This window comes from Candoia aspera, chromosome 5, assembly GCF_035149785.1.
Source record: "Candoia aspera isolate rCanAsp1 chromosome 5, rCanAsp1.hap2, whole genome shotgun sequence".
Classification (NCBI taxonomy): domain Eukaryota; kingdom Metazoa; phylum Chordata; class Lepidosauria; order Squamata; family Boidae; genus Candoia; species Candoia aspera.
In genome coordinates, this window is record NC_086157.1 from 38,697,259 (window position 1) to 38,919,036 (window position 221,778).

The 221,778-nt window shown below is 39.7% G+C and overlaps 1 protein-coding gene across 1 annotated transcript; it reads right to left on the minus strand.

Annotated features, from left to right (window-relative positions):
• Window positions 1-17,458: 17,458 nt before the first annotated feature.
• On the minus strand, window positions 17,459-205,790 carry OCA2 (OCA2 melanosomal transmembrane protein). The gene is made up of 23 exons (XM_063304410.1): window positions 205,528-205,790; window positions 188,759-188,857; window positions 186,475-186,666; window positions 180,419-180,476; window positions 178,641-178,713; window positions 167,598-167,746; window positions 166,140-166,222; window positions 164,917-165,070; window positions 149,721-149,792; window positions 147,419-147,484; window positions 145,247-145,303; window positions 143,020-143,144; window positions 135,080-135,218; window positions 131,815-131,947; window positions 103,548-103,695; window positions 100,713-100,770; window positions 96,837-96,945; window positions 81,361-81,488; window positions 70,131-70,190; window positions 68,884-68,988; window positions 61,241-61,334; window positions 48,864-48,957; window positions 17,459-17,543 (listed from the first exon to the last, which is right to left on the minus strand). Exons 1-23 carry the CDS (start codon window positions 205,788-205,790, stop codon window positions 17,459-17,461), a joined length of 2,544 nt encoding a protein of 847 aa, XP_063160480.1.
• Window positions 205,791-221,778: the final 15,988 nt, after the last annotated feature.

Genomic DNA, 221,778 nt, shown 5'->3' on the forward strand with positions numbered 1-221,778 from the left:
AAAATGGCCTGTTTCAGGGGTGTCTGCAAGAGGGTCCAAAAAGGCAGGGTGGGAGCCACAATGATGTGGCTGAAGCCCAACCCCTTTTTTACCTGTGTCACAATGTAAAAGGCAGTTTATTAGGTTTATATTTTCTTATAAAGTGAGAAATCATATGATGAATATTATAAAAGGTTTTATAAAAAAAATATTTTCCTCAACAATATGCATGCTTCTTGCAAACTCATTTAACCTAATTGTCATGAGATAATAAATTATTATCCAATATATCCTTCACCCTGTATCTGTGGTTTGATTTGTTTTCTAAGTAAAGCTATGTTTTAAAAATCATTGTCACATAACTTTAGGAGAAAATTTTCATAGTTACGTTAAAAGCAAGAGTTTCCTGGGGCAGAAATGTGAAGAATGTAAACAGCCAACTATAACTTTGGACAGATGGTGGGAAATGTAAAGCAATTTTCCATAAAGCCATGGACAATTCAGGAAGAGGAGGCACTGGAATTAAACCCAAGAGACTACAAGATGGGCTACCAGCCTTAACTGTCAAAGGCAATCAGCTATAGTAATCCGATCCAGTTCAGATGTTATAATGACATTCCAGTTCAAGCCATGTTGTGACATGTACTGGGAAACTTCAGTCAAGTTTTGTCCTACCATAGGAGCCCGACAGGAATGGCAGTTGTACTTTTACTGAGCTGTTTTCTGTATTAACTGTAAGAGCATTAACAGCTTCCACTTTCCATCCTACCTTCTTTGCAACAGGCTTTCTTATCTGTGATGCCAGACCATTTGTTTATTTTTCATTTAATTTTCAAATTTATGAAGAAACAAACACAGACAGGTGCCACATATTTTGTTTTAATGGGAGAGAAACATTGGCTGGTTTCCACTTATAAATTATACTTCCAAATATCTTGCATTAGTTTTGTAGGTCAAATTCCATAAATAATCAAGTTCCATCTGCCCTTAAGTCTACGCAGATGGGTTTGTTTGTTTGTTTTATTTGCCTAAATGAATTGTATGTTGCTACAGCAGAAGAAGAGTGTCAGAAATTTTCATTTCAAGTACAATAGTTCATACTGCTGAACTACTTTAAGCAAAGTTTACTCTAATGCTTGTGAAAAAACTCCAAGATACCCATATAATGGATGAATCTTTGGGATGAAAGTTTTCTAGATATATCTGACTGTGCTACTACCTGCATACATACATATCCATCATGCTATTCCCTTTTTATCATAAGCCACATTATATAAGGTGCAGAAAAGGTATAAGTAGTACTAGGCCAAAGAAATTTAAATCAGGAGATTAAAAAAATGTAATTAGACGTAGTTTATACCAATAGTAATCACTACATCAGCTCACATAGCTTTCCCTCCATGCTGTGCATGCTCTTTACCATATACTCATCTTACATTTTAATTGCAGTCTTCCATACACCATGCTTATCAACAAATGGCCCCCCAAATTTTGACCATTACCACTCATCAATCAATCAAGTCTTTTATATAAAACTTTTTAATAAGATTAAGGAGTAGACTAAGTTATCTGCCTGTTCCCATGCCATGTGCAGCATTCTCTACTAATTGTAAGGATATAATGTGTCATGAGTACATAATGTCTCAATAGGGACCTACTTTAACCAGTATGCCATACGTGTATCCAAAGCCTGGTTTTATCCCAAGCATGATCATGCATTTCTATGTAAGCTAGGATCTCTACTCTTGCAAGTCAACACACTGTAACCTTCATCACACGAACTAGGAGTTATATGGAAAGTACTGGCATACTCAGGATATGTGCTTTTATCTGCACCTGATTTTCTGATGCCTTTGGTTTCAGATCAAGGTACTTTCTCCATGGTTTTATTTGTCTGATTAGAATAGCTTTAAACCATTAGCGTAGATGCACAACCATGGATCATGGATCATATGCAGGCCCCTCCAGGGATCACTTGTGGCCCCCAATATCTTTCCCAATATTCTATGTGTTTGGGTGGTTGGTATGTGTATAAACCAAACAGCTACACCTTAATATATGATAACTACAGAGTGACAATGGTATCAACAGGTTACCATTACCTAGTATGCCTAGCTCTCTGCTTGCTTTCTCTCTTGGCTTCTTCTCAGCCTTCCTTTCATGCCAGACGTCCACTTCCTTTTTATTTTATGCAGCCATTCCCTTCTGCACTGTGAAACCCACTATGCTGTTCAAAGGCTAGTGCATCCATCAGCCTTAGAAAGTTACACATTCCTGGCTTAGAGCTACAATTTGAAAAAGAATGAGCTGTCCCATGACCACAGAACCATAGCACAAGTTTCTAAATTGTTCTACCATCCCGTTCTATCACTGGTCTTACTGCCAGCATATCTCAAAACAAGGGGCTATCAGGGGCAGCATACTGTTTTTCATTGATATCCCTCCTTTCTCTAGGAATTCAAGGCATCTAACATGGAGATCTCCATCTTATTCCCATCACAACTCCATGAAATAGAATAAGTTGAAAGTGACTGGACCAAAGGTAGTACTACGTTTCCTTAGCAACATATATATACAACCAAGTTAAAAGCAGCCTCCTACTCCATGACAGGTTTTGCCACAGGGCAATTACCAAAAATTCAATAAAAATACAAACTGTAGGTCTGCCTTATAACTGATTGTTTGTAACTGATACAACATAGTGAAATTCAGGTTTCATACAATCAGAGATCACTTTTAAAACAAGATTATATATATTTCATTATATTCCCTGAACATCCTTCTGAACAACATTTCTTACTTACACGGCTCAAGAACATTGCAAACCGTTAAATGCAGCCATCTCAAAAAAGTTAGTAATCAAATCACAAATGTTTTCAGTTTATAACAATCAAAAAGAGGGGCTTTTGTTCCTTTTTTGCCTGCCAGTGAGTTCTGTAATTACAAGGATATCTTTGAATGCATTCCACATGATATATCTGTGCAATATTCATATAACTGAGTTGTTGATTAATAAAAGTGCGCAGAACCAGCTTGTGCGAATTTAGCTGCTGTCGGGCAAAAATCTTTTGGACGTGAGACTTTATCACTAGTAGCAGACAAAAAAAAAAAAGAAACAAGAGCCAAAGGAAGAAAAATTGCAATTGAATCTCACCCATTTGAAGCTCTCACATCCTATTGAAAATGCAGTTTGGTGACTTGTGCAAGAGTAAAGCCAAGAAGGAATATCGAAGTAGAATATTAGCACTCCTGAGACAAGGCCAGAATGAATGTGTGCTTTCAATTTATGAAATTAAATGACTAAAGGAGCTGATAAAAAAAAAATAACAGTAAGCTGCCAGTGGGGAGAGGAAAACAAAGAAGGGGGGGGGGTAGCTTAAGAGCACCGATATCCAATCAAGTAAAACATAACTTTTTTTAAAAAAATTGTCTTCCCTACAAGAAGTGAACATCCCCAGATCTGAAAATCATGATTTAATTTGCCCACTATGTGGCTCTTTGCTTAATTTTCCCTATCTGCTTTGGTGATGTGAAGATATGTAAGCCTGGCATTTCATTTTTCTGTGTCCCTGCAGTCACGCTTTTATTCCTTACTTTGCATGGTGTCACATGGCCATTTTCTTGAGCAATTAGATCAGGTTCTATTGCTCTTGCTGTGAAAATAGTCCAGATGACCAGGGGCAAACATTTGGGGAAAAAAAAATTATTTCCCATTACTAAGTCCTCAGGGAAACTGCTGATTGAAAAATCTACCACTAAATTGCTGCAGCCTATCAAAGCCATAATAGCAGCCTGCAGAATCATTATAATCAACTTTGGGATTGTATAACAGAAGGCTTTGTCCTTTTACACAGCTACATAATTTTGTCAAAATCTTTTCTGTTTTCTATATGCAGAAAAAGGTGAAAATTCTAACACTTGTCTTAGGACGTGGTGGAAACTATATTTTGCTTATTGATAAGCAACAAATGCGAGTTCTTACAAACTGTGCTTATATCTTCTATTCACATCATTCCAGTGTGGAAAGGAGCATGTAGGAAGATGGTGCAAACCGTAGATATACCTGAAAATTACATGGTATGGTATAGCATGAAAAATGGCTTCGGTGATATCATTCCCATATATCAGCCCCACTCACATTATCCCCATTGCAAACAATCACAGAGTTTCTCAGAAAGAGTAGCTCTGTTGACCTCTCCACGCAACTTTTCAGGAGAAGAACTTGTCATATTCTAGCATGGTTGGGTGTAGACTTCTTTGTAGCATCTGAACGGAGCTGTTCTCTCTTCAGTTTTATTATTTGAATAAGACCGTCATTCACAGCTTTTTTATTCAACTTCTTCCTTCAGCACAGGTTTTCCTCACACTGAGAACAAGGTATCTCAGCCATATGTAACTGCGCTAGGAAGAGGTATCTATTGGTTGTTTATTCTGCATGTTTAGATTTTTGAAAAGAAGCTTTAGCAAGTGCAGGATTCAGAGACCCTCTTACAATTGTCTCATGTGTGTAATTAGCCAGCACACTGCTGGCCCAGTCAGCTATATATACAAATGCTTGTATAGTTGCTGTCAAATAATAGGCCACAGCCTTCATCAATCTCTAGGGCTGAAAAGAGGGCATGTCTGACATAGTGATGGGAAGAGACAGTGAACCATCCTTCACATGGTACCTGTAGGGAAACTGTGTAGCAACAGTTGGCTTTTAGGGGAAAGGTGGTTCTTTGAAAGGTGGCTCTGCTTCACACTATTTATTTAATTAATGAATGAAATAATTTTTATCCCGCCTTTATTGTTTTTATAAATAACTCAAGTAAGCAAACATACCTAATACCCCTTCCTCCTCCTGTTTTCCCCACAATAACAACCCTGTGAGGTGGGTTGGGGTGAGAGTGTGTGACTGGCCCAAGGTCACCCAGCCAGCTTTCAGGCCTAAGGCAGGACTAGAACTCACATTCTCCTGGTTTCTAGCCTGGCACCTTAACCACTAGACCAAACTGGCTAAAAGACATAGCTGAACTGGCTTCACTGAAGACCTCTAACTCTCTTGCCTCAGAATACACATTTGGATTGTGACTTGAATGGGCATCGGTAGAACAGGACACCAGAAAATAGTTTACTGCTCTCTTCAGATCTAATGGCATTAGTCATTATTAATCTTTTAGTTGGGTATACATTTGGCGGTTAAAAAATTGACTCATTGCTGTCCTTTTGTGTTTCATCATGCCTTCCTTTCTTAGGGTACTTTAATGACCCCACCAGTTCCTTGCTTGCCAATGGGCAGTCCTACCACCCCCCACCCACTGCCCTGAACAGACCCTCCCCTCCTATCTGTTAGGGCTAAGGAAGGTTGGGGAAAAGGGACCGACAAATATGCTGCTTTGCCACTCTGGGCCCCCTGCCACCATTGGGGGGAGAGGGCTACTGCTAGCAAGTTCAGCAGCAGTAGCAGCAGGCCATGTATTTCCCTCCTGTCTGTCATGTCTGGGAAGGGAGAGAGAGTGGGCGTTATCAGATAATGTGAATAGGCAGGTACATAGAAGTAATCCAGTTCATACTGTGCATTTGGACTTTGAAAAAGCTTTTGACAATGTCCCTCACCAAAAACCCTTGACTAAGCTTAGTAGCTGGGAGTTAAGGAGATGGGTCCTCTCCTGGATATACTATTGGCCAAGGACAGGAAACAGAGGGTAGGAACAAATATCTAGTAGTAGATATTACTACTAGAAGAACACTCATGATTTTATTGTTGCTGTTGCCCTATTTCCTTTGTATAGTTGTAACAGGGGCCATTGGTATAACATTTTGTAGGAGAATATAAAACAAAGGACACAGCATTTAAAAATAAAAACAGTCTCACTCTGTCTCTCCTTCCGCCCCTGGAAGTAGGGCTGTCTCTAAAGAGGAATAATGCAATTTTTTAAAAAGTACTATTTAATTTAATACTTTCATTTAATCCAGTATGTTTCTTCTGGATATAGCTTTAATTTTTAGTTCAGATTCTGTGGGTAATTCATGTTGAATACACAGTTTTAGCATCTCATTTTGCAGAAATCCACCTACAACATTTATCTAATCTTTGTTCTCCAGCTTACCCACAATTAAGGGTAATGTTTAAGAAGAAAAAAAAAACCAGTAGTAATTTTACCCATCAATAAAGTTTTCTGTCAAGGATATAAACAGAGATGGATATAGTAGACTTTTTAGCTAATAGAAAGAGAAAAGTTAGGTTGTTGTTTTTCTCTCTTATTTTAACATAATTTCTTTTCTTTAGAGAGCAGTTGTAAAAACTTTTTAAAAAGCAAAATATGTCCTCAAATAAAGCTCAGCTCCAGATAACAAGCTCTATACAGCCATGCTTGGCATCACTGAGGAATGGGGCTGCCATTGCCTTCTTCTAAGATGATTTTTTGAAGGCTCAACCCTTTTATGAAGTTGGTTGATCTTTTGAAAAAGCAGCTTAAACTTTGTTTTAATTATCCTTTATAAACTGATTAATGCAATTAATCCTTTAGCCTCTTTAATCTGTTAATGATAACTTTATCTGCAATCCAAAGTGCAGATGTCTGAGACTCAACTCAACTCAACTCAAATCTGTATTACGGTCATAGACCAGCATATGGAGGGTGGGGTACAGTCATTAAAAAGCATAAAGGATGCATCACGAGTAAAAATAAAAATATAAAAAGCTAGAATATACATAAGATTTATAAATTAAAAACTAAAAGTATATATAAAAAGGGAAGAATCTAAAAGGAGTAGGAGTATTAGATGGGTGTAGGGGAGCATAAAAGGTTAGTATGTGGAAGACTATATCAAGTTACAAAGCACTCTAATATGCTGAACCAGGTGCTCATTAAATCTAGTTTATAAATTTGAGTCCCAAGCACAGATGATCATCCAACATATTTTGAGTACTGCTGCACAAAACTGGGCAACATTGCACGTTGTAGCATGATCTGTTCTAGCGTGAAAGCAACAGAGTAGTGTAAAATTGTCCTGCGCACCCTGCTTATTTATGTAGTAATGGTGAGAAGAGGCTAGTATGAATGTCTCTGTAATACAGACAATAGAGATGCATGTGCCCTGTTGTCTTTCATGAGGTTGCTCACCTAAAGTCTGTGATGAAATTCCTGGCCTGGACAGACAGATATGCAACAGGAGAGCACGTTGTTGCTGCTGTGCTTGCAGCAGAGCCACATATTCACAGTGGTCAGTGTTGACATTCCACTGCATTGATCAGGGAAGGTATAAGGTACCACTCACTTTCTAAACAGATGTTCAGTATTATTTCATAACATTGATTATCTACCAGTACATACTGTACCTTTTATGTTCTTGATTAAGATGGGAACTTCCAGCCAGTTGCATCAGATGTATATGTGGAACAGTGAGGCTTCCTCCAGATGTTTTGTTCAATCAAGGATGGTGACCAAACATGATAACTTTCCTATAGGGAACTACAGAAGTGTCGGCATCTGAATTTGTTTATTTTACTGTCCTACTTCCATCCCACTTTTTTTTTTCTTCTTTGTATTATACCTCTAAGGCTACAATTATTTTAAACTGTAGTTTAAGGTTCTCAAAATTATGGTTAGTGCTTCAACAATGCACTAGTGTAGTAAATAACCAGACAAAAAATTATTTACCAAAAAGAAAAAAGAAAAGAAAAATTAGTCTTCATGTTTAGAGGAATTGGCAGCTCAGTTTGGATTAAAATCTTTCAAGCTTTTTTTTCCCCCAGCCTGGCTTAAAATTCTAACAATATAAAAATTCATTTCAAGCTATTTTTTAAAAAATATTTATTTGGTTAAATTAAAACAAAGCTTTGAAGGATATATAGCCATTGCTAAAATATTCTGTTGGAAATCTGGGTTACTATTTGTTAGGGAGTGGTAAGGCACACACTGTGGAAATATTATCCAAGCCTTTAACACTTGGAACTGCTGCATTTTTTTAAACTGAAACAGTGAATTCACCTCCATCACTGAGTAGGACCAGCTTCTTATTTCTCTTGTAGAATTATTTCATCAGTAACCATTTCTTCTGGCTGAAGACTGAGAATTTATTTCATTACAACTATAAAGAGTCTTTTATAAAGAAGTAATGTTTAGAAGTAAGAGATCTGCAGAAGTTTGGAAATGCTAAATTATAATATAACCCCCAAAGAGATATGCCCTTAAAGTATCATTATTTGTAACAATAGTATAACAGTATATATTTCCAAATAATGTATATACACATATACAAACACATATACACACAAACATATATACACAGACACAGACACACACACAGTGTGTGTGTGTGTGTGTGTGTATACTCCCCCTAAGGCAATCTTGCAGAGGGGGAGGAAATGAAGGAGGAATTATAGCTTGATCCAAGTCTGTAGAACTACTAGGAATCAAAATAGGTCATGGAACCTGTTCTTTGGAACATCATCCCCATTTGCCTTTCATAAGGCCTTGAAGACATGTCTGTGTCACAGGGCATAGGAGTCAGAATGTATGGCAGAGCCCATGAGATAGTAATGTTGAGAAGTGTTTGTGATTTTAGCTTAGCTGCTTAACTTGTACTTCTTTTTGTGGTGTTTATCTTGCTGGATTTTAAGCATGGTTAGCCACCCAGAATCATGATGATGAGATGAGTGGCCATATAAAGAGAAATAAAGAAAAGAAAAAGAAAAACCACTTTTCCTGGGACTAGAGCTAAACTACATATGTACTGATGGTCATCTCTTCCTTAAGTTGTCAAGGCTTGAGAAAAGATATGTTGCTTAAAGACATATTTCCAAGAACTTTGCACTTGGGAAGACTTTTACTCATGCCCTGGTAGGATTTGTTTCCACTGCCATGTGTTGCAATACAAAGCTGGATTTAGTAAGTATGCTGTGGGATTCATTCTTTCTAGAGGGAATGACAGAGCTTGCTGTTACCAGCTTTAGGGAATGGCCACCCAAATCATTCTTCATCTCAGAAAACATGATTCTAAGTTTACTTTCCATTCTTCTTGACCTCCAGAACTTTAAGGCTGTTTTTCAAATTGACTTTTATTGTTGTTAAATATTCATAAGTGACTAAAGCCACTGGGCTTTGGTGGTTTATACACTAGTGAAAATAAAAAATAAGACGTTGTTTTTGTTGGCCATCCATTTCCCAATACACTGTATATTGGAAAGTGATATGTGAGAGAAATCTATCCCTCTGGTTCCCTCTCTACTGCCATATATATACCCCCCATCCATTATGTGTAGCATGCTATTCTTTTTGAAAAATAATAAGATTGATTTCCAAACTAGCGTAGTATACAAGAGGAAAACACTCTCTTTTTCCCTATACTGTAATATTGCCTATATCTGTAATACTGTGGTTTATTTTCAGGTACTGCATGAAGATATGGAGGATATATTTCAGTTCATTTATGTCTAACTGCATATTAGCATCACAATTACATTAGAATTGTAATTCTATTCACTTTGCCATTGAATTTTACTGCATTATATTGAAGTGTATAATATCTTCATCTTCATGTATTCCAAGAAGCAAACCAGCACAGATGGGTAGAATTGCAGGGAGCACATTTAATCATCTCTGTGCTTCCTCCAGTTAACATTAGATTACAATGATGAAAGGCAGATTGAGAATTATGCATAAACAAACGACTTCATCTTGTATTATCTTTTATTTTGACATCTAGACTAGTAAGAAGACTGTTTCTAATTGCACATATGCATTGCAAAGATGCTTTGGGGAAAGTATATGCTTTCAAGAAAAACATCAGGAAGGAAAAAACATGGATAAAAAACACTAAATGTATTCATTTATTATTATTTACTGCATTTATAACCTGCCTTGTCTCCAAGCAGCACACATGGCAACTCTTCTGCTAATTTTATACCCATAGCAACAATCCTGTGAGATAGGTATGAGAGAAGGCCTGACCTCAAATCATCAAATGGACCTTGTGGTCAAGCGAGGGCTCAAATCTCTCCAGTCCTTGGCCACTACAGGCATTGGTTCTCCAAGAGCTCACCTCCAAACACAACTCCTTACTGAAGAAAAAAAAAAAGCTCTTCAAACAATTTACATTTAAATTAAGGACATACACACACAATCCCCATTCATACTTCACTGCTATCTGGATCACAACTGTCGACAGTAAAAGCTTGTGAATTGGTTTAACCTATTTTAAAATCACTTGGCTATCCACACTTAACTGAGCAGTGTTGACTTCTATACATTATTATGCTGCCTAGCTCTTCATTTGATCTGTCATGAAACTACTTGCAATCAATTTCTCTGCAGGAATCATGAATTCTTAATGGTAACATTATGAGAAATGTTGGAAAACGTCTGTTTTCTCCATACAATTCATAGAATGTACAGTATAATCATTTATCTCCTGATATGTGACAGAAAATGAAGAAGTACATTTAATTATTTCCTAATTAAAAGCTGGATCCATAACTTATATATTTTAAACAGCAACCAGTGATCTAGAAGGTAGGAGGCAGGTATTTTATCAAGATCCGTAACAGCAATTACAGAAAGAGTAGGAGCTTAAGCAATGTCTTTACCTCAGAAAAATACCATTAAGTTTGAGGATATTATAGATATGGTAGGCAGAGTTAACTGACAAATTTAATTTAATTTAATTTAATTTAATTTAATTTAATTTAATTTAATTTAATTTACTAAACTTGTATGCTGCCTGACTCTCAATGACTCTGGGCAGCATACAAATGCATGCCAGGTCAATATTAAAGCTGAGATGGTAGTTTTAAACTACAGAGCTACAGGTTTTGAGTGGAATCAGAATACTGATAACCAAAAGGATGAGTTTCCAGCCACTGACTGCTGGAAGGATGCATACACCTTGGCATTTTGCAATTACTACTGCAAGTACTACAAGACTATTTCTGATTTGTCACAGTTGTACATAAAAAAAATTTGCATATGTGAAACTCATTAAAAAGCTGCTCTTTAATCATCACCTTATAAGAAAGCAGGGAGGAGAAATCTGCATTCAATCTACTTCCTTGCCTCCATCTTTCAGAACTGCATTTATCTGTATCATTCTGACCATGTTGGTTAAATATATAATGGTTAAGATAAAATCATCAAGTCGACTCCAGGTAATTCTGTGGACACAACCATGCAGTTTTCTTGGCAAAAGTACAGAAGTGGTTGGTCACTGACTTCTTTCAGGGCGTTTTACAAATTTCCAGCCTACCCTACAGTCCCAATAGTCTCCCATCTAAATACTAAGTAGGCCCAGTCCTGCTTAGCTTTTGAACCCTGACAAGGTTTGCTGATATACGGATATAATTCCAGCATAAATTTCTGATTCTGAAGTTCTGTGGTACAGAGAGAAAATCACACACTATTTTGTGTGCATCAGAATTAATTGATATATGGGATAAGCTTGCATGCAGCATAAACTTACATCTACATCTACATTACCTTTTCTTGATTATTACTTTTAGATATCACTTAATCACTTTAATATCACTAAAATAATTTTAAATATATTACATGCATGGATGGAGGTAACATTAATTGCCTATAACTGTTTTGGAGAATCCATGTAGTTTACCGGAATTAATTTCTTATAATGGCTTAAAAAGCCATACTGGCTGGTGGAATGGTAGAAATCTAATGCTTCTAGAGTATCTGATTAGATAAGTCTTCAGTAAAATATGGTACAGCTTAGTCAGTAGAATAGAATTGATCAAACTTTGAATTGTTATCTTGCCATTTTTAAAAATTATATTTAAGGAATATAGTTTGGGGGGAAAGCCCTAGGTTTCACACAGTGGTAAGGAAATAAAAGACCCACAACTTGTGGCCAGGTATCGTGTATATTGTTATAAAACGTTCTTTCACAATGACATTTTTCTCATGGTGGTGAGGTACAGACTGCAATCTCTTGAAAAATAAATTCTAGAAAAATTACAAAGGGAAATAATCCTATTTTATGTATTCAGTATATTTAATCTTTTAAGCTCATCATACTTACGGGTAAGCTCTATGTCAGTAAGTCACATATATGGATTTTTTTCCGAAAGCTGTTGAGAATGAAGTCCGACTGCATATCTTCCCATTCCCTGTTAACTAAATATTAAATGCACTGATTTTAATACATAAAGGAAAACTGTACTTTGTCACACTTAAAATGCAGACTGTAATTCTGAAAGTTCTTAGTACTGGAACTCAGTATAAAACATGGTACCTCATGTTCTTGACCAATCTAAGGAATAAGATCAAATATCTATAAATATGTGGAATCATATTGACATTGGCATCCTCAGAGAGAGAATGGAAGACAGACTACACATTCATAATGATGTCATCATGTACTGTAATGTAATTGCACAAATGATCAAATTATGCAACTTACATCACAAATGTAATGTATCATTTGCATGATAATGTCATGATAGGCTAACATTCCGAGATACTTGGGAGGCATCCAGGGGTGCTGCTCCTCAGATTGCCGGGTGCGAGACCCTGTTTGTTAAGTTGGGCTCTAGGGACTGTTGCTATTGTACCAGCCTCCCTGCTGCGTCGCAACTTCCCTGCCTGAGCTCCTTGACTCCATAGCTGGGTTGGCAGTGGAGTTCCCCAGGCTTATGGTCTTGGGGAATTTCAACCTCCCTTCCTTGGGGACGGGGTCGGAGGTAGCTCGGGAGTTCATGGTTACCATGACAGCCATGGGCCTGTCCCAAGTAATCCAGAGCCCGATGCATAATGGTGGTCATTCGCCTGACCTGGTTTTTCTGTCGGAGCAGTGGCAGAGTGCTCTGAAATTGGGGGAGATCTCGGTTTCTCCCCTGTCATGGTCAGATCACTGCCTGGTGAGCCTCCAGTTCTCTGGCGCCACCCCCCTCCGCAGGGAGGCTGGCCCTATTAGATCAGCCCACCCCAGGCGACTGATGGACCCAATTGGGTTTCAGAGGGAGCTCGGGGTTGTTCTGGGAAGTCTGCTGCATAGTTTGACTGAGGCCTTGGTGGCCGCATGGAATGAGGGAGCAGACGGGGCTTTGGATCGGATTGCACCTGAGTGCCCATGGCTCCCGCAGCTCCCCATGGTTCATGGAGGAGCTGAGGAGGCTTAAGAGGGCTAAGAGACACCTGGAGTGCCACTGGCAGAAGACAGGGAGTGAAGACGACCGAACACAAGCTAGAGCCGCTATTAGAGCCTACCTCGTGGCAGTAAGGGTGGCGAAATGTGGTTATTTCTCTGCCCTTATTGCATCTGCAGATAGCCGTCTGGCAGCCCTATTTCGGGTGACTCGGTCCCTCCTCGGAGGGAATGATACCGAGCCTCACCTGCAGGGTCACTGTGAGGAATATGCTGCGCATCTGGCAGATAAAGTCACTCGCATTCACTCTACGTTGGACTCCAGCTTTATGGCAGGGCCAGTGGAGGATACGGGGGCAAAGTCTGGCATGGTTATCTGGGGGGAGTTTGATCCGGTTGCACCTGAGGGAGTGGACAGGGCCCTTGCGGCTACTAGTTTGGCCACTTCTGTATTAGATCCGTGCCCTTCCTGGTTGGTCAAGGCTGCCCGGGAGGAGGCACGTGATTGGGTCTGGGTGGTGGTTAATTCCTCCTTGAGAGAGGGGGTGCTCTGGCCGGCTCTTAAGGAGGCGGTGGTGCATCATCTCCTCAAGGGGCCATTGCTTGACCCAACCAGCCTGGATAGTTTTCGTCCAGTCTCCAACCTCCCCTTTTTGGGGAAGGTTGTGGAGAGAATGGTCACATGGCAGCTGCAGAGGACCCTGGATGAAGCAGATTATCTGGACCCTTGTCAGTCAGGGTTCAGGCTGGATTACGGGACTGAGACAGCATTGATCACACTCTTAGATGAGCTCTGGTGGGAGCGGGATGGGGGCACTACAGCCATCCTTGCTCCTTCTGACCTCTCAGCGGCCTTCAATACCATCGATCATGGTATCCTTCTGGACCGGCTTTGGGAGTTGGGGGTGGGCAGCACAGTATTGTGCTGGTTCTCCTCCTTCCTCTGAGGTCGGTTCCAGTTGGTGTTGATGGGGGGAAAGGGGTGCCTCAGGGCTCGGTTCTCTCCCCTCTCCTATTTAACATCTACATGAGATCGTTGGGGGAGGTGATCTGACAGTTTGGGGTAAGATACCATCAATATGCTGATGATACTCAGCTTTATATCTCTTGAGTGATGCCGTGGATGTCCTGACTCAGTGCCTGGAGGCTGTGAGGGCCTGGATGGGGTGCAATGGGCTTTGACTCAACCCAAGCAAGACTGAGTGGCTTTGGGTTTGTGGGCCTCCCGGTGCTAAGGTTTTTTCCACCTCTGGTCTTGGATGGGGTTACACTGCCCCAGACAGACCCGGTGCACAATCTGGGGGTCCTCATAGACTCATGGCTCCTGCTCGAAGAGCAGGTGGCAGCTGTGGCTAGGAGGGCCTTTGCACACCTTCGGGTTGTGTGCCAGCTGCGCCCATTCCTAGACCAAGAGGCTTTGCTCACAGTCACTCATGCCCTCGTGACCTCCCGTCTGGACTACTGTAATGCGCTCTACATGGGGCTGCCCTTGAAGAGCATTCGGAAGCTTCAACTGGTGCAGAATGCAGCTTCACGGATAGTAAATAGTGTTGGCTCCATGGCACATGTAACACCACTGCTACGTGAGCTGTATTGGTTGCCAGTGTGCTTCCAGGTGCAATTCAAGGTGCTGGTTGTCACCTTTAAAGCCCTTCATGGCTTGGGACCAGGTTACCTAAGGGACCGCCTTCTCCCAGTTGTTTCTACCCATCCAATTCGATCTAGTAGATTGGATATGCTGCGGGTCCTGTCAGCCAGGGAGTGTCAGCTGGCGGGAACTAGAAGGCATGCCTTCTCCTCCATAGCGCCTGCCCTCTGGAACATCCTCCCTCCAGAAATTAGGATGTCCCCAACCCTGTTGGCCTTTCATAAGGCCATAAAGACCTGGTTTTGTGCCTGGGCCTGGGGCCTCAAGCATATGGATGGTCCCGTCTCTTGGCTGTATTAATATCTATGCATTGCTCACTTGGCAGCCATGTATATTTATTTTGTATTTATTTTATATTTTAACTGTTTTAATTATAATTGTTTTATGGTTTTATTGTTGTAAGCCACCCAGAGTCACTTGCTGAGACGGGCAGCTATAGAAATCAAATAAATAATAAATAAATAAAATAAAACATTATCATGGCTTCTTATACAGACACCTATGCATATATAGCAATACTAAGAATAAACCTACTGATTTCATTTGATCTACTTTAAATATTGTTAAATCTGGATCCAATTTAAAGCAAATTATTTAATTCCTAGAACAGCCAATACAATACACCTAAATAACAAGATTATGAAAGATTTCAAGGCAGAGACATACTGTTTAATTCCTGAGGCAGAATCTTACTAAATGGATTAAAGACCAAGAACTGGGAGAAGAAGAGAACTTACTTGATAAAACTGGATAGACAAGAGGTTTGCCTCTTATGAGATTGTGATGAGAAAAATGGGAAATCCTGCATATTTCAGAGTTCTCCTTCCATGCAGCTCACACTGCAGTGCATTGGACAGGGTGTGTGTGTGTGTGTAATGAAATATGCATTGCAGCATTGCAATGCTATGTACATTATGGACTTCTGTGTGACACTGTGATGTAAATATGAAAGGGTGGAGCTTTTGTATCGTGATGTCCTGAGACATGTTTCATCTATCTGGTGCAATGTGGTTAGGAATGGACACCTATCATGGCTCATAAGAGTCTGTAGACACAATCCAAGAACAATCTCCACATAGGGGGAAAGCACTTCTGACAATAGAGTACTGTTTTATTACAGCATGGAGAAGTTAGTATTGCTGAAGAGCTCAGCCACATTTTAAATGGAATAGGCAGTCAGAAGGCCAGCTGTTGGTTTGAATCATAGGAGTCAAAGAGATAGCAACTCTTATTAGATTTGGAATTTATATTTAAAAGCATACAGGATGCACTGCTTCTCTATATAGGTGTCATTCTCCAGGTCTATATTTGAAATCATATCCATATCCACTATCCATAAAAATGCCTTGGAAAAAAATAACTGTTCAACCAGATGCTATTCTTAAACTGTCCTGTTTAGCAATAGCAACACTAAGTAAGCATGAATCTTGGCCACTAGATGTATTAAAATTACACTATGTATGAGAATTGGACCCAACTGAATGGATAAAAATATTTACACATAGTCTTAGGTAAATACCCCTGATCATTGTCCAAAATATAGTTCATTTTACTTATACATATGTGTTTGAGCGAATAACAATTATTCGAATTTCTCATGAAAACTGGTAGAAAACTATGAGACAAATTAAAAGGGATAATTGTTCAATTTCAAATCACTGTTTATTTTAAAACAATGTACATTTCATTATGCAAAGTGTGCCTATTTACTTATTTATCACAGTAAGCATAAGGTGAATATGAGAAGCTTACAATACAAATGGCTAAACTTATCACCAAGACAAATAAAGCCCTAATGAGGAACAGAGAATACCTGCAACAGAAAGATTTTTACCTATGACTACACAGCAAATCTAGCAGTCCAAAATTTCAGGAGAAAATACAACCTCATGTACACTCATGCTTCATTTAAGATACATTATTATGAAATTATGTATACTACATAATTAATACTTATTTGAGCGTAATTAATAAATCTCCCCCGTTGAGAGTTTTTGGGGAGAAGTATTGCAGAAAGGTTTATCCTGTTGCTATATATGATCTTTACAGAAAACATAGTCCTACCCCTCAATCAGCTTCATTTGCTATTGTGGTTATTAGCAAATTACCAACAAGCATATTTTTTAAAAGGTAATATTTAAATGTCTGGTTAGTCACCCTTACCAAATTCACTACTTTGGGGGTGAAAAGTAATCCTGGAATATATTTCACCTAGCCATAACTACTATATCAGGAAGACCACCTGGAACACGCCATAAGAACATTGATTTAGGACTGTAGCACATTATCCAAAAGGATACACAGTGGAGCTTCTGTTCATCAATGCCATTTTAAACTGTAGACCCCAAATTGATATGTCAAAGGGAAGGATTTTAATCTAGCTTTCATAAGCTAGTTGCTGTACTGTACTGACCACAATCCTTCCAATTGCAGTGTAAAATAGAACAAACCCTTCAAAATTTGAAGTGGTAATCATAGAACTATTGCTTATTAAGCAAAATTATGATTACTTGCATTCCCTGTGGTCCTATTTATCTCAGTCTAGATAGGCAGCATAGACTAAATTTTCCCTACCAAAATCAATAGTGACATTTATTCAAAAACTAGATTTTTTGCACATGATGGAAAGCCAATTTAGAGTGATTTTTTTTTAAAGATTCTTGTTTTCTTTCAGTCTTTTAAAAATTTAACAAAAGTGGGAAAAGACTGAAAGAATCTTTTATCATATGGTATATAATCAACGTATACAATTTAAGCCCAACCCAATACAACATGAGCAACAAGAAGATAACACATTCCGATGGTACAGGATATGATTGTCATGGGGAACCCCAACCTGAAAATTAAGAAAGAAGAAAGATAAGCAAAGAGTCAACATTTTCTTGTTAACATTCTAAATAAATCAGCTACAAATAGTAACTTAAATCTAAGGTATTGTTATAATTACATGATATTTAAAATCATTGAAATACAGCAATAATTATTAACAATAACAAGGCAATGCCAAGTTAGCATTGTAACTGATTGATGCATTACAATTTTATAGACATAATTTGCAAACTTATGTGCATCTATAATCTATAAATATATATAAATATAAATATATATAAATATATAATCTATATTATCTGTTATAATCTATAAAGAAAGGCAAAATCTGGGGAAATATCATCATTATAAAGTCCTGCTGAAAACACTGGATTGGAAACTAGCTTCAACCATTTATTTAAATAAGATTTTATCTTAACTATTTTTGTTGGATTATGCCAATAACTTTATCTAAATATCTAGAGTTCCACTTCCAAAGTGCATAGAGAAAGGATATCAAAGTTGGAGGAAAAAACTTTGCTGGCCATTTTCAGCCATTACCTGAAGATCAGAGAGTAAAATGGAGCCAGAAATGTCAAAGCATGTTTACAACTACTTCTTTCAGAAGGAACATACAGTAACTCCTCTAGAATAGATATATTGCAACCTATTCTATGTCTTCTGTATTACTTACTATCAACATGCTAGTGGTATCTGAATATATTTCTACAACATTGGGCATACCAACTGAGATTCTGGGATTTGTCAGCAAAGGACCAAGGACCAAATCAGAATAATCATGGAGTACTCCCACAAACCCCACAGGGTATTGACCTAATGTTTCTCAGCATCTTTTGTCCCATATGGCAAATTTTGTACAACGCCCTTTTGTAGTATAAACCTGTCTTTGATAGTAAAAGCATGTGTATGGCTCTAAATTTAGAAAACTCAGAAGTTAAATATCACATCCAGAAGTAAGCTGCCTCCCTGACTATCAGGGGACAACTGCACCACAATGGCTTTTTATATGTCCCTTTTTTCTTTAGGGAAGACATACAGTACTGCAATTATACCATGGCACCCAACCAGCAGGACATTTTGGAATATTCCCACCCTCTAATTTTTGGTGGCCTTCTGTTCAGGGGCTACCAAACCCTCACCATGCCAAACCTTTAACCTCCACGCCAGGCTTCTTGCATCCTATCCCCTCCCCTGCATGAGTCTAGGGACAGTTTCCTTGGACTTTATTACTGACCTACCAGATGACATGGGTCTGACTCCATATTAGGCATGGGTGATTTATTTCTAAAACAGTTCATTTCATCCCCTGTCCTGGCCTTCCTTCTGCCCCCAAGATGCCAGCTTCTTCATTCATCACATCTTCCAACCCCCAAACATGTCCTGTCACCTGATTTCAGACAGAAAGATTCAAGTCACTGCCTGTTTTTAGACAGCACTCTTTTTACTCCTGGATCTTGACCTCCATTTTGTTTCTGCACTCAACCTGCTATCTAGAAAAGTACACTGAAAACCTTGCCAGAATTCAAAGAAAGGTGAATGACACAACTTACATTTATCCACCTATTTTCTCAATAAGAAAAATAAAAGGAAACCTTAGGAGATTAGTTTCCTTATTAAAATCTATCTTTATGTTCTACTACTTTAAACAAAGCAATTATCCAAGTTACTTTTAAAGCCTCTTTGGACAGTTGTTCCAATACAGCAAAGAGCTGGAAGCATGGGCAAGATGAGTATATATTACATTTCTACTAATTTAACTGAAATACAGCAGCTCAAACTTTTTAAAATTAAAAAGCTCCTTTATTTTTAAAAAGCTAGAAAAGAAATTCAAGTATTTTCTGATAGGAAAGCAGCACTTTCTAAAACGTATTTGCAGTTAGCAAATGAGCCTACCAGAAAATGTCCTAGCTACATATATTATGGCTGGGAGTATCAGCAATGTGTTATTTGTGTAACTAGAGGTAAGGCTGGGATCCAGGGTCTGGAATCTCCTCTGGAATTCTTAAATTAAATTTGCCTTTCATCTGATTATATTCAAAATTTATTTATCATCATCACTTTCTTGACTTTTGTGAAAAACTAATCATATTACTTAAGTGGGCTTCTGTTTGCACCATGGGCTGAAGTCTCAGCATCATCCCTTTATCCATTGTCTATAAACAGACATAGGACCCAAAACTATTCAAGTTATTTTGGACCATGAGGCAGAATATCCCACAAGTTCTTCTCCTTTCTCTTGTAGTAAAGGTTTAGTAATATTATAAAATAACCAACCATTTTATATTCATTCATAACACCCCAAATCCATTGCTTAAGGCACACCTAATGATAGTATATATTTGCAGGCAATGATCAGACATTAGTAAGTGTTCCATTCCTTCTACTGACCCTGGCCATTTTTACATCTAGCCCAGCATTTTTCCAAAGCATTGACTTCAACTCCCAGAATTCTTGATCATATGCATGCTACTTGGACAATTTGGAAACTGAAGTTGACACAACTGGAGAAACACTGATCTAGCCCATTACTGCCAGATTCTCAGCAGCCTCCCGTAGATGCAAACAGGAAACTTTCCCTGGTACTTAACTGAAAAAGAAAGGGGGGGGGGGAAATTGAAACCCAGCCCTTACATTGTGTTGAGATCCCTTCAATATCCTATATGTGTGTAAAGCCTAAAAATGACAAGCTGCTGCAATTGTATTTTGCAATTAAGCTTCATCTTAGATATGTGTTGTTTATTCGTTTAGTCGCTTCCGACTCTTCGTGACTTCATGGACCAGCCCACGCCAGAGCTTCCTGTCGGTCGTCAACACCCCCAGCTCCCCCAGGGACGAGTCCGTCACCTCTAGAATATCATCCATCCACCTTGCCCTTGGTCGGCCCCTCTTCCTTTTGCCTTCCACTCTCCCCAGCATCAGCATCTTCTCCAGGGTGTCCTGTCTTCTCATTATGTGGCCAAAGTATTTCAGTTTTGCCTTTAATATCATTGCCTCAAGTGAGCAGTCTGGCTTTATTTCCTGGAGGATGGACTGGTTTGCAGTCCAAGGCACTCTCAGAATTTTCCTCCAACACCACAGTTCAAAAGCATCGATCTTCCTTCGCTCAGCCTTCCTTATGGTCCAGCTCTCACAGCCATATGTTACTACAAGGAACACCATTGCTTTAACTATGTGGGCCTTTGTTGTCAGTGTGATGTCTCTGCTCTTAACTATTTTATCGAGATTTGTCATTGCTCTTCTCCCAAGGATTAAGCGTCTTCTGATTTCCTGACTGCAGTCAGCATCTGCAGTAATCTTTGCACCTAGGAATACAAAGTCTTTCACTGCTTCTACATTTTCTCCCTCTATTTGCCAGTTATCAATCAAGCTGGTTGCCATAATCTTGGTTTTTTTGAGGTTTAGCTGCAAGCCAGCTTTTGCACTTACTTCTTTCACCTTCATCATAAGGCTCCTCAGTTCCTCTTCACTTTCAGCCATCAAAGTGGTATCATCTGCATATCTGAGATTGTTAATGTTTCTTCCAGAGATTTTAACTCCAGCCTTGGATTCCTCAAGGCCAGCTTGTCGCATGATGTGTTCTGCATACAAGTTGAATAGGTAGGGTGAGAGGATACAGCCCTGCCGTACTCCTTTCCCAATCTTAAACCAGTCCGTTGTTCCGTGGTCTGTTCTTACTGTTGCTACTTGGTCGTTATACAGATTCTTCAGGAGGCATACAAGATGACTTGGTATCCCCATACCGCTAAGAACTTGCCACAATTTGTTATGGTCCACACAGTCAAAGGCTTTAGAATAGTCAATAAAACAGAAATAGATGTTTTTCTGAAACTCCCTGGCTTTTTCCATTATCCAGCGGATATTGGCAATTTGGTCTCTAGTTCCTCTGCCTTTTCTAAACCCAGATTGTACATCTGGCAATTCTCGCTCCATGAATTGCTGAAGTCTACCTTGCAGGATCTTGAGCATTACCTTACTGGCATGTGAAATGAGTGCCACTGTTTGATAGTTTGAACATTCTTTAGTGTTCCCCTTTTTTGGTATGGGGATATAAGTTGATTTTTTCCAATCTGATGGCCATTCTTGTGTTTTCCAAAATTGCTGGCATATAGCATGCATTACCTTGACAGCATCATCTTGCAAGATTTTGAACAGTTCAGCTGGGATGCCGTCGTCTCCTGCTGCCTTGTTATTAGCAATGCTTCTTAAGGCCCACTCAACCTCACTCTTCAGGATGTCTGGCTCTAAAGATATGTACATATCTTAGATATGTAACTCTTCAAAACTCAGCTGATCTCCCAAAGACAGTCTGAAGCATCATAGAATTCTTCAATGACTTTTAATTATCTCATAGCTCATCTAAATCATAACCAGTTTGTTCTAGTGGTTAAGGCAACGGGCTAGAAACCAGGAGTCTGTGAGTTCTAGTCCCGCCTTAGGCATGAAAGCCGGCTGGGTGACCTTGGGCCAGTCACTCTCTCTCAGCCCAACCCACCTCACAGGGTTGTTGTTGTGGGGAAAATAGGAGAAGGAAGGAGTATTAGGACCATTCGCAGTCTTGAGTTATTTATAAAAATAATAAAGGCAGGATCGAAAATAAATAAATAAATAAATAATGTTAAGGGGAGAAAGGTGAAAAAAGGTGAAAGGTCCCCTGTGCAAGCAGTGAGTCATGTCTGACCATTTGGAGGGACGCTGCTTTCATGATGTTTTCTTGGCACACTGTAGCGGGGTGGTTTGCCATTGCCTTCCCAGTTGTCACCTTCCCCAGCAAGCCAGGTACTCATTTTACCAACCTCGGAAGAATGGAAGGCTGAGCCGACCTGAGCGAGCTACCTGAGAATCCAGCTTCTGCTGGGATTGACCCCGGGTCGTGGGGAGAGTTTCAGCTGCAATTCTGCCGCCTACCACTCTGCGCCACACAAGGCTCTTAAGGGGAGAAAAGGCAATACAATCTCAGTCTATTGCTATTGCATCTGCCATTTATATTTTCTATCATGTTCTCATGTTCTTTTGGCTTCATGGATTCTTCTAACGATTTATAAGAAGCTGACAAAAGGGGCTTTTCAACCTTAAATTGTGTTCTAACTGCATGTGTCTTATACTTTAATAATCTAAGGACTATGGCATATACTTTAAGACAAATTAATTTATCTTCAAAATGTTCTTAAGAAGCTTTCCCTTCTTCCAATCTCAGCAAAAACATCTTCATTCAAATCTCTATCTCCTTTTATCTTCTTTTTCTAATGATACATTTCTTTTTGGGAACATATGGACATCCTAAATTCATCTATTTAATATAAATAACCACATCTAGATATCTGTGAGTAAATAAATCAATCATCATTGAAATACACACACACACACCGCTTTACTTCATTGTCTGTACTAATGATAATGGATATGCAAAATTAATCAGTTTGGGAAAGAAAAGTTCCTGAGAATTCTGGAATGTTCTGTTTCTCCTCTAGGCCCTATCAAATATCCTCCTGAACAATGCAAGTTCAGGAGCACGTTAAAATCAACCAGATAGACTTTACTACTTACAGAGCAGTTCTGATATTAAAATACTATGAGCACAGTCGTATCTCAGTCCCCACTATTGAGTTGAATGTTTATCCATCAGTCTTTGAGTCAGCAGAAAACGATAACATCAGGAACTGTTGTTTGTCCATTGGTTAGGTTACAAGAGATGAAGGGCCCTCAAAGAGAACACCATCAGCTAATTAGTGCTCACCTTTTCTCATCCCAGTGCAGAACCTTAGGTAAACTTCTATCCTAGTAATAATTGGGGCAGGTGTGGAATTTAAATGTAAATTCACATTTAACTGATAGGTAGAAATGGTAACAAACAGAAGCAAATAAATCACTTTACACAGAGGACAAGCCTTGCATCATGAGAACTGCCTCTTGAATCCCCTAAAGGACATTCATTTGCACCTGTAGATCTGTTCGTTTGTATCAACATATGTTCACTCCACAGAAGGGTATGGCAATGTCTCAAAAATCATAATTAAATGAATTATTCTAAAATTAAACGTATTTCTTAGTCATAGTTATTTGTGTTCCTAACCTCATGGCCTTTAGAAAAATAGGAAAGGCCATCCTCTTTTAGAGGGCTTTCAGGTAGGAAGATCTTGCCTAAGCATTTAATCATTTTATTCATTATTACTTGCTTGTACTAATTGTTTTTATATGTTTTAGTCTTATATATTGCAAGCCATCTAGAGTTTCTGGTATCCCCAGCATACAAATGCAGGTAAATAAATAAATGGTCCAACTGTTTCAGCCAGCAGTCACCCGGGACTCTCTAACATCCTGTCATGTATACCCTTTAAAGCAGTGTTTCTCAACCTCGGCAGTTTTCAGATGTGTGGACTTCAACTCCCAGAATTCCCCAGCCAGCCACTGCTTTAAACACTAAGTAGTGCAGAAGAGACAACATGGGTTCCTATAATTTTTTCATAGGAAATAGGGGCAATTGCTAAATTAGCAAGAAAGAAGAGACAGGCAGAGACTTTAAAAGAAGAAGGGAGAAGAGAGGAAATTTTGATGGCTGGATGGCTGAAGACAAGATTGGCTGTGGAGGCTTCCGTTGTTCCCAGGAGAGCCTGAGGCAAGTGGGGAGAGGCCTGAAGACCCATGAAAGAAAAAAAGGACTGCTGTGGGACAAATCTACCCTTCACAGATAGCTTCCATGGGAGGCTGAAGAAAGAGAGAGAGAAGCCACCAAAGAGAGCAAGAATGCTAGCTAGCATAATTACCCCTTAATTATCTCTAAGTTGGAAGCAGGGATAAAACACAACTTTAACAATACTCCTATTTAGCCAACACTCCAGACTGCACACATAACAAGGGAGGCTTCGCCAGGATGTTTGGCTTTAGTATTAGAGGAATAATTTGTTTTACAATGCCTGAGCAGCTGCTCCTAACTCAAGCTACAGCTGAAAGAATGCTGCCTAGAATCAAAACTAAAGGATTGTGCTGCTTTGTTTGGTGACACAAGGAGTCTTTCATGTGCTGTGTCTTAAATCAAAATCCCAAACACCCACAAATCCCAGTGACATTTCCCCTTCACAATCACAAAATCTGCCCTTCCCATTGTGAGACCACACAATTACACCTTCTTTCTAACACACGCATAAGAACGTACACTCTTCCTTTCTCCAAAACCTACCAAATCATTTCCTTGTTCCTCCTCTCTGTTCTCCCACCAATTGCTGATCTGACAATCTCCCTTGTTTAGCTTCCTTTGCCCATCCTGTTGGCTTTGTAAATCCTCCCTACTCCAGCTGCTCCCACATCTTATCCGCCCCACTTCCTTACAACACTCTCCCACTCCTGTTGGAGCTGAATTAGCGGCTGCTTGAGTGGTTGGGCCCCAGGTTACAGTAGTTCTCCCTCCTCGGGGTGGGGACACTGATGGACGAACTCTGCGGGGTGGAGACTCATCCTGGCGCCGTCTCCGGCCCCGCTCCGCCAGCGGTCCGGGTGAGGGGATGGAGGGTGATTGCGTGGAGCTGGAATCTCCTTCATGCCTCGGCTGCCCCCCCCCCATGACAGAGACAGGGCTTTTAGCATGTACTCCATCGATTCTAATTTGGCCTCTACCACTCTTAGCCTTTCAGGGATTTGAGATTCCTCCCTCCCTCGCACGTTAGGCTGTCTCCCTGCTGATACCATGGTAGATTCTACGTTTGGGGTCAGCAGGAACCAATACTTCCAGGACGCCTGGGACGTCCCTGGCTGGGGTTCTCCCATTTCATCCCAGGTGATCAACTCTGCGGGCGATTCGCTGGGTGCCGGTTACTCTGGTGCTCTCCCATCTTCAGATTCCTCTCCCTCAGGGCTGGAACTCGAATCCTGCCGGAAACCTGAAGGTTCTGGGGTGAGGCTCAGTTCTCCGCTCCTGACCGTTGACTTGGGCATCAAGCCAGTCGGCTCCTCAAGTCTCCTGGACATGAGCTTGGATTCGGCCATCGTTAACTGTTTTCCCTCACAAGAAACTAATCTTGGTAGGAGCTAACGGTACAACTTTGGTGATTCTCAGCTTTATGTAATGATTGCCTATTCTAAACACCATCAGACTCATAAGCAGGTTCACAAAGAAAGCTGAGAATGGAAAAAGCACGCCAAATGCAAACTAAAAAACCCTCGGTACAAACGAGATCCCTCCCCCTGTAGAATCTTCCCAGGCTCACAATCCCAGGTGCTCCTAACGGCTTCTGATGGTCCATGGGAAAAGTCCTTGAGCAGAGCACATAACCCAAACACATTCCATTGAAATGAACATAGATACAGAGCTTGGCACAAGGTCTCCCAGCAGCTCCTTCCCAACAGCAACGCGCGTCAGCGCCATGGCATGTGAAACGTTACGATGTACAGTGCACATTGAAACAGTGAACATGACACCATCTTCCCCATCTGTTCCTAGACCTTCCTCCCTTTGGCTTTCTTTCTCAGTGGCTTTTGAAGGCCTCCTCCTGCTGGCTTTCCCACTCCCCTACCCAGATTAGCCAGCTTCCCCAATCTGAGTTTCTTTCTTTTCAAATTTAACTAGGACCTGACTGGAAAGCAGAAAAATCCCCAAGAAAAGAGAATGCAAGCAAGGAGGGGCCGCCAGAGGCATTCACAGATTCAACTGTTTTTACATTATAAAGAGGGACATGTAACAAGGTGAGTTTTAGTTCCGGTTTAAAAGGTGTTAATCCCCCACCACCATCCACCTTTATTAATTCTCTTGCCTTTTGCATAATACAGAAAATATAAACATTCCCCAAATCTTCACCTAAAACACATGTACAAACACCCTTTCAGACCAATGTGTTCTTCTATTTTAGAAGATCTTACATTCCCTCTAATTCTGGGTACCTGTGATATTGCTAAAATCTCTGGGAAATGCTTGTGATATAACATGAAAATAGCTATGAATTTCAGACAGCCTGTCTCTGCATAAAGATGACTGTGTGCTTACCTTTTAGTTACGATACTAGTTACTGAGGAATTGAAATTACAGGATAAAACATATAATCCTGTTTCATTCTGAATGCTAAAATTCCAAGAATTGCTTCTTGTTTTCTTTCCCATTGAACCTCTGCCCAGATTCTTCATGCAGCTGCTCTCAAGGAATTACCCTCAGACTAGCGGGAAAGGGTGAGAATTGTTCTCAAGGCAGACAAATTAGAAGCTTGGTTGACTTGGTACATTTATTTCTGTATGAAATCTGGACCCTTTTCCCCCCTAAACAAAATGTGCACTAAACATTTTCCCTGACCTAGAGAAAGCATAATAAACAGCAGGCATCTCCCTTGACAGCCAATGCCCCTTGGGGCATGATAACTTCATGAGTTATCTTTTCTGCTGAAGCAAACACCTATCTGTTGTTGTTTTTTCAGTGCCAGAACTTGGCATTTCAAGGTGACAATGTTTGTAGTGGCACAATGGATCATAAAGCCTTTCTTCATTAGCTATTCCTGCCACCCGAGTGGCCAGGCAATCCCATTTCACCCCATGTCCCCATGCCTTTCTCTTGCTCCAAGGCCATGATTTACACAGCTGTAGCCTTCTGTTTCCTGTGCCACAAAATGCCCAAGAATAACAAATCTTTCACACAGAATGGCAAACATAGTCAAGACACCATTCAGCTAGCAGCTTGTTCAGTCACCACAGGAAGGAATGGATTCCCCCAAGGGGTCACTGGGCAGAGAAAGTTCAGAGTTCCTTTAAAACTGCCACAAGTTCCCAGTTTCTAGCATGGCAAATTGGAAAAGAAGATAATTTGACAATAGTAACTATGTATTGTTACTTTGTAACAATGTATTCTTCATGAAGCTGTCTATGAAAAGAGCTCGAAAGCTCTCAAATTGTCAAAATACAAAAACAAGGCACTCTTTAAGAAGACTGAGACTTTAGAATCTTCAAAAGAACAATTTTTTTTTTTAATTTTGACAATCTGAGTTGCTAACTCTGGGGTGGTACAAAACAGAACCTACCAGTGCAATGGAATATGATGCAAGAGGAGATGCAATTCTATTTCAGTCTTCCTACTTTTAGGAAGCATTGTAAGGGTCAAACGATAAGAAAAATTAAATGTGTCCTAGTTAATGTGCATACTTTTTAAAAAAAAAAAATGGAAATAACAGTTCTCATTTAGCAACCACAACTGGGACGGCAGTTAAGCGAAGTGGTCACTAATTGGGAAATCACATAAATCGCATAACCTTAATGGTGCTTTCCTTTTCCCCACTCCCTGCCCTTTGGAATGCTCACCCTGTTGCTCAGATAGCCAGCTTGCTGCTGCTGCTGCTGCCTGTAACTGACAAGACTAATCCGTTTCACACCTTAGGCTTTTGTTTGCCTCCTAATGATTTTACTTCAGCTTCCCTTTTTCCCCACTCCCCCACCCTTTGAAATGCTCACCCAGGCACTGGGATAATTACCAAGGGAACTAATGTTTCTATTTATATTCATTGGAGAGCAAACACACTCAGGGCTGGGAGCCACAAGCATGCTATGCAAACAGCCTTGTGTATTCCTACCCTTTGGTAATCTCTTCCTCTCCAATCTCTCCACTCTGCGGGGAGTGGCAGGGGGGAGAAAAAACTGGTCAGGAACAAGGGGTCACTTTTTTTTTCTCCCCTCATCTCACAGAGCAGAGAAATTGCTTAAATGGGGGGGGGGGCGAACCAAGCGATTTCTGTAGTCAATCTCTCCTGTTCCTGACTCATTTTTTCTCCTTCCCCCCTCTTGCAGAGCAGAGAGATTGGAGAGGAAGGGATTACAAGAGAGTAAGCAGGCACACAATGGGGAATACATACTGAAAAGAACATGCTAGTGCCAGCTGTTTGCCTAGCATGCTCAGGGCTGCAAGCCCCAAGCACCTTAGGAGGAAAAAAAACCCCTTTAAGGTGAAATTGATTAGGGTTTTGTCAGTGTCAGGCAGCAATGAAAGCCCTGGAGGGTTCTAATCAACTAATTAAGGTCACAGACTTGAGCTTGTTAACTTGCAGTTAGTACTTTTTAGGGATGTGCTGCCCTGCAGAGAAAAACAGCTCAGGAAGAGATACCTTGTTTAAGCAGTCTCTCCATTCTGAAAGTGGGGGTAGAAATGGGTCAGGCACAGGACTGACTATAATGGCAAACACATGACTGAGAGAGACACTGCAAAGATCACAAATGCGGGTATTGGTTGCAAAGTTACTTTTTCATCACCATCATAACTGTGAATGGGTGGCTGTCCGAGGCAATCACTAAACGAGGACTACCTAAAAAAAAACCTTAATAAAACAGAATAAAGAAGATGGTTTCTTAATTCTGCAGTATTTTACAGCATCATTTTATGTACAATTATAGACAAAGATTGTTCATTCGCTAATTCTTAGGACCCTGGTTTAGCAATTCAAGAATCTTGAATAAACACAGGCCTCTCAAACGTCAAATGAGGTTACAGTAATTGTTTATAAGCTATTCAAAAGTTAGACAAAGGATAAATATGTAATCCCTTAAGATATATGATGCTAAAATTCAAACACAGCATAAGGCTTGCAAGCTGAAGACTGATGAATTTCACTGTGAGCCATAACTTAAATCATTTCACATGCCAGTAAGGTAATGCTCAAGATCCTGCAAGGTAGACTTCAGCAATTTATGGAGCGAGAATTGCCAGATGTACAAGCTGGGTTTAGAAAAGGCAGAGGAACTAGGGACCAAATTGCCAATATCTGCTGGATAATGGAAAAAGCCAGGGAGTTTCAGAAAAACATCTATTTCTGTTTTATTGACTATTCTAAAGCCTTTGACTGTGTGGACCATAACAAATTGTGGCAAATTCTTAGTGGTATGGGGATACCAAGTCATCTTGTCTGCCTCCTGAAGTATCTGTATAACGACCAAGTAGCAACAGTAAGAACAGACCACGGAACAACGGACTGGTTTAAGATTGGGAAAGGAGTACGGCAGGGCTGTATACTCTCACCCTACCTATTCAACCTGTATGCAGAACACATCATGCAACATGCTGGGCTTGAGGAATCCAAGGCTGGAGTTAAAATCGCTGGAGGAAACATTAACAATCTCAGATATGCAGATGATACCACTTTGATGGCTGAAAGCGAAGAGGAACTGAGGAGCCTTATGATGAAGGTGAAAGAAGAAAGTGCAAAAGCTGACTTGCAGCTAAACCTCAAAAAAACCAAGATTATGGCAACCAGCTTGATTGATAACTGGCAAATAGAGGGAGAAAATGTAGAAGCAGTGAAAGACTTTGTATTTCTAGGTGCGAAGATTACTGCAGATGCTGACTGCAGTCAGGAAATCAGAAGACGCTTAATCCTTGGGAGAAGAGCAATGACAAATCTCGATAAAATAGTTAAGAGCAGAGACATCACACTGACAACAAAGGTCCGCATAGTTAAAGCAATGGTGTTCCCTGTAGTAACATATGGCTGCGAGAGCTGGACCATACGGAAGGCTGAGAGAAGGAAGATCAATGCTTTGGAACTGTGGTGTTGGAGGAAATTCTGAGAGTGCCTTGGACTGCAAGAAGATCAAACCGATCCATACTCCAGGAAATAAAGTCAGACTGCTCACTTGAGGGAACGATATTAAAGGCAAAACTGAAATACTTTGGCCACATAATGAGAAGACAGGACACCCTGGAGAAGGTGCTGATGCTAGGGAGAGTGGAGGGCAAAAGGAAGAGGGGCCGACCAAGGGCAAGGTGGATGGATGATATTCTAGGGGTGACGGACACGTCCCTGGGGGAGCTGGGGGTGTTGACGACCGACAGGAAGCTCTGGCGTGGGCTGGTCCATGAAGTCATGAAGAGTCGGAAATGACTAAACGAATAAACAACAACAACATAACTTAAAAAGTGAGCCCAAAAATTGATTATAAGAATGGAAACTGCAGCTGGTGAATCCAGTGGCCTTGTTGTTGTTGTTTATTTGTTTAGTCGCTAGGTGGCCTTGCTATGAAATTAAAATTTGCAGACCCCATCCAAAATGAATATATCCAGCAGATATCTGTGAAGTTAAAAATTAAAGCACAGAAAACAAGTTTGCAGAACAAAAATTGGATAGTATAACAAATAATCTGATGGAAGCACAATGTAGTTTCTCTGAATTAATTTTACAATATGTTATCTGGAAATTGCACTTCATGGGGAAAAGAATATCACTCATCCATTAATATCAGTCATTTACATTTCCAAACACTAAAATAAATAGTGATTTTATGCTGTAAGTCAGCATGTACGACAGTTTCTCAAGAGAATTAACTTTGGTGTTAACCACATCTACCTGAATTGCATAGTGGTTTGTAAAAATAGAAGTCCTGTTATGATACAACCATTCTCACTAAATGATTTCAGATAAGAGCAGCATATACATACTATATCTGCCTTAATGCAAATGCCTCTCTTCTGTATCAGCCCTGGAATCTTGCCTTGACTAATAAATACACTTGGAGATTCACTTCCTTAACAAACCAATAGACAGAATAACTGATGGTAGCAGAGCTTTCCACATGTTCTTCTTCAGTCTAATCACTGTTTGTTTTTTAATCTCTCTTTGTTCTTATTAAATGAAACATTGCTGGAAGAAGGAAAAATGAAAAGGGTTTTTTTCACACATACACATCTCACATACTCATGGTCTTATCTCTGTGGTTTCAGGGATTCTTCAAACAACTTTTGTAGGTGACTCTCATATTCCTCATGCAGCAGCTAGAGTCCTGTTTTAAAAAAGGTTGCAGTCCACAACCATTGGGTTGTGTGCACCACTCCAGCACTCTCCTTGCAGCACTGATACGCAGTAGGTCCGCAGGCAGATCTTCCCATCCTTTTAAAAAAGTTATTATTTTAGGACTTTTGGAGAATTCAGTGGGCAAACCAGATGCCTTAAACAAGTTGTTTCACCCCTTAAAACCACCTCAAACTCCACAGTTATACTAAAGACTCCAATTCCCACAGCATTCTTTGTATAAAGGAACAGTCTAACAGAAACAACAACTCAACATAAGCTAACTATATCTGTATATGCACAGTTCTGGATTTATGCTATGGTTATGATGGAATTATACTTTTACAGGTGAATAAAAGAATTACACTGAGATAAGCAGAAGATTTCTGTATATACAGTAGTGTGTGTATACATGTCTCTGCATGGCATACAGACCACCCACTGTAGATAGATCTTTATTTTATGCATTTGTGCATATTAAATTTGCTTATTTTCAAAGTTCAAGTTTGTTATCATATTAAAGTCTACTCTGTGAGTTCTATAGAAAGATATCAGTGTATTGCTTATATACAGTATTTACCCACAAAGTTATAATCATTATTCATACCTGTCATATTGCTTCCAGTCACTTATTCCAGCATAAACTTTTTTTGCTGAGATTTTAATGAGTATAACTCTTGATTTTAACTAATTTTTCTAGAAACAACAGTCTCTGCAATATTCCTGCCTATCAGGCAGCTGGTCTGGTTGCTTTTTTAAAAAGTACTATTATCATCTTACTGCAAATTATATTTAAATATTTTAACAGAGAGTCTTTTTGTCAACATTTAGTTGCTGCAATCTTAATTTTGGATTATTATCTGAAATGATCCACTTAGACTGATGGCCTTTCCTCACATGCATCTAACCATGGTATGAACGTGTACTGACCACATCTTTATTTTGTCACATGCCTATGAGATTACCTTCATCCCCACCTCAGCTACGAAGACAGAGGTTTAAGTCACCCATTCGGCTTCCATTTTCCAAGTAGTTTTCTCCGCTTAAGCTGACAGCAAGCAGCTTAAAAATGAGGATAGGCTGCCACGCTTCCCAACCATGCTGGTGACAGTACAGTGCTGTACAGGGACCTGCACAGAGATGGGATGAACCAGTCACCTCTTGATCACTTCAGATTAGGCCGCCTCTCTCATTTTCTGAGGCAGCTCTTGATACCCCACAAAACATACCTGATCTATGGGGAACTTCACTGTGCAGCCACACTCCTTATCAGCTGCCTCGAGACCAGGTTTTAACAGACAGCTATACCCCTGTGTCTAGCCATCTGTAAAAAAAACAACCATCCACCAATCACAACACTTCCGTGATTGGTGGATGGTTTTTTTTTTACAGATGGCTAGACACAGGGGTATAGCTGTCTGTATTCTACTGAGTAGTCATGCTGAGAAAGGGGAAATGCAGCTTAACCCACTGCTTTGCTTAATATGCCCCATACACTGTAAATCAGGACACCAAATTCAGTAGCAATCCAGAACAAATGATATAAGGCAGAATGGGAACTGGTAGAGGAGACCACAAATGTTATGCTGCCACCAGTTGTCTACTGGCTCAAGGAAGCATGTAGACTGCTTTACCTAAGTAAGAGAGAAAGGATCTTAGTAAAGAAACATTACCACAACCAAGATTTTAATTAATTTAGATACTTTTAAATCTCAGGACTACAGCTCTTCTTAAGGCTTCATATAATTCGTATAGTAAACTAGCCATGTATTCATATTCTGAGAAGGAGTCTCACATAAGGGCTATGAAGTTCAAGGAGTATACCAAAGAAATCTGGATCTTTCTCACTGATCCTACTTGCTCCTGAAACTCTTTCCCAAAAATACACTATTTCTGATAAATGGAATGAGCTGTATAAATTTAGCCTTGAGAAAAGCCAACTATTGAGTGGCGGGGCAGTGTGTGTATGATAATACTCCTCAAATACCTGGAATAACGTCATCTTAAAAATGTCAAGACTGGTTCTCTCTTTTCACAGAGAGAATGTGAAATAGTGCATTTTAGTTATGGAAAATACATTTTAATTGAATCTTGAAACACGCTTATTCCTAAAAGTAAGGATAATTCAACAATGAACTTGGTTACTAAGTTGGTGGGCTTTCCTTCAATGTATGTGTTCAAGTGAAAGCTGGCCAGCCATCTGTCTGAGATGATTTAATCTGGATTCCTGCAGTGAGCAGGACTGAATTCAATTGCCTCAATATCTCCTTTCAGTTCTATAATTCTGTTAGACCATCCTATGATTTGACCATGAAATCATTGTCTTCAACCAGCAATTCAAATACATACTATCAAAGATGAGAGCAAAATATTGGTAGAGAATAGTACTGTGGAATAAACAAATGGTCAGACAGAAGCAGGGCAGATGCAGAAGCATACCCCCAATATACAGTATATTTGAATGTGAGATACTGCAATACAGGAGCATCTCTGCATACAAATCTCTCAAGAAGGAAAAGATTTCACTTGAACCAGCAAGAAATAAATGGACCTGGATACTGACACTCCAATTTGTTGAGCTATTCAACAATACTTGGACAGCAGCCCAGGAAGATCGTGCTTTAAATTTAAGCAACTCAGCCAATGTACTACTAAGAGATTCAGCTGGGTCCAGCAGCAGAGTATGTTTTCTCTTACACGGGTTACATCACCTTGTGGGCTGGCCACAGCAAGATGCCAAGCAAAGTCAATTGCAAATTTTCAACCTATCAGAAAGAAAAAATGCAAGTGCCAGTAATAAAGAAGGAGAATTAAAGCTAATAAGCTTGGAAGTGTTTTGTTCTTTGTGGTGATGTTCCTATGGTTGATCTTAGACTTAAAAAAAATAAAGTATCCAGAACATTAAAAAAGTTCTTATAACAAAAAAGTCCAGAATCTCAGCCAAACAAAATTACAAGAGCAATTCAATTACTAAATATGCTTTAAAACATATATTAAACTAAAGCAATTTCTCTTATTATTTCAGAGCTCATCCTACCCCAAAGTTTTTTGGGGAAAAATCTTTGATTTGGGTTCAGGACATAAACTGGCATTACAGAGAATATGCTTGTTTAAGATGATAGATAGATAGATAGATAGATAGATAGATAGATAGATAGATAGATAGATAGATAGATTCCCTCTTTTGTTCATTCCAAAGGAAATACTTATATGTTTGATCAAATAGTCTTTTTTCCCAGACCAAGACCTCAGGGTTGTTTGCATTTCCATAGTGCAGAGAGAGAAGATGAATAATGGCTGCACAGAAATTATTAGATTTATAAATCGTATAATTCCCAAGTTCTCAGATCTCTCCTGAGTGGCCTGGGTGCCAAATTCTGTCAGCTGGAAACAATATACTGTATATTAAGATGCAGGATGGCAAGTTCAAGTAAGGAAAGCACATTTAATTTGTAGAAACATTAATCATTCTATTAGATCTTTTGAAGTGCACTTTCCTTCAAAGCCAGTTTGGTTAAAAAGATGAATTAGCACTGTCACTGAATTAAGAAATAAGATCTCTTCTTTTCCAGATGGACTTTTTAAAATATGTTAGATAACTTGACACCCAAACAGAAACTGAGCAAGACCAAAACAAAACAAACTGTGCATCCTCCATTCTGATATTAAGTATTTGAGGTGGAGCAGGCAATGCAGAGATGCTTGAAAAGTGGTGCCACCTGAACTGCCATTTTTGGAGCCAAGGAATGAAAGGTGCTTAAGCACCTGCAAGGCTTAAGAAACCCATTTCACCCTTTCAAGCCTCTAAGATCAAAGGAAAAAAAAGCGGGGGGGGGCGAGGATGGAGGATATACTTCTGGTCCCATCCACCAAAAGGGATATCTGGGAAAAGATGGATAAATCCAGAGGTACAAAAAATTTAGCTAGGAGATGCAAAAAAGATATGTGGGCCATAAGCGGCCTTATCTACATTTTTTTAATTCTTGGATTTGTCCACCTTTTCCATTACTCCCATGGAATTTGAATGCTGATTAAGCTTTACTGGCATAGACAAGACATAATGCAATCTTTCTGGATTATCAGAGTCTTCTCTGACCCTTTAACTCTTGCTGAACCTGAGTCAGTGCTTGAAATGATGGGTGGACTATCTGTTCCATTTTCATAATCCTCACATAAATACTCCCCCCTGCATTTGAACTGTCTTGAACTACTAGTTGTGCAGACATGCTGAAAACAGGGGATTTATTATCTAAGACAAACATAAAAGTGTTCCATTTATATTCTTCTGTTGAAGGGGGGCTGGTGTCTTAGAAACAGATCCTATGTCATACATCCATAGCCATGAATAACTACAGCCCTGGCTGGAAGGGGATGTTGAAGAGAACAAGAGGCCATAGGTTCAGATGTTACAGTTTTGTAACAATCAAAACAACTCACAATTATTTATCTGCAGGTTTTGTAAGTTTTCAGATCTGCAGGGACCCAGACAGAGGTATTAGATGTTTTGAAGTTTTGAATCAGGTAGAATAAGGAACAATCAATGGAAAATTAGTGAGGAGGGAAGCTTAAGCACTCTTTTCTGTGCTTTCTCCAATACAACATCTTCTTACAAAGGTACTTTGCAAGGAAAAAATGTTCATCAGGGTGTTGCTCTTAGACCCCAATATTTGCCAGAAAAAAACTGCTATAGACCTGGAAATATTGCTCTGTTGGCAAACTATTGAACAACAAGTACTAAACTAAATTGAGAATACAAGAAATCAACTAAGTACCAGTGAGTCCTGAAAAATAAATCTGAGTGGCAAATACATTTATTGTAACATACTAAATATTTTCACTTTCATATATATGCTATGAGGACTTCTAACAATACTACTTTGATTTTAATCTTGTTTTAACTTTTTTTTACTTTTTCTCTCTTTATGATTACATTGAAATTCACAACAGGAAATATATTCAGATTCATATCTGAAAATATATAACCACACTCTTATCTCAAGAAAATTGCTCCCATGTTATAAAAGCAGGAAACTAGCCAGGCACAGAAATTGACCTTTCTAGTTTCCTGTTCGATCTCAGTTTAGAAACCTCCCATTCATCCTGAAACACTTGTACCAAATTTAGAAAATGGCCTAGCTAAAAGAAAAGGCTCAGAATTCACAGTGAGAGTATCTTTTAACAAAACATCTGTCTGAAGCATTATTCCTGGGCACCAAGAGGGCTTTTGATGCATCTACTGTTACATGGCAATGTAATTAATCAAATGTATGACAGACTTGCAATATCAACTATATGTGTGAGAAAACAGATACTCTGTTTTGTACAAGTTCTATATGGTGTGCAACTTCCTAAAGATATTGGCAAATTTACAGTAAAACTTTAATTTGTTTTCAAATAGATTTCCCTCACATCAAAAAGTTTTCAACTATTCTTAGCAGCTGCAGCTTGTAGTAAAATATTTATTGCTTAAGAAATAAGCAAGGGCATCAGCTGTCAGGAGATACATCACACTTCTTCCTCCACCTCTGCAGGTACCCCATTCATCCTCATCTGAAACTAAGAGAAAAGAAAGATACGCAGGCAGAGAGCTTAATAAAATATATACAGAGTGCTTCTTCTGAGACTTCTCTGTGGAATGGTATTATGGTTAAGCAGATCATTAAAACCAATCAGGTACAGTGACAACAGACTGAGTCATATCTCAAGCTTTAATATGCATGCAAAATAGTAAATGAATAAAAATGCATAAAACCATAAGAATCATGTATAGTAAAGTTAAAACAAAGGCAACAGTTGTAACATTCTAGGCATTCAGTCAATGTGTTGGCCTTTGATTCTTATGTAAAGAATGTCAGCCCATCATGGTTGTCAAGATGAGGAAGCTCCACAAGATGACTAGAACTATACTTTCAAGATAGGTTATTTTAATAGAATCTTGCAGAAGTAACTGTTTTCCCTCCCTCTTTTACCCCAGGGGGTCAGGGAGGAGTCAAACTAAGTTCCTTCCTAACATTTTCTCTGTTTCTTGGGCTGAAAGCATGTTTTTACACATGTTGTTGTAACCATTTCTGAATTGTTTCTCCAAGTTCATCTCCATGACTCTCCACAAGAATGAAAGTCAGGTCACCCTGGCTCAGAGCCATGGCATTTACCTTTTATAATTATTTTGTAAGTGGATCCCTTTGCAACAAGAATTTAGTGGTTTTCCGTTCAAGCAAATATCAGACACAAAAGGATGAATTAAGCAATTCAGTCAGCACTACCATAGCTCAAATTGCTCATAATGTATATTTATAAAAAATAATAAAGGTGGGATAAAAATTAAATAAATAAATAAATAATAGCAGGTCTACAGACTCTTAGAAGGCTACAGAACACATGCTTTCTTCCCATATATTTAAGTGCCAAATCTGAAAAATACCTATATAACATGTTACGGTGGATGACACTGCACAACATAAGTAAAGGTGGAAGAGACTTCATTGCTTTAAAGGGGGTTTCAATGAACTCCAAACAAAACATGAATCAGCAGTTGGATACAATCCAAATCATAAAATGTAATAACACTAATATATATTCTGCTTCATTTAGAACTAATCTTTATCTAATACAGATATGAGGATCTTCAAAAACGAGGATCTTAATTTTTCAGCCTGCTTTGAAAGAACTTTTTTTTTTCCTTTTATATCTGGCATTTGCTTCTAAAGTTGTTTTGAGAAACCAAAGGAAAAAAAAACAAGATTAGACAGTGATAGGCAGAGATTGCTCTTACTTTTCAAAACTCTGTGAAGTAGCCAAGGGAACACTTTCCAGTTTTGTTTAGTATTTTAAAAGCCTGATATGCTTGTTAATAGCATGGGCTGATCCATGAAGTCATGAAGAGTTGGAAGCGACTGAACGAACAAACAACAACAACAACAAAAGCAGTAGCTGGCTGTTTGTAGAGAAAGATTTTCCCTTCTGTAGTGCTTTTGGGACAGAATGTGTGACAAAGTGACAAATGCACTCACATGAGACCCAGTCAAGTGGTACAAGATCCTGTGATGAAGTCACTATATGAGCAATGTGAGTAGATCTGCCTCTCCATAATTTGGCTGTGAAAACAGATGAGACATGCGCAGAGAAACTGTCTGCATGGTAGATATATTTAATCTGACTATTTAGACCGGCCTGAAATGGCAAATTGTTTGACAGGAGAAAGTAAGGGGTCCTTGTTCTATATAAGTTTCATTGGCAGAGGCTGGATGTTAGTTATCAGAACAGTATAGTAATGGATTTCTCCATCACCAGGTGGTTGGACTATTACTACTTGGAATATCCATGTCAATTTATTTCACATATTGGATTATAGCCAGCCTTGAGCCAAAAGATGTCCTGCAATGGAATCCAGAGGCTGGAAATTTCAAGCAACTGTGCCTTCTCTCCTTGCATTTCCTTCCACAAACCTTCTCCAAAGAAATAGGGAATCCTCTAGAAGAGACATGGGGATTTACAGCAGACTATAGAAAGAAACCAAATAACTAAACATTGCCCTCATCCTATAAAATATTTAAAGGTAATTGTGCTTTGCAATTATCTTTAAATATTTTATAACCTGAAGTAAGGGATATAAAAGAAACATAAGAAAACTAGAAATGCTGTTGTTGCTGACCTAAATACAATATATAAAGAATTATTAGCGTGGGATAGTGAAGATGTCAACAAGAATTCCTATGAAATGTAGATACTAAGAATTTGGAAATCACTCTCCACAATTATTAGCTTCTGCAGTTAGGAATCAAAGAAACTTGGAATGTATAATTAACAAGAATCCTTTGTCTAAGCAAAAATACATGCAAAATGCTCTTGTAGAATAGTCTTTCTCTATTTATACATCCAACAATCCTGAGAATAATGAGATCAGAAACTCATTAGATGAAATAAGAAATATTATAAATCAGTTTAAAATGGTAATGCTGTAGATGTAGTTTTAGATCTGAATATTACAAAAAAAAATTTAAATAACACATCTACATAATATTATAGTATTACCAAGTTCCTATCTCTTGCTAACAAATCCAGCTTCTGATTATAACTAAACCCAATAAACATCTTCAACATATGTCATCATATCAGCCTACAGTACTGTAAATTAGTTTAAAACTTAATGCTTATTGGCTAATAGGTTAAATACATTTTTAAGTGATTATGCATATCCTGGTCAATATAGGTATTTACAAAATAAATATAATAGATTCAATCAGAAAGTATTAAATATAATACACTACAGTAAAGATGCCAGAATTACGCCATGGTTGCTCTGCTATCTTAAAATGTCTTTAAAGTATTTGATAGAGTGGAAAGTTGTTGTTTTTTAATTGGAAATGGGATTTGGACACTTCATCAGCATAATTAGTTATACTCAACAGCACCAGCAGTAATTAGCACTAATGGATTAAATGTGGTTGTCTTTCAGATAAATAGAGCCAACAAAGATGCTCACTCTCATTATGTATTTGATTTCATTATATATGTTTATATATGTTTTAGCACAGAAGATTAGGGAGAATATGAATACTGAAGGAGTTAATATAAAACAAAACATCAGTAATAAATATATTTGCACATGATATACTCATTTCCTTAAATATCCAATCCAAATATATCTTAATTGCAATTTTAATTAAGTTCGATGAAGTAATATGTTTACAAGATAGCTTTGATATATCTTCCACTGTGTTAATTAACTGCCACAAACTATCATCAGCAAATCAAATAATGTTCAGTTGCTACATATTGAATAAGCATTGAATTTCCTGCTGGTTAGGATAGTACCATTACTTCCTGACAATACAGAGTATCTACTGTCTCAAATCCATATTTAAAACTTTTTTCTGAAACTTGGAAAATATGGAAGCAACCTGTCCTTCCTGATTTGCTCCTATTCCTTGATCCTTTCCTTTTTTAAACAAAAGGATATATTTGTTCAATTCAAGAAATGGGAGAATAAAGGATTTTACAGAATTACAGATTCAATTATAAATCAAAGCTTAGTACTGAATATCTAGCAAAAGATATGGTCACAATCAGATATCAACCTAGTTTCAAATGAATCAAGATCAACCATTGCTTCTCTATTTACATAGATTATTTTGTATTTTGTGGAAACATTTTCCTTTTTTAGCCTGTGCATTATAGAAAGATCAATCATTCCTTTGTAAAAATAACTGATCTCATCAATTAAAACCATCAACAATCAATAGAATACTGTATAATTACAGTATTTAATCACAAATATATCTTATCAATGTTATATTATACATGGTATTACATTATAATATATTACTCCTATATTACACATGACAGATTACGTTGAAACTAAAAAAAAATAGATCATGATCTGAAGTTTGGTTTTGACTAATCTCCTTCAAACTCTCTGTAGCATAAAATTCCTTTAAACTATTTCAGCAAGCTATCAAAATGTTCCATAGGCAGTATTACACTTCACTCAAATTATAACATATTTATAATTAGAATGTGTTGGCAGGTTGACAGTCTTTGAAGACAATTCTAACCAGATATGTATCCATTTAATTGTAATTAGACCACACTTAGTTAGCTTATAGTCATAATGTCATGGAGTACTTTGTCAAATGCTTCGCCAAATCAAGATATATGATATCTACAGCAGTCTGACAATCTGCTAATGGTGTTACCATTACTCCCTAATGCTAGTCTCATAAAACTGTTCTTGACAAACCTTTACTACCTTCTGATAGTCACCACATTGTTCTGAAGGTATTTACAAACTGCTTTGTGATCTGTTCTAGAATTTTTCCAGGAATCGGGATCAGCATTCACAAGCGTTATTTAATGAGAAAGCAGCAAATGCAGTAAGAAGATTTCACTAAGACACTAGATAACAACTTTCAAAGAATATACTACTAACTTGTTTTGATGTTTACACTAAACATAACATTTGGTGCAGCATCAACCCAAGATTAAAATTCCTTCTTTTAAAAGCCACCTTTTGTGGCTGCAAATCTGAATCCAAGCCAGTCAAATGGGAACCACTGAGAGAGGAAGTGATAAACAGGACTTTGTATGAATTAATCTCAACCTTACTTATTATCATTTGGTGGGCACTAACCCGTACCCTAACTAACTAACCCATAGTAACATATGGCTGTGAGATCTGGACCATAAGGAAGGATGAGCGAAGGAAGATCGATGCTTTTGAACTGTGGTGTTGGAGGGAAATTCTGAGAGTGCCTTGGACTGCAAGAAGATCAAACCAGTCCATACTCCAGGAAATAAAGCCAGACTGCTCACTTGAGGGAATGATATTAAAGGCAAAACTGAAATACTTTGGCCACATAATGAGAAGACAGGACACCCTGGAGAAGATGATGCTAGAGAAAGTGGAAGGCAAAAGGAAGAGGGGCCAACCAAGGGCAAGATGGATAGATGATATTCTAGAGGTAATGGACTCATCCTTGGGGGAGCTGGGGGTGGTGACCCCAGACATCCCTGTCACACTGACAATTTTATTGAAATATTCCATAATAGTCAGCCATATCTGAAGGCCTTCCTCCATGCCATGATAATTCTTAAGTATTTATATAATGCTAGCACAATGGTGTCCTGGCTAGTCTGGGACAGAAAGTCTACCTTTGGATGAATCCACAGCTTAGGTGGCTGAATAGGACATGGTATATACCTGGTTCAAGGTATATTTACTGCATTTGACAGCCTTTTTCTATCAAATGCCGTAAGAGCTGTCAGCATAAGCAGGACATGCTAGCCACTGAAACCAGCAGGATTGCTAGGAAAGCATGTTGGGTGGTCAGGCATTCTCTCTTATACTGAGCTGGAGACATGCCCAAATTTCCCATAAGGCTTGTAACCATGTTAATATGCCATATGACCAGCCTGTAGGAATCATCTAGATAGCAAGTGTGTTTTTTTTCTTAATCCGCACAATAGCGACCAATTCTTGGAGACTGCCTGGACAACTCTCTGCAGTTTTCTTGGCAAGGTTTTTCAGAAATGGTTTGCCATTGCCTCCTTCCTCAGGCTGAGAGAGAGTGACTGGCCCAAGGTCACCCAGTTGTCTTTGTTACTAAGGTGGGACTAGAACTCACAGTCTCCCGGTTTCTAGCCTGCAGCCTTAACCACTAGACCACGCTGGGTCTCAGATAGCAAGTAATGTGCAGGAAATCCATTTTTTCTTCTCTTGTTCTCTCTAGGAATGTGCTTAATGTAACAAAAGCAATGCATCTTCCTGAACAGCCCACATCCTTTTGAATTTAAAATCCAAGATTGAAATCCTCTAGATAAATAGCCAAGGACCTGAATATCAACTTTGTGTTGCCCTGAGGTCCTTAGTCCTTCATTCATGCACCAATTTAATAGGATGATCCAATCAAGCATATACTGAATAGTTGGAGAATAGCATTATTTACAGAACCTCCTTTTAGGTTTGATAAACGATGGATTAACTTGAACTTGAATAGAACTTATTATTTTCTAAAACTGGCGTATTAACTGTTTCCTGTATTAATTCCCAACTTTAGGTCCCTCATGTCAGCAGAATGTGATATCTTGCCTTCAGTGGTAAGAAAAAGAGGAATTTTCCTTTTGTATTAGAGTTTGTCTTTGCATTTGTGGGGAGGCTGAATCTAAAGAACATGTCATCCTAAACTCTGTACATTTTTAATGTACAACACATTATCATTGCCTCATTTCTAAAGCCCTCCCAATATTATCAAGATACGTTACACCAACTTTTTTGCTTGCCAGTTCAGATCCGAATGGACAAATTGATTTACATAAAAGTAGCCAAATTTTGTGTAGTGGCTTATAGGTTCAGGGAAGAAAATATTATTGCTTGTTAAGAATAACAACAACATTGTTATTGTTACAACATTGTTTCTTGACAGGTATAAAAGTACTGCTTTCTTTTAACTGTGAAACTGAGATCAATCTGTTTTGTGATTTAGGTTTGGGAGTTATTTTATGTTAATTTGAATCACCTTCTGTATGTGATCATACAGTATCAGCATGTATCTGAATTATAATTGACCAAAATAAACAGAGCCATCTGGTAGGGACAGGACTCATATAATTAAAGAAGGCTTGTGCCATTGCAATGCAAATGCCATCCCTTTCTTACATGCGTTATCACACATAGTTGACCTATGACACTTCTGACAGTCCTTCCTGTCACCCTAGCTAGCCTATAACTCTCTCTCCACACTCCGCATCTTCAGCATCCATAGTCTGTTGAGGAGCAAGGCCCAATGATCAGCAGTATTCTATCTAGTATACTATGCTGATTTTGAGAAATGCTATGAATGATTAGATCCAGTTTCTGATTCCTTCTAAATATACCTGCTGGTTCTTGGTATCCGCTGATCTTGCTTCTCTTCTTGCAGATGTTTCATTACCAGATTAGATAACATCATCAGTGCATAAGGGAGTGCCGTTTGCTGGCTTTATATATGAGGTAAATTTGTCCTGCCCAGCTGTGATTGTTTTTTTTTCTCCTTGATTGCTCTTTGAATAGGTTATTATTTCTTCCTTGACTGTTCCTGTTTATCCGGGTGTTAGTTAATAGGTGTGTCATGAGAAAGGATGTGGATACCCGTCCCACCCGGTCGTGCAGAGACGGCATGCTTCGGACCCCATCTGTAAGAGAATTCCTTCTGGCAGGGTCCAGGAGGCGGGCCTTCTCTGCAGCCGCTCCCGCCCTTTGGAGCATCCTTCCCCCAGAAGTGAGGTTAACCCCCTCCCTCCTGGACTTCAGAAAACAGCTGAAGACCTGGTTCTGCTACCAGGCTTGGAGTGGGGAGAGGAAAAGCCATTCTTGGGGCTGGTTGGTTCCTTAGTCCTACTGGGTCTGGTCTTATCCCCTTATGGGTGGAATGAGATCTACCATTATTTGGATTTGACTGTATTTTATATATTTATTGACGACTGGTATTATTTATGATTTTATTGAATTTTAAATTGGTTTTATTGTGAACTTCCCAGGGTCCCCTGTGTGGGGGAGATGGGCGGTCATAGAAATATAATTAATTAATTAATTAATTAATAAAATGTGTTTAGGGCTATTCGTCTTTTTCTTTACCTTAAGCTGCTTCCTTTTTTGAATGGTTCATAGATGGAACTTCTATCAATGTGTCTGTTAATGGCTGATTTGTCAGAGTGCCAAACCTCTAGAAATTTGTAAATCCTATTTTAGATATAAGACTCTGTACTTGACAGGATATTATCCACTATTACACAAATAGGTAGGTAATAAATTATTCTCAAAGCAGTCCATAACACAACATATCACATTCAATCTATATGTGTCCATCAAGAAATTAAAAATAACACAGTAATTGCAGAATTAAATACAAAATGTCACTCAAGTCAATTAAGTTTCCCCCTTAAAAAATAAGAAATAATCATCACAATGTTGCAATTCAGTGCAAAATAACCCAGTTCTCTTCAGTGTATTCCCTAGTCTAAAATGTAACGTCATTGTTCAGCTTAGAAGGAAAGCCTATACTTGTAATTCAAGAAAAAGAACAATGGTAGCTCATGTCACAATAATCTAATCAGGAGGCATCAAGTGGTGAGTTTCTGTGAATAGAGGTGATTTCTTCTCCCACACAGGGTGGAAGCTACTTCTCTTTTTTACAGTCCTCCCTTGTGTGCCTTCCAAATTGGTTCTGGAGAAGATTTTAAGGACATGTGAAGGACTGCACAAAGAGAACAAGTCTGCCCCGACAGTTTCTGTGCATCATATTAGATTCAACCCCTTGTTATTAAATCCTGGCACAAGATTATTTAAAATATTTCTTCTTTTTTAGTGTTGGGGGGAGGTTAGTAAAGGTAAAGGTTTCCCTTGACATTAAGTCCAGTCGTGTCCGACTCTAGGGGGCGGTGCTCATCTCCGTTTCAAAGCCAAAGAGCCAGCGTTTGTCCGTAGACAGTTCCGTTTGTTTACCTAACAAGTAACTAAAGAATGAAACACTGAAAAGATGATTTAGTACACTATACACCACAGTACAACTTATAGAAAAAGAACGTCTAAATAAGACTATATCTGTATGTTACATCTATATACTATTAAAATTCTTGCATCTGTCTGTTTGTAACTTTCAATTGGGCGAAACAGTGCATCGTTGGGCAACAATTTTTGAATCAAGGTACCTCAAATGAGCTAACTTAAAGAATGCATCCAAAACCTAGGACCCATTGCTCTCATGGGATTGAAATTTGGCAAAGTTGTGGCTGCTTTAGCACCGCCGTGCCTTCTGACTACACTTCCCAGAAACTTGTAGGTTGTGTGGCACATAGGAAGATGGGGGAACATATCTCTGCCCTCTTTCCCACCTCACTCTGGCTCCTGCACCAATCAGCTGGCAGCAAGGCTGGGCAAGCGACAATTGGCTGCTTTGGAACCAAGGCCAAAATTTGAAATCTCTTAATGGCAGTGGGCAGTGAGGGAAAGATGAGGGAGTGACTCAGATGCATCTTGGCGAGGTATGGCTGGCTGGGGGGCACTGGCAGTCAACAGGTGAGCCCATTTCCTCCCCGTAGGGAGGGGGCCCTTGGGGACATGCCAGGATGGGGAGTAGGGGTGCAGTTTTCCTCGTGGTGCACAGTTCCCTTCATTCCCCCTGACCTCAGCAAAGAGGCAGGCAGTTTCATGGGTCAGCCAAGGAGGAGGAAGAATGATTTCCAATGCTCCCTGCCAGCTTCCCACAAGCAAAGTCAATGGGGAAGCTGGCAAGAAGTGGAAGTCACTCCTGCTCCCACTTCTTTTTTTGCCCACCTGTGTTCATTCTGTTTCTCTGTTTAGGGATGGAAATATCTCTGAAAGGATTACTCAACAGGTGATGGGTTGTCTAGTAATATATTAAACCTGATAAATAAATCCCTTGAAGTTTTTTTTTAAAATTTAATGGTTGTTATAGCAACAAGAAACAAGGGGGAAATGTCTATTGTTAACCACAAAAGATTTTCATACAGATTACTACAGCTTGCAAAGCCTTTTCATAAAATGGCATCAAAATATTACTAGGTACTGGTTTCCCAGATGGGGATTTTTTAAAAGTAGGGCTAAGAATATGCTGTAACAGTAAATGTATTAGATTAATGTTTAAAACAACTTTATAACAACTGTTCACTGATGATTTTTGAGTCTGAATGAATGAATGAATGAAATGCCATTATTTAAGTCATCAGTCAATAACAAAATAATCTGAAAATTGTGCTCATAACTCATGCTGTACCTTGAACATTAATCCAAACTCTGCAGAGTACAATCTAGAATTTATCTGTGGTTGAGTGCAAATTGCCTGTTGTAAGATACTTTTTTCCTCTATCCTATGTAGTTAATCAATTTTTATAACACTTTGAAATCTGTACCTTGTGGTGTGTGCTGTTAAGACAATAACTTATTGTAATTATGGGCATACTTATTAAGCATATCTATTATGACATTAAACATGAAACTCTGCTGAGTGCTATCACCTACAGTACATCTGAATGAAAGTTAATTAACATTGTGAAGAGAATTGTCTGGGTTAGGATTGGTCAACTTTATTATCTTCTCCTTGTATGATATGTGCAAACATTTTCTAAATACTAAGTCTGGTGGGATTTAGACGGACAACCAAAAGTGTTCTCCACTCACCTGTAAACCCTAGTAGCATAAAATGTGCCAACCTCGTTGCCAAGCCCCTATCCTGCCTTTATTATCTCTGTTCCAGCTCACTGACAAATGATGGTATCTTGATTTATTGAGTTATAGTTTGCAGCTAAAGCTAATAGTGGATCCCTCTGGCTTTGTGTCCATCCTTCTCATCTCCAGTCACCACCAACCAGCAAGAAAAGATCCACCAACTACCAACGCAAGGATGAGGCAGGCACTTCACTCTAGCTCACATCACTAAATCAAAATAAATCAAGTATTCTACTTAATACATAGGCAGTCATTATGTTGGTAACAAATGGGATCATTAAGGGGAAAAAAAACATCCAGGAATTTCAGAACAGGTAAATGTCTGTGATTATTTCTGTAGCAAAAATCAATTGGGCAAAAGAGAGACAAGGAGAAAAAGAATAGGTAAACATCTATTGCTTCTCCTGGTGATGGGAAAAAATTAAGAAAGTAGGGGCAAGTACTGTGTTTAGCTGGCTCCAGCAGGCCAGCCCTGCTTCAGAAGATTGTAGGCCCTCCAGGCTCTTTTAATTTAATGTCATATTCATGGCATGAACTAAGCAGGTCTTTTTTCCCCAACAAGCAAGTGACAAACATTGCTGCAACTTAGGGTTGGCAGGGCAGATGCTTAGTTCTGGCTTGCCTTCAGAGGTGATTAAGCAGGAAGGTACCCAGGGGCTGGAGAGATATGGGGTTTTGCTCAAAGCTGTGTGCCCAGCTGAACCTGGATGCTCAGACAGATGTCTTCAGTTTGAGGTCAAACCCAGCCATCTCCTCACCACACATACACACACAGACAGACTTGATTGGTGACTGTAGTAGTGATAATGTGTCTGAACTAAAAAAATACAAATGGCCAACAGAAGGCAGCAAGTTGTTCTGCTTTCAAAAGAGCACTGAACTTGTCATCAGAGTAACCCCTCCATACCCCACCTTTGTGTAAGTGGGCCCTCCCATTTTACTGTGCAGCTCCCCCTTCCACAAGTCATCTATGGGGTGGAATGTGGGAGACTGCTACAAAAAATGGTGGTAGCCAATGCCCAGCAGCTACTTCCATCCAGTGGGTGAAGAAAAAAATGGTGGCAAAGAAGAGTGCCCAAGACCCAAAGGCAGGAGGAGGCCTGGCACATTGGCATAAAGTGACCAATAGGTTGTTCCCACCCCATCTGAATTAACAATCCTAACTGCCTTGCAGATAGAAAACTTAGGCAGGTGCATGAGATTCTTCACCCTTTGAATCTGCCATCAGTTGTTACCAGCTTAAGACAGGAAATGCTGCAATCAAAAAGGCTAGCTTTAGTCTGTCTCACTGGGGATGAGATGAGGCATTATTTGTGCCATGGTTAGAAGCAAGTGCAGACAGGCCATTATTCAGGTTTAAAGAAATTCATTGAACTATTGGACTTAAACCCCAGATTTCAGAAATCTATACATGCAAAGTCTAGATCCAACTCAGAAGCATTTTTCTGCTAGATACAGATCTATTATGTATTTCTCAAATCAGTAACTTCAGTGCATGCATTTCATTAGCAGTTGGGCTATAGGGATGGTAATTCCTAAAACCATTTATAAACAATACTAGTTATAATATGATTGACTTGTGCTTTAAAAGTGAATATAAATGTGCCTGTATCTATCTGATTTTTTTTCTCCTTCCTCAAATCATCAGAGTTTAATCAGAATGTGTAACATGAATGCTCTACTTTGTTAAGGCATAACCAACAAAAGGCATTATTTTTGCTATTGAAATGGAGTCCCACTTAATTAACTCTGTTTATTACACAGTTAAATATGTGTTCTTTCTGGTTCATCATTTTGATTTTTTTTAAGTGAATTACCTCTAAAATACAGTCAAATTCAAAACTAGATGAGTGTCAGATCTAAAACGTACCTGAAAAATTCCATGAAAGAGAAGCCATAGCCATGTTGCTCTGCAATTCCTGCACAAACAACATTTGCAGATGCTCCAATCAATGTCCCATTACCTGCAATTCAATAAATAACAAGTAAAAATCCAGCAGATATTTGGGGTCTATCTATTGATTTTGGCACTCAGATCAGCTTGCAAACTAAATGTAAATGGGGAAAGGAGAGTCATCATTTCACATTCACCTGAAAAGAAACTGACAGAACAATAACCTCCCTGCCTATAAACAGTCGCACATTTTCAAAGGCAGCCTGTCTTTGTCCTCCTATTGTGAATGAGACAAGAGACAGAGAGAAACTACTGCACTGTGTTGTTAAGATGACACATTTAAAGCAATTTGCTGATTATTTCTTTCAAACTCAGAAAAGTAACAGTAAGACAAAATGAAATGCATAGGAAGAGACATCATTGTTTGACTATTGGCTGATGAAACAATGGAAACAGAAGGGGCTTCTTCATTTCCTCAGAAAGTTATGTAACAGTAGTACAATGAGTATCTTTCAAATACAAGATACTCGTTGCATCTTGTACAATCACTTTGAAACCTAAAAACACACAAATGTCTGTACACATACGCATGGGAATCAGGAATTCCCCCTTCTGCCACAAAACGAAAGACCAGCTATATGCTGCAAATCTAACATATTGCAGTGTTTATCTCTATAATTTCCTTGCTTTGTAGGGCTCAGGACATGAAGCATTCTCTTAGGGAAAATACATGTAAAATCATGGGATTTCTAAAGACGTTTTTAAAAATATATGCATGTGCCTACATTTGTGATATGTTTTTCCAAATAAGTCAAAAATAACAGTTTTCCATCTCTAAACTTCTGATGAGCTGCATCTGGACATTATGTCATGGTTTATAATAGGATGCAGTAGACGGAGCACAATGAAATCTGCATTAAGGGGCATGTCATGATTTTAAGAAGAACAGAGAGGATAAAAAACTTGCAGGAGTGTCTGTTGTGATGCATGCAAAAAGGGTTGTGGCCATCATCTTGACTTTTTTTGACACTGTCCCTGTGGATACTCCTGGAAATGTGGGAATTGTGGCATGAAAGAAAGACCTAGAAAGGCCAGCCACTGCAGTGCTTTCTAAAGTGAAGAAAAAGTGTCTGAGCATGGAGATAAGCAATGGATTACCTATGGCAAACTATACCTGTGATAAGCCTGTGATAGTTTTAGAATGGCATTAGTCCCATAGTAACTGAAAATCAGTTACTGTACATCCAATTTGGTTTGGTTTTTCCATCCTGTTGTCACTGAGCAGAATTCGACTGTTCTTCCTCTACAGACTGAAAAATGACACCTTAGAGCATTCTGTCCCTTGTTTACTTAAGAAATTGAGAGATCGATTGGATTAGAAAAACATTAGGTGTTTTGCACAGGGAAAGCCTATACATTTCAGAACGTCAACATGGATTTTGTGTGTATATTTGATTAAGCCATTGCACTATACTGCTGAAGCTGTCAGAGATCTATGACAGTGACTAAAAACATGAAGCAAAATGAGGTAATCTTCAAATGTTAATTTCATCCCAGTTTCCACACTCAATACATCCCTTTGTCTAGCATAGCTACATCTGAACAGAAGGAAAAGGTACTTGTTTTGGGTATTCCAGAAATCCTAGATTGAACCCTATTACTAAATGGGTAACCACCAGGCAACACCCAGTATTGCAAAAGTTAATTCATATAACAGGATTTTCTTTTTATTTCCCCTGCAGCCACACCAGTAAGGGTAAAGGTAAAGGTTTCCCTTGACGTAAAGTCCAGTCGAGTCCGACTCTAGGGGGCGGTGCTCATCGCCGTTTCTAAGCCTTGGAGCCGGCGTTGTCCATAGGACACTTCCGGGTCATGTGGCCAGCATGACTCACGGAACGCCGTTACCTTCCCGCCGAAGCGGTACCAATTAATCTACTCACATTTGCATGTTTTCGAACTGCTTGGTGTGCAGGAGCTGGGATTAACAACGGGAGCTCACCCCGCCGCGCGGTTTCGAACCGCCGACCTTCCGATCGACAGCTCAGCGGTTTAACCCGCAGCGCCACCGCGTCCCTTTTAGCCACACCAGTACATCCTCCAAAATTGATTTTGAAGGTATATGAGACACAGAAAAATCACACTCTCTACTGATAGAGAAAATTTGAATAATGGTAATAGATCACTGAATTCCACCAGTGGAATTCTTAACTGCAGATCATCCTTAAAGATATTTATGAAGACTTAACTCAGTGTACTGATATCCTGTAACTATTATCTAGACCTTGGAAATCTGGTGGATCTTGTTTAAAAACAAAAACAAAACTCAGAAAATTACAAAATGTTCTGACTGGATATTTAGTTAAATTTTAAAAAGCAAAAGGGGCAAGGTATTTCAACACATGGTAGAAAAGTTTTAATTATATTTCTGCCATGGGTAGAAATAAAGCCAAAAGGAAGACCTAGAGGTATGGGGAAATAGATCTATAGGAGGCAGAGATTTATCTATTTATTTGTAGCTTACTTTCAGTTCCAAATTACCACCTGTTTCTAGCTATTTGATGGGCTTTATGCTAGTTTGAAGCTGTTTTACATAGTGCAATTTTAACGTATTTAAAATTTTAACGTATTTCATGTACAGTCTTATTATTTCAATGGTTCCCAAATGTCAGCCATTTATTTATTTATTTATCTATCTATCTATCTATCAAATTTGTCACCGCCCATCTCAGAGGGACTTTGGGCAGTTTACAACAATAATCAATAAAACAATAAATATGCAATAAAATTACCACATATAAAAATACAATATCTAAAAAATAGTTACAAGTAAACAATATAGATAAAAATAAAATCCAAATGGCAGAAATAACTCAGTCCTTGTATATGACGAGCACTCTAGGGCACTAGCCAATCCCAGGCATGACTATTCCCCTCCCCTCCCCAAGCCAGGTGGCAGAGCCAGGTCTTCAGATTCCTCCGGAAGGCCAGGAGCGAAGGGGCTAGCCTCACCTCCAGGGGCAAGATGTTCCAGAGGTCAGGAGTTACTGCAGAGAAGGCCCACCTCCTGGACCCCACCAGACGAAACTCTCTTACCGACGGGGTCCGCAACATGCCCTCCCTGCATGATTGGGTGGGACGGATTGATGTAGGAGGGAAGAGGCAGTTCCTCAGGTAGCCTGGCCCCATGCCATGTAGGGCTTTAAAGGTGATAACCAACACCTTGAGTTGGACCCGGAAGCAAACTGGTACCCAGTGCAGCTCGCACAGCAAAGGTGTGCCCTTCTAGGGGCCTAGGGGCCCATGTGCCCTTCTAGGGGCACCAAAGATAGCCCATGTGGCTGCATTCTGGACCAGCTGTAGCTTCCAGATACTCTTCAAGGGTAGCCCCCATGTAGAGCACATTGCAATAGTCTATATGGGAGATAACAAGGGCACGAGTGACTATTGAAGGGCTACCCGATCCAGGAAGGGGCATAACTGGTGCACAACACTAAGTTGCACAAAGGGCCTCCTGGCCATGGCTGCCACCTGCTCTTTGAGCAGGAGCCATGACTCCAGGAGGACCCCCAGATTATGCACTGGGTCTGTCTGAGGCAGTGCAACCCCACCCAGAACCAAAGATGACAAAGTCCTGGATACAGAAGAGCCATTAACCCACAGCCACTCCATCTTACCAGGGTTCAGCTGAAGCCTGTTGTTCCCCATCCAGGCCCCCACAGTCCCCAAGCACCAAGAGAGGGCAGTCACAGTGTCACTTACCTCACCCAGGATGGAGATGTACAATTGGGTATCACCAGCATATTGATGATACCTCATCCCATGGTGACAGATGACCTCACCCAGGGGTTTCATATAGATATTAAAAAGGAGCGGAAAGAAAACCGAACCCTGTGGCACCCCACAAAGGAGAGGCCAAGGGTTGGACCTCTCTCTCCCTATCACTGGTGATTGGGACTGGCCCTGGAGGAAGGAGGTGAACCAGTGCAAAACCATGCTGCCCACCCCCAACTCCCTGAGTCACCCCAAAAGGATACCATGTTTGATGGTATCGAAAGAGCCAGGATGGATGCACTGCCACCATCCCGTTCCCACCAGAGATCATCCATAAGTGTGACCAATGCTGTTTCTGTCCCATATCCAGGCCTGAAACCTGACTGAAAGGGGTCTAGATAATCTGTTTCATCCAGAACCCTCTGGAGCTGCAACACCGCCACTTTCTCAACCACTTTCCGCAAAAAGAGGAGGTGGGAGACTGGATGAAAATTGTCCAGTACGATAGGGTCCAGTGATGGTTTACTGTACTATTGTCTACAGATTCTATATATCTGCACACTGTTTTATCCTCTATCTCATTTTTAACATGCACCGTAGATTCTGCTCATCTGTATCTTTGTGTCTTCAAATCACAAACATCTGAAGTTATAACTTTCATGAATGATACCAAGTTTAACTAAGAGTGAATTATATCCTTGTATTGCATGTTTGGCAACATGCAAGTACTTATGGTAATAAGTAAGCTTGATCCATAACAGCATCAATAATTGTCCATTATGAAAAGTAAGTGCCATTGACCAACACATAAGCAGCCTTTCTGTAATCCAGTCAGGGATATCTGCAATGACAGTCACTGGCTCTGAAATGGCAGGCATGTCCAAGAGATCACAGACTCACCTTGACCTTTCACTTTAGTTTGGCTGAGAATGAGGGCTGCAGCTACAAATGTTGCTGTATTGACCAGCCAAAGGCAGGAAAACACACTGATACACCTTTTCTTATACTTAGCTTCATGCTTGTCAAAGTCTGGGGAAAGGAACCAGAACTTTCCAAGCACAGAGACACACCCTATTCCACTCCAAACTGCAGTGATATTTCTGGTTACAGTGCTTTTCAAGTAAATAATTTATACTGATTTCTATTGTATACAGTGGTCTTAGCTTAACAAACCATACATTCATATATATATATATATACTTCTATACGCAGCTTCATAAATGTCTTCTTCCTTTATTCAAACAGGTATTCCTTATTACTACTTGTTCACTCTGTTAAGCAGCTACTTTCACTTTTAAACTTGCTTTTAGTCTAGAGAGGAAGATAGAAATAGGGGAAAACCATTATTCCTGAGCCTTTTAGAATTCTAGTACTTTGATCAAGCTTGCCTGATTGACTCCTGCTCTGTTCCTTCCAAATGCTTCAGTGGTTTCCAACCAGTCCACCCATTTTGCAGATCTCTCTTTCTGACCCTGCTTGTTCTTCCTGGATCCTCAGCATAAATACAATAACAGCCTCCTTTGTCACTTAACAGATCTGGCCTGTTATATATATCACCACAAGGCAGATGTGCCTGTTCACATGTCTCTTAATTAGACAATAAGCTTCTCAGTGCCATGTGGCCCTATGCATGGATGTAGCACAGAAACAAAAATTCTAACCATAAAATTAATTTGCTACATTCATGTCCATCACATCCTGTAATAATGCTGCACTCAAGATGACTTTCTCTTATTCCTTAGTAAGACTTTGATACTTAAGCATGCATATTTCTTGAGAGTTCACTAATACTATTGTATCTATTTAGTAGAAGAACACCAATCAAGAGTAAAGCATAACACAATGCAATGACTAGGGACAATAAAGTACGATGTGAACAGTTTGATGCATAAGAATAGGATTCTGTACACAAGAAGTTATCTTGAACCCTAAGCTAGCTGAAATCAAGTATGATAGGGGCAGTTCTCCAAGGAGTGCCATAAGACTGAATTACCAGTCCAAATAATGTTTGCACAGAGAATTGGGAAAGGAGAAGTATTCATTTGTATACCATCCTATTCCAAATGACTTGTGTTTACAATAACAGTTCATAAACAATTCAATAAAAAATTAACAATCCTTAGTTTTAAAAAAATAATCACCACCTGCCCCACAAGGGTGATGCAAACAGTCAAGCAACTACAAGTTCCCTCTGAAATAAAACAGTTTTCAATGCCTTTCTGAAGAATAGCCAAGTAGGGGCAGTCTGAACTTCAGGGGAGACTATTCCAAAGAGTTGGGGCCATGACCAAGAAGGTCTGTTTCCAGTTCTTCCCATACACCTCTCAGAAGGAGGAGGAAACCCAAAGTACCCCCTCTCAAGCTGAATACACAAGATGGAGAGATTTGCTTTGCAGGAGATGCCCATTGCTGGTGTAATTTGTACCAGTTCTGCAAAGATATTATAACACCCATGATGTCACTTTCCTCCTTTGTCTCATGGGCACCCATCCTTCTGACTACATTTCTTAGTCAAGGTATGTTAACAAATGGCAACCATTCTTTGCTGAAATTTGTTTGCTCGCCTGGGAGAACCGAAATAGTAAGGGCAATGAAGGTATGAAGAAAGATGAATAAAAGTACAGAGTTCATACACATTTGTCTTGGCTTATAATCAATGATGACTCTAAACAAACATCACTTAAGTAAAATTTGATAGTTATGTTTAGACTGCATCATTAATGAGATAGGGCATCATTATTTTTTTTTGTAATTAAAACATTTCACATGTTTTTTTTAAATTGAAATTGAACATCATTAGAAAATATAGCACAGTGCTGACTTTTATTGGGGCCAAAACAGAAACAAGAAAGCTTCTTACAGGAAATTCATTGGGATGAGGGTCAAAAAAGTCAAGATGGCAACAGTGTCCATCATCTTGAATTCATTGACATCTCCCTGTAAATGCCCTTCTTAGTCTGGTTTAGCCTAGCAAGTTGTCGCTGTTACAACTTCTGCATAACCACTATTTGTGGAACAGCATAAAGATACATTAAGGAGCTAACAGTTGGAAGTTCAATATTGTTCTTATAAATTACAGATAATTCCTGGTCCTTTGTAGAATTGCTTGCTTCATTAGTAACATTTGTTGAAATATAAATCTACAGACTAAAAACTCAGCCAGTTAAACACAGAGATACAACCTATCCAATAGAACACATTTTCAGAGGCATTAAACTTAATTACAAAATTTACAAGCCCTTCTTGATTCAGGTTCTGCTTCAACTAGCTCCAGATAACTGTTTCAAGGAAATATTGAGTGGAAAAACAGGTCTTCCATTTCACATCCCAGTAAGAGTCATGGGGCTTTGATACATTATTTTCTTCCTAAATACACTTTTTTAGAGATCAGTACATTAGAAAGATATCCAGGATGGGAAAAATCTCTTAGACAGCATGTAATAGTCCATGGCAGCCTTTCTCAACCTTTTGACCCTGGAGCAACCCTTGAAATATTTTTCAGGCCTCAGGGAACCCCTGGACATTCAGGCTCAAATATAGGCCAGAAGTTTCAAATTATTATATTTGTTTCATGTGAGGGCCTGTATATATGCATTAACAGTGTTCTTAAACTAAAAATAAAGACTGAAACTTATCTCTTTAATGTGAAGTTGCCCAAATTTGAAATAATTTTTTAAATAAAAAATTGTGATCTGCCAGGGAACCCCTAGTGACCTCTCGTGGAACCCCTAGGTTTCCATGGAAGCCTGGTTGAGAAACCCTGGTCCAGGGCATATAGCAGCTCAGTAAATGAAGGTCATAAATTGCCATGATATGGTAACAAGTTACCATGCTTGGAAGTGGGTACATAATCATCAATACTGAGAATAAGGCTGCTCTCTCAAATGTTTCATATTGCTAGGATGGAAGATTCAGTAGGTAGAGCCATATACACATGAAGTTAACAAACTGGACTTGTTAAACATGATGGAGGGAAGAGTAGCAAATCTGTATAGGAAGGTACCATCAATCCTCTGAGATGGACCAAGTCAGGAAACAGATATTGCATGAACTACTGGAACTCTATCATTATAGTGAATAGTAGCAGAATCTTGAAAGGCTGACAGACATTCTCTCTCTCTCTCTCTCTCTTTCTCCTCTCATCCTCTAAAGAGAATCAAGGCAGAACAGTCTTGAGTTTTTTCTCACCCTCTCCTGTCCATCTGGGCTAAGCTTATATTTACATAATGGTCACTGAATTCCTTCTTCAATGACATTTCTGTACTCCTCTGCAAGTACAATGAAGAATAGGCTGTGGAGGGTAAAACAAGTTAACTCATTGCATATATAGGAGCTTTAAATGGAAATATGTAATTGTATATTAGTTCTAATATGGCTTGCCTACTGGAATTTGATTTGTAATTGTTGTGACATTTGAACCAGGAACTTTACTGTTTTTTTAAAGAATTTTATTAAGTTTCAGAAGAAGATAAAAGATACAGAAAAACAAAAAAACTACAAAAAAAGAACGAAAAAAAGTGTGAAAATACAAGAGATTTTTTTTTTAAATAGATTACAAAACAAAGTGACTTCCGACTTTAAACATCAAGGATATATAAGTTTTCCATAATCAATCCCTTACTCTATATTAACCCAAAATCACATTATTTCTATAAATCAATCCCTTAGCACATTATGTGAAAGGGGAGAGGTCCCCTGTGCAAGCACTGAGTCATGTCTGACCCTTTGGGGGGATGCCACTTTTGCAACGTTTTCTTGGCAGACTATAGCGGGGTGGTTTGCCATTGCCTTCCCCAGTCATCACCTTGCCCAGCAAGCTGGGTGTGCATTTTACCAACCTAGGAAGGATGGGAGGCTGAGTCGACCTGAGCTGGCTACCCGAGAATCCAGCTTCCACTGGGATCGAACTCGGATCATGGGGAGAGTTTCGGTTGTACTACTGCCGCCTACCCCTCTGAACCACATGAGGCTCTATATTACAGAATTGTCCTATCCCCATGCAATTTTCAACTTTGGAACTTTCCAGCATAAAACACTGCATGTCTAATGATGAATCAGGGATTAGAAAGGCAGTCTTCCAGAAAAGTAATGGGAAAGGGTAAATTGACAATTCAGGATCAGCACAGTACTGGACCAAAGACAGAGAAACAGGGGACTAAGGAAGAAACCAATTTAATAAGTCTTTCTGGTAAATCAAATGTTTATTATGGTCATAGACCAATCCCAAATAAGATAGCAAAGCAAATGTAACACATATGGGTGAAAAAAAAATATTGAAAAAATCCTAATAAAGCTCAGGGCTTCGATAATTTCCATAAACCCACTTTCGTAAATGTAATTTGCTAGACTTGACAAGCAAAAAAAAAAAAAATGGATAGGCTAAGAGTAATAACAAAAAGGAAGCATAAAATACATCAGAGCTACCTGGTCTGTTAGGCAAAAGAGAAATATATGAATTGCACAAATATCTTAACAAAATGATCAACATAAAAGCACATGCATCAGAGCCTCAGCTTCTCCTGAACTACAAAGGCAGAGCCAGCCTCCCATAGGGATATTATTAATTTTTCCCTCCAAGACAGTTGATAGTAAAATATCAAGGGAGCCAGAATACAGACACTATGTTTCCTTGAAGTGGTTGAATGTGTAAGATATGAGGCTAGTTGAAAAAGATTCAAAACTCCTCTAGGTGATGGTAGCTTAGACAGATCATGTTGATGCTCACAATCTAAAGTTCTTTATCTGATAACGTGTTTGGCTTTTTTAAAACCTATAAATAATAAGGCATTAACAGAAAATCCAAATGAGGCCAGTTTGGTTTCTAGATTTCTGTGCCAAGGAGAATGAAAATTGTCATTCAGAGTGATAGGTGCTAAGCCCACTAGGAAGAAATTTAATTTAAGCTAAAACTAATCAGTAAAACCCAGGCCTTGGCTTCAGCCTTAATCAGAACTGCTTCTAATCATAGTGATGCTACTGAGAAGACAGCCTGAAGGAATTCTGGTCAAACTCTTTTCAACTTAGTTAAACAGAAGCCTGGTGCTGAGAACCATAAAGCAATTGGACTACAGCTTTAGCAACAAAGGCTTCGACAACTACTAGAAGTTCTCACTGAAAAAGTTGAAAATAGCCACTTATCAGGGCATTATCAGTGGCAAGCTATTTTTTTGTCCCAAGGCCCAGTTGCCAAAACACCATTCCTAAGTATTTATAACATGATATCTGGTCTACAATGTTGCCATCTGCTCATCTTTTATTTTTTGGAAAACACCATTTTGGTCTTGATATATCTTTCTAAAATTGCTCACAACAGGATGCAAGAAAACAGAAAAAAAAACTGTACCTCAAAATATGAAGATAGCAACTAGATAAATTCTTAAAGAAGCAGCCAAAAGTCCTTCAATCTCACATCTCAAAAGGAAATTTCAACTGTTGAGAAATTATGCATGAAAAAGGAGCAATCTCCAAGCAATCAGGAAAAAGCAGGATTTATTTCATTCCACTAAAAGAGTCCTCTTCATGAATGATTTTTAGATACTCACAAAATCTAATTATAAGATTATGATTTAATTATCTAATTGCAAAAAAAAAGAGCTGGCCAATCTATCATCTGCAAGAAATGGACAAACCTGAGTGCTGTCCTATGCATGGCAAAGCAGAGCCAATGAGCCAACAACAACCAATCAGTCCCTTCCTGGAGAGTCTTGGCCAGTTTGACAGCATAACAAGTCTCTGGGGGTATATTTATTTATTTATTCATTCATTCATTCACTCATTCTTCAAATTTAGTCACAGCCCATCTCACCTAGAGAGCAACTGAATTAGAAGAGATACCATAAATCAATTCACTTATAATCAAATCAGATCAAAACTGTAGACCAGTCCATAGCCTTTTATCAGTGAATGAAATCATCAGATTGGGCAAAATGTGTGATTTCTAATAATTAACATGGAATGAAAACACTGTTTATTTGCAACTTGAGCTATGGAGAAGAAGGGGTAATTAGACATAAAACTTCGCTTAGCAACAACAAATGGTGGTGATTGAGAGCATATGAAATGTTTATGTCTGACTCAGCACTGCAGAGTCAGACATAAACTGGAATGCCTGATTCTTTATTAGCTGCTACAACTGTTTTACTTCTAAATTGATAAAAAAATAATCTGGGTAATCTGTTCCATGTATGCCCATATGTCTTCTTACAGAAGGAAAGGGCTGCTCTCTAACAGTGACATCCATGAAAGAAACAGATGGAAGTGCAGAGATGAATTATGACATTGAGTCATAATTATCATAAACATAAGACCATTGTGCTGGTTAAGCAACCAAGACTATAGCCATATCCATAACCATCTCAAATGTGGACAGAACTGGTTGCAAACTGAACAGTGCTGAAAGAGGCACTGTAGATGTCAGGCTCAGCCCAAGAATGACATAGAAGAAATCCAGCAAAAGTTCAGTTCTTTATTTGCTTATACCATATACAGTAGATAGAATCTTGCCAGACTAAACCTGCATTACTCTAAGCTAATGGATATACCCTGGGAGATTCTAGGGAATGGCTATCTTATATCTCTTCCTCTTCCCATGATCCAACTCAGGACTGTGTTGTCTCTTGTCTCACCCACTTCCTTGGAAGGTGCTCCCTCCTTCCTGAGAACCTGCTGCATTGCTGTAGTCCCTCATATCACCTCCCACTTAAGAGACACATTCCATCACAGTAAATAAGCATTCCAATGATGGTCCTAGATACAGTCAGTATCATTATAATACATGTAAGTATGAATTCAGCTGGATGGAGTATGGTCTCTGAAGGAGGGCAGTGCTAGTGACAATGTATATCAGTTCCTAGTAGACAGGAACAGTCATTTATGTTGTATCCTAAGATGATTGAGAAATAACTCTGCACTAATGTGAGGAATGCAAGGAAGAAAAACATTGTGAAGACTCCAGCCAATTGAGTCCTAGGCAATTTGAGCAGAAAAGAGATTAGGGCTGATGCTGATGACAATTATCCAGTCAAGAATACTGAAATATTGATTGCTTGTAATAACTGCTGTGTTGCATCTGAGAAAGGCAAGGCAGACAAGATTGAAATAGGGGAAGACAGCCATAGAGTAGCAGAGACTGCCTATAGGTCCATCTGCATTCAGGAGGCAAATGGTCCTGATTATCCCCTTCAGAGATAGAACCAATGAGATGGCTTGCAACAGTTGATAATATTGTCTACAACATCAGGATGAGAATGGCCAATACAGGTGGAAGTGGTGGAGTGATACCATCACTAATACCATCATTGGCCAGACCAGTAAAAGCATGAAGTCAATTTCAGTCCCACTTTCTGAAGAGTTACCATCTCTTTGAGGATATAAAAAAATACTGATTGCATCTGCTAAATGCTTATATTTTTAAAACTGATTATTTTTAAATGTGTAATTTGATTAACTATGGATCACATTTTAGTTAACTACAAGTGTTTAATCTGACTGAGAAATTAAAAATCACAACCCTAGATTTAGTATGTTACTTCGGCTCTCACTGACAATACGCATTTCTTCAAACTATTATTAACACTGCTTACCTCCAAGACAGGCACCTATGGCTAATGCAAAGATCAGGGGCTTCACAGGTAAGTTAACCTCAGGATCTTGACTCAGGTTGAGAAGTACAGGAATCTACAAAAGGTAAATTAAAATAATAAATAGTAAGAGAAACAATAGGATTAACATTAAAGATGATAAACGGTTACAGTGAAAACAAGAAATTTGATTTCTAACTTCTTTTAAAAGTACTTGGTACAATTATCTTGAGATGAGCTGAGTATTCACATGAGTGCTCTTCATTATTTAAGTGCATTCATATGTGGAAAGCTAGCATCAAGGGAAAGGCTACCCTCAAACCCCCCACTTCAGAACTCCAGGGACTGTTTTAAAAAATCTCACCACACCTAACCACAAAAGCACACAAAATATGAGATCCAAAGAATTGTAAAAGATCGTTCCATTCTCTTAGGCAGGTTTAGATGAGCAAAAAAGAAAACTGCAATCTCTGATGGCTATAGCTTTAAGAAAGACCCACAACTTCAGTTAGGGCCAGCACAGAATTCTAGCCAATGCAACCTAGCAATTATTATGAAACTTTCTTGTATGTCTATTCCTAACCAAAATGTTAATGGTGGGGTTTTTTTTACACAGACTTAAAATTGTTATTGCCAGTACCACACAACCTACCCCTCCATTCATTCTCTCTTTTTAGGGCAGAAATAGAAGATGGAAGTCAAAAGGGATAAAGAGGGGTTGCCTGGAATGCAAAATGTGCTGTAGAACATCTTCAGATCAGGACCTGTCACTCATCTCCTGCCATTGACGAAACTAAAATTGACATATATAAGAGGAAATCTCTTACAGAAATACTGGGTTGCCACTGAATGAAATCAGCAATGGGATTCGGTTTTCCAAAGAGTATCTTTTGTCTCATGAAAGATGCACCCTATCAATAACATCTCTGTTTATTTGATATATTGATATTTTTCTAAGCCACAAAATTCCAAGTACTTTGACTATTCTAACTACATGGCTGCTTTCCCAATGTGGCGTTAATTGCTCTTATTCCTTTATCTCCCTCTTCCTTCTATTCCAGTAGCCACTACGTTGCCTAAATTCTGCCTTATGAGATTATATTTGTGTCTTAATGTATTCGCTTTATTTCAAGACCCAGAATTATAATGCTACCACACCACAGTTTCTACCTTGCTACTATATAAATGAAATATATCTGAAATCTCAGACTGTATCCAGAAGGTAGACTTCTATGCTGCTGATATGAACATGATTTAGCTTTAAATTAGAAATTGAGGAAGCAATTCACAAGACCCACAAGTAGAAAAATTTCACAGTCAAAAAATCACTACCTGCTGAAAATGGGCCTTAGGCTTTAAATCAATCAATCAAACTTGGTTGTGACTACGTATTTCTAGCTATTAGATATTTTTTCTTCAACATAATAAACATAATTGATTAAGATACAATCTCAAGAGTTATTTCAGTACTTACATTACCACAGACCTGTTTCAGGTCTCACACAATATTTCGACTGACCAAAAAAGAAGAAATGAAAATAAACTATTGAGAAGGAAACAGGGGTGGGGAGAGAGATTGGGGTCTTGGCCTTAAAAAGGCCATGAGCACACTTGATCACCTACTCATCTATCTCTTGTCCTACATTTGCACAATATCATTAAAAAATATGTTATGTGTTTGAAAGCAGTACAGAACTAATGGGATCAAAGTAAAGCAGGAATGGGATGAAAGGGAAAAGAAACAATGAATAGCAGTAGGAATCATATGCAGATCTATTGCTTCTAGCCTGGCCATTTTTCAGAGAATAGTAAATATGAAAACCAAGATGGCAACCAGGAGCGGATGCCGACGCTGACCGCTGCTCTGAGGGGAGACTCCTGGATCTCACCCCTTCCCCCCCCCCCAGTCTCATTTTTGATCAGGGCTCTGGAGGGAGACTTCTGGGATCCCCAGCCCTCATACCTGATGGGTTGGGGCTGGACAGAGCCCCCTGGACCAAGCAGTGAGGGGTGACAGACCTGGGCGAACCCTGGCGGTGCAGTGCGGTGAGTCCCGGAGGTTTGGCAGCACAGCAGATTAGTGGTGCATTTGACTCGGGGGGGGGGGGTTAGGGTGGACAGACGGCTCAGCGGTGTGACGGCCTGACTTTGGAGGGCCAGTCTAGTGGAGCAGCTTGGCAGAGCAGCAGAGCAGCGGCAAGACAGACCTGCTGACCCACCTTGGAGGTCCAGCCTGGTAGAGCGGGTGAGCGGCACAGACGACCAGCAGCGCAGCGAGCCGGCGGAATGGACTTGGAGGCCTGGTTTGGTGGAGCAGGTTGACTACCAGCAAGACGACGAACAGACAGACGGACCAGGGAGAGCCCAGGATAGACCCAGGGGTACAGGCCTTGGCGTGGCAGGCCCAGGGACATGGAGGGAGCTGGGCATGGAGATCTGGGCCATCCCCTCTCTACCTGCCTGGAAGCAGTGGAGAGCTGTTGGGGCCCCTCCAGTGTGAATGAGGACTCCCTCCTGGGGTGAGAGATGAGGGGGTAGTCTGGGAGCATCTGACAATGTGGGAGAGCACTCACCTCCTGAGTGAGAGGCAGGAGGTGAGGGGGAGTGAATGAGATGCTCCTGGCCGACCAGTGAAAGAGGCTGAACAGGGAGCATTGTGACTGAAGAGTGAATGGGTGGGTGATGGCTGGGCCCAGACGGCGCCGAGAGCGTGAGCTGGTGCACTGGAGGGCCTGCCATTGCCCAGTGGATAACTGGGTATGTGTGAGGGTGTGTGAGTGGATGGAGGGACCTCTACTCCAAGCGGGGTACTCCAGAAGTGCAGCAGTGGGGCTAGGTAGATTTGGAGTCTCTGGGGGCTGGAGGGTGGGTCATACTATTGAGGTGGTGATGGGTAGGGGATGCTATGGTAGGAGCTGGAGGGCGGGCCATCTTCGGGGAAGACGCCCCCGGTGTTTGTTGCCGGTGGTGTGTTCCAGCCCTCTGTGCTCAGACCCAGGCCCTGGTCAGCAGATCCATAGGGGCCCTGGTCTCCGGCTAGTGCTACTCAATGCCAGGACTGTTAACAACAAAGACCCCCTCATATGTGACTTGATCACTGAGGAGAAGGCAGACCTAGCATGTATTACCAAAACCTGGCTTGGCCCTGAAGTGGGGGTGCCCCTTTTGGAAATGTGCCTGGCTGGGTTTACAGCATGACACCAACTGAGACACCAGGGCAGGGGGGGAGGGGTGGCAGTTGTCATCTGGGAGTCTCTGGTGGCCTTCAGGGGCCCTGCTCCCCAAGTGGCCAGCTGTGAGACCCTGTTTTTCAAGTTGGGTGCCCGAGAGCAGTTGGGAGTGTTGCTGCTGTACCAGCCTCCCTGCTGCATGGCAACCTCCCTGGGGCGTGCCTCGGAGGCAGTTCGGGAGTTCATAGCTACCATGGCAGCCATGGGCCTGTCTCAGATTATTCAGGACCTGACTCAAGACAGTGGCCTCACCCTAGACTTAGTTTTCTTGTCGGAGCAGTGGCAATGTGACCTGAGGGAAGAGTTACAGCTATCCCCATTGTCATGGTCAGATCATGCCCTGGTGGCCCTGAGATTCTCTTATGCTGCCCCTCTCTGCAGGGAGGCAGGACCCATTCGATTGGTCCGCCTCCAATGACTGATGGGCCCGGCAGGGTTTCAGAGGGAGCTGGGGGTTATACCCGAGGATCTGCTGCACAGTCCAGCGGAGGCCCTGGCCACCTGGAATAGAGAGGTGGCTGGGGCCTTGGACAGGATCGCACCTGTACGACCTCTCTTGCCTCATTGTACCCAATGCTCCCCGTGGTTTACAGAGGAGCTGAGGGTTTTGAAGAGGATTAAGAGACATCTAGAGCACCACTGGAGGAAGACAAAGACCGAATCCGAACAAACACTGGTTATAGCCACTATTAAGGCCTACCTGGTGGCGATAAGAACAGCGAAGCATCAATACTTCTCTGCTCTTATTGCGTCTGCAGAATGCCGCCCAACGGCCCTGTTTAAAATTACTCAATCCCTTTTGGGGAAGGTGGGCACAGTGACCCACCTACAGGGCCATGCAGAGGAGTTTTTGGAGCATCTGGAAGACAAAATTGCTCAGATCCGCTCTACGTTAGATTCCAAGTGTGAGGCATGGTCTGTGGAGATACCAAGGGATCGTACTTACCATGTTATCTGGGAACAGTTTGATCCTGTTGGACCCGAGGAAGTGGACAGGATCCTCTGGACTGTAAATGCCACCACTTGTCATCTAGACCCATGTGCCTCCTGGATGGTGAAAGCAGCTCAGGAGGTTATGTGTGGCTGGGTCCAGGCGATAGTCAATACATCCTTGAGGGAGGGGATGTTTCCAACTGCCTTTAAGGAGGCTCTGGTATAACCCCTCTTCAAAAAACCATCGCTGGACCCTACTGTACTGGATAATTTTCATCCAGTCTCCCACCTCCCTTTTTTGGGGAAAGTGGTTGAGAAAGTGGTGGCATTACAACTCCAGAGGGTTCTGGAGGAAACGGATTATCTAGACCCCTTTCAGTCAGGTTTCAGGCCCGGATATGAGATGGAAAAGGCATTGGTCACACTTATGGATGATCTCTGGTGGGAGCAGGATGGGGGTAGTACATCCATCCTTGCTCTTCTTGACCTCTCAGTGGCTTTCAATACCATTGACCATGGTATCCTTTTGGGTCAGCTCAGGGGGTTGGGGGTGGGTGGCATGGTTCTGCGCTGGTTCACCTCCTTCCTCCAGGGCCTGTCCCAATCGGTGGTGATGGGAGTGAGAGATTCGACCCTCAACCCCTCTTTTGTGGGATGCTGCAGGGTTCGGTTCTCTCTCCTCTCCTATTCACCTTCTACATGAAACCGCCCAGCGAGATCATCCATCATCATGGGATGAGGTATCATCAATATGCTGAGGATACTCAATTGTATATCTCCAACCCTGGTGAGGTAAGTGATGCTGTGACTGCCCTCTCTTGGTGCTGGGGGCTCTAGGGGTCTGGATGGGGAACAAAAGGCTTCAGCTGAACCCTGGTAAGACGGAGTGGCTGTGGGTTAAGGACTCCTCCATATCTGGGACTTTGTCATCTTGGTTCTGGATGGGGTTGCACTACCCGAGACAGACCAGGTGCGTAACTTGGGGGTCCTCCTGGACTCATGGCTCTTGCTCGAAGAGCAGGTGGCAGCCATGGCCGGAAGGGCCTTTGCACAGCTTCATGTTGTGCACCAGTTACGCCCTTTCCTGGATCAGGAGGCCCTTCGGACAGTTACTCATGCCCTTGTTATCTCTCATATAGACTACTGCAAAGCGCTCTACATGGGGCTACCCTTGTAGAGTATCCAGAAGCTTCAGCTGGTCCAGAATGTGGCCACACAGGCTATTTTTGTCACCCCTAGAAGGACACACATAACACCTGTGCTATGCAAGCTGCATTGGATACCAGTTTCCTTCCAGGTGCAACTCAAGGTGTTGGTTATCACCTTTAAAGCCCTACATGGCATGGGACCGGGTTACCTGAGGGACCACCTCTTCCCCACATCATCAGTCCATCCCACCCGATTATGCAGAGGAGGCACGCTACGGACCCCGTCGATAAGAGAATTCCATCTGGCAGGGTCCAGGAGGCAGGCCTTCTCTGCAGTAGTGCCCACCCTTTGGAACAACTTGCCTTGGAGGTGAGATTAGCCCCATTGCTCCTAGCCTTCCAGAGGAAGTTGAAGACCAGGCTCTGCCACCGGGCTTGGGGCAGGAAGGAGAATAGTCATACTTGGGGTTGGCTAGTGCCTTGAAGTGCCCCTCCTACATAATGACTGAATGAGACCACAGGCATCTGGATTTTATTATATTTGGTAGTTGAGAAATTGTTTTAGAGTGTATTTTATTGGAATTTTATTATATATTTATTGTTTTATATTGTAAACCACCCAGAGTCCCTCCAGTCAGAGGAGATGGGCAGTGACAAATTTAATAAATAAATAAATACAAGGAATTAAAGATGTTTCTATGTCACTTGTTTGGATTGTATTTTTTATACCTTGCTTTATTATGCATTTTTTATGGATTGTTCTGTTTTTGATTATGTATACCGCCCTGAGTCATGTTCTGAGTAGAGAGGCTATATATGTTGATCAAAATAAATAAATAAACGTGATAAACGTGAATAGAATAGAATAACTGGGTGATGGACTAAAAAGTCTGTAAAATAATCAGAGCAGCCTTTGCATCCAGTCAATCTGATGGATCGAAAAGAATAATGAATGGAGCGTGTCCAGGAGTGGCATCTGTGTTGTATTCCTGGAAAAACAGGATTTGCCAGAGGGAGGTGATCATGTTAATTTTCAGTGTTTGGATCAGAACTGTATTTTAAAAGGCTTGATAGCAAGGAAAAGCAGAGCCTTTTCAGTGATGGCATTTTTACTGTATTGTAAAAAAAGGAGGGGATAATAAGGAGGAACAGAATTGCCAGAATTGTTTCATAAACAGATTGATAGCAAGAAAAGGTGAAGTCTCTGGCATCCTTATTATTACTGGACTCTTCCTTCTCTAGAGAAGCTCAAAATGCAAGTTTCTTGGGACTTTTAAGTGATATTAAGAACATTTAGGAAACAGCTCTAACTCTACTATTTGAATTAATAATCAAGTTTTACTATGTGGCTGTTTTACATTTATTTTAACTTTATGCTTTGTTCTTAGACTGACATTTGATATTATTCTGATCTTTGAGCTCCACGTTCTTCAATCATGTTAGGGCAGAATGACCATTTTAATTATAAATAATAACTGTAAGAATACACTGATTTGCTTATCCACCAGCCTTCCCTCTTACCCACATTATTTTGCCATTTGCTCACACGTAGTTTGCCATGCATTCACAAAATGCATTTACAGTGTCAATTAGTACCGTAGTTTATTACTTTGTATTAAGAGAAAAGCATGAAGGAGATTTAATATAACAGTTTCTAGGCCATAGTAATAAAACAGAAAAATCTAAACAGATGGCTCAACATATGCAGCATATAATAGCAGTTTATTAAAATAAACATGTTGAAAATAAGATTTTCCTGCATGACTTTCTGAAGGTAGACTCTCTCAGTGATTCTGCCATCTAAGAAAAGAGAGAGTTGAGGTGTTCCATAATATGAGGGGAGCAGGGGCCACCGGGATGACATGTTGTGGCCCCCACTCCTCTCACCTCACGTGTAATGTGGACCCTTCCCTTCAAGAATGCACATGCCAATGCTATTACCCTCTTCAAAAAGGGGAAAAAGAAGATTGTGAAGTAATATCAATATCTGAAGAGATTTTAGAGGAGATAAAATAGGTTCATCTCTAAGAACCCTGAAAACCATGCAGTGATGGATGTTTTAGCATGGATTTGTCAAAAAGACTAATCTTACTTCATTTGTTTTAACTGTTAACTTTCTTAATGGAATATGGGAATTGCTATGGTAACTTTCACATTTCAGAGCATTAACATAAGAGTCCTCTTGGCAATAAAGTAACTGGAAAAGCAGAAATTACTTTAATAAATTAGTATCTGAAAGCACTGAAGAAAAATGTATAGTGACCCAAGCATCTAGAGATCTACAGATACTGTACTTTCTATCCCTAATAGAAGGACGCAAAGGCAAAGGGCTTACCATTGTAGCAGTGAATGGAATATTGTCAATTAGGGATGATGCCAAGGCAGAGACCCAGAGAACTAAAATAATAGCAACTGTCAAGCGTTGATCTTCGGGGACCACCTGGCAGGCAGGCAGGAGAGAAAAGAAAGATTAAATATATGGCCTTTTTTCATGAAAACAATTATTTTGCAAATAAAATTGTCATTGATTTATCCTGCTATAATTCAAGTTAAAATTCTGCAGGTTTTATACATAAGTCAATGTTAGGTAGGTAAACTTTATTACAGTCTTTGACCAGCATAATAGAAGTTATTGTTTTAAATGTTTTGTTTTAAAAATTCAAATCCAAATATATACATGAAAAACAGCACAATTATCTGATTCAGTAGGAATAAGAAAAAGACAGAGAAATATAAATTACATAGAAATATTTCTAACAGTTTCTAACAGTTATAATCCAAATATTTCTGGGGAAAACTAGTCCAAAAATCATAGGGGCCTTTTCCCAGTTATGGCTGTTTAGTATATAACTAACCAGCCAGCTTACTGGTTAGTTATATATTGTATATTATATATTCAATAATATAATTAATAACATATTATAATATTTAAAATATAATAATCTAGAATCATCTTTATTTCCAAAAAATGCCCTGAGATTTCAAATAAGCCCCATATATGTTCCTGGAACATTAAAACTGTGGGGGATTGTGGCCAAGGGCTAGATTTACAGTTGTGGCTACCAGTCTCCCCACTCCAGTCACCTGGAGCTACTCTTCAAGAGGGCTAGTGTGATTGGTATGAAACAAACTTACCAGCTTGACTTCTTATAAACTGCTATTTTGTAGCTGTTCATCTGCACTGTTGCAGCTATTTTGTGAATGGGTAACACCCCACTTTTTCTGGACACTCATGATGTGCTTTCAAAATGTCAAATATGCTCACAGGCCCAAAGGATCCTACATCCACGGGTCTGCGTCTGACTGACCTCCCTGAGGGTAATAGTAACCTGAGAATAATAATATCCAGATCCAGTATTGGGAATTTCTTGGGAAGAACACCCCAATTCCCAAGTTCCATCTTCTGACAATTCAACTAAGAGAAAAATCCCAGGATTTTATTGCTGGGGTTATGGCTTGCTTTTGAATCTAGGACTGTATCTCTGACACCACAACATAATCATTAATTTAAAACCACAAATGTGAAACAAATATAGGTATTTTGTCCTTTCTAAGTTAAAACAAATGTGTTGTAAACTATACCTTTATCAACAAAGCTGTTTGTTCTCCTACGTATTCTATTAAATGAAGATGAGCCAAAGCCTATTTTTTTTAAAAAAAAAGGAGGAGGAAAGAAATTAAATGAATTAAAACAAATAAAATATGCATTCTAAATGTTTAGGCAAAATGGCCCACTTGCAAGAAATTACTAATCCATCAAATTAAAAAATAAATACATTTCTAACATTGATTACACATCTAACAAAAGTTAGTAAAATAGGACCTGGGTTCTTTCTGTCTCCCGGTAATTAAAACAAAGATGTTTTCCCTTACAAAAGTCTGGTTTCAATTTTCATTTAATATGGGTTCTCAAGCAGATTTTTAAGACTCAGAACTGTTTACCCCATAAAGGAATTGTCATATTCTAGCCTTGTTAAGAAGACTGAGGTGAATAGCAAGGCATATGCTTTTTATACTGAAGACTCTAGGTTCATTCCCTTGGATCCTATAAAAAAAGTCTGGAAAACAGCTTCCATGGAGTGTAGACAGTCCTTCACTAGATGGACCAACAATGACTTAGCATTAGGTAACTTGTAGATACTGAATTAAATTTGCAATCACATAATATCAGAAGAATAGTTGGAGCTAACTGACTGAAACTCTGCAGAACCTGAGAAAGTTCTAAGAGGGATTTCCCAGGAAGATAAATGTTAATCTGATTATAATCCTCTTCATAAATTATAAATGGTTTATGTGTAATTAAAAGGAGGGATGTTGTTCGCTATGATCCTAGACATTTACACATTGAATATGGGCAGTTGATTAAAGTACAAAGCCATCTCATAAGCTTCATCCAAGTGCGTGGACATTTCATATATCTCAGCCCTGTAACTGTTGCATGGAAATCTCTATACATTACTTCAGACATCCCCACTCAAAATTCTATCAACAGGTGAGGCTGAAGGGACATGCTACATGCAATGCTGATTACCAGCTTGGCTGGCTCCAAAAAAGGGTTGGACCAATTCATGAAAGGCACGGGAATCAATGGCTATTAGCCTTGATGGCAGTATGACTGCCTCTGAAGGTCATCTTCTGGGAGACTAGTGGCTTGCTTGTACAGTTGGTCAGCCACTGTGAGAAGAGATTGCTGGACTAAATGGGGTCTGATCCAGCAGGGCCCTGTTTGCATACTTATGTTCTTATCATGGGATAGGGAAGACACACAGTCAAATCATGGGCAAAATAAAATGTTAAAAAAATGTTTGTGGCAAACAGTCCTGCCTTGAAAACATATATAAACATTAACAAAGGAATCTGGTTGCTATGAATCATATCAAAGAGAATTGAATATATGTTTAATAATCTCTGAATAACAAAGAATGAGAAGGCTCTTGCTGTCACTCTCTTTTCATCCCATTAGGCAAGTCTATCCTAGGATTTTGAATTAAATTTTTTTGAATTAAATTTACAGTAAGGTCTGTGGAATCCTTGGTGCTCTCTGAGCTTGGTTGTTTGCTTGCAGACGTTTCATTACCCAACTAGGTAACATCACTCCACAGTTCAGACCTGAGCTACATATATTTTCTTCTATTGGAACAGTAAGATCTAAAACAGCCCAACTGAGGCCTAAATACATAAGAGATGAGACTGCCAAAATGGCTGAATCCAGGAAGTAATAAACTCCAGAATACCTTTGAGCATTTGTTCCTACCATCCCAAGTTGTTCTCTATCCAACCTATTCATTCACAACATGTAGTATACCTAGAAAATGTATACAGATTAGTAGTTTTGACTTTATATTTAAACATGCTGCTCTGTAAGTCACACTTAATCAAAAGGTAGTGATGCAAAATTTTATTCCCATTTAGATTTAAATTTCAAGTTTCACAAATCAGATCACTTTCATGAAGCCAATATATTGCTTTACTGCTTGGACTCTAATTTTTTTTTTTTTGGAAAATCGCATGGAGTTCTAGTTCTGAAACTATCTCAGACAAATAAATATCCCTGCTTAATCAAATCCATTTCTTGTTGTATTGTGGAGAAACACAAGAAAGTAAACTACATTTTACTTATAGACTCCCTGCCTGATTCAGGAAGAACTACATTCTCTCCAGCTTCTTGGGAAAACTAAAAAGAATATACAAGTCCTTAGGCACTGATTTCATGGCAACAAAATATACCATAGAAAAATAGTTATTTCTTTGAGTGGTCTGCAGTTTGTAGGTCACATACCAACTAAACATAAGTATTCCCTTGTAAATTTCTATGTTTTTGAGAGAATTTTTCTTCTTTGCTTTACTCCAAGTTATTTCAGACAGCACTGTTGGTTCAGATAATCCCATGGTCATAACTCAGCAGGTCTGCAAAGCCTTAGGTCAAATTTCCCTTAGGTGGAAATTAATGATCTGTAGCCAAAATCTGGCTCCTTACTTACTTTGGATTAGCACTTGATACATCTCTTACTAACTGCAGATAATATCTTTTGTCCTCAGTCCTTCCTCTCTCCCCATTTTCTTCATGAAAATAGTCCTGATTTTCAATATTCTGTTGATGACCCTTCCTCTGCCCACAAGCAAATGCTGAATATTTTTTGATATTGCAGGCACTCAGTTTTAATTCTTGGTACTTAAACAATATGCTTTCTTCATTTTACATATGTTTATGTATTATAACTAGGGCGAGGATTTCTATGACCTAAAAATGTTAGAAATATGCAAGCATTTATGACCTTAAAATGTTTAAATATGACCAACTAAGCCAAAAATATGACTTTACAATTTTTCTGAAATTAGCACCCAATTTTTAAAAATCTGTGCTTACACACACACACACACACACAACCCCACACACATAAATTAAAAGGTTTATTCTTCTTCACTTCCAGTGCAGAAGTGCTAGTATTGAAGGAATCAAATGAACATTTTGAGAGTAAAATGGTCATCCCTTGATTAGTTTTCATTAACAGCAGAACTGCATTGGATGACCACGTGCATCTTGAGGTTATCAAACTCAAAACTCCTTCTGTTGTCCACCAGTATGTTCTTGTATCTGGAGAAACTCTGTTCAACATCACAAGAGGTTAAAAGAACAAATTTGAAAAAAGCAAACTCATCTGGAGAAAATTCTGGCTTGAAGTCTTCAAATTTTGCTTTGAGTCCATTTAGAACATTACTTATTTTGCGAAGTGTTGAATAACCCAGATTAGATTGCAGCATTCTTTGCAGTTTATCACTATTTTTTTCAGCCACTTTCCCCTTTGCTTGCTTTAAATCACTCTCAGTTTGTTTTATAATGTTCAGTGCATTACTAAGTTCCATTCCTACAGTTTCAAGGTTTGCTCTTGATAATCCATTGAAGTTAGATCCTATATATACTAAGTTTCCAACCAAGGTTTCAGAAAAGGAATCTTGCACTATCTTGATGGAAGAAGATTCACAACAGTCAAATTCTTTAACTATCCACTGCAAGGAGCATAATTTGTGAAATAATACATAGCCGCATCCAGCCAAGTCCCCCAATGTGTCACAATAGGTTGGGGAGGGAGAGCCAAAGTAGGAGCAATTTCTTTGAACTTTTGTACTCAAAGTGGAGCTTTAATGAACATTTTTTTCCCATTTGAAATTATCTTATCCACCGTACATCAGGATAGTTGCTTCGCATCTCTTCAGCTACTCTGTGTAAACCATGTGCAAGGCATGTGATATGGATCATTTTTGGATAAAGAAGTTTAAGTCCCTTGCTGCTTTAGTCATGTACGGGAGCAGCATCTGTTACAAAGAGAAAGATATTTCCCCTTTTTACATCATCCAGCCAGAGTAGTTTCATAGAATCGTCAAAGAGCATAGAATAGTGGAATTGTTTACTTTTTGTAGAATTTCACATGTTAGAAGAAAAACTTCACCAGGCTTGTCACATTTCAGAGTGCCAATAATAACATTGGCTACATACTGTATATTCCATTTACATCATTTGTTTCATCTAGTGAAACCCATATCTTATTGTTGTCAATAGCAGATCTTATCTTTTCTAACACATCTTCATAGCAGGCAGAAATGTAATTTTTTCTTACAGTTCATTCATTTGAAATTGGGTGACTGGTGTACTTCTCCAAAAAATGCCTGAGACTACCAATACCTAATTTCCTTGAGGGAATATCTGAAGTAACTATCATTGTACAGAGATCCTTACAAAATTCTGACTGGGTATTTGATGAACCTGCAGTTGAGGAAGAAGCTCTCTCAAAAAGGAGAAGTTGCCTGTTCTCAGTGAAGGTAAATCTTGCTAAACAACTCTTGTGTTTTGTGGTGTCACAATGTTGTTGAATATTAAAACGCTTTTGGGCCAATACCTCAACTTCACACAATTTACAAAACAAAATATCACTATTGCTACTGAAAATCTGCTCCCGAAATTCTTGAACAAGATGCCACAATTTCACACTCGCTGAACATCTACTTTGAGGCATGTTGAAATCAGACTGCAGCTCTCACATGACTCTACCACCTTGAATACACAAACACCCGAGTTGAGGAGCAAATCAGAAAAAGAAAAAAAACAGGCAAATTCTCACTTTCTTTGCTGGCTTGAACTTGCTGGCTTATCAGGAAGGTTGCCAATGACCAAAATATGATGTTTGTTACAAAATTAAGCAGAAATATAACACCTTTAAAAAGTCAAATATGACTTTTCAGGCAAAATAAAAAGCATCTAATTCTCACCAGATTACTCTAAAACATGTTTTAATTTACTTATAAATTCAAATAAAGGTTCCAGAAAAAAATATGACATGTCATAGAAATCCTCGCCCTAATTATAACTATGCAAATCCACACTGCCAGATGAGCTATGGGGACCTTCCCAGTTTTGCTGGATCTCTCAGTACCTTTTGTTAGTGGACCAGTTTGGGAATGGGGGCATGTGTTTTTAGTGTTTCTTCTCCTTCCTGTGGGGCCAGTTCTAGCTATTGGTGGGGGAGATAGTTATTTGTTGGGGGCGGGAAAGAATTCAAGACTGGAGAAGCTCAGGAATGGAGTACCACCAGGGTGTTTTAGTATCTACATAAAACCACTGGGTGAGGTCATTAGTCAGCATAGAATGAGGTCTTACTAATATGTAGATGATATTCAGTTAAACATCTCTACTTTCTGGCTGAGCAGGTTATACAGTGGAAATTCTGTACCTAGTGTCTTGAGGCTATGAGGGCCTAGACAGGGAAAAGCAGGTTGAGGCTGAATCCTAGTGAAATAGCATAGCTGTGGATTTGAAGGCCTACTGGATCTAGGAGTATTCTATCTTTAACTCTACATTGGGTCCTGTTTCCCTATGCAGAGTTCATAATTTGGGGGTTCCCAGGACTCACATCTTCTGCTGGAATAGCATGTGGAGGCTGTGGCCAGAAGAGTCTTTGCACAATTTCATTTTATGTGCCAGTTGTGGCCATTTCTGGACTGAGAAGCTTTTTGCATGATCATTCAAGCCTTTGTCACCTTATGACTGGACTACTGTATTTTGCTCTACAGGGGAATTGCCTTGAAGATCATTTGAAAGTGTCAGTTGGTATAACATTCAGCTGCCCCTGTAGTTATGGGCACATCAAAATTTGCCAGTGTAACACTGCTACTTCAGGAACTGCAGTGGTGGCCAGTTAGCTTCTGGGTGCAATTCAAGGTGCTCATTGCTATCTTTAAGTCTCTTCATGCCTCAAGGTTCAATAACTGCTGAACTGCTTTCTCTTTACTAAATCTGCCCCATCAGGCATTAATTAATGTTCCCATTAATTAATAACGTTAATGGGAACATGCCTGATATCACCTCAGTGATGGGGTGATGATGCTATACTGTAAGTCATTAGTGGTGAAATGGCATAATATGCATTCTTACCATAGCTGTGACTAACCAATATGGGGAACACGTCTATCTGAACAACATGTTTATTGCAACAAACACAGATGAAATACTCATAAATGCACCCTGCCACCTATATGTGCATTGGCAAGCATACAGCCCACAATGAGTCTGTTAGAATATGTGGTCCCAATTCAACTGTCTCTTGGTCTCAGATATCAATTGCTCCAGTGGATGAATGAAGAGAATAAACCAAGAATAAACATCAAATACGCAGTGGCACAAAATGTGAAGGAAGTAGGCAGGGGGCTCTGCAGCAATCCAGATTTGAAGGGGAAAAGCATCTTCTCTTTTGATCATATGTGTCTTCTGCTATACACAGCACAAGAATCATCTAAAAATAACCTCTACTTCTACTAGTTCTAACCGTTAAAGTTTATTTCTCTGTTTCCTGTTAAGTGAAGAGATGAATACCCAGTGAGGCATGGCACAAAAAACAACAGAACAGTTGGAGCTATGGTAAGTTCTGCAGAGAAACAATTCAGCTAAAAGTCATTAGTGTAGCTCAGCTGGTAATAGAGAAGCTGAGTGTGGCAGTCAAAATTCCAGAAGAAAATTAGGCTTGAAGAGCCAATTCACCTGCAAGGTTTACTCAGCTATGATTGGTGGAAACATTCTGAGTTTATTTCCTCATGCTGTTATCCCACCTGAAAAAAAAAGGCATACATGTACCTCTACCAGCATGGTTAAATTTAGCTTGATCAACTTAGTTGGATGTATATATGGAGTCCTCCCCTGTATATAGGATTTCTGACTTGGCACTGTGTAACAATCTCTTACTGTATTCTACAAATTATTGCTACTTATTCTGCTGCTACTTGTATTCAGAAGTTTGCCCTTTCCTAGAATTTTTGGTTGACCTAAAGACAAATGATACTGAGGATTAAAAACTGAGATTCATTATTCCTTAAAATTGGAAGGAAGTAGAAATCAAACACTGAAAACAAAAGGTATTTGAAAGAGGAAGGAAGGAAGGAAGGAAGGAAGGAAGGAAGGAAGGAAGGAAGGAAGGAAGGAAGGAAGGAAGGAAGGAAGGAAGGAAGGAAGGAAGGAAAGCTTTAAATAAAATTGGAAAATAAAAATTCTGGATTTATTTTAGTAAGAAGTTAAAGATCAACAAGCCTGCTTAGGGTACATATACTTCTTTGTAAAAACAATAAGTTGGTAGGCAGTAATTACAACAAGTAAAATAGAAAACATGTCATGGGAACATCTCCCACATTCAGTGGAAGATTGGTGAGCACAAAAGTAAAACAGCTATCCTCCTTGCATACTAAACCTCCTCCCTTCCCTACAGGGTTTAAGATTACACATTCTACTTCACAGGTTATAGAAGTAGTAACAATGTTTCTCTCTGAAAATTTATTAAAAGTAGCTTTATTTCATTTAATGCAATAAAATGCAATAAAAATTAGGGCAGCTTCCTCAGCTGTTGCACTGCAACTGATTTAGGGGCTGTCCTGGGAAAAAAACTGATTTGAGCTACCTAAGCAGTTATTCTGAACTATTTAAATTAGGTAAACAAAAAATCTATCAAATGAGTAGACTGTTCTTTCCTGGTCACTTGTATTGATCTGTCAGGTTCATGGCTGCAAGGAAAAGGGACAATCTCTTATCCTGGAATTCAGTGGTGTGTTCTGTAACACTAGTGTCTAACTAAATTGTGAGTCTTCTTATTTATAAGCAATATGCACAGCCAGTATTCTACACCACCTCTGAATTCTACTTTATAAAGCTTTGCAAATAATACCTAATCAAACAGGCAAATCATTTTCTTCTTTCAACAGTGACATATGATCTGTAGCCTTTCCAGTTAGTCAGGATGATCACACTAATGGTATACTTTCTCCGAATGCCTCTAACCTATTATCCAAGGCATGATATTTAAGTAAGTGTAGATAATAATGTCTTTTTGCGTTAATTACATTGCAAACCAGGTGATTGTTACTAATTGTATTCTGCCTTACTTATAAGTGCAGGACTATTTTTTCCTCTTATCCATAGATGATTGATTGATTGATTGATTGATTGATTGATTGATAGATAGATAGACAGATAGATAGATAGATAGACAGACAGACAGACAGATAGATACTGAAGTGCTTTTCATTTCCTCTCTTCTTTTAGAATGTATGGATTTTTACCTATATCATCACACATACAAATTGTTCAAGTAACTATCAAAGGTCAAAATTTATTTATTAGTTGTAGCATGATCACCACATTTGGATGGACAGACTAGCTATAAATATAAACAGCTATAAATGTCAATAAAAAGTAGTCATATTTAATATTTAATTAATTAATTAATTAATCCAATTTTTATGGCCACTTATCTATCCTAGACTTGAGGTGGGGTCTGCCCAAAACAGAATGCAGTAGAAAGATCATTTTTCATGATTTGGAAATTATAGTTCTGTTGATGCAGCCTAAAACTACACATGCCTTCTGTGCAGCCACATCACATTACCATCTCATATTCAATCTGCAATCAAATCTTACTTTTTCATCACTAGTAATACCAACACAAATACTGTATCCCCCACTATATGTCCATCCTGTGCATTGGATTTTTGTTTCTTAAGTAAAGAAATCGGCACTTTTCTGTGTTAATTATAATTCTGTATTTGCAGTCATTTTCTCTGACCAGTCAAGATAGTTTTTGATATTTTTTTTCTATATTGTATGGTATTGGGATTCCCACCCAATTATGTATCATCTGCAAATGTGATAAGCATGCTCTACCCTTCATTGTTATTAAAAATAATGAAAAAGTCAAGAACCCAGGACTAATCTTTGTAATATCCCACCTCTTTCTAATATCTGTCTGATACCTCTCTCCAATATAATGTGTCTGCTTTTTTTTAATTTAAAAATAGTAGCCATATTGAATCCCAGTAAGGATCAATATTTTTTAGTGAATGCATTCATACAAAAAAACATGAGTAGACGTTTCAGAACAGGACAGTTTAGTCCTTATGTCAGTTGTGCCATAAAGAATAGCCATCTTTATTTTTACTCATTAAAGTGAGTGATTGACATTCACATCAATGAGAAAAAGTAAGCTACTACATTTGAAGACACTGCTGAAGTAACAACAAAATTGTGGATACTTCTGTGCTGCCATAGTACTGAGGAGGAACCACAAACCCATCAAGCTGTCTTTTTCCTTACCAGACCTTTAGCTCAGAAGTCAGGAATAAAAATGAAGTCAAGCTGTCTCAAAAAAAGGCAAAATCCCAACACCTAGCGTTGCATCTGTTTAGTTATAAGCACACATGAATTAGAAAGAAATAATTTCAGCACTCCAATTCTGCTGACTTTGTGGTTTCATAGAGATTTCGAGTATCTTTCAAATACCTTCATTCAGAAGTGCCTGAATCAGGGTTTCTCAACCAGGATTCTGTGGAACCATAGGGTTCTGCAAGAGGTCGCTAGGGGTTCCCTGCTAGATCATGATTTATTTAAAAAATTATTTCAAATTCAGGCAACTTCACATTAAAGAGATAAGTTTCATTCTTTATTTTTAGTTTAAGAACACTGTTCTGTTAATGCATATATACAGGCCTACCCATGAAACGAATATAATAATTTTGTAACTTCTGGCCTATATTTGAGCCTGAATGTGCCGGAGTTCCCTGAGGCCTGAAAAATATTTCAAGGGTTCCTCCAGGGTCAAAAAGTTGAGAAAGGCTGCCCTGAATGTTGCTCTCCTATCAGAGCAGGAGTTTAGTCTAGGGCCCTCCATTCAGAATAAAGACAAGGTAGGGAAAGCACAATTTTTCACATACAATGTATATTACTATCTAAAGAGTTCGACAAAGTCCAGCAGTGCTTATTCCTTACAATGACCAAAACTACATGGCATGGCTTACACTAATGAGCACCCCATAGGAAGGTGAGAGCACAATATATTTTTTCATACAGGTACCCTATTCTATCCATCAGCATGAAAGGAATTTTCTAGGCTGGATGGATATAACAACTAGATGCAAGTATTCTTCCTCTTTCTAAGATTCTTAAAACCCCCTAGCTCTAATTCTGTATCTCATTCACCTCTCAGTAAGCCTCACTGAACTTACTTTTGATTAGACAGATAAAACACTGAACTGCGAAACAAAGTACCTAGGGAGAAATGCAGATGAAGGTTTGCTTAATTCACTGAACTCAAAGTAAAACGCTTGCTATTTGGGACACAGCTGAAAGACAAATCATAGCACTGATCTTGGATTTACCAGATCTTCCCCTGCATAAGATTACTTTCTGAAATATGAATAAATAGCTGCTGTTCACTTCTATGGAAGGAGTAAACCCCCGCCCTTAAGGATCCCATTGCCCTGTACACCAGGATTTCCTCTTCAGTCCTGATACTGGACAGCAGTAACTAAGAATACCTGGAGAGCAATTTCCAAATATTCCTTTTACTTTACACAAATTTGGAATGCAGAAGTAGACCACTTTGCTTCAGGCTGAGGGCTATGCAGTTTCTGAGTAGCATTCTGGGGTCTATGCTCCAAAACATAGCTGGCCAAAGGAAAAAGTAGCTGGGGCCACGGGGAAAATGACATTAAATTTTATTACCTTAATTAAATGCAGTTCACATGTTTATTCCTCATATAGTTCATACAGTTCCCCCTTTATCACATTCAGTCACATTTGGTGACAACTTTTGCAGGGGCTTTACAGGCTGTACCTGAAATATACTGAGGCCACATGAAACCCTGGGTATTATGGAATCCAGAACCAAATCAGAACTAGTACTGGAAAATTAACATGGGTAGTTTCCAGTTTAGTTTCCACCCAACACACACACACCCAAGGCACCCAATTCCATATCCATATCAGACAAAGCACACACCCCAGTCGGTATAGCTACCAAAATTATAGCTCTATTAAACATAAGCATCAAACTATTTAACAGACAAAATTGGGATAAAAAGCAAGCAAAAGCAGGGAAAAGGAAGAGGCAAGCATTTCTATCATCTGTCTAACAAAAGATACAATACAGTCACTGGATGGTCCCAAAGGGAATGGCTTTTGGTTATTCCAGCCTTAGCCTTTTTATTAAAATAACAGCAGCAGAAGAGAGGGAAAGCAGGACACAGGGCGATCCCTCCTCTATTCTGCACCACATAGGAAACAATTTGGCAGGCGGGGATCATGTATCCAATGGAAGATTTCATCTCTCTGTATTTTCAAAGGAACTGGTTTTTGCAGTCCCTTCTTCAGAGCAAATTTATACAAAGAGCTCCTAACTCACTCTCACTCTTGTACACTTGGTTGAAACCAATTCAAGGAAGTAAAAATGAAAGGTTTCTTTTTGGGTCCCAAGATTTTCTTTTTAAAAAATCTTCCTCTTACCTCCATCAAAACAAACAATGCTGCAAAGAAAAGGAGTGTTGCCCATTCCACTCTACTCAGAATCATTTCAAAATCATGAATGTTGGCCAGCACAAGAAGCCAGACAGCTCCCAACATAGCAATCCACCCTGCATAAAAAGAGAAGAAAGTTAGCATGAATGCAACCTAATCCATTTTAACCACCTGTATGAAATTCACCAGTACACATACTCTTTTGGTATAGATATATTAAAAACATATTTATACTATGGAATAGCACATAATCATTGTTAGGCCTGCAACTCTTTTTTCTCCCCTGGGGTATAGCTTATGTGCCTTTAGTATCTCAAATAATTCAACAGATGGATCTTCTCTAATTTCAGTATTTCTGTGCCTATAAAGAATAATATTTAGGATTTTTTAAAACCCTGATTATAAACTTGTTCTAAACTTGCAATGTAACACAATATCGAGTTTCTTTCTGGTGCAAATCCGACACTGAGAACTTAAAACAAAGCCATACTAAGAGATTCAGGCTTGACTACAGTTATGACTATTAATCTGGTGTGATCATTCTTTAAAAAAATAAATGTCTTGACCCAGAAAAATTTAGTCCATACCTGAAAATCCAGCTGTGCAGAATATCAAAAACCCCAGGAAAAAAAAGCTGTGCAATAAGATAGATGCCTTTACTGCTGGACTAAGCTCACATGATAATTGTAAATAACCATCCTGAGTGGGAAGGGCAATATATATTTCACTGTCTTATTTGTACTGTATGAATTTAGAGAAAATCTAACATGTAATGCCAAAACTAAGTTTCTAGATTTCTTCAAAGGTGGCAGGGCATCATGTTTCCAAATGGATTCTGCCATGAGCTGAATAAGAACTTCACGACTGTCCCACGTCTCTCCACAGCTATTGGCAGTATTTGTTTCCGTGGACCAGAGTATACATTTCTGTGTTCCTCAGTTACAGTTCTGAATTAAAGAAAGAGGAATTCTACAAGCAGGATATTATGCCCTGGGAATTTATATATACTGAACTTACTCAAAGGACACATATGATATGTTACAAAAATGGTTCCTGCGCTTTTGATTCTTGTTTGTGCTAAGGCATTATAGATTCTTTATCTAGAAGGTGGGGAAATATTAATGGGATATTTCTTCAAAGATTATGTGAATGACTACTGAAAGCTGAATTTCTCAAGGAAAACTTTCAGACAGAGGACTACGAAAGCATAAAATTCAGATACAAAGGAACAAAAAGATACTGTACAATAGCAGATGCGGTCTTTCAAGATAACCTTTCCTCTTTAATCTATCAATTCTTCTTTGAGTTTAATTGAGATTGATTTAAAAATTCAACTAAAACTGAAATCGTTATCTGTAACATGAAGTAAACATTTTTAAATGAAAATATTGAATATATGCTCATAGTTGTAATCCATTAAATCAGTCATGGTATTTGCCACAAAGTCAAAATATTCTTGGCATACCACAAACATAAATAAAAGATATAATGAAGTTACTAGCAAGGACAACCTGAATGCAGAAGCAATCCAGTGCAATGGGCGTGTAAAGTCCCAATAATTGGCATAAAAATTAAGAGATATGACAGAACCCAAAGAAAAGTCCTAAAACAGTTTTTTCCCCCCAGATGTACTGGACTTCAGTTCCATCATTCTCAATCAGCAATGGTGGGTGACATGCTGGTTGGAAGGTCATGGGTGTTGAAGTCCAACTCATTTGCAAAGCAGCAAGTTATGGAAGGTTTTCCTAGAAGGAGGTGCTGTCTATAGATTGTAGTGACTGAAATGCTACAAGGATGAGTATTTTGAGGAAACTGCTAGAGGGAATAATCCAGAAACCTGGGGTAATCATCCAAACCTGCAGATAAATCCAACTTTTTCAGTCAATAACGTCTTCTGTACCTATTGACTCACAGTCTGACAGTAGTTTCTGGACTGGACAAATGATGTAACCACCCTGGAGACATCATTACCATGACACCTAAGGTAGACCCCAGCTACAATAAGAGTATCCAGTGCTAAGGCACAGACAGATAAGACAGAGTTACACACACACATGCATGCACACCAAGCACACAAACCAAACTAAAGGGCCTCTTTATATATAATTAGATTAGACTCTCATTCACAGAAGAGACACAATGATAATTTTAGTGATTATCAATCCTTCATTTTCAGTCTACCTACAAAGACTATTACTGCATTTTGAAGGAATAGTGTCAGGGAATTGTCAGTGTCTGTAAAAGAAAAAGGAAGTTTCCAAAACATGTCAAACAAGGACCAGGTAGATATCCCAGCCTTATCTCCCAAGTGAAGCATCGGTCCATCTGTTAAGGAATCTATAAACAAGAGGATGAGAGAGACTCACAGAGACTTTGCTTTAATGTAGTCACTAATAAATGAGAGCTACTCATCCAATTTCTAAGACTCTGTAATCTAACTCCATTTTCTGGCATTCAACCTGACTAATAAGAAAATGTGAATTTAGCTTCCACAATCATACAAGTCTTCCCCCCTCCCCATTTTGTACCTGCATCAAAGTCACATGTGTTGCAGAATGCTGGGAAAGCCTTTAGCCCAGGAGAGGTCAAAAAAGTCACACACCAAGCATTTCTATAAAAATAATTTATTTACAGAAAACAAAAACAAAAGCAAAACATTTAAAGTACTTAGCTCCCTTTGGAGCAAGCCTTGCTGAGCTACATTTCCAGCAGAGAGAAAAAGAAGAAGTGAGAACAAGTCCGGGCAGGTCCTCCCCCAGGCTATTTTGCATGAAGCACGTGCGAGGAGACAATCACTTGCAACCTTTTTCACTCAGCCAAAATGACTAGGCACAATAATCTATTAGTAGGAAAACCTCAACACTCCCCTTTTTACACTATAGATTAAGTTGCAAACCAATCTTCTCTGACAACTCTTTGTGTCTTGGTACAGGAAGAGGTTTGGTTAAAATATCAGCAATCATGTCTTTTGATTCACAATATTTTAACATTATTTCTCCTTTGCTTATCATATCTTTGATATATTGATATCTAATATCGATATGTTTTGTTCTACTTCTGCAGGCTTCAGATTTTGCCATAGCAATGCAAGCTTGATTATCCTCATAAACAGTTATAGGCTGGTTCACTTCCATGCCTATGTCTTTTAACAAATGTTTAAACCATGTAACCTCATTACAGGTTTGTGTTAGAGAATAAAACTCTGCTTCTGCAGTGGAAAGAGCAACAAGTGTTTGTTTTCTAGAATGCCAGCCTAAGCTAGATCCAGCAAATTGAATTAAAATCCCAGAAGTGGATTTTCTGTCACTGACATCTGCTCCCCAATCAGAATCGGCAAAAGCCTGCAATTTCTCAGTTCCAGAGGCATTTAGCATCAGGCAATAATTCTTTGTTCCTTGCAAATACCTCATTAACCTCTTCAATGCTGCTTTTCCAGTAGATGTAGGCTTCTCTACCTGTCTACTTAAAATGGCCACAGAATTTGAGATATCTGGGCGAGAATGATTTGCAATGTACAGTAAACTTCCAATTGCAGATCTATAGTTCTCTGCCTCAGTTAATTGAGTTTCTCCTGTATCTTTCTGAAAATCTATTATCATCGGAGTAGAGACTGGTTTACAGTCTTGCATATTAAAATCTTCTAGGAGCTTTTGAATTTTACTACGTTGGTTTAACAGAAAACTACCATCCTTGTCTCTGTGTACTTCCAAACCTAGGTAATTGGTCACAACTCCAAGGCTTTTTAATATGAAATGGCTTTTCATGCAGGCTTCAAAATCAAGCCTTTGTTTTTCTGTTGATGTGAATAGCAGCAAATCATCAACATAAATGCACAGATACATACAGCCTTGTTTGTCCTTCTTCATATATACACAGGGATCTGCTTTTCCTTTTTCAAAACCAAAATTCTGCAGTTTTTCATCTACTTTTTGGTTCCAGGATCTAGCAGCTTGTTTTAACCCATAGATTGACTTCTGCAGTTCAGAGACTAGATTCTCCCCTTTTTCATAGCCAGGGGGTTGCTGCATGTATAATCTGTGGTCTAAATCACCATAGAGAAATGCAGTTTGAATGTCATAGTGGTTAACTGACATTCCCTTGAGTGCAGCAACTTTTAACAGTAATCTAATTGATTCACCTTTAGTAACTGGTGCAAAAGTCTTGTCAAAGTCTAAATCTTTCCTTTGAGTGAACCCTTTTGCAACCAACCTTGCTTTATATTTTTGGATTTTGCCATCAGCATCCCTTTTCAGTTTGAAAACCCACCTACAACCCAGACAGCGTTCATTGGGAGGTAGATTTACCAGTTTCCATGTTTTATTTTCTTTCAAGGATGCTAATTCCTGTTGCATGGCAGAATGCCAATTTTGTGCAATCTCAGGTGGTAAAGCATTCACTTGTTCTAAAGACTCAGGTTCTGTGAATATGTGAAAAGCCTTTACTGTTTCAGCCTGAAAACGTGATGGAGGAACGCCTTTATTACTCCTCTGAGATCTGCGAGGTAATACAGGGCTTAAATTTTGACTCCTATCACTTTCCTGAGAAGCATCTGTCTCATCAGACAGATCTTCAATTTGCTTTTCTGGTTTAATGTCCTCATCAGGCAAAAGATCACCATCAGCAAGTCCTTGCTGTTCTCTTGTGGTGGTCAGTTCAACTGGAGAGCTAGAATTTAATCTCCCCCAGTTTTGTTCAGCAAAAGAAGCGCTTCTGCTAATTATTAATTTCTCTCCCATTATGAACCTGTAGCTCCTCTGGCTTTGTTCATAGCCAACAAAGATGGCTTTCTTTGTTGTGGGGCCTCCTTTCCTTCTCTGCTGTTTTGGAATATGAACCCATGCAGTGCTACCAAACACTCTAAGATGGCTTACCTTTGGTTTCACACCATAAAACAAATGGAATGGAGTGTCCTGAATCACAGAGTTATACAACCTGTTCTGAACATAACAAGCAGTCGATAAAGCTTCTCCCCAGAACTTAAAACATAATCGTGAATCTTTTAACATGCATTCCATCGCATTTTGCAAGGTTCTGCCCTTTCTTTCAGCAACACCATTTTGCTGAGGGGTGTACGGGTTAGAAAGAATTTGTTCTATCCCTTTTTCCACTAGGAACCTTCTGAATTTGTGAGAAAGGTATTCTCCTCCTCTATCACATTGGAGTGCAGATACAGGCCTAGGGAATTTTCCATTTGCCCATGTCACAAAACTTTTAAATTTCTCAAATGCCTCATCTTTGTGTTTTAAGATGTAGATAAATGTGTATCTTGAGAAATCATCAATGATGGTCATTGCATACCTTGCTTGTCCAAGACTTGGAGCAAAAGGACCAATAATATCAGAGTGTACAATTTCCAAAGGTCTAGTTGTAACTCTGTCACTGTGCTTACTCACAGGAGCTTTTAGTGTTTTGCATTCTTTGCAAACTACACAATCTAAGTATTTATCACAGGGTTTTATCTTTAGGTCAGCACACAGCTGTGGCATTTGTGCTATATACTTGATATTAGCATGACCAAATCTCCTGTGCATCAGGTGTACACATTGGTCATGATATGGTGTGTTGCCAACTGCAGCCTTGCAGCTTGGCTTCCTTGCATTTTGCACAATGTACAAGGAGTCTTTTAACATACCAGTAGCACACAATTTCCCATTTTTACGTATCTCACAACCATTTTTCTTAAATGTTATGATATACCCTGTTGCAGCCAATTGTGCCACAGATAAAAGGTTTGATTGTAAATTTGGCACATACAACACACCTTTTATAGTTTCTCCTAAGCAGGATAAATACAAGTCACCTTGTCCCATAATTTTGGTCACAGACCCATCAGCCAAAGATACACTTTGTCTTTCAGTTTTAGACAGTGACACAAAAGAGCTTTTACAATTACATAAATGACAACTGGCCCCAGAATCTAACACCCATACATCAGAATTACCCTTCTCAGCAACCTGTGCAATTTGGGTTGTCTGAAGAGCCTTCTTCTGTGTTGCCCTTGTGTTCTTCTGCTCTGTCTTTCTACTCTTGGGTCTCATGGCACAGTCTCTTTGCAAATGTCCAGCTGAACCACAAGTGAAGCATCGCTGGCTTGCTAGCGCTGTGGCCTCAGGTTCCTTTCCCTTCTTTTCCCTCATTTTCTGGTCTTGCAGCTTTCCAGAAGAGATGGGGGGGGATCTTTCCTCTCTCTTCTCCCATTCAGCGAGTAAGCGCTGTGTAACATACGATGGGGTGAGGTCTGCTTCAGGCATAGCCTCCAGGGTACAAATCAGCGTGTCCCACGTTTCATTTAGTGAGGACAGGAGGATATAGGATTTTGTGAGAGGTGTAAATTCCATTCCTCTCTCCTGCAACTCAACATACAGCTGCTGAATAAAATGCAGGTGCTCAGGAAGGCTATCTCCTTCTGCAAGGTAGGCTCTGTACAGCTTTTTCGTCAGAGTAACTTTACTCCCTGCTGTTGCCTTTACATATAAGTCTCTCAAAGCGTCCCAAAGTTGCTTTGCAGACTGCATGCCTCGCACGTGGACTAGCTGATTGTCCTCAACTCCCAAGATAATGGTGGCTCTAGCCCGCTCATCCTGTCTCAGCCATTCAGCATTGGGATTTTGGGGGGTTTGCTCACCAATTGGCAGCCAAAGATCCTCTCTGCGAAGATACATTTCCATCTTCAGTGCCCAATTCAAATAGTTGGTCTCTGATAGGCGCTCCAGAGGCATCGCTGAGGGCTGGGAGGCAGCCATGGCTTCTTCCTTCTTTTGCAAGTCACCTCAGCTAGCTTCTTTGTCCTGCAGACCGGCAGTTGCTGGAAAATCTCCAGGTGGCTCCAAAGAAAATCTTCACAGGTCTTTGCTACCTGCCTTTAAATTGTGCACGAGGTGTGGAGCTGACCTCTCTTTTCTCTCTGGGTTTTACTGCGTTGTTTACTGGGCACATAACCTGTTTCAGAATGCTGGGAAAGCCTTTAGCCCAGGAGAGGTCAAAAAAGTCACACACCAAGCATTTCTATAAAAATAATTTATTTACAGAAAACAAAAACAAAAGCAAAACATTTAAAGTACTTAGCTCCCTTTGGAGCAAGCCTTGCTGAGCTACATTTCCAGCAGAGAGAAAAAGAAGAAGTGAGAACAAGTCCGGGCAGGTCCTCCCCCAGGCTATTTTGCATGAAGCACGTGCGAGGAGACAATCACTTGCAACCTTTTTCACTCAGCCAAAATGACTAGGCACAATAATCTATTAGTAGGAAAACCTCAACAACATGTATGGTCAAAAGGGGTAGGGCTTGCATCATGATGTTCCATCCATCATCTTGCTGAGTTTGAAGCCCTCCTTGTCACAGATGCCACTGTCAATACCAGAACCAATTCTCCAGGACAATAAACAAGGATACACTGCTGATAAAGTACTAGTATTGAATACATTTATTTTAATAGCATTTTTTAAAGAATGCCACAAATTATCTGTTAGAGTTCATGTGTTGTTCCAATGTACTGTAGTTTTAAATGTAAATTTCCTTTCTGGGATGAAGTTTGAAAATGATTTCAGTAATAGATCAAAAAAATTTTAAAATAGATTATGTAAGGCAACCTCCCCTGTTCAAAATATTTGTGGAGGGTTTGAAATAAGCTATTCAAAGTTATGGAAGTTGATATACATGGAATCTTCATTAAATATTCTGTAAAAGCTTGTACTGATTCTGCCTCTTTGATCTATGTTAAAAGAAGACAGGGCTTTTTGCCAAAGCAAAACATTTCTGAGGTTCATTCAATATCCATACACAACATTATACAAAAAGTATACAAAAACTTACTTTAATGTTTTACTGGCTGTAACTCTATATATCCCTGCTTATACTTGAATTTAACAGTCATCTGATCTAGCAGAAGTGGGTATGTGGGGCTAGACTATAAAATAACTGAATTATCAGTGTGACTAATTAACAGGTGCAAACCTATTTAGTAAATGGAGGTGGATCAGTCTTTACATGAGGTGACTGCCATTTTTGTTTCATTATGCTTACAGTAATTAGGACCTTCACTGTAAAATATAAGTGCTTCTGCTTGCAGGCACAGTTAAAAGAAGCATTATGGTGTCAACAGGGGTATAAGGTTCATACTAGCACACAACAGATTGGGTTGATCCATGGGAACATCAGAAGAAAAAAGTGCATTACATGGTTTTCCTCTGCAGCATTTGCACTCTGAAATCTACCTTCTAAAATTGTACTTTTCCTATTGTACTCCCCCCATTAGGGGGAGAGGACTAGGATTATTTCAGAAAGGAAAAATAGAAAAAGAAGCCCCTCATTCTCATACCAAGTTTTGGGTGGAATTCACAATCTCAGCAGCTTAATTCAAGCAAGATTTTCAAGAATAACAACAAATTGCAAATAACATATAGATTTGCTTCCACAATTAAACATCTAGCCCCTTCCAACTCCCACCCACCTCTTTGAACCTCCTGGCCCATAATCCTCTCAGACTCCAAATTTTCTTCTGCATTCTCCTCCAGAAACAAAGAAAACTCTTATTAATGAAGAAAATGATAGAAAACAAGGACAGGAAGAATTAACACCTGAAGCAACAATTGTCCTGATCAAACTTACATGGAAATAAATGCCACTGAGAGGGCCAGCATGGTATAGTGGTTAAGGTACTGAACCAGGAACAGGGGGACCGAAATTCCAGTCCTCCTTTGGGCATGGAAGCCAGCTGGGTGACTTTCTCTCAGGCTGGAAAATTGAAAAACATCCTAGAAACAAGCACTAGCATATCACTTCTGCAGTATTGCCAGGACAACCATGTGGACCTCTCTGTGAAGTCATCAGGAGTCAAGACTGACTAAAAAAAAAAAAGCCATTGAACTGAGTGGTACTTACCTCATAGTAAAGGAGTAGAAATCTATTATGAAACAAAGGAAAATTTTGCCCACTTCTGTGGGCAAAAGAGAGGAAAATTTTGAAATTTGGATACATCTTTACTTAACCTGGGCTTGACCTGGCTGATTGTCTGATCTTGCACTCCTTCAGTAGCTACTGCTGGCATAGTTGCCATGAATCTAAAAGGGGTCAGAAGAAATTTAATTAACCTGTTCTTGAAATTCTTTGGGTGGACCAATCCTTGGATGAATGTGGTTTCAGGATTAATAACTGCCACGTGTTATTATTATTAACCTTGTGGTTGCATCTTCTTTCTTTCTCCATTTAATGTTAGTCCTAGATATTAGCCATTGCGTAATATGTAGGAGACTGTAAGGATCGAGCCTAATTCTTAGGCTGAGGAAGGGGAAATCGAAACCTATGCCAGCCAATTCAGGGAAATCGAAACTCGGAATGACTCAACAGAGCAGGAAAGTCCTGAGCAGCTGATTGGACAAAACCAAGAGCCGGATTCAAAACCACCAATCAGCGCAAGGGAGAGACAAGCCAAAAAGCATGCCAAGCAAAAAGAAGCTCGATTGGCTCTGGAGGAAAAACGGCATGAAAGGAACAAAATAAAAAGGAGTCAGCACAAGGACTGGGTCACTGGAGACAAACATTCCACTGAGCTAACAGCTTCTTTAGGAGAAGAAAAGCCAGAACCATTCTCAGAGCCCTGCCCTGTAGCCACTACAGAACCAGAGTCTTCCCAGCCTTCTGAACCCTACCTTGCTACCTTGCAGCAAAATCCAGTCGAGTCTTGCCTTGCCGCCTCGCCACACAGTCAGTCCAGCCTAGCCTTGCCTTGCCGTTTTGCCTCGAAGCTCAGTCAAGTCTTGCCTTGCCATTTTGCCTTGAAATTCAGTTAAATCTTGCCTTGCTTCCCAGCCAAAAAGCCCAGTCGAGTCGAGTCCTGCCACCTTACCTCGAAGCTCAGTCAAGTCTTGCCTTGCCTTCCTGCCAAGAAGCCTAGTTGAGTCGAGTCCTGCCATCTCGCCATGGAGTCCAGTTGAGCCTATCCTTGTTGCCTCATTGCGATCCATAGCTAAGTTTTGCCTTGCAGTCTTGCCGTGTCCTCCAGCCAAAGCTGGTGCAGACACCTTGCCACCAGTTCCTGATGAGTCCTGTCACAACTCCTTGCCTCAGCCTCCAGTCAAGTCCTGCCTAGCTGCCTTGCTGCAGGTCCAGTCGAGTTCCGTCCAGCCACATCGCCTTGCTCTCCAGCTGAATCTGACTTTGCTGTCTTGCCAAGCTCTCTGCCATTGCCCGGTTGGGCTTGAATTGAAGTATTTATTAAAGGACAATTATTGATTATAAATAGTTCCATTGTAAATAAAGAATTCCATTTTACTTCCTAGTCTCCACATAGGCTAACCAGAACAGAGACACAGATGTCTGGGTGGGGCAGGCAAGGTGGGTAAAGGACATGTGTCTCATGATTTCTTCATGCAAATATTCAATTTATATACTTGTGTTTGACATCATGACATAATCACATAATTTGCCAACAATGTCATAGCAAAAAAGTAGCCTTTTTGATGTCACTGTGGTTGATAACAAAAGCCAATTATGGGAGAGATTTGGCAACAATTCTGTACCCCTTTCCTGCTAAGGCATACTCTACTTTGCAAAGCAATCTTATTCTGTCTGCAATGAGTAGAAGAAACAGCATGCAGGGGCATGGTTGTGCACATATAGCTCACAGCAAAGATACATAGCCATAGGTTCAATATATATATTTTAAATGTATTTCCCAATTTACCTCACAAATAACTCAAAGTAGGTAACAAGATAAAATATAGACCCTAGCAGTGAAGTCATTTTAATAAAGATAAGCTACTACAGCTCTCACTATTCTTCATTCTGAAATTTCAGAAGTAATTTCTAGTTGAGCATATGAGACACCCAAGAGTAATGTAAACATTTTATCATTGCTAGACAGTGCTTCTGGAAAAGGTCACACATGGCTACTTTGCTACCAGTCTGTTATGTTCATTCATTTAACCATGGGAAATTACTGCAAAATCTAACTAACCTGCATGGTTGTCTAAGCAGCAAGAAAATTGAAAAATAAAAAGGACTTACACGTGCAAATCCTGCCATTTTGTAGTTATTTGCTTATTAAGATACAATATCCCCTGAGCTCCACATAATGCATTCAGTGTCATTTGTTTAAGGCAGTGAGTATGCCAAAGGGGCTCTATTGTTGCCCTTTCCAATTAGAGTGCTTAATTTCTCTAGCTTTTTTTAAAGTTCTTATGCAAATAAATCAATAAATATGCCAACTGCTTTCCAAAGAAATAAGAATAAAGCCAGAACCTACTAATCAGAATAATTCAGCATAATGCTAACTGAATGCCCTGGCATTCCTTTTGTGAAGAAATTAAATGTCAGGCTGAATAAAGTAAGATATCTTAAAGTGTTCAGGGCATATACTTAAAGCATAGGCTACAAGAGTGAAATGTTGATGCCATCTAATATGATAGATTACAATAAGCACTTACACGCACAATATAACATTCACAATTGTTGGGAACAATCACAAATTGTTGCTTTGGACAGATCAAGATTGCATTTGTCCTCACAGTTGTCAGGAGCTGAATCCAATTCAGTGGCACCTAACAACTTTAGATGAATAAACTTGCCTCAGGCCTATCACACCTCCTCAAAGAAAGCAACTATTTTTGCTGATTCTATCACTCTATCACTTGGATGCACCCCTATGATGCTGTCCTTAGCGCACTTCCACATGAGAATGCTATCCAGTTTGAAAGAGTCCCCAGGATTCCATGTTCTCTAAGTATTGTGTGCATTGCAGAGGTGAACCAACTCATTTCTAGCTTATCCTCAGGACAAGAGGAAATGCAAAATTTCACTTTCAAGGGTAAAACTGGAGCCCCTGGTTTCCCACCTCCCCAAAACTCAGAAACTCAGGCAGCCTTATCAGTCAATCTTACATAATCCTTCTAGTCAGCTTATAGTCAGTTTCACAATCTATGTAGAAGATAAAGTTACATCAGCAGCCTTTATCAACAGATATACTCTTAATTCTTCCAGTCCATTACTAGACAGTTTAACATCCCTCTTCCTCTAGACTTTTCCTGCTTGTATAAAAAGCAAGCACCAAACCCTGGTTACAGGGTTGGCAAGTTCCAATGTTATACCACCATGACTGCTTTCACTGGGGATTTGTATACAGGAAGAAAGACATCACCACAGGCAAGCCAGTTTCTTCTCATTCCAACATCTCAAATTTTTGGAAAAACATTCAAACAGGCACATAGCTGTGAGTTGAAAATACAGAAGAGGGGGTAACAACATATACAGTATGTTCTCCCTCTGTATGGAGCAGAGCAAGGATTCTGTATTCCTCAGGCTACCACAGTTGAAGGGAAGGGTACGACTGGAAACCATTTCCCCACTAGTGACTTATACAGTCTTCATGGCATCCCTTAGGCATAACTGAAATAATAGAAAGCCTTTCCTCATTGCTTTTATTTTGGACCACAATGGCTAAGTAACTTTGGAAGATGCTATAGGGTGCTAATGGAGAAATGTGCAATGGTTTCTGCACTTTTCCATAGGCTGACTAGAAAAAACATTGAATGTCTCCTGCTGTTTTCTGTTCTCAGTATTGGTAGGAATGAAGACAGCCTCACAGCCAATTTCAAAAGTCTTCCAAAGAGTTGGGAGTTGGCCATATGGGAGTATCCTGTGACTGAAGGGCAGATACATCTATCTCTGCATATCTTGAGTGAGTCACGTAACTAACTGCATGCAATATTATTCTCCTTTTCTCAGACTCCTTCAACATAAAGTCCTACAATGTTTTTACCTAGGGTAGACCATGTTTATAACTTTTCTCCAATACGGAAATATTTTTCTGGCAATTTGCTGCATTACAATGAGCAAACCTACCAATCTTGGTTTTTCTGTATTTCTTGTTTTTTCAAGTATATCAAACTGTGTTTTTCTTAGTTCTTCCTTTTTTATGATGGATCTAGTTTGATTTACTGACCTTGTTTAAAAAAAAAACATTGCATTGAAGTGTTACCTATTTGGGGAGGAAATGTTTGAACAAATTTGGGGGAAGCAACTTTGCTGAATGGAAATAATTTCACAATTTCTCTAGCATAACACATTTTCCTTGAATATATGCATTTTGTGCAGCCCATAGGCATTCACGGGAGAGGTGATAAAAGACACGCCCTGGTCTTGTGACACAAACCAGTGTAGGATTACATAACAAATGGCTGGAGTTTATCTTATTATGCCACAGCACACATTTCATCATTCTTTCCTTATTGAGGTTTACACCAGAGGCTTATGGTATAGACTTTTACCTAACATACTTTTTTTAAATTGGCAAAGGGCTTAGCAACATTTGATTTTCTGTAATTTTCAAATGATAATTAAGTTTTAATCCATGTATTGGCTTGAAAAAGCAAAATTAGATAAGATTGCCCTCAAACATGAACTGAATTTTTTTTCTCCCATCCCTGTGCTACATATAATTTATTATCACTGAAGTTCTATTTCACCTTTAAAATATGCATCAGGAAAAGACAATGAACATTTTCATCAAACTCTCTCTGCTATCGCTATCACTATCAATAGAGAAACAGTATTTTGGCAGCACATGCATAAAGAAACTCCTTTCCAACATATAAGCACCATGCTTCAGTCTCGCAGATATAATTCCTATGGCTTCTCCCAAATATCCTTTGGATTTACAGTTTTGTGAAAAGTCCCTGTTCAAAAGGCCTAAGTCTTCTCAAAAATTTATAGCTGACCTAGTTCTCTAGGGGAAGAGAATGACATTTAGACCACTTTAAAACTATGGTTTTGATCAGAGGAAGAAGCCAGACAGATACCAGTGATAATCAGCTGCAGTGATGTAGCCTTAATGTCAAACGAATTGCAAGCTTTGTAGAGCTTTAAAGTATATTTAGTTTGATACCCAGGACATAGTGCTAATCTTGTTCATTTTCACAGGTTGGAGTAATTCTTTCCTGAAGACAGAATTTAGTGGGAGCACTGTGAATCCCTTAGCATAAATTTGTTGCAAAGTAATTAACTAAAAATATTTCAATCTTGCTTTTCTGGTAAAAAGTACCCAAAGCTCCTAACAAAAATAATTAAAAACAAAATCAACTTAAGACCCTCCAATTCCAAAAGTACACCTGAATCCATACCTCTATACTTAAAACATTTTTGCTAACCCTGACAAACCATGCTCTGGAATTAAAATGTTTAACACATCCTACTGATCAGCAGATACTGGAACAATTACCTTTCATTTAAAAAAATAAAGGTAGTACTTCTTTTGTAGCACTAAATATTGCAGGTGCTACTAAACTTAAAATTCAAAGCTGGGTGGCAAACAATATAAAAAGAAGCACACTTCCAGGTTTTTAGGTCGTCAAGAAGTCCTGTGGTTGGATTTCCCTCTGCAATTCCCTTCTTCTAAAAGCAGCAACAGGGTCTCTAATTGGAATTGGAATCGCAGTAGAGCAAAAGCTCATTTTCACTGATTCGCTGTGGGGAGGGATGCCCACTATTCACAGAATCCATTGCTGAGTAGGTGACTGTGCACTGTGATCTGCATAATTTGCATGATGACATCATTGTGCGAATGATGCAAATTACCCAATTTCTGTCAATGTGCATCATTTGTGTAATAGAATTTGCATTGTTTGTTTAATTATGTGATTATACAAATGAAGTTCATTGATGACGAAATGTGATTCATTCCATGCAAAGCCCATGACATCCAGGTCTACTAACCTGAGATTTCACTGTACAGGGAAGGGCCTCTAAGCCTCCCCTCCATGCCAGGGCCCTGGGTGTTTTCCCACATGCATGGTTTTAGCTATTATTAGGGAGGGAAATGTAAGGTTTCTACTAAGCCCCCTTTCTTAGTGGGGGGTTCTACTTCTGCAGCTAACAGCAGTTTGGAAGATAACTGGGACACTGCTCTGAAACACAAAGAAAATGTTAGGCCCTCTTCCACAGCCATTCATAGAAAATAAAAATTATACAGGAAAAATTTATTCCTGAATGTCCTCCAAGTATGTAAAGCAGTTTAAATTTTGTTCTAGAGTATTATATAAATGTTGCAGCCCAGCCTGTGGCACATTTCTATAAAAGATCACTGAACGAAACCTACCTCTGTTAAGAATCCATACAAAGCCAGACCAAGAACTTTAGAAAAAGAACCCTATTTTCCATCCTTTTCTAAAAAAAATGTAGCAGTTGTGGCACTAGTAGCAGCAGGAGACTACATTTCAATCACAATCTTCAATTATAATTTATATAATTAATTGCCAAGAATCCAGCAACAGGAAAAACTAGAGGCAAGACATTTATGTCTTTTATAGTGCGGTACAAGAAATGTACCATCAGCCTTCAACAAGTGAGATAGCATTACATACCTTTGAAATATATAGGAATCATGTCTAAGAATACATACACACACCTGTATGAAGCACTGCATATTCAAAAAGAGTATATTGAAATACCAATAAATAATCCGAATGGAGCTTACCAAGATCTAAATGAACTCCTGGAACAAACGAACTGAGAAAGTACATGAGGATAACAAATCCTAAAACCATCAGGCATTTGATGAGAAGCAACTTGTCAGTTATTCTGTGCTGTTCAGAAGAGAAAATAGATGAATCAAGACAGAAGAGGTAATAGTCTTAAAGTATCCAGTTCCAAACCAGCATGCTTCCCAAGTCAGAAGCAAATGTGATTATAGTATAGATATGTTTTCATTAAAATGGCAGAGGAAACACCTAAGGTGTGAAAATAATATTTTAAATTTAGAAAGAAACACATTTGGATTCTAGAGATTTTTATTACATTTCCAAGTAGAACCCTTTGACAATCTTAGGAACAGCAACAAGTCTTTCATACCTACTGAAGGTGAAGTTTTTATCTTCATTATACAAATAAAATCACATCCCATACTTGACAGATATATTTTTTTCTCATTATAGCAGGAAAAGAAAGACTGGAATGAAAGTCCCATAATAACTTAATATTTAACTACCTGGAGCCACACTTTCCAGGACCAAATCTCCTCTTAATAATTGCTATGTTGGGTAATATATTTTATATTGACAAATGGTGCTAATTATAACTCAGGTACAACACCGCACTTTTATTCTATTTTTACTTGTTTATTATTGTATGTAGTATTTACTGTGATTTTCCCCATGTACAAAAATACATTTAGAAACAAATGATCTAAATAACATAACATTGAACTCCACTTTAAGGAACTAGGTCACAAAAATCCTATAGTCAAAGGCCATAGTCTGTTTCCAACTCCATACATTCACAGTGAATTTCCTATATATATACTGTATATATACTGTGTGTGTATATATAATGTATAAATATACATATTCAAGATGCATAAGCCCTATCCACAGTGACATCACCTAATAACTTTTTCACAAGACAGAAAAGATCCCTGCAGCAGAAAATGCAGTATTGTGGTTTCTTTCAGGAAACTCTATTAGCAGTATTGGTAGTCCTCACTTAACAATCATTTGTTCAGTGACTGTTTGAAATTACAATGGCACTGAAAAAATGGATTAATGACCTGTGGCCAAACTTACAACCATGGCAGCGCCCCTGCAGTCATCTGATCAAGATTCGGGCACTTGGTAGCCCACCCACACTTACGACCTCAGGGGTGCTCCAACTCCCCCCACCCGCCTATCTTCTCCCCCACCTCTGCCCTTTTGGCAGCCCTGCACCCTGCCTTGCAGGTCGGCAAGCAGACCCAGAACCACATGGCTCTGAGAACCACATGGTTCAGGGTCTGCAAAAAGCCCCTGAGCCGCAGCACAGCATGAGACTGCAGCCGCCCCAGCCCAGCCATGTGAAGCCACGCCAGGAAGCTGCAGCTGCCCTAGCCCACATTCGTTCACCCAGCTGCCTTCTCTCCCAGTTCCCCACACCGACCTTTCACCTTTTTTTACCAGCCACCACAGGTGAAGCAGAATCGCCTTGCTGCCTTTGCTGTCTCATTTTCAGACCCAGCTTCTCCAGTGAATGTTTCCTCCACGTGGCTCCCTTTGGAAGGCTGTCTTTGGAAGCTAGGGCTCTCTTCTCAGAGCCTTTGGAAAGAGAGGGCAGCTTTCCGAAGTCTGCACAGACTTTGGAGAGCTGCCTCTCTTTCCAAAAGCTCTGAGAAGAGAGCCCTAGCTTCCAAAGACAGCCTTCCAAAGGGAGCCACGTGGAGGAAACTTTCGCCAGAGATATTGGGTCCAAAAAGAAGGCAGCAAGGCGCTTCTGCTTCACCCACGGTGGCTGGGCAAAAAAGGCGAAAGGTCGGTATGGGGAACTGGGAGAGAAGGCAGCTGGGTGAACGAATGTGGGCTAGGGCAGCTGCAGCTTCCTGGGGCCGCTTTGCATGGCTGGGCTGGGGCAGCTGCAGTTTCTTCCTGCAGCCCAAGAGCCACACAGTTGGGGTTCTGCTTGCTGCCCTGCAAGGCAGGGTGCAGGATGGCCAAAAGGGCAGAGATGGGGGCCAATAGGCAGCTGGGCGGAGTTGAAGGCAGTTGCTTACCTTACTGAAGCTCAGGGCTAGGAGAGACCAAGCCCAGAATGGCTTGGCTTGGAGTGGGTGCTCAGCTAACGATTGGTAACATTCACTTCATGACGGCAAGGGGAACTGCCAGGATTGCCTTCCCTAAGCAAAGCAGTCACATGACATCTCACTTATTGACCACATCGCTTAGCAACCTAAATTCCGGTCCCAATTATAGTTGTTAAGCGAGAACTACCTGTAGAGTTTCATCCAACTAACCTGACAGGAAGGCAACACATTATAGCCATGGACAAACCTTCTAAGAGATGTATTTTTAGAAGGCCAGCCAGCTACTTAGTATCATGCCTGCCAGAGATTTAGATCAACTAAAGTGCCAAAATTTAGAAGAAGCTTATCACTAACATATTTCAATGTTCTGAAATTCTAACCCAGTGATTTTAAGGGAAGTTTAAGGGAATGCCATGTGCAGCCCAGCTTTGTCCATGTGAAGTGAGGGTCGCTTTCTTTTATACTGTACTTTTTATAAATGTATCCGTGCATGTTTTACAACTTGCCTTTTAATCGAATTCCCAGGCAACTCAGATGTCTCACTAGTTACTGTCTAGCCAGTATCATCCTGAGGCAGAGAAGTTTGCAGAGTGAGGGGTGGGTTTCTGACTAGCAAATAACAGAAAGCAAACACCGCACTCTCCAAAGTTCTAGAGAACCTGCTGAAGTTTATTCTCCCCAGTCCCTTGAGCATCCAAGGACAGGGGTTGAAAATATAAACAGACACTTTGGAGCCTCAGCAGTCCAAACCAAGAACTCAGAGTAATGTTCAAAATCAAATGTCCAATCAAAGAGGTAAACTGATCTGGCAGCAACAGTCTGAGGCTTGTTCTCCTGTCTAAATAAGTCTTCCAGCCTCAGCTGTGAGCATATAAGCAACTCCTTACTTGTGTAATTTCTGACCCCTTCCTTCCCTCTGAGGAAGGCTTTCCAACATGAGGAACCAGCTCTCTTCTCTGCCTGGGCAATAAGCAGCATAGAAGGGTGGGGGAGTTTGGTTATGTACAGTAGGTCTGATAGGTCTGATCCAGTCCGTGCTTTCTCTTTGTTGTCTTCTGGCACCTGCTCTCTCCCTCAACATTCTTCTCCAACCCTCACAGCTGTTCCCTCATCAGAGCAGCCTCTATGCTCAACAGGCACTTAGTCCACAAATACTCTGCTGCTGTGTTTTTTTCAAATGCAGACTGGTATTTTTCCTTCACTGCATAAATCATCCCTTAAATATTACTAAATTTTGCTTTATTGCTTGTTTTATCACGAGTTGATTTCCTCATCTTAATTCTATTGCTTTACTGTAGTCTGTTTTGCTCCTTACAGCCCTTTTACTGGCTTTTGTTTTTATTGTTTTACTATTTTATTTTTATTTTATTTTTATTGAGGTTTTCTGATTGTTGAGCATAATAAAGAATTACATTACAATTACATAATAATTACTGTACATTCTAGCTCTTCTGTAATGCAAAGCAACAGAACACTTTCTATTTCAAACAAAGATAGACTTGTAAAGTAAAACAAAGTGTTCTAAGATACCTTTGGCTATTTATTTTTATTTATTTATTTATCAAATTTATCACCGCCCATCTCCCCCACAAGGAGGGACTCTGGGCGGTGTCCAGAGTATATAACCAAAGGTGTGTGTGTGTGCACACGCATGCACGCGCCTCAGGCTCACAAGAATTACCCCCCAATTCTTTTTTTGTCCTTAGCAGATTTCAGAATGGAAGATTTTGTACACTGGCATGGTTCTCAATATTAAGAAAGGTAAACAATTATAAATATAGGTGAACATTTCTCAGAATTGTTTACCTTTTTTTGGAGCTCCTGGATATTTGTTTCCCAGTTTTTATCTTCTTGTGAGATTTGTCTGAAATAAAATATATATAAATTCACACTAATAGAAAAAGAGTTTAGATCATTACTTGTTATTGGTAATTATACTTATTTATCTTCCATATCCACTTACCATTGGTCATGACACAACATGTATCTGTGTTAAACAATATATGATATCATTATATTAATGTTCAGCCCTAAATAATCATATTCCAAAAACTGGAACTTCTCCACATTTCCAAGGACTCTTAAATGCATGTGCTAGGAGTGATGAACAGTACCCATGAACTACAGCAATATCCCTCAAAAGCTTAGAAGAATTTTTGTGTAATTTTATGGTGTGCACCATGAAACTTTGGATCATCATCTACAAATATAGTACATCTGTAACACACCTAGTTATAGCTTCTAGTTAACTTATGTAAAAGCAACAAAGTTGTATCCTCATGAAACATCAGCTAAAATTTTATATGCATTTTGTGTGTCTGACATGTCCAGTCCAAGTCTTCATGCTGTCATGAGTACTGATGGTGAGCAGGAGGGGGCCCCTATCCAGGGGGGAAAACGCATGCGTAGTAGAGAGAATTTGAGCTGTCATTCAAAGAAACCCAGAACAGGCCCGCCTTGAGTTTTGGGGTTTATCTGTATGGGTTTTCTCACGCTTCTTCAATTTGTTAGGATTTTCTGTCTACTGTAGCACTAGAACACTAGACTCATTTCTCGTCTCAGCATGGTTCAATGCAACATTACAAGAGATTGATACTATCACACTATTGGGATAAGTTTACGCCCCAAGCCAAATCGCAGTATGTTCCAAAATAAATCTGGGATCTGTCATGAGTGAGGATGGCGAGCAGGGGGCTCCCATCCAGGCTGTAAAGCACATGCGTAGTACTGAGGAATTAGGTGGCCATTCAAAGAGACACAGATTGGGCCCACCTTAGTCTTTGGGGTTTATATTAAATTTGATTGTATCAAGCATTTATAAACTGTATAATGAAGAAGAAAATTAAAACTCTTATGCAGCATATATAAGTGTGTGTTTGTGTGTGTGCGCGCGTATATATATACTGTATATACACATACACATAATATACAAATACACATACATACACACATACACCATGAATTCCATAGGTATTGTCATGAGTAATGATGGCGAGCAGGAGGGGGCCTCTATCCAGGGTGGAAAACGCATGTGTAGTACTGAGGAATTAAGCAGCCATTCAAAGAGACACAGATCAGACCCGCCTTAACTTTTGGGGTTTATCTGTCTGGGTTTTTCCCACGCTTCTTCAGTTTGTTAGGATTCTCTGTTATGTAGCAGTAATAAAACACTAGAGACCTACTCCTTGTCTCAGCGTGGTTCCTGGCTGTTAGGACAGGATCTGTGAATATGGTAAAAGATTCTAAACTCTGATTCCCTACATCATTTTGTTTTTATCTTGTGAAACACTTTTTGCCCCAATTCTTTCTCTTTTCTCCTTAAAAGCAAGGTAAGGAACGTATGGAGAGCATTACTTCCATAATTCATTACAACCCTTTTATCAGCAGTGGCCATAGGAAGCATCTGTGTTTTCTTCTCCATAAAAAGTAATGTGTTGCATCTGTGTGTGTGTTGCTGCTCTCCCCTCTTAATCGGTCTATGTATGTTTGTGTGTTACTGGGAAATGGAAGGTTGCATACACTTTGCTCTGGGTCACATGATCAGGAGGGAAGAGGAAAGGTCTTAGAATGGAGCAGTTGCCAAGATCCTGAGCTGCTATCAAACTTCCCACCCCCCAGGGATGCATTAGAAGAAGAATTTGGATATCTTGGGCCCATTTTCAAATAACCCTTTCTTTTGTCGGCTTCTCCCACCATACCAATTGTGGCCTAGTTTTGTTAAGTTTCAAAGAACTGTCTTGCTGATGGATAAACCAAAAGAGATTGACCCCTTCACAATTTCTTTCCAACAATCCACGAGTTTAAAAAGAATAGATACTTCACTAACAGTGAAAATCAATACAGTTTCTTGAGCTATTTAATGGTGCTGCTCTTTTTGATATTTGAAAGGCTTGTGGTACAAAATTAAAGGATCCAGGGAAGCAATTTTGAGCTGTCATTTAGAATGGTCCTTCACTTTAGACTATCACATAGAAGAAAACTCAGATTTTCCATTAAATTTGCACTCTGTAGCAGCTATAGGAATCCTGGAGGATCTCTTCATGTATATAATATAGATATGTTTCCAGATATTGGAAACATTGGAAGTTACTTGATACAGCTATACATATGATGGCCTCTTCACAGCCTGATAAGAATGCAGAAGACAGCAAAAAAACATCCATATACATCTGCATGTTTCTTAGTTTTCCAGGAAATGGACAAGCAACCCATTGTTTGAGATGAGGGGCATTTGAAAGAAATTGAAGAAGACTATCCTGATAATGACTGGGGAAGGCAATGGCAAACCATCCCACTATAATCTGACAAGAAAACATCACGAAAGTGGCATCGCCTCAAAGGGTCAGACATGACTCGGCGCTTGCAAAGGGGACCTTTCACCTTTCATCCTAATAATATGAGAGATAAATGGCTCTCTAAAATGAAAGTAGTCTAGTTACTAAAATTTCCATAACTTAAGCCAGTGTTTCTCAGTGGAATTCAATGTCTGGCTGGGGAATTTTGGGAGCTGAAGTCCACACATCTTAAAGTTGCTGAGGTTGAGAAACACTGAGTCCTACCCTTTCCCTTACAATAAAGTTAAAGAAGATTCAGTGAGGGTCTTGTTTTCAATAAAGCTGGCTGTCAAGAGCCTGACATTACCTGTGGAAAGTTTTGAGCTTTTTCCTTAGCAAGAACTCTAGAGTACGAACTTTTTGCATTAAGAGGCACTTCACAGCTGTTTCTTCTCTGCTTGCAGGGTTAATTCTCTGGGCTGTCAGCTTCCAAACATGGATTTCATGTTTCAGTTCTAAGAAGAAATCAAATGATTTAGCTGAGAGTGACAATATGGCACATTTCAATTTTCCTAGTCACAACATACAGTATATGATGTCTCTGGCCAAAACTTTGCAATACCATAACCAAATCAGGCACTGTCGTTCTTGGATTTATACACAGCATTAATCTTCCTTCTCTGTGCAAATGCCTGGGGGACAGGGGTCATTGGTGGGAAGTCTTTGTAATGCTATGTCATAGTTTCATGTTTAGTGTGAATTCAGCCTAAGTGTGTACAGGATCTGGTCAGGGATTTGCACAGAGAAAAAGGGAACACTAACTGGTGTAATCCTGCATCTCCATGTGGCACTGAATAATAACTGCTAAGAAATGAATACAAAGCAATTTGAACCTTCAGAGACTATTTTATAGATGCTAAATATTATTAGATCCAGGGGGCATCTTGTGGTCTAGAGATCAAGGAGAACAGCATTTCTCCATTGAACCAGTATTATTGTGTTTGATTTCTAAAAATCCATTAGGAAAAAAACAATAGTGAATGAAATAATGGAAATGGTGCTTGTTCCAAAACATCAATCAGTCATTGTATGTATTCATTAGAAAGTTAACAGACGTTAAAGTTTACTGCAAAAATTATAAATGGAGTCAATCAAGTGTACCACTGTAAAAAATGTTTAAAACTGAAAGAGGTTCAGTGTAGATAAAACTGTGCAACAGATTAGAGCATTTTTAGCACTAATGTGCTATGATTGGCATTTTGTTCATTTATATAGTTAAATCATATTCTCAGATATGTTAAATATTCATAGAATGTTATTCATAGCAATGTCAATTTATGTAATTACTTTACCTAGAGAGCATTGAGAATGTGAAATCTTATTCAACATTTAAATCCTTTTCTTTCTCTTGGCACCAGATCATTTTGATGTATAAAAGATTAATGTACAGTTAAGTTGAATGCTGAACTCTTTTTGTTAAGCATTAAATATAATCCCATTGTCAATATAATATGCTGGTGTTTAAGCTTTTGATCTGAATCATGAGGACTTTTTAACAAATTACTTCTACTACATCATTCTGAACCTTAAAACCCATCTAACACATAAATGAACATTTCCACTTTTTCTTTTTCTTTTTTGAAGTTGAGTATTTCTATCAGAAGCTAAGCCAGAATATAGCTTATCATGAATTGCTATGATGAATTATGTCACCATAGGACTTTAAGAGACCTGGGCAGGATGCCTTGCCACTTCTCCCGCCAATCATTTTAGATAACCCAAAATGCAATCTGCATTTCAATAACCTAAGATGGGGATAATAACATGAAAAAGAGCTGAACAACAGCTGGCTCCTATAAGGAAGGCCACTGCCTACAGGATCAACATGGTCAAAAATGTCAAAACTACAAGCAAACCTCAAGTGCTGTGACTTCAACAAATGGTCTGATTAAATGAATGTAAACAGAAATTAGATAGTAATGATGATGATGATGACTGTGAGGTGATGGTTAAATGAGAGTTTCTTTTCATTTTTATTCACACAACAGCCCAGAATTAAGAAAATGACTGAACTGGTCACCTGTTAAGTTTCCATGACTGCAATGAGCAGGGAGATGGGCCCCATGGCGTAAATGGCCCTTTTCAACTCTACCATTCTAATCATTTTTAACATGAAGATTTAAGCCATTTTGAAAACCATTGCTTAGAATGCTATGTTAATGGTTCAAAATTGTGCATTAGATTTTTTTTATCATAGTAATTATTACGGATATCATTTCTACAGTATTTTGCAATGGAGAAAATATTTTCTACCTTGGTAACATCATAACAACCCTAGAAGATAGGTTAAGATGAGGGATAGTGACTTGGTGAAAACTATCTAGTAAAGCCTCATAATTGATTGAAGATCTGAACCTGGATTTCTATGGTCATAATTACCATTGTGCGACTGTTCTATGTGGTCAGCTAATATAAATTTTCAGTGAAGAAAAAAAAACATTTTGACAAAGAATTATAATTCAGCTGCTAGCATTTTCACACAATCGGCCATCCAGCTGTGGATAATGCATTAAAGTCTTGCACTTTAATATTCTTCAATTTATAAAAATGTCCAAAATGGTATCAGAAATCCCATATTTCTCTACTACTGAGATTTGCAGGAGTGCCTTCCTATCATACATCTGATCCTTACAGCTACTGAATTCTGACCTGAATGGGACATATGCCATAAGGTGTATTTTCATCACCTATTTACTTACTTATCTGCACAATACCAATTTTGTGTAATTTTTGTCTGCAGTAGATCAAATTCAAAATCACAAATTACTGCTCTTCGCTCAGCTAAAAACCTGACAATTTAATTGGTTACCAAGAAAATTGCATTCAGTCTTGAAAACTATCAAAACAATTCCCATTTATTCCCTATAAAGTGTGAGGTTTTTATTTTAAGGCCTAATTTCAGAAATCCACAGCACAAGCCACGATGGATATGCAAAGTTCTTTATTAGGTCTTTACTTCAGACTGTCAAAGCCACAACTGGCTCCACTTCCTCCCGCCTCCCTCCTTTGCCTTCCTGCCTTTTCTTTGTCCCACCCCTTCCTCTACGTTGACAGCTTGCGTGATGGTGGCCTCTCAGTTGTGAATGGGGTTGCTGCCATCTGCTCTCTTCTTATCCCTTGCCCCTTCATTGCTTGTAGTCTCTCCTCTACCCTTCCCTTTGATGTGTAAGGTTAGAGCACCCAGGTGCAATTAACCATTGCCCCTGGGTTCTCCATCCTTACATAAAGACACTGTATCTCAAAAGTGTTAGGTTTCTAGATCACATCATTTCCAAAATCAAGCTGACAACATTTTCATAAGGTTACATTTTAGCAACTATCTGGAGAAAAAAAAATCTTTCTGCAATTCATTATGTTCTTTTCAGACAAATAATATACCTTTGAGTGACTGCATCTATATACTGCAGTATATATTTCTGCACAATTAAACAACTGCTGGGATCAAGAAGTAATTGATTGATGCAATCAACATCAAAGCCTGACATAATCACTAGTTTATTGAGCAGTGTGGGATAGTTTGAAAAAGAAGCAATAAAATGGATGTAACGGTTGCCTAATCCCAAATACTCAGTCTCACAAGCTCGGGCTTAAAGATAACTGATTTATTAAAGGAATAGTATGCAAATACAGAGAAAGCTGAGAATGAGCAAAAGCGCGCCAAATACAAACTTAAAAGCCTTGCCTGTAAGCAAGTTCCGCCCCATCCCTCGTCAGGACGCTCCCCCTCCCAGGTGCTAGAAGCCGTTAGACGCGCCTGGGAAAGTAACCTTGAGCAGGAGCGCAAACCCAAACATACATTCCAAGCCCTCAAAACAACGGAGGGTGAAGGAATGGAAAAACCCCGGGTGAAGGAACACGGAACAGAAGAGGACATGTGAAACGTTACAATGTTAACAGCACATTGAAATGAGAACATGACATATTGCCCCCTTAAAAAAAAACTATGGAGCAGGTTTGTCAGGGTAGGCAGAGTGGAATTGAGCTACGAGTCGAGGGGAAAGGACGTCTGAAGCAGCAACCCATTCAGGATGAGGGAAATGTTTCCAGCGGACGAGGTATTGTAAAGTGGAGCGCTGGCGTCGGGAGTCGAGGATGGATGTCACCTCGAAGTGTTGCTGGTTGTCGATCATGAGTGGAGGTGGTGGAATGGGTTGTGGATGCCAGCGGTCCGACGACAGGCAGGGTTTGAGTAAACTACAATGGAAAACAGGATGTAAACGTTTAAGGTTGTGAGGCAAATCAAGTTTAAACGTAACAGGGTTGAGTTGAGCAATAATTGGAAAAGGTCCGACAAATTTAGGGCCAAGTTTCTTAGAGGGCTGTGTGGACTTGATAAACTTAGTGGATAAGTAGACTTTATCCCCGACAGCAAAGGATGGTTCTGGGGAACGCTTTGCATCGGCATGGCGTTTATAGGTAGCCTGGGCATGGAGGAGAGCCAGTTGAATATTAGACCATGAGTCTTGTAGAGAGTCCGCCCAATCAGTAAGGGAGGCTGGTAGCGGTTGAGGATGAGGAAGTTCAGGAATAGGAACAAACTCACGTCCAAAAACTGTTTTAAAAGGAACTTGGCCAGTGGTTTGATGAACGGCATTGTTGTAAGCGACCTCAGCAAATGGGAGTAAGTCGACCCAATTGTCCTGTTGGTAGTTAACAAAAGCCCTGAGGTACTGTTCCAGTGTGGAATTAACCGCCTCTGTAGATCCGTCCGTTTCCGGATGCCAGGCGGTGGAAAGTGACTGTTTTGTACCCAAAAGTTTTAAAAATGCCCGCCAGAATTGTGACGTAAATTGTGTGCCTCTGTCACTCACCAAACGGGCGGGGATACCGTGGAGGCGGTACACGTGGGTGAGGAAGAGGCGTGCCAGCTGTTGTGCGGTGGGGATAGACGCGCATGGGATAAAGTGGGCTTGTTTGGAGAAAAAGTCTTTGACCACCCAAATGACAGTTTTGCGTTGACTAGGGGGTAGATCAACGATAAAGTCCATGGAAATGTCCTGCCAAGGGACAGATGGGGTGGCAACGGGTTGAAGGAGACCTTGGGGTTTGCCCGGTTTGCGCTTTATCGCCGCACATACAGGGCACGCAGTCACATATGCCTTCAGGTCTTTGAGTAAAGTTGGCCACCAGAATTGCCGGCGCACAAGGTGCAAAGTTTTTACGTAGCCAAAATGTCCAGCCAGCTTGTCATCGTGGCAGCGCTGGAGTATGGTTTTTCTCATAGCATCGGGTACATAAAGGCGATCGTTGCGCCAGGCAAGATCGTCGGTGAAAGTTAAAATGTGTCTATTGGTTTGCAACCAAGTATCTGTTTTAAGGTGGGAAAGCAACTGTTGTTGCAAATCGGAGGGAATTGACAAGTGCGGTGAGCGGCTGGAAGGCAGAGCGGCTGGAGGTTGCGTTGATTGCGCTCGGGTCTGGCTGCGAGTCACTGCTGCCAAACTTAATTGTTTGTCGGTCCAGACGGTGCCTTGGACCGTTGGCCCTGGGCCAGCATCTTGGGGTCTGCGGGAGAGTGCATCAGCTAAAAAGTTTTTCTTGCCTGGTATAAATTTAAGGGTGAAGTCGAAGCGGCTGAAAAACTCAGCCCAGCGCAGCTGTTTGGGACTGAGTTTTCGACTGGTGCTTAGAGCTTCCAGATTTTTATGGTCGGTCCAGACTTCAAAAGGGCTTGAAGTGCCTTCCAATAGGTGTCGCCATGTTTCTAAAGCCGTTTTTACAGCAAAAGCCTCTTTTTCCCAAACGTGCCATCTTCTCTCCGTTTCAGTGAATTTGCGAGAGAGGTAGGCACAGGGTTTTAAGGCGCCAGATTGGTCAGATTGTAACAAAATTGCTCCTATGGAGAAATCAGAAGCATCAACTTGTACAACAAAGGGTTTAGAGGGGTTTGGATGCTGTAAAATTGGTTCTGTGGTAAATATTTGTTTGAGCGCTTCGAACGCTTGCTGACAGGCAGGAGTCCATTTAAGGAGCGTGCCTGGGTTCTTTGAACGTCGCGTATCCCCCTGTCCTTTAGTTTTTAACAGTTCAGTAAGGGGGAGGGCGATTTCAGCGAAATTTTGGGCGAATGCCCGATAGAAATTGGCGAATCCAAGGAAACTTTGTAATTGTCTCCTGGTACGGGGAGGCTCCCATGCCACAATAGCCTCTACTTTTGCAGGGTCCATTTCAATGCCCTGAGATGAAATTCGATAGCCTAGGTAATCAATTTGTGACTGATGAAATGCACATTTTGACAGTTTTGCATACAACTCTGCTTTTTTCAATTTAGCAGTACCTGACGCACCAAGTGGATATGTTCTGACATGGTTTCAGTATAAATCAATACATCATCCAAATATACCAGTACCCCCTTAAATAGGTGGTCATGCAAGACCTCATTGATTAGTTGCATAAAAACCCCAGGTGCTCCGGATAAACCAAATGGTAAGACTTTGTATTGGAAAGCCCCAAGAGGACAGTTAAATGCTGTTTTCCACTCATCCCCTTCCCTTATGCGAATACGAAAATAAGCTTCTCTCAAATCCAGTTTTGAGAAAATTTTGCCTCTGGACAGATGTGATAACATATCTTTGATCAGGGGCAAAGGATATTTATTTAATATTGAGACCGCATTGAGCCCGCGGAAATCGGTACAAAGTCTTAATGACCCATCCTTTTTTGGCCTGAATAGGACAGGGGCTCCTACCGGGGAATTAGCCGGCTCAATGAAACCCCTAGCCAGGTTTTTGTCAATGAACTCCCTTAGCGTAGTGAGCTCTTTGGGAGACATGGGGTATATTTTTGGGTGAGGCAATTTTACATTTGGTAAAAACTCAATGGCACAGTCCGTTTTTCGGTGGGGTGGCAAGCGATCCGCTTCCTTTTCCCCAAATACCTCAGCAAAATCCTGATACTGATTGGGTAGTCCCTCAAGAGGTTGAAGCGTTTGCACATTAGTATATGCTACCCCTCCACCCTCCATGTCTTCCAGTAGGTCCTTTTCGGGTACTTTGTAAAATCCATCTGCAAAAGTCACAGTTCTATGCAGCCAGTTGATAAAAGGGTTCTGCTGTACAAACCAAGGCATCCCCAAGATTACCAGAGGACCCCCCACTGGAGCTACCACAAATGGCAGCTTTTCTTGGTGGGAGCCCATCTGCAAGGCGACCAGTCCCGTGGAATGATTGACTGCTTTCCCTCCCGCCATAGTTCCATCCAATTGGGTGAAAATCATAGGTCTTGGCAAAGGGAACGTGGGCAGTTCCAGAGCCGCTACGACATCAGGGTGCATAAGGGAACGGGAGCAACCCGAATCTAGCATGGCCCACACTTCCACAGTTTTGGTTTTTGAGCTCAGTTTAACTTTAACAGTCAGTGTGGGGAAATTTCCACTCACCGAATCGTGGTTACTCCCGGTTTCTTCCACCTGCCCTAGGGCGCCCTTCAGGGCAGGTGGTAGGCTTTTCCCGCCGGCTGCTCGAATTGCAACTCTTCTTCCTCTTCTCCGAAGGGTAGTTCTGGGGGGTCCAGTTCCGCGATGGCTGCTTTCAGTTTCCGCGGTGGAGCAGGAGCAGGCGACTTTACCGTAGGTTTCGTCTGTCGTTCCTCTGGACGGCGTCTCGGGCACGACGTGGCTCGATGCCCTTCTTTCCCACATCTGAGGCACTGACCCTTGGAGAACCGTCGCTCCCTCTCCTCTTCCCAGGTTTTCGGTTTGGGGCGGCTGGCAAGTCCAGATGTGCGCGCTCCTCTAGCAAGACGCGTTTGTCTAAGCTCTTTGGTATGGGCATAGGTTTGTAGGGCATTTTCTGCGCTGCCCGCCAACTGAATCCACCCATATAGCGTTTTGGGATCATCTCTTCCTAGTGCCCATCGAAGGATTTCGGGTTCTAGCCCCTGTTTGAACAATTCAATTATTGTTGGCTCAGACCAGTCTTCCACTTTTCCTGCCAAAGCTTTAAATTCCAACGCATATTTGGCAACTGAGAGGGACCCTTGGTAGAGTTTCCGCAGGTCATTTTTAGCTGTTTCTTGAGCTAGGGGGTCTTCGAAATGCTGTTTAAGTGCCCACAAAAAGTCATCGAAGTCCTCTAACTCAGTTGCCTCAGCCTGGCATAGTTGCACATACCAATCCGCTGCCCTTCCTCTCAGCTTGTTGGCAATGAAATTGATCTTGCCATGTTCTGACCGAAAGTTCCGACCCCAATCTTCTATATAATGCTTGGCATTAGTGATAAAGAAGGAGAGCGTTGTGGGATCCCCATCGAATTTCACTCCAAATGGTGGGAAGGTTCTCGCCGGCTCAGCTGGCTGTGGCGGTGCCGCGAATGTCAGCGTACGCCGAGCCCCCATGGGTGGTCGATCCCTAGGAGGTCTTGCCTCTCGCTCCCCCCCTTGACGGGCTGATCGAGTCTTGCTTCTCCCCCGGGTTGGTAGGGTACTGTGCCTGGGGTACTGTGACGGCTCTTCCTCCCAATCCTCCGGGGTGGGCTCTGCCTCTCTGGGTAGATCCTTAAGGATTGTCACTATTAAATCCATTTTATCCTCTAATGCCCTCATTCGGGCTGGAGTGACCGGCTCTTCCGGAGGTTGGTTGGTTACCACCACCCTCGGTGACAAGGGGACTTCGGGCTCCCAGGACAATTGTGGAGACCCCCTCCCCGGTGCTCTTTCCATAACAGTTCTATGTTCACTCCTGAGACTCTCCTGCATGGATATCAGCAGTTCGTCTAATTGGATATCTCGCAACTCCCGACGTGCTGCTCTTTGCGCTCTCGAGGTTAGCGCTGGCCGGATTCTGGCCGCCTCCCGTTCCTCCTCGCTTCCCTCACTTGCGCGAAGCTGAGGTTCTGTCATCGCTAGCGTTCCCTCTTATCCAACGATAGGATGGGGCTAGCGGAAAATGGATGAAATGATTCTCAGCTTTATGTAACGGTTGCCTAATCCCAAATACTCAGTCTCACAAGCTCGGGCTTAAAGATAACTGATTTATTAAAGGAATAGTATGCAAATACAGAGAAAGCTGAGAATGAGCAAAAGCGCGCCAAATACAAACTTAAAAGCCTTGCCTGTAAGCAAGTTCCGCCCCATCCCTCGTCAGGACGCTCCCCCTCCCAGGTGCTAGAAGCCGTTAGACGCGCCTGGGAAAGTAACCTTGAGCAGGAGCGCAAACCCAAACATACATTCCAAGCCCTCAAAACAACGGAGGGTGAAGGAATGGAAAAACCCCGGGTGAAGGAACACGGAACAGAAGAGGACATGTGAAACGTTACAATGTTAACAGCACATTGAAATGAGAACATGACAATGGATTTCAGTAGATTAATAACCATTATTGGTTAATATCACTTATATTTTATAGTGAAAAATATACAGTTTGTTCGGAATCTATATTTCAAAAGTCAGTGAGCATACAAATAATATTGGGTGCATTTTATTTTATTTATTTATTTACTTGCTTACTTACTTATCAAATTTATATGGCCACCCATCTCACAAGTAGTAACTCCGGACAGCATAGAACACTGAATTAAAAACAATTAATATATACCTGTAAAAACTATCATGATTAAAAATATAAAAAAGCAGAAGGCACAAGGGAGGATGAATGTTAACTACAGTAAGAAAGCCACCTCAAAATCTCACTGGTCCACTAGGACCCCCAGGCCTGATGACACAGCCAGGTCTTGAGGGACTTCCAGAACATTAACAGGGATGGAGCTAACCGCACTTCTGGGGGGAGAAGATTCCATAAGGCGGGAGCCACGGCAGAGAAGGCCCGTCTCCTGGGACCCACCAAGTGTAGTTCCCTAAGAGCCAGGCCAGCAGCATACCTTCTCTGCCAGATCTGATGGGACGGAGATTTTTTTAAATTATTATTTAAAGCAAAATATATATTTACACATTGTTTTTATATTTAAAACTATATTGGCCATCACCCTCACATTCTATTTGCAAATTTCTGAAACAATGGCAGACTTGTAACTCTTCAGATGTTGCTGGAGTATTATTTATTTATTTATTTATCATATTTTTCCACCGCCCATCTCAAAAATGACTCTGGGCAGTTTACAAACGAATTAAAACAGTAAAAATTAATATCAATTTAAAAGATACATTACAATATAAATATACAAATATAGGAAAAGCTCTAAAATATAAAATATGAAATAATTCCCATCTTCCTTGACCATTGGCTATGGAGGTAGAGATTGGTAGGTTAGAATCTGTAATGGTATGTGGGAATGACCTTGGGAGACAGGAAGAAGAGTCACAGCCAGGGGAACAGTCGAATAAGAGGCAACTTAGCCCACAACTTAGCCCGCAAAAGAGATGGGGGAGAAATGTACTTTGAGACTTGCAAGATTGATGATAGCCTTGCAAGGTAGTCCAGACAGGAAGCATGCTCAGATGAACTAACTCTACTTTATTGTAAGGTTACTCCCACATTCCTGCTGCAAGCTAAGCTGCCTCTTATCCAACTGCTCCCCTGGCTGTGGCTCTTCCCTCTGTCTCTCAAGATCATTCCCACATATCATTACAGAATCAAACAATATTTGGAGGGCCAATTATATTATATTTGGAAAAAAAAAACCTTAAGTTTTACTGTGCTGCCTCATCAGGGTGCTGAGGGGTAGTGTTTCTGGGAGAGATGAGTGAAGAATATCAGGACCGTATGCCAAGAGGATGTATTCCCAGTAGGGTCATTCAAGGCATGAAGGTCCTCCCAGCTAAAGCAAACAAAACCTACATCAGGCAGTAGCAATACAGGAAGACGTTGGAGATAGATGATCATTTTAATGACAACTGCAAAGGCATCATTTCATACTCTGCAAGAGAAGACGATTATAAACCACTCCTGAACTTCACCAAGAAAACCAAATGGATTGTTAGACCTCTGAGGTTGTCCAGACAAGGAAATACTCTGCAAGAAGATTAGAAGTAAGCTTGATAGAGATAGGCCATATTAACAGAATTTTGCAAGTCTAATTGTGCTGTAACTCCTCCCCCATCTTATACTCCCATGAATCAGGGAGGTGTCTGCCTGAATTGTTTCTGAATATCATCTCATTTCCCAGGACTTAAAAAATTTTCAGGCCCTTTTCCCTTGGCGATGTGTCCCGCATAATTCTCTCAAAGCCATCTTCCTTACCCTCTACACCTACAACATAAGAAGCATGAACATGAGAAAGATGAAATGAATCTACCACAGATTGACATCCTAGACATCAGTAAATTGAAATGAACTGGAATTGGACACCTTCAGTGAGAAGATCATGCTGTTTACTACTTAGGACACACATACAAAAAATAAAAGAAAGATCAGCATTTCTTTCATAGTCAGCAAGGATATAGCAAAGACAGTACTTAGGTACTATACAGTCAGTGGCTGAATAATAGTAATTAGACTTCATGGACACTGTTTAATATGATGGCTATCCAAGTTTATGGTCCAACCACTGATGCAGAAGAGGAGGTTGGTAAGTTTTATGATCAAATTCAATCTGAAATACAGCTTGACAGAACCTGCAAGCAAGATGCAGTACTTGGGGTTGGAGACTAAACTGCCAAAGTTGGGAATATTAAGGAGGAAAATTTAGTTGGACTGTATGGCCTAGAAAATAGAAGCAGGAGAATTACTTATCCATTGCTGCCATTCCTATGATTTATTTGTTTCTAACATAGTCTTCATACGACCAAAATGATGCTCCTATATATGGACAACTCCAGATGGAGTACACGGAAATCAAACTGACTGTATTATTGGGACAAGAAAGTGGAAGAGTTCAGTTATAATAGCAAAGATATGGGCAGGGACTGACTGTGGATCAGATCACAAACAGCTCTTGTGCAACTTCCAAGTCAAGCTAAAGAGGAAGAACAAAGCAGTCCATGTACCATGATGTGATTCTGAGCAGATAGTCACCATTTTCAAGATTAAGTATAAAGAAGACCAAACTAATCACAGCAGGTACAACAACCACCTTAAAACTGAAAAAGAAGACATTGAAGTGGTGAATAACTTCTGCCTTTTAGGACTGACTACAGCAAAAAAGCATCCAGCAGTCAAGAAATACAGTATGCCACAGACTAGCACTTGCTAGCAAAGAAGGCCCTGAAAAAGATATTCAGATGCCATGACATGTCTGTACCTACAAAGGTCAGAATCAGGCAGGGAATGGCATGCCCTGTGACACCCTATGGAAGCAAAAGTCAGACTTTGAAGAAGCAGGGTAGAAAGAGTATTGATGCTTTTGAACTTTGGTGTGGGAGAAGACTGCTGAGAATACTGTAGATAGCCAAGAAAACAAACAAATGGATCATAGAACAAATTAATCCAGAGTTCTCACTCAAGGCACCAATGATCCGACTTAAATTATCATACTTTGGACAGTTTATGGAAAGACGTAGCTCTCTGGAGAAGTTAATCCTGGTGGTGGAAAAGAGGAAAGGGATGACCAGAAGCAAGATGCATGGACTAAATTAGAGCAGAGATGGATGCACTGTTGGAAGACCTGCAGGGCCAGACTGGGGACAGATCATCCTGGAGAGAAGTTCTGTTTACATGGTCATTAGGAGTTGACACTGACTTGATGACACATGATCAGTCATCAGCCAGTCAGTCAGTCAGTCAACATCTTTGCAAAGAGGTCATATTTTTCCAGATTCCTTTTTTGAACTTTCAGTCATGATCTCCCAGAGATTCAAAAAGATGCAGATTACTTCCAGCTTTTGAGACCCCTAGGGTAAAGGTAAAGGTTTCCCTTGACGTAAAGTCCAGTCGTGTCCGACTCTAGGGGGCGGTGCTCATCTCCGTTTCTAAGCCTTGGAGCCGGCGTTGTCATAGACACTTCTGGGTCATGTGGCCAGCATGACGACTCGGAACGCCGTTACCTTCCCGCCAAAGCGGTACCTATTGATCTACTCACATTTGCATGTTTTCGAACTGCTAGGTGAGCAGGAGCTGGGACGAGCAACGGGAGCTCACCCCGTCGCGCGGTTTCGAACCGCCGACCTTCCGATCGGCAGCTCAGCGGTTTAACCCGCAGCGCCACCGCGTCCCTCCTTTGAGACCCCTAGCCATAATAAAAAAAAAAAATTTAAAAGTGCAAAATATGACAAGGCATGCAAATAGTGAGTATGAATTCTAGCCCCACCTTAGGCATGAAAGCCGGCTAGGTGACCTTGGGCTGGGTGACACTCTCTTTCAGCATAACTCACCTCACAGGGTTGTTGTGGGGAAAATAGGAGGAGGAAGGAGTGTTAGGTATGTTCGCCACCTTGAGTTATTTATAAAAAAAATAATAATAAAGGTGGGATAGAAAATAAAATAAATAAATAAATATTTTTAATGTAGGAAAAGACACACTTTTTTCAGTGTGAAGCCCCCTCTGAGCTCACGTGCCAAGCCAAATGGCCCTCTTGCTCCTTTCTAACTGACATTGCTTCCCATATAATATCTGTTATACCCATATTCATATCACATGACCAGTTTCTGCACTGAAACGGATGCATCTCTGTTGAAAATTGCAAGTTCATCTTTCAGAAAGTACACCAAAAATTGGATGTCACAAGTGTAGTAACTCTCCCTGCTTTGTAAGACCATCTAAGACCTGCTTGATTACCAGAGGGAATAACCTTTAAATGTTTAAAATATATCTGGACCACAGAATCAGCCATTTCAATCAGGCACTGGTTATCTGTGAATCAGATATTTACACTGGAGCAATTCCCATTCTGAAAGTTATTCCTCTACATGGATCTAGCAGGATTTGTTCAGGAAGGATGCTGTGATGGCCCTTAATAGGCACGGTAGTTCATGAAACACCCTTAAGTGAGATACTTTCTTTTGGGGGTTATCGTACTATCATCAACATAATCATTCCAAGAAGCAACATCATCTTGTGTTAGTTCAATCTTCAAGCCAGGTAAAATGATCCACGTACCCCCATCACCAGCAATCTGTCACTAAATCAAGCAGAATACTTCAATTCTCAGAAAAGAAATAAATGATGTATGGGCAGATAATCTTTCATATCAGATTTGTTTTGAAGGAGCTCTGTTACAATGATAGCCTAAATACAACTCTGTCAAGCTTTACAACCATTCACTAAGATTTTATATTAGATGTGCCATTTTAGGAAAACACAAAAATTTAAATTATTATTAATCTGACAGCAAACTAGAGCAAAGGTAATTGCTTCTTGTTTAACCATGAAAAGATCTGCTCACACAAATGGAGCAGGAACAATTCTGTAATTGTTTTGGCTTTCCACAATTTGGAACAAAAGGTAGAAGAAGTTTTTTTAAAAATAATCATGGGAATTGTGTTCCCTGAACATTACTTTACTGACATGAGAGGATTATCTCTGTGAAAGGTTATATACACTGGATACAGTAACATCAGCACTGGTTCTTGTTCTGTTTCATTCAGTGATACCAATTTCATCTGGCAGAAGCTCTCCAAGATGATTCCAAGAAGAAAAAAATCCAAATTCTTCCTACCTAAATTCTTTTTAGCACAGCCTTCCCAACCTGGGTGCCATGTTGATGGCAACTGCCAGAATTCCCACTCTTCCTTGTGACCTGGTCCTCTTTCCATTACCAGTACGTGTTCTTTTTTGTTTTAAGATCTTCACTAAGATTTTCATGTAACCACATTAACTTCTTTTCCTGTTCCCCATTTTTCTGCTATTAAAAATGTTTCCAATTATGCTTTGAATATATCCTTTAAAACTCCCACCCATCTTGGCTCCTTTTCTGATCAGTTTCTCCTGCCATGGCATCCTACGTATCATTGTTCTGTTAAAATCCACTTTTCCAAAGTCCAAGAAATGTATTAGATATTGCTAAGTTTTAATATTTCTTTAAAGTCAAGAACATTAGCATTACACAGTCACTTTGTGCCTATGTTTCTGCTACTAAGTCTTTCCTATTGATTACCATCAAACAACACCTAGTACTGTTCCCAAAAGCAAACTTGCAGCCATTGTAAACATTTCAGAATTGGTCTAAAATGTAACAGATGTTTCAGAGACGAATCTGGCTGCAGCATTTGAAGTTTCCAAGTATTACACAAGGGCAACCTTACGTGAACATTGCAGAAACCAAAACTGGAGCTTAACTGTATCTTTCTTATGACATGATTGTCTGGGAATTGATGAAGGTGGCATAACTGCTAATGCTGATAAAAGTGTTTCTGATTATAAACTCCACAAGGAGTAAGAGAGTGATCTATATTCAGAGTCACGTCAAAGCTGCATATCTTCTCATTCTAGGAGAGTGTGACTATATCTAGGCAGTTGTAGGCAATCCTGGTATTACAACCCAATAATGAGTATTCCCAATCCATCGGGATTCAATTTCAATTTATTTTTCCTCATCTAATCCATTACCATCTGCAGCCAACGATCAAGGCAGTCATGCCAATGTTTTATTACGTTGTCATTGAAAAAGGTATTTGAATGTGATCATCATACTGATAACACTTGCTTTCAAATCTGCTGATCATCTCTTCCAGCAGTTTCATATACATGTAAAAAATGTTTGAGATTAAATGGAGCTTTTAGGAACCTCATGCATCAGCTCCAGGTTCATGGAACTATAGGCTCAACTGACACCATCTGGTACCTTCCTAACAGACATGAGCAGAACCATTTCAGGAAAACTGCCAGGTAGTCTAGAAGGATACGGTGGTCAATTATATTGAAAGCCACTGAGAAATCTTGGAGAACCAATAGATTCTCTGTCTCTAAATTAAAATCATCTACCAGACTAACCCAGGCAATCTCAGCCCTGTAATCTAAAACCAGTTTAAAATGGCTCTACATATTAATTTCATCTAGTCTGTCTGAAACACTCTCATTTTTCTTGCCCAGCCATAGAATGCTAGAAACTGGCCTATAATTAAAGGATCACAGGAGGCTTTTCATAAAATTGATCTTGTGGGTGCCTACTTAAACAGTTGCCCTCTCTCATGGAAGCATTAAAATTACCAGGTGAACTCCCAGAGCTTCATTGCCTACAGATATACACCATGCCAGGCAAGGTTCAAGTGAACAGGTAGTAGATCACACTGTCCCAAATCTCTTAATCCACATTTTTGAAAGTTATTGATTGAAACTGACCTAATCTATTTTATTTATTTCTTGAAATTGATTACTGCCATCTACTCCAATACACTCTGGGCAGCTTACAAAATCCAATACATGGTTAAAACAATAAAAACATAAAACAAAATGAGACAATCCACACTAAAAACAACCACAACAATAAAAATATGACAGGCACCCCACAAACACATTAACCTCAGGCCTGGGGAGAGTCAGGTTTTTCCAGAACCATAGAGGGTGGGCGCCATCCGTATCTCAAGGGAATGATGTTCCAGAGGGCAGGGTCAGTGGCAGAGAAGGCATGCATCCTCAGTCTCAGCAGATGACCTAGAGCATATCCACTCTGCCCAAACATATTGTACAAGCAGAAACAATTGAAAATAGGTGGTCCCTCAGATATCCAGGCCCTATGCCATGAGGGCTTTATAGGTAACAACCAGCACCTTGAATTACAACCAAAAGCCAACTGACAACCAATGCAGCTTGCATAGCAGCAGTGACACACAGTCATAGCAAGAAATATCTGTTACTTTGTAGAGTACAGCACTCTACAATAGTCCAATTGCTAGGTGACCAGCAAGAGTGACTATCTTAAGGGCCTCCCAGTTGAGAAAAGGGTGCAACTGGCACACAAGATGAACCTGTGCAAACGCCCTCTTGGCCACAGCTGCCATCTGCTCTTCAAACAGTAACTTGAAGACCTCCAAGTTCCGCACCAATCTCAAAACAGGAAATGCAACCCCATCCAAGGCCAATGCTGAAAATATCCCCGATCTGGGAGGGAGGTGGGGCAAACAGCCATTCTGCAACTCAGTCTTGTCAGGATTGAGCCAAAGTCTATTCCCTCCCCATCCAGACCCAGACTCCCTCCAGGCATTGGGTCAATATCTCAGTAGCATGACCTGTGGAGCCCAAGGTTGAAATTTAAAGTTCTGAAGTCGAAGAGCAGGATTCCAAGAGGCATAGATTTTTATGAGGTAAACAGAGAAACTTCCAGGTAGTGAATAAGTGGTTCCCAAAGAGCCCTCAACAGGTGCAAGCAATCATCAGTAGAAATACACTTGCCTCATGAGAAGCCATGCACGCCTCCTCTGTTCTGCCCTTCACTCAGCCCTATATGCCTTAGGGCTGGGAGGATGTCCTGGATCAGGGCCCTTATCCTCTGCCACTTCCAATTGTTCAGAATGCTCTATAGCCAAATCGGCCCCAAATGTCTCAGAGTCAGAGCTGCCCTACACAAAGAACTCATTGAAGGTGCCACGGCAGTCTCGAAGTTTCTAATTCTGAATGCCAGACAGTGAATTCTGGCCAATGCACTCTCTTTGGAAAAAGGAGAGATCATGAGATCACCCACTTGTACTCTGGACAGCTGATCCTCATGAGCAGACTGCAGGAACTGAGGTTTTTGTGGTCAGTTCATGAGTTGAATGGCTGGGAGTCAAGGGATTTCAGTCAAGCTCACAGCCATAATGCAGCCTGTATTGACATAAGGTTCGCACAAGTGTTTAATTTCTTAAACACTTTCAGATGTAACTAATGTACACCTAAAGAGATATTTTCTGAGTGGTAGAATAAGAAAATTCCACTTGGTGAGTCAACATTCTTTCTGGATTACAAAGGAAAAAAAGGGTTTTAAAGATTTAATAACGTTTGGCAAAAAGCTTAACAAGGAGTGGATGTAAGAAAGTTTAAAACGGATAAAGGGGATAGTTATTTTGAAAGATTATTTTTTAGTGAAAGTGCTCTTGAACAAATTGGAATTAAAACAGACAAATGAACTGGACCTTCATGGGAATGCTTTCTGTTTACTATTAAAGACTGCAGACAACTGGTGGATTTTACAAAACAAAAGATAAAGGTAATATGAGCCAGACTGTGATGCTGACTATAACTATGGAGATGCGGACTATAATTACAGAGTGTCATTTGAGGTGAAATTATTAAGGGCACAGGAAGACAAAATAGAAAAAAAAAAGGGGGGGGGACTTCCAGGGGAGAAATGGTGGATTGAAGATGGTTCCACTTTTTGCAAAGCTGATGGCCCCAGTGGATAAGAGGAGCCATTGGATAAAATATTGGCTCTTCAGAACCCTCTCCAGAACAAAGAGCAGACTGGATCACCCACATGTACTTTGCACAGAGGCTCCCTGCAAAGAAATCATATAATTGCAATCTCCAGTGGGTTGAGGGCTCTGGTAGTTGTGGGAAATACTTTGCCAAAGCTGCAGTTCAGAGCCCTCAAACGGACACTAGATTCGCTTTCAGCCCCTCTTAATAACATCGGAAACTATCTATTAAAGATTTCTCTGAAAATTAGGAACCTTCCAAAGGGCAAGTTTCAGCACACCAGGAGAAGTTCCTTCAGTCCTTGATGAAAGAACATTTTTGTAAGTTTAAAGATTAAAAAAGAATAACTTTGACTTTTGAAAACAGCAAAGGAAGTTTAGAATTGATTTTGAATAGTTATAGTGCCAGAAGGATTTGTAATAACAGTTTTTATGGACTGTTTACAGGTGAGCTGGGGTGGTGGAGTGCAAGACAGCAGGGGTCCCAGAGTGCAGGGTGACAAGGGTGACTGTAGTTGGGACTGGGCTGGGGCACCTGTGGCTTCCTGGGGCAGGGTGGCCAAAAGGGCAGATTGGGGGGAGATAGGCAGGTGGGGGGAGCTGAAGCGCCCTTGCAGTCGTAAGTGTGGGCAGGCTGCCAAGCGCCCAAATTTTGCTCACATGACTGTGGGGGCTCAAACAGTGTAACTTTGGACACCTGTTGTAAGTCACTTTTTTCAGCACATTCGTAACTTCAAACAGTCATTAAGCAAGGACTACCCGTACACAAAAACTCCAACAGGTGCAACAGGAAACTGTAAGGGGTGTACTGAAATACATGCTACAGGTATCAATTTTTCTAAATTTTTGGCTTGATTATGGATTACAAATGCTTAACATGGAATATAAATGGAGCAAATGCTCCTCAAAAGAGAAAAAAAAATTCATTTGAAGAAACCCAAGTTGACAGGGCAGCTTAAAGGGGAAATAAGCTATCAGCTTCCTAATTCCCTTCTTCTGTACCAAACTGCTCAGGGCAATTAGAACAGAGGAGAATCACTGTTTTTTACAGTACAATTTTGTATCTATCCTTCCAAAAAAAACACCACCCCCCCATGTTCAGATATACATATACATATACGGTTGCAGCCTGAACAACAAAGATCCCAACCCCAAGCAAATTGTCTCATTCCTTTACTACAAATCCTAAAAGAATGTATTATATTATTTAAGTAGAGCATACACTGATCTGAAATTCTGTCTCTCCTTTATGCTTCAAAGTTATCTGTAATAAAGAATGACAAGAAATAGGATGCATATTTCTTAGCTTACTTACAGTACTGCAAAGAACTCCCTGTATTATTATACCCTTCTTTAATTGAAAAATAGCAAAACATCACTAATTCTCCACAAACTATTAGTAGCATCCCAATTCAGAGTAAAGATCAGAAACCTCAGCGGCTGCTGGGACAGAGACCGATTTGAGAACTACCTCTTTGTCCCTGAACGATTTAAAGGAAACTAGATCAGGATTTCCATCAATAACAATTCCACTTATTTTATCCAGCAAACGTTCAAATGTCCTCTCTTTTCTACAATAAAAGTAGAATAATCTTTGAATGCTCCAAAATAGGGTGGTTCCCCCACCCCACACCATGGATGGTTATATAAGTGTTCCTAGTGAAACCTGACTTCAGCAAAGGATCGTTACCTTGTTGTGGTGCTGGAGCTTGAGCACCTCAATGATGCCATGAGCTAACCCGTGAAGGGCCACCCAAGATGGGAAAGTCATGACAGAGAGGTCAGACTAAATGCGATCCCTGGGGAAGGTAATGGCAACCCACCCCAGTATTCTTGCCATGAAAACTAAATGGATCAGTACAACCAGAGATATGTCGGTATACCATCGGAAGATGAGACCCCCAGGTCAGAAGATGGTCAAAATGCTACTGGGGAGGAACAGAGGATGAGTTCAACTAGCCCCAGACGTGATGACGCAGCTAGCTCAAAGCCGAAAGGACTGATAGCGGCCGACGGTGCTGGTGGTGAATGGCGAATCCGATGTTCTAAGGATCAACACACCATTGGAACCTAGAATGTAAGATCTATGAGCCAGGGCAAATTGGATGTGGTTATTGGTGAGATGTCAAGATTAAAGATAGACATTTTGGGCATCAGTGAACTGAAATGGACTGGAATGGGCCACTTCACATCAAATGACCACCAGATCTACTACTGTGGACAAGAGGACCACAGAAGAAATGGAGTAGCCTTCATATAATTAATAGTCAAGTGGCTAAAGCAGTGCTTGGATACAATCCAAAAAATGATAGAATGATCTCAATTCAAATTCAGGGCAAGCCATCTAACATCACAGTGATCCAAATATACGCCCCAACCACAGATGCTGAAGAAGCTGAAGTAGATCAGTTCTATGAGGATCTGCAGCACCTACTGGACAACACGCCTAAAAGAGATGTTATTTTCATCACGGGAGACTGGAATGCTAAGGTGGGCAGTCAATTGACACCTGGAATTACAGGTAAGCATGGCCTGGGAGAACAAAATGAAGCAGGACATAGGCTGATAGAATTTTACCAAGACAACTCACTCTGCATAACAAACACTCTCTTCCAACAACCTAAAAGATGGCTTTATACATGGACTTCACCAGATGGACAACACCGAAATCAGATTGACTACATCCTTTGCAGCCAAAGGTGGCGGACATCTGTACAGTCAGTAAAAACAAGACCTGGAGCTGACTGTAGTTCAGATCACAAACTTCTTCTTGCACAATTTAGGATCAGACTAAAGAGATTAGGGAAGACCCACAGATCAGCTAGATATGAGCTCACTAATATTCCTAAGGAATATGCAGTGGAGGTGAAGAATCGATTTAAGGGACTGGACTTAGTAGATAGGGTCCTGGAAGAACTATGGACAGAAGTATGCAACATTGTTCAGGAGGCGGCAACAAAATACATCCCAAAGAAAGAGAAAACCAAGAAGGCAAAATGTCTGTCTGCTGAGACACTAGAAGTAGGCCAAGAAAGAAGGAAAGCAAAAGGCAACAGTGATAGGGGGAGATATGCCCAATTAAATGCAAAATTCCAGAGGTTAGCCAGAAGAGATAAGGAATTATTTTTAAACAAGCAATGCGTGGAAGTGGAAGAAGACAATAGAATAGGAAGGACAAGAGACCTCTTCCAGAAAATTAGAAACATTGGAGGTAAATTCCAGGCAAAAATGGGTATGATCAAAAACAAAGATGGCAAGGACCTAACAGAAGAAGAAGAGATCAAGAAAAGGTGGCAAGAATATACGGAAGACCTGTATAGGAAGGATAACAATATCGGGGATAGCTTTGACGGTGTGGTCAGTGAGCTAGAGCCAGACTCCTGAAGAGTGAGGTTGAGTGGGCCTTAAGAAGCATTGCTAATAACAAGGCAGCAGGAGACGACAGCATCCCAGCTGAACTGTTCAAAATCTTGCAAGATGATGCTGTCAAGGTAATGCATGCTATATGCCAGCAAATTTGGAAAACACAAGAATGGCCATCAGATTGGAAAAAATCAACTTATATCCCCATACCAAAAAAGGGGAACACTAAAGAATGTTCAAACTATCGAACAGTGGCACTCATTTCACATGCCAGTAAGGTAATGCTCAAGATCCTGCAAGGTAGACTTCAGCAGTTCATGGAGCGAGAATTGCCAGATGTACAAGCTGGGTTTAGAAAAGGCAGAGGAACTAGGGACCAAATTGCCAATATCTGCTGGATAATGGAAAAAGCCAGGGAGTTTCAGAAGAACATCTATTTCTGTTTTATTGACTATTCTAAAGCCTTTGACTGTGTGGATCATAACAAATTGTGGCAAGTTCTTAGTGGTATGGGGATACCAAGTCATCTTGTATGCCTCCTGAAGAATCTGTATAACGACCAAGTAGCAACAGTAAGAACAGACCACGGAACAACGGACTGGTTTAAGATTGGGAAAGGAGTACGGCAGGGCTGTATACTCTCACCCTACCTATTCAACTTGTATGCAGAACACATCATGCGAGAAGCTAGGCTTGAGGAATCCAAGCCTGGAGTTAAAATCTCTGGAAGAAACATTAACAATCTCATATAGGCAGATGATACCACTTTGATGGCTGAAAGTGAAGAGGAACTGAGGAACCTTATGATGAAGGTGAAAGAAGAAAGTGCAAAAGCTGGCTTGCAGCTAAACCTCAAAAAAACCAAGATTATGGCAACCAGCTTGATTGATAACTGGCAAATAGAGGGAGAAAATGTAGAAGCAGTGAAAGACTTTGTATTTCTAGGTGCCAAGATTACTGCAGATGCTGACTGCAGTCAGGAAATCAGAAGACGCTTAATCCTTGGGAGAAGAGCAATGACAAATCTCGATAAAATAGTTAAGAGCAGAGACATCACACTGACAACAAAGGTCTGCATAGTTAAAGCAATGGTGTTCCCCATAGTAACATATGGCCGTGAGAGCTGGACCATAAGGAAGGCTGAGAGAAGGAAGATCGATGCTTTTGAACTGTGGTGTTGGAGGAAAATTCTGAGAGTGCCTTGGACTGCCAGAAGATCAAACCAGTCCATCCTCCAGGAAATAAAGCCAGACTGCTCACTTGAGGGAATGATATTAAAGGCAAAACTGAAATACTTTGGCCACATAATGAGAAGACAGGACAGCCTGGAGAAGATGTTGATGCTAGGGAGAGTGGAAGGCAAAAGGAAGAGGGGCCGACCAAGGGCAAGATGGATGGATGATATTCTAGAGGTGACGCACTGGTCCCTGGGGGAGCTGGGGGTGTTGACGACCGACAGGAAGCTCTGGCGTGGGCTGGTCCATGAAGTCACGAAGAGTCGGAAGCGACTAAATGAATAAACAACAACAGTGAAACCTGAAAACAACATGAGAAAAAGATGTGAAGAAACTGAAGTAGAAACAGAATAAACTAAATCATTATTGATTTACTGGGGTAGCTAGGAATATAGAACATAAAGAACGTTATGAAACAGGCTAGCAACAACTTTTCAGATTTCTAGGCAACTGCAAAGCTATGGTTGAGCAAACAAGAACTATTGGGAAACCAGAATATTTATTATTATTAAATATTTATTAATTTCAGAGTTGCCATATGTTGTGTAACAAACATTTCTCTGAGACTATTACATACCACTCTTACAATGTAGCGCCCTTTTCTTGCCAATTGTTTGTCTGTTCTGTTTTGTTTCACTTCCCAATGTTCAGGCTTATAACATTTCTGGATATTTGGTATCTATTTTTTAGCCAAACATATATTCATAGTTGGAGGAGACTGTGGAAACCATCTATCCCAAACTTTTGCTCAACCGCTGGGGTCTTGTAACCACAGCGTTCCTGACAGATGACTATCCAACTGCCATCCAGTAGAGGGGAAGTATTGCCTCAGAAGCCATCCTGTTCACTGACCAGCAGCTTGTAGTATTAGGAATTTTCTTCTATTGTTCATCCACAATTTGCTTCAGGGAACAAGTCTACAGCATCTTTTGCACATTAGCCTATCAGTTTCTTGAAAATAGCTATCATGTCTACTCTTTTCAGTATATGTAATAACTATATGTGAATAATAATATCTTTTATACACTGTTCCTTGTCCCCAGAATCTGGTGTTAGATCACTAAAAACTTTTCTTATGAACTTCACTTCTCATGAAGATTCAGAATTCTACATGTTGTGAGACCCTGGAATTCATATCAAGCCTCTTGACTCTAATTGGGAAGACCCCAACCCTAGGAGAAGACCTTACTTTATCCAGTTCTGAAAACTACCCTGGAAGGATACTAGTGATAATTCCTTGTTCATTGCTAGCAAGTAAAAGCCCATCTGTATCAGCCCTATAAAGCAGACCAGACTAAAATACCAATGCCATGTAGGTCAAGACTATTTTTATTATAACAGCTTTAGTAACAGAATCTTGCAAGTCTGAATGTGTTCCCCCACCCCGACCTCACTTTATTTTTGTGTGAACAAGGGAGGACCTGTCTGATGTTTACTCAAACTAGTTTCTTGGAATGAGCTCAAGTCACACTTGTCTGATCTTTGCCTTGGTAGCAGCTCTTCCTTCTGTCCTTCAAGACCATTCCTTATGCTCTCTACAAATTGTCTCAAAAGCAGCAGCTAAGCCATCTGTCACTCTTAGAAGTACAGGTAGGCTAGTATACAGGACTGAAACAACCACCTGACTGAATGAGTGCTGAGCTAGAGTCTAAGAAGAATAGGACTTACTGGGAATAAAAGTCTCCTTGGCAGTAAAAGTCTCCTTGAGAACAGCACTAATTCCTTGCCTCCAACCATTGTGTGGGGCTATGGCAATTCAAGTTTAGAAATGTTCAGTTGAAGTGTAATGGCTTAGTTACATTATATTTCTATTCAGCTTTCAGACTTGTGATTTAACCGTGCTGTTCTTACCTAGTTTACAACCAGAACAATTGTGCTATTGATGTTTGAATTCTCTCTAAATCTTGCTACATGAACTTTCATTATTTCCTTAATGCCAACTCTGCTTCTTTTATGACCCTATTCTTTGAATTGCTAGCTCCACACTGGTATATATTACACTTCCCATTGCTAATTTTCAGCCTTCAGTCAGACTGGGGGTGCCATTTACTCATATAATTTCTAAGGTGGAATTGTTTCATTTAAGTTCTACATTAGAATGAAGTTGTAGCTTTCCAGATATTGCTGAATTCTCAGCATAGCCAAATATGGGAGAATTGCAACAGTAGGTATTTTTCATGCTGACTTTGCTCTTACAACTTACAGCTTATATCTCAGAAAAGGTGGTCCACAAATAGATATATATTTAGTAAACACTTATGACCCACAGATAATAGGATGTCATGCTTACTCCTTCACTGACAGGAGAGATTCAGTGATCATTGTTTTCTAGTCACTTCCACTTGCACTCAATTCTTGTGAAAGGCTTACATTAAAGTCAAATAATTTGATATGATTTTCCCCCCAAGAGTACAAAGTCCATCATCTCCATAACCTGAATTTAGTCTTACAATTCTTTAATTGTTTTTTAATTAATTGTTCTTTTTGCCTGGAATCTTTAGTTCCCTCTATTATCCAATTTAAATCATTAAGTCTCTAATCTTTGTTATGACTTACAGTAGACAAAATAATTTTGATTCCCATGAAAAGCTGTTTATTTTATATAATTAGTTCCAAAATCTTATAGTAAAAATTTTCAGTGTTCCAAATTTGTCAGGACTCTTAATTCATTTATAACTTTCTTAGTTCTAAATCTTATTTAGCTTTTTGCTATTTATTTGAAATTCTTTTAAGTTCTTAAACTTATAGTTAATTTTTCTTCTGTTCAGAAATGAAGATACTCACCAGTTGGCTTTTCGAATTTGTCATTCTGAAGATCTCTAATAGCTTTAAGATGGTTAAATAAGCAATTTCCAGAAGTGATTAGAAAGTGAGGTTAGCAAACTTAGTGACCTTTAAAAGGCTCAGCTGTGGTTGTGAGCTTGATGACTGATCCCTTTGTCTCCCAGAGCTCAAACCTGTGGGAAACTGCTGTCCTGCAGTCTCCTCATGAGTAGAAGCCACCTGGAGCACATGTGAGGGACCTCCTGTCCTCTCCTTGTCTGGAGGGGTTCCAAAGAACTGGTCTATTCACTGGTTCTTTGGTCTTTGCCGTGGTCATTGTCTCCACTCTCCCAGAGATGTGTTTAGCTCACCATGCCTCCCAGAGATGTGTTTAGCTCACCATGGAAGTTGGAAAGAGCCAGGTTTTCAAGGTCATGGGCCAGTCAGAGTTTTAATAAATGTTCATTAATTTTAATAATTGGTATGGTCACTATAATATAGATAGTGGGATTTTTGCTGTAATTGTGTGTTGATTGGTTTTATAAGGTTTGTAAACTAAGGGGTTTTACTGAGGGAAAGTGGGAGGGAAGACCTTTCCCAGAAACTATTAGCTGGCACAATCTTTATTACTGTGTGACTCCTAAAAGAGATCATTACCTCAGGATTTTCAAGTTCATTGGTACTTTCACTGCCTTATGCCCAACTTCCTTTTTAATATTATTTGAAGTATATGTGTGTGTGTATGTGTGTGATGTAAAGAAAATCTTCAAATCTTCAAGTCAAGTTTGATTCCTGGTGACCATATCCATGTCCTTCTCTTGGCAACAATATGGAAGTATTTCCCATTGTTTTCTTCCATATACAGTATCTATATAAATATATAGATATCTTCATCTTCCAATCTGGCTTGGTGCCAGCCCAATAAGGTAGGGCAAGTCACAAAAAACACAATGCAAGGATTACAAGATTTCATCATTATTGTTTTAGGGTATAATAACAGAATCTTGAAAGCCTACCAGAGTTTTCTTTTGGCCCTCTTATACCAAACAGAATCAAGGTGGGATTATTTTGAGTTTCTTTTTCATGCTTTCTGCTTTCACAAGATTGTCTTGTCTCTTATCTTATCTTCACTGATCCTGCATAGCTTCTTTAAATTTATCTCTACCTACAGTCCTGGAATTGCCTGGTGACTCCCACTCAGGTACTAACCAGGCCCCAACCCTCCTTAGTTTCCAAGCCTTAGAGAAGGTCATCTACATGAGGCCACCTGCTAATATAGATATGGAATTCCAGTTAATTGAAATCAAATAAATCAATAAATAAAATGGATTGCAAAGAGTAAAAAAATGATAGATTGGGATAGGAGAAAAATGCCATGGTGGAAGTACAGCCTGTGTGCTTCAAAATTAGGAAAATAATGGAGGGATGTTATTTAAGGTTTTAAGCCTTTTCAAAGCAGCATTTTTTTAAGTCTGTAATTTTAAAATGTCAGGAGTCTCCTTGCATTTCAAAGTGCAGTCTTGTGAATTCCTAGTTCATCTAATCTCAGCAACTGAATAGCAGCAGAACACCCTCAAAAAGGATATGACAACCAAGGAAATCTAAGCAATGGAGAACAGTAAATGAGTGGTTTTTTATATACATTCAGTACTTGTTTGATTGGTAATCAGGGGGCAACTTTGCAGACACTGAGTTGATTGAAACAGCTGTTTCAAACAATTCTATTGAAGGTTATCACAAAACTACAGCAATTAAAGATTGAAAAGTCCCATTAAGACATCTTGCACTCATTCTGTTACTTCTCTGAAGCCAAATTGCTTCAGGTCCCTTTTAATGAAATGTTCTTTGATCACCTCTCTCATCTCATTTCCCAGAAACCATTAATAGAACTAGTACTTTAGTATTTGTTTTTATTCAGCAAGTACTGATTAGCTTCATCATGATGTAACTGCTGCTGATTGTAGGAGGGAAAAAGAACATAGTTTACTAATTATGAGAACTGCTGAATCTGAAGATAGTAATGAGAGAATAACACAGATGACATGTCTAATTTGAGTTTCAGTATGCTTCTTTACTGAATATATCTAACCATTTTGGTTAGTAAAATACAAGACTGATGTATGGATGATTATGCTCTTTTAAACAACAAAACATAGGATAATACCGTTTCCCTAAAGACCTCAAGGCATCCCAGTCTTGGGATGTTCAACTTTCAGACTAGCATTTAGGACTTATGACTCAAGGCCAATTACAGACAGCTGCTTCTAAAAATGCCTTTTATGCCTGCTAAAGATAAATCTATTTTAAAAAATTAAAAAGAAAGCACACCTATGAAGGAACCACTGCCTACTAATTTAAAATATTAAACAGAAAAGTGGAATCAAGATTGAAGCTGTAAAGAATAAAGCTGGTGAATGAGGAGCCATACTAATTCCCATGCTAGAGACCAGAGAGAACCATGTCAACAGCTAAATCAAGGCCAAGAAGAGCACAACCAAGTATCTGCTGATTCAGAAGGAGAGGAGGAAAATGCCTAGAATTTAAACTTGGAGCATAGAGTATATAAGGACTGTGATTTCTTTGCACTGCAACAGACAATTCTTCTACAGTATGTATATACAGCTTCATTTCTGTCTGTAGTGAAGAGATTAATCTCATCCTAGCCATATCCACTAGCCTTCTGTCAAGTAAGCTGATTCCTGCATAAGCAATTAAGAGTCTGGGCAGCTGAAATTTACAGTCATGCCTTTGTGGTGCCTGGCATCAACATTTGGCACATGCCAGCCCAAATGACTTTACATCTGATTCTCAGAAGATGCTATTTTAAATCAACCACCTCTGTAACAGTCACTGTGTCTGATACTCTTAAACACAATCCATGGCATACTGTCCATAGCAAACTTAACCACTGAATAAACAGGTAAAATAATGTCTGGAAAAGGAATTACAGTCCATTAGTCCAATCCATATTCCTAACATTACATCCTTCTTAATATTTCATTTTGTCATATATAGTCAGATCTACACATACATTGTTTCAAACTTCCACTCACCAACAATCTCACTTGGTTCCTTGTTGTAGAGTTTTTTGTTCCAGTAAAGTAGCCGTAGAAAAGGAAAGGAAACCAGAAGTATGAGACAAATTCCAATAAACATGTGTCCTGTAAATGCAGCAAAGTCCAACCCCTAGGAAAAAATACAATTGAAATACAATCAGTTCCAATGGTTCTACTCAGTGAAAATGAAAAGCAAGAATTAAATGCTGTTTAATGTGACCAAACTGTCTTTTTAGTAGCACACTTAAGGCCACCTTTCTGTTAGAAGAAGCACATCTTCTTATCCTTAAGAAGTCAAACTCCACTTACGTCTTCCCCCACTTAACTTTCAATAGCAGGAAATGTGCTCACCATTTCTGATAAAAACTGGCTGCCAAACCAAAGAAAGGAAGACCATTATTCCCTCCACCCCCCAGTTGCACCAAAATGCCTACAGTAGCTTCCAAAAGGGTCTCCCTCTTGGTCTGTTACACCATCATGGAAGAGAGGAAGGGGAAGGTTATACAAACTTTTCTCCCAAGAATGCGACCCTGAGTATGTAGATACATATGTGTAACCTTTAAAGACCTAGCTTTTCCCCCAGGCAGTGGGTCAGAGGAACTCTGATTCTATCCAGAATGATTGTCAGTTTGTGAAACGCCTTGGCAGAATTATTGCATTAGTTTTATCATACTTCATATTTTGTGATAGTTTCTTTTTGTTCTCTTTGCTTTTACTTGTGGGCCACCCTGAGTTGTTTTAAGAGGACAGCTGTATAAATGAATTAACTCAATGGATTCAAGAGATCCCACCAAAGCTTCTCTGAAGGACATGAAAGCCAATCCCAGGATGAGTCAGGCAGGAAGGAGATGAAGCTATTATGTGAAGAAAACCTCTCCTATTTTACCAGGCAGGCTTTGTCAATATGTGGATAATCAAATAGGGGAAGAAGGCTGCTTTGTGAAGCAGGAAGCCTTCCTGATTCGCTAGGCAGTTCTTCCCCATTTTTTGACCCATGGCTGGCAGAAGCTACCCAGCACTTGTCAGCCAGACAGCTCAAAACCATGAGCCACTTCTCAGGCAAGTGTTGATCAAGAATAGCACATCAAGTCAGCTCCAGCAGACAACCAGTCAAAAAAAGTCCATTCAAAATAAGCATATATTAAAAAATCAACAGTGGGCCTAAGTTTTAACAAGTTCTGAAAATTCTATGGATTTAGTCAAACTAAACTAGGCAATGCTTTATTTTATGGACTAATATCTTATGGACTGTCTGGACTGGTGCACCTAATAAGTTAAAATGTTATATTTTCTGAATCCTCAGTATCATAGCATCAAAAATATGGCTACATAGTGACATACTTCATCACATCTTATTCCAGCCAAACAGTCTTGTCACTGATGCACAAGTGGTATAAACTGCTTTTATTTGCCTTGACAATTATCCCAAAATAAATATTATGTTATAATTAGTACATTAATTACTTGAATAAATAAGGCTGCAAACCTTTACCTACTTTCTTTGAATGGAAATGACTTACAGTGTAAGATAGCATTTGTCGTTGTATTATTATGAATTGGCTTAGAATCATAGCTTTTACCTCTTGGGTCTTTAAAATATGTTTATGATATCAGAAGACTAAGCTGGAAGTCAAATTATAATTAATAATTCCAATCTAAACCATGAACAATCAAGCGTGACTCGGTATAGATACAGCAAGAAAGGTTTATATTGCACAGGTAGTCCTCACTTACCAACTGCTTCACTGAAGCTACCACGGTTGAAAAAAAACAGCAACCAATCCTCGCATTTACAACTGTTGAAGCATCCCGTGGTCACATAATCACTATGTGTATGCTTCACAACTGGCTTCCAACAAGCAGAATTAATGGAAAATACAGAAATGAAATCACAAGTTGCACTCATGTGATGTCTCCCTTAACAACCATGGTGATTTGTTTAATGACCAAAGCAGAAGTGAGATCATAAGTCCATCACAATCACATGATGTTTTGCTTAACAACCTCAGTGCTTAGCAACAGAGTTGCCAGTCCCAATTGTGGTTGGTAAGCAAGGACCACCTGTACAATGTTGCCTAAAAGAGCTAAATGTGCATCAAAACTTATTCAGAATTGGTGCTTCAGAACATGTGGGAGTGCATGAATAGCACCTCTTTAAAGCAACCATACAGTATATCTGCACCTGAATATACATGACTATTTTAATGAATTAATGGCATGCTGCTTTAATGAGTTCAAACTTGCACAGGTCTGAAAAAAGATGTGGTTGCTTTAAAGAGGTACTGTGCTTGCATTCCCCCATGTTCTGCAATACCTCTTGTGAATCATTTTCAAAGCATATTCAATCCTAAAACCTAATAGTCAAAGGACAGCATTTTATTTCATTTTCATGCTGTAGTCTGCTTTCAAATTTCCATTACAAATGTGCAGACATATGTCTGAAGTCTGTATCTTATCAAAAGATCTTCCCATGGCCTATCAAGATACCTGTGACACAAGCCGATGCTAAGATAATTGTCTTATAAAACATTTTAGATTGCATTCTGAGATCACTGACTACGGAACATAAACTGTTTAACACTAATAAGCCTACCCACTGTCCCCACAATATCACTCTGAGCTGAGATGAACTATACTACAATTATGTAAATTAGCCACAGCAATACTAACACTTTTTCAAATTATAGAAGATAGTCAGGTTTCTTAAAAAGTTACCAGTATTTGAAAGTTTAAATGGTTAATGCAGGGAAAGGAAATAAATATAATATTCTCAGGCAATTAGAAATGTGTGATTTCATGTCTTGTACAAGATAAAAAATGCAAAGGAAAAATCTTTTGATGGCAATAAACCTCCCCATCAGCTGGCACAAATCTGATTATTTGCATCCCATATAGCACAATTCCTATGTATGTCAATTCAAAAATGAGTCCCATTGATTCTATGGGACTTAATCCCAGGCAAGTGTAAATAGGTATGTAGTCTTGACAATAACGTAGTTACTACATATTAATTATGAGAAGCAAGTTTAACTTTAAGTCTTGAGTATATTTTGGTCTAATTTTTGTTTTTTAAATTTAAATTATCCCTTGCAGAATCATTCTGAGAAAAAAACAAACAAACAAGTGAATGTTTGGTCTTACGCAACAATGCCAGAATGGATGTGTTCATTTTTTAACACAGTGGGATGAATGAATCAGTAATATACAGCAGCATCTGTGTTGTTGTTGTTGTTTAATTAACTCAGCAGAGTGCAATACATACCACCTTCCTGAGTTCCTGGTTTGAAACAATAATCACATTTGGTGGATCCCCAATAGCTGTAGAAGCCCCTCCAATATTTGTGAAGATAACTTCAGCAATCAGGACATGCCTGGGATCAAGATTAAGCACCTCACATAACCTGCATTCCACAGGGAAAATACCAGATCAGATCCTTGCTAGAGGATTTTTTTAAAAACATTGGCTTATTAAGATTTCTCTTAAAAGCATAAACGTAACAACAAAGCAGAACCTATTAATATCATCATTACTATTATAAGAGAAGCACCTATAGAACTAAGGATAAACTGAAGACCAGATGGCAAAACCTATCATCTGCATAGACTTGAATTTAATAAATATTAAAGTAGTCTGCCCTCTAATTTTTCCTCCAATAAAATTATACTGTAGTTTGGAATGTACGTGACTGGTCTTCCATCAGTTTTCCTTAAACATCTCAACCTTCCAATGCAAAACCAAGAGGAATGATAGTTGTTGTTTCAGTTTTTTTAATTGAAATGCATGGCCCTCATGGCAACTTCTGTGAAGCGCAAGGCATAAAGGTGCTGAAAGAACTTGGAGTCCAACAGTATTGAGACAGCTACAGGTTGTCCACCCCTACTTTACTCTATAGTTTGAGGTTAGAGAAGAACAAATTAAAATGACTGGCACAATGTAGAGTATCTTCAAAAAGAAATAAGAATGTCTATAGGTACAACTACAATATCACTGGAGCTAAACAAATTATTTTGCAAAAACATGCCCTGTCAGTGTCCATAAAACCAGTTCTAATGAGTAAATTTTGCCCATTAAGTGATGTCATGTGATATTATTCTGGATTCAGATTTATTTCCAATTTTTCACAATGGTTTATATGCAAAAGCAGTGTTGAGTTGTAGTGTCATGGAAACATGAGCAAGAATGAATTCTTTTAAAACAGAAGCTGTGGTTCTTTTCTTTTTAAAAAGTGAGCTTACCACAAAACCTAACAAGAAAATAAGATCATATTTCCTGCATCACTGGTAAAAGGCTAAAGCCCTTTTGTCAGAGAGCCAGGAGGATTTGCTACTAAGTTTCATCACCATGGTAATAAGAGCTTACAAAATCATTTTAAAATTGGACTGAGGAAGCCTGGGGAAGACATAACAAGAATTGGATGATTAACAAAACCATGTAAGAGAAGAAATACATAACTCATTTAAAAACTCTAATTTTTTAAAGTATACCCATGTATGTGTGATCCCCATTATAATACAAAAATTATTTGTTTGTTTGTTTGTTTATTTATTTAATATGTGCTCCTCATTTTACCTGATAGGGCACTTAAGTGGATGAAAAATATTTGAATCTAGAAATTAGTGCGCTTAGTATTGCTTCCAATTAAATCAACGTTTCAGAGACTATCAGAAAAAAACATTAACCATAAAATGCTAGTTTTATCACTTCCTTGGATTGAAAGGTGGAGTTCTGCCGACTCAGTAAGGGGAGAGGAGCTAATTCATAGTTAAACTGCTACTGTGTCCAGCGGATTTGACTCTTTAATCTTCTGCTCACAAACACTCAAAGCAATAAGCAGGTGAGTGAAAGGAGTCTCTAGAACAGGAGTGGACAAAGCTTGTGACTACAATGCCCACAGTCCCTTAGCATGTGGACAATGGCTGACGGTGACTAAAGTAAAAAAAAAGGGAAGGAAGGAGAGGGGAAATCACTCTAGAAAAAGAGCTGAAGGAAGTAAGGTGCAGGCAGCCATGTTTACAGTTGATATGCAGACAACAAGGCTGGAGAGTCAATCCTTTTTCAGTGAAGTGGGGGGAAACACCCTGACTTTACCCCATCATTGTGTTCGTTTCTAGACTGTGTTTAGTTCTGGAAGTAATCTGAGTTCAGAGAAAAAAACTGCTGAAAGCAAGGAAGCAGAGAGAAGTGAGGGCCAGATCTTATTCCTGACACTCTTTCAGGCTTTAATTGTAAAATACTGGCTTCGCCACTCACTGATTAATATACATGAATTAGGAAGATCCATCTACATTCAATCCTGAATGTTGTGATGCCTCATTTTTCAATGAGTTGTAAAGATTAGGAGGATTTCATCAGACCACAGGACTTAGTAACAGGTATCTTGCTGAGCTGGATGGAGGCCAGAAGCTTCCTACCAGGGCAGGAGAAGCCACAGAAAAAGCCTCTGCCTTGCCCAGTCATGAACTGAATATGTTGTTTCAACTTCAAAGGCAGACTAGGAAGAATAAATACAACAGCACTCCACAATACAGGCTTCTCCACTTTGGAAGTGTGTGTGTGTGTATGTGTGTATACACACATACACACACACACACACACACACAAACATATAGAGAGTGTGTGTGTGTGTGTGTGTATGCATACACACACACACACACACACTATTCAGTCAGTTAAAGAAAAACAGAAACTATTTTAAAATATGATCCAAATGATCCAAATAGAAATGAGCAATAGTTGCAGATGTCTAAAGAATGGTATAAAAATATTTAAGTAGCAATTAGTGGCTGGGGGAACAAAAAGAAGGGGAAAAAAGAGAGAGAAGGAGGCCACTAAAATGCTTCTTCCTATACTATTTTTTCTTTATCCTTTTGTTTGTAATCATCATATTTTCACTTCAAGCTTTGCTCTAGTGTAAAGTTTATTTTATGTGATTGATTGATTATGTGCCATCAAGTCATTGTTGACTTCTAGCGACCACGCAGATAGATTTTCTCCATGATTATTTTTATGTACGTATGTATTTTTATGTATGTATGTGTATCTTCAGCAAAGGATCGTTACTTTGTCGTGGTGCTGGAGCTTGAACACCTCAATGATGCCATGAGCTAACCCGTGAAGGGCCACCCAAGACAGGAAGGTCGTGACAGAGAGGTCAGACTAAATGCGATCCCTGGGGAAGGTAATGGCAACCCACCCCAATATTCTTGCCGTGAAAACTAAATGGATCAGTACAACCAGAGATATGTCAATATAACATCGGAAGATGAGACTCCCAGGTCAGAAGATGGTCAAAATGCTACTGGGGAGGAACAGAGGATGAGTTCAACTAGCCCCAGCCGTGATGACGCAGCTAGCTCAAAGCCGAAAGGACTGATAGCGGCCGACGGTGCTGGTGGTGAACGGCGAATCCGATGTTCTAAGGATCAACACACCATTGGAACCTGGAAGGTAAGATCTATGAGCCAGGGCAAATTGGATGTGGTTATTGGTGAGATGTCAAGATTAAAGATAGACATTTTGGGCATCAGTGAATTGAAATGGACTGGAGTGGGCCACTTCACATCAAATGACCACCAGATCTACTACTGTGGACAAGAGGACCACAGAAGAAATGGAGTAGCCTTCATATAATTAATAGTCAAGTGGCTAAAGCAGTGCTTGGATACAATCCAAAAAATGATAGAATGATCTCAATTCGAATTCAGGGCAAGCCATCTAACATCACAGTGATCCAAATATACGCCCCAACCACAGATGCTGAAGAAGCTGAAGTAGATCAGTTCTATGAGGATCTGCAGCACCTACTGGACAATATGCCTAAAAGAGATGTTATTTTCATCACGGGAGACTGGAATGCTAAGGTGGGCAGTCAATTGACACCTGGAATTACAGGTAAGCATGGCCTGGGAGAACAAAATGAAGCAGGACATAGGCTGATAGAATTTTGCCAAGACAACTCACTCTGCATAACAAACACTCTCTTCCAACAACCTAAAAGATGGCTTTATACATGGACTTCACCAGATGGACAACACCGAAATCAGATTGACTACATCCTTTGCAGCCAAAGGTGGCGGACATCTGTACAGTCGGTAAAAACAAGACCTGGAGCTGACTGTAGTTCAGATCACAAACTTCTTCTTGCACAATTTAGGACCAGACTAAAGAGATTAGGGAAGACCCACAGATCAGCTAGATATGAGCTCACTAATATTCCTAAGGAATATGCAGTGGAGGTGAAGAATCGATTTAAGGGACTGGACTTAGTAGATAGGGTCCTGGAAGAACTATGGACAGAAGTTTGCAACATTGTTCAGGAGGCGGCAACAAAATACATCCCAAAGAAAGAGAAAACCAAGAAGGCAAAATGTCTGTCTGCTGAGACACTAGAAGTAGGCCAAGAAAGAAGGAAAGCAAAAGGCAACAGTGACAGGGGGAGATATGCCCAGTTAAATGCAAAATTCCAGAGGTTAGCCAGAAGAGATAAGGAATTATTTTTAAACAAGCAATGCATGGAAGTGGAAGAAGACAATAGAATAGGAAGGACAAGAGACCTCTTCCAGAAAATTAGAAACATCGGAGGTAAATTCCAGGCAAAAATGGGTATGATCAAAAACAAAGATGGCAAGGACCTAACAGAAGAAGAAGAGATCAAGAAAAGGTGGCAAGAATATACAGAAGACCTGTATAGGAAGGATAACAATATCAGGGATAGCTTTGACGGTGTGGTCAGTGAGCTAGAGCCAGATATCCTGAAGAATGAGGTTGAATGGGCCTTAAGAAGCATTGCTAATAACAAGGCAGCAGGAGATGATGGCATCCCAGCTGAACTGTTCAAAATCTTGCAAGATGATGCTGTCAAGGTAATGCATGCTATATGCCAGCAAATTTGGAAAACACAAGAATGGCCATCAGACTGGAAAAAATCAACGTATATCCCCATACCAAAAAAGGGGAACACTAAAGAATGTTCAAACTATCGAACAGTGGCACTCATTTCACATGCCAGTAAGGTAATGCTCAAGATCCTGCAAGGCAGACTTCAGCAATTCATGGAGCAAGAATTGCCAGATGTACAAGCTGGCTTTAGAAAAGGCAGAGGAACTAGAGACCAAATTGCCAATATCTGCTGGATAATGGAAAAAGCCAGGAATTTCAGAAGAACATCTATTTCTGTTTTATTGACTATTCTAAAGCCTTTGACTGTGTGGACCATAACAAATTGTGGCAAGTTCTTAGTGGTATGGGGATACCAAGTCATCTTGTCTGCCTCCTGAAGAATCTGTATAATGACCAAGTAGCAACAGTAAGAACAGACCACGGAACAACGGACTGGTTTAAGATTGGGAAAGGAGTACGGCAGGGCTGTATACTCTCACCCTACCTATTCAACCTGTATGCAGAACACATCATGCGATGTGCTGGGCTTGAGGAATCCAAGGCTGGAGTTAAAATCGCTGGAAGAAACATTAACAATCTCAGATATGCAGATGATACCACTTTGATGGCTGAAAGCGAAGAGGAACTGAGGAGCCTTATGATGAAGGTGAAAGAAGAAAGTGCAAAAGCTGACTTGAGCTAAACCTGAAAAAAACCAAGATTATGGCAACCAGCTTGATTGATAACTGGCAAATAGAGGGAGAAAATGTAGAAGCAGTGAAAGACTTTGTATTTCTAGGTGCAAAGATTACTGCGGATGCTGACTGCAGTCAGGAAATCAGAAGATGCTTATGTCATGTTCACCGTTGCGGTGTTTATGCATCGTAACGGTTTACTTGCTAAGGTGCTGATACGTGTACTGGCTGGGAGGGTGCTGCTGAGAGCCTTGTACTCAAGACGTGCTGGACTGTGCCAGGGAGGAATGTGTTTGGGCTATCTCTTAAATGTCAAGGTCTTTTTACCCGTTGATCAGCAGAGCTCGTTAGGAGCACCTGGGAATGTGGGGCTGTACTGTATGCGAGGGAGGGGGTGGGCTGATGTTTGAAACGATAATATTTAGTTTGAGTTTAGGCGCGCTTTTCTCATTCTCAGCTTTTTACCTGTTTGCACTCTTTTCTAAATAAACCCAGAACCTGAATTGTGATTTTGAGTCTGAGAGTTTTATTTGGATAAAGGCAATCATCACAGCTTAATCCTTGGGAGAAGAGCAATGACAAATCTCGATAAAATAGTTAAGAGCAGAGACATCACACTGACAACAAAGGTCCACATAGTTAAAGCAATGGTGTTCCCTGTAGTAACATATGGCTGCGAGAGCTGGACCATAAGGAAGGCTGAGCGAAGGAAGATCGATGCTTTTGAACTGTGGTGTTGGAGGAAAATTCTGAAAGTGCCTTGGACTGCAAGAAGATCAAACCAGTCCATCCTCCAGGAAATTAAGCCAGACTGCTCACTTGAGGGAACGATATTAAAGGCAAAGCTGAAATACTTTGGCCACATAATGAGAAGACAGGACACCCTGCAGAAGATGCTGATGCTAGGGAAAGTGGAAGGCAAAAGGAAGAGGGGCCGACCAAGGGCAAGGTGGATAGATGATATTCTAGAGGTGACGGACTCGTCCCTGGGGGAGCTGGGGGTGTTGACGACCGACAGGAAGCTCCGGCGTGGGCTGGCCCATGAAATCACGAAGAGTCGGAAGCGACTAAACGAATAAACAACAACATGTATGTGTACTCTTTTACTTTTCTTTGTTTTTGCTTTTTTTGTTGTTTGTTTTACCTAATTAATTTAAAAAATAAAAATGGGGGGAAAGTGTGGTTAAAAAGTGGGATAAAAGTGTGACTACCAAATATAATCTAGGATGCAAATTCTATTCTAAAAGAGCCAACTAGATTGAGAAAAATTAACTCTGCGCTGACAATACAATTAAGCAGACTTGATAGACATTAGTCCACTGGGGGTGAACATTATTTTAACCCAAAGGAAAAGGCAGAAAGAGACAGTTATTAAAACAATGTTCAGCTTACTAGAATAAGAACCACAGATATTTATACAAAATAGAGGTAGATTAAAAACAACTTCAAGATTGCTGAAGCACTTCAAAAAACTACATAAACCTATAATACAGCTCAATATGATTGCCAATTGCAATTCTGGCTAAAATTGGCTTGTTGATTCTCTTCCTTCTTTGATTATTCAGAATAATTTTCATTTATTCTAGAAGAAAGATACCAGTCTGGATTTAAAACATTGTTGTCTCTCAGCACAATTTCTGGTTTCATTGGATTCTGAGAGAATCACAACTGAGTTGAAACAATGGTTTTTATATTGCAATTCAGAAAAGTCAGAGTACGACAAGCATTTTTATAGTGCTGATCCACTAGGACTTTTCTGAGAATCAACAAGCCAATTTTAGCCAGAATTGCAATTGGCAAGTATTTTTACAGTGCTGCTCCACTTGTAAGTGTTTTTACCCTGCTAAATACTTTTTTAATATTTTGTGCCAATCACAGATTAATGCTTCCAAGAAAGGACATTTCACAACATCCCATTTCAGAAGTTTCTGCCCATGACAAATTTGGAGAAATCAAGACAGTAACCCCACTCCATTTTTACTCAGCATGGCACACAGATCTAATAATGTGATTATAACTTGGTAGGCTGGATTAGGAGAAAATTCTTTCTTTTTTTATTAGATGATAAGTCTCCAGTAATGTTTTTTTATAGCTATCGCAGTGTAGGGGATCTATTTTCAAGATCAGTTATTTTATACATATATATTTTAAACGATGCTTATTTGTTTTAGCTTTTGCTTAAGTATTTGTCAAGTTTTAGTTTATGGTGAGATGGGCAGTATATACATTTGATAATAATAAAATTTCTGAATAATGTTTGATTTTTTACAATAAAACAAATAAATAAATGAAATAAGTCCTCAGCAACAGTTGTCCATCTTCACCTATCTCAGAATGCTGATTTACTATTGCTGAAGGAAGGGAAAAAATGGTGAGCGGGGACAATGGGATGGTGTTATGGAGGAGGGCACAGCAAACTTCAGGCAATAATAATGTTAAAAACCTTTGTTTCACTGCAGGTTCCACTTATATTTTTATAGTATGCTATTTTGCTTCGATTCATATATGCTTCATACATAAACAACTATTGGAACCTTTTTAACTCTTTGCCCAAAATGGAAAAAAGTAAAATATTAATGCAATCAAATAGATAATGTACTACAATACATGAGACAACTTGAAAAATACCTTATAGTTACTGGAGTAAAGAGGAGCACTGTAGTAACATTGTCCAGGAAGGCTGAGAGAATTGCAGCAATAAGACAAAGAATGATAATCATAGTCCACACCCTACCTCGAGAAAGTCTGTAAGCCTAATAAAAAGACAAATGCAAAAAGATAGTGAAATAGGTGAAGGTGATCAACAACATGCAGCACCTTTATGCAGGTCAGCTTTTCTTGTCATGACATACATTAGGGATTCTGTTGATTTACAGTAGTCACTTAGCAAATTTCTCAAGATAAGATTTGAAGTTCTAGGTGCATACATTACTATTACTATACACACTATACCCAGCCTGCCTCTAATCTCAAGAACAACTTTTATCTTGAATATGAAACTTAGAATAACAATGTCTTTGGCACATTTCTTCATTTATTTAATGCAATTTTTCAGAAATTAGGGCCTGTGGGAAGTTGCAGTGCTGCATGGGAATCGATGTCTGTCTATAGTCTCTTGGTTACCACCAGATAATTCAGTATTGTTTTATTTCCAACATAAGACCTTTTGGACAAAAAATAACTATTATCAGAGTTCAGATACAAGTGTACGTCAAAATTGTTCACAGAAGCCTAATTTAGATGTAATAGGAAACCATCATTTGTCAGTAAGTATACAGGCTTTGAGCTAATGTACTTTTCCTTATTTTCTTCTCATTTAACAGGCAGTTTGGTTTCTGATTTCAATTAACAGGTTTTCAGTGAGATCCAAATCCTGAAGTAATATTGATCATAATTATAATTAGAACTAGCTACTTTTGTAACCATGGTTTGAAGCAACTTATTTCAGACACATCATACTAGAAGAGAATATATGTAGCTCAGGGTTAAAGTGGGGAGTCCTTGGTGCTCTCTGAGCTTGGTTGTTTGCTTGCAGACATTTCATTACCTGACCAGGTAACATCATCAGTGCTAGTGAGTGTGGGGGCAAGCAAACAACCAAGCTCAGAGAGCACCAAGGACTCCACAGATACAGCACCGTTAAAAACTAATGTTTTCCGTATTTGTTTGAAGTGGATATTTTTGAACACCTCTTCCCAAATATACTAAAGAAAGGAAGAAACATATAAACCAAAAAACTGCCTAGATCAGCTCCCTTTTTTTCCCAAGGTACAAGTAATCATACTCACTCAAAAACCATGAGCAAATCCATGAGATAGTTCTTATTTTATTTGAAAATTGTAACCCAATGAGCTATCAAAACAGCAATGTTCGTGTAAGAAAGTCAGTTATTTTAATGACTGCAATGATTATTAGAAAAAGTATAAGTGAAGTCATTGTTTGTTCTCTCAGTGCTACAGCCAGTGTGCTACTATAGCTGGTCACAAGCCCTTAGTATATCTAGCTTTTCTGTGCAACAGGGCATCATAAAACTTGTATGTATGTATGTATGTATGTGTATGTGTGTGTGTATACACACACACACACACATATACACACACACATATACACACACACACATACACATACATACACATACACAAACAATACACACACACACTGTATATATACTGTATATTTACATATATATGGAAAATATGCAATTACTTATAGATGCAGGCATTAAGACTTACACACTAGCAGTTTATAACTTCACCCTGGTATCACTGATGGGATATAAAGCCTATCTCAATAACATTGTAAAATGGTGATGTGGAAATCCTCTAAGAAACTGAAATTCGCTATAGACTGTTGGATATTCTCAGAGGTGGCTACTCAATGCCATCCAGTTATTTTGACTACAGTTTTTATAAACCCTTGCCTTTAGTTATGTTGACCTGAAGATTTATGGGAGTTTTAGTCCAGATTAACTGGAGGTCAAGAGATGTGTAACCCAGAGATAAACAGTATAGTGGTAGATACCCAGTATTTGAGATCACCTGTTGGGTGAAGCTACTCGCTCAGTCTTATTGAAATAAGTGGCATGTAAGTGCTGTTAATTGCAAGACAGATTAAGAATGTGTCCTGAATCTTTGCCAAGTCTTCTAAAATAGTATCTCTAAATTTCATCAGATTGGTTAAGACTTTACAAAAGATAGCTAGCATTTTTGTAAAGGCAGTCAGCATTATTTAGAGCAGAATTGAAGCAAATAACCAGAGAAATACTCAAGCACGCTTTTCAGTGTAATACACATACCAAAGTATTTTTAAACTCTGATGCTAAATAGGAGGTACTTACCATTAAAAACAAACTCACCTTTACTGCACAGTAATCAAAAAATCCAGTTTCAGAGAAGATAGCAACCAAAAGCATCTAGAAAGGCAGAAAGCTTTTAAACCAGCTGTGCTGCTATGTTTGAATTTATTTTACATATGTAAATATTACTCTTTTAGACAATCTTTCAGATCAAATTGAACATGCTATTTTTCTTTGGTGAACCAGTGTCATTAAATGAATTCCAGAGCAGATTTTCAGTGCAAACTCTTTTTCAGTGTTTAAAAAAGAACACTTGTATTGGGCATTCTTGATAGTGGGTAGGAACCTGCATCCACTTTAGATAAAGATTTTGGGGCATTTCAATGGTCCTCAACTGAAGCATTTTTGTCCAGAGTAGGCTATTCCTAAATCTTTCTTTTGAGAGTACTTAATTTCAATTTTCAATAAGTTTGAACTTCTCCCATGTAAGTTAAAAGGAAAATTGCCAGCCATTGGGAGGGACTTTGTGATTGATGCTATATCTCTAGAACTTGCTAGGACTCTGCCAGTGACTTTTATTTCCAAAGTACTTCAAGACTTCTGTGTAGCCAAGTATGAGTGCCTTCTGACTTTTGCCCCACCCAGATGCGTTGCACTACTGAAAATCTTCAGGGAAACAGGACATACAAGGAGGACTCACTTAGTAACTGTGTCTAAAGATGTGCACACATGCATATATATGTATCTATTTGCATTTGAGTGTGGCTCACTCCCACTTCATGTAGTCCTCAAGGGTGAAAACGTTGCTTATCACTGTTTTATATTTTCAGAAGGGGCTACCATGAATCCAAATCATATCCAACTGTGTTTTAAGAGATACGGAAAGGTATAACCATTTGTTGATTTCTTCATTTTAGTTAATGGAGAGATTTCCCAAAGCAGATTAATTTTTCAATGCATAATAGTTCACCCTAACAAGAAATATCACCAGGCCAAAGCCAAGAAATATAGAAGCTGTAAGCATCACAAAGCAAGATCTTGTACTCAGCATGCATTCTCATCTATATAGTGAACAGATGAAGATAGCCCTTTTTCAACAACTAGCTCAAAAGCAGCGCTCTCTCAACTGACCCAGATTCAGTAAAGTTCCAGTTGTGGCCTGCGGTTTAGGAGATGACTGTATAAATTGTCTATTTCTGTAAAACCACTGTCCTCTTGCGATTAGAGGTGGTTAGCAGTATCTTTATTGGTAGCAGGTCTCAGAACAACAAGCACTGTAGGAGCAGATTTTCTGATTGGATCTAAGATAAGGCCCTGTTCTCAAAAGTCCTGGGACAGCTAGAATCACTAGGGCAGTGTTTCTCGACCTTAGCAACTTTAAGATGTATGGACTTCAACTCCCAGAATTCCCCAGCCAGCATGAGGAGAATTCTGGGAGTTGAAGTCCACACATCTTAAAGTTGCCAAGATCAAGAAACACCGCACAAGGGTAAAATTAACAGGGAAGGTACAGACAACTGTTCCAGGAGTGATCCTGTACATTTCTTTTCAGTGCTGGTCTGATCAGGTGTGCAACGTTACTTTTGCTCCCATTTTCTGAACCTCTAGTTCTTTCTTTCTTTGCTGATTAAGGAACACTAGCTTGTGTATGTAGATCTGGGCCTCCTATCCCATGGAGCTATCTCATCCCCAAGTGCTCCCTTTGCTATAATTATTATAATGGCAAACGTTCTTCAGTGCTGAGTTTTTACCTAGGCCCAAACCTGGTTAGAGGGAGAAACTGAAGCCATTTGCTTAGAAGTTAAGTCCTTGAGAAGAGGAATCTCCTGTTCTTCCCCATCCAGATTCACGGAGAGGATTGGGAAGAGGCAGCATTTCTTCACCTAAGAGCAGATGGTAACAGTTTAACTACCTGCCCCAGGTGAGACATTCTCCCTTAGGGAGATAACTACGCCCAGATACCCTGGAAAAGGTGACCCTGAAAAAGCCTGAGGGGATTGGACATCCCAAAATATGGACTGGCAGGCTTGTGGTACATGCTTGTGACTGATTCCCTGCCATGTCTGGGATGTGCTCGTTCTTAACTTTTTAAGCTGAAGCAGTTAAAAGGGAGCTAATGTTGAAGCTCTCCCTCTCCAACTGCACACATGAATGTCTAGTAACCTTCATGGTTTATATATAGTATTTTTTAAATTTCAGATATTTTAAGATGCCATGGAAATGTTTAATTACCATTCCAAACAATAGTGCCAGAGTTTCGTAATCAATCCATGCCACTACTTTGATCAGGCTCGGCTTCTGCAATTAGAGAGTGTAATTATCACTGAATCACATTGATCTTTTTATCTAGTCACTGAGTCTTGGAAATTCAAACACTATTTTTTTGTTTGTTTGTTTGTTTGTTTAAAAAACCCAATTCCTTAAAGGAAATGACTTAATATTTTTGCTAGGAATCCAAACAGGAAATCTGTTGACAATTTGAAAGGGTAAAATGGAGGGTTTTTTAAATTTATTTATAACAATATTGATCATAAATTAAAATGTGAAAATAAATGAAAATTGTATAAACACATTCCTTATTTTTGCTGACAAAAATACTATTAGCATTTGAAAGAATATAGAAACAGTTGAAAAAAATTAAAGAAATAAGGGCTAAAAATGTAATTTTTTAAAGTAGTGTTTCTCAAAAGATCTGCAGTTATGGACTACTAAATAAACATCTGGACAATGTGTAGATCACACAAGTAAAGAAATACTTTTCTGTCTTCAAAAGCATAGAAATTTGTTTTTCAGCAAATACAATAATGGTGATAATAACATTGCTGTATGCCTTCCCCTCCCTTCCAATTTCAAAGACCTTCTTGAAACTCAATTTTAACCATCCTTCGCCCCCCCCCAAATTAAGTGTTTATCATTTGAACGTGCTAGACAAGTTTTTCCCTAACAAAACACCTGAGTAAGTGAATTTCCAACCCAATGAAAACACATGTTTAGGTATTCATAGTCCTATTTGCTATTCACACTTCTGAGTTGCTTTTCAAGGCCATATGTCCACTTAGCACAGCACATGTGGATCCACAGTCCATAACTGCACTCAAGACCTGTTCAATATGGTCAGTTTTTCCTGAATTCAGCACTCAGATATTATCATATTTACGCTTTGATGACCAATTTTCAGCCAATAATCCATTTTTGGAAAAAGCTGAGTGGCAATGAACATGGGGAAGTAGGCAATGAGTGAGCTCTGCCCTGGCCAGCCATCTGGCAATGAAAGCAGGAAGTTGTGGTGGATAATTTATGGATTTCCAGGGGCCACCAGAGGTCCCAGGCCACATTTTGAGAATCTTTATTGTAAAATTGTCTGGGGCAATATGGAAAATGACATTAAAATGAATTAACTGTAAGGATGAGGAACAAATGCCAGCAAAAAATGACCACTGGTCATTCATGAGTGAATGTCCAAATATGGCACATTTTTCTCCTAATTGAAACAGCAATGTGCAACTCTCCCCTCATTAAAAAAAAGAAAAAGTAGACAATAATAAGAGGAACTAATGAAATAACAAACCCCAGGGCCAATCTGGAATGACAATGAATGTGGGGATGCTTCCTCCCCTTTCAAGTTATCACACAGAAAAAGCTGCTATATAATCAAGATGAGGGAGATGTGTAATCCATTTTCTAGGTCTTTTGCGCAAGGACTTGTTTGCCATGGAAACCAAATTCCTTATTTCCCTAAAATGTACTAGTTGTCCTGTTGACAGTGGGATTGTCCAGTATGCAACCCAATGTTTTGTGTGTTCTTCTCCATGCCTCTCCAAAAGTTAGTTTTCCAAAAACCTGTTCCATTCTCTCCATTATTCAAAACTGAAAACTTCACAGATAATCATGGGAGTTTGCAGAAGGGGTTCAAGTGGAGCAAGACATGAAATGGTGATGCAAAACCCTCCTTTTAAATTGATTTAAAAGGAGGGTTTTATGATATCATGAAGCAAGTTTCAACATTTGGGCAACATGGATGCCTCTGCAAATAATGGTTTTGATGTTTTGAAAAATGAGAATCAACTGCATCTCTGGAGATCTCAGCAACAGACTTTACTTTTTTGTTTGCTAGCCTTAGCAGTAGGTTTGCTGTGAAGGAAGGAGAACTGAAGTAATGTAATGTGTACAAAGAAAATGGGAGTGAGACAGAGTTAAGGCTAAGGGTAGCTGAACCCTAAAAATCGGCAGATTTCTACTCCTGTACTATCATTAATATTTGTGAAGTGTGTCTTCAAACTAGACGAGGTTCCTTCTGAATGCATTTTTAATTTGATACTGCCTTTTCCCACTATACATTTAAAATTATTGTCATGGTTCCTAACTTGGTTAACACATCTATACACATCTCCTTACACATCTTTTGTGAGCTTAAGTACAGATACTTTTTGAAGCAAAGACCCCAACTGTTCATGGCACAGCAAAGTTAAATCAGAATCTGTAGCCAAGAGATCTGAATTATAAAGATTTGAATAATAAACAGTTTGCTACTTACATCACCAATTGTAGCTAAGGCAGCTAAGGCAGCCAAGGATCCCAACATCGCAGCTAATGTCCTGTGGACAATCTGCAGCAAAAGTAATTAACAGTCCTGTAACAGAGCCCTTTACAAATTAAAATTCAGTTGTTGAAACCATTATTTTATCTTCCACAGTCTTCCTCCAATAGGTCTTCAGTGTGATACAAAGATCTACCCACAGATCACACTACAGCTATAAAGCAGATTGTTTAGAGACACAGTTATACAGAATAACTCCTGGCTTAACTTTATATGTAAATCGGGCCAATAAGTTGCAATACATCCCTCTTTTTCTGAGTTTACAGGAAAATGCATGCTTTAACCATGCACTGGAATAGTCAGGTTCAAATCACATTGCAACAGCTAGATAATCCTTGCATAAATATTTCTGCCAAGAAAACAAACCTCTTCATGGCATTTTCATGTAAAGGCTGCCACCTTTTAGAAATATTTAAAAAGAAAGCAAGATAGAATATCTCAATAAATGTCTCAGTGGCGGCTTGCTTAATACATCGATCAGATTTGGCCTACAAATTGAATTGATGTTCTGCCATTAAAGGGGGTAATTCCATTAAATAAAATGCAGTAACAGAAGGTTTGATATAATTGAAAGAATTCTCTGTTATCACTGAACCACCTTCATATGATCTAGCAAAATATTACTCAGAAGAAACAATTTCACAAAATCTCATTCACTGCTAATTTTATTAGAACAGGTTTGGATATCCAGAAAACAATAAAATAACCTTTGCAATTCTCTCCATTTATTTCTATTTCAACATGGGGGCAGGGGGATGGTAAAAGAAAGGTGGTTTTTAGAAATGTATTTATTACCACTGGAATTGAGATTTCAGAATTACTACATTGCAATCAGTGACTTGAAAGAATGAGAGGGAGGGAGGGAGGGAGGGAGGGAGGGAGGGAGGGAGGGAGGGAGAAAGAAAGAAAGAAAGAAAGAAAGAAAGAAAGAAAGAAAGAAAGAAAGAAAGAAAGAAAGAAAGAAAGAAAGAATTATATACAGAGTCCAGGGATACATCAGCTCTGTTTGCACATTTTCCTTCATGGATGAATGCCTACTGAGAACTTATAGGTAAACCATACCAGATAGATGCTGATGAATGTGCCAGACACAGCCTCAGCCAACATAAATTCTTCATCAGTCTGACTAGTAATGTACATCCATGATTGTTCTCCCCAGGGACAAGGGTACACTTTATAAGAGAAGGTTAAATGCTTGCTGACACATCTGCTTCAGTTACAGAACAGACAAGAATGTCTATGCAACTTTAGCACAATATGGGAAGGGGGTGTATAACCAGCTACATACCCTCTCAAACAGCTAGAATCAAATGAGACACATAAATAGTTTCTGTGCACTTTGTTTTTACTTGATTACAAGCAGAGGGAGGATCCTTGCCAGTACAAGTACAAGAATGTATATTTCTGTTCCAGGATGACTGTAATGAAAATCACACACCTGCTCCATACATCAAACAATGTTAGAAAAAGAATTCCCACTGTCACTAATGTGAGCTTACTTTCCAAGCATCCTAGACATGTGGAAGATTCAGTTTATTCATGCTGGGAAGGAAGGGGATAAATCCTCCTCCTAGATGCCATATTTCTATTAAGGCTTTTCCCTTCTCTCCTATAATTAGTTAAAGAGATGGGAAATAAAGGGACTTTCACGCCACCACTCTTTTCATTTCCCAACTCTCAAAAGCCATTTGAAGGCAAGCTGTGATTGTCTTCACTTCTGGCAACCTCATATGCTGAGAATAAGGACTGAAAATTATTACTCTATGCTAAGTCCCACAACTGCAAAAATCCCCTCATGTCTGACTCCACATAAGAGACAAAGAAAGGAAAGGTAAAAAAAAAAAAATCAATAGTATGGCATTTTGTAGGCTCCTTCTTGCTCATCTGGACTGCCCTGAAGCTCCAAGTAAGGAGAGGATAAAAATTCCTACAATGGAGAAACAAGGCACAACATCTTAAAAATCATATAGCTTTGCAGCAGTTTTGACTACCCCACAGGTGAACTAGGAATAAATCAACTTCACTCTCCAGCACTGCTGATTTCATTGGAGTTCAGAGGTCCACGCTGCTTTCAAACTGGTGTACAATCTAGTATGTTGCAAGCCATGCTGACACCAAAATGATGTCCCTCCAGCAGATGCTCATGCTTCTATGGAAGTGTCCATCGATTCCTATCATACTTTAAGAATAACATTTGACCTTTATATGGATTATACTAACAGGGGTATATAAAAAGCAGATATAAAGAAGATATAAGGCAGAGGTGAAAGGAAAAAGGAGTTCTATTAAACCTTCCCTTATGTTCACTTTCCCACATAATATTCCTTCTCCATGGGAAGAGCTTCTCCAGAGACTTTAGAGTAGTGCTGCCAGTCAACATAGGCAATACTTGGCTAGATGGAACAGAGAATTCTTAGAAGATGAGATGGTATAGCAGTGCTTATGTATTATGTATATATGTTTTAGGGTTGTGCTTCAAGAGGACTGTCAGAGTCAAGCCTGCCTCTGACTCAGAAAGCAAAACCCATTCTGAGTCAGAGGAGGAAATAAAAACTTACCAGGCTGAATTCGGGAAAATGCAACTCCAAGAGGAGCCAGCAGCACAGGAAGAGTCCAGGGCACTGACTGGCCAGGATTTGGGGGAGGATTTGAATCCTCCAATCAGCATGTGCCAATGATGGGCAGAAAAGCGTGCGAAGGAGAAAGCAGCCCGATTGCCTACAGAAGGGTCCAAGCAGACCAAAGATTGGAATAAAAGGCGGCCACACGAAGAGCAAGCTGCCAGAGACAACCAATCCTACAAGCCTGCAGCATCCGCAGGAGAGTCCCTACCAGCATCGGAGACAGCGTCTGTTGCCAAAGAGGAACCAGTGCCTTTGTTTTGCTCTGAAGAGGATTTACATCCTGTCCCTGCTGCCATCGAGGATCCTTTGCTTGCCAAGCCCAGCAGTCTCAGTCTTGCTTCCAGCCTTGAAACTCTGCCATCTTCCAAGCAGCTTCCTTGTGCCTTGAAATTCCAGCGCCACCATGTGTTCTCGCTCCAGTCCAACTGCGCTTTGCATACTCAGCTGTGTTGAGGTACTTCACACCTATCTTGTTCTGGATCTGTGTTCCAGTCCAGTCCGGGGCTTCCAGCCAGGTCCAGTCTTATTCCTAGTTTCCAGCCTTGCTCCAAGTCTCCAGTCCAGAGAATCCAGCCTCATTCAGGGCTTCCAGCCAAGTCCAGCCTTGCTCAAAGTTCGAAGCCTTGCTCCAAGTCTCTAATCCAGAGAAACCAGCCTATCCTGGGGCTTCCAGCTGAGTCCCGCCTTGTTCTGAGTTTCTGGCCTTGCTTCAAGTCTCCAGTCCAAAGAATCCAGCCTAGTCCGGGGCTTCCAGCCAAGTCCAGCCTTGTTCCAAGTTCCAAGCCTTGCTCTAAGCCTTCAGTCCAGAGAATCTAGTCTAGTCCGGGACTTCCAGCTGAGTCCAACCTTGCTCTGAGTTCCCAGCCTTGCTCCAAGTCCCTAGTCCAGAGAATCCAGTCTAGTCCAGGGCTTCCAGCCAAGTCCAGACTTGCTCCAAGTTCCAGTCCTACTTCAAGCCACAATCAGTTCAGAGACCTTAGTCAAGTCCAGTCTTGCTCTGAGTTCCAGTTCTGCATTGAGTCTCACCTGAGTCCAGAGTTCCTAGCCAAGACCAGCTTTGTGTCTTGAGTTCGAGTCCTGCTTCCAAGCTCCAGTTGCTGTGTCCAGACCCAATCCAGTTCCAGACTGCCAGCGATCCAGTGCCAGAACAGTTCCAGCACTCCATTCCAGTTTGAGATCTGTTGCTTCCAGTACATTGCGTTTCAGTCACATCCAGTCTTCCTGTCCAGTGAGAGAGTCCTGTTTCGCTGCCTGTTGTGTCCAGTTGGGCCTTTTGATTTGAGTCTTCGTATTCAAGGACTTAATTATTGTAAATAATTATTTAATAAAGTGTGTTTTTAAGACCTTGTCTGGCTGCATAGTCTGAACAGGACAAGGTCATCTGCACATGCACAAACAGGACTGCTAATGAAATCTTGACATAAGCAAAGTACTCCTCTGAATAATTTGCAAAGACCTGTTATGGGTGTAAACATACAATAATCTGCCAGCTCACTGAATGTTCCATAGGATTTCTTTCCATTTATAATGAGTTGAATCTGCCTGTTTGGTGAGAACCTCTCCAGAAGGCCTATTAAGAGTCTTTCTTCTTGCGGGTAAATAGACAAGGCAACATGTCTTCTCTGTGGTGGCTCTGGAACTCTGGAACTCTTCACCTCTAGGGTTTCTTTAAACTCCCTCTCTCATGGCGTTCAGAAAATCACTGAGACCGTTTTATTTCACTGAATCATCAACTCGAATTAGGTATCATTGGTGTCATCTTGGGTTTTATTAAATTCCCCCTTTATTGGGGTATTTTTCATCACCTTTAAAATGTTAAAACCTATCCGGAGTCTTTGGGGGCGGGCTATAAAAACAGTTAAATAAATACTGTTTTTCCATAGTTTGGGAGGGAAAATCCATGCATTAGTCTGATTATTCTGTATTTTAAAGAATACCAAAACACCATCTAGACAATTTTAAAATTATAATAGTATTTTTTTTAAAATAGCCAGATGCAAGACTTTAAACATGGCTGCAGAATCTCTCTCCCTCTGCCGACTAGCTCGGCACTGCTGCAGGAGGGGTGAAATGTGACAAATTTCATAACGCTTGATTTTCCATACCTCTCCTCCCCCCCTGCAGCTTCTTGCCCCATATCCTGAGTAACCTTGGGCCTTCAGGAGAGACTGTGGAGAGCAGTAAATTTCTGGAGTGGAGCCAAGAAGGGGGTACTGGATTCCTCTTGGATGAAGATCCTTCACAGGCACTGCAATAGATGCAACACCACCCTATCAAAATGCCCTTTCCACTCTCTCACTCCAGGAAATTGAGGATTAAAAATAATAACCTGGGGAAAAAGCTCTATGCAATCTGAAAAAGCTGTATTATTGATCAGAAATGTATGTGCCGCATCATCCTGACATTTTGAAATATTGTCACCCACTTTTGTGGTAACCAACTTGAAAAGGCATTTTAGAAAATGTAATACTTGCAGAAGACAACAGTGGTCTACAAAATTAATGCTTCCTTGACTCTAAATCAACTGTTTATAATGTCTAAAAGTGGAATAAGGAATAAGCCTTTATATCAGTTACATCGTTAAAAAAAACTTAGAAAAGCCTAGATGCAGAATCATTCTATGGACATATTTTTTTCAATGTTATATATATATTACATTCTTATCACAGAGTTTTGTTTGCCCAAATTCAAAAATACCTGTCCTAACAGTCAGAAATCACGCTGAGACGAGGAGTAGGTCTCTAGTGTTTATTACTGCTACATAAAACAGAATCCTAACAAACTGAAGAAGTGTGGGAAAAACCCAGACAGATAAACCCCAAAAGTTAAGGCGGGTCTGATCTGTGTCTCTTTGAATGGCTGCTTAATTCCTCAGTACTACGCATGCGTTTTCCCCCCTGGATAGAGGCCCCCTCCTGCTTGCCATCAGTACTCATGACAATACCTATGGAATTCATGGTGTATGTGTGTATGTATGTGTATGTGTATATTATGTGTATGTGTATATACAGTATATATATACGCGCGCACACAAACACACACTTATATATGCTGCATAAGAGTTTTAATTTTCTTCTTCATTATACAGTTTATAAATGCTTGATACAATCAAATTTCATTTATAATAGCATTATGACATTATAAAAAAGATGTATGTACTGGGATCCAGACAACTTTTTATATGTCATTATCATAGAGGGAAAATATGAAATCACAGGCATATCACATTTATGGAGAACATTCATATGTAAAGGTTTATATTTCAGGGCTGTCCTTCAGGTGGAGATAGGATTAAGATGAGCAGCATGACGTTAGGAGCCTCTCTAAAGGCATCACATTTCAATCCCTCATCAGAATAATTTCTGAAGATGGCCAAGTACACTCCTAAAATTATTCTGGGAATACCTATTGAGCAATTTTATTTTCTCTTCTGCAGCCAGCTACCAGGTGCCCAGGGGGTGGGGGTGGTCACCAGACTTGAAGATCTAACCAACATTCAAAAACAGCATTTTGGAGAATGCAAGGCTGTCTGATAAGAAAGATGCATATGAAAATCCCTGTTGAATAAGGAAAAGCTCACACTTGAGCCATTGTTGTTTAGCCACAAAACCTTATTCCCTATTTCAGAATCCATCCTTGATTGGGTTGTCTACATTAACACTTAGGGTCATTTTTCTTTAATTAATCAGGTGTAAAGTTGTTGCTCTAGGCCTTTTTCAAACCGCAATCCACTGACATAAAAATCTTCTGAGGGTTGTCTGAGGAGGAAGAGTTAAGGACTGTCTAAAAGGCCACAAGTCACATACAGTGTTAAATGGAGGGATGGACTTTACATTTCTAATAAAATTCTTTCTTTCTTTTTGGCCTTCTATATACCATCAATGTGTAACAGTTTTGGTGTTTTTCTTACAAGCAGCTAAATTATTCCTTTCTGGTGACCTCCTGGATACATTTCTGAAAATAGAACAGGCTGAAACAAATTCAGATCTCTGACATCATCTTCATATTCCTTTGAGGTAAGAACCTAAGTGGATTTCACCAAACTTCAGTCATCCTTGAGAATGTTCTTTCCAAAATTCCTAGCTCAAAGGTAGGGCTGTAGAAGATCCCACGGTAAAAAAAGAACCTGTAGTTTTGACTTCTAAAACATTCACTGCTTTCCCAGCCAGAATTGAAAACATTATTGTCGTTTAAATTTCCTTTCATCTGATAAATTATACAACGAATCCAGCAACTTCTCTCTGCCTTTCATTATCCAGGTTAAATGAGTGTTATGTGGTATTGTTTGTTCCCCAGCATCAAGTGTTACATTTCCAATTGTTGCAGCGGTGTCCGTGGTTTATTTCCCTGAATGCCATCTAGAGTTGCTTCGGCAACTGAGGCAGCTAATAAATAAATAAATAAATAAAATGACCTCAGAAATCTGCTTGAAGTGACCTCCGTATGAAACTTTAAATGCAACTGGAGGCATTGCTAACCTCTACTGTTCACTCACATATTTGTCCTTCATGCACTGAAATATCTGTTCTCAGGAAGGAATTCATTTCCATTTAGTAAGAACAGTAACACTCAGTAGCTGCCATTTTAACAGTAAAAGTAGGGGATTGCATTTTTCCCCAATGACCATCTGTCACAAAAATCTATCAGCGAATGTTTGTTGTTGAAATTTGCTACTATTTGGTTTAATAAGGAAAGAGAGGGCAAAAGACTGAGCCCTTTGAGGTAAGCCAGATCAAGGAAGGGGCAAGACAAGGATCTGAAGAATCATCTTTGTGGTAGTAAGGTAGAATAACAGAGTCCTGACAGCCAGACCAAAATCTTCACTGCCCTTTTGTAAGGACCACAAGGCTGTTCTGAGTCTCTCACTCCCTGGGTTTCTACTTTCCCAGGGCTGAGAAATCATGTCACTCTCCCATCTCCTTCTCGAGGCCAGAGATAAATTCCTCTACAGAAAAAGACAAATCCATCCAACAGTAAGTGAAATGGCTATTCACACTTTGAGAATGATTTGAAAAAACTCTTAAGAGTCCACACAAACAGCAACCCAGCCCCTCTTTGCTATTCATCAAAGAAGTGTTTCTTAAACTTTTTTCTCTCAGGACCCCTACCCACTTTTAAAAATTATGGAGGATCTGAAAAGAACTTTTGTTTGTATGGGAGGGAGAGAGGGAGAGAGGGAGAGAGAGAGAGATTTACCAAATTAAGAATTAAAATTGATGCAGTTGCTGCTGCTACTGCTTCTCGTGATTGTTTGATGGGATTTTAATATTGTATTATTTTTCAACATAGACTGGCAAATAATTTTGATTTTGAGAGGGTGTTGGGGGACCTCCAGGGGTCCTAAGACCACACTTTAAAAAACCCTGCATTAAAGGAATTGATCTTTATTCAGGCTTCCGCACAAAACAGAAGAAAAGTACAACAGCCTTAAAAGTTACATTAACTTTAATGAACTGATATTTTAAAGCAGACACGCCTTTTTTTTTTCAGGCTCACATGGAAAAAGATAGGCTGCTTTCATGAATAGCCAAATTGCTCTGCTTCAGCAAGTTGCAAAGCATTTCTTCCAAATTATTTTCAAAGTGTGCACAGTCCTTATAACTGGAATACAAATCTTGTTATTCATTTCACCATTCACAGCCACGCCCTCAGAAAGCAACAATGCAACACAGAAGAAATGCAAATAAACATGTGATAAACAAAATTAGCATAATTTTGCAGCAGTACTTGGATATCATAAATATAAACAATGCTATAGAAATTTATTATAGAATCCAATGGAGAAAATAAATAGCCTAAAACATATTAAGGTAAGGCACCACTAAAGAGATATCTTCTAAAAGCCTATTTGAAACCTGGCAAAATCATTCCAGCTCACTCAGTGCCTTCAAATTGCAAATGAAATGCTAATCTGAATTTTAACATGCTATTTGACTGTCTGCAATTTTTGTCAGAATTATGAGAAAATTTAATTTGCTGTAAAACAAGGTAGGTGGTAGCATAAAGCTGAACACAAATTTTTAGAAATAGTTGGTTTTGATGAAATCTACCCAGGCTCTTTTCCAAAAAACAATAGCTATTAGAAAGCTGATTTCAGATATTGGAATTTGTACTTTCAAAGTGTTCTATTTTTAGGAATTAGTTACTCTGTGCCATCTGGCAGAGGTCATCAGAAAAGAATAAATTAGTTGCCAGTGGCAACAGCACAGCTAAACTTCACACTTTGGAGACATAGAGTGGAAATCCAAAAATTTAAACAGAAATTTGGCTGATGGCTTATGGCACTAAAGAGCTCAGATTGTTCAAGTGAGACAATTGTGTTTATTCCCAATTCCCTAAGACTTCTCCAGGTAAAACAATCTGAGAATTCAGCTGAAGAATTAATGAACGCTGATGTTGCTCTCAGAGCCAGATTGGAAACAGGCTAACAGTTTGTTAACCCTGAAGAGTGATGCTCAAAGTAAATTCATATGTCTTGGTACAGTCTTACAATACTGTAAAAGTTCAAAGTTCTATACAGGACTATTTGTTCATTGGAACAGTTCAAGGTACATGAATCTTGCTCCAACTATCAGGTCAGAGTTTCTCAACCTTGGCAACTTTAAGATGTGTGGACTTCAACTCCCATGGCCGGCTGGGCAATTCTGGGAGTTGAAGTCCACACATCTTAAAGTTGCCAAGGCTGAGAAACACTGTATTAGGTTGAAATTTAAGACTCTTACTCTAATTTAAAATTCCCAAGAACAGCATGATGAATGAATACTGATTTTTTAACTACTTTACTGTAGGTCCTTATACTGCTGAAACCTTTAAATGCTGATCATATAGCAAATCTACCTATATAAACATACATACAAACCTGCCTGGCTATTTATATGGAAGGAATTAACCTAATTATATGGAAGAAAACATGTATTAAACATATATCAAGACTTGCCATGGGTGTGATATTTAAGACAAGTAAATGTCTATCTGTATATAAGTGCACAATGTTTAAGATGAGACTTCTTCCATATACAGTAGTTTCTTACTAGGAACTATATTTGCTTGTTTGTTTATATGTTTTATATGCCACCTATCTCACAGCAATGACTCAGGCTAGCATACAAGGTGTTTTTAATTGCTTTTTAATTGAACAAGGTTAAAGCAACAGTTTAGCAATCTAAACCACAATGTCCAAGATCAAAACAATCATACCAACTAATAAAAAGCAACATTAACTAGCAGAGTTCACCTAAGCTCCCAATCTGAATGCATCACAAAGACTGAAGCATTGATTGATTGATTGATTGATTGATTGATTGACTGATTGACTGATCATTCTTGAATGCTAGCATATTTTCTAATGACTCCTGGCAGTTAACCCAAGAAAGTGCTATAAAATATTCACACAGTCAATATTAAGAAATTAAATTAATGCAATTTAATTAAAATGTCCATCTTAATAAATAATAATCAGCAAAAACTGTTCATAAAAATAAAAATAGTGAAGCATCAGAACAATACATAGCATCATTTAAGCAACCATCAAAAACTCTGTAAGAGCTTTGATAACTAGCATCCAAAAGCAATTAATAATGGATGAAATCTGATTTCCAAAGAAAGGCTACTATATTCTAGAATACCAAGGTCATAATAGAAAGGTAACACTGTGTGGCCTGCAACACGTATCCCACCTCATCTCACTGAAGTGGGAAATCACCAAGAATATCTCCAAAACTGAACATATTAAATGGGACAATTACAGCTGAGAAGGTGGTTCTGAAAGTATTTTGGTGCCAAGCCATATAGCAGTCTAATTTTACATACTCCAGGATTATATAATGCCTCACAATAGTTAGAATTAATCAGCAGTTTGGTTAAAGGTGGGTATTCTTTTTGATCAAGAGCTATTTCCTTATGACAAGGTGCACTGGGGAATCCAACAGGGCCAAAGGCAAAACTGGGCATTCCTTTTCTTCCTTAGCCATCTTCTGTTCAGTCTCTCATTCATTCACTCTCTGTTACACACAGTCACCCATTATCTCTTCATCCACAATCCTTCATTATTAATCATATTTCCACCTACATCCATTCACACAAATGCATGTATCAACATTAAAACACCCACCATAACACCCTCCTGCAAAGCTAGCTCCTTCCATATGCTATCACCTCCCTTGCACACCTGTCAGTCAGCCAGCCAACCAGGTTGCTCCACTCAGTTATCTGTGTATTTGCCTTCAGGCTATCAGCCAATCTGTTTTTGCTGTCTTTTTAGAAGCATGTCTTCCACCAATCAAAAGTGTCAAATGACCACAACACTCTCATAGTGATTGATGGAGTGTAAATGAGTACCTGCATGGCTATATAACTAGTACACAAGATGATGCATCCATGCTCTGATGTTGAACAACTTGGGACGTGGTTTAATGTAGACCTCAGCACAGATAACACCAGTCCTCACACTATTCCCCATGGAAATTTTGGTGATTAATCAGCGCAACAGGAAAAAGGTTTGATGGAAGATTAGGCCATTTGGTTATTGCAGGACAGCATTAGTCACAGTTTTGACAATGGCAACAATTTACAATCAAGGCAGAAAGAGACAATTGTATATTTAAGACTCAGAGGGTTATTCACTGTTCCTATGGGGTGATTTAGGGAATAGAGTGTTTTTTAATTAACTTCCTGTTCAAAATCACTAGGCAACAGACCAGTTGTGGGAAAGAGGTGTCTGTTATTCATGACTGTCCATTAAACCAGAAAGTATATCATCTATTTGCATTTTTGTTTATATTATTTGTATAATGTTGTCATCTCACAAATTGGTGACATTGTTTGCAGCATTTACTTAATGATTTCATTACACAAATGATGTAAAATGGTGTAAATACAATGGGAATTTCATTTGCTGCATCTGAAGTCCATTGCGCTGAAGTCCACTAAATCAGGATGTCATTGTAATCCTGTGTTACAAAGCTGAAACCCAGTATAAAGAAAATGAAAGTGCCACCATGCTGCCTAGAGTCTAGGAATGTCCTCGTATCCCTTGAAAAAGTGAATTCTTATAGAATCCACTGCAATTAATTGAAGGGATGATAGATCCAGCTTTACACACCACAAATATAAAGTATGTAATACAGCATATACACACCACCAGTTAGACTAAGTGTTTGAGCTTAGCCATAGATTTAAAAATCAACATATATAAATAATAAGCCCATTTCCTGAGGCTGCAAAAGATCATTCAAAATGAACTGTACTTCATCACAAAATGAGTATGAGTCAGTAGGGTGAAATGAACACAAAGAAAGTCAAGTGCTACTTTAGGCTGCATCTATGAATGCATAGCTATGAAATCACAAGAAGTAATATCTCCACTATGTTCAGTGCTGGTCAAAGCCACCTCAAATATTGTTTCTATTTCTAGATGCCACAGTTTGGGAAGTATTCAGAAAGAACAGTACAGATTCAGGAAATGGCAATGAGAGTCAAGGGCCTTGAAGAAACTAAGTATGTTTAGCCTTGAAAAGAAAGGACCAGGGAAAACGATATTAGTGTGATGAACACCTATCCCCAAGTTTCCAACCAGACTCACACAAGAAGCTTATGGATATCTGATTTATTACTGGATAGTATGCAAGTTCAAGAGCAAAGCTGAGAACGGCAAAAGCGCAGGTCTTCCAAACAATTAAAGCTTAGACAGTTCCAATCCCTCCTCCCAGGGTCAGAAAGAGTCCACTCCCTGCAGCCTGCAGGTGTTCCTAACAGTTCCTGCTGGTCTTCAGGAAAGTCTCCTTGAACAGACGAGATAACCCGAATAGAGATTCCAAAGTCTCTACATCAGTGCCTGGTACAAAAAACAAGAGCAGCGCCCTCCCGAACAGTAACACGTGTCAGCACCAGCATGGCATGGGAACTGGTTATGATGTTCACAGGAACATTGGAACAGGAACCATGACAATTAGTCTGGCTACACATGCAGCAGTAAATAACACTGAGTTTGCCCTTTGATATATTTTGGGCAAGGGGGGTCGAGCTATTGATACCATTTCTGGGTCAGACCCCAGCTGGGGATTCTTGTACATATAAGGGGGGAGGAGGAGGAGGAGGAGGAGGTTTGATCAGGTTCCACTTTATCAACTTGATCAGGATAGCCAAAGAAAATTAAAACAGCTTCCTAAGAAATGATACCTAGCCATTATACCCTGATGGCTTGGATTTCCATATTTTTTCCAAACTCCATGTTCCTACTGCACCAGATAAAGATACATGAGCAAAACCCACAGAATGTCAAAAGAATAAACATCTGTACTTAATTTGCTCATGTCATTAAACTACTCTTTTTTAGTTGTTTCCCTGGAATACTGTGGATCCTAATGAGCAATAACAGATGCAAAATAGTTCTATTAAAAATAAACAAACCAAGCTTTCCTTAAAAAGCCTGCTTCCTATTTTTAAAGCCTCACTTTCTCCAGTTCGGTATATTTTTGTACGTTCAAACATTATGGTAGTATTGTCTCTTTGACCATCTCAGTTCTTTTGAAGCTATTTCTGTTCCACATACTGTATATTTATGCGCATGCCTGCACGTGCGCACACACACACACACAGACAGGTGGAAGACTGTTCTTGTTAACTTTTAAAAAACTTTCTCATTGTGTTTTCCCTTCGGTGCCTTGGGCTGACTGACTATGGCATGGTAACGTTCAATTTACTCAGCACACCTCCACCAAAGAAGGAAAACACAAATAAGATACAAGATGGGGCATGTGCATCATTCCTATAAAAAAGTGGCACTTCTCAATATGAATGTCATGAAGCAGGAGGAAATATAAAACTTTAAAAAGTAGATGCCCTTGAAAGTTTAGGGTTTTTTTTCCTGGGGGGGGGGGGATGGCACCCTCCTGACTGTTAGTCAAAAAGCGTTCTCTCTGTAAGGAAGTAAGACAAAATCAGAGCAATAGGTAAGATTTCGAACAGCAAGCAGTGCCACCCGGTGTTTAAATGCATTCTTAATTTTCAGCCCAAGTCACACTTTTTATTATATTATAGAGACAGAAAAATCTTACATCTGTTGATGGGGGAAGACGTGGTTCTTCAAAAGTTATAGTGGAAATGCAACTATTTTAAAAAATTAACTACAGCTACGTGAACTAAATTCTGCTGTGGAGGAGAAAAATCTAACATGGGAGAATATAGCTATACAATGTGAATTGTCCAGAGCTCCAATAGTGCCTAAAAAGGAAATAAATCAGAAAGCAGCTAGCATTTTCCAAGCAAATGACCGAGGGAAAGGACAGTGACCTAGAACCAACGCTTGACTTAGACACTCTTTCACAAACTATTCAAGAATTGTATCTCCAAGCACCTATTTAGCAGCTGTCCTCTCTATTATGTATAAAAGAGTAAAGCAGTTGATGAGAGATGCAAACATTTCACTTCTTCATAACTTCATAATAGCTTAGTAACACCACTATGCTTCAAACTCTCCATATCAAGACCCACTAAATGGCAGGGGTCTACATTTGTTTTTACCTTGCCAAGCGGTACCAGAGACATGATACTGATGTCACCACTGGGATTTCTGGCCCTTTTCCAGAGGAAGAGGGTAGGATTAATAGAACTACAGTAATCCTTTCAGCCTCTTCATGAAAAATAGCATAACCATTACTGGGGGGATTTCCAGTGAAATTAAGCAGCCCAAAAACCAGCTGGGTGACCTTGGGCCAGTCCCTCTCTCTCAGCCTAGGAAGAGGGCAAAGGCAAACCACTTCCAAAATCCTGCTGAGAAAACTGCAGACACTTGTCCAGGCAGTCGCCAGGAATCAATGCTGACTCAAAGGCACCAAAAAGAAAAAATCTTGTTGAGCTCCAGGAGTTGAAAAAAAGGAACTGAAATAACATATGACCCATAGGTTGCTCAGAGATCTGTCATTCTGCCTCGTTGCTTAGCAGGTCAAACTACATTCTGCTACTTCTGTTCCAACTCTTACACAAGTACAAGAGTATTATGTGGTGCTAATGAGTGATTTGGGGGAAAGAGAAATAAAATGGATGGGATTTTTTTCTTTCTTCTCATCACAGACCTGCCAATACAAGCCTGGCATCTTTCTGACCAAAAAGATAGCTAAGAACCAAAATAGCTTGCAGTGTGATTACCAGCAATCAGAATGTTAAGCATTTCCTGTTTAATTACTATGTTCCTATGAAGGGTTGGTGGGATTGATCAGAGTTCCAAGTGATCATTTAAAAAACTGAGTTTAATTTATCATGGGGTTGAGATCTATGCTATAACTGGTTTTCAACCTTACAGAAATGGAGGGTTTAAAATAGAATGAAAAGTTACTGAAAATCAATGAAAAAAAATCAAATGAAAATATACCGAGATTGATGTAGGCCTGTAGATGTACTTTACAGAAATGTACTGATTCTTATTCCAATTTTCAGCTTGGTATTTCCGGAGTATATTAACTGACAAAAACAATTCTGCTCCTATTGCCCTTGAATAAAATGATTATGCTTACCTCAAACACGATCAGAACATAAACTCCTGCTAAAATGACTGATGCTATTGTGACTTGAGCCTCTACATTTGCATGGAGATACTGATGTGTCACAGAAAGAGGAATGGTTTCTGATTCCTGAAGAAATGCTTGGATACTTATGGAAGTTTCTTTTCTGTTGAAAGAGAGTTCAAAATTCTATTTGGTAGACCGAAGTAGAAATGACTACACGTTCATACTGCTTGAAGTTTTAAGCAGTACTAATTCTTAAAATTTAAGCTATTTATCTTGCTGCTATTACTCTGTTTCAAAATAGTTGATGCAATGATTTAGAATATTTTAAAATATTGAGATCTTTTTTTAGGTCATTTTCACAACTAGCACTAAAACAGAACTTCTGAAAAGAGATTTAGATGCAAGGATATACAGGTTGTTCTTGTTTACTGACTGCTTCGGATAGCAACCATTCACAATTAGGACAGTGATGAAAAAGTAACTTTGCAACCAATGCGCATCTACTCCTTCAGTGTGAAACTGGTTAAGGACAGGTCAATTTCAGGCAGCAGCAAGGCAGCCAGGGTTCTAATCCATTAATTAAGGTCCAGAGCTGAGCTTGTTAACTTAAGGTTAGCACTCTTTAGGGAAGTGGTGTGTTGGGAAGAAAAGCAGCTCAGGAAGAGTTAGCTTGTTTAAGCAATCTCTCTGCCCTGCAAAGAGAAAAAAAAAAGGGGGAAAAATGGGTCAGGCACAGGGCACTGTAGGAGAGAACTTTATCTGAATGAGACAGCAACAACCAGTGATCTTCACAGCATGTCTGTCTGACTGACTGTCTGTCTCTCTCTCTCTCTCTCTCTGGCACATGGTTCACTTAGTGACCATGTCACTTAGCTACCACTTTAACCAAACTAATCTAAATGAGGACTACCTGTATACAAATACACATCAGTATAAACATATATTATGCGATGTGAAGAACTAAATATGGTTGGGTAAGGAGGAAGAAAGGATATGTCTTGGCAGCCTTCTTTTTCCCAGAAAAAGAGAAGAAAAGGGGGTTCATGAGACAAAATCTTGCTAGATTCAATTCAAAGAGTCAGAGGGGAGCATTATGCAGCACATGAAGTGCTCCCACCCACTCACCCACCTACCATGATAATGAATATTCCAATTAGAGCAACTGTATAAATAATTCTTAAATTAATATAAAATAGTTTTAATGGGTTTCATTGGATTCATGATCCAACCTGTTCACTGTCTCAAAGATTCTAGTCACAACAACTTGCTCATTTTTCTTCAGATTTAATGGAAGAGTCCAATTATATAAGATCTGCAAAAAAAAAGGAAGGAAATAATTAAAACAGTCCAGGTATGTTGGCATATAGAGATCTTAAAATCCAGTAATATTTACAGTATATTTGGTGAGAGTCATTCCTTGATTAAGATAATGCTCAAGATGGTCAGTTGATCAATGGGAAGTAACAGGAATTATATCCTAATGGGTGTGAACACATTAGGGATAAAATATTGATGTGTCAGGGGATCAAATTAGAATACTGCACATTAAACCCATGATTTTCTGTTTGCTTTAAAGTGTGGAGGGGGAGGGGTGTCTTTTGTAGCCAAAGGAATTTATAAGGAAAGGAGCAAACACCTTTTTTTAACCTTGCCATGGTCCACAGTTTTAAGTCATCTTCCAACTGGAAGTGAATTGTTTTGGGGAAAAATGCCTTAAAGCAGCTAAGTTTCATCCTTCTTTTCCACTGGTTGATAGGGGAGGGAATGAATAGATCATGCCCCTCCATCTCTCCTGACCATATGGGCAAAAGATATGCATGTATTTAATAAATATTCATATAATGAATGTTGCCCAGAGACACAAGATGGCAGTTTGAAACAACGAATTGATATTTTGGGGAAAACAGGGAAAGCACAACTGAAGTCAGCTGTAATTATAATGTATTATATACCTGGAAGCTCCCCAGGTTTCTTACTGAGAGACTGTCTGCCTTGTAACTATGCCTACTGCTCTCCTTTCTTGCTTGTATATGTAAACTAAGCAATTAACCTTATAAAGTCAAGCATTTAACACTACTGTCTTCACTATCTCTCATCAAGACCTGCTCTAATGTCTGCATTTAATGGCTGGATGAAAAACATCCCATATAAGTCACCTCAACTTTTAATGTGAAAGAAAGATGTAAATGTTATCAAATCCTTTTAACCTGCATCCCTCTGCTCATATACCAGGTAACCAGTTGGGTTTATTTCTTAGTAGTAATGTGCAAGATTACATGGCACACACAAGAACCAGTTTAGTGTAATGGTTAAGGTACCAAGCTAGAAACTGGGAAACCATGAGTTCCAGTCCTGCCTTGGGCCAGTCACACTCTCAGCCCTAGGAAGAAGGCAATGGCAAACCACTTCTGAAAATCTTGCCAAGAAAACTGCAGGGATTTGTCCAGGCAGTCTCTGAGAATCGGACACAATTGAATAGATTTTAAAAAAATGGCATACAAATATAAACACTCTTGGTACATTTGCTAATGTAATTTTTCATGTTGAAATCTGCTTTAGGCTCTAGAACCCTATGCACACTTTCCTTGGAGAGCCCTAGGACTTCTAATCCTTTCCACATTGCTTGATAGAGGACTACGGGCAGATCTGTAAGAGGAGGAAGCAGATTCAAATTTTTAAAGTCTTACTTGCTTTTGACGTCTCCTTTTAGGACTGGCATCTTCTATTTGTCCAATTTGAACTACAACATAGTCTTCTGGTTGTCGCTCAGCTACAAAGGGACCTCCCAGTTCTACCTTTAGAAGGGCAGAATCACTAAAACTGCTAAAGTTCACAGCTGATAGAAAGACAGTTAAGGACTCCACATTTTTCTAAGAGTTGAAAGGCCAATGGCATTTTAAGAGTTGAAAGGCCAATGGCAATATGTGATTTGTGTTACCACCATAAAAAAAACTAATAATAGTATCATCCCGTTTCCTTATTCTACTGTGATTTGATTCTTTACTGTTCCTGTAATTTTTGTATAGCTAATACAATTAATTCAAAACAGCCAACTCTTATTTCAGAGACTTAAGAACATGTCTCTGAATAGCGTTCTGCCTGAAATCTTATTAACTTGTCCCTGATGAATGGAAATAACCATTTATAAGAAGGAAAGAGAAAAAAGAAACTTTCTCAGGAGAAAATGTGATTTGTCTTTCTTCCTCATTGTTACTTATAAAAGATTGGAAGATCCAGATTCTCCTGACATCAGGAAATCACTGTGGGGAGAGACTTAGCCTAGAAACAGTATCACAAAAACTTTACTGCCTTTTAGCATTGCAGGCAGAGAAAAAGGGAATATGATACATATCAAAACATATTCTGCCTCTAATCCCATTTTTCCTGCCCTGTGTACTCATGGGTTACTTTTGGAGGACACATTAGGTTCATCTTCATGGCCAAAAAGTGGTAGTATTGACAGCATCCCCTTGGGACAAGCACACACAGAACCAGATGTTATCATGACTGTCACTGGTATTCCTTGACAATGCTGGTTTTTTCATCATTCTTCAGTATGTCTCCTGGCACACATAATACCTGTATTGCTTCACAAAATTCCCAATTGGTTTGAATACAACATATTGAATAAGTTCTGGGTATTAACATGGCAACTTTCCATACTATGGTCAGATTCATATGCAATCTGGCACAATACATCAGAAGGTCATCCAGCAAAAGGTGGCATCAAAAATTGGTAAAGATGTATACAATGGCCCTCAGTCACAATTCATATAGATACATATAGATAGATAGATGATATAGATAGATATTGATGAGACAGAGGTAGAGGTAGAGGTAGAAATGACAGAGAAACCTGGGTTGGTTTTTGAAGATCTAGATGTCCTATGAGTGCATTTTAAAAAAATCTTCATAGTATTGTTATACTGTATATGGTTCCAAATGGACTGATCATTACATTACCTTCGACTGTCTAAAGTACTTGTATTTTTAATCTGAGATGTTATTGCTACACAAATGTATTAAGAATGCTATACATTTATTTTAATAGTTGTCAATAACTGCAACTTTTAAAATATTGAAGTTTTGAATGACTACTACGATTTCCAGGTTGACTTGTATACAGTGTGCTTCACAGATCCTGATGCTTTGAATTGTGGTTCAAAGGGTTTGCTGACCTACGTTAATTAACCTAACAGCCCAAAACACTTTGACAGCCTGTAGCCAATTTTATGAGTAGAGCCATAATTTGTATCCGCAAGAAGCTTCAGGTGCACATAATTACAGCTGCTTCCTTTCTCACAATATGACTAAAATATACCCTGTAATTACACAAATAGCATATTCAGAAGCCATTATCAAAAAAAAAATCCTTCAAAATTATAGAAAGAAAAAATGGAATTCATTTCACAATATATTAATATAGAATAAAGTGGCCAATGCTTTTGCGTGATACCTTATACCACACCAAAAATGTTATCCGTGTAGGCCTCATCTGAAACACTTAACAAGAATGCTTAGGGTTGAGTGTCAGTTCATACAAGAACTACAATATGACCTACTGAACAGAGCAACAGGCTCTTTAGCTAGTTTCTTAGCAATTGAACTTAATATTCAAGATGTTGCTTTTAATGGAATAAAATGGATCTAGAACTAAAGCCTTGGATTATTCATTCCCTGGGGCATCCACAGGGGGGTGTCTTGACTTTTTGACACACGTACCCCTGTGGACATCTGTGCTTGTTCCCCATTTATTTCTAGTATTTGTTCTTCTTACTTTCCTGGCCTGTTTCTCTTTGCTCAACTATGATAGTGTCACTATGGATTATCTCCTCATAATGTCTCTTTCTCATTCTCTAACCATACATACTCCCAAACATGCATTTGGTTACCCAGTCAAAATATGTGAGGAAGGTTTTCCTAACACTGAGGAAGTTCCTGGCAACCTTCAAAATTGCACCATGCCAAGTCTTTAAAGATCAGCAAATTTGATGTTTATATGTGAAAGTGCTCATGGACATATTTCTTGCTCACACTGTATAATTATATCTTCAAAGTTTGTATTTCCAAGTATGAAGACCGGTACTCTAATGGACTCTGGAAATGTGCTTTTGCATTTTGTATTTTTGGGTAGTCTTGTAATGCCAGGATATTTTAATGCCTTTTAGCCTTTTAATGGATGAAGGAAAAGAGTAGAAGAAGGGGGATTATGCATAATTTTCTCTTTCTTTAATTTCCATACATTCGCTGGAAAGCTTCATGCAGGTTATCTGTCATTCCATGCAATTGAAACAGGAGAGATTTTTAGCCATTCAGTTATTAAACTAAACATTAGCAGAGGTGAGGTGGAGTGGCGTGTCCCCAAAATTGTATGTATTTAGAAGTCTAGTCACAAATGGAATCGTTTATAGGTGTAAAGGGTCAATTCAGCTGAATACAGTCACTAAAGGCTGTACTTCCCTTCTCTGTATAGTCAATGTATCTACTACACAATTCTAGAAAGGATTTCCAGTATACCTTTCCCTATAGAGAAAAATTGTGTATTTAAGTATACTTGTGCATAGGTTCCACTTTTATCTGAACGTATGGATATCAGCTTCATGGAAGAGCACATATAATTCTATATCTCCATCCTCATACACTTAGCAAAAATGGCTTTTGTCTAAGCTGATTCTGAGCTTATAGAGGAGAATATGGGCATGTTTTTCACTGTGATTCTTTGAGTAATATTTTTCTTTGAAAAATAGTTGTCACAATAAACAATTTATCTACAGTATATGATGCATATTCAGTAATAATAAAATAATCATCACTAATGTTCTGTAAGTGGAAGAACAAAGGCCACTTTTCTCCAACAGAGCTGTAATATGGCAATTGGATTTGTTCCAGCTCTTTGTCCTCCATTTGTCTGTATTACATATTATAATTCTGCCTACAGCTGAAGTTATTAGGGACACAGCATGAAGGGAAGTGTAGTAATGAATGACGAAGTACAGCAAGTAATTTAAAACAATCCAATAAAACTAAAAGTTTGTTTCATTGAGGTAAGAAATATATTTAATCCATTTACCCAAAGCACATGATGCTGATGATGATTTTAAATCTATCAGAACTGAGATAGCTTGTTTGGTAATCCAAATGATAAAATATCAAAATCTATCCAGTTGAAACAGGAGGGAAATGAAGCTACATTTCTCAGAAATATTTCTCAATTACCAATCTTTCATATAGCTGGAATGCTGTCAGAGATAACTATAACTGGTCAAGTATCCTGATTCATTAACAGTGTTTTACAGGGGTTGCAGACATCAGCTACCATTTTTACATCAACCTCCCTAGTTCAAATTCAGCATAAGCTTCCCAGATACTTAACATAGTTTGGCTTGATAAGAATCTTTATTCTAGAACGAAGCCACTTAAAAGAGCTGATTCCTCCCTTTCCCATGGCTTAATGGATACCTTGTTCATGTTCCTTAGACTTGATGTTAGATGGTGTAATGGTTGTGTGCCCTGAGGCTTACCCCCCTTCCGTTTTGACATGGCACAAACTGGACAAGAAGCAACATAGTCCTTGACATCACGTCTTAAGGAGGGCCACCAAAATTGCCTGCGGACCAGGTGTAGGGTCTTTACAAATCCAAAATGACCTGCCCGCTTATCATCATGAGACCCCCTTAAGATTTCCTTTCGCAAACTGTCAGGCACATAGAGGTGATTCTGCCTCCAAGCGAAGCCTTTGTCAAAAGTAACATTGTCTCTATTCGCTTGCAGCCAGGTGTCAGATTTCAGCTCTGAGAGAAACTTTTCTTGCAATTGGGAAGGAACAGCCGGCGCTCTAGCAGCCGGTGAAACTGACGCTGAGGGCAACTGCCCACGGGTCTGGCTGCGTGTGACAGCTTGCATCCCCAATTGGGGCTCTGTCCAAAGCGTCCCCACGACGTCAGGTGCCTGGGCTGAATCCTGAGGCAAGCGGGAAAGCGCATCGGCCAGGAAGTTTTTCTTTCCTGGGATGAACTTTAACTGGAAATCAAAACGGCTAAAGAACTGAGCCCAACGAACCTTCTTAGGCTGAGTTTGCGAGGCGTGCTAAGGGCTTCTAAATTCTTATGGTCCGTCCACACTTCAAACGGAAATTTAGCCCCCTCTAAAAGGTGGCGCCAAGTGTCCTAAGCTGCTTTCACTGCAAAAGCCTCTTTCTCCCAGACATGCCACCGTCTTTCTGTTTCAGAAAACTTTCGGGACAAGCACGCACAAGGCTTGAGGCAACCAGCAGCATCGGCTTGCATCAAGAGAGCCCCAATGGAAAAATCAGAAGCATCCACCTGAACCACAAAGGGCTTATCGGGATCAGGATGTTGCAGAATAGGTTCAGCAGTGAACAATCTCTTAAGCTTGTCAAGCGCCGACTGGCATTGAGGCATCCAATTGAGCAAAGCCCCCGGGTTTTTCACCCTCCGTGTGTCACCCCGCCCCTTGGTTTTCAATAAATCAGTTAGAGGCAATGCAATCTCAGCGAACCCCTGGATGAACTGGCGATAATAGTTACAGAAGCCAAGGAAACTTTGGAGCTGCCTGTGTGTGCGCAGGCGCTCCCAGTCCAAAATAGCCTGAACCTTGGCAGGGTCCATTTCAACCCCTGCATCCAAAATTCTGTACCCCAAATAGTCAAGTTGTGTCTTATGAAATTCACATTTAGAGAGCTTAGCATACAACTCTGCCTTTCTTAGTTTGCTAAGCATCTGTTTCACCAAACGCTCATGTTCTTCCATTGTTTCAGTGTAAATCAACACATCATCCAAATACACCAAAACTCCCTTGAACAAATGATCATGTAACACCTCATTAATTAGCTGCATAAACACCCCAGGTGCCCCTGCCAACCCAAACGGCAGAACCTTGTACTGGAAGGAACCCAGAGGGCAATTGAAAGCAGTCTTCCATTCATCCCCTTCCCATATACGGATACGGAAATATGCCTCCCTCAAGTCCAGTTTAGAGAAGATTTTCCCTTTAGACAGATGTGCTAGCATGTCTTTTAAGAGGGGCAGAGGATATTTGTTTAGGATCGAGACCGCATTGAGCCCGCGGTAATCCGTACATAGTCTCAAAGTCCCATCCTTCTTTGCTCAGAACAAGACAGGGGCACCAACCGGCGAATTAGCTGGCTCAATAAAACCCCTAGCTAGATTTTTGTCCACAAACTCACGCAACGCTGCCAGCTCCTTTTGCGTCATGGCATAGATTTTCAGTTTGGGCAGCTGCGCATTAGGGACCAACTCTATTGCACAGTCAGTTCTCTGGTGAGGAGGAAGTTGGTCCGCCTCCTTTTCCCCAAACACATCTGCAAAACTCTGGTATTGCTCCGGCAGGCCCTCCAGGGGGGTGGCAGCGAGATGCGGGGTCGCCGCCGACGCCCTCCCCATTGCAGCCTGTGGAGCGTCTTCTTCTATAGGGATTTGATAGAACCCATCCCCAAATGTCAAAGTCCGGTGCACCCAGTTTATGTGTGGGTTTTGTTGGACCAACCAGGGCATCCCCAGAATGACCAACGGCCCTCCCACAGGCGCCATGACAAATGGCAGCCCTTCCCAGTGGCTGCCCATCTGCAATGCCACCATACCCGTAAAATGGGTGACTGGCTTCCCCCCTGTCGTAGAACCATCCAACTGGGTAAAAATCATAGGGTGTTTTAGGGGGAACGTGGGTAATTCCAGCGCATCCACCACGTCCAGGTGCATCAAGCAGCGGGAACACCCTGAGTCGACCAATGCCCATGCTTCGACAGTTCTTGTTCGGGAGCCCAACTTAACTTTCACTGACAACGTAGGAAAGTTTCCACTCACCGAGGGGTAGTCGCGCCCTCCCTCTTCCACCTGCCCAGCGGCGCCCTTTAGAGCAGGTGGCTGGCGTTTCCCACCGGCTGGAGCAATTCGGGCTCCCCCTCCTCTACGAAATACGGGACTCCTTCTTCTTCGCCCTCAGCTACAGCCGCCTTCATCTTCCTGGGCAAGGTGGGTGACTTTCCCGATGATCTCCCCTGACGCTCCTCAGGTTTCCCTTTTGGGCATGCCGCCGCCCGGTGGCCCTCCTTCCCACATCGGAGGCACTGCCCTTTGGCGTAGCGGCTCTCCCTCCCCTCCTGCCATGCCGTTCGCCCTGCTCTGGCTGCGGTGCCCGTGGGTTTGGCAGCTCTCATCATGGCCATTTGCTTGGGACCTCTCTTGCTTTGAGCAAACTTCGCATGGGCTTGCTCCACGTTCCCTGCCAGCTGTATCCAGTCATATAGAGTGGTTGGGTCTGCTCTCCCCAACGACCACCTCAACAATTCGGGTCGCAAACCATCCTTGAACATTTCTATCAAAGCCGTCTGCGACCAATCGTCCACCTTGGCAGCTAAAGCTTGGAACTCTAAGGCGTAGTCTGCAACAGACCTTGATCCCTGGATCAACTCCCTCAGGGCCACTTTGGCTTTCTCCTTTGCCAACGGGTCAGCAAAATGTAATTTGAGCGCCCACAAGAATTCCTCGAACTCGTTCAATTCTAGGGCCTCCATTTCAGTCAATTGTACGAACCAATCAGCTGCCCTGCCTTCCAGTTTGGTGGCCACAGCATTTAACTTAGCCCTCTCAGAAGGAAACAGTGTCCCAAACTCCTCCATATAGCTCTTAGCATTTGTCAGGAAAAATGACACCTTCATGGGGTCCCCATCAAACTTGACCGTAAACTCCCTGTATCTAGCGCCCAGCGGGCTCTTCTTCCTCTCCTTCTGCCCAGCCTTTCGCTTGGCACCCATCGATCTTCCGTCTGGGGGGGGGAATCCGAAATCCTGACTTTGGGATGTCTCTTCTCCCCTCTTTCCATTCTCCTTCCTCGGTCGTCCGAATGCCGCGGGGGCGATGGGGATGATCGTCTGGGACTGCTAGATGGTGAACCCGCCCGATGTCTCCTCCAACCTCTCATCCTCACACCCGGGGAGGGGGAGGAGAGGGGGACGACTGTCGGGAATGGTGCTCCCTTCTCTCTCCAACTGGGTCCCACAAAGCCAACGATATTTTCAACACCATTTCTTCTAGGGATTGTAACCTGGCTTCCCACCCTTGTACTTTCACAGGGGTTCCAGAGTCCTCCGACCCTCTCTCACCGGCCATGGCTACATTTGGGGACAACGGGTACCTCAGCTTCCAAGACATCCTTGACGTCCCTGGTAGGGGTCCCTGCTCCTCATCCCACATCACCTGTTCAGTCGGCGCCTCTTCTGCTTTCTTCACCACTTTGGACTTCACAGCCTTCTGAATCGCAGGACTGGGACTCGAAACCCCCGACAGGTCCTCCGACTCCGGAGTGGGTTCTTTCCCACTTCTCTTAGCCATGGAATCCGGCTCCCCAGCATCTGAATACTCGCTTTCCCCCGAGTAAGGAGTAGGCTCAGTCATCGCTAACTTTAGTTCTTCACAGATTGCTCTGGATAGAGGTTAGCAGTAAGGGTTTAAGATTCTTAGCTTTATGTAATGGTTGCCTAACCTAACAAAGCCAGACTCACAAGTGAACTTTATGAAATCTGGTTTATTGAAGGATTAGTATGCAAGTGCAGAGAAAGCTGAGAATGAGCAAAAGCGCACCAAATACAAATTAAGAACCCTCGGCTCAAAACGTAAGACCTCCCCCCACCCAGCCATTCTAACACCCCGCCCCCTCATGTGCCAGTAACTGTCTTCACCATTCCTGGGAAAGCAACCTTGAGCATTTGAGAAAACCCAAACACATTCCATTCCCTCAACCCAGAGATAACAGTCCGGGCTATGGACGCCTCCCTTCCCTGCAAATCAAACATGCAATCAGTAAATGACATGTGAAGTGTTACGATGTACCAGGCACATTGAAACAGTGAACATGACAGATGGCAGCTGCTTGTTGACATAACCGGCATTCCTGCTGTGGGAAACAACCAATGCAACTCCCACATTTTTCATGATTTCCATGTTTTTTTTCCTTATCTTCCATCACAATACAAAGATGGAATTACCCCAAGTTGCATTAAGAAGTGTCCAACTCCTTGGATGTAGGTGTCTGAAAATTCTTTACAAATAATATGTCTAGCAAAAGCTTCTGGTCTAGAAAAAAAGGCTGCCTGTACCAAACACTTTCCGTAGTCAAGCCTTTGAGCTTTTAAGTCAATAAATCACCAAGGAAAAAGAACCACAACCTTACTATTTTGGAATGTTACACTAAAGCTATTTAATTTGAATCATTGCCAATCTGAGCAAATGCATCAAAAAAGATTAAGAGCAAATCTTAATAGACATGAAAAATTCCCATTAGTTCAAGTTAGTGCATGGTGAAGGAGGTTAATGGTATTGGGAAGAGTGTGACTTCTCTAGTTTAACATCTGACAATAGCAGCCAATCCATCTCAGCAGGACACCAACTATGCATTAGAGAAATGGCCAAGCAAGATAAAACAATAGGGGGTAAAGAAGAAGAGGAAAGAAGGTCATCTGTAGCTGTGCCAGATTTGTCACTCTTCAAATAATGGACCATCTTCTTCCAGTGTTCCTGAATGAAGGGTAATGTTTGGAAAGGAAAGGAAAGGAAAGGAATTCAGCAAATATTGATCAGCAAGATCTCTGAGATGGCCTGTCACATGTAGTTCATGCACATTTACACCTTCCACTTTCCTTCACTTTCCCAGCCAACCATCCAAAGCCAGGAGAAGCAAAGGCAAAAGTAACAATTTTAGTGCTTCCACAATCCCTTCAAAATGTGTGTGCATGCCACTAAGTTCATATATATACTGTAATATGGGACACAGAAATTGTGACTTTGGGAAGAAGAGCTAAGTTCCTTGAACTTAGGGAGACCCACTGGATTAGGAAAATTGGCCAGGTTCCAAGTCAAGCTTTGGCCAGAGGAAAGCCATCTTATTACAAATGAGAATGTTTGGTATGACCATGTTCTTGCTCTGTCAGAAAGTACAGTGGACCTCTGTCAATTACATACTACACAAATGCAGGAATAGCGTGCTACCATTAGCAATCAGTGAGGGAAAAAACAGAGGAGAAAGAGGGGCAACTTATATAAGTTTTACCCTGTGAAACATCTTCCATCAACCAAACCCAAAATAAAGATATGCAGTGCAGCATCCTAGACACTGGAGTTCATTACAGAGATGAGAGCCAGTTTGGTCTAGTGGTTAAGGTTCTGGGCTAGAAACAAGGAGTCTGTGAGTTCTAGTCCCACCTTAGGCATGAAAACCGGCTGGGTGACCTTGGGCCAGTCACTTTCTCTCAACCCAGCTTGGTGCAATGTAGACTAGCCTCCTCGTGGTGCACCCTGGGCAACGTGACTTGTCACGGCTAAATAGTCTACACATCTGGCTGCTGGACCTCACAAGGATTTCTCTGCAAGAAAAAAGCAGCATGAACACCAAACTGCTATGCCATGCAATTAAAAAAAAAATTGCAGAGATGCAGAATATGTTATCTCATGTATTGCCAACTCTATTCCACCTCCTCACCCAGCCTTCAAGATATGCACCACTTTACCAGCATCTCTCACTGCTTTGCAATGGCAGTTCTGTTCTATGCCCTCCATCCAAGTGTTGTTCTTATTGCTGTGCAGAACGTTTTTTCCTGGAATTCACACCAAGCTACAAAGCCAAGTTTTCATGCTCCCAGGTCAAACATTCCCAGAACACCTGATCAGATTTGCATGCATGAATGAAGTCAACGTGTGTCAGGACTTGTGGGTCAGTAGAAGTGGGAGGGGGACACACCAGGAGCATGAAAGCATCTTGTTTGGACTACCTCTGGCACCCAAAGTCAAGCTGCCGAGCCGTTGGAGACATCTGCACAGAACTGAATGAGCTGGCATGAAAAGGGGGGCTGCATACTGACAAAAGGGAAGGGGGTTCAGTTCATTGGGCTGTTTAACTTGGAGAAAGCATGGGAACCATTATTCACAACTTTTTCACTGTACTGTATACTACACTCCATTAAAGAGATTTCTACTTTAACTACATATGAGTCGAATTTAATGGCAAGCTGAGTAATACAGTCATCACACAAGTCAATAAATATGGAAACCAAATCATAGCATTCGTCACAGGCCAACAGAGTGCTACGCTAAGCACGCTCTTCATTTAACATGGGATTCTGTTTTTATACTTCTTTGAAAGTCTTTTTCAATCTGTTGCCTCCCAGATGTAGCATCCCAAGCCAACATACTAATAAAAATAATGGGACTTATAGTCCAAAATGCATTTAGAGGAGAACAAGTTGGAAAAGTCATAGAGTAGTCCACAACGTTGCTGGACATCCTACATTCCATGCACCATTGCTGGGAGCACAGTCATGGCTGTATATAAAGCACAAGCTACATTTTAATTTAAAACTAACATTTGCTTTCATCCAAAGGTACAGACAGGCTCTGACCCTTATATTTCTGAAACTACATTTTAGGGAGCATCTAAAGGAGATATAAAATCAGATCTTCATTACTGCTTGGATCATGACCTTAGAAAACAGATTTGCAAATAAATTACTTTATTGGTTTTAAAACCAATGAGGTAGCATCAGGATCTCTAAAGAAAGAAATCGTTGTCAGTATTTAATTTAGCAAATAAAATATAAGCCATTTCCTATCAAGCATTTTTTGAATCGGCCTACTGTCAGCAACTCTGGTCTACACTGTTCCACCGTTGTGTTTTCCAACAAAGTAACAGGTAAAGGATACTGTAAATGTCCACAGGTGAAACAGCCAGCATCTGCCAAGTTGTTCTGTTTTCTGGATGAATGCTAAACAAAATCTGGGGATACATTCAATAATTGTATTTCAGTTAATTCAGTATTAAACAAGCTCTCCCTAAAGTTGTTTGCATCTGTAAGATAACTACAAAGACCAAATACTTTCTAATCATGATTTCCTAAAACTGTGGTCTTAGTATTTAACTTCATAATCCAAACTTTCCAAGCTGTGGAAATGTTGTAGATGGTGCTATGTCAGCATCACATCACATGAAAATAGTTTCCAAACCAAGAGCTTTCTCTGGACATGCTGGAGGAGGCTATGGAAGTAGTAAGAGCTTCAGGATCACTAGCCCTCCTAAGCCCCAGGGTATGCTTATGTAGCGGCATCCAAGGAAGGAAACATCATAAATCACTCTTTCCCCATTCAGTATCTTCCATATTTGTTTGGGCAACAACTCCCAGATTTCCCAGCTAGCATGACTCTTTGGGAATCTAGGGGTTATATATATGAAAAATGTTCTTCTTTCCTTTCTATTTTACTAGGACTGAATTTTGGTGACCCTCTGAGATCAGTTTCTGTCAGGCCTTCCAGGGAAACCAGACAGGAAACATGACTAGATGAACTAATTCTACTTTATTTTAAGGCTATATTAACAGAATCTTGCAAGACTGAAAATACAAATCTCCTTCCCTCCATATTTACCACTTGAGTGGTCAGGGCAGGGCTTTCCTAAGTTTCTTCTTTAGACTCCCTTTCCTAGTCCATGGTCTAGAAATCTTATTCTGCCAAGCCATTGCCTTCATCTTGTCCCCAAGCCATATGAGTGGGACAACCTAAGTCCCTAGGTGTACCACGGTTAAAGTAGTGTTTTCCCTCTGATTCCAACCAAACAATTGCAGCCTTGAAATTGTAAAATTTGTTACCTATCACCTTCATGGAAAGTCAGATAACTATAGTGGCTTTAAACATAGATAATAAAGGCAGAATAGAGATCAGCAGTGGGGACAGCAGATTTCATGCTTGTGGGTTTTGTTTTGTTTTTTTTCCCCCAGAATCAAGGATGGGCAGACAGCACTTCTAGCTGAGCAGAATCAGTGTCTTCCTTCTTTCTCCATTTGTTGGTACAAGTAAAGTTTAGGAAATTAAATAAGAATGATAAAAGCAAATGCCAAAGTCCATGAATATTGAGTCAAATCTAGCCAATCCAACATAGACGAGAATTATTATTTCCAGCTGTATAATTCTGTGGAAGTTGTGGTGGAAGAAGTGAACCAGGAACTCCACAATTCTACTTCTTCATTGCTGGCCAGCCACCACTACTTTTCCTACCCTTTCCATCAAAAGTAGCATAGGCAGTGCCTTAAAAAATATATTCTTTGCTCTATTCTTAGTGAGACAGCATAACATAAGAGGGAATACCGAGTTTGCAATAGAGCAGAAGCATTTTTGGTTCCCTACTTTGCCTTCTAATCCTTTATTTTTAAGTTATATTCCAACAGAATGTTCAGGGAAATGCTGTTAAGCAAATCAGACTACTACAAAAGCTTCTCCTTTATTGCTACTTGTGCTCAGTAACACTTCTTTCATTATTCAATATTTAAGTGGGAGGAGACAATATCTATAAGGCACCTTACCAAAGACCTCCGCAAAATTGGAGCCAGGCCTAGGAATCATAAACAAAACATTCTGCAATGCTGTAGGTCTTGCTTATACCATCAGGTTTAACTTTTGAACAGCTAGCACTCTCAAAATTCAATACTTACAGAGCATACAACTACAAAGATAAAAAGGCATGAAACCTTTAGGAGTTTTAAACAGCATCTGTAAAATAAGAGAAAAGATTCACAAAGAACACAGGAGAAAATATTGCTTCACCCATTCATAACACAAACTTCTGAAGTCATCAAGTAGGCTTCTTGAGAACCTGAGACAAAGGTGAGCGATTAGACAAAGATGACACTAGTTCTAGAGATGAGGTTTTACATTACTTTATGCTACAAAGGTATAAGAAAGTTCTACGCACTGACTCAGTCAATCAAGCCTGGAACTGTCTAGCATGATTGGTTGCAACTCTTCAAACCCCCCAAAATAATCCTTTCACAGCTGTCTCTGACTTCCTGGAGACAAAATTGAGTTCCGATGCAAAGCACAGGGGTGTCAATAAAAACACTTCTTGCTCCCATTCCACAATATCTTGCATGGAGTTCCCAAGGTGATAGCTATCAATGGCATGTGTTGCCCACCCCAGGCATCTCTCTTAGCACCCCAGGCTCCTTGATTGCTGTGATATCATAAAAACATTTCCTTTTTTAAAAAAATATTTTTTTTTAGACTAGACAATGCATGACCCATTGGATCATCATTTCAGAGATATTTCCTTACCAGATTCCTCAATGCCTTCAACAATGGCAGAGCTTCTAATTTACTGCCTTGACTGGAAAAGTTCTTAAAAATTCAGGAAGATATTCAGAGTTGTATCTGCCTTGAAAGTAGCCAATATTGAACTGTATAGCATATTCAAACATCAGGAGCTGACCACAGGAAGTCTTTTATGACATTTTGTATTATGTCATAAAATATTTTATGATAATTTGCCAAATGTCTATTCCATGGGAGTCAGGGGTCCTGGATTTTGGGCGCATTCTGTAAGTTAGCCCATTGAGGTACTTTGGTTCAAAAACTGTTGGTCTGCAATGCACTGTTTCACCCAGTCAAAGGTTACAAAGTATCAAACAGACCTGAGACTTTTAATAGTATATAGATTATAATTGGAATAGTAAAAACTAATACAGGAAGGAAGGAAGGAAGGAAGGAAGGAAGGAAGGAAGGAAGGAAGGAAGGAAGGAAGGGAGGGAGGGAGGGAGGGAGGGAGGGAGGGAGGGAGGGAGGGAGGGAGGGAGGGAGGGAGGGAGGAAAAGTAGAAAGAAAAAGTATATCTCAAAATCATTTCCTAATAAACTGGGAAGCTGATATGCTACAAAATGGCACACCAGACTTTAGCACCATCTTTATTTCTAAAAATAGTTCTGAACTTCATAGAAGCCAGAGACATTTTAAGAAAATTAAAATGACAGGTGACTGTAATTCAGCTACCAGAAAAAAATAACCTCAATAGGAAGCCTGTTATCCAGGGGACTGGAAAGCAAATGTGGGTGTTGGTTTTGGTTTTAGCTACAGTATGTTGATTTTGTTGGTTTAAATTGATGCTCTGTTTTAGTACGCTGCGGATTTTGCCTGCAGAAAGGAGGGAGACTATATGCAGTTCTCTTTCCTGAATATATGGCTGTGTGCATTGGATGTTTTGCCTGGATTTTATGGGTGCATTAGTTTTTCCAGGGTTGGACATGTCTGCCCGTTTGTCTGCCTTTTTGCTATGTTTTCCCTGGGATTTGGAGAATGGACCGATGCAATATACATTTTGCCTGGATTTATGTGTGATGGTGTGAGTTTTGCTCGAGTTTCTGGTGGGGAGGAGAGAGATGGATGTACGATGTGAATGAGTGTTTTGCCTATGTGTGTAGGTTTCTCTGAACATCTGTAGTTTTGTGTGAAACAAGTGCTTTATTTGGCTTGTATTGGCAAACAAGTAATTTGTCATTTGAAGCTCAGAACACATTTAATATATCTTGACCATATTTGTGGCCAAGTTATTAGTCTCTGTATTTCATCAGTTTTTCTTCGGTGACATGGATGTTGGGAGCTCAGAACTGTTAGTTCAAAAAAGTGTTTTTGCTTTCTTTTAACTCAACTCCACTTCTAGCAAAGGGTTAGATTTTTGAGCAAATTACTTTTCTTTCAGCATCACCATTTTCTGTCATATGACTGGCCATACCTACAGTGCTAACTGTGAATGGGTAAGCTCTCTCCACCTCACCATGGCAAACAGAGCCCTGAAAACTCCAAGCATGCCATTTAGAGACAGTTGATCTAGCTGCTAGATTAGCAAAATAACTCATGTTTTCCTGCCCATATCATTATGTAGCATATATATGGAGTAACAGCAGTAGATTATAGAGTGCTGTACAATATATCTATATCTTGTCCATTAACTAGTGATGAGAAAGATTGAAACAGAATCAAATTTGGACATGCTACATGCAACACATATGCTATACTTGACATGTCTTGTTTCAACACCTGTGTGACTTTGTCTGGCTTGGAAACTAAGCAGGGTTGGGCTGGTTAGTGGTTGGGTGAGAGACCACAAGGGAATACAGGGCTGTGAACTAGATGAGAAAAGTCAAAAAACATCCTGGAAGAAGGTAATAGGAAACCACTTCCACACTTTTACCAAGGAAACTGTGTGACATGTCCATGCAGGAGTCAAGCTTGACTCAAGAAAGTCTATCTTTAATGTATGACTTAGTAACAGAATACACCAACATGAAAGCATTATATTTCAGAACTGTCTAACACTTAGGAGCTTTTATCAAGAAACTCATATTAAAATGATGATGATGCTGTTTTAATTATATCACTGTTTGGCTCCGCTCTGTGCTTAATTCATTTTCCCACCTTTAAGGATGTGTGACTATAATTGTACAGTTTTTACACATTTAAGGCATGCATTTTACAAATGTAATTATAGTGTGTGCATTACAAGTCAAGTCTCTTTATTTCCATGATCAACCAGCAAAGTGCATAGACCAAAGACAAGCTTTAACCTTTTGAATTAAGATTCAAAATATGGTATCTAGAAACAGACAGTCCATAATAGCAGTATCAATCAGGAAACATTAACAAATCATTTAGATGTCCAGAAATGCATACCCTTTAAATAATAATAAACTCAACTTAGCAATCAGGAGATGGGGACTTGTTTTTATTAATCAAGTATAACACTTAAGAGTATTCTTCTCACCAACTACCAACCCTTTGGGTACCTAGACTTATGAAACAATGAGTTTAATTAGCCATAATGAAGACTGGTCTTATACACAATTACCATCCCAATGTCTACACTACAATTCTATTGAAATTTTACCTGTGTGTATTTGGGACTTGCTCTGTTTGGAGTTATTTTTTGCCTAGATGTTGATGAATGCCAAAAAATGAGGGTTTTCATTCAGATCTACAGCACATAGAGCACAGATATTTCACTGGAACTGGGCAGATTTAGGCCACCTTGGCGTCTGGAAACTCCAGCATGTTTATTCAACAAGGCTGCACAAAAGTATTTCAGGGAACAATCTGTCAAGAGTACGTGTCTGCTGCAGCACCAGGGATACAGGGCAGGACTGGCTGCCAACTGTTCTGCATAACCAGGGCAATTATATTGGGCTGTGCTTACACAGCAATGATACAGAACAAAGGAAAGCTGGGCAGCTTTTAATGTATTCCTATATTCATAATTAAAATAGAACAGGGAAGGTCAGGAAGGACGGGTGCAAAAGAAAAATAATAGGCATGATTTCACACTGATTCTAGGAATTTATACCTATCTTCTTGCTGCCAGCTTTGCTATTGCATGTGACAGTAATTAACAAAACAGAATATTTGCTGCTGTGTTTTCTGGCTCCAACTAGTTAGTACGTCAGTACCAAGGACAATACATTCTTCTTTTATTCTTTTACTGTCTCAGAGTATAAATATGGATTGGTTACTTCAAAGTGTCTACTGTATGAATATGAATTTCTGAACAGGTTGCCATGTCTCACTAAGGCTTTGTTCATAAAACACTGCCAAATTTACACAACTGTAGTCGTGGCTCCACGTCTATAAACACTTTAATATATTATAAGTTGGGATGACAGCAAAGCTCCTAGGATAATTAGTGATTTGCACATCCCTAATCTAGATGCATGGCTGCACTAGGCAGTGAACCAAAATAACTAATGATCTGCAAGAAATACATACTGCCATTTGTTGTTTTTTTACTGAAGCAAAACCTTCTATTAAACTGTATGGTATTTTGTGATGTCTGTGATATTTTGTATTGGTAAATGTTTGTGTATATGTGGGCATCCGTGTATGTGGGTGGGTGGGTGTAGAGTGGGTAACTGATTTTAAGAAAATAAACGAATGCTGACTGAATGATTAAATGTGAAAGTAGTAAAAGTGATGAGACAGCACAATACTTGAAAAGAAAGATAGTGCAGGCTTGGTCCAAAATATCTGTGGGAAATAAAATTCTTTATCTCCCTTTATGAATTATGGAACTGCCCTGAAAAAAAAAATCCAAAACAGATTGTTAAATAGGAGCAAAAACTGACTGATGATCATAAGACACCCTTTCTCACATGAATATATGTAACAAATCATACAATATAACCACATCTGTTTGGATTCTACGTCCACTAAATCATCTGGCATACAAACATTTGTAGTGATGATTTCCACTAGATTGTAGAAAAGAAATAGAGTGTACACTTACTTCATTTCAAACTAGACCCCAATGCTTTTTAAGGGCAAACACATTTCAAAATGTGTTGAGACCTGGTTTGAAATTAAGAGTAAGTCTATTCCTTTCCCTTTCATCTAATTAGGGTAAAGGTAAAGGTTTCCCTTGACGTAAAGTCCAGTCGTGTCCGACTCTAGGGGGCGGTGCTCATCTCCGTTTCAAAGCCGAAGAGCCGGCGTTTGTCTGTAGACACTTCCGTGGTCATGTGGCCGGCATGACTACACGGAACGCCGTTACCTGCCCACCAAAGCGTTACCTATTAATCTACTCACATTTGCATGTTTTCGAACTGCTAGGTTGGCAGGAGCTGGGACTAGCAACGGGAGCTCACCCCGTCACGTGGATTCAAACCACTGACCTTCCGATCGGCAAGCTCAGCAGCTCAGCGGTTTAACCCGCAATTTGGTCTATATCTTTCTCTGTTCCTTCTGCTAGATTATAGATCTTTGCCAGTTTAGATTACCAATAACTGAAAGAGATTAATGCTTAATTATTTATTATAATTATATAATTATAAAATAAATATTATATATTATGATGTATTATAATAATTATAATAATCGTAACAAAAAAATTAATTTAATTTTCCCTCTTGGGGAAAGAAGGCCGAGCAAATGCAGAGGGAGACGTGAGTAGTTCCAGGGGAAACCAGTTAAGAACTATCTCTGAATGTTTCCAACATAACACAAAATGTGTTTTTGTGAGTGCCTCCTGGCGGACTAACAGCTCAGCGGGAGCAAACTCACATGTACATGGCTGAAACCTGTACACGTTATAGGAACATTGCAGGATGAAAATGTAGATGACTTGATGTGGTGCAGAAATCACTAAATTTATCTTTTTCCCAGCAGTCACCCTTACACAGTGCAGGAAATTATTACTTTTGTGATTTTACCGATTCTGTAGATTAAAAAAAAGGATTCCTTAAATCAAACCATGCTTTCAAACACAGATCAGGACCTAAGCAGAGTTGTAAGAAAAAAACACAATTAAACTCTGTAGGGCTTATTTCTAAATATATACCTAGGATTATTTATTTATTTGTTTGTTTGTTTGTTTACTTTATGAGCACATCTTGCTGCTATAAAACTAATGCAACTGAGAACACAAGTCAAAGCATAATTAAAAACACTTAAACAGAAATAAAAACTATAATCTTCCAGCAACCAGAGCCTACTTAAACTTTAAAGACATAGTTAAAGTAAAAAGGTCATCCCTTCACATAAAGTACCGTGTATGAAGATAAAGGAGGCTGTTTCTTCAGTATTGTATTATTATCTAGCTATAAATCTGACTAGATGTTATTATCTATCTCATTGGGATGTTCTGCTTGAAATCAGTGGCAAGTTCTAACAAAGGAGTGTTACTTTACTTATTTGCTGAAGAGAAAAAAAGTGTCCTAAATTTTCAATACAATACCTCATCTTGGATAAATTGAATTTGATATGAAAATTGTCCAATATTTCGCCTTTTTCCTCACAGGAAGCAGATCTGGACAAGCTGGTCATTTCACTTCCTGGCTGAGACCTTTGCTCAAATTCTGCAGAACTGTTTTCCCAAAAGTCATCATCTGTGATGAAATCTGCATTATGAACAGCTGTGCACTTTAACCTATAAAACATCATGGACAACTATCAATATAGATTAGTCTGATCTTCTCAAATTTGTCCCATTGGGAGAATATATCTGTTAGTGAACACGACATTTTCTTAAGCTTGTGAGGAAAACAACTACTGTGCTACTTATACTTTTGGAATAAGTAACAATGCTGACATTTCCATTACAGGAGAAACCTCAGCATTAGAGCATTTTCAATCAAAATATTCTATGCTTCTGGGGTTTCAGGGAAATGTTCTTTCACCACCTCATCTCTAAGCTTGAACTATCTGTTATTCTATTTATTGGTTTATTTATTCAACTCGGATGGCCACCCAACTCACAGCAAATCTGGGCAGTGTACAAACAAATTAAAAACCGTCATAAAAAGAAAATGATACATATCAAAATAGCAGAATAAACTGGCAGCCAATATGCTATCATGTTTCCTACAGATGGGTTCACTCAACCCTCTGGTCCACAGGCAATTCCATTTAGAGCATATTGACTGAGATCAGTCAACCAGAAGCCTATCCCATGAAACCATCCATGGCATCCTTGGAGACATGGCTAAATAAAGTATTTCCAGGGCAGGAATCTTCCTGAGAAATCTCAGGATTTCACAATTTTGAAGTTTACGAATCCTACTCAGAAGAGCTGCTTTCCAAGGATAACTCTAAGTCTACCTAGAATTCTTAGGTAGAAAGAAGAAAGAACACAAATATATCTCCAAAGATGATTATATACTTCTATTTTTGGTCAGTGCCCTTGTAGATCTATGACCAGAACATGTTGTTTATTCGTTTAGTCGCTTCCGACTCTTCGTGACTTCATGGACCAGCCCACGCCAGAGCTTCCTGTCGGTCGTCAACACCCCCAGCTCCCCCAGGGATGAGTCCGTCACCTCTAGAATATCATCCATCCATCTTGCCCTTGGTCGGCCCCTCTTCCTTTTGCCTTCCACTCTCCCTAGCATCAGCATCTTCTCCAGGGTGTCCTGTCTTCTCATTATGTGGCCAAAGTATTTCAGTTTTGCCTTTAATATCATTCCCTCAAGTGAGCAGTCTGGCTTTATTTCCTGGAGGATGGACTGGTTTGATCTTCTTGCAGTCCAAGGCACTCTCAGAATTTTCCTCCAACATCACAGTTCAAAAGCATCGATCTTCCTTCTCTCAGCCTTCCTTATGGTCCAGCTCTCGCAGCCATATGTTACTACAGGGAACACCATTGCTTTAACAATGTGGGCCTTTGTTGTCAGTGTGATGTCTCTGCTCTTAACTATTTTATCAAGATTTGTCATTGCTCTTCTCCCAAGGATTAAGTGTCTTCTGATTTCCTGACTGCAGTCAGCATCTACAGTAATCTTCGCACCTAGAAATACAAAGTCTTTCACTGCCTCTACATTTTCTCCCTCTATTTGCCAGTTATCAATCAAGCTGGTTGCCATAATCTTGTTTTTTTTGAGGTTTAGCTGCAAGCCAGCTTTTGCACTTTCTTCTTTCACCATCATAAGGCTCCTCAGTTCCTCTTTGCTTTCAGCCATCAAAGTGGTATCATCTGCATATCTGAGATTGTTAATGTTTCTTCCAGCGATTTTAACTCCAGCCTTGGATTCCTCAAGCCCATCTTGTCGCATGATGTGTTCTGCATACAAGTTGAAAAGGTAGGGTGAGAGTATACAGCCCTGCCGTACTCCTTTCCCAATCTTAAACCAGTCCGTTGTTCCGTGGTCTGTTCTTACTGTTGCTACTTGGTCGTTATACAGATTCTTCAGGAGGCAGACAAGATGACCAGAACATAAATCTACATTATTTGATAAGATGCAAAGGTCTACTCTAGTTGTCCCATTATAGAAGAAAGAGCTCAGAGAATGTCAGCATTGCTTTGTTGATATTTATTCTTTATTTGTGTATTTAATTTATAGCTCACCTTTCCTCCATAAACTTAAAGGAATGGACCTAGCATTTCCTTCTCTAATATTTATGTTCTTTAGGATACAATAAAGTATAGGGATGAGCCCCCTTGAAATCAATTAGGACTTCAGCTGTTAATAATATACTGTGGGGCTCAATATCAAGTAAGATATAGATTTTTTTTAAAAACTTACCCATTTTCTTTAGTGGAAACTTTCAACAGAGGTGTCCTTTCTGTAAAACAACTGTCTTCTGATATTGTGCGGAAGAATTTGGGCAAAGTGTAGTGATACCTTTTTAAAAAATTAATTGTTAATTGTTAAGATAATCACCTCCCCAAAGCAGTATATGTGGTTCATATGTAAGCAACAGTACACAAATTAATATTAGATTAAGCAAATAAATTAATTTAAGGATTTATGTTAGAACTGAAAAGCAATATTATCTCAGTTTTTCATTTTCACTTCAGTAACATCACTGCTTTTCTTATCAATCCTTTTTTTTACCAAGAATCACCTGCCCAATTATCAAAATAATTTTTCTCAACCTCTGATCAAAGTAATCAAGTAAGTCAATATTCTACTTTACTTTCAATTTTCCCCAGCTATTTCAGAAATGTATATTTACCTTCACTATCCAGTAGCTGAAAAATTACTTGAATTTTCCAGTCAGTCTTTCCTTCTTTCCCCACTGACAACTCAGAATTCTGCATCTAATATAAATATGACTCCAGCACTGGGCCTGCATACAACCTTGAATAACTTTCTCTATGGCGGAGAATAGCTACTACTATTGTCTGTGACAATCAGTATGGAATCAGTGTTGGTCTTGGGAAGATCTTTTCTTATAAACAAAGATATTCTCATACATATCTGTTCTGCACTAATCATGCATCAACAGGTTGATTGCTGGGTTCTCATAAAAAAAGACACACTAGGAAACTAAGGGTGTGCATAGAAGCCGCCATACTGAAATGCTGTGATACCAGGCAAAAGTGATTTTGGTTGGAGTGTCTATTAATAAGACTTATTAATAATTTCTGGAAGGTTCAAGGTTACAGATGCTTTAAGAACAAGAGAGTACTGGTGTACAATCCCTTCCATAATATAATGAAACACTATATACAGGTAAATCACCATGACTGTTTTTGTTTCTCTGTTTCTCATAGTTTATTTTTCCAAAACATAATCAAGAGGCAGGATTATTTCCATATATTCTTCTGAAATTTTATATGGGCCAAGACCTTGTTTTACATACATATACATATACATTTCTCCATGTGGCACATCTCTGTCCAATAAATACCTTCCTTTTTAAATCCATTTATAATGCTAATGCTTCCAGCCACTTTTAATGTAATATTTGTAGCCCTCATAGCTATAAACAACTACTTTTTGGTTTAGCTGCTGGGAGAGTTCTGGTATCTGTAGTTCTAAAGCCTAAAATGGTGAAATTTGCTCAAACATACGGTACCGATGTAAGCAATACAATTTGATTTACTACTGTAAGTCTGCCTTACCTTTCCAGTTGTAATAATGCAAGAAAACATTATTAACTGCTGCTGAAAAAAAGTTTCTCAAATCTTTGTTAACTGTCTTATTTATTGTTACTAGGGATGCTGAGGGAAAAAAGAGTTTCCTATAAATTTATACAGTGTGAAAAATGTACAGCTTGAAAAATGAAGTTCTACTGTACTACCAATCGTTTTTAGAATGGAAGCAATTATTAATCTTACAGTAATAAAGCAGCACCAAATACTTTAGAAAATGAGAGTAATATGTTTTAACTTATAGCACCGTCAATTAAAGCAGAACCTCATTAGATGAAACTTTTTTTTAATGTAATTTTAAAGAAAATTTTAACAAGACAAAAACAATACAAATATTGGAAAAGAAACAAAAAAAATAAGGAAGAATATTGAGTAAGTAAGAAAAATATAGAAAAAGAAATAGAAATAGGAAAGGAAAAAAACATTATAAAGAAGCAGCTTCCGATCTTTTTGACAGAGGTTATAAATGCATTTATATTTTACCCTCTCTCTCTAAGGTTACATCATAATTTCCTTCTTTCCATAAGCTACCCTTTCTAATCTTCAAACCCATAAATCACCTGTGTGTATTTGGGACTTGCTTTGTTTGGAGTTATTTTTTGCCTAGATGTTGATGAATGCCAAAAAATGAGGGTTTTCATTCAGATCTACAGCAGGGGTAAAAGGGTATCTCTGAGCACATGTACATGCATTTTGAGTACCAGAGCTGAGGTCACAACACTAGCTCCTTGTGTGGAGTCAGGGCCGCAATGAGGGGGGGGGCAACCAGGGCATGTGCCCCGGGCACCGCGCTGGTGGGGCACCAAAATGAGTGCTGGGGGGGGCACCAAAATGGACACAGAATCCATCTTTGCCCCAGGTGACACAGACCCTAGTTGCGGCCCTGTGTGGAGTCCTTGCTGTTCTCTGAGCTTGGTTGTTTTCTTGCAGACATTTCATTACCCAACTAGACAACATCTTCAGTGCTAGAAGGGAGTGGGGTTTGTTCTCTGTTTATATACAGCAGCTTGTCCTGTTAGTGTTGGTGGGGTTATTGTTTTCTTCTTGGTAGACAAACAATCAATCAGTAAACAATACCCCAATCAAGGAACTACCAACCCAGACAAACAATCAAGCAGTAAACAACAGCCTGATCAAGGAGAAAACCACACCCCACCAACAGTCACATGATTGCAGTCTTGGTGTTTGGAAACCTGCTCACGCTTACGACCAGTTGCCAAGTGCCCTGCGATCATGTGATCACCATTTGCAATCTTTGCTGCTGGCTTCCCCAGAAAGTCAATGGGGAAGCCGGTAGGGAAGGTTGCAAACTGCGACTGCCTTCCGCCCCCATATCCAAGCAGGATTCTCGGCCACTGAGCAGAGAGGCAGTGCAGTAAGGTAAGGAATGCAGGGTGCCTCAAGGGGGTGAGTGTTCCTGTTCCGTGCGAGCAGGCATGAAGGATCCTTCATGCCTGCTTGCATGGAGCAGGAATCTCAAAGGATTTCACCCACCCCCTTGAGGCACCTGTGCTCCTTCGGCAGGGAGCTCTTGAAACATCCCGCAGAGACGAGAGGGAGTCCTCTCAGCAGGCAGCAGCAGCTTGCAGCCTTCCTTGCTGGCTTTCCCATTGACTCTCTGGGGAAGCCAGCAGAGAAGATTGCAAATGGCAATCACATGATTGCAGGGTGCTTGGCAACTGGTCGTAAGTGTGAGCAGGTTTTGAAGCACTCAGATTGCAGTCATGTAACTGCAGGGCGGTGATATTTTGAGAGTGAGGAGTGCTTTACAGGCCCTAAAGCACCCTTTCCGAGGCTGTTGTAACTTCAAACAGTCGTTAAGTGACCAGTCGTTAAGCGAGGACTACTTGTATGGGTAAAAGGGAGGTCTGAGATATGACCTAAGAGCAGGTCAGAGAAATAGTGAATCCAGAGAATTCCAGAAATTTCTTCTGTTCCTGTCAGCCCCACAAGGCAGACCAGACTAAGAACCCAATGCCCTGTAGGTCAGGACTACTTTTATTGTTAACAGCTGTGGTAACAGAAACTTTCAAGTCTGAATAGCTTCCCCCTCCCTCACTTTATCTTCATGTGAACTAGGAAGGGGCTTGTCTGAGAAGTTTTCTCAAGTTATTTTCCTGGCCCAGGCTCAAGCCTCTCTTATCTGACCATTGCCTTGGTAGCAGCTCTTCCTCCTGTCCTTCAGGGCCATTCCTTATGCCGTCTACCATTTCTGACCCACAAGAAAATTTGGACCACTTTCCCAATGTTTATAGGTGGATGGCATTTTATAACTATTATGGCAGAAAATTTGTTCTCTATGGCTATTGTCCACCAGAATGTTATTAACAAGGCATTAGGAAACTGGAAACTTTGCTGTAGGAACACTCAGAACTTGCAGGCAAGATTGTTCTTCCCATCTCACCTAAGGATTGCATAAACCCAACACATCTGGAAGGCGACAGGTAGGGAAGGTGTGGTTAGGCTTTTCTGTGTATGCGTGTCTTTTGGGGTGAAGGAGATAGAGAATGGGAAGAATGCTTCTCTTTCATAGCACTTGGCACTGTAGTCATGCAATGGGACTTTAATGTATAGCCCTTAAAAAAATGCTAGCTTATCAATATCTAGCCCCCCCTCTCTTAATAAGTTGCTTTGTTTTTCCAGTTGCAGAAAATGTCTGCTGATATGGCTAAAAAAGCATTTAAATACCATTGAAAATACAAAATCACCTAATCATGAACTGATTGTTTTAAGCCTTAATAAATTAACCCAACATCCTTTACATGTCAGGTGCCAGCACTGAGAAACTGGGTGAGTGTGAACAAAAAGCAAACTTGCTGCAGGACCCATTCCTCATGTTTATATTTTCTTTTTAAAAGCTAATTCAGTAAGCTAGTTCAAGGATTTAGAGAGAACTTTAATCAAGTTCACAAACTTCTTTCCTGGAGATGGATCCATAAGCATTTCACTAAATTCAAACTTGCTGGAATGAAGGGAGAAAGGGAAATTCCCAACTTTAGCTAAGATTGACAAGCATTATCCACTACCCGTGAAAGGTTTGGTGGGTCAAATGCCAAACTGATACAGACCATTAATCCGGATTTATGAAGAATGTCTTACTGGATGCTTAGATGCATAAAATATGCTATTACAACCCATAGAAGATAATTATGTTGGATTCAAGGGCAGCTAATCTAGTGGAAAGAAAAAATCAAGACAGCAACCATTTCAAATCCTTTTGAGCCATCCTAAATTCTGCAAGCACCCCTGGAATTGGAACCAAGGTATGAATTGAGAGTAGACAATATAGAAACTTTGCTGGAGTTAAATGGCCCTGTGCCTTCATACTTTGCGTCACATCATTATTTTATTCAACCACCATTTACTAAATAAGCAAAACTGGCTGAGTTTAGACCACATACAACATGTAATCATACTTTACAAACCACAAAGGCTGGGTTCACACAATAGGCACAACCAAAATGTTGACTGATTTTCATTTAGGGAAAGGCATAGGCTTAGAAAGGAAAATGAAGCTGGGCTTGCAAAATTGCCTAGTGAATGGGCATTCTCTGGGAAATTAATGGAACTTGCAAACTGATTGGTATCTAGCTGCCTGGAGGCTAGGAGTGGTGAATGTTCTCTGCCTGAAATGGGGATTTTCGGAGTATATCAATGAATAGGCACCCATTTGATTTCTAAGCTTTATTTCTGAACAGATATGCATGACTGTGGAGAATTAACATATTTCTAAAAATGTATGAGGCATAAGCAGAACCCTCTACTGTGATGCTCTAGATTGTGAAAAGCACTGACCTTTCTAACATCTCCTACTTATTTTGCATTCTGTGCTCATTTTAAACAGAACAGATATTGACTACACTGTATTTTTTGCAATATGTCTACTGCCTAGCAAGTCTATCATCACAGTGCTACATGCACACAAAAAAAGCTCCCCTGCGTATCTTGGCCTGCTTTGGGTCAGCAAAAACAGGTTATCAAGTGCTTGACAAGCATCATCCGTTCCTTGCAGAAGGTTTGGTGGGTCAAATGTTGCATAGCTGGGCCAACAGCCCAGATTTATGAGGAATGTCTTACTGGATATTGGTTGTATGCTGAGATGCATAAATATGCAATTACTTTGCAGAACTTTAAAAAAGGATTTAAAAGTTGAATGTGAGACACACAGTTTCTTGAATAATTTGATGCCAACAACGATATGCTCAGAAGAGACACAAAATGTTGATCTAAATCACTGGTGACTGCTTTAATGTCATGTCTCTAGTATCAGTGACACAAATCTAATTAATATCTGAAAGCCCTTGAATAGTCAGCTAAAGAAGCCAGATAGAATGGAGACTAAACACCAGATAGATTCAATATGATATTGGTCCCTAGTGTGTGGAGTTTATTTATAGAATAATAGGGAAGTTAGCCAAGCAAGGATTCAGTGTTATAAAATGTGACAACAAAAACAAAGAGGTTTTTTGCTCCCATTTTTTTTACACCCACAAGATCAGTTCCGCAATGTGAAAACTGGATTTGCCACACTGACAGATTTTCCGCCATTCTCTTTCCATGTTGGATTCCCTATAACATCTTTCAAAGAATGTTACACTACTTTTCCTCTTTTATCCTGCAGTTGAGCCTCCAGATGCGTGTCTTTCTAGCAGTCATTCTATTGTTCTCCTTGAAGCAGCCATGAGGCCTAATGTATAAAGGAACAAGAGGTCTTTGGGTGCATAAAAAAATTAAGCTGAGCACAAGTAACCCATCTCTGTTACAAATAATACTATCTCAAACTGAAAGCAAGGGAAAGCCAACAAACCAGGTCCAGCAAAGCCATGAATTCCTAGGTGATTCTGCCTGAGTTCCCATCCCCTAGGTGTTATCAGTTAGTTGACAAAATAAATCAGGATAATACATACAGTAACATATTTGGATCATTTCCTCATTAATTAAATGAACAAGTATAATGTTTTTGACTCATTTTTTTAATTTCTCTAGTTTTCTAGCATTCTCTTTATCTAGATTTAGGACTCATGTGGAGAACAGATCCCATTTTAGGTCACGTTTATGCAGAAGTATTGAAAATTCAAAAGGGTTCACAAACTTTTAAGCACCACTCTATATGTATGGAAGAATCATTGTTAATCCATATAGTATATTAACATTTCCTATGTTTCTTGCTTTATGTGATACACACACACACACACACATATGAGTTGCTGAGAGAATGCCTGCGGCAGCAGCAGACATGGAAGGAAGATCAAGCAGAGGAAGTGCCATGGCAAGACAAGACTCTGCATGGGATGTATCATTGACAGATAGCTGAGGTGGCTGACCTTGGGAAATCCTACCAGTGGCTGGGAAGGGCTGGACTAAAAGACAGCACTGAGGCACTGATCATAGCAGCACAAGAACAGGGACTAAGCACCACATCCATAGAAGCAGGAGTCTATACACACTAAACATGACCCAAGGTGCCGACTGTGCAGAGAGGCCTCAAAGACAGTCCAACGCATAGTGGCAGGGTGTAAGATGCAGGCAGGAACAGCAGACACTGAACGCACAACCAAGTAGCTGGCATTGTGTACAGGAACATCTGCACAGTGTATGGGCTAGACCCTCCCAAGTCCAGATGGAAGATTCCACAGAAGGTCATGGAGAATGACAGGGCTAAGATCCTGTGGGACTTCCAGATCCAGACAGCAGACAGGTCCTGGCCAATCAACCAGACATCGTGGTGGTAGACAAGGACCAAAAGACAGCGGTGGTGATAGATGTGGTGGTGCCAAGTGACAGCAACATCAGGAAGAAGGTGTATGAGAAGCTGGAGAAGTACCAGGGCCTGAAGGAGGAACTAGAGATGATGTGGAAAGTGAAGGCCAAAGTGGTTCCAGTGGTGGTAGGGGCACTCGGGGCTGTGACTCCTAAGCTGGGAGAGTGGCTCCAACAGATCCCAGGAGCAACATCAGAGCTCTCTGTCCAGAAAAGTGTAATGCTAGGAACAGCTAAGATACTGTGCAGAACCCTCAAACTCCCAGGCGTCTGGTAGAAGACCCAAGGCTGAGGAAGACATGTACCAACCATAGGGGTGAGAAGGGAATTATGTATGTATGTATGTATGTATGTATGTATGTATGTATGTATGTATGTGGCTGATGGTAGTTCCATTCTTGAACTTGTATTCGTATTCAGTCCTTGTGATAATCTGGCTGAGGGGGTTCAAGCCTATTCAGAACAGCAGCAGGGATGGTGCATCCCCTTGGTATATGCCGCACTTGATGGCCACTTGTGTGAGCTGTTTTGAGTTGACTTCCAGTCCCATTGAGTTCTTGAGGAAGGTCCTTAGTGCCCTGTTGACTTTGTATAGTGCCAGGCATTCACAGATCTATGTGTATGGCATTGAGCGTAGGCTTTCCTGTAGTCAACCCAGGCTGTGCTCAGATTGGTCTGTATGTGTGTGTGTGTGTATTTCTAGATATATATAGATTGATAGATATTTTGATTGTATCTGGCCTTAGTAATAAACTTGATCTGATTTTCCCCCATATATATTTAGTCAGATTTGGGGCATAGCTATTGCATTCCTCAATGCAATGAAAACTGTGAGCAAAACCTAATAATTTTAAAAAAACAGAAAAATCCATCCTCTCCTTTAGTGATTCCAGGCAAGGCATATGTACAGTAAGTAAATCTTTTTAATTAGCCCAGCTTATTTGGTCAAATGTCAGCAAGCTTTTAACCCAACTATTTTTAGATCAACCATGTACTGTTGTAATAAAAATAATGCAGCACTTGTAGGAAACCAACACTAATGCATTTTCTATCCTGCAAGGCAATACCTTCTGCCAGTATATAAACTTTCATTTTAAGAGAGACTGAAAAAATCCATAAGATATGGTAATTCTGATCGAATCTACATATTCTGAGTAACATGAAATCAGATACTTTCATAAAATTAACATCAATACAAGTAACAAGTGAAGAGAAATCTATTTTTCCAATTTCACTTCCTTACCTCCCACCCAATTTTAGCTTTACTGGTTCTATTATCAATCATAATAGTAATTAAAATCAGGTTCATGCTATTCACTCTAAGAAGGTTACATGATGAAACAGCTGTCAATAAAATCCTAAAAAGGATTGATGCTCACATCATGTTAGCAGCATAATTGGATGAGATACTGTTTCTGCCTATATTCTTAGAAATATTAACTTCTGAGGGTGCAGAGAAGGGAGGCAGTAAAATTTTAAAAAAATTAAAATCACTTATACATTAACAACAGAGGGTGAAGTGATCATCCTAAGAACTTGGAAAGGATGAACTAATTTAAGGTGACATATTCTTTTAGGGGTATTGTACTATATAAAGAATAGTGTACAAACACAATGGTAACAGTTTCCCTTATATATGAAAATGGAGGGAAGTGATTTCCTGGAATATTTACATAAGTAATCAAACTGAGCATTCAGACTTTGACTGGCACAGACAGCTACCTCTAGGGAGCTCACACATAAAGTGGCTTGGTATCAGTCAAACCCTATTGTTTAGCTCAGCATTCCACAACCATAAAACAATCATATTCAGTAGAATAGTAGTGATTTTCCCTGTTTTAAATACCTGGGCATCACCTTTCATAAGTCCCTTTTATGGAAAGCACACTTATCTACTGTCTTGGCAACTGCCCAGCACACAGAAGGTGCTATTCTGACATTTTTCTATTCTAAAGGAGAGCAATTGGTAGCCCCTGCTTTTAAAATATTCCAGAGCAAGGTGATAGCCTAGATGCTGTGTGAAGCTGAGACTCGGGGTAGGATAAGAAGGTCATTGCCCAATTGGAAGTAATCCAAAACAAGTTGATAAGGAAGATCTTGAGCCTCCCACAGGGCACCCCTGCTGCCTATTTAAAGATGGAGGTAGGACTACCTTCCATTACTGTTAGAATACATCTTGCATTGTTAGGCCACTGTAAGAAACTAGAAAGCCTTCAAGAATCCCATCTTGCGGGCTTCCAGTGAGAAATAGCGGACTGAGCAGCTGTGCCTGCATGAGCTCCATGGGCAGAGCTGGCAGAGTATTTATATGTATACAAAGAAGAACAAATCAGGTGCAAGGAACAAATAGGCTCAGCAAACAGATGAATCAAAACAGTAGAAAGTCCTCTCCAAGACCCCAGAAGCAAGCAATTTGTTTCTGCAAACTACCTTGAGATTATTATGTTCTTTTCTTTACAAATGCATGTTTGGAGCTTTTAAAATGGAACGTTGAACAAATGCAAGTACGCAAGCAAAGGACACAAAATGAGCAAGAGGTCAAATCAGAAAAACATTCAGCAAATGCTATTCAAGAAAGTTGAGTATTTGCGTGTAACTACTTAAAAAGCCAATAATACAGGGCAATGACACATAGGATTAGGGTCAAATTCCATTCAAATGCCTCAAATGAAATATTTCATTTACTCAAAAGGAAGGTGACCACAAAATTAAGACAAACCCTCCAAAACTAAAATCATAGATTGGAGTGGTGGGATTAAAGCCCTGTGCAAGATCACTCTTCCCTATTTGTTCAACCTAGAATTGCCAATTCTTACTGAAGCAGGCCTGGAAGTGTTTTATTCTGATAAACATGAATATATGACACCTTTATTTATATATCTGTACATATGGGCATATTTGTAAATGCAAGCTAGCCAGAAGTGATGTCCAAAGCAAAATTAATAAAATTACTAAAGTAATATAAACTACTGATTAAAATGAACTGGCTGAAATATAAGGCATGTCATTAATATACTCCCCAACCTGCACTAAATAAACCATCTTCTCTTACATACACACAGAAATACATAAAAACTCATGTATCCTTTTTCCTTTTTTTTCAAGTAATTTTATTAAAGATTATAATTATAATAGTAAAAACTAATACTAACTAAAAGAAAGATAGAAAAATAGAAAGAAAAAATAAAAGGTACAAAGGGAAAAAATAGGAAAGACATAAAGAATAGAAAGAAAAAAAGAAAAGAATGTAGTAAAGAAAAAGAAAAGGAATATATAAAGAAGTGACTCTCAACCTTCATCACAGGTACAAATAATTTTAGTAACTTTTCACCGCCTCTTAAATTACAACAAATGATCTCTTCTTCCCATATCCCATCTCTTATCTATGAACAAATCCATAAAGTGTCATCATTTCAGTCTTGGTGTCAATAAAAGTCCATTCTGTTGTTACCAGAAATAACAACATATATATTTTAACCTTGATCAAATAAACTAACTTTATATTCCTTCCTTTTACTTCTAACAATCCTAATGTATAGTCCATTCAAATAATGTTGTAGAACTTGATTTTTTTTTCATTTTTTTCTTTTGTCCCTTCTCACAAGATTCTTCAAAGCTTTAAAAAATCTCTTTTGTAAATCCAATATAGAAAAATTATCCAGGTCACTCTCTTGGGTTTATTGTTTATATGTCCCTTTTAATTATTAAAACATCAGCCAGTTTCTTTTGTATGTTCAGTGTAACATATTTTTACATGTCATTATTGTAGCCCATCATTTGTAAGTCCATTTTCAACTCAGTCTCTGTCTTGTCAGGTAAACTTGATCGTCTTCCATAACATCTTTTAGATACAGTCTATCCATAGAGGCAGGGCCGCAACTAGGGTCTCTGTCACCCGGGTCAAACATGGATTCCGGACCCATTTTGGCACCCCCCCAGCACTCATTTTGGCACCCCACCAGCGCAGCGCCCAGGGCACATGCCCCGGTTGCCCCCCCCCCCAGTTGCGGCCCTGCATAGAGGCAGATATTGCTATTGACATTGTTAATATTAATTTCTGACTCCATTTTTCAAAAGTGTCTTTCAATATTCCAGTGTTAGAATAATTTGTACCATTCTGTAAGTGTTAGTCAAGTTTATGTGTTCTTCTCCTTTAACTGAAATCTTTAGTTCCCTCTGGTGTCCAATTTTTAAAATCTTATCTTATTATGTTTTTTTTAATCAAAACAAAAGCATTTTCCCATGGGAAATATTCTTTATAATTAATTCCAAATCTTATTTCAAATTTATCTGGAGCCTTAGTCCGTTTGTGGCTTTCTAAAATCAGTCTTCTGCTGTGTTTTTTTTTATAATTAAGTTCTTAAGCTTGTAGTTAAAATTTTCTTTCACTGAGGATTGAAGGCAGACTTACCCAGTGTTTTCAGATTTGTCACTCCAAAGGTTTTTAATAGCTGTAAAGTAGTTAATAAGCAATTTACAAAGGTGATTAGAAAAGGAAGTATGCAAACTTAGGGCCCTTTCAAAGGTGCCAACCACAGTTTGAGCAAGATGGCTATTCCCTCATCTCCCAGGGCTCAAAACTTGCCAGAGATCGCTATCTTGTGGTCTCTTTGTGAGGAGCACTTGTCAGTGATCTCTGGTCTTTGTCCTATTTGGACTAAGAGGCTGCCAGGCAGGATATAAATAGAAGTCCTTTATTTACCAACAACTATTTACAATAAATAAAAGTCCATAGATCAGGCAGTAATGTTCACTCAAGTTCACCCAGGCAAAGGATGGAAACAAGGCAAGCCTGCAGGATCTGGAGTAGCAGGAGTTCATGGCAGCACAGCAAGACAGAACTCAGCTAACCCTCTCAATGAGGCAGCAAGACTGGGTGTGGCTAAGGCGTGTGGCAAGGAGGAAGCTTGAGGCTCAACTGCAGGGTGCAGCACAGAGAGAAGACTAGGTTCAGTGACGGAGGCAGGGCAAGGCTCTGCTAGAGCAATGAGGAAAGGCCGGTTCTTGAGGAAAGGCTGACTCTACTGGAGCGGCAAGACAAGGCTCGGATCTGGGGGCAAGGCAGGGCTTGGCTGGAGTGACAAGATGAGGCTTGGAACTGGAGGCAAGGCTGGACTTGGCTGGAGCAGCAGAACGAGGCTTGGTACTGGATGCAAGGCTGGACTTGGCTGGAATGACAAGACAAGGGTCAGAACTGGAAGCAAGGCTGGGCTTGGCTGGAATGGCAAGATGAGGCTTGGAACTAGAGGCAAGGCTGGACTTGGCTGGAATGGCATGCAGAGGAGGTAAGTCTGCATTGATAGAAGGAGCTGGCACTGATTCCGTGTTGGCTACAGGCAAGGCTCTGGGCTCTGACAAGGACTCTCAAGAAGAAGCTGTTCACTCAGTGAATCGGTTGTCTCTGGCAGTTTGCTCCTTGCACTGGTGCCTTTTCATGCCATTTCTCCTCTGTAGCCAATCGGGATGCCTTGCTTTGCTCGCTTCTCAGCTCTCTTCTCATGAGCACTGATTGGAAGAGTTGAACCTCCCTCTGGTTTTTGCCCAATCAGCATCTCCACATTTTCCCACTCTGCTGAGTCACTCCTGGTTTCTAATTCCTCAATTCCTTCCAAATGAGTTTTGTTTTCCCCTTCTGGCTCAGCATAAGCTTCGTTTTCGGAGTCAGAGTCAGAGTCAAACTCAAACCTTACAGTCCTCTCCTTTGTCTGGAGAGGTTCAAAGAGCCAGTCTACTAGGAAGAATGTTATACCTGACTACAGACAGAGTGTGGGAAATGAGTAGTTGCACTGGGAAGGGAAGGGAAAGGTGAAATAAAACTGGATAAAAATGCAGCAGGTAGAAAAGATAGCTGGACAAGTGATTTGACTTCTGCCTTTAGATGTGGGAGAACCCGTTTCCATCACTTCTCCCACTTTGGAGAGTGAGAACTCTAAAAAAAGTATGGAGTCCAAGGTAGATGAGAATCTTCAACAGGACACTGGTTGGTTGGTTGGTTGAGCTTAATCCTCACTCTCAGAGAGGCTAAAGCAGTCTATTACTTTCCTAAGAATTCACAGAGAGATGACACTTTCCATCTGTGAATTCCACACCTATTTTTCTAGCATCCTCATTCCCCGTGTGACAGAAGCAGCTCCCCCCTTTCATTGAAACTACTAGTAATGGGGAACAAAAAAGCAAAGGATGCACCAAAACAGAAGTCCCTTGATAAAGGCAGGCAAATTGTTTGTGGCAGAATTTCCAGAAATGTAGTTTCTGAGGAGCAGACTTCATAAAATAAAAGGATGCTTATAGCAGCTTAGTCTTTTTAAACACCAAAGAGATTTACTCTTGCATGTTCATAACTGTTCCCTAAACAAATCTTCCCCTCTGCAAAAAACTCTGCCCTGTGGAATAGAAGTGGTGGAATCAGTATTGCATATTTGTTTATACACCTCTTTTTACAGATATGTTCATAAAGATATAAACTATATTAGCTTCTGATGATCCGCCCAACAAGGGAGTATTAGACAGAAGAGAAGGCAAGATAGGATGGAGAGAAAAAGGATGCTCTAAGGATAGTTGAGTAATATTTTAGGATTTCAATATCTTAGTATTTTAGTAGTCTACAATTTTAGTATTTTATAGTCTGGTATTTTAGCACTCTATGATTTCACTTTTTTATTAAATTGCTTTAACTTGTATTTGAGTATCGTATGTCAGTATTTTAACGTTTTGCTTTAGCTTTCATATTGTTTCATATTGTTTTCTGGTTTATCTTATGTTAATTTCTGTATGATTTGCTTATTAATTATTTTCTTCTGCCCTTATGTCTTCCAACTTATAAAAATTTGGCCAAGGACCATGACAAAGGATTTGAGAGTTTCCCTTTCAGTAGTGTCTTGTATCAGTCAATTCTGAGGACATAAAATGGCTCCAATTCAATTTCAGAAGTATTTATTGGTCCAGGGGACATTCAGTATTTTCATCTTCCTAAATCAGCCTTCTCCAATCTGGTACCCTCTAGATGTGTAGGGACTACAGTTCCCAGAATTCTCAGCCAGCACTGACCATGCTTGTTGGAATTCCAGAGGTAGCCAACATGGGTTGGGAAAGCTATTCTCACTGACAGTCACCTTGAATGAGTGAAAACATTTCTCCCTGTTAAAAACAGTTTTTGTATCACTTATGTCTATCACAAATAACAGGTCAGGAATTACAGTTTGTTCTCTTAGTCCAGATATATGAAATTGTACTTTGTCAATTTAAGTACGACCTTATCAGTATAAGTATGTTTTTCCTGGACTTTGTGAGTACTATATTTAAATTTTAAAAAGCCAATAAGGATAATGGACGATGCAGCAGAAAACAAACATGTCCCCATAGCAACTGTAACAAGAGATAGAGATGCTGTAGAAGTTGCTGTTGAGTATCTCTCCACAGAGTATTATCCATAGTGGCTTCCTATCCTAAGCATAAGCTTAATTCCTGTTTCTTTTGTTACAGAAAGATATTAAATAAATTGTTTACTGATATTAAATAAAGGGGTAAAACTAGTATCTGAAGAAACACACTCTGTTTACAATTGGATTTAACTCTCTCACCTGACAGATGAATTTATGACATCATTCTACTCCCTTCAAGCCTTGGAAGCTAGTGGCAAAGGCCAAATCTTGTATAAGTAAATTCGGTGAATATATAATGCACTAAATAAAAGGTACGCATGACAGATTATTTGTCTGAAGTTATTTAATCTGTCTCCATGGTCTAAAGCAGGGAAAGTTCTTTTATATCACCAGCTATGTGACACCTCACGTGGAGATGTCAGGAACTGAAGGGAGACTGTCTGCCTTGAAACCACATATTTATCATGCTGGTTTATGCCTGCAGTGGCCTGATCTAAATCAGGATCCTCCCCTTTGTTTACAGTATCTCTTATGTCTCTTGCAGCAGAGTAGCTTATCCCTTCCATTGTGTGGTGTTAAGAATCCAGCTGAGATGGGTCTCTGCACCATTAGTGCCATGAGAAACCAAGGCCCAACTATAGAAGGTCCATGTCTTTCTTCTGCAGTGAGGCCAAATTTCATTTCTGTACTATGCTTCTTCCCAGCTAAGTACAGAAGAGAAGAAAATTTTAGTAAAAATGGTCTATAACAAAAACAACAATGTCTTGGACTGAAGTCGTGACAGACATGTCACACTATGTCATGCTTTGGGGTAATGCAACATGTGAGCCAGTGTGGAATACTGGGCAGAAGATTGTAAGGAGTAAAAATATATACGTTTAAATCTTTACTCAGCCATGAAGCTCATGGGATTTGGGATAGTCACTATCTCTCAGCCTAGCCCATTTCACTGCATTTTTGTTAAGACAAAATAGCGGAGAGGGAATATTATGTATGCCCTAAAAATGAACTTACATTGATATTGTTCAACTTCCATAATCATTCACTGTTAGCCATGCAAGGAAGGGTTGATGGAAGTTATACTTAGCAAAATATGTAAGGTCACAAGGTCCCATGCCTGGATGCCATATTGAATGCCAGGAGAAAAAGCAAGATATAAATGCAATCAATCATTCATTCATTCAATGATCAATCAATATCATTTCCATGTTACTGAACATGAAGAAACAAAAATCAAGAATGATCTTTTCTGCTGCTGGTTTCTGAAACTTCTAGAAGTAACTCTCAGGAAATCCTTCAAAAGTTGCCATATATATCTGAGACCAATGAAATTAAGCAACAATACAAGATCACAATAAAAACAATCCAGTACGCTACGAACAAAACCTGCTAAAGCTAAAGAGGTCCATCTAGTGGGACCAAAAAGAAGGGCAATCTCTGTGGTGGATCCCTCCCTGTGGAACATCATCCCTGCAAAGATTGGCCCCCACCTTAATACTCTTCAGAAAGGCCGTGAAGATACGGTTTTGCCAGCAAGCCTGGGGGTCCCAGGTTGATGCGGAGCCCATCAAGTGGTTTATTTGAATTGTATTGTTGCTGCCGGGGGGTGGGGGTGTAGTGAGTTTTGTATTTGGGATTTTATTTTTGTAAGCTGCCCAGAGGCACCATGAGTGAGTTGGGCGGCCAGATAAATTTCTTAAATAAATAAATGAGGCAAAAGCAAAGTGGTTTGGGATATTCTTGTATATGTGTGTCTCACTTGATGGCATCAAATTATTTTTTACGCACTCATCACCCCAACTAATGAAATGAATAATAAACAAACACTGTTCCTACTATCATAACTGCAGCTTCATGCCTTACTTTTATCACCTGAATGATCACCCATAATTACAGAAACTGGGTCCTGTATAAACTTTCAATTTAACCATTTTTAACAATTTTGGTATAATTTTATCCGTATAAAGTTTTTTTTGTGTCCTGTGAATGTTTTGTTTAAATAAAAAGCCAAGAAAGACAAGAAGGTGTTTGAAAACAGAGGCACAAAAAGAGTTTGCTCACTGAGCTGCTATAAAAATATGTATTAGTTCTGAAACCTGCTGAGAGACCATCCCTTTGCAGCAATTATCTGTTACAGTTTCTCAACTAAGCTTTTTTCCCAGTCGCTATAATTGTAGGAAGATATTAAATAAAACATGTGTGGATTCCTGAGCCAAAGAACAAATGCATCAAAAGGAAAAGGATCTATTTAGTTTCCTCTTGGGTTTCTTACCTCTGTTGCATAGTGAGAGGGCCGAAATCTTTCCCCAAAGTAATACATTGGCCTGGCCCTTGTGCAATGCTTGGATAGGGTTGATGTGACTCTCCCTGACCGATCACCATCTCCTTCAAGAGCTTCAGCTTGCTGACATTGCAGGAAATTGGCTTTGCTGCTCCATCTCCAAGCACACCCAGTTGGTGGGAGTCCAGGGCCTGGGCCAATTCCATATCTATTTTTCTGGCGATTACACCATCATCTTTGTTGTCCAGGTACATAGTTCTGGTACCAGATGAATTGTGGGCTCTGTCCTAAAAAAGGATGCAGACAAAATTAAACACTTTCATTTTCATCCCTTCTGTGCTAATTCAGTGTGGTTTTTGTCTTTAATAGAAAAAAAAACCCTACATCCATATTCCATAAAAGTATCAGTACAACTGCTGGTTTGATCATTCCAAAGTATTGTTTTAATATTTTTTTTCTTTTTTTATCCATTGAATCGTGTCCGATTCTCAGAGACTGTCTAGACAAATCCCTGCAGTTTTCTTGGCGAGGCTTTTCAGAAGTGGTTTGCCATTGCCTCCTTCCTAGGGTTGAGAGAAAGTGACTGGCCCAAAGTCACCCAATTGGCTTTGGGCCTAAGACAGGACTAAAACTCGGTCTCTTGTTTTTTAGCCTGATGTCTTAACCACTACACCAACTGGCTCTCATTTTAATATTCCATTGGTCATATGTTCAGTTAAACTAATAAAAAGGCACAACAGGTACATATTAAAAACTAATGTTTATGTGAATCATTGGAGCTTCCATTTTTATAATTATATTTCTTTTACATAGACTGGTAAGCCATACACTTAATTTTTTTTTCTTCCTAGCATTTTTCCACAAGGGCAGGGTCTGTTTTTTTGGGATCAACCAAATGTTTATCCATTGATTGCAACAGGAATTAACTGACCAGTTTGTCGCCTGAGCCTGACGTCATGGGCAGAGAGAGCCCGTAGTCACCCAGTTGGCTTTCATGCCTAAGGTGAGACTGGAACTCACAGTCTCTTGGTTTCTAGCCTGAAGCCTTAACCACTACACCAAACTAGCTCTCAAGCCATATGCTTAATATTATATTAATTATAATTTAATATTAATATTATAATATTATATATAAATTATACCTGTATGCCACAACTTTTCTGACTCAGTGATCCCTTGCTAATTGATCAAAGTTTGTGTGTCAGTATTGTAAATTCCAGGAAATTTTGTTTTGTTCTGTTTTTGTGTTGTTTTAAATGAAAAAAAAATGGAATTCTGTAATGGGAAAATTAAAGACTCTGACTGACACTGACTGAGCATGCCTTCTTTCCCTTTTTGTCCAACCCAGAAGAAAAAGGGCCAGGAAAGTTAAAAAGAGCAATGGCCACAGAGATGGATTGCTACAGAAGGTATGGATGTCTAAAAGGATAGTTAGCCCATACATGAGGAGGAGTCTGGTAGCACCTTTTCTGACTAAAACATTTTATTAAAAGACATAATCTTTTGTAACCAATGCAATGCTACAGCCCACTTCATAAAATCTGTTAATTGAAAAAGGTGCTACCAGACTCCTCCTAATTTTTGGCAACCATAGACTAATATGTCTCTCCTCCTATAATTACCCCACTGGATAAATACATCATCACCCATTTTTAACACGAGGTTGTAAGGGAGGCTGAAAGTAATGTTGCTTGAACAACCAGATCAGCCCCTACTCCTGCCTTACAAAGTTCCTAGCAGCCATCTTCTCCTAGATTCAGCTCACATTTGTGGTTCTGATTCCCAAGAGAGCTCATTCACCCAGAGCACCCAGTCTTTAATCTCATGTTCCATTCAGTCCTCTATTCCATTACTTGGCAGTGGTCATGCCATTTAGGACTCAGAAGCTGTGGATGAGAAACCAGAACTGCAAAGCATTCACAGGAAGTCATCCTGCCTCTACAGTCTAATGTAAGCCCTGGGTTCTCATTGTCATATCCCCTTCATCCAAGGAAGAATCCAGGCAGACACTACTATTTCTAGAAGCCATGTGATTGAGTGGGAAGAAAGAGGAGGGGAAGAACTCTAATCAAAACAACTAACTTCGGGTGAGAAGAAACTACAAAGGTCAGAGTTTGGAAAGCCAAACAGGCCAAGCCAATTATATGCCTGACGTAAGTATGGAGTATTAAACAAAGGTTTCCACATTCTCTGTAGCTAGAAGCACCTGAAAAAACTCTACCTGTATGACATACTGTATATTTCCTTTTCTTACTTATACACATAACTAGACAACCTGTGACTCACTGAGTCATCATTTCAGAGATATTTCCTTACCAGATTCCCCAATGTCTTCAACAGTGGCAGAGCTTCCAATGTGCTGCCTTCACTGGAAAAGTTCTTAAAAATTCAGGGAGACATTCAGAGATGTATCTGCCTTGAAAGTAGCCCATGTCATTCATATTGAACTGTATAGCCCAGTCAAACATCAGGAGTTGACCACAGGAAATCATTTATGACATTTGGTATTATGTCATAGAATGTTTTATGATAACTTTTATGTCATAAAATGTTTTATAAAATTTGCCAAATTTCTATTCCACAGGAGTCATGGGTCCAGGATTTTGGACACATTCTGTAAGTTAGCCCATCTGAGGTACCTTGGTTCAAAATTGTTGGGCTACGATGCACCATTTTGCCCAGTTAAGGTTGAGACATGAGAGTTTAGTAGTATAGAATATTGCTTGGGAAGGCATTGTGTTGCCTGACCTGTGTTTTTGTCTGAAATAGCATACTTCCCAGATGTGCATGAGTTAGCAACTGAACTGATCCTCATGGCTAAATAATATTTTACAAAGCAGCATTATATACACCTTTAAGCAATGATCCACAGCAAAGACCTCCAGTACGGTTCTGTAAAAGGCATGAAATGCTATAAATATGGAATTTGTGATCTCTTTCACCTACATTATGGTGTCATCATCTGTAGCAATGTGATTTTTTACAAACACACACATAAGTGTACACTGACCTCTTGTGGCAAGGATATGTCATTTTTTAAGCTGTTATTTTTTTGGTAAAAGAATTGGGTAACTTGAATCTATGCAAAATGGGTCCAGTTACAATATTAATGGCACAAACGTCAACCAGTTCCTGCTATGTTTAACAGTGTTTACTTCTTGGAAAGTAATAAACCAACAGCTGTCCATGTTAAGAACATTTTTTATTTATCCAGCACCATCAGTGGCTGTAGTGCTCTCCTGGGAAACATCAGCAAATGTTAGGTTCCTACACTGAAAATTTTACCATTTAAAAATCAGTAGGAAGAGCTGTGCATGTGCCTATATTGGCAAAGATTGTTTGGATTTTAAGTAAAAGTGGGGAGGCATCCCCTCCTCCCGGTCAAATTATGAATAACTCTTGAATAAGCACATGAAAAAGAACAGACTCCCATATGCTGCTAACAGCTTTTCAGGGAATGGAGAAACTGCTAGGAATTTGGGGTTGAGGAATCTCTTCTCACACGCTAAGTAGGGCACTTTGGACAGGGAGGGAGGGAGGGAGGAAATTTGTTTGAGAGAAGACACCAATGATACTAAAATCATAGTGCATGCACACAGTGCTGGATTATATTCCTAACTTTTTCAGTTAAAAAATTTACAGGACTGACCTCTGTCTGAGGTGCTAGAGTAAAACTGCCTGTTCCTCCCCATCAGCTGGCAGTATAATCTTGATGATAGTTAATCCATGTAATATTAAATTCTTAAACAGAGCAATGACTCAGAATCAGTTAGGTCCAAAGAGTTATTTTTCAATACTTGAAAAGATAAATGCTTGTCCAGATACATAGATCTTATAAAAGTGTTGCAATCCACATCCTTTCAAATGAGTTATCTTTTTTTCTCTCAGGCCTGAAAACTAGCTAAATAGGAATCAGCTTGCAAATTAGTCTATTTCAGTACCCCATTTCCTTAGCCACAATAAGCAGCTGTCCTCAGGACATAAGGGACAAATTAACAAACTTCATTCCCATACAGGTAGTCCACACTTAATAACCATTCATTTAGTGACAGTTTGGACTTACAGTAGTGCTGGAAAAACCAACTTACAACCTGTCCTTGCACTTACAACCATTGCAGCATCCCATGGCCACATGATCACCATTTTTTACCTTCCCGGCTGGCTTCTAGCAAGCAAATCAATGAAGAACCACATGATTCACTTAACAACCACATGGTTCGCTTAACGCCTGCAGTGATTTGCTTAATGACCACCACAAAAAAGGTCATAAAATCAGGTCAGATTTGCTTAATGACCACTTTGGTTAGCATTCTGGTCCCAACTGTGGTCATTAAGTGAGGACTACCTGTAGTGTTTCATCTTCCCTCATTTCAATTAAACACTTACAGTGTACCATATAACTATTTAGAGGAAAGTCAACCACACTGCTATGTGTAACTGTTTGTGCAGAATATTATCCATGTTGCTAGTTCAAAAAAGACTAATAAAGCAGAGCAACTGTCCCCAGTCAGTTGTATAGGAAATTATGTGTATTACACATGGGATGGGCATCAGGCTGGGGAGAAACTGCCATAGAGAGTTCCCTAGAGGCACACTGGGCTTTTCTTGTGCATTCCTCCAGTTCTTGGCTTGGCTGCCCAATGGCCAAGCCTATTCTGGTAACCTCAGACTCCTATTTCATCCCATCCACTTAGTTCCTCCACTCTGTTCACCTATCAGCCAGATTGTTTTTGGATTAGTAGATCCATGTTCAGAAATATTCTGAGTGGCAGGTCACTGGTACAGTGAAAGCATTTTAAGGAGCATCAGGCATGTCCATTCCACTTCGCCCTCTGCCCTTCCACTGAATCAATTCTCTGACTGAAAGGGAAAAGAGACTGAACTCTGGTTAATTTCACATGGGTTCTAATATTGCCCAACTGAATGCGCTCAAAGGAGCATCACTTATCCTGTTTTTTACTTCAAAATATCACTATGTCCTAGTTTAATAAACAAGCCTAATGCTCTTTCCAAAAAAGCAATAAACCCATGAATATAAGGAGTCCAAGTATCATCTGCCTTTTGGAATGTGCAGTCAGGTATCATGCTGGTGGATCCTCAGAGAAAGCCAGGAGTTCACTGTCTCTCACAGCCCAAGCCAAAATGCCCCCAGAGGGCAATGCCCCCTGGCTAGAATGGGACAGGAGTGCCCACACCTGCCTCAAGTGGCCAAAAGGAGTTGGACAGAACCCAATCTCTCTCTACATCATCACCAAAGTCATCAATGATGCATCATAGGGTTTGCATCATCAAGCATGGGGGTTGGACTAGAAGACCTCCAGGGTGCCTTCCACCCTACGATTTTCATATAGCAAGACTTACAGTACATCAGGAGAAGGGGTAAAATGCTACTTGAAACCTGGAACAGCCAAAGATGAATTTAACTTGCCTTGCAGTGGGCTGAGGATGAGACAAAAGTGACCTCATGAGGTATGTCCTTTAAAAAGGGTTGGCAAGGAGTCTTTGTGCTGTGGTTAATGGGTCATAAGGATAAGCCATAGACTCCTATTCCCAGGTAAAATCATGAAGAGGCTTAGGGTTTCTGTTTCTGCAACACCATTACATCTGTATTCTTGTCAAATGCAATTGCATAATATAATGTCATGCTCTGATTAAAATGTAGAACAGTGTCACATCGCAATGCATAATGTTCTATTTGGTAGGGAAGTGGGATTGGAAGAATGGAAGCTATTTTAATTTAAGAGTATACTATGATCACTTCCAAAACAGATTCTACAACTTGCAGGGAAATTACAGTCACCATGAAAGACTACAAATAGTTTGAGGGAAAATATTAAAGGCAGATAAATATTACCAGAAAATTGTTAGGGAATATATCGTGTGCTGCATAATTCAATGTAGCACGTTGTCCTGAAGGTGAAAAAGTATTAGCCATTCCCATACAGAAGATTTGTCTGTGTTATAGAAAGGTCACTGCTGCAGGTAGATTTAATCAACTGGAAGGACAGATTTTGCCTTGCAGTTGTTCAGCATACTCATAAAATGTATAAAAAAAACTATATAGCAGAGCTGAAAAAACTCAATGTAGGACAGATTTCCACAATACAGGTTCTCCAAATGGGTTAAACTACAATGCTCAACATCCCCATATATCAAGTAGTTGTGAATGAGAAAAGTTGAGGGTAGTCCATTTTTGGAATGTGACCTTTGACCTGATAGAAGTGATATAGCCATGCAATAGACCAACCCTTTTGGAAAGCACCCAAAGTTGAAGAAGGCCAGCCTAGAGAGAGACTCTAATTTCAAATCACTTCAAATCATTTTCCTTATTGGTTTCATCATTATTTGGGGCTCTCATCTGAATGTATAAAATGAAATGAAAGTTGTAAGAGTTTTAAAACACTGGTGGCTTACTTAAGGTTTTTTAATATGTTTACTGTTCACAGACATAAAGGCTTTGATTTATAGTGGGACCAAATCTTGCTCTTAAGTACAAACAAATGAAAAGGTCCTTAGCTGTGACAAACTGAATTTCTCTCTCCCCTGGGTTATTATACAGCATACCAGATATCAGGGAGAGAAAGGCTTCCAGATTAAAGAGTATTATTATTAAACAGATTTGAGCCTTTGTTTCACTTCCTTTACAGATTTTTTTTTTTAATCTGTTCAATTATGTCCTATTCTCAGAGACTGCCTGGACAAGTCCCTGCAGTTTTCTTGGCAAGGTTTTTCAGAAGTGGTCTGCCATTGCCTCCTACCTAGGGCTGAGAGAAAGTGTCCTTTAGAGATTAAGCACTTTAAAACTATAAACTCAGCACCAGCTCTCTCCTTCTCCCTCTCTTTTTTATTTTTCCTTATAGGCTTCGAAAACATTACAAAGCTGCAGTGGTTCAAAAATCTGCCTTAAGCTACCCAGCAACTTTTCCTGCTGAGAAGTAAGCATGCTAAAGTACATTTCAGGAGGGGGTGGGGGGAATGTTATTGTATCTAGAGTGACATCTCTGAATTATTGTTATTCTGCAGCGTCAATCTTCTTTAGGTCTCCCTTGACAAACGGCAGGTGTTTCAATTCTGCAGTTCTGCACCAGCATTCTAATGAAGTGTCCTCCTTCTCCAAATTGTGATGCACCTCTTCAGCCTTGATTAGCCTAATTTTCTTTTGTAAAAAAGATGTTGGCAACTGTATTTCTCAATCCAGAAGTTTTTCCCTTAGCCATCGTCTGAGCGTTGAGTGACTTATGGTGTTGCTGTACTGACAAGGTGTTTCCATTCTGAACCTTTAATGGTATGAAATGAGGTAGAGAATGATGGTTTGCATCTTGCCCTGTATGACTTCATGTTCTGTCAACTCCATGTCTTCTACCCACTCCAACCTCCACATATTCAGTAGGAGGGCTGAAGGTGATCTGTATTCATGTTTGTCTGAATGTGATTATAGCTCTCCATGTGATCTTGGAATCTCCTGGAGCACATAGAGCACTGTATGTGGATCCATAGAAATGCAAATGCTACTCCCCTTCAGGCCTCTTTGCTTAAAGCAAGGTAGTCAGGAAGAGCAAGGATGAAGTTAACTTGAATGGCTACATCTTTTACCCAATTTGCAGCTGTTGTGTATTCAGAGCTTGAACAGGGCTGGAGTCAAAAGGTCACATGCTGGTGTGAGTAACCCATAGATGTTTCATCATTGATGGACAGCCAGGAAGAGTTCCAGGACCCCAGCATCCCATATGTTTCCATCTGTGATTGCCTGTTTCTTTTTTCAAAAAACTTCTTTAATTTTAATGCGTATAACGGTTCAGAACTGAGCCAGGAGCTCCCTAGGCATCTAAATAAATGAGGTTGTCTCCCTCAGAGGGACCCACTTCCTATTCCAAATAGTACCCAATACCTCCTCCCTCCCTTCCATTACTATTCCTCAACTGAATCGTATTGCCAACTAAAGTTTCTTTTTCTTCTAGGAGCCAACTGGACATTGAGGACATATCTATGGCAGCATACCCTGTTTCATTTATTTTCCATCCAGACTGCAGTCAGAGTTATAACATAGTAAATGTTGCCCATTTTAGACATAATAATTAGTTTCTGTTGGATCAGATTGCTCACTTGCTTCCATTTCTTTCAGTTATCAGCAGATAATCAAATGCCATAAAGGGAGCTATAAAGGTGAAAATTATTTTCTTTTTCAAGATGCTCCATTTCATTCCCAATCCAGTTTTTCTTTCTCCCTCTCCAGTGAACCAGCATTTCTGGGCTCATAGAACATGTTCAAACCTTAGACTGTTTTTTGTTTTTGGAGGGAGTTTAGAGATAATTTTTAATTTTCTAAACGGGTGCTTTTGATATTTCTGCAAACTTCCTTGTTCTCCTGGTATCTCCCTTTTCTGCATGTATGGTTTTTGGCTACATAACAACTGGTATTTAAGGAATGAGTCAGTTACTGACTGTATAGTATAGTAGCATAGGCTCTCTTGTACAGCACTCAACTCCCGATGATGGTATGGATATGTTCATGTAGCTTCTTGGTAGTAGCAATGTGAAAGTGGTTTGCCATTGCTTTCTTCCAGGTGACTCCCTACCTGGTTTATAGCACTGGGACTTTCTCTTGGACTCCCATCCAAATAGTGTGTTACTTTCAGGACTGTCAGACTCCTCGACCAAATGTCAACACAACATCTGTTCGAGCTCGCTTCCATTTTGAAGAGATCCAGAAACCCATGTCAGCAGACTGCAAGTCGCCAGCAGGGGGGGGGGGGAACGAGATTGGTGTGTGAACTATATTGTCACTGCCAAGGTCAATGGGCAGAAACCATTCAAGCCATCTGCTGTTACCAGGGAGGGGTGCATGCCTAGGCGGAGGGGGGCAGAATCAGAGGTTTGTGATTTTAAACTGTACAGTAGAATGCACAGGAAACAGCCATTTGCAACTTTTTCCTTGTATCAGAATGCTTCGCTTCATTAAACAGTTAATTGAGCCCAAGTCTCTAGACTGTCTCTGAGTGAATGCTCGAGTGTGTTGATCATTACAAGGACCCTCAGCCAATGTTAGCTAGATGCTGCTCCCTCCTGTGGCAGGCAAATGGCACAGGTTGGCCTCCCTGAATCTTCACCACCCAACATGATCCACTGTGTGAAAAGTAGAGAGGTGACAGTGAATCAAGCCCTTGAGTTTCTTTCTTCTGGAGTACTGGATAATTAAATATAAAACAACAACAAAGTTATTAGAAGTCAAGGGTTACTCCAGACATTACAGATTCTTTCCCAGAACCAATACATCTTGGGAGATCTCCATGGAGAAGCATGCTCTGTTAAAATCACCCACTAGAGATCTACAGTAACACTTCTCAACCTTTTGACTAAGATCAAGTGTGTAGCACAGTAGCACTTGGCCAGTCTCCATTTTGTCTGCCATGCTTATTTATTTATACCTCTGTAAAGGATTTAGTCCCTACTCTTCAGACAGGCAGACTCCCTGTATGGCTTACAGATCAATAAAAAAGCAGAAGGAAATACATTTTCTCTGTTTGAAAATACAACCCAGGAAGAAAAAGAAAATCCCAGATGCCAGTCCTTAATGTTACTCTGTAATAACCAACTGGGATAGAAACAGTTCAAAAACAAGTCTCATCCCCAGGCTCAAAAAATACCTATTGTCTTCAGCTTCCTCTCAATAGCTTTAATACAGCCAGAGGTTTCAGCTCCAAGACAGTCTTGGGTGATCTTGGCCTTCTGGTGCTTTGCTTATATCTAGCATCTTCTGTTCCCTGCTGGTAAGGTTTGGGGGCCCATATGACATCTTTTCTCCCATCCAACCCCACCCCAAAAGGCAGCTCATGCCTGCTACTCTTCCTCACTGGGCAGTGGGTTCCAATGACCTCTGTGAGGAAAGGAGGAAGGAGGCAATAGAAATGGCACTCTAATGGCTAGCTCCTTCATCTTGCAGGCAGTTCTGGTGTCTCTGTGAGAGAAGGAAGGAAGGAAATGAGAAGATGGCAGCTCCTTCTTGCTCTTGCTTCTCTACCTACATAGCTACACACAAGTGTACAGAGAACAGAGGCAAAACATAACACAGTCAGCATATAGTTTGGAGTGCCTACTCATCTGTTCAGAGAATACAAATGAAGTGCACATTGATTTCAGCACCATGGCTGTTGTCACTGGGGACATTGGCCAGAGTAGATGCCACTTTTTCCATTGCCAAATGCCTCGCCTCACTCTGGAATATCTCAATCCTAGAACAGCAGGCATTTCTCATGTCACTCATGCCTTAGTCACCTTTTGATTGGATTAATGTAAAGTGTTCTACATGGGGTTGCCCTTGAAGAGCATTTGGAAATACACCTGATCCTGAATGCAGCAGCTCAGATAGTGATGGGTGCTTCTTGAAGCACCCCTATAACATTTTACTTTGAGACATGTAATGGTTGCCAGTTGTTGGTTGCTACTTTTAAAGCCCTTCGTGGTTTGGGGGGTGGGTATCTGCAGGATCATCTTCTCCCAGTAACAGCTGCCTGCCTGATAAGATCTACCAAGGCAGACTCACTACATACCCCTTAGTTAAAGACTGACATCTTTGGGGGCCATGTAAACACACATATCCAGTCACTACCCCCCTCTTCTGAAATAGTATTCCACTCAAGGTCTGATCACTCCCTTCTCCTCTGGCTTTTAGGAGTGCTAATGGCCTCTTAGTTGGGAGAGTGGGCCTCTTTTTATTAGTGTTCATGGTTGTATTCGCAAACCCCAGTTCCCTAGGGACATTTCTACCTGTTGTTTTTAACTGACTGTAGGATTTTAACCCTAATTACATAGTGGGGAGTTGAATGCCACTCAGAATTATCTGTATGCCCTGCAACTAAATAAATAAATGCTGCATTTAATCATTGCTGATTGTACAACATCTGTTGCTTATATGGACCTTTGCGTATAGATACTTTAAGGGGCAGGATGCTTTTGAATTACTAACCCTGAATAGTGGCAGTAGATAAAGAGAGCTAGAAGATGGCAGGTTTAGTCATCTGGAAGCGGCTTCAACAGAATAAAATCAATCCAGAGAATTTAAGTTAAAGCAAGCTGTAAAAGAATGCCTGACCTGGAGCTTTGACAGTAGAGTAGATACTGCATTTTGCCCTTACCCCCATGACTTTCAGCTGACTGGCTTGAGGCTTAAGTACAGTTGGCAGAGGTTTCATGAAACTTTCCAGATAGTTCTGAATAACAGCTGGATGCTCAAAAACTGCCTAACAGAAGGGTTAAGAAGGCTGACCGATGTTCACATGTCCCCTCAGATATTCTTTCCACTAGTGCTGTGTACTTCTAAAAAGGCAAGCCTATCACATGAAGAGTCATCCCAAAAGATCCAGTCTTGCCAACAACTCAGAGAAAAGCAAATTGTTTGTCTTCACATTCACTTTAGATTTTTCTCTTCCTACACTTAGCTTCTTCATTTTAATTTGCCACAGAAAATGATTTGCATCAGAAAATTGTATCTGCAGTGTTAAAACACACACCGGTTACCAAGCATGACATTGTAAAGCCAACTGGCTTGAATTAAAAAAAAAAAAAGCAAGAGAATGGCTTTCTCAATTATGCTAATGAATTGTTTATGCTGCTTCAAATTAGAAAACAAAAAAGAAGAAAGCTTGAAGCAAGGCTAATCAAATGTTTAATGTATTATTTATAACATCAATGATTTTAGATTACAAAGATGGTAAAACCAGTTTGGGTGGTTATCATACTTCAAAAATGCCACTAAATGTATTATATGAACAAGGCAAATAGGAGATCTATTAACATTCATGGAGGAGCAGGGAGGCCAATGCTAATGTTCACAAGCATACTAATTTGAAATATGTTCCAAAAAGATTTAAAAAATCATTTATACTTTGAAAGAAACGTCTGTGGATTTGCTATGAAAAAGCCACTTTACACCACCTATAGTTTAAATAAATATGAAGAGTGTGAATGGGAAGTGTAAAGTGTGAGCATGGCATGTAAAATAGGAAGTATGCCTGCTGTATGTACATGTTGACAAACTTAGACTTGTCTCATGTGGCCCATTAAAACTATCTCATTAAACTGTATGAAGCAGATGCTTGAGGCAGAAGATTTCAGGTGTGTTATGAAAGGGCAGCAAACTGGTTCTTTCTTAAATTGTTATTATTGTACAGTATTTTTACTGTCTGGGATAGAGAAAGGTGCTTGTGGAATAATATGTCCCATGTACCAAAATAACTTAACCAGTTTTTGTGCCTTTGACTGGCACTGGTTCTCCAGATTCAGGTGTTAGGTTGCTGGTATTTTTTCACATCCTTCTAACTGGAGATACCAGGGGACGAATTAGAATTTTCCACCTTCTAGTGCTGCACTCTGACCTATCACCCTAGAAGAATCTCTGAGATGCCTGGTTGAGACTATCTGTATTTTTGTCTTCTGGAGCAGTTTGCAGCTTGGAGTAGAAAGCCTTTTAAAACAGTATCGAACAATATAACAGTCCAGGCCACAAATGTAATTAATTTTTAACAGTTTTTTTCCTGCAAAGCTAAAAGGGCAAGCATAAACATTACACTTCCCAAAAGTCATAGCAGGTGAAAATGTTCTCAAAATCACACTACTCATATTTTATTGACCCAACAAGTTGGCAATAGCCTTCTTTTGCTGTCACCGAAAAGTATGCATAGGTAAAAGTCAAGGGAAAGGTGAAATTATATGCTCTGAAAACATTAATTGCCACTGTTCCTATACTGCAAATCTATAATTGTAAATGAAACTGATCAAACAGTTCTATATATCTGGCAACTTAAAGTAATACCCATGTATCTGTTGAAGTGGATTCCAGACTATGATAGGGTCATGATAAATGTTAATGTTAAGCAAAACTTTATTTAGCCAGTGATGTTGGGAGGAAGGGAGGGAGGGAGGGAGGGAAGGAGGCTATGTTCACAGTATTTCCTCCAAATATTTACAAAGGTAAAGAGGTTCAACTCCAGGTGTACTCATGGACACTTGCCATAGTTTGCTTTTGCATACTCTACTTCTAATTTGCTTTTAGTCTAATCTACAGCCCAATATCCCTAGAGATCTTCCATTTAACACCTAACTAGCCCAATCCTACTTAGTTTATGAGCCCAGATAAAGTAGACCAGGTGATGTGACCTGCTGAATTTAAGTATCTCCACTGAATAAAAGCCCCAGTAATATTGAATTATCAGCACACGGTAGATATCCCATAGATATCTGTGGAAGTTTTTACAGAAATTGAAAGCAAATGTCCACCCTTAATTTATTAACATTATGGCTTGGTCACAAGGTTCCAGTTGAATTAATTAATTAATCAATTAATGAAATATTTCTACTTAGAAAGCATTTAAAGCTCCAGTTAATTAAACTAAGCACTCTCAACGTTTAGAACCAAATTACCCTCATTGCCATAATCAGAAAGTTCAAAGAGACGGAGAAACATTTGCATTTGAATTTTTTTCTTGGCACTTGGCAAAGGCTTCTTAATAAGGGAGCAGTGATTATTACATAATGATTTGTGGGTATACAGTGAATGAATTTGGATGTATCTTTACTGTGACATTTTGCTGATACATCAGTTGTGAAGATTGTGCATGAAGATTGCCTGCTTGTAAGTTAAAATGCCTATGATTTACCACTAAGAACATTTTTGTTGTTCTTCTATAATGGTGGGCCATGAACCATGGAAAGTGATAGCCCCTAACTGACTTTGGCAGGTCTAAAAAAAAAAATTAAGGGTCAGGTCCAGTAAGCACACGGATAATAGGCTCAACATCCTGGAAGAAGGCAATGGCAAACTACAAGTATTTTATTGCCCAAAACTAAGTGGATGTCATCCACAAAGTCCCCAAGATTCAAACCAGACTCAAGTGATCCCATTTTACATCTGAGTCAAACCCTAAAGCAAAACTGTTCATCTTTTCCATTTGCTAGCAGTGCCTCTGGAGGCCACATGAGAAGAAGTAAGCTTCAAAATAAAAATAGTCTTGGAGGCTGACAATACAGTTTGCAACAAGCTAGCATTCTCTTGTATTTTTCTTTAATTTGTAAAAAGGTAAAACAGCATTTAAAAATGTAAACATCAAGATGAGTAGGAATTTTGGTGCACTTACAAAGAGAACTGTTTATAAGCACCACAATAGAAGGCCCAGTTTGAGTAGATGGAAAGTAATTCAAACCTGACATCCAACTTCCTCTAATCCCAATCTATTTGGGCCTTTGTTGAATGTTCATATATCACATCCAGAAAAATTGCTGTGGCTTTTAAGCATATTAACCAAATAGTATTTTAAAAGAGGGAATTAGGCTAAGGCAACAGGCTAGAAACCAAGAGACTGTGAGTTCTAGTCCCGCTTAGGCATGAAAGCCAACTGGGTGACCTTGGGCCAGTCACTCTCTCTCAGCCCAACTCGCCTCACAGGGTTGCTGTTGTGGGGAACATAGGAGGAGAAAGGAGTATTAGGTATGTTCGCCCCCTTGAGTTATTTATAAAAATAATAAAGGTGGGATAGGAAATAAATAAATAAATAATTAAAATAGTTAAATCAAGAATGAAATCCTAAGTAAATAAAGGAGGCGAGACCCCTTGAATACACACAATTGCACATTCAGAAAATAGAAAGTTGATGTGTGGGAAAGTAATAAACAATATCCTATATTATCTAGTGTTGGGAAAGATTCTTGGACAAAATAAGTTAAGGAATAGAATCCATTAGAACTACAAATGCTCCTGGACTTCCAGTGGGGACATGGCAGACTGAACAGCTGTGCCCGCAGGCTTAGCAGGCAGAGCTGACAACGTGGCGATTTTTTTCAGGCTCAGGCAGGTTTTCCTGAAGCCCAGGAGTTTTCTCCAGATGAAGGAAAACTCCTGGAATCACTCCATCTGCCCTCCAGATGGCTGCTTGTAGCCAGAAGATTGTACACAGCATTTTGCGTTTGACTGGTAAGAGCCAGCTAGGAGGTGGGGAATTCATCACTTTCCAAGCCACGCTGTAGCCTTAAAAGGGACACTAAGACCAGCCACCCCATTTCTAAATCACCAATTTATATATTTTTTTTAAGTATGCATACCCTAACAGAGGCTTCGTACAGCGAGGAAAAGTGCTTATCATTATTTTGTCTTAGTGCTTATCATTATTTTGTCTTAGTGCTTATCATTATTTTGTCTTAGTGCTTATCATTATTTTGGGGATTACTTTTTTAAAATGCTTTTTTAAGTTTTGGATTCATTCTCCTTCCAAATATAAAGGAGGATTGAGAGTAAACAATTGTCTTCCTGTTATCATTTTGGTATTAAATTTGAAGATTTTAGCATTTTCCTACATGTTGAATCGGCTGATTTAAACCTTCAGCTTTCTGTTTCTACTTTCATTTGGGAACTGACTGCTTATCTCACTTTCACTTCATGTAAACACATTCCAGAACTTTTCCATATCTTTGGCTTTCACTGGTTAAGCTTCTAGGGGACGCTATAATCTACTGCGTGAGACATGGGAGATCTTAAACAGACTTTTTCTGACTTCCACTAAGTTTTTAAACAAATTCTTTCTGACACCTATCAAGCTTTTATACAAGACGTTCAGGATATCATGGAAAATATGAGGTCTGAAATGTGTCATCTGGTTGGGGATGTAGTGGATGAAACTGAGGAATTTAACAGTGATAGAAATGTTTCTTCTAAGAGTGAGATCGGGAGTTCTATTGAGATGCTGGACGAAGGTTGGACAATGGAGTTGGAGAAATTTAAGGAAGAGAGAGATTTTCAAGCAACAAGTGAAACTGATTTTCTGGTGGAATGCCATGAAAAAAGAAGGGGTCACTATGTATGGGAGGTTTTCTGAAGAGAAGTTGGAATTTTTGAGGGGGGCAGTTGGGCTGTTCAATTTTCCTAAGAAAAAAGCTCTGTGCACATTGTGGGGATATGTAAATGCTCTGGTTTATTTTGAAGTGGGATAAGGGTTGAAGATTGTTTATCTGGATTGCTTTTAGGGTTTGGCTGATGTTATTTGTCCTTAAGGATTTGGACTAAGATTATTAGAGTAAAAAATGCTTTGGGTTTGGGTTTGTTAAGATTATTAAAATTGTTGTACTATTAAATATAATGGCAGACAATTTATATGCTTTTTAGTTGATTTTTATTATAGTAGACAGAAATGTATAGAATAGTTGTAGGACGGGAATAATTAAATAAGTGTTATCCTTTGAGGGGGAAAGTTGTTTAGG

Excerpts from the sequence above, each read along its gene's own strand:
- OCA2 (XM_063304410.1), bottom strand. The coding sequence starts at position 205,790 with ATGTACCTGGACAACAAAGATGATGGTGTAATCGCCAGAAAAATAGAT. Across the intron at positions 81,489-96,836 it reads AGGAGTTCATTTAGATCTTG|GGTGGATTGCTATGTTGGGA; the intron begins GTAAGCTCCATT and ends CTTTTTATGCAG. Across the intron at positions 48,958-61,240 it reads CATAGGTGCCTGTCTTGGAG|GTAATGGGACATTGATTGGA; the intron begins GTAAGCAGTGTT and ends ATTGAATTGCAG.